Below are 256,921 nucleotides of genomic sequence, written 5' to 3' on the forward strand. Positions count from 1 at the left end.
TCGTAGAGCTGGGATCAGGGAGCAAAACCTTCTGTACCTACAGGGGCCCCAGTGCCCCAGTCCCTTTTTCCCCCCTCAATGCACCGAGTGGCTGTCTCTACCTGGCCTCTGAGCTGTGCTCACTGCAGCCATGAGAACCCAGCCCCACAGGATGGGAAACGGGGCCATTCCCGGGCCTCTCCAGCAGGGCAGTGGGACGGGGGGGCCGTGGGACAGGGACAGCCTAGGCAGGAGAGCCGATCCTGGCCTGTAAGGTGGCGATTAGTGTCTGAGACTCTCTGGGCCCGACACTCAAAAGGGAGTGGCTTTTCCAGGAAACTCAGTATCTTATCTCATCTTCTCACTGAGGCTCAAACCTCAAACTGGAGTTTCCTGTTTCGGCACGCCAACACGCACTCACACTCGTACACAGCCCCCAGGCTCACCGGGGGCCTTAGTGAAGGTACCTGGCCCTGCACCGTCTCAGCTGCCTTGCAGAGATTCCAAGCTGAATCCGTGCCTCAAATTTTTGCAAGGAAATAAAATACCTCATTGCAACGAAGCCACACTTGCAGATTGAACAGAAATCTTCTCATAGGCATAGAGGCTGCTGCGGGTCAGTGTTGGGCGGTCGGCAATGGACACTCATCTCCAGTGACCTGTGTTTTCCTCTGTAAAAGCAAATACAAACCAAACGGAAGAGGCTCAGTTCTCCTGTTGAAAATAAGGGGAGAGACTTCCCTCCCCTCCATTTTCTTAGAGAATTTACTTTAGAAAACTTGTAAGTTCTTTCTCTGTCTCTTTGAAATGCATACACTCTTCTTAAAAGCTAAATCACCTCTTGCCAGCATTAAGACCCAGGAATATCTTTCTCAAGGACCTGCAACCACCTCTTCAGAATATAAACATCAAGGAAGATGAGCTTAACTTAGTCTAAAGCAGATGGCTGGCACCGAGTTGCAAAATGATTTCATCATAAAGATATAACATGTTTATTTCTCCTTTGGTAAAGCCAATTCGCAAACACAGATAGACAGCCCAATTACCAAGTGACTTCAGCATGAACTGTGGATTAACAAAAGGTCCTGTCGAGTCCTCTCATTTGAGGACTAGTTATTGCTTATCTTGAGAACACGTGTGTAGTGGTTTTGATCTGCTGGCCTGTATGATAGGCCGAAATTTCTTTTTGTCTCTGCAATCTCTTAACAAAATGCTTGTGATGTGTATCACATTCTGACTTAATGATTATTCAATAATAAAACTGTTTTCTTTCTCTTCTACCTTTGTGGAGAGATTCTCTGAGTTGGGAGGGGATTTTGTTTTTAATTGTATTTTCCCAGCAACTCACAGTGCTGTCACTTCCTGGCAGTGTGAACTTGGACTTCAGTTTCTTCCTCTGTAAGATGAAGATAATAATGAAAGCCATTTCATAGGAGTAAGTGGATTCATACATGAACACTTCTGAGGATAAAACTTGGCAGAGACTAATCGCTTAATGAGTTGACCTCTATTATTGCAATTGTAAACTTCCGATAAAAACATAATTATAGTGGCTTTTATTGGTCTTTAATCTCCTATCACTTAGTAATCAACTGAGATTCAAATCACAAGTTCTCATAACTTTTTGATGAGAGGCCTCGTGTTTTGGTAACCAATGATGTGGGAAATGAGATTTAAAAGACCCACACCTACCGTGGCTACAACCTCAGCATTTTATACACAGAACTATGGAGACACAGAGGGGTCTAGCAACCAAACTTTACTCTTTCAGGACCTGAGGCTGCACAACATTCAAGTTGGTGTCAGGACACTCAATAAATGGAGAAGGGAATTAGAGCAGGGAGAGGCCACAGACCCATCTTCTGAGAGAGTCTGTATGTTGGGGCCCAGCAGCGGCCTGGCATCCTGGGGGTCTGTGCCTCCCAGAGTCACTATTTTTTCTAATCTGCTGGAGTTTTAATACATGCAACAATACAGTTCATATGAGTCTGGCAAAACATAACAGTCACTGATGGCATTTGGTGATGGCATAATACAGTTTACAATTCACTTGGCTCGCTAGCTTTGAAACCGTGCGGTTCCTGATTTTTTAAAAATACAGATTTTCATTATGTACAATTCCGTGTGTAACTTCATTAATATTTTCTATATCACACTTTCAAATTTGCATAATCTAAATGTGCACAAAATGTCAATTGCACTACCTTCTAAGTAACATGTGCTGATTCCCTTTTTTGGGGGGAGGCGGGAATCTGATTTTTTTGTACGTAAGTTTCAGGTGTACAGCATTATAATTCAACACCTGTACACAATGCAAAGCGATCTCCACCACAAGTATGGTTACCATCCATCACCGTGCAGTTGACCCCCTTCACCCGTTTCACCCACCCCCGTGTCCCCTTCCCCTCAGGTAACCTCTGCTCTGATCTCATGTGTTGAGTCACTCTTGTCTTTCGCCCCCTTACCTATTCCCAGCCGCATCTGTCACTCCAGAGAGGGAGAGAGATGAGCTCTGTGAAGCATTGCCCAAATCACACCTCTTGAACACCAGACCAAAGGACACGCCGAGATGGTGTCTCCTCACAAGCCTCGTGCACTTAATCCTGAGGTTTGCTGCCGAGAGAGTCAACTCTGGGATTTGGATGATGAAAGGAAAGGGGGCTGGGAGAGAGGAGAAAGCCATAACTGGGGAAGAAAAGGAGAAAAAGTCGACAAAAGCCCCATGGAAAGCCACACAGACAGGACCCAGGAGAAGAGATTCCCTGAGCTGTGGTGGTCACTGGTCCTCCCCTAGGCCAGCACTCTGGCCGGTGAGCGGATTGCAGGAAAACGGATCCTGGGCCCATCTTGGTTTACAGGGCTGGCAGTCCTATCTCCCGGCCCCCTTCTGCATTTGTCTTAATCCCCAAGTGCGACTGGGATCAGAGTGTCTCTGACACCCCTGTTATCTCCTCCCCGGCTCCGGTTCCTCAAGGTCGGTGCCTCCTCAGGGTCCTCCTCTGGCCTTGGCCAGGCTCCCATCCTGGGCCAAAGTAAGCCTCTTCCTTCCAGGTGGCTGCTTAGCTCCCTACCTGCTCTGCCTGCTGAGAGGTGGGCAGTATGCTTGCCCTCTTGGGAACGGTGTTTTCTCCCCACCGCGCCCCAGTTACTACTCAGGTGCTCACAGCAGCTGCAAACAACCTCAGCTGGATCCTTACCAGCTTTGATGGGCTCCACAGGTAATGAGAAGAATAGGCGCGGCCTGAATGGAGGCGTAAACAGAGGTGCCAGCTTCTTCCCACCCTCACTTAAGCTGGATTCCTGTGTGGAGATGTGTGGTCCGGATTCTGTGACGGAGGAGGCCCTCGAGGCATGTATCCTTGTTAATTTTTCAGATCCTCTCCGTTGTCTGATGGAGGAAGAACACTGAGGGTCAAATGATTATCAGCTCTGTCACTCACACTGGAAGAAAGAACTCTAGGATTAGAGACTTTGGTCCCCTCCCTAAGGAGCAGCCAGCAAATGACACCAGCTCCCTCCACCGGGACAAGCCATGGTAGAGATGCCTCCAGGAGGCTGAGTGTCTTATGGGTGTCTGTGACCTAAGGAAATAATGGAAAGAGCACCATCCTGGGGGCAGGGCCCCTATGGTCTCGCAGTTAGCTCTGCCACCAACGGGATGGGGGTTCAGGCACTACACATGTTACTCCCTGATGTTCCCACTTCCTCATCAAAAAATTAAGTGGACTGGAATTTTTGGAAAATCAAGTGGATCTAAAGTTCCTTTTCACTCTGGTGTTCTGACATTTTAATATTCCTCTGCGTTTCTACTGTTTGCCTCGTACCAAAGAGCTTGCCAGCAGGGAAGTGGGCCAAGACTCCAGTGGAGGGTCCCCGAATGTGACTTCTCCAAATGGCAATTTGTGGGAGGAAGGGCAAAGTGCAGAGCATCCCAAAGGCAAATTCACATTTATTCCCCATTTTCTCCCTCTCCTTCCCCACCTCCTCCTCCTCCTCTTTGCCCCTCCCCAGCGATGTGCAGAAACTCGAAGCTGCCCCAGATGTGCCCATCTGGAAAGCTGATTATGGCTCCTTCACCTCAACATGTCCTTCCAGGGATTAGTAGCAAAGACTCCTCCAGGAGACGGAGATCACAGCCTTCTCCTCCCCCCTCCCAACACCTCCTCTCCTCCTGCACCGTAGGGAGGCTGGAAGGCAGGGCCGCTTGGAGCCCCACCCCCACTCCCTGTCTGGGCATCACTTCTATATAGAGACAAAATAGAAAATGCCCATAAGAAGTTGGGGTGAGGGACATGTGCCAGAGGCCAGAGCGCTCAGTAAGAACATCCAAGGATACAGGGATGGTGGGGGCAGAAAGGGAGAGAATGGAACGAGGAAGAGAGAGAAACAGAGGGAGAGGCAGAGAGAAACAAAACCTCCTTGATTCTGCAGGGTCCCTATGGGTAGGACACTGGTATTGGGTCAGCATGGAGGAGACTGAGTGATTCATTCCCCAGAATTTCATGCCAGGTCCCTACTCCAGGGCAAGGGCAACCTTCTCTGGGCACCTTACGCCTCCAAGTTATGTAAGTGGCACCACTCTGAACCCAGAGATAATCAGATCAGAAGAGCCCCAGTCTGTCCTTCCCCCGTGGCACGGTGCCTGGCACAGGCAGAGATGCATGTCAGTCTGTACTTCTTGAGTGTCCATCTAAGGAGAGATGCTTCAGACCCCACGAGCCATGGCCTGTGCCCTTCTCTTTCGGCTTCTTCTACTTACGGTCCTGCCGACCTCCTCTCAAGGCAACCACCTGGGCCCCACATCGCGTCTGCGTTATTCCACGTTCCTAGATCCTTCTAATGTCATTTTCCTGCACTGGGACTTTGACCTTGAGGCTGAGATCATCACTTTTGAGCTCCAGGTCCGGACAGCTGGCTGGGTGGGCTTGGGTATCACAAATCGCTACACCAGAGTGGGAAGCGATCTGGTTGTTGGAGGAGTCTCGCCGGACGGCAATGTCTATTTCTCGGTGAGTGTGAGGGTGACTCCCTCCCAAGCGTGAGGGTCGCTTGCTGGGTGGAAGGTGGCTCTGAGTCCTGGAAGGATCCGCATTTTCCAAACACATCCAGGCACAGGCCCAGAGCACCAACTGATGGCTGACCTCTCCCTACAGAAATGGTCCATTGGAGAGTTTGAAGCTAGGCCTTCCAGACTGCATGTCTCTAAGTTGCCGAGGGAATGGAGTCATTGGACTGAAAGAGAGCGAGTCCTGGACCACGATCTCGGTGCAGGTCACTGGGGGGAGAGTCAAAGCTGTTTGGTGCACAGTCCTCATCTTCAGTTACCTTTAGGCTCAAATACACCACAGCATAAAATAATCTAATAACAACATCAGCACCTGCAACAATAATAGCTTAAAATTGTTACTCATTTTTGGTTAAGCAGGCATTGGTCCAAATTCTTTGCACATTAAACCTCACAGCATCACCATGAGGTTTCTTACCCCATTTTACAGATGAAGACGCAGCTCACCCGTCTCCCAGTCTCACTCAATCTGAACTTCATTTATATGGCGAGGTGTCCATGTTAAGAGCCCCATGAGAAGAGGAATAGCATAGACAGGTCAGAGAATAAGTGAGCTTTTAAGACTTAGGGATATAGGAATATTAGGATTTATGGAGATGAGATTTGAAATGGGAGAAATAAAGCAAGGTCAAGTGGTTAAACTCCATCAGACACCGTCCATCCCTCTTCCCCACGAATCCCCCCTCAATGCCATGCTCTGTCCTAGGAGCAAATTATAATAAATAATACAGACCTGGGTTCTGCTAATTTGGTACGTTAGGGGGGCTAAATGGACCCAGACTACTCGGAATCCGTGACCACTTAGGGCTGCTGGTTCTTACCGCTTGACCTTCCCTGGACCCCAGGATGAGCACCTGGTGGACGAAGACGCTCTGGAGGAGGACGGGAGCCAGGACGCGGAGCTGCTGGCACTGACAGAAGACGCCGTCTATACCACCATGCGCTTCTCCAGGCCCTTCCGCTCCTGTGACCCTCATGACCAAGACATCACGGTAAAAGAGGGAGGAGAGAGGAGCATTTGCTCATAAGCAGCCTCTCCTTCTAGGAGGTGAAGTCACCCCCAATCTGGAATGGCCGTGCCTGTCAGGCAGCCAGTCTCGGTTCCAGGGACCTCGTCTCTCTCAGCCTTCCCAGGCACGGCCCCAATCCTGCCGCCTCTGATTCCACCAGCCCTCTACAGGTGGCCTCCCACTGACTCAGCCCCATGCCACCCTCCCTAGTGTCCCCTCCTGAAGAACATTGTCTGATCTCCTTGAACTTCAGTGTCATGAACCAGATGTGGACACAGGCTCAGAGAGGGGACATGAGAGGGGGTGTGACTTACTCAACATCTCCAGCAAGTCAGCCTCTAGGCAGAACTGGAACCTGACTAGTTCTGACCCCCAGTCTGAAGCGTTCTCCTTTCTGAAACCCCTAGGTGGCGTTTTGGGGGGCTCCAAGGAGCTCTGGTTCTTTACGTCTGAGTGCAGAAAGAATTCAGGCAGAGGCAAAGTGATAGATAAGAAGTGACTTATTAGAATAGGAAGCTTGTGAGGCTTCCATCAGGTGGGCGAGAGGGTGCCGCCCCAGAGAACTTAGTGGTCTACAGTTTTACAATCAAAGGAGAAGTGGGGAGGGGGAGAAGACCAACTTCTTCCTCATTCTTGAGTAGACACAAGCTTCCATCATCAGCTCCTCCTCCAGGTTGGGCAGGGGAGTTTTCTTGTCCCAACATGATCAAGCCAGGACTGTCATGGCACTATGGAAAAATTATTTCAGGTCTCAGTACAGTGAGGGTCTTTCACTTTGAAATGTCACCTTTCAATAAATTATTGTTTTTTATGTGTGCAGAGAGCATGTCCTAGGGGTCATTAACTTACTGAGCTCACTGGGCAGGATGTGGGTCTCATGTCACCATTGTTTTATTGTTTTGGGGCATGTCTCATGCTTCTGTGGCATGGTTTTGTTGCTAAGCAAGCCTGCTTGGTTTTGTGGTTAAGAAACCTGCTTTCTTGAGTAATCATTAACTCACAGGGGTCCGCCATACTTTTTTCTTTACTTACAATCCCCTTGTGGGATTAACTATTTAATCACCTACTTTGTCCCTTTACTCCGTCCCTATAAGTTCCACTGTGTCGATGTGAGCAAGTGGCTTGTGTCGGTGGTTGGGTGTGGATGTGTGCAAAGTGCTGCTCAGGGGCTGCAGCACCTCGATGCCCTTGACACCCCCAGAGTGACACTGTGAGGGTGCTTGCCGCCTACGGCCCAGATGCCACTCTGAAGCTGGATTGGGAGTGTACTTTTGTGAAGTCCATCCTCCTGCTCCAAATTGTCCACCCCGATGATCTCGATGTCCCCGAGGACACCATCATCCATGACTTGGAGATCACTGATGTAAGACCCCTCCTCCCCACCCAGCCGCCTCCAGCCACTGCCCATCTTCCTCTCAATCCAGACCTTCCTCTTGCACCCAATATTCAGTACGTTCCTGGAACTGAGGTTCCTCTGACTCCCCTCGGTCCCCCGAGGATGGTCAAACTGGCCCTCAAGTGGCCGCCCTTCCCCGACCTGTCCCTTCCCCTGCTTCTCTGGGAGCCTCCCTACCACCTGCTCAGCCTCTGTGTGTCCTGCTCCAGTTCCTCATCCCAGAGGATGACACCACGTATGCCTGCACCTTCCTCCCTCTCCCCATCGTTAGCAAGAAGCACCATATCTACAAGGTACCATGAAACAGATGGCAGGACATTGTCAAGGTGGTTGAGATAGGCAGTGGGCATGGTTCACTCTGAAGAGATGGTGTTCAGAAAACTTCTGGGAGGATGCAGGAGGGAGGTGGTCAGGAGAACATGGGGGCCAGGCCAGGTTTGGTGGAGGTGGCAGTTTCATGACTTCCTGAGCCCAGAACTATAGCTCCCAGCACTGTTTTATTCACACCCCACCGCCCCACAGTGCAGCAGCGATTTTGATGACGGTCATTGGTTAATAAGTGTTTGCAAAGAACAAAGTATAAGTCCTGCCCTGGGCCCAGAATTGTGTTCTCTTAGCCCAGGAGGAGGTGCAGGCTGGGGAAACGCAGCCAAAGGCTGTCAAGTCGGGAAAGTCTGGCTAGAGGAAACTCAAATCGGTCACCTGACTTCACATTTGAGTGATTTCAATTTTGATCAAATAAATAAAAGTATGACCTTACGATGAGTGGCAAATGTGTGGCCATTGTTTTCTTTAGAGAGTGAATCCAACAAGGCATGATTACATGCTCAAATATAGAGAACTGAAGAGGTTCTTAAGGGGAAGTAGAAAGTCTTGGGATGTTCCCGGCTGGATCAAGTGTGTTGTGGTTTCAGGAAGGGATTTTAAAAGGGTGAGGGCTGAGAGAGGAGTCAGACTGAGTGCAGGGGAAATGATAGGTTGGGGAAGGAAAAAAACAGAGGAAACGGAAGAGAAAGAGAAAGAGAGAGAAGTGGGGACTGGGCATAGTTTTATTTGGGGAAAAGGAATAGGGGGGATAAGGACATGGCCCAGAAGATCTTGACCACACTCTGTCCTGCATCCCCCGCCCAGTTTGAGCCCAAGTTGGTCCATCACAAGGAGACGATGGTGCACCACATCGTGGGGTACGCCTGCGGCAAGGCCAGTGCTCTCCCCAAGGGCATCAGCGACTGCTACGGGGCCCACCCCGCCTTCTCCCTCTGCTCGCAGGTCATCGTGGGCTGGGCTGTCGGGGGCACAGTGAGTCGTGTGGTGAGAGAAATCGGCGGCTAAGGGGACACGTGTGGTTGGGCAACTGGGATTGCTGGATTGATGGAAGGTGGCGAAACGGGAGGTCTGGGACGAGGGTCAAAAGACAAGGGCGGGCCCGGGTCCCTGCACCTACTTCCCAGCCATTCTTGCCGCCAAATCACCCTCCATCCAACAGAGTTGCCAGTTTCCAGGTGACGTGGGTATCTCTATTGGGATGCCTTTGGACCCCCAGTGGGTCCGACTGGAGATTCACTACAGCAATTTCCACAGCCTTCCTGGTGAGCACCTAGAGCATTTACGGGAGAGCAGCGGGTGAGGCTGGCCGGGTCCTCTAGGTGTCGGGAAGGGGATGCACACCTACTCCTTTTGCTTGCAGCGCCCCCCCCCCCCCGCCCCGCTTTCCCAGGGCCTCTTTCTCCCCACCGTGCGACACGGTCTCCTGCATCCTGTGATTGGTCCTTCCTGCACCAGGTGTGTACGACTCCTCGGGGATTCGAGTGTACCTCACGGCGCAGCTGTGCAAATATGACATGGGTGTCCTGCAGCTGGGCTTCTTCACTTTCCCCATCCACTTCATACCCCCGGGCGCCGAGTCCTTCACGTCCTACGGGCTGTGTAAGACGGAGAAGTTTGAAGAGGTGAAGCTGGGAGGCACCCCTCCTCCCCTGATCTTCCCGGTTCCCCATCGCAAATCTGGTGTGACCCACCAGGCACAGCTTGGGCCCCAGACTTGGAGAATGACCACTGCCCGGTGCTCAGGAAAATCGCTCACCTGAATGGGGCAGGGGAGCCAGGAGGCAGGGCTGTGGGGCAGGAAGAGGGGCCAGGAGGTCCAGTAGGGACTAAAGGGGTGTGTCTCAGTCATAAGACGAAGGTGTCAGATATGAAAGGAGGAAACCGAGGAGCGGGGCCAGACGAGAGTTCCTAACAAGCCAGGTGGTCTCCTCCCTGCCACAGATGAACGGGGCCCCGGTGCCTGACATCCAGGTCTGCGGCTACCTGCTCCACACCCACTTGGCTGGCCGCACTCTGCAGGCTGTGCAATACAGGTAAGGAAGACACGGATTGGAAGCTCTCCCTTCTGTATTTGGAAATAAATGTTAGCAATAATTATTTATTCTGCGGCATGACGTTATGCTCAGTTGGGAGTCGGAGAAGCTAGAACTATCCCTAGAGTAGTGATGACAGGAATATGACAGTGGAGGGAGGAGCTTTTTCATTTTACGGGCAATCTGTGCCCACAGAATGACCGCACACGCTGCTTCTTTGTTGATAGACCCCCTCCCTGCTTCATCCTCTCCTTATTCCTGTCCCCTCCCCTTGTCCCCTTCCAGAAATGGAACACAACTCCAAACAATCTGTAAAGATGATTCCTACGACTTCAATCTGCAGGAGACTCGAGATTTACCTTCTTGAGTGGCCATCAAGCCGGTGGGAGCCTGGGGGGAGGCATGGCTGGCGTCAGGGGAAGGCAGGGTCAGCACTCACTACTGTTAGCCAAGAGGACTGTACCAGTCCCTCTGTGTCTTACTTTGAGCCTTTGTTTCACTCTGCACAGGGAGATGAATTGCTGGTAGAGTGTCACTACCAGACGCTGGACCGCGACTCCTTGACTTTTGTAAGTACCTCTCTCCCCATCGTGGTCAATGACGGTAGCCTCAGAATAGAGCCCCATCCCTGGCCTTGGCTATCACGTGACTCAGATTATTCCAGCTGAAGCCCCTTTCTTTCTCCAATGGTATTACCCAGGCACATGGGGCTTCATGCTCTCGCATCCCCATGACTGTAAGATGGGTACAAGGATTCCCGTTTTCTCTGTCAATGACCCACTAAGATTATGAAAGGAAAGCATGTGATAGTGTCTAAGAGCATGGACTCTGGGCCTGATTGCCTGGGTCTGAATGTCAACATGATCATTAATAACTTTATAACCTTAGACAAATTATTCAGATTCCTTGTGTCTCAGTTTCCTAATTCTTAAAAGAATTAATACTATCTGTCTCATAAGATTTGGGGGAGAGTTGATTAACATGCCTAAAACATCTAGATCATTGCCCGACTTTTTGTAGATTGTCAGAGTTAGCTATTATTATTATTATGGTCACAAGGAGCCCATATTTTGTGTGTCAGGAATGGCTCAGTGCCTGTAGGATTCAAAATGGATTGCATGCTTCCAAGGAAGAAAATACAGCCATACAAATGATTACAACACAAGTTAGAAAGTAAAATACACCGTAAGAGAAGAATGGGGAAAATGCACTAGGGGAATTCACAGGGGGAAAAAATCATCAGGTCCTATTACAGTGAACTGAACATGTGACATATTTGAGTGGGTCCTGCTTTTGGCATGTAGAGATGGGGAATTCCAGGGAAGCTCAAAGGGAGTGGCTTTTTCGGGAAACTCGGTATCTTATCTCATCTTCTCAACCATCTTTTCTCAAACCAGGGCAATAGCAATGGAAATGTAGAGGATGGGGAAGATACATGGGATATTTCTTTGGAAATAATATCAATAATTGTCCACCAATTAGAAACACAGGAGGAGAAAGCAAGTGTGGTGAGAAGTAGTAAATAACAATTAGTGAGCTGGCTCAAGGTTAAGGGAAGAGGAAAACAGTCTCATTGGTAGAATGATCACCTAATCTAGTTTCTGCCTACCTTGTTCTCCTCTCTCTGCATGCCTGTGTATCTCTGTCTCTCCATCTCTCCCTCTCTCTCTCTCTCTCTCTTCTTCTCCAGGGTGGGCCCAGCACCGTTAATGAGATGTACCTCATCTTTCTCTTCTACTATCCCCGAAACAACATCTCCAGCTGCATGGGGTACCCTGACATCATCTACGTGGCCCATGAGCTGGGGGAGGAGGCATCAGAGTGAGTCATCCTGGAAGATAAGACCCTCAAGAGTGACCTCTAGAAGTTAGATCACTTGTGTACCAAGTATTTGTCTGCCTTTTTCTCATGCACTACCTGATTCAAAGACTGTTTACTTTCAAGTAGTGACCCTTAATTACTTGGGACTAAGGGGCCTCCCTGAGACTCTGATGAAAGCGCTGAAACTCCTTTCCAAGAAAAATGCACATCTTTGCAGACACATCCTATTTCACATATAATTTCAGGACATTTATAGTTTCCCTGAAGTCACCCTATCAACCTTCTTGGACTTCATGGCCCCCAGATTAAGAAACACTTCTTTAAAGAGTCAGAACTTTCTCTTTTTCACTTTTAAAAATTCTCTTCTCTGAGCTCTGATGATATTTCTCCTTCTGCCAAGCTCACGGTTGTGCCATTGAGTTGTAAGACATTCCTTATGGTTTATGCCAACATGGAGCTCATGCTAACAAAAGTGAGGCTACTTTATACACATTTTGTCAAAGCTTTCAGTCAACCCTCAACTAGTGTCTGCTCTTCCTGCCCATGACAGCTCCATGGAGGGCATGATGGCCACGAACAAGGTGGAGTGGACCCCGGAGAACATCAAAAAGGCTGAGAAGGCGTGCAAGGAGGCCCAGCAGACGGTGATAATAAAGACCATTGACGTAAGTGTCCCAGGAGACACCATGCTCCCGGGGTTAGGGATGGAGGGGTGTGGGAGGGTACTGGACGAGGCCGGAAAAGAGAAGAATGAGGGGTATGAATGACAATGGCAGGAACGCTGGGTCAGAGAAGGAGAAGCTGAGGGAGCAGAAAGAGGGCTGACACTGCTCTGGGTGTGGATGGTAGTCTCCCAGTTAGCCTGTGAGGCTGCAAGGACTGGGGATTACCGAGTAAGGTCTTAGGAGAGGAAAGGAGGTGGGGATGCTTCCACCTTCACCCATTTTCTCCCTTCTCCTGCAGGAGCTAGTGGAAAACACAACAGGCTGGATTCCGGAAATCATCCCTGCTCTCCGGGGTCCTTGCTTGGAGTCCTCCAGAGGCAAAGTGGAGCCCCAGGACAGAACCCCTGCAGGCTTCAGGGCTGCCCCCATGGCCCTCTCGGGCTCCAGCACTGCCACACCAAGGTGCCTCCCCATGACTGCCCTCTTGTTTGGTCAGGGGGCCGTGTCTTGGCTCCTAGCCACGCTGCGGGCTGGAGCCTGATACCGTCTCCTCATGTCACATACTCAGGCCCCTCCCTGCTCAGGCTTCCCCTTAGCACCAAACACAGAAACTCCCCTCTGCTTTGGCCCCCAAAGTCCCCCATCTGTGCCCTTCTCATGACTTCAGCCATGAAACTGCAGGCTTGGGCGTGGCACAGAGTCCATAAAGCCTTTCCCATGAGAAGCTCGGCAATCCATCCTTTAAAGCTTTAGAAGCATTGGTGGGACCACACATTTTCTAACAAAATCTAGATTCAAGGCTGGGTGAGGTAATGGGTCTCTGAGCAGTCCAGTGCCCCAGCTTGATTGAGGGGACGCCGCGTGGGGAGGAGGGGGCTTGAATGCAGGGGGGAGCCCTGTAAACCCTCCTCAGCCCATGCTGGCCCTGGAGGGGCTCCGGTTTCTCTTTTCTTCTGACATTTTTGTCCGACCCTCCCTGTGAGGCAGAGGCAGCAAGCCACATGTGTGATTTGCAGTAAAGGAAGGTGCTCTGTTTACAAGGAACAAAGCTCAAGACACCAAATTAAATAGAATTCAACTCGCTTCCTGTTGCCATCTCTTTCCTTTGAGCCTTCGGTCCAGGAGAGGCAGCTGGGAGGTCTCTTGTATGGCTCAGGATAAGGCATCCAGAGGGCATCTGAGGGCCTGGTGGCCCAAAATGCAACATCTAAGGCAGGCCTTGCTTACCTCACATGTGCCTCCACTGTCAGATGATCTTTATTTACTCAACAAGTATCACTTTCTCAACACTCAGATCACCAGGTGTCAAGAGCCTAACTGGCCAGGTAGGCTGACTTGGGCACTGAGAACAGGTCAAGGGCACGCTAGTCCATGAACTGCCTTGCTCATGGTTCCTAACTTCTGGAAGGGACCCCTACCCTGAATATTCCGAGGTGTTTAGAGGGATCCTAATTCCCTGGAGATCAGGGATCTAGCCTCCGTAAACTCCTTGCCACTGCTTGAGGGGCCGAGCAAAGAAGAAAACACAGCTTACCCGAAGCCAGAGGGATCATCTGGGTTCACTGCTGGGCTTCTCTGTTGTCATCATTCAAGGGAAATGAAGGCTCTCCTTTAGGTAATAATCTTAAAACATGGTTGAGGCCCTTGGGCAGCAGTTTGAAGTGCACAAATTACATTCTACAGCATGAAGAAACACACAGATAAAAATGAATCTAGATAGAAACTTAAACAATCAAAAGAGACCTTTTCTCTCTGGTTTGCCCAATTAACAAATAAGTCTGACATTTCTATTCCAATCTGTGTTACTCCAAGCCCCCCAAGCAAATTCTTTCAACCTCGATCTTTTAGGTAAAAACAAAAAGACAAAAAAATAAGAACGTCCTGGCTGGGTTTCTGATGACAAACCTCGGTCTGTGCTACAGCCTTATTCTCGGGTCTGTCTTGACAAATTCAAGTCAGCTGGGCAGCTACTCCAAGGTTCTGCAGCCAGAATCTTCTAATGCTCCATTTGTATAGCTCATGGCCCTGTGCAGTTCCTCTCCTCCGTACCCACTTCAAGTTCTGGTTCTTATTAAGCCTTCCTTCTTTCATTTTCTTTTCCTCTCCATCTCTTGATCTCAGCATTTAGTCGCCATGCACATATTCACTGAGCATCCTCTGTGAGCTTGACGTTAGGTCAGAACAGAAGCCACCAAAATGAACAGGAAATGGACAAGCACCCCCCGCCCTTGTGGAGCTGAGGTGAAGCTTCTATGCGCCCCCGGCTGGCCATTTTCTCCTTGGGTTCACAGCATCCGCCTCTGAGTCTTTCCCAGTGCCACGGATCATTTCCCCCGCTGCTGACTGCCTCCAGAGAGGAACTATGTTTATATCAACCTATGGAGAATGATTTGTTTCTACATTTAAAAGGGATGCATTTATATTGATATTATGCATATATATTAGATGGGGGTCTTAGACAGTACTGCTGGGGAAATGTTTGAAAACATTCCTACACAGGGTAGGAGCGTGAATCAGATAACCTCAAGTGTTTTTTCCAGTTTATGTGTTTTGTGACTGCAGTTTCCAGAAAGCCTAATGATACACTACAAAAAGAACGGCTCAGAGTTGAGGTGGAAAGGGTTGACCCCAACTTCCTCCTAGAACCTTCTGGCTGATGGGTCTCTCATTCCTCATCCCTCAGTGGTCTCTAAGTTCAGGTCATCTCTGAGTGACTCTGAGACTGTAACTCTTTTTCCATCTCACCTCCTCTACTCAAAACCCCATCTTAAATGTTGAGAGTAAATAAAGGATTTATTCCCTCATTACTTTTTTCTGTGATGACCAGAGGACCCACAGGCTAATGTTTACAAGGATCTGGTCTTTCCTGAGGAATAAGAATATTTTGTTACAATTTCAAATTTATAGGAAAGTCGCAAGAATTCCCATATGCCCTATAATGAGCTTTATCCATTGTTTATATTTTGCCCCATTTCTCCCTCCCTCTCTCCTCTCTTCCCATCTCTTCTATTTGTCTCCTCCTCCTTCTGCTTCTTCCTCCTTCCCCTGTCTCTCTGTCTCCCTCTCCTTCATGAAGCTGATAACTTAGTTTCTTACTCCTGTTTGTTAGAATTCTCATCACGTTTAAATTCCTGCTATACTTAGCTGAGACGAACAAGAAAGCTCCCCAACTCCACTGCTCCACCACGGCAGTGACACCCAACCTTGACAGCATATCAGAGTCACCTGGGTGATGGGAGAAGCGTCCAGGCATTAGTGAATGATTAAGTTCTCCAGGTGCTTCCAATATGCATCCGAGATTGAGGACCACTGAACCAGAAGTTCAATTGCTCTTAACTGGTCTATTTCCTGGATGGGCAGGAATCCCATTCTGGCTTCACATATTGAAGCCACAGCACAGGCACTGACCAGTCCAAGTGAACACCAGTGAAGAGGAGCCCTGGAAGCCCCCTGATTTCCAAGAGTTAGACTTTTAGTTGCTGAATTGTGAGGGTGTGTGGGGATCTCAGAGAAGGGGTGCATCTGGGGGTGCTCAGGGAAGAAGTTATCTACCAAGCATCACTCAAAAAATAAATAGCAAAGAAAGAAGAGCTCTTTTAATGCCAAGTAATGAATATAGAGAAAAAAATGTGGTTAGAAAATCACCATTTAATAAATGTACAGTAATAAATTGAATCAGACAAGAATCATCAATGGGTGACAAAATAGGAGAGTAACCCAATAGCTACATAGCCTCAAAGTATCTCCTTATTATATATTTATTAATTATGATGAGAGGAAATAGTAATTTTACGATAGAGAGGCCTGGCAGACATCACCTCAAGGAAGTAAGCCAATTAACATCACCAATCATGGACAAACAGACATCACGTGCCTCCTGACAGGCGTACCAGGAAACACATAACATCAATTCTATGTTATATCTGTCCAAGAAATGTACAACCTCAGTATAATCATGAGGAAATATTAGACAAACCCCAAATGAGGAATAGTCTACAAAGATCTGACTTGTAATTGTGAAAATGTCAAAATCAAGAAGGAAAAAGAGGGGCTGAGGTATAGTTCCACAGTAAACTGAAAAACAAAAATCCAGTTAAAGTAAATGCACCATGTGCTCCTCATCCAAATTACTACCTGTTGCTGTTGTCATTGTTGTTGTTTAGTGTTTTTTGTAAAGAACATTATTGGGATGATTGGTGAAATTTGACTAACGTGTGTGCCTTAGATGGTGGCATTGTATGAACGTTAACTTCCTGACTTGGCTGATTATATTGTGGTTATGTAAGAATATGTCCTTGTGTTTTAGGAAATACACACTAAAGCATTTTGTGATGTTGAGACATTGTGTCTACAAACTCTCAAATTATACATACGTGTGCACGTGTGTGAGAGAGGAAATATGGTAAATAATTTATAGTTTATGGATAATATTTGGGAAATCTGGGTGAAGAATATAATGAAGTTTTTATACTATTTCTGCAACTTTTCTCCACACTTATTTCAAAATAAAAATGTTAATTTTAAAAAAAGAAACAAGCATAAGATCTATACAAAAAGAGTATGAAAATGGAGCAACTTTTTTTTTAAAGGCACACAGTTACCTAGAAAAAAAAGTCAATTTAGAAAAATGTCAGCTTTTCCAAGCAAGAGTTTTTGACCACTCTGAGCAGAGAACCTCCAGTCTGCAAGCTTGGATTAATTTCACTGGCAGAAAATATGATGTTTCCCATATAAAATAATGTGCATGAACTTACACACACACATACACACACACAGTCCGTATGAACTATACTGGCTATGTCAAAATTGTTCTTGTCTGTTATTTGTTCATACATTTTGTTCTCAGCTAGATCTCTTAGAAGGCAACATGTGAATATTAGCAAGTATAAAAAGCTTAAGAAAAATTATAGAAAAAATATTATAAAATTAGGATAACTATATCCATTAACCTATTATTTTGTAAAGTGAGGAAAGATGGACATTATTTAACAGTGAAACATTTTGTCCCAGCTAAAAAAAAAAACAAAAAACCACAAACAAAAACAAAACCTTTTCCCCAGAAGCACAGTTTGGGACATACTAGAGACACATCTGGGGAACATCTGGAGAACACCTTTCCTTTACAAAACTTCAGTTTGAAAAAGGAGACTCAGAATAGCCTTATATATTTTTTAACATCTTTATTGGAGTATAAATTGGAGTATTGCTTTACAATGGTGTGTTAGTTTCTGCTTTATAACAAAGTGAATCAGCTATACATATACACATATCCCCGTATCTCCTCCCTCTTGCATCTCCTTCCCATCCTCCCCATCCCACCCCTCTAGGTGGTCACAAAGCACCAAGCTGATTGCCCTGTGCTATTTCCCACTAGCTATCTATTTTACATTTGGTAGTGTATATATGTCCATGCCACTCTCTCACTTCATCTCAGCTTACCCTTCCCCCTCCCCGTGTCCTCAAGTCCATTCTCTATGTCTGCGTCTTTATTCCTGTCCTGCCCCTAGGTTCTTCAGAACCTTTTTTTTTTTTTCAGATTCCATATATATGTGTTAGCATATGGTATTTGTTTTACTCTTTCTGACTTACTTTACTCAGTATGACAGACTCTACGTCCATCCACCTCACTACAAATAACTTGATTTCATTTCTTTTTATGGCTGAGTAATATTCTATTGTATGTAAACACCACATCTTCTTTATCCATTCATCTGTCGATGGACACTTAGGTTGCTTCCATGTCCTGGCTATTGTAAATAGAGCTGCAATGAACATTGTGGTACATGACTCTTTTTGAATTATGGTTTTCTCAGGCTATATGCCCAGTAGTGGGATTGCTGGGTCTGCACAGCAAAGGACAACATAAACAAGATGAAAAGACAACTCTCAGAATGGGAGAAAATATTTGCAAATGAAGCAACTGACAAAGGATTAATCTCCAAAATTTATAAGCAGCTCAATATCAAAAAAACAAACAACCCAACCCAAAAATGGGCAGAAGACCTAAATAGACATTTCTCCAAAGAAGATATACAGATTGCCAACAAACACATGAAAGGATGTTCAACATCACTAATCATTAGAGAAATGCAAATCAAAACTACAACGAGGTATCACCTCACACGGGTCAGAATGGCCATCATCAAAAAATCTACAAACAATAAATGCTGGAGAGGGTGTGGAGAAAAGGAAATCCTCTTGCACTGTTGGTGGGAATGTAAATTGAGAGAGCCACTATGGAGAACAGTATGGAGGTTCCTTAAAAAACTAAAAATAGAATAGCCTTATTATAAAGTATCTGCACTGAGGAGAAACTGCTCTGCTATCAGGAAATCCAAGGGGAAGAAGAAGAAAAAGCTTAGATATAAGAACACTCAAGGCAATTATATAATAATGATAATAATAATAAACCTTTGTATAGCATTTTACAGACTGAAAAGCATTTCCATGTACATTGCAGTTCCAATGTTTACTCAACCTGGTAGATGGGGAATCTGAGGCAAGTAAAGGAAAGGGGAATCCATCTGAAGCAGTGGCCTCTGCGCCAACTTGGAACAGGTGGTACTCTTAGAACTGGTCCGATGGAGGCGACCGTATGTGTCAGGGACTAACGTAAGCACAGGCACCAGCAAAGCTCAAGACTCAGACGCAGCAAACTGACATTTGCTTTCACCTCTTCCCTCTCCCGGTTTTCTGAACCTGGTTCCAGGGCCACATCTTGTACATGGACTGGAGTTTCAATTCTCAAGTTTCTTCAAATGTCTGAAGTAAGCCCGGGTCTTCTTTTTCGTGTGTGTTTGTTGTTGTTGTGATTATAATTTTTCATTTTTGTTTTTTTTAATTTTTATCTTATATAGTTGATTAACAATGTTGGGTTAGTTTCAGATGCACAGCAAAGTGATTCGGTTACACATATACATGTGCATCCTTTTTCAAATTCGTTTCCCATTTAGGTTATTACAGAATATTGAGCAGAGTTCCTTGTGCTACACAGTGGATCCTTGTTGATTATCTATTCTAAATAAAGCTCTTTGTTTGTTGTTTTTGTTGTTGGCTGTTGTTCTGTTTTCAGGAGTACTTCCCTTTTCAGAATTCCACACGTGCGGTTACAGCCCATTTCTATACACAAAGGGACTGGAGTTCAGTAACTATAGAACTATGGTTGAACAAATTCCCCCTCGGTGTTCCAAATCCCAAGTGCCTTCAGGCATGCCTTTAGCCAATGAATCTGCTCCGGTGTGGTGGGCTGGCAGCAGGATCCCGTGTGCCTTAGGACGCAGAGCCCTTTGTCCGGGATCATGGTTTGTGGTGCCAATAAGACAAGTGCCCTGGAGCTCCCTCAGTAAACATACAAGTGAGGGAGCCTGTGATCAAGTCCATTGATAAAGTTTAGAATGATGATTTTTGTTTTGTTTCATGTTCATAGTATATTTGACCAGGACCTGAGAGTGAAACTAGGCTATTTTTGTCCTAGGGAAGTGATTCTCAAACTCTTTGGTCTCAGGATCTCTTTACTGTCAAATTTAGTGAAGACCCTGTGCTTTGTTTGGGTGGATTATATCTACTAATATTTGCTGCATTCGAAATTAAAATTGAGTCATTAGTAAAATATTTATTTCTTTGTTCATTAAAAAAATCAAGTGCATGTTGACACAAATAATATATTTTTAATGAAAGACCACTATATTTTCCAAAGCAAAAAAAAAGTTAGTGAAAAGAATGACATTATTTTATAATTTGTAAATCTGTTTAATGTCTGGTTTAATAGAAGACAACTAGTACCAGTTGTAGCTTCAGCAGCACTTGTTAGGAAAGGCATGTTTGTGACAGGAAGAGTAACATTAGTGCTATCAGCAGTAGTATTTGTAGGGGAAGATGTAGTGTTATTAGGAACCATAGTACCAGTTGAAACATCAATAGTGTTTGCTGGGAAAGGAGTGGTTGTGACAGAAAGAGTAACATTAGTGCTATCAGTAGTAGTATTTGCAGGGGAAGATGTAATGGTATTAGGAACAGTAGTACCAGTTGAAACTTCAGCAGCGCTTGTTGGGAGAGGAGTGGTTGTGACAGGAAGAGTAACATTAGTGCTATCAGCAGTAGTATTTGTAGGGGAAGATGTAGTGGTATTAGGAACAGTAGTACCAGTTGAAACTTCAGCAGCACTTGTTGGGAAAGGCATGGTTGTGACAGGAAGAGTAACAGTAGTGCATTCAGTAATAGTACTTGAAGTAGAAGAACTAGTGTTAATAGTCTCAGAAGTAGTAGGCTTAGTAGTAGAAGGATATAAAGAACTCATTGGGAAGGTATTTGTCATAGGTGTAGTAGAAACTATAGGACCACCGTGAATCCAAGCAACCTCAGTTAACTTTTCCAGGCTGATAATCTCATCAGTCAATTGAATAGTTAGTGTCTGCCAGAAAAGAAGAGATAAAGTTGGTATTTTAGAACTTCTTAAACATCACACTTAAGTTATGCCTCAAATTACAATATAACAAAAAAAGATATATTCATTCTTTTCCCAGACAGTAACAGAAGGATATGAAGATTCCATTTCAGGCCCCGATGGTTCTGACAGATAAATATAGAGACACGTGCTGTGTGTATAATCCCTATGCTGGAATCTTTCTTTCCACTTCATTTATTCAGAACCATATTGCTCACAAGTATTTGCAGTTTTGATTGAAACCAATGTTTATAAAAGTCTCTTTATTTTGTCACTAGATTTAACCTGCCTGTTTTCATGTTTCATCATCCCAACACCTAATATAGAACCTAGCACATAATAGGCATCTGACATGCTACAAAGTGTCCCCAAAAAAAGGTATTGAAAGATTTTCTGCATCATCTTAACTGGAAGTAATAACTTGCAATGGGTGGTTTTGAATTCAGTATAGTTCAGGAAAAATGTTTTGAAGTACCTAACGAGAAGAGACCATGGAGAGAAAATCTATGTGAGTATTCAAGAGGGTCATTTTCCAAACTCCAAATACCAGCAGGACACTCTTTTTTTCACCTTTTAGAAAACAGGAACTAATGCTTGTCACTTTTCTAGACTACCCCCTATGTGTTAGGAACCATATTTATAATAGGTCTAGTGTTCTATAGTGGGGTATTTTACCTCTGTGGGTACCTCTATGGGTAATTCATCTTCCCATTAGTTGGCTCTAGAAACCAAAGCAGACTCCCCTAGAGGGCCCAGTAGGGTCTGCTATTTATGTCATTCTGTTTTACTAACCAGATAATCTTATCTCACACCACTGGTGGAACATATTCATTTTGAGGATTACCACAGTTTACTGCCAATTTTCACAAACATATAAGATCTATCGATTCAACCAGGGATATGAGTAATTTTAGAAAAGTGGGGGAAAATCTCCAACAATTTCAGAGGATCACTCTTTCCTTTGTTTTAGCCTCCGTCACAGAAATAAGTAAGTTCTGTTGCACTAGCCTGGGAGACCAACCTTAACACATAGCACAATTTCTTTGGGACACGCATGGGAAGGATTTCATCAGCCCATTGATCATTGATCCCTGGACTATACTGGGAAGATCACTAATGTGCATGTTACAATACGGTTCAACACTTGCAACTACATATCTATTGCACATATCTATAACCTTTCAAATATAAGTAAATATAACAATGATAATAATAGTGCTAATAACTTTGCAAAAAAATAAAATTAATGTATGATATGATAATATTCCTTTGAGACATACCTGATTGTAAGGGTCACTCTTGAAATTTATCACTGTGAATTGTTGGTTGTCATAGGTGGAAGTGACTTGTGTTACTTAAGTAGGGTTTATGCCCCAGATTCTAATATATCCAACTTTCAGTGAATTAGAGTCACTCAAATACTTATTGTGTACAGTCTGGGTTTGCAATACGTTCTTCAAAGAATGTATAAAGAGGAAAAAGTACATAATACCTATGTCAATAGACTTTATTCCATATTAAAATGTTTTTAAAAATCTCAAATTACTATTGTACTGGCTTGCTGTTTTTTTTCTTAAATAGTTCATGAAGACCAACTTCTTGAGTACTTGCGACAATAAATTTGAGGTGCCAAAAATAGGTTTGTGTATCAACGTTATGAAAGATATTTTACCTATATTGTTACTAATTATTACAATGATTTTGAAAAGAAAGCATCATTATTTTTGTTTTACAGATGAGGAAACTGAGGCTCTGGGAGAAGAAATGAGAAGTTCAAGGCCACATAGCTAAAGGACATTTATATGGTTGGAATCATGATGGGCCTATGTGCATAGTACTGTATGAGTTAACACAGGTTGAACAAAGAATTATGGCAAACAGTCCCTAGGCAAAGGACAGTTTGCAACAAATATAGGAACTTACCTAAATCATGAACTGTTTTAAGTATCAACACAAGGATTACAATAATATGAGAGAGGTCATGAGGTGGTGCATGATTAAGGCCTAAATGAAAATCATCATGAATATTTGTTATGGGTATTAAGAGAAAGAAAAAAATCACCGTGGGAATAGGGTTGTCAAGAAAGGACTTAGGAAGGACATGCAACTTGAGAAGGCCTGGGAGGATGGATGGAGTTTACAAAGACAAAATGAATCGGAAAAGGGAATGGGGTGGAGGGAGGCACAGACACACTAAATAAAGGCACAGAACAAAGGGCGCTAAGCAGAGAAATTACTGGTTAAGTATGTAAGATAAGATGATGAAGATTTTAGGCAATCAATAAGGAGCCAGTTGTAGTAAAGTGAAGCTATAAACTCCTCCACTCTGATAGCAATCTAGAGAAAATGAAGAAAAGGGAATATAACATGAAGTAAATGGGTATGCTGGAGCTAGCTCTTAGTGATTTGGGAGAGCCTATAATTGCCTGGAATTTTGCAAGCCAGTCAGTAGCTTGAAATTGGCTAAAATGATGGGAGTATTTACACCACAGAAAATCAGTGAATGCTACAAATCAGCCCCCAACCCCCATAACCTCATACCAGCCAGAATACCATTGATAACAATTACACCCAAGGGAAGCTCTCTTTCACTTCAAGCCACTGATCCTTAGGAAAAATTCCATCAAATATCACATAGAAATAAGAATCCATTTATCACTACTTTGGAGTAACAGAAGGAGAGGGTTTTAGAGGTAAAAACTATTTATGGGAAACCTAATGTTTTATAATTAAGAAACAGATTAAACAGGAGAAATATCTTCCCTAGGTTGAATAACTATTTAGCAGTAGAAATAGAACTAAAATTCAGGACTTCCAGATCAACATTATAGACCTTAGAAAATATGTTCAGAGGAAAAACATATAATCTTCAATTCATCTTTTCTTAAATTGAGAACAGAGAAGTTACATACTTAATTAGTATACAGAGTCTTACGTTTAGTTTCAAAAAGGCAAATGCAGGATGGAGACGGCATGACCTAATAATCATGTCTATGAAAACAATTTGATACATGTGTTTAAAAAATTAACATAGTATGAAGCAATAACAGTAAGAAAACAGAGTCTAGCTAAAAGGACATAAGAGTTAGGCAATGAACTAAGTAAGTGTTTATTGTTGCATGCCACTGAGGTTTTGAGGTTGTCTTTTTTGCAGTAGGAAGTCCATGCTGTCCTATAGAAGTGTAATGCAAACCACACATGTAATTTAACATTTTCTCATAGCCACACTTTTAAAAAGGAAAGAGAAATAGGAGAAACTGATTTGAAAATATGTTTTATTTAACCCAGTATATCCCAAATATTATTATTTTAACATATATTTAACATAAAATATTAATGAGATATTTTATAATCTTTTAAATATCTCAAATTAAGCTAGTCATATTTCAAATGCTCAATAGCCACATGAGGCTAGTGGCTATCTTATTGTATACCATAATGTAGCTCTAAAATAATCTCTCAATCCTGGGCACCCTGCTTTAAGAGAAATCTAGACTAATTTTAGTCCAGACAGAATAATCAAATCTGGAAACCAGTATAAGCACAAAACAGAGGAAGTATGAAGTTAGCCTGGAGATGTGTAATTCCAAGAAGAGAAGACAGAATAAACATAATGACAGATACCTGCAAATACTTGAAGCATGGTTATGTAGAAAAAACCCAATAGATTTGTGTTATACTATTCCTTAGTTAAATCCACAGGTAAAAATTACAGAGAAGCGGGACTTCCCTGGTGGCACAGTGGTTAAGAACCTGCTTGCCAATGCAGGGGACACGGGTTCGAGCCCTGGTCCAGGAAGATCCCACATGCCGCGGAGCAACTAAGCCCGTGCGCCACAACTACTGAGCCTGAGCTCTAGAGCCCGCGAGCCACAACTACTGAGCTCACGTGCCACAACTACTGAAACCCGCGCGCCTAGAGCCTGTGCTCCGCAACAAGAGAAGCCACCGCAATGAGAAGCCCGTGCACCACAACAAAGAGTAGCCCCCACTTGCCACAACTAGAGAAAGCCCGCACGCAGCAACGAAGACCCAACGCAGCCAAAAATAAATAAATAAATAAATTTATTAAAAAAAAAAAAAAATTACAGAGAAGCAGATTATTGATTTGACAGAGAGTGATCCTCCTACTCTAACTGGAATTATATAGATTATCCATGGAATCATTTAACGTGCCTCGTAGATTGATTGTATTATTGTCTCCAATCGTTCACCCCTCCCTATCCATACCCTTTTCCATGTAATTTTGCAATGCCCTCCCTCTCTGGATGGGGTATTCTATCCCACCTTTGTCTCTGGGGTTGGCTATGTGACTTTGCCTATTAGTCAACTTAATGCAAATGGAGATTTTAAAAAGCACTCAGGCATTTCCACTTCTATTTTTGCCCTCTTGCACAATCATGAATAGGTCATGCTCAGACCTGCCCATAAGGCCATTTTAGATCATCCAAGAGCCAGCTGACTCCCCAGTATGTGACTGCCCCCTCCGGACAGGTGATCATCCAAGCAGCCTAACATTCCCATGAATGATTGCACATGGATATGAGCCAGTCAAGATCAGCCAAGTCCAGCTTAGATCATTTGAACGCTGCAAACTTATGAGCTAAATAAGCATTAATTGTTACATGCCGCTGAAGTTTTGAGGTTGTTTTTTATGCACCATTGTTGTGCAACAGATAGCTGATCTAGCATTTATCCTTCAAAATTTTATCAGCCAGAAAATGTCTCATCTCCTAAAAACATGTTATACATTTAAGGACTCATTTTTTTCCCCAGCATTATATGAATTACAAGTTTCTTTTCATAGAGTGATGGTATACTGGACAATTGTCAAAATAAGAACTGTTTCTTCCTTATTTTAATGTCAACAGACCTGATTTATAAATGTAAAGGCAGGGCTTCCCTGGTGGTGCAGTGGTTGAGAATCTGCCTGCCAATGCAGGGGACACGGGTTCGAGCCCTGGTCTGGGAGGATCCCACATGCCGCGGAGCAACTGGGCCCGTGAGCCACAATTACTGAGCCTGCGCGTCTGGAGCCTGTCCTCCGCAACAAGAGAGGCCGCGATAGTGAGAGGCCCGCGCACTGCGATGAAGAGTGGCCCCCGCTTGCCACAACTAGAGAAAGCCCTAGCACAGAAACGAAGACCCAACACAGCCATAAATAAATAAATAAATAAATAAATGTAAAGGCAGCAAGATGGGGGATATTATATTTATACAGTTCACTGATAATGTTTAATCTGTAGCTAACTGGGAAAGGATTTATAAAATTCAATAAAACAGTCTTACCTGAGCTGCTATAAAGTTTGCCAAGAAATAGTTTCTATTTTCATAGGTATCTGCAAACAAGAAGAAAGAATAAGCAACTACTCATTGTTTCAACAATAGCAGATAATCTTGCATACAGTCAGAAAATATTTCAGTGGGATCACAATTACTGATCAAGATAATCATGACCTCGCTGAGGAGCACTAAAGATAGTAGCTGAGGGAATATTTTACCCCAGGTTAGTGTGGAGATGTACATATAGAAGAGGGTGTTTTGAGGTGAGCATCAGGAGGTTGTAAATACAAGATAATCTGGATTGAACTAAGAATAGACAGCATAGGTGAAAAAGCATGGAGGCTACTGATTGCTTTTTTCTGTGCCTACACGGCAAGCACACAGCCATGAGAATTCACATGGCTGTGATGATAAAGGCTCAAAGCTGAGGAGAGTGGTTAGGAATTCAGGCTCACAAGTCAGACTGACATGGATTCATATCTCCACTTTTGTATTACTGTGCAAACTCAGGCAAGTTACTTAATATTTCATCATCTGTAGAATGGAGATAATAATAGTACCTAGCTCATAGCAATGAGGTCTACAACATGCTACTTGTGCAGAATAAGTGCTCAAAATTTGTTGTTTCATGATTATCACCAAAGTCATCATCATCTTCATCTTCTTTATTCTTCTCTCCCTACTCTTAGCTCATCCTTCCACAGTGTTCCAGATTCTAAGCTCCCCTCCCTGTATATAACTTATGCCATCAATTCTTCTCCATACTCTTGCTGCTCTTACAGGTCCCAATTATACTCCAGAGCACTCCATTCTGATGCTCTCTGTACCAAGCTACCATGACATCTCCTTTTTAGTGTCACATGTCTCAAAAAAGGTAGCCTCTGCTTGTTACATCTGTGTGTTCAACTCATAATTCAATCCTATAACTACCACTCTTCAGCTCCTGTGTTTCTTTTTTTTCACTGAATCTGGTCCTTTCAAAATCACCAGTGACAGAGTATATTAAATTTAAATATCTCATCATGATGTTCAAGATTTTTAGCCTCTTTGCCCACACATCTCCTCCTTGAAATACTCCTTAGTTGATGTCTACTTTACTCATTCTCCTCATGTGGCTCCTTTAACTCCTATTTCTTAAAAGTCATTTTCCTTTCATGTTCTATTCTTGGCCCTTGTCAACATTCCATCTCTAACCAATATTCCAGCATAGTCTCTCCCTGAACTAATAATGATCTTTGTTTTCTAACTTACCTACACTCTTGTGGAAACAATTATAAACCCATATTTTTAAATTTAGCTTTGGCTAGAAAATGTAACCTAAGCAAATACCATAGCCTCTTTTAGCAGTTTTAATTTAAAAGTTTTAAAGAATGGGATTCTGTTAATACAGGTGATTTAAGATTAACCTTGACCTAGCTATTGAATCTCCTTAAACCTAAGTAAAGTTTAACAAATAATTACAAATCAGTTAAGAGAAAAATTAAATCAAATCTATACTTATACTGTATCTTCGTATTTTAAATTTTAATTTCTAGGTCTGGTGAAAAAGGGCAAAATGCTTCTCTATAGATCTTAAAAAGTGTAAAAAGTTTAAAACTTTCAGGGACTATTGATTTTTAACTTTGAGGCTAAAATATACTTGTTGTAGGAACCTACAATTTTATAGAAAATTGGTTTTTTCCCTCATATTTTTCAAATATATTGCTCATAGGGAGCTGATTTTTACACACTAACTGTGGTGCTATAAATCCAATACAATATCAATCATCTAGTCTAATCAGTCCAAGCTATATAAAAGGACTCTAGATTCCCTTAAAACATTGGTTCTCAAACAGCAGTAATTCTGCTGGTGAAACATCTAGCAGTATCTAGAGACATATTTGGTTGTTAGCATCATGGGGCTGGGGGAACGCTTCTGGCATCTAGTGGGTAAAGGGCAGGGCTGTTGTTAAACATTGTATAATTAACAGTTCAGCCACCACCAATAACAAAGAATTATCTAGTCCCAAATGTCAATATGATCAAGGTCGAGAAAACCTGCTCCAAAAAAAGGCACTTTCTTAAAAAAGAAGAAAGTTAGAGAACTCTTGCTTCCTGATTACGAAAGTTACTTCAAAGCAACTGTAATCAAGACAGTGTGGTACTGGCCATTAACTCTTTTTGCTATAATTTTTTGCTCACCAAACAAATTCTTGATTGAAATTTCATCTTTCACATAGACTTCACTGAAGGAAAAAATATGTACCTCCTAATAGATGGGAACACCTTAGCCCATTAATAAATACAGTTCTTAAATTTAAAAATTGGCATTGGGGCATATTATTCTCTTATAAGGTTCAAGTCCCACTCCCTTACAGCCTGGTTTGGGTAGCTGGTTAATCTCCTTTCTCTGATTTTTGGGCTTTTTGTTGTTATGTTAACTACCGTGATTTCAATGTAAGATATCTTAAAAGCTTGTAATGGAATTTTATTATTTATCTTGCACATTAATGATACATTTTATTCAGCACCCATGTGCCAGGAATGCTCTCTCTATATTAAATCAACTAAATCCGCATAAAAAATCTACATGATAAGTAGTGTCTTGCAGATTTTAAAAGCTGAGGAAATGTAGGCAGAAAGATATACAGCCGTAAAGCTTTCCAAAAGACATACAACTAGTAAATGACTGAAATGGTATTTAAAGCCAGATCTATTAAATTCCAACATACCACATATCTCTCCACAGAGTTTACTTAAAAAAAAAAAAGTCCAAAGACTGAATGGAACTTTAAAAACAAAAGTAATCTAATTCCTTCATATCCCTCCATTTAGCCAGTTCCACCTACAAATGAGCAACAAAACATCTCTCTTATATACTGTATTAAATGAGTATAGGCTTCTAATGTATTATCCATACACTAAGAAGAGAAATTTAAAGTGTCATTTGCAACATCATCAAAAACTTAAGAAATACTTAGGATATACTTAAAATATGTGTAAGACCCATGCACTGAAAATTACAAAACGTTGCTGAGAGTAATTAAAGAATACCTAAGTAATTTAAGATGATATAGATAGATAGATATCCCAAAATTTATCTTTAGAATCAATGCAATTTCAATTAAAATTCTAACAAGTTTTTTTGTTAGGTATTGACAAGTTGACTTTAAAATTTATATGAAATTCAAAGGAGCTACAATAGACAAAACAATTTTGAAACTACATTAGTCAAGACAGTATGGTATTGGCATAAGGATAAACATATAGATCAATAGAAAAAATAATCCAAAAATAAACTCTCAACCACGTATAACCTATTGATAGCTAACAACGGTGTCAAAATAATACAACAGGGAAAAAGATTCTGTTTTCAAGAAGGTGGTGTTTGGGGACTTCCCTGGTGGTCCAATGGTAAAGAATCCACCTTGTAATGCAGGGGACGCCAGTTCGATCCCTGGTCGGGGAATTAAGATCCCACATGCTGCGGGGCAACTGAGCTCGCGTGCCTCAACGAGAAAGCCTGCATGCCATAAACTACAGAGCCCCCGCGCCCTGGAGCCCACGCGTCACAAGTAGAGAGAGAAAATCCACACTCCATAACTAGAGAGAAGCCGGCACGCCTCAGTGAAGAGCCCGTTCACTACAAGGAAAGATCCCGCATGCTGCAAGTAAGACCTGACACAGCCAACAAAATAAAAGGAAATAAATAAATAAATATTCAAAAAAAAAAAGAGGTAGTGATTGATCAACTGGACACATATATGGGGGAAAAATTAACCTTGACTATTACATACATACAAAATTTAATACTAAAGAGATGATGGTTCTAAATGTAAAAGCTAAAACTGTAAAACTTCCAAAAATATAGGAGAAAATATTAGTAACCTTGGGTTAGGCCAGGTGATGTTGTGATTTATTATAAATAATATATATATGGTCTTCATCGGAGTTTCTGGTATAGAGCCCTAAAACCCTTGGGATTTCAAGTCATGAGAGCAAGCAAGGTGTCTTTTATTATGTTAATGAGGTGACTTTTGGAAAACATCTCAGAATGGTGTCTGGTTGCCAGGAGAACCAACCATGTGATTTGAGGGTTGAAACTTTCAGTCCCATCCTGAGACTTCTGGGAGGGGAGAGAGGCTGAAGATTGCATCAATAGGCAATGGCCAGTGATTTAATTACCACGCCTATGTAACGAAGCTTTCAAAAAAAACCCCAAAGATTGACATATATACAGTACTATGTATAAAATAGATAATTAATAAGGACCTACTGTATAGCATAGGGAACTCTACGCAATGCTCTGTGGTGACCTAATTGGGAAGGAAATCTAAAAAAGAGTGGATATATGTATACATATAACTGATTCACTTTGCTGTACAGCAGAAACATTGTAAAGCAACTATACTCGAATAAAAATTAAAAAAAAAAAAAAACCCAAAGGAAGAGATCCAGAGAGCTTAGGGGCTGGTGTACACGTGGAGATGTGGGGAGATGACATACCTGGAGAGGGCAGGGAAGCTCTGCAACCCTTCCCACATACCTTGCCCTATGCATCTCTTCTGTCTGGCTATTCCTGAGTTGTATCCTTGTATACTAAACCCATAAACTAGTAAGCAAAATGTTTCTCTGAGGTTGTTAGCCACTCTAGCAAATTAATCAAACCTGAGGAGGGGTTCATGGGAACCTCTGATTTATAGCCAGTCAGTCAGAAGCACAGGTGACAACCTAAACTTGCAACTGGCATCAGAAGTGGGAGGGGAAGGCAGGAGAAGGAAGTCCTGTGAAACTGAACCCTTAACCTGTGCGATCTAACACTATCTCCAGGTAATTAGTGTCAGAATTGAGTTGAATTGTAGTACATCCAGCTGGTGTCCCAGAATTGCTTGCTGGTGTGGAGAAACACCCACATACACATATGTTGGAACTGATACCAGAACACTTTTTAGGCCAAGACACAAGAAGCACAAATCATAAAAGAAAAGCATGAATAAATGGATTTTTATCAAAATTAAATTTACTCTTTGCAAGACACCATCATGGAATTGAAATGGCAAGTCACTGACAGGGAGAACAAATCATATATCTGATAAAAGACTGGTATAATACATAACTCGTAGAACTCAATAATGAAAAGACAAATGACACAATAAAAAATGGATGAAGGACTTAAACTGATACCTCACATAAGAAGGTATACAAATAGCCAATGAACGCATGATAAGATGCTCAACATTAAGGAAATGTAAATCAAGTCCATAAACAGATGCTCTATACACCTACTAGAATGGTTAAAATTTTGAAAACTGACAACACCAAGTGTTGGTGAGGATGTAGAAAACTGGAACTCTAAATTAGTATTATTAGTAATGGGAAATAGTACAGCCACTTTAGAAAATAATTTGGCATTTTCTTCAACAGTTAAATATACACTTATCATATGATCCAGCCCAGCAATTCCACTTCCAAGTTTTCACCCAAGAGAAGTGAAAACATATGGTCATTTTGTAACTTATGCTCAAATAACCATGGCAGATTGTGCATAATGGTAAAAAAATACGAAACAACTAAAATATTTATCAATAAGTAAATGGATAAATGAATTGTGGTACTCCCACAAGATGGACTATTATTCAGGAGTCAAGAGTAATGAACTTTTACGTGCAATAATATGGATAAATTTTTTAAAATATTTTGCTAAGCGAAAGAAGCTAAACGCATAAAGAGTGCACACTGTATGATTCGATTTACATAAAACCTAGAAAAGACAAATCTAATCTATAGTGACAGAAAGCAGACCGGTGGTTGTCAGGGCCTGGAAATGAGGATTAGGAGTGGGGGGCAGTTTGCTGGAAAGAATTAAAAGGGGTTCGTGGTTTTGAAAATATTCTGTACCTTTTTTGTGGTGGTGGTTATGCAACAACTGTATACATTTGTCAAAACTTATAGAACTGTACACTTAAAATGGATACACTTTACTTACGTAAATACAACTCAATCAAGTTGATTAAAAAACAATAATTTTACTTTTAGGAATCTACCCTATGGAAATAATCTGAAGTATGAACAAAGGTTAATATTCATGGTTGTTATAACAATAAAAACTGAGAACACCCTGTATCCTGTATAGGGAAAAACTACAGAAAGTTAGATAAATTATGGTATACCCTCTCAACGGAATGTGATAATCATAAGGGTATTTATAAGGTGTATAAAATAGTATCTAGACATTTGTGTCATTATGTTAAGTGCAAAGAAACAGGATTCACAAATTAAGTATGCAGTATGTTTTCAGCAATATAGAAAATTAAGGATTATTTTAAGTAATGATATTTTCTAATTTTTTATCTTTAAAATGTTTTCTTTAGTGAGACTATATTTACCCTTATAGTGAAGAAAACCAAAAGGAGGAAACCTTTAGAAATATTTTACTATTGAAAAATAAGATATAAATTCAGTAACTGCTACATGTTACAGGATTAGAATGTTCTGGTCCACAGTAACAGGTATTGGCAAATGGACATCAGCTGGTGACAGTGTGTCTGTAAATCTACAGAAATGCCTGAGGAAGAGGGTGCTCCGACTATAGTGATGAACACCAATTATCTAAGGTAAAACTGTCATATCCCTAGATTGGGGAAAGAAAGCATACAAAGCGGGCTTCCCTGGTGGCGCAGTGGTTGAGAGTCTGCCTGCTAATGCAGGAGACACGGGTTCGAGCCCTGGTCTGGGAAGATCCCACATGCCATGGAGTGGCTGGGCCCGTGAGCCACAACTGCTGAGCCTGCGCATCTGGAGCCTGTGCCCCGCAACGGGAGGGGCCGCGATAGTGAAAGGCCCGCGCACCGCGATGAAGAGCGGTCCCCGCACCGCGATGAAGAGTGGCCCCCGCTTGCCGCAACTGGAGAAAGCCCTCGCACGAACCGAAGACCCAACACAGCCAAAAATAAATGAATAAATAAATAAAGTAGCTATAAAAAAAAACGCAGCTAAAAAAAAAAAAGAAAGCATACAAAGCACTATTTCATTGATATAAGTATCCACTGATAATATTTAATTCCCTATTTCTGGGACACGAGGAAATTTTCTAAGCTCTAATTTGTCTCGTGAGTGGGCCTACTTAGGAGGAAAATGGTGCCTGGTTCTAGACGGCTGGCCCAAATAATAGAGGCAGGTCTATGAACCACTGAGAAAGGATGGTCAGCTTGATATTTTCACCCACACTCTTTTATCAGAGCAAGACAGTTATACAAAGTCACACTGGATGAACCCATAACATCAGATTGATGAACCTACAAAGTTAGGGACCACATACCCTTCTATTACAATTACAACGTAATATAAATGAGCAGGCAAAAGTTGCAAAAATTCTCCCAACAGCATTGCTTTATTAATAGTAGTAGAAATAGAGACAGGTTTTCAGTTCATGACAATTATATCCTGAGCCTCTATGGTATGGTTTTGCTGAATGCTGTATGGGGGCCCTGGAAAGTTCATACTCACCAATGTTTTGTCCATCATCCCAGAACAGCTGATCTTCAGCTCTCCCATTGTCATCCAAAGCAACAATCAATCCCATATATTTTTGTCGGCTATAAAAAAAAAGAGTTATTTTTTTCTCTAGATTGTAGGTTGTAAGAATGAAGGACAGCGTCTGTTGAAAATATTATTCATCCAGAAAAAAGTAAATGCATTAAAAATACACATAAAATTCTAAAAACAGATAAGGTGAGATAAAAGATACTTAAAAGCTAACAGAATAAAACATTTACATTTTAATGAAATATCTGATAAAACTTCAACTTGCAAAAATCAAATACATACACTTTACTTATATACATATTGTAAGTAATATAAGAAGCTACTTCTTCTTTAGGAAGAAGACCACCCTCCCCTGCAAAAAAAAAAAAAAAAGCCTTTAGCAGCTTCCAGATTGCTACAGAATACAATGCAATGTACTTATCCTGCATTTACAACCCTCCATGACCTGATACTAACCTGCTTGAATTTTATTTTTTTTAACCCTCTCCCTTATCAGTGCTCCAGTTAAACTGAATGGTTTACTATCCTCCAAATTCAACTCATTTTTCATCTTTAGTTCTTTAATCCTCCCAGAACATCTCTTTCTCTTGTCTTCATACATTCAAATTCTATTTATTATTCAAGACTCAGTTCAGAGCCCTATTTCTTAGGAAACCATGCTTTACAGCACAAGGGTGAAAGTTAACTTCTCTCTTTCTGAGTTGTTACTATCCTTGTTTTGTGTGTCTCTCTTGATATAACATGCTCTCTTTAATTTATTATGTATAAGTGTGTGTGTATATATTGGGTTGGCCAAAAAGTTCGTTCGGTTAGTGAATACCTTGTTCAATAAAATTCTTGGTGAAAATGAAAATATGTCTTTTATTCTTACTTAAAACCGAACGAACTTTTTGGCCAATCCAATATATATGTATATATAATCTCTCCTTGAGTTCACCAAAGTAGATCTGGATATGAGCACTAAAACCCTGGGTAGACATCACAAATCAAAGAGCTTATTAATATTCCCAATTTTTAAAATAATGTGTAAAGAGGTACATGCTGCTACCCTCAGGAAAACTTTCATCCCGGACCTTTGACACAGAGCTACAGGTCAGAGTTCTCCCCAAGAATGACTTCATGAATTCATTCTCCCCCAGATCCCATTTGGAAGGTACTCACAGAATCAGATCAATGAAACCGTCCATATTTAGTTTATCCACAGAGCCTCCATCAAGGTGGGCCACTTCCCGTAAGGCTGCCTCATTATGGTAAAGTGAGGCCATCAGACACTGCTTCCCTTCCTTACCTGGAGTGAGTGCTCATCGCAGGTTCTTGCCAAGGCACGATGTAGCCTCCTCTGATATGAAGGTTGATATGGTCAAGGGGAGCCTCCAGGATTTTCTACTCACCGGCCGATTCATTGCCAGATTCCTAGAAGGGAGAAAACAGGCAAGGAATGATGACAAAAAAAAAAAAAAGATAAAATGAATGCATGCTTTATTACAAGTCCTTCCTTTCCAAGGAAGTGTGTTGGAAAATCAGCAAAATACTGCAAATCTAAGGAGAAAATCTCTGATTTTCAGCTTTGCTAAAACCTCGAAAATCTAGTCTTTTCTCTGTACTCTCCAGAAAAGGTGGGGGCTTGGGGATGAGTCAATGTAACATGGGTGTCAGATTTTACCTACTTAAGCTTTTATGGATACTTTAAGCAAACCTTGCATGGCCGAAAGGTTGAAAATTATTGCCTTAGAAAATATGTGCCTGGAAGTCAGGAGAAAGTTCCATGCACCTCTCTCTGACTGCATGGACCAACCTGGTTCTTCACAAACAATGTTGGTTCTTACCATGCTATAGTCATACCAACGGGCTCTGGGAAAATAAGCATAGACCTGAAAAGTGTTCTGAAACATAAAATCAACATGTCATTATGAATATTCCAATAATTTAATTTTAACTTTTTAAAATTACCTCTGTAACTTAAGATTAAAAAAGGAATTTGACTAATGACTTTAAGAGTTTGGAAGGTTTTACTGAGAAAACCTAGGAAATTCTTCTTTAAACACACAGAAAAATAAAATTTTTAAAAAGGTAGATTTTGCAAGGATGCAAAGTGACAAGACACTAAAATGAGAATCAATTGTGGTTGTAAAGCTTCCATTAATGGAGACCTTGAAAAAAGATAAAGATCTCCCTTAGAAGTTCTAGAAATGCATTTGCCTGAAAATAGTGAGCTGTATAAGACAATCTGTAAAATGCCCTTCCTGTACTTTAGATTATGTGATTGGAGGGTGTCTGATCTGTGATAGAAAACTCACATTTTCCAGCACAGGGCTGATTAAGATGGCAGGGCCCAGCATGAACTGATGGTCTATATCCCATGTTGTGCGATCTTCTGTAAACCTTAAAGAATAAATATGAAAAATCCACCCATACTGTTATGACAGGTGCAGGGGGTTATTCCCAAGATATCCCTGCCGCTTGGGTAACAGGCTCTACTCACTCATGGAGAAGGGGTCGGACAACAGCGCTGCCCTCAACGTGAACTTTATGCATCAGAGTATAGAGGTAAGGCAGCAGGGTGTATCTGGTCTGGAGGACTTTTCTTGAGAACATCTCAAAGTTTGAGTCCCAGGCCACAGGATCTTGTCTCTAAAAGGATAAAGAAGCACGTGAAAGGTCACCTCCTCTTTCCTCCATCCTAGCGGTATGAGAAAAGGACCAGCGCAGGCACATATCCCATATGCAGGTTACACACCCTTTCTCCTTTCATTTCTGGCTTCCTCTTTCCCTACATCTGCCCTCTTTCTAAACTGGATCTCCTTGCTTCCTCCCCTTCATCATGGACCCCTCAGTATCTGCACAGGTCTAGCCTTGGCGCCGCACATGTGTAGAGAGATGGGTCTCTACGCAGCACTGACATAACTTGGATAGATTTAAGTAAAATACAAATCCATTGTTCTTAAAAGCAAAAGGAGCCTCTTTTATTTTAGCCCCATAGAGAGCCATAAGCACTTTTCTCCTTGTAGGCATTAATCCCCTGAGAGATGAGAAAAAGTATATTCTTGAAAATTGTTGGTAATTCTGGGGTTTTGAACTCTGAGGGTTTTACAAGCAATGGAGCTGCTGTTGGTGATTTTTATATTTTTTCATCATACAAATAAGTACGATGCTCTTGAGGGTTAAAAGGAAGCTGTGATCTGAGGACACAGAACACCTGCAACATAACCTGCTTCCCTCACCCTTGTCCCGAATGTGTTGTGGTTCCCGGAAGATGGATAAAACGCCCCCAGCTGCATCCAGCGAACACACATCTCATACTCAGCATCTCCAAAGAATCCGCAAATGTCTGCTCCTGTCTGAGAAGATGTAGAATCAGAGCACATTTTAGGTGGGACTTTTGTGGGTTGCAGACACACTGAGATCTGACTGGGGAATTAGTAATGGCCCCAGTAGGACTTACATAAGAGATTCCAAAGAGACTGAACTCCATCATGCCTGCAATGAGAAGATACAGCTCTGTTGGGCACATAAGAACAGCCCTTTGGAAGGGTAGTTTTGACCTGTCTCTTCCGCACCGCATTTGAAAGCTCTGGGCCACTCATGATGAAACTATCAAAAGATGGGTGCGGATTAAGACTCACACCCACAGAGAACTCACCTCCTGTTGCGTTTATTGACCACGCGGATGATGACTAGATATAACCGATGCGGCTGAAGAGCACACACCCCAGTCCCCCCACCACCAGGAGAGGCCCCGGGATAAGCCCACACACCAATGACAGATTTCTTCAGTGGGTCCCACACGGCCATGCTGTCACCCAGCCAGCGTCCCCCCCAGCAGCCAGAAGAGGGGAAGGTGGAGCGAGTGATGACGATCTCTCGCTGTCCCGTCACCTCCTGCACAGCTCTGCTCGGAGGGGAACAAGGGGCTGAGCTGAAGGTGAATTTGAGGCTGGACAGCCATGGGACTTTATCACAGAGAGCAGCTTCAGCCTGGAGCATCTGTTATTTAAAAGTGACGCTCAGGGTCCCAGTGAACTTCCCAGGAGAACAAATGGGGATAGAGCATCACCTAATATGTGGATTTCTTTTCTTTAAAAAGAAAGTCTAATTAACTAGCTGTCTACTTCTAGGTAAGAGGAGGGGTGGGGTGACGTGTAGAACATATTTATAGAATGATTACTCTTATCCCAGGTATTATACTGGTCACGTTCATGTGTACGGTCTTACAACCTTGGCCTCCTTTTACTGTCAGGAAACTGAGACTCAAAGTAGATAATTTGTCAGTCATTTAAAGAGCAAGGATGCAGATCTGAGACCCATATAAAAGTACATATGACTTTTGGGATTGACATGTACACACTGCTATATTTAAAATAGATAACCAGCATGGACCTACTGTAAAAATAAAATAAAATAAAATGGCATAAATACAAAAAATAAATAAAAGTATACATGACTATGGCTCTTTTTGGTAATATGCTCCCTACTAGGCTACTCCTCAAAAAGTAGGATAAATTTTGCACACGGGGCAAATACACATAAAAGATGTTTATCTCTCTCGATGGAAGGTTGGTCTTCTGTCTGCAGCTTTAGGCAGAAAATAAAAACAATGTGTGAGAGAAAAATCAATGCAACAAAAGAGAAAATCTATTGATAGATGCTAGTATATGATGTAACCAAATATTTGCTAAAGAAAGCATCACAAATCAATAGACAGAGATAAGTTGTCCAATAAGTGATGTCAGGAAAAGAAGCTAGCTATAGTGAAAACTAATCCATTTAGGTTACTTCCAATATTTCACACCCAAATAAATCCAAAAATGGATGGAGATGTGTGAGTGCATGCGTGTGCACACACACACACACATTCACACAGTGAGAGGTAATGAAGGTCTGAAACAAGGCAGGGATACAGAGTAAGGGTGGATGCGAATGATGCAAAGAACTTTGTCACTGACCATGTCAGAATTCTAGAAGTTTACCAGCCATAGAAATGAAATGAAAATTGTCTATCCAAGAAAAACTACTAAATCTTGGCCAGATAGTGAGGCCTCTGGGATTTTAACTTGGGGCTAGTCCCAGCCCGCCCCATCCCTAGCTCACTGGCACCAAAAGCCAGCAGCCAACAGAGTTCTGACCTCTTTTGGAGCTCTGTTAAAAGCACTATCCCCAGAGCACAATAAATACTTTTTTCCTAACTTCCAGTCCCCAGGAAAAATCTCTATTTGGACTCAAATGGACTTAAGAAGAGCGTTAAACTCCTAGTTTACCTGGCATTTCTAGACTCGTGAGGACTGTTTGATAGTGGCAAAATATTGAAATTATGCTGGAATCATGACCTAAGAAAATCTCTTGATTCATCTCCCCACACAACAAACCCATCTTTGTTTTTCTCTGCGTGGACGACTCACTTTTTATCCGTGGCCTACGGTTACTATGATCTACTCTTTATCAGTAGCTTAGACTGATTCTGACATCAGCATGGACCCAACACAAGGAGGAGTCTCTTGCTTTCTGCAGTAGACACAGTCCTAAAAAGCTGCAGGTAACTCAGAAACAAATCTGGAAATCAAATAATAGCTGCAGGGATTTATTACGTAAATGCAAGAAACAGCAATTCCTGAGGTGACTGCTCACTGCCTACTTTATCAGTGAAAAAGTTACATTTTTATATATTAGATTATCTTAAATAGGACATACTAAAAGGGAAGGCAGTTATTTAGAAGAACTGCTGGCTATATGAGGTATTTCAGCTACCGATTTCCCCCAGGTGGAACAAATACCACAAAGCTATCAGGACCTGTGGTCCTCAGAGCTACCCCCATCTCTTCACAGTTTGGGTTAATCTGTGTCCTTTCTTGTGTCTGCTCTGTGCCTACCTATCCTGAAGGTGGCCCCAGGGCTGCCAGTGGGCTGAGAGGTTTGTCTCTGGGTGAATCGCAGGCTTCTTTCAGCCTGGCCCAGACCTGAGAAGCTCTTCAGAGCTGGCTCAGAATATGCGTGGGATCTCAGGCCACTGGACAGTGGAGGAGGAAACTGGGACACTGATATCTTCCCAGCCCTAGAAAAACACAAATAGAGGAGCCTTTGAACACGTGTCCCAGAGACATCTCAGGAAGCCCTGCTCTTAAGCCCAACTGACGAGCATCTGAACAGGCCTTTGAAGCCATTTCCTCAGAGGAGTCTTACCAGCGCTCTGGTGAACATCTGTTTCCTCTGATTCATGCCCTGCCCACCCCCGGCTCTACCCTGTATCATAGGATGGGCTCTCAGGCTCCCTTAGCATTGGCCTCTGTGTAGGTCTGGCCAATGGGAAGCACTGGCAAGAGGTTAGAGGGTGGGGCTAAGAGAAGCCAGGGTATTTGTCCCTCTTTCTTTCTCTGGCAGCATCTCCAGCGGTGGCACATTGCCTCCATGGGCTCCGACTTCCATCAGGCAGTATGTCCCTGGGCAAACATGCGATCCTCTCTGCTCTTCCTGGTGGTCCCAGCACCTCAGTTCTGTAACAGCATCCTTCTCTTCCACTCCCGCAGCCCTAACTCACTGCTTTGCTAGGCTCTGAATTGTCACCCCATGTTCTGACTGCTAAATATTTCCAAAGAAAAAGCACTCAGGGTAACTTACAATCCACAGTCCATCAGACTTCAGGCTTCTGAAGGCTTCTTCTCTGGCTCTCGAGGGTTTCTGTAGAACTCTTCTATTTCCTTCTTTCACCAGGCAGCTGTGCTATTGCGCAAGAAGCCAGGAAAAGCAACGTGGGCTCTGTACAGCTGTAAGGGTGACACATGCTGTCACGTGGGGTCTCAGCCTGTCCAGGAAGGGGAGTGTGGGGACCAGGAAGGGGAGACCAGCAGGTATTTGTGCAAGGCACTGCCTACTCAGTGGGTGCCCTAACCTCAGGTCTGCAGCTGCGACTGCACAGGGTTTACTGTGGACACAAAGACATCAGGGAAGGTGACTTCATTCTCTATTTCCCTAGAAGGTTAGATAGGCTTAAGTCCCTTTTAAACATGGGATTCGTTTTACGACTGGGCATTTCATCATATGAACTGGAAAGTTAACCGTCAGGGTCTAAACAATCAAACTTCAGAGCACAGATGGTTTTTCTACACTGGCCAAATAAAGGAGATGAGTCATGCAGGGAAACACGAGTTGCAGTGTGGCGGGATGCTGGATGCCCTGGCCGACGTGGCATCAAGTGCTGAGTCAAGGCCATGACTCCTTTCACCTGGCTTACATTTTCTCTTACATGTAGACAATTCTTTAAAACCCAATCTGTTCATAACCTCTCCAGTAAAAATATTCTAGACTCTGCTTCATTATTTTTCAGGCAACATTAAATTCAAACAAAACACAATCCATTAAAGGTGTACATGTGAAGGTATTTCATTTACGATTTCCTTCTACACATTTCCAGTTTAGTTGTGTGTTGAGTTTTCCATTTGAGGATCTTTTTCTGCCAACAAATTACCAGTTGACAAGTACACTCAACTTAGAGCTACTTAACCAAACATCAGGATAGAACGTGTAAGTATCCAGATGTTTAGGTCCATGTAGACAAAAATCTGTGTGTAACTATACCTTAACCTGAGGTTCATGGTCAAGGGATCCATCCACATTCACATTGGGCAGATCTGTCCAAACCTAGAAAAAAAGAAGAAAAATTAAAACCTTTAAAAGGCATTGCACACAGACCATGAGATGTTTCACATGTGAGACATGCATCTCCATACAATTCTGGGGGATATTTGCCATTAATTAAATTGTAAAGTCTGAATATATGAAATTCTGTTAGGTTAAAATAGGTTGGGGTCTCTCAATTCATTCCATAAATTTTTTAAATTTTATTTTTTAATATAACTAAATCCGTTTTAAGCATATCCTCTGTAAAATCACTTTGCAAATGATTATTCAGTTCTCGCTGCTATGCCTATCATAGACCTATAACAAATTTCCCCTTATAAAAAACAAACGTTAAGTGTGTGACTCTAAAGGAATACGATTGATTTCCGCTCACAACCCATAAACTTGGCCTCAATACTTTTAAGCAGCATCATGACTTACTGGGGACCCCAAGTATATGCAGCATTAAAATATCCATAGGATCAACCAATTTCATCTATAATTAGAAGGACATTAACTATATACATTGATTAATTCATTCATTCAGCAAACACTTAGTGAGCATTTATATATGCCAGGCACTCTTCTATGATCTGTATCTGCTGAGGTTTAAGTAAGAAATAGTCCTGTTTTCTCAGAGTTCACAGATGGAACATAAGTGCTAAGTTGTATGCTATGCTCTCTGAGGGCAACAATATAGAAAAGGGAAAAAAAGGGAGAATGAAACTAGTCTTTGTATGCTTCCTGAGAGGGAATATTTAAGTTGGTCTTGAAGTGCAGACACTATTTGGGTAAACTGGGGAGGATACATTCAAAGGCACAGGGAGCACGGCATGTACCCGGAGCAAGAGGAAGTAGCGTTGGATAATTACAGAGCAGTTTGAATCCTGGCTAAGAGCTACTGTCACTGGAGTCGGGAAGTTCACTTAAAATCTTGTTGCTGTGAATCGAACAATGAGGATGAGGCTTGAGGCCACAAAAGGGAATGATAGGAGATAAGAGAAGGAGAATAATCTGTTGCACTTAGTGATTTATTTAGATACTGATTAAGCATCCCAGGTCAAAGATGAGAGCGAGTGACTGGGAGATAGACTTCAAGAGTCATTCTCAGGGCTTCCCTGGTGGTGCAGTGGTTGAGAATCTGCCTGCCAATGCAGGGGACACGGGTTCGAGCCCTGGTCTGGGAAGATCCCACATGCCACGGAGCAACTGGGCCTGTGAGCCACAACTACTGAGCCTGCGCGTCTGGAGCCTGTGCTCCGCAACAAGAGAGGCCGCGATAGTGAGAGGCCCGCGCACGGGGATGAAGAGTGGCCCCCGCTCGCCGCAATTGAAGAAAGCCCTCGCACAGAAACGAAGACCCAACACAGCCAAAAATAAATAAATAAATAAATTTATTTAAAAAAAAAAAAAAGAGTCATTCTCAAAGGGATTCTTTATGTTTGTTAAATGACCAGCTGGAACACATAACGGGTGTGGCACTGGAATACTTCCAGACAATAAAACAAAGCTCACTGATATTTTAGAGGATTAGACCTGAAATCTTGGTCTTATTAATGTTTATTGAGCTAATCAGTATCAGATTTCTACTCATTCATAATTTGTAAATTACCCAATATAGTTTGCCAAGATTTATTAGCCTCTTTTAATCAAGACATTGTGATACTGATTAATTATAGGCACCTTCTCCCAAGCCTTACCTTTCCCCAGACAATATCACTGTTGTCTGGCCATCTGATGAACACATTGTTTTCCTGCCCTCTGGTGAATGGGAGATACTGGGTCTCATTGCCAGAAATGGCTGGATCCTGCAATGAAAGGGTTTAAAACAGCAAATATGAGAAAAACATCCCCAAGAAAATTCCCCTCCAAATTTTTAACAATTCACAGTGCAGAAAGAAATGGTGAACCTCAATACAACACCACATACATACACACACACACCATGGATAATTGAGAGCTAAAAGAATATACTGATGTTTCTCTATAACAGTCTTCAGGAAAAAAGTATGCTGATGTTTGAAAACAATTCTTGGAGATAAACCAGGTTAATAAGACATTACCCTCAAGTGGAAAAAACCAATTTACTGTGCTTCCACAGTGTAATAGCAATAGTCCTTAAGAACATGAAATGCCTTTCTTCTATTCTGTGGGCCAGCTTACCTATCTAAAGTGGCCTTCCCCGTTCACTCCATCCCATACCCCCAACTGCTCTCTATAATAGTATCTTATTTCACAATTGTCATAGAAATTGTCACTACATATCTGAAACTATCTTTTTTTAATGTTTATTTATTGGCTGTCTCCCTCCAACAGAATAAAACCCCTATAAGAAAAAGGATGTTTCTTATTTAGATTATAAACACAAACACACACATTTTTTAGAACAGTGATTTTCAAAGACCCAGTGTTTAATTAATACTTGAATGAACGAATGAACAAAAGTCAGAAAACAATGCTGTAATTTTTAAAAGCTAGAAGGGAGGGTGATTTGCAGGTAACTACTTCTGTGTTTGTCAAGATATAGCTTCCAATGTGAAATAATAAACTGATATTCTGGATCTTAACTCAGTTGTTTGTGAGTTTAATTAAGAAGAAATAAGTCCCCTAAGCCTCACAATTCCTGAGTAATGGTAATGGTAACTTAAGAGGTTTTTGAACCCCCTAAGGTAAAGATGAGACTAAGATATAGTTATTCCCTCTGAGACACAGCTTAAAACAGTGAAGCTCTTTTTTTATTTTTTTGCTGTATGTAGTGTTTCAGTCCATAGTTCTTCTAACTCTACTGAAAGAACAGTAATAATTAATTACATACTAGTGACACTCAGTTATGAAAAATAAATATTGCTATGTATCATCTTTTTAAAGCCATTTTTCATTTGTTCTTTCTTCCTTTGTTTATTTGCTTTTTAATACTTTTATTTTACACTGTAGATTCATAGGCAGTTACAAGTTACAAAAATGTTCAGGGAGATCTTACACACTTTTCATCCAGTTTCCCTCGGTGGTACCATTTTTGAACCATGAGCATAGACACAGAAAACGGGATCTAATCTTTCTAAATACCTACCAGAATAAGAACAAATCTCACACCATTCTTCTTCATTTGCTCAATCACGAGGCCAAGATTTTGAAAGTTGGGGCTGAGGGTGAAGTCCAGCTTCCGGTCCATGTAATCGATGTCTACATGCTGGACATCCTGAAGAAAGGAACAAGCAAGATGCTTGGGATCCTGCAGCAGGGCCTCCTCGGGGCACACGGACTGCTCGGCCAGGCTCCAGTACTGCTGCTTGCTGACCCCAGCCCAGGCCTCCCTGAATTTCTTATCTCAGTTCTCCCCTAGACTCACTTTTCAATTCCGCTGATGGAAACTGCTTTCTGATTCCTGCATCCAGCTCACCTGTCCCCATTCCTTCTCTTTCTGTTCCTCCAATTGGAATTCCCCCCATTCCTTCCCTCAATTTATGGCTTTTCCACTCTTCAAATTGCAAACTCGGTGAGCCTACCAAACAAAGGGTGGTTAAACGTTCAAGGGTAGAAAGCCAGACTTGCCTGAGAAACAGAAAAGATTGTATATCTGTTTCTTTTCTCCCCTCCAGTAAACCTGACTGAATTTATTCACATTTAGAACTACAGTATTTTATAGTTTTTTAGAATGTATATACTTCTGTCATCCCCATTAGACTGGATGATCCTTGAGATGAGAAGCTTGTCTTCCCTCTTCTCTATACCAGGTTTCGGCACATGAAATTCACTCAATCCATGATTGTTGAATAATGGCTAAAGTGGTTAGTATTCAGTTGGGGGAAGAAAAGATGTTTCTTTTTAACCTGAAGGTGATAATCACCTGTATTGCCTTAAGACTCTAGGTAAAACTTGTTCAAGGGAGCAGAGATTTGTGCATAAACCAAAGCTTGGAAAAGAATGAACCAACACGTTATTAACATTAATTGTCTCAGTGAGGTAGACCTATGGATTTTTAAAGATCTTTTAATTTTCCTATCTTTTCTAATTTATGTTTAATAAGTATCTAGAATAGTAGTGTGTAAAAGGAAAAATTAAGCCTGGATGAATGTTTCAAATTATCTTTGATGAGAACATCATAACACTTTACTTTATTCTCAGCTTCCAATCATTAATTGTCCTCCAAAATCTCAGGAGGTGAACTGAGAACAAAGAGAATGCATGATGAGAAACTGATCATTTTAAGAGGAGAAAGAGTGTGCTATTTATGGAATTCTGCCTGTTGAGAGCAAATGACTGTACTTCCAGGGGCTTATCTAGGGGACAGGTTGTCATTGCAGGATATGCTTACGTGCATGTGTGTGTTTAGGAAAAAGTGAAGGCTTGCTTTTCACTTTCTTTCATATTGTCACTTTATATCCATCCTCTCCAAGAATAGCCACAGTACAACTTCCTAAAATGATCATAATCTTGAGATAGTTTTCAAGTCCCCAAAGTCACACCTTAAAGTCCAGCCATGGCTACTGCAGGATACTCCTGCCAAGAGGCAGGAACAATGTCCCCCAAGCACACCTCAAACTGCTGAAGGATTTATGCAACTCTCAATTTTGAACACTTGATTTAAAAGGGTAGCATGAAATAAATTTAAAAAGCAATGTTTCCTAACTCCACAGCTATGTTTTCTTCATACCAAAGTAGTCATCGGTAATTTCTATGAAGATTTTTCAATCTATAATTAGCCACAAGTTCCCACAACTAATTAAACCACAGACTGAGTGAGGGTTTCATACGTAGGGAATCTGAGCTGCCATCATTGCATTATACAAATTGGAGATTTCAGCGTCATTCTGGTATCCATAGCGACTCAGCTGGAATCCCAGGGCCCAGTAGGGAATCATTGCTGGCCAACCAATCAACTAAAAGAAAAAAGAAAAATGGATCTAAGTAGGCTTCTTTGGAAAGAAAAGATGATTGGCTTATACTAGAAGCAACTTGAGCTCTTCTATGAAGCTGTCTGATCTAAGAGGCCTCACTCAAGAAAAATAAAGTCAAAAAAATGCAGAATGATAGAAAGTTTCCCTATATTCTACAGCATCCACTCTAGGAAACCTAAGAACTCAGTGATTATCATGGATTAGAGATTCTTAGAAAGGCTATTTAGCAAATAGTTAAGAGAAGTATGGGATGTCAGTATGCCTTTATAGCCCCTAAACACTAAATCCTGACTTTCAGAAAAGACAACAATAATGTAGTAGGGACACTCAAGGGCCTTAAGAAAAAACAAATGGCCTTTCTCAGTGCTAAGAGCACGGCAATACCTAACAAACACTGGATGATTTATCAATGGATAGAATAACTTCCAACCTCCTTGTATTGCTGAGTTACAAGCTCAGGGGTTGGCCCCCAAACCATATAAAAGTCCAAAATCCCTCCTGTGGTGTGGTATGTCAAGGCAGGAGTAGGCTGGAATGCCACATCTGTAAAACAAGAAGAAAAAAAAAAAGATAGAAGATGAGGAGCATCCTTGGAACTGTAAATCACCCAGATAGGGAATCTGCTCTAAAATTTGCTATTTTCACTCTCTTACTTTAATGCCCACCTCCTCTAGAAAGTCCTCTCTCATGCAGTGGAATCAGAGATGGATTTTCAGGTACCTCAAACATAATCTCAGTCTCAACATCTTATATCACTCTGTGAAAGAGAGCTGAAGTGTCACAGTAAAATAAGGTCATACAAGAGTAGGGACAACGTTTAGTCAAAATTGTACCCCTAATACCTGGCCTAGCGCTCTTAGTAAAACTTGAAAAATAAACGAATGGAAGGTCATTTCTCTTGTCCTTGAGTTTCTTTATTTCTACTGGTATTCCAGATCCCCAAAAAAGTGGTCACAGCTCTTCATGGTGGTACACGGGGGAACATGTCTCTGTCTTACCCATGGCATTACTGTTCAGCAGGAGCACTCCATGGTCATTGCCATCCTCCTCCAGTGCCATGTAGTAGGGGTGGACACCATAGGAATTCTTCTTGTACTGGGAGAGTCGTGGGGAGCGTAGGTGGATAATCAAAAAAAGAAAATCCAAGAAATAATTTTCACATCATAACCCAAACAGCAAACTCCTACTCAGTACTGAAGATTCAGTACAATGTCATGTCTTTTGTAGACTTCCTTGACCCTTCCCTCCATCCCAAGTAAAAACCTAAATGCCCTCTCCCCCTATGCCTTCCCTGTTTATTATCATATGATTCTATTATAGCACCGATTACATTGTGTTACCATTATTTCTGCATCTCTCTCTCTTACTAGCTTACAAGCCTCTGGAGAAAAAGATAGTGTTTTATTAAATAAAACAATGTCTTATTCTATGTGTGCCTGACACGTAAAACATATTAAATAATAGTTTATGAAATAGGGGCTTCCCTGGTAGCACAGTGGCTAAGAATCCACCTGCCAATGCACGGGACACGGGTTCCATCCCTGGTCCGGGAAGATCCCACATGCTACAGAGTAACTAAACCCGTGAGCCACAACTACTGAGCCTGCAAGCCACAACTACTGAAGCCCGTGCACTCTAGGACCTGTGTGTTGCAACTACTGAGCCCGTGAGCTGCAACTACTGAAGCCCGCACACCTAGAGCCAATGCTCCGCAACAAGAGAAGCCACCACAATAAGAAGCCCGTGCACTGCAATGAAGAGAAGCCCCCGCTCACCGCAGCTGGAGAAAGCCCACGCACAGCAATGAAGACCCAACGCAGCCAAAAAATAAATAAATAATCTTTTAAAAAGTTTATAAAATAAGTAAAATCCATAGTCCACAGGAAATAGATATAGTTTAAGGCAGAAGAGAAAGAAGACCATAACATATGGTGTATTTCATCTGAGAGCAGAAAGTATCAATATAAGGTGGAGCTGATGAATACATGGGCATAGGGTTTAAAATAAATTTACATAGAGAGAAACTAGTGATAATCTTATTCTTCTGTGCTTACCGCTGGTGGCTCATCTCAGGCAAACATTCCCCACATGTTCCAGCTTATGTTTCTTCTGAAAGCTGTGTGCTCGGTTTCCCCAAAGCCATAGAGGTACTGAGAGGGGAGGCGCGTGGAGATGGAAAGGAACATGTCATTGAAGGTGAAGCCGGGGGGCTGCGAGTCCCGACTGCAATACAAGGGCAGACGTCAGTTCAGAGCTGGGCACAGGCCAGCGTAAACACGGGCTACATGGGGATGTCGAGCTGATTCAGAAACTTCCTGAGTGATTGCACATGTGGATCCACATTCAAATACTGTGAGATGACCCAGGTGATAACAATGGCCGTAATTCACTGCCAAGGTCCTGTGTTTGCATTTTTATCTGTGCTCTGTCTTTTGCAAGACTGAGAACTCCATTACTGGGTCGTGAGCTCCCTGAGGACAAGGACCACATCTTCCTCATCTCTGTATTTCTACTTCTCTTTGCCTGCCATATCAGCTTGAATAAATGTATGAATAAATGGATAAGGTAGAAGCAAATTTTCCAATAGAAAACGTGCAACTCTTAGAATGACTTTTCTGGATTGGCCAAAGAACTTCTTACCAAAGAAGGTAACAGACAGAAAGTCAGACGTACAGTCAGAGAGAGCTGAAGGCACATGTGCACACACAGGTGACAGTTTCTACACGGATGGGGAACTTCAGCCCCAGGCAAAACCCAGACCTTCACTGCATTCCACTCAGCAGCAGGATAAGGCGTGAGAGATGACAGCTCCTTTCGTGCTTAACATTGTGAAAAGGCTTTCAGTCTAAACTCTCAATAGAAGCAAAGGCTGTAAGAAGCCATTTCACTCTCCTCAGAACCTTTGCCCTTCTCTCTTGCCTCTTCTGTTATTATTTCTTAATGAGGGTATATAGAACTGATTTCTATATGGTTATCTGTTGTATTTATTAAATTGAGTTTCCTGTTCTACTTAACGAGAGCAATGAATAGAACATGTATTTTCCTTTCTCTAAAAACAAGCATCACTTAATTAGCTTTTTTAAACCTTTGATCAATTAATTTTTCTTGTTAAGGACTAATAGAAAATAAAATCCTTATTGAAGTCGGGGCAATAGATACACTCTCTGTTTAACATATTTACATAGAGTCTCTAAGATTAATATTTCACTTGCATTAATGAGAGCCACTGTAATTAGATCTAGAACTACTCTAGTTAGAACCAAGTAAACTGTGCTTACATCGCAGTGCTGGAGCTTTTTGCTGGAGCAAGCCAGTTGTCTCCGTGACCGCCCAAAGTCAACAGAGCAAGGGCAAGCTGGCTGTCAGAAGCTCAGGCCACCGCTGCCGGCAAGGGCAACACAGGACTGAACAATATCCCACCTTTGTTGAATGAGTGTAGACAACATTTGAAATGGAGGTGGCAGCATTATTAAGGAAGACGGTAAAATTAGTAGGTTCCTTGTCCATTCCCAAGATTATGATACCTGTAAATATGAGGTTGTTGGGGTCCATATAATTATTATTTATAATCTTTGCCTGTAGACGGTTCTGGGGAGACAGAAGTCAGTTTAGACACCAGGTATATCACATTCTAATTGTGCCCAAATACCACTCTGTATCTTTCTTCCTGAGATTCTAAGAGATCCTTTACCTCTGAGGTTCTAAATGGTGCCAGGAGATGGTCCCCAGGGAATTTTTCAAGCGAGACTCTTAACAGTCTTTTTGTACTCTTTTAGTAATATTATGTGCTTGCTTTGGTTTACTGGTTATTTATTGGTTCTATTACTCAAAATATCTTCTTGACATCATGGAATTTTCAAGCAGACAAGATGGGTACTCACAAAGCAAACAAAAAGACACAAATACACACAGAGACCCATGGGCACACAAAGGTATAGACATACACATACACACAAAACAGTGCCCAAATAATTTTTTTTTCTTTTAACAATAATGATGATAGCTAAAATTTATGAATGCTTAACTGTGTGCCAGGTACTGTGCTAAGCATTTTACATGTATTATCTCATTCAATTCTCACAGCAAACTATGAGGTTGAGGCTGTAATGATCCCCACTCTTCAGATGAGGAAACTGAAGCCCAGGTAAGTTAGATAACTTATTCAGGGAACCACAGTTCAAAAGTGACAAAGTTGAGCTATGACAAAGAAGGTAGAACTGAAGACTGAAGAAAAAAAGGGACACTTTGATGTTTAAAAAGATTAGGCCTCCCACAAATATATGCCCAACTGATTTTTTGCAAAAGCAATGCAATGGAGAAAGGACAGACTTTTCAACAGATGGTGCTGCAGCCACTGGACATCCATAGGCAAAACATGAAATTCAACCTAAACCTCAAATCCTATATAAAAATTAACTCAAAACTGGGAGTTTCCTGGCTGTCCAGTGGTTAGGACTTGGCACTTTCATTGTCATGGCCCAGGTTCAATCCAAGGTCGGGGAACTAAGATCCCGCAAGCCACGCAGCCAAAAAAAAAAAAAAAAAAAAAGTTTTTTAATTAAAAACATTAACTCAAAATAGATAATAAACTTAAATGTAAAAGTAAGACTATAAAAATTTTAGGAAAGAAATAGGAGAAAATATTGAAGAGCTATAAAGAGTTCTTATACTAGACACCAAAAAGAATGATCCATAAATGGAAAAAATGATAAACTAGACCCATCAAAATTAAAAACTTTTGCTCTGTGAAAGACTGTGTTAACTGGATGAAAAGAGCAGCCTACAGACTGAAAAAAAATATTTACAAGCCATATATCCAAGAAGGGACTGGTTTCTAAAATATATAGAGAACTTTCAAAACTCTCAAATATAAGCCAAACAATCCAATTAGAAAATGGGCAAAAGAACTGGATAGACATTTTACTTAAAAGAATATACAGCTGGCAAATGAAAAGGTACATGAAAAGATGGTCAACATCATTAAACGCCAGAGAAATACAAATTGAAACCACATGAGATATTGCTACACCTTTATCAGAATGGCTAATTTTTTTTTTTTAATGTGACAACATCAAATGCTGGTTTTGATGCAGAGAAACTGGGTGACTCTGGAAAGGAAGGCCATGATGGAAGAACCTCAGAAAGGTACTGCACACCTCATCACCCCTGACCCACACGTCCTACACACTCGCAACCCCTCAAATAAGGACATATCTTGGAAGCCCAGACTCAGCATATAAAACTCAAAGGCAATAATTTATTTTTCCAGAAAAAAACAAGTTCTTCACCAAACTCATACTGATTTTCTATAGGCTTACGTATCTAACACAGATTTAAAAATTCATTTTAACGTTAATCCTTTCTGCGACCATGGCAACGAGGCACTGCCCTTAGTCCACAAGACCAAGCATCTACGGCAAACCCAAAACTCAAATAGCAGTCACAGAAAAGAACATGCACTGTGGGTTCCTCAAAAGCAGTACTTACAGAGGTGACAGAAAAATCATACAGAATATAATTCTTTTTAGTTACAGCATCTAAAAGAGAAAGATGGAAGAGGGTTGGTTGCTACAGGAAGCAGAGCAGCTGGGCGTGTTCTTCTCTTCCCTGGGAATGTCTCTGCCACCTAGTTCTGCTCACCCAAGTTCTACCTGTTTTTGCGAATCTCCACAGAGGTTCCCTGGACCACTTCAACCCGCAGCAACTGCTCCCTCCTCTAAACCCCATGGCACTTGTTGTACCATTTTGTCGGCATCTAAAATACTTTGACTTGCATTTGTAATCACCCACATGCCCTCTATCTTGCTGGACCAGGACTTGCTCAGGGCAATGTTTATGTCTTATTCATCTTTATATGCCCTACACACAGCACAATAATAAATAGCCAATAAATATGAATAAATGCTAATTCTATATAGGGCAGGATTTTTATATAATGAGACCAGAGGCTTATGTGAGGTATTTATATGGAAATCTCACAGTGGAAAAACACACTAAACAAATTAGATACTTGCCCTTCAATAGCCACCAAGGCACTATTTTACAAATCTATTAATAAAATGTGTTATTTGGCATTAATAATGACACCCAGAGAAAAGAATAAACTAAATCCAATAATGTCTTGCTTTGGTAGAGTCAATAGCATAGAAGCTGCTCATATGAGGTCTATTCTAATGCATGTGCTTGGCTAACGGGACTTTAAGAATAAATTGATTCTAAGCTACAGAAATGAGCATCGGTGATAACAGGGTTAGTGCCATACTGGGCAGCCTGCAAAGACTAATTTTCACTGAGAAGCACAGTGATGGTACCATAAGGACGTCTACCTTTAGAGACACCATCATCCCAGTACAGCTCTCCCTTTGCTTCTCTCTTATAGTCCAAGGCAATGATGAGTCCCGTGGTACTCTTCCGACTGTAAAAGAGCAATTCTCAGTTTCAGAGAATGAAGAAGGGATAGAAAGAACGATGTTAAACCAGTTCCCTTCATGCCACAGGGACAGACAGTATTAGAGTCAATCCCAGATACTGAGTAGATACTGACTCTGTCTGAAAACACGGAAGCAAGGTGTGGGTGAACGCAGAGGTTAGTAGTGAATGAGCATGAGAAGAACAGTAGAAGGCGGTAGTCCCTGCTGAAAACTGGGTTTGTGATAATACTAACAACTATCACTTACTGGGTGCTTACCAAGTGGAAGACACTCTTCTATGTGTCCTATATACATTAAATCATTTCTATATTTCATTTGACCCTCTTAATAACTCTACAATGTTGAACTACCATCAACTCCAGTTTACTAATGATGAGCAGAAACACAGAAAGTAAGTTGCCCATGGTAACACATCTGTAACGTAATAGAGCTGAGGCTTGAACTCAAACTTTCTGGCTCTTGACCTTGAACCTATGTTGACTTTCATATGGTAATGCTTATCTCCTGTTTAACTTGCATTCTCTCATTCCTAAAGGAATCTACTTGAGAACAATTTCCGACCCCAGGGGAATCCTCACACGTGATTATTTTGACTCTTTTTCTAATCTGATGCAATCTAAAAGTGAAAGACAAAGGGAATGTAAAGGAACCAAGGCTACATTTATCCCTTGCTTAATGAAGACTAAGATGCCAATTTGGGGCCGACCTTGAAAGGAAGTGAAGAAGATTACTGACTGGAGATGTTTTCCCTTAGTTTATCCAATTTTAGTCCCGATTTGCCTCTCCCATAACACCCTGCCCCTTAGAGCACCGGAGCAGTCACCCCTCAGAAGGGTGAGGAGCTCACCTGGTCTCTGCGGTTGTGTTTGGTTGCTGGGTGGGAAAGATGTAGCCCCCTCACAGGTGAAGTCCTATCCTATCACCTGGCAGTAGCATCTCCACAGATTGTTTCCTCCATTCTATGGCTACTCCCTAACCAACAAAAGGAAAAAAGATCAGATAATATGTTGCTTGGGCTAGGAGTGACCTTGGAAATGATCTAGTTCAGTTGCCTCATTTTAAAGAAGAGACAAATAGAGACCCCTCCGTCCTCAAAGTGAAGTGACTTGCCCAAGGCATATAGGTAATAGCAGAGCCAAGACTCCAACCTACCCTATTTCTTTACATTATACCATGCTGTGGGTGATTCCACAACTGGCCTTTAATCCTCTAGGTCATCACACCCTAAGGCCCATTACTAGTCCCGATAGCTGCATAGTAGCCAGGTTGATATAATGAAAATTGCCATAAACCTACCCCAGTTATTCAAATTATTTCATTGTACCTCTGGAAAGGCCTTCTTCCCAGGAAAGTACCCACAAGCAACTAAATGTAAAACCTAGTACTATTATCCTACCCCGAGCTCCCAAGACTGCTGCCTTAGAATTGCTCTCTGCTAAAGGCAGGTCTCTGAGCCAAGCAGGGCTGCCTCACTCACCGTTTCATAGTCGCACCAGATGGCGGCCGGTATATGTGCTTTTGTGTGGTCCACACCCTAGGGAAACAACAATAATGAGCAACACCGGCACACCCCTTTACAATTTACACAACACCTTCCCACGTGGTGGCATGTGCTCATCTCATCGATCCTCAGAGATAATTGGGATCATCCCATCCTACAAGTAAAACACAGATACTCAGAAAAATTGGGCAGATTACCCAAACCAGACCTGTTCCTAGAAATGAAGTTTGTTTTGCTTGGAGGCTCCTGAGAGAAGCAGAGGAAGTTCACTCCCTGAGTTACCTGTGTAATCTGACAGATGGGAGGAGAATGAAGCAGCTAGGCCCCCAGGAGAGCCTTGCAGGGGGACCGCTTGCTAGTTAGCAGGACCTGCCATGAGACGTTGGGGCTGAAACGTCAGCTCCAAGGGCCTGTGACGTGAGTCCCTGGGCCATCTCTCATGTTTATAAATGGATCCGCATAATCCTGACCCCACCCTACTCTTCCCCACTCACCCCTGCCCCAAGTCACACTTAGGAAGGGTAGGCGTGGTCCTTTATACCGGGACTCCAGAGTAGCACCCTCCCCTTGCCCAGAACCTCTCTCTCCCTCCACTCTCCTCTCCCCACCTCTTCTCTTTCTCCACCCCAACTTTAGGAGCATATTCCCTCTGGTCAAAGGGAAGCACAGACAGATGGCCAGCCCAAACTCACAGGCATTCAAAGTCCCCATCAATACCATGGCCACATGCTTAAGGAAACAAGCTTTAAGGTAATTTTGCAAAATGGGGATTGTTTTGTTTGGCAAACAGTGAGATCAAGAATTACTATTTTTCAAATTTCCAAACTTTCACGATCTCTCTCTCTCTCTCTCTCATTTATACTCATATTTAAACGCAGCCACAGATACTCAGTACCCAGCTTATTCAGCTATAGAACCAGGAGAACAAGTGTGAGCGTTCACCCCATTGTTTAGATTATAAACACACTTTGTATAAAACAGGCGTGATGAGGAGTCCAGGCCCCCAGAGGAACTGCTCGTGCACCTCCAAGGTAGCTGGGTCCTGGTAGAACCTGGAAAACAGAGAAGGCAGGTGAAGTCCCAATACAGGACAGCAGCACATTGTATGGCAACAGGGTCCTAACTAACCTTGTTGCTACTAACAAGGTAAGTGAAATTATGGTCTGAAAGGGATTCTTTGCAGGTCAGGAAGCTTACTCATGGATGAGGGGCCTTGCTACGGTCTCCCCCCAGGGTATGAGCTCGGTAGAAAAGGGTGTAGAGATAGGGTAGCAGGGTGTAGCGGATGTTCAGATAGTGTCTGGAGGAATTCAACAGCATATAGTTGTTTTCACTAAAGTCAGCAGGATCCTGGTCCTAGAAGGAAATGTAAGCAATTACTAAATATTTCCATCAAATTTTTAAAGTTCCCTTATGATAAGAAGCTTTCTCAGATGACAGTAGTCATATTTTCCAATTTGGAGGATGTCAAAGCATTTCCAGAACTGAAAGGATCTTGGTTCTGCTCTTTCATTTTACAGATGAAAAAAATAGTATCAAAGATTACATGACTTTCCCAATGTAAAATTGCAAGCAAGTGGCAGAGTTTAAATTTGACACATCTGCCAGTCTATGACAGCCTCAGGGTGAAAAAGAAGCCCACAGAAGTTGCCATGGAGATAAAGGGGCTATAGTGGGCCCTGCTCCCTCTAGAGCTCCTCCAATTTATGTTATTTATTAAGGTTTCTGATAATACTTCATTTGGCATATAACACAATAAAGTTGTAATACTACGAAAAAAGAATTTGAAACCCATTGCCTTAAGCCGCATTGCCTACCACCATGATCTGCAATCCATCTCTCCCTTTCCTTACACTTTTAGAAATTTGCAATTTTAAAATTTATGCCTAGTTTTGTCTGTAATGTTTTCACCATCAAAATATGTTTTATTTTCTCTATTCCAAAGACAGTGACCTCTATTTGTTCTTCAATATACCATGTGCAAAAAAATTCATGAGGGCAGTTTTTAGCAGATTTTATCAAAGAGCAAAGAAAGAACGCTTTAGATGGGAGATCTAATTTTCTTAGGCCTCAGAAACAGAAATTTCCCATTAATGATGGGCATTCATTATGTTCATTTTCATTGTAATTGGAAAGATGTAAAAGAAACCTTACTCACTCCTGGTATTACCATAAACATCTCCTTAAGAGGGCCTTCGACTAAATGTCCATCGACAGAGGAATAGGTAAAGAAGATGTGGTACATATATACAATGGAATATTACTCAGCCATAAAATAGAATGAAATAATGCCATTTGCAGCAACATGGATGGACCTAGAGATTGTCACACAGAGTGAAGTAAGTCAGACAGAGAAAGACATATATCATATGATATCACTTATATGTGGAATCTAAAAAAATGGTACAAATGAACTTATTTACAAAACAGAAATAGAGTCACAGATGTAGACAACAATCTTATGATTACCAGGGCGGGGGGAAAGGGGGGAAGGGATAAATTGGGAGGTGGGATTGACATATACACACTACTATATATAAAATAGATAACTAATAAGGACCTACTATATAGCACAGGGAACTCTACTCAATACTCTCTAATGACCTATATGGGAAAATAATCTAAAAAGAGTGGATATATGTATAACTGATTCATTTTACTGTACAGCAGAAACTAACACAATATTGTAAATCAACTATACTCCAATGGAAAGAAAAGAATTTAGGGGGAAAGGAGACTCACACTACTAGGTGAAATGTCAATTTTACAGTCTTTCTGGAAAACAGTCTAGCAACATCTAATTAAATTTAATATACTTTTAAAAAAAAAGAAGGACTGTGAAACTACAGCTATATACTTGCCCATCAAAAATATGACTTTATATAGGATAAAAGCATGATGAGTCATGAGAAGCAGTGGGGGTGATTTCCCAAACCATTCATAGAAAGAGAATGTGTAACAAGGTGAAAAAAACGTTCAGGTCACTGGCCTGTCCCTCCCTAAATCCTTCCTCCCTGCTCTCCCTTATCTTGGAGGAGCTTCCCTTGTATTAACTGAAGTAAAACACCAGTGGACTCCATTTTCTCATCTTATGTAAGGTGATAACAGAAGCGATAGCAGTACCATAGACACTTTAACAACAACCTTTGTTGGTGAGTTTTCAACAATGGAACCATTCAGTTATATACATTCCATTCCCCATATACCCTCATCCCGATACCCTGCTTTTGAAGCCTATCACCCAAGATTTATCTATTCTGCTCCTGTACTTAGGGCCACCCTGTAGGATTTTCTTCAATCCCTCTTTGAGTACAAGTAGATCATACAATCCAAGAAGTTTCCATCACTTCTCTTGGGACCTTACCCTGAACCCAGGCCCATTGTGATTCCTCGAGAGTGGATAAAATGCTCCAAGCTGCATCCACCTTCTGCAGAGTTCCTCTGTGACATTTTCTGTATAACCACAGATGTTGGCACCTACCTGGAGAATTAGCACACACACAAGCACAGTGGTCAGTGAGAGAGGAGAGAGCATTGACTGTGTACCTATATGATAAGGAAAAAGAGCATCTCTTATTTCCATCCTTCCATGTTTAAGGAAGTCCCAAGCTTTCAGGGAAAGCCTTCAGCCAAATGGGAGAAGGAAGCAAGTATGCATCAGGAATCTACTGACAAGAAGAAGACTGATTGTTGTATTAAGGGCTCTTCCTCAATATTCAGCGTCCACTTTCAAACTTCGGTATTTACAGATGTTCTGCTGATGAGATTTTTCTGTGATAGTAATACATTTTACTCATGGTGTCTCCTTCCTAACTTCAGAGTCCATGAATGACAATCCAATGATATAGTTTTACCATCCGACCTTCAGAAGGCAGCTCACACGACACATAAAAATTAGTTTTTCCAATACATATCACAGTGAAATATATGCTCCTTGGTTTTCAGACACCCTCAAAGACTGGTAATGAAAACAATGTCAAAGGACAAAGGGTGAAAGTTCCTTGGTTGAGAATGAAACTCACCATGGGGATGCCGAATAGGTTGAACTCCAGGATACCGGGGATGAACCATCGGAGATCATCCCGTCGGGCTGCATTGTCCCCCAGCCAATGAACAGCATATTTGCCAGATCCAGCAAAAGTAGAACGGGATAAGATGAATTTTCTTTTCTTGGGGAAGATATTCTCCATGGCCCTGAAAAGGAATACAGTCAAGGGAGTTGTGAATGTCTAGGACTCACCTATACCCAGGGCAGTAATGGGCTTTCCAACCAAACTCAGAAGGAACACCAAAGTATCATGAATCAGTTAAGCAAACAAGTTTAGCATTTTTAAGAGCTTCTTTCCCGCTTCTGGATAAAGTTTCAGATCTCACATGACAGTACAAACCTCTACAGTCCTTCCCCCCAAGGAACTTCTCTAGACCCCTGTCCTCTTGATTATCTTTTCTCTATCTTGTTGGATCTGGTTGTGCTCTGCCCTTTGGGTCAAAAATACCCTGGAACCATGTTTTGGGTTCTCGGCCCGGCCTTCTCCCTCTAGACAGAGTTTTTCCAGTGTCCCTTGGTTCCATGCATTGCTGCTCATCAATAATCCTGTTCAGCACAACACCAGCTCAGGACCCTGTACCCACTGCTTGCCCAAGAGGAGAGTTTGTACACCAGCTGGGCTCCAGGCACCTGGGTTCCTCTGAAGCTTCAGAACTTATTATTAGCAATCCCCAATATTAGAAAATTGTAATCTATGCAAAAACATCAATAATATTAATTGAAATGAGAATGACAAATGAAATGTCAAATGAAATGACAAGTGAAATGTCAAGGATGACATATGACACCCTTTATCAAGTTAAAAACAACTAAAATACAGAATATTTTCATTGTATTACATGTAAAATATTACATATCAAATAAAACTCTACAGAAAAGAAAGCAAAGGAATTAAAAACAGAATTCAGAAAGATAATTGCTTCAGGATGCGGGGATGGGGTGGGATAACATATAGTTAGATGCAGGCTATGTTCTTTTCTTATTCTGCACACTCTTTTACATTGATACTTTACTAAAAGGCCTCTGCCACCCTTCTCCTTCCACACTAAACAGTTCACACCTTCCTTTAGATTCCAAAATTGAACAATAATACAACTACAAGATAGTAACACTTGAGCCACAATTGCTGCTAGCTCTCTGCAAGCAAGCTCTTCTATCCTTCCTTTCAATACACGGTCTGAGAAAAGGGTACCACCAGGCACCAGGTAATTCCTCACAGACACTAGCACAACCACCAATGCTTCCCTACTTCATATTCCTAAGGATTTTATGGAGAGTCTATAAATGCAGAGTGACTTATAACGACAAAAGGGAGAAAATTCTGAATTAGAAGCCTGGTTTATGAAAGAGAAGTGTTCCATTCTGACAATTTAATGACCAAAAAATGGGGGATTGGAGGAGAGGACCTACTCTTCAACTCTCATCCTCATCTCTCCTTTGGTATAGACTGGCAGATACTTTGCCTTTATTACTGCTGGCTAGAGGGTTTACTGCATTCTGCAATCATCAGTCATGAAAGAAACACATTTAGCTTATAGTGTGAAACTGAAACAGGGGTGAAGTTATCTGCGGTTACAGTTTACTTAGAGGCTGGCCATTATGGTAACACAGATGAGATAACTGTTTTTTCCAGCTCAGAGATAAAACCTTATTCAGAGATCCTTAAATTTTTCTTTTCCATCCCTCAGGTTTGACCTACTTATGGTCAGGTTCTGATTTCTGAGAGGATCTGGCCTTCTGCTTTCAGCCTAGGCAGAGGTGAATTTCATCCTTTGGGTAGATCAGTAACCTCTGTCCCCAAACTGGTCTTCCAGCTAAGGTGGAGTCAAATATTCATCAGATCTAAGACTTTAGTTCTCCTGATGCCCAGATCCCACTGAATGAAAGACTTACCTGTTTTTTAGTGAACTTTGCCTCCCGCCCAAAGGCCAAGTTATGGTTATTTCCACTGTTCTCTGGGAATTTAGGCCATTCTGCCTGACCCAGGGAAGTAAGAAGGGTACCTACTACTTTCTCAGTCATAGTTACCTTTTAACTATTAACCATAGCTAGTAGAATGTATTAATCAGCCCCATCGTGATGTTATAGCACTTTGCTACATGGAGACACTAGCAATAAAGCAATTTAAACTCTCCCTCTTCCTGCTCTTCCTTACTTTTCCTTTCTGCCCTGGCCATTTATCCACTCTCCTTCTTACATTCCATTCTTAGACAGACGCATCTAAGTGTCCAGATAGATCAGAACAGGAAGGGACCATAGAAAACATTAATTCAAGTCTCTCATTTGAAAAAATGAGGAAACTGAGTCTTATTCATCTACTTTATTTCCCAGGAAAGGTAGAGTGAGAGAGAAAGAAGCCAGAAAAGACAAGATAGAAAATCAGAAGCGTGTGTCCTTCTTCCTGAAGCTTTTCTTTCATTGAAATAAAAACCTTTGCATTTACTAGACAAGGATTCTCTCTAATCTGGATGATCCAGCATTAATACAAAGTCATGAGGGCAAAAATGGTGCTGGAAATCAAAATCGGCACAGCCTCTGCCTCTAGAATTAGGTCCCCTGGGGGCCCATCCTGCCCTTCTTCTCTTTCTCAGGCCAGGCATTTATTCAACAAGCATGTGTAGTTCACACAGTATGGACACAGGGGCAACTTTGCCCTCAAGAAACTGACAGTCCAGCAAGAAAAAAAACGAATACCTCAAAATTATAAGATTTTGGCATATTAAGCATATTGCAATATTAAGAAGGGCAGCACAAAAAGAGGGGAGATTGTTTTTCTATCATTAACATCTGAGATGAGGTTTTATTATTTTTTTAAATTTTTAATTAATTTATTTTTTAATGATTGCATGAGGCTTTAAAGATAAGTGTAGGTTTGCAAAATGGACAGGGCAGGGAAGGCCATCCCATGCAGAAAGCACAGCACATGCAAAGACATGGAAGAAGGAAAGAGCATTTGATTTGGGAACAATAAGCAGTTACATATTACCAGAGCATAAAATACGAGGAGTGGCAAAGATGAAAGAAAGAGTCGAAGAAGGGGTTCGGTTATAAAGTACCTTACAGGTTTTGCTAAGGTGATTGGATTTTATTGTATAGAAAATACCAAGCCACAAATAATTTTACATTCGGGAGTGAAATGAACAGACCGTGATTCAGAAAGATCACTTTGGCAGTAATATAGACAAGTGTTTTTTAAACTTTAACATACATTCAATACACCTGGTGATCTTGTTAAAATGCAGATTCTGATTTCCAAGGTCTAGGCTGAGGCCCGAGATGCTGCATTTCTAATATATTTCCAGGTGATGCTAATGTTGCTGTTCTTTGGACCACACCTTGAGTAGCAAGAATAGAGGGCAGATTAGTGGGAGATAAAGCTGAAGTCAGGAAAGGGAGAGTAGTCAGGGGAGTAGTGTAGTGCTTTATGTGAGTGGTGACGATGACCTTAACTAAGAAGTGTTGGGGGGTGGGGGGAAGAAAGGTGATGGTTATAGAAATGTTTTAGAATCAAAAGGATCAAAGACCGACTGCATGTGAGGGTGTGAGAGAAAGAAAGAACTCAAGGATGACACCAAGTTTCTCCCTTGGGAGTCTGGGTGATGGGGATGGTGTTGCTACCAGCCAAGATAGGGAATTTAACAGCTTCAAAAATGATTAGCCAGAGTGCGGCAGCTGGGCAGAAACAGGTGACAGAGTAAGGTGAATGGTATCGGAAGTACTTAGAGAAGGTCAGAATGTAGTTTGGATATCTGGGTCTGAAAATCAGGGAGAGCTCTAAGGTAGAATTATAGATTTAATAAATAAAAAATCAGAATAAATGACAGTCAAAACCAGGAGAAGAAGCCTGACCCCTAAGACTTATCAATAGTGAGAGAGTAGATGAAAAATATTCAGATCTAGAGGTTGAGAATGGGCAGCTGGGAAGAGAGCAGGGGTGCCAGGAGGGAGTGATGGCTTGAGAACCAAAGGAGTCAAGTTTCAACGGAATGCTCAGGACTCAGGGAAGTCAAGTACTAAAAGGGTTGAGAAATGTCCAATAAGCACATCAAATCTTCCTGCCCGATCCCCACCATGGAGTTCTCGAAACACCAAAGCAAAAGGAAAGAAACAGAGAAAGACTAAGACACTCTTTCCTAAGCCACTGGAAGATTCCCAACAATTCTTCAGATACTTTAGTTTCCTTGTCTGCTTTGCAAATCTAAAATTAGAGTCTGCTTAGCCCTGAATTTCTTGGTCTCTTAGGTATAATGATTGTACTTTACCACCTTCCAAGGAAGGAACTTGGTGGAGGGAGTTTGCGGGGAGCTATTCCTCAATTTACAATGTCATCAGCAAAAAATCCACCTGGCAAGGTACGAAAAGGACTGAAGCGAACATCTGTCTCTTTGTTAGACTTTCCTATTGAGTGGTGCTGCTGGTGGTGGTGGTGTGCATGTGCTCTGGGGCAGAGGGGAGAACTGAAGGGAGACTGGAGCAGGCAGCGTGTAGGGAGCGGGGGAGGGAAGCCGGGAGGGTGTGGTGTAGCATTGCCAGATAAATACAGCCCACTCAGGTAAACTTGAATTTCATCTAAACAATAACTCATTTTTAGTATAAATAAGTCTAGTGCAAATTTAACTGGGTGGCCTGTATTTTTATTGGCTAAATCAGGCAACCCTACTGTGATGACCCTAGTACATTCAGTAATAGGACCCAAGCAAGGACTGATGTCCACCTGGGGCCTCTAAATACCTTGTATGTTACTGCCTATGAGTATCCTTGAAATAATGAAGTCCCTGAGTCACAAGCCAATCAAAAATAATCCTGCACAGAAACCAAGGGGTTATATGAGAAAATCTCTTAAGTAGCCTGTAAGATCTGAGTTTCTATATCCCTATAAGCACAAAAAATATTTGAAAAATACACTTAAGAAAGACAAGAAAGACAACAGAAACCCTTCACCACCCACCTCCCCAAATCTGGAATTAGGAGGAAAACCAAGTGCTTACGAGTCTGTGGCTCTTGCTGTGGTGTAGCCATACAAGCTGTGGACATCATAGTGAAAGCCCCCTTGAAACTCTGTGTCCATGCAGAGGGTTCTTGCCAAAAGCAAGTCGTCCAGAACGCCTGTGGGAAATACCCATCCAAGAGGCACATCCCTATCAACCAACTTTAACAAAATGACTACCTAATCGTGTGCTTCCTGGTTACGTAACTTCCCCGCCAGTCTTCACCTGAAAAAATACTTTCCAGATTTTAAATATCTTAAATGCTACTTCCTATCTGGGGCCTACCCTGAGATAGACCTTTCAAATTAATTTGCATTTCTGTGCACTCACAAAGAATGCTGCTAAGTGGGGGCAAGTGAGGAAACCTGTTCAGAGGAATGGTTAATCTGAGATTAAATATCAGCAAAGCACCTGCATTTATCTACATGCATTTAGTCGAGAAAAATTGAGAACAGATATGAGGGCAGTGAACATTTTCACTCATATTATAGGCATTCACACTCCAGTAGACTTGTTTTCTTAAAATGAGATAAGACATTTGAGTGGTTTCATGAATAAGAATTCAGATCCTGCCTCTAGAAATCACTACTATTATTACTGTATTTTCCCTTTCTCATGTCTAAAATGCTCAACATTTTCTGCCTTGTGATCTGCAATTGCCTTTTTTTCTTTTTTTGTTTTTATTAGTTTTTTTATTGAAGTATAGTTGATTTATCAGGTTGTGTTAGTTTCTGGTATACAGCAAAGTGATTCAGTTATACATATATATATTCTTTTTCATATTCCTTTCCATTATGGTTTATTACAAGATATTGAATATAGTTTCCTGTGCTATACAGTAGGACCTTGTTGTTTATCTATTTTATACATAGCAGTTTTACCTGCTAATCCCAAACTCCTAATTTAATTTATGCAATCGCTTCTTTTCCCTTATCCTTGAAGACCAATGACTCGGGGACTTCCTTCATGAAGTCTTGCCTGCACATAGGACCTCAGTTTAAGGCACAATTTCAGAGAGTGGTGGGACCAGCAAACACTGAGGGTGAGTTTTTCCCACCAGCCCAAGAGAATCAAGGTTTGGAGTCAGAAACTAAGTTGAATCATAAAACATAAAGAAAATTCTGTTTCTGGCACAGTTCAGATGGTGGAATGAGATTCACAACTACTTCAATTATAAGAAAGGACACTAAAATTTGCCCAGGGTCAAAGTTAATCTATCCAAATCTTTATCACGCTAATGTATACTGTCTAATCCTGAAAATGTGAGAAGCAGACCAGCTATAAGGCAAACCTCCTGGTTATTAATATGTAGGTAGACAAAATGCTGGCAGGTAGAGAATGGGGTACTCAACAGAAGTAGGCAGAAGGTGATGGGATTGCAGTTTTCTGTTGTGAAAAAAACCCTCAGTTTTGGTTAAGAAGAAGATTAAGAGATTAAAAGAGAAAAATGATAAACTGATCCACAGTGAAAAAAATTGGGGGAACATAGAGTGGACAGAGAAAGATAAAAGAATAAGCAGGGGAAGCAAACAGTAGATTTTGCAAAAAGTTAAATAAAGTCAAGATTCCACCTGAAAAAGTTCTCCACTTCTGCAGTGACCAAAAGGGGCTAAAGAAAGAGCTGCACCTTGGTCCAAGGATGCACATGAAGTGGACAAACCAGAATAAGCTGGCAGAAATTGGCCAGATGCTCACCAAGCCTGTGTTCTCTTCCTGGGAGTATAGTTCACACTGTCACTTGAAATTAAGCTGAGACTATGGTATTGGATTCTGGCCAAAGGGATGTGAGCATATTAAATACACCCCACTTCCTGGCGTGTCCATAAGACTCCCTCTACCCTCTCTTTCACCTGGAAAGCTGGAAACAAAGAACTCCAAGATGGGAGAACAGGCTATGGAAGTAAGTAGATCCCTGAGTCACTGCTTGGATGAGAACCACACATTCCACACTGGAGCATTATATGAGTAAAGTAAACTTGTATTGTGTTTACCCACTGAGATATTGGGGTTCATTTGTTTCCAGATTCCAGCATAATCTATTCTATACTATTTCTCTCTCTCTCTCTCTCTCTCTCTCACACACACACACACACACACTCATTCTTTCAAAATCAGAGATTGGAAAACTGACTTTGATTAGAAATGGCCCTTAAAAACAGGAAGGACTTAAAAGAAATCATTCATGCTTTAAACTGTTGCTAATGAGCTAAAAAAAAAAAGAAAAAAGTTAACAAAAATTAAAGATTTACTGCTAGTCTGTACCTTAATATATTCTGATATTCTCTGATTATAAAGTTTAACATTGAACCACTTGTATGAGGGGTTTGGAGACAGTGAAAAGGTTGGAAGAATGTAAAACTCTACAGCCATGGGAGGTATGGCTTCCACCACGTGCTTGCCCTTGGATTATGGCAGCAAAAAGGTAATCAGAGACCAAACAATGGAACAAGGTCTCCAGCAGAAGAGTGGTCAGGGTGGTCAGGGTGTTTGGAGGGGAGTCCCTTGAACCGAGAAGTAGAATTGCTCTTGGCCACACTGAGTACTACTGAGGTTGTTTTAAACATGCCTCATGCCTACATCATTAGGAAACAGGTGAAAACTTACGAGGAATGAAAGGAGGAAAGTTCAAGTAGTTTACTTCACACTCATGATCAGAATTTTGGAGAAAGCTAGATACTTCATCCATTTCCTACAGAGACACAAAATACACAAAATGGAAAATGTTACTGATATACAGTTAGCTATTGAGTAATGTTTACCGAACTAGAAGCCCCAAATTTTCTTGACCTCCATTTCATCTTTTTGGTTAGATTATATTTAAGGTGCTTTCCAACTCTAAATGGTATCAGGCACATTTTACCTTTTATATTTTGATTTCAATCAGTTAATTATGAAATACCATTCCAAAGGCTAATTCTTACCTTATAAATATTGTGATTTTATTATTGCTGTTATTGTTTCAGTATTCTTTTAAAAAACATAAGATAGGGTAATATTTCTATTTTATAATTTCCTCTGTCTTTTATTCTGCTCAATGTGGGGCAAGAAGAAGATATATTTGAGATTGTATCTATTTCTCTAAAGTAGATTAAAAATAGGTGATGCCTAATTTTACTGAAAAACAGAGTTAATTTTTTAAATTTCAAAGAAATATACCCACAAGCTATCCCTACCTAAAAAATAAGTCTCATTATTCTCTAATGATTAACTTTAAATTTTGATGAGTCAGTGTGACAAATAATAACAATTATAACTTCTAATACAACAATATTTTTAAGTTAAAATGTAGTTAATAAAGGAAAAAGCTGAAGCCATGAGAAAACAAAGGACTTTCTCAAAAAGAAATAACCAGTTAGTGGCACATCCAGAATTAAAATTCAGAGTTTTGAGGAGCCTAATTTGCTGCATATAATTTCAGCATTAAGTAAAAGGATTTTAAATACCACTATGTCAAGCAAACTATTTTATTACAGATCAGGGTCAAAGTTCATCTCACAACTTGGAATATGTATTTCTACGAGAAGTTTGATCCTGAAATAACAATTTACAATCCACACTCCATCAAATTCCAGAGCTTTATAAAATTCACTGAACTGCTCTCTCCACCACTCAGTACTAACTGGATTAGTGAAATCAGGAAAAACTGTCCATCCAGGATACCCCTAGAGAACAAAGAAGGCTGTGGCAATTAGTCTGTTTGACGGTTTACTTATGGATTTACTGCTGGCTACCATTTCTTCTACTAGAAGCCCCATGCATCTTATCATTTAAGAATCAAAATTTGTGACTCTCTTCCAAAAACTAAATAGTAAAATAGATGCAAGGAACCAAAGAAAGAAAAAAGGAAAGGAAAAACAACTGATTAAATAGATAAGAATGTCTTTTCCTATTTAAAAAAATGTAAAATTTCATTATGTCAGGCCAATTGGGAGAAGAACTCATTAAAATACTGGAAATCTAACTACACAACCTTCTGGAAGAGAATGATTGAATTTGTTTAATGTGCTGTCAATTAAAGGTCATCTGAAACCCACTTTGAATAATTATGTTTATAAATAATATGTTGGTTTTGGCATATAAACGATCTACCCTATCTTCTCTTCCTATCTATTCCTATCAAAGTGTAGCTTTTAACATGTTGCACAAATAGGACAAAGATATAGCTATAGCCAAATTATTGTAAATTCTGAATTGATGGGATACCAGCTTTTGTGTATATTTTCTTGCTCATTTTCCCAGAAAACTTATAGGTTGTCACTTAGAGACAACGTTACACTCAAGTAACATAATGTATATATAATTTATATATATATGTGTGTATATATATATATATATGCAGAGACCTCTTAAACCTCAAGATGAGAGCTTAAAGTTCCCTCTTTAAGTGGATTGAACTCCTGGTCCTTTGTTTTAGGTGATGGGACACCAAATAATAATTAGAGGTAATTTTAGACTTCAGGGAACGAGCTTGTGGCAAAGTCTCCTGCAGTAACATTCTATTCAGAGCAGGGTGAGCAAACTTTATTCTAACTGAATGCCTTTATAATGAACCCCAAATACCTCCACTACAACTATCTCTGCCAACATCTTAGCTCAAATGACTCGTGTTATTTATTGGCCAGTGGAAGTAACTATAATTATATGAAAATTCCTAATTATACACCACTCAAATATAAGTACTACTGGAACAACTCACAGGGCTGGCTAATCTACTTTTTAGATAACCAAAATAAAGTTTCTGTGACCACGTCCTCTGATTTTGTACTTATACATGAATATCAGTCTACCTGATATTTTAGAAATTCAATTGAGACAGAGTTCACTTCCAGCAATACAGTAAAAGCAAAGAATTGGTTTGGAGAAGGAAGGAAACTTCTCTATTGCTTCATGAAAAGTTAGAATCAATGAAAAAGAAAGTAAATAGAAACCAGTGTTGTAAACAACAAAGTCAGTGATAGGTATTAAGTGAGCAGTTAAGCAAGAGGGCATGGATAACCCTGAAGAGACAGTTTAGCAAAGTAAACAGCTCAGGAGCAACAAGAATTACAGTCACATAAACTTTTAGATTAAGTACCAGTGTTAGCAAATCCCACATAATCCAATCATCTAGGGCTGACCCCATCCACAATTGATATAGAAGTTTGCCTACGTGATTTAAAATACTCTCAAAAGCTCAGCTGCCCTGAAAATAGGCCCCTCGGCAGCCTACTCCAGTGCTTGAAACTGCAACCTTAGAATAAAGACTGAGCTCTATCCAAAAGTCTCCTGTAAATTAAAAACATATTAGCTGAAATAGGTTTCACATGAGCCTAAGAGGATCTTACTATACTATCATAGCTGAATTTATTGTCTTGGAAAAGAGATAGAAATCGGGCGGCAGGAGGACCTTAAGAATAAATGAATTTTCTTCTAATAATATATTTCTTCTCAATTATCTGTAGTATTAGAGGGTCAGAGTCTAGCTTTTTAGGGACTAGATCTTAATTTTTCCCACCACAGAAAAGAGATGTTAACATGTGACATGATAGTGGTGCTAACTATCCCTACAATAGCTATCCTCTCGCAATATATAAATGGATCAAATCAACATGTTGTATACTTAAAATTTACACAACGTTATGTATCAAATGTATTTCAATTAAAAAAATAAATCCTTCAGAATTTTAATCATTCTACTGTTACATCTACTGGTCTAAAAATAATAATAAAAGAAAACTCTAAAGTCATGAAAACAGTAATGATACTGTAACATGCCTTCTACCCATCTTCATACCAAAAGTACAAACTCCCTAAAATTATTGAAATTTACTCTGATTTTCTTGAGAAATTACCTGTCCAACGACAAAGCCTTTGTCCCCGAAGATCCACACTCTCCTTTTACTTCCATTCACATAAGGCTGGTAGTCAATGTTATTTAAGATGCCAGGATTCTAATAAATGAATATAATAATAAATACTGTTTTGTAACCTTTTTCCACTTTGAAAGGAAAAACTAGGCAACAGAATAAGTGTTTGAACATACCATAATAATTATGTATTTCAGTCCATATTTATGTAACTCGTTGGCAAAATCTGAGAGACCATGGAAAGCCACTCCATCAGTAGTGTAATCCTTCTTTCCATCCATGTAGTCTATGTCAGAGTACTGGACATCCTGAAAGATAGTGCTGGCCAGTTAGAACTGAGAAGTAAGACCATGCTGATAGAAAATATTATAGTTCTGGTCCTTGATCATGAAAACTGAAGCCATATTTCTTAATGATCCTGGAACTTCCCAGACTTGGCTACCCTCTAGGAGTAAAGAAACACTTTTTGAAAGATGCTGGCACTCTTAGGTTGCAGGTTTACCTTTTCATCCTGATAGAGGCGTGTTATAAGGTATTGGGAAGAACTTGAGGTAGGGACTGGATCTTGTTCATCCTTGTAACTTGAGAGCTTGGATGCTTGACACGAAACAGGTGCTCTTTAAATGTGTGTTTGAATGAGTATATTAGTAATATTATAACCATGTTCTAACTTGGAGCCTAAACATCAAGCTAGAATAGATCATAAGAGGAGAAAAATGGTCTTCTTGCCCTATAAAACTGCTAGTAATTAATAAAGATAAATAACAAAAGCATAGAGCTTTAATTAACCGAACTCTCGTGCATACATACGTTTTGTGTTTGCATACCAGCCTGTGAGGAGCAGGTGTTATTCTTAATGAGAAGATGAAGTGTGAAGGGGTTAAGTGACATTTCCCAAGGTCAGGTGCATGGGTGGATGGGAGGTGGGCTGGGGCTTTGGCGATAGGCTCTTGGATTCCAGATGCTCTTGTTTTCCAATCTACCACATACTCCAAAGACATATGAAAGTTTTCTAAGTAAGTGTTCCTCATAGAGTCATGCATTCGAAGGCTCTAGCCTACAGGCCTGAAGGAAAACGTGGCTCTAGAGCGCTGCCAATGCAGCATCATCTGTTTTAATACTGGGCGGGCATTTAGGACCCAGGTGTCCTCCACAGCCCCATGGTGGGAAAGATTCGATCTGTGGAAGGAAAGCTCATTTGTTTCTGAATCAGCAACACGTCAGAAAAGCCCTTCCCATCAGAAGCACGAGGACAGATTGAAACCAGCACCACATGTAGTCAAAAGAACTGCTTTTGAACCCTGGTCCTGCCACTTAGCCGGCTGCAGTGACCTTAGAAAAGTTATTAACCATGCAGTGTCTCCATTTCCTCACCTACAAAATACCAATAAATGGGGGTTAACCACAAATGTGAAAGCACTTTGTAAAATAATAAAGATGTGACAAGATTTGATCTGATTCCTCTTGGAATTGGGTTTTTACAGATAGCAGATATGGGCAAAGTAAAATGAAACACATGATCAGTTTCCCCTTAACACCAAGACAACGCAGTGGGCATGTTTTCTCACAGGAACAATTCATCCTGCCTGCCCTCATTGCTACTCTGAGAAGGGACTGAAGAATTCTGAGATCAGGCCAAAGTCATTTCCACCCATACAATCTTCCTTCAGATGCCAAACAAATCTGTGCCTGCAGCACACTTCCAAAGATCTAGCCCAAAATAAGTTGCTTTGATAATTTCCTTAACTACGTTATGCATCTCCTGAAGAACTTTATCAAACACTGTATGATTAAAATTATCTATTTGTTAGTGGACATTGAACATCATATTTTACAACCATAGAGCTTTCAAAATCAGGGTTCCTGCCAAGAGAAAAAGATGCTTCCCACCCATAGGGTTACTGTTCATCAGAAAAAGCCCGAAAGAGGAGCCACGGGTGTCTTCAAGGCACAAGAAGAATGTGTGAGCTCCGTACAGATTAATCATGCCCTGACAACAAAAATGAAAAGAAATAATAGTAGTATATGTTGAAAATGTTTGTATTCACCCTAAAATAAAATAAAAAGCCAGGCACAACACGTACTCTGTCAACACAATGTAGTCTAGTATTGTACCAAAAAGGTTTGGCAACAGTAACATGAACTGGCAAATGGATGGACAAAATACGGTTTATCCCAATGGAACACTGTTAGTAAGCCGCGAGGCTTGCAGGACCTTAGTTCCCCAATCAGGGACCTAACCCGTGCCCCCTGCAGTGAAAGCTCGGAGTCCTAACCACTGGACCGCCAGGGAATTCCCATCAACCTCATAAATGTTACGGTAAGTGAAAGAAACAGACACAAAAGACCATATATTACATGATTCCATTTATGTGAAATGTCCAAAAAGTCAAATCTATTGAGACAGAAAGTAGATTAGCGACTGCCTGGGGCTGAAGTAGGCACTGGATGGGGATGAGTTTAAGTCTAAAAGGGAATGAGGGATCCTACTGGGGTGCTGAAAATGTTCTGAAACTGGATTATGATGATGGTTGCACAACTCAGTAAATGTGCTAAAAACGATTAAATTGTACACTAAACAGGTAAATGTTATGGTATATAAATTATACTTCCATCGAATTATTTTTTTAATTGCAAAATATTTGCAATGATTTACAACAAAGTGTTGGCAGAAGATGATAATATTATGAGCAATTTTGAATTTCTTCTTTATGCCTAACTGTATTTTCTAATTTTTCTATAATTAACATATAATAGGTAGTATAAAAGTTTCAAATTTTTAAAAAGATATTGATCTGTCACAGGGCTGTGATAAGCACCGGTATAAAAAGAGAGAATGTGTATAAATGTAGGTGCTGTAAGAATAGAAGATATGGAGATCATAATATACAGAAAGCTTTACGAAAGATCCCTGTGTGATGTCGGAAACTGAACCCCTGGTATAGTGAGATGTTTTTAAAAATCGATATATTACTGATTGTAAGTTTATAAACCTTAAGAACAAATATTCTCCAATACAAACAGATCTAAATTGGGCAAAATAATACATAACTCTGTAGGCTACTTTACTCGATGGTATACTTTACTCTGCAGGGTACCTTCTGGAAAGGAGAGCAGGTATTCCTCACTGTAGGCGGCCAGCAGGAGGAAGGGAACCTCACCTCGGGGGGGGGCGGCATCCCGGCTGAAGACGGGCCAGGTCCTCCAGGCCACGTTGTGCCCGTGCTGCTGGTGCACGTGTCCTCCCAGCCCGTACACGGTGGCGCTGGGCAGTCGGATGGAGAGCTGCAGGAACTGCTGGGCAAACTGGAGGGGCCCGAGGCCGGTGTCCAACCTGGAGAAAGGGCCACGGAGCAAGAGTGGGAGTCACCAAACAGCCCTCTCTGCCAGCAAACTGTCTGCTCCTTTCCCTGTACACTCGGAGAACAGCTGTTTCTGTGTCATCATCGTCCACTTGTATGCTACCTTTGAAGCGCTTTCTGGGGGGGTCTCGGATTCTTTGATTCTCGAGGAGCACAGCATTGGAGACGTGAGGCCAGAAACTCAAGTTGGATGATTGAGGGAAGAGAGTAAATGCAACCTCACATCTGCTGTCCATCTACTTCCTGCAGGCACCTCTCTAGATGCTTTACGAGTATCATCTCAGCACACAGAGCAACAGTGGATATTTTGATTCTCTTCCTAGGTCCAAGGAAACGGAGACTGATGAGGTGAGGTAATTTGCCTAATATCACACAACTAACTGGTGATTCACATGTGCTAGGATTTGAATACAGATTTCACTGACATCATCCTTGTATTTTCTCCAGTACAATTTATGATTTAAGCTTAAGCTGCTCTTAGGTGCTTGATGGTAAGTTTCTCAGGAAATAATACTTTGGAATGATAAACAGTGAAGCTGAGTTCCAGTGTAAATAGTAATCCAAAATATCAATAATAAAGTTACCTCTTTCATAGTATATGTGAATCACAAGTGTATTTATATAACTGAGCAAGTGAGCACATCACATTTTAGTATTCTTTGTTCTGCAGTCGTGACAGATTAAAGGTGTTAATGATTTACAGCAAAAGCTTTGACATTTTATCAGGTTCAAACATTTTCCCAAGTCATACTTATCTCTTCACCCGGACCGCAGTTAAGTCAGAATGAGTGACACTGGGAAGTACATTCAAAGATATACAGAGTGTTGAAAAGCTCACAAGACTCTTTTGTTGCTGGTCCTCATTATTTTGATGCTGAAGGGTTTATGAATGACTTCTATGTGATAGCTCATATTGGAGGTATCGGCAGTCCCATCAAACAGCTTAACATTTTCATGGGGGACTTCATAGCACATGTAGTTGAAATCAGTGATCTGTCAGATGGAAAACAGAAGGGACGCTTCCTTGTAGAGCTTTTACAAAAGATTTTCACTCTCGAATAACCCTCAATAAGAATAGCTTCTAATTCTCGACCCTGTGTTTCCTGATTTGTAAAAAGGAAATCACCCAATCACATGTCCCCCATCAAATAAAAATTTGTCTGTCCATCCCATCGGGAGATTGCTGCAGAGAGAATCAGAGGCACCTCCGGCCTCCAGAGCTGAATGCAGTGCATAAAGAAAAATGATCTGAACCCAAAGTAGAGGCCGTGCTTTCTGCAGAGATGTCTTCAATGGTAACTATCAAACTAACCTTAAAATGAAAACGATTGGATGTCTGATATTCAGCTCTGAAGAGGGTGTCGATTATATCATGTCCAAACAGAGATGGGGATGGCAACCTTCTCAACTGGGCAGTGTACACTAGAGGTCGGGGAAGGAGAAAGAGAGAGAGAGAGGAGCTTTTAGCCTTTATTTTGCAGTTAACTCATCTGGTTCATACAAAGTTATTCCCTGGGGCAACATTAGGGCAGTGCTCACCTGTGCTTGTATTTGTAACCCAATTGCTGACTTCATAGCCCCAGTTCCTGGGGAAGAAGCACCAGGGGACATCAGTATCTGGCACAGACTTCCAGCAGCACTTATATTTCCATCTGCAGGCTTCCTGTAACAACGGCACAGAATTAGCATTACATGAAATGGAAGAAGGAAAGTATTGGTCATCTACTTACTTATAACCAAATTCCAAGAAGAATTTATGACAGGTCATAATTCCATTTGGTCATGTATTTATTCTTTTTTTATTCATACATTTATTCAGCCATCCAATATGCATTTATTACCTACCAAACAAGGAACTAATAATACAGATAAATAAGCTACAGTTGTTGCCTTCAGCAAACTTACAGTCTCGTAGTAAATCCAGGCAATCTCAGTACGATGCGTGCTGCAGTGGAGTGTGCCCAGGGGCTAAGGGAACACACACACACACCAGCCATGGGATCCAGCCTCGAAGGCTGTAAGTGGGGTGGGGAGGGCTTCCAGGTAAGTGAAAGGTAAGTCCAGTCCTCATGTACCAGGAGGGGTTAGACCCATGGTCAGCAGAGCAGCACTCCAAGCAGAGGAAGCAGCAATGCATGACAGACTCGGAAAACCCACAAGGTCATTGTGACAAGAACACTGAGGAGGAGAAATGAGACGGGAGGCACCCAATATCCACACCACCAGTGAGCTGGATGCCGGACCAAGCGCTTCGCACTTTCATGAGGAAGAGTCATGGAAATGGCTAACAATATGGCACGGAGAAATGCATTTCTAAGAAGTATGAAAAGGAAAGCAAAGCAAAACAGAGAAAATGAAGATCAAACTGGGACAGACAGTGACATCAAAAAATTCACAGTGTCCACAAGGTAAAAATAAACTTTGTGGTTTCTCAGAGTGGTTTGATTATAGGTTTTCTAAATTATTATTATTTGGTGAGACATATTTTCTAAAGATCCTACAAATGTCAGATTAATTAATATAAAAATTTGTTTTGTTATAATATAATAAATTAAATAAATGGCAAATTGAACCAAAATGTTGAAATAAGCACAGGCATCCACCTCTCCACCCAACTAAATTTACATGAATTGAGAGAAGTACCATTAAGAAAAAGACGACAAATCCATTTTAGAACAGCAAAATATAATTCAATACAGCAGACCAAAAAAGTTATGAAATTCCTGAAACATAGAAAATCGACTTTATCAACTCTAGGGAAAACATATATTCATAGCCTAAAACACAAGAGAAGAAAAAGAACTGCTCCAAGTCAGGTAGGTGTGGAGAAGTGGAAGAGAACCTGGGCTATAGTTTTGGAGAATTAATTGGGAAGCTCTAGAATGAACATTTAGCCAGCCAGTCAGACATTCCTTACAGCTATTGGTCAGCTCTTGCTAATGGGTGGGCATCTGAAGTATTTGTTCATAGGCTATAGGACTGAGGAGAGATTCTGGGAGCCAGAAGGTATGGCGATGCAGTAGCTGATAAACTGCCCCCGCCCCAGCCTCCACCCCCAGGCAAGTGTCCATTTTTCTCTCTAGCAGTCCTTTCCTTCTCTCCTAAATACTCAGTGTGAGCTAAAGTAAATAGGACAGGCAGTCGTACATAAGGAAATAGAAAGATGACAGTCAAGAACCACCGAACATTTGAGAGAAACCAACATCATGATAGAAAGGCAACAAACATAATAAACAAATTGGAGGAAGCAGTTAATAGAAATAAACATTACGAGCCTTCAAAATAAAAATAATTACCACCTTCAGAAGAGATACACAGCTGTTGCTTCCATTAAGGAAAGCAACAAAGAATATTGAAAGTTAAGCTACCTAACAGCAAGGTTTAAAACTCCTTCATATTTGGACTGAATAACAAAAAGGAAACAATAAAAGAAAAAAGTGTCAAGGCAACAAAAATATTTTTAATTAAGTTTAGGATTATCCAAGAACATAATACACAAAGGTAAAGAAATGGAAGTATGAAAGGGTAAGTCAAGTGACCAATGGACTCAGACAGCAACATTCAAGTAAAAGATTCCAAAAGGAGTGAAAAGAGAACACAGATGAGGGAAGGGGGAATCAAGGAAAGAAATTAATGTTATGTATCATGAACAACTCAATATACAACACAGGAAACTAGAAAAGGATAAAATAAATCCATAAAAGCTACATGAAAAACTAATGAGTAAAAGCAGTAATTAATGAAAGAGAAAAGAAACATGTATCTACAACCGTTAATTCAAAACATGAAATTCATCTAAGGTCATGCGCTATGGTGTTGTCAGCAAGCATAGTAAGTAAGCCAGACACCACATGAAATAGACCTTGTTTCCACTACTGATTTGAAATTCCACTTTTATTATAAACTAAATTTAACTGCACAATATGCATATGTGTTTGGGGACTTCCTATTATATTTGAACGGCATATGTATCAATTCCTGCTATAATTCCACACTGATAATTACTATAGTGTGAGGATATGTTTTGGTATTAGTTTGGCAGATCAGTAAATCTAAAGGAGACTCTTTGAAAAGACCTAAGAAATATCAAAACCTTATCACGTCCTATTTTGACTAAAAAGGAGGGAGACAAATAAGATTAGGAACAAAAAAGGAGAATGACAACAGGTACATAAGATTTCTTAACATAAATAAGAATTATGAGAAAACTATTTATACAAATATTTACCAATAAATGTGAAACTGTAATTCAAATCATCAAATAGTATAATATTAGATAATCAAGATTAGATAAGAAGAGACAGAAAACCTGAAATGACATTAACTATGAAAATTGTATAAATAGTCAAAGAGCTTTCCCTAAAAAAATGATACTTTGCCCAGATGATTTGGGGAATAAAATATTCTCATATAATATATATATATTTTCAGAACAAGGTGGAAAAAGAAAGTTTCCTGATTCATTTTATTAAACTGGAATAATTCTGGCAACAAACTAAACAAGGAAAGTCCAAGTAAACAATCAAATAAAAATATATAAGCTAATATCACTTAAAAAAACAGAGATGTGTAAAATTTTAATAAAATGTTAGCAATATGAATTAGTGTATTAAAAGAATTAAGGCAAAATAGCCAAGTAAGGGTTATGTCAAGTGAATGCTATAGTGGTTCAAAATTAAGAAATCTTTTAATGTAATTTACAATACTGACCAAAAAAAAAATCATATGATCATCTCAAGCAATTTTTAAAATAATGCTCTATATTTAAAAAGCAAGTTATAAAATAAGCTATATAGCACAATTAAATTTATGTTAAAACAAAACCAAAATATATAAATATATGTGCAAAATATATAAATAACGTATGCAAAAGCATAGAAAGATCAAGAGAAGGATACATACCAAGCTATTGACCTGATTCTGGGTAGGTGATTTGGAGGCAGAGAGAAAGCATTATGCATAAGGACTTTCCTATTTTTTTCTGTACCTAACTATAACATCTGAATCCTTCTTATTAAAGTAATATATCCAAGTATAGATTTTGTGATTTAAAAAACAAAAGAATAGGTCACAATACTACTCATTTGGAAAAGATAAAGTACTAACAAGCATTTTATTTTATTTTTTTTCCTGTCTTTTTTTCTGACAAGTATTTTAGATGCTAACATCTAATGTAATTGCTCTGAAAAACCACAATATGAATATAAGAAATCAACGTTTCATGCCCATTATAAACAAAGCAATTACATTACAACCATACAATCTTCTTAAATGTACTTACTAATTCTCCACATATATATAACTGACATTCCTGCCTCTTCCTCTTTAGATAACAAAAAAAGTTGGAGGGGATCAGTGGAGAAAGAGTTTTGGGGTTCTGGATAACTTCTGGGTAGCTGATTTTCCTAAATCTGAGGCAGACATTTAAGTACCCCTTCTACCTCTGAGTCTGAGGTCTGTAAAGTTTAAAAGGTCAGTTGGATTGCCATAAATTGTTCCAAAGTTTATCGACCTCTATAAAAAAAAAACAACAGTAACAAAAGAAATCCAGTACAGTCAGGTAAACATAACACTTTCGCCTTCAGTCTATCCTAACATTCCTATTTCAGGTTTAAGCCATTACCTGTATCCCAGACACCAAAAGTCAAACCTTTGAGATATACATATCTCTTTCTTTTCCCTTTCCATAGTCACACAATAACACAGACCCTCATAAACTCACGCCTGGATTATGGCAGTTGACTCATAACAAGTCTCTATCTCTACTCTTTCCTTAATACCAAGCTTTTCTAAAGCATACTCTCCAGTTGCCTTCCAAATAGATTTTTATGTCATTTTCCACTCAGAAATTATTGACTAATAGAACTTGAGAACTGAAAATTGACTTGGAAATTATCTAATCCAACTTCCATTTGATGCAAGGATTTTTTCAGTAAAGTCTCTGATAGATGCTTTAATTCTGTGAATCATGTGTAGCCAACTTCTTCTAAAATTAGAAATTCTCTTTTAGAGTTAATATTTTACTGAAAAGTTATTTCTTAGGTTTATTTAAAATCAGTCTCCAGAAGGTTCCATTCCCTAAAATCTACTAAAGTTGCATATTGATTTTCAGATAAGATATCCCAAACTGTATTGAAAAATTAGAAGGAAAAAGCATCTTTAGTGTTATAAGGAAAAAAAGTGCACATTTGAGAAAATCTTAAACGGTCATTATTTGCAGGTAACATTGTTGTATAAGGAAAATCCAGGAATCTATAGACAAACTAGGAGAACTAATAAGTAAATTTAATATGATTTCTGTTACAAGATTAATAAATATTCAAAAAATCAATTTTAAATCTATATGCCAACAGGTAAATGAAAAATTAAAATTTAAAATTAACATTTAAATAAAATCAAACATCAAGTACTCAGAAAAATTTTGGAAAAAATTTCATCCTCTATACCAAAACTTTCAAAACTAAAAATCTTAATAAATACAGGGATATACCACATTAATGGATTAGAATATTTACTCTTGTAAAGATGTCAATTCTCCCAAAATTAATCTGTGACTTTTATGTGATCAGAATCAAATGTCTGGTAGGTTTTGTGAGGAAGCTGACAGGCTGATTCTAAAATATATTCAGAAATCTAAAGGGTCAAAAATAGGCTAGGCAATCTTGAAGAAAAATAAGAATAATTTGGAGGACTTACACAACTATATATCACGACTTACTATAAAGCTATAGTAATGAAGGCAGTGTGGTACTGGCAAAAGAACAAACTCTCTTGTAACAATGGAACAGAATAGAGATTCCAGAAACAGATCCACACATATAAAAACATATGATTTCTAGTAAAGGTGGCATTACAATGCAGAGGGGAAAAGATTGTAATTTCAGTAAGTGGTGATGGGTCTATTAGAAATTCAAGAAAAAAAAATGTCCTGGACTCCTACCTGATACCATACACAAAAACCAATTCTAGATTGATTAAAGATCAAATTTGGAAGATAAACAACAATGCTTTTAGAGAAAAAAATAGGAATATATTTTTCTAATGTTGGAGTAGGCAAAAATTTTTAAATAGAATACAAAATGCACTAACTATATAAAATTGATAAAGTGGGTTTGTTAAAATTAAGAACTATTTTTCATCAAAAGTCACCATTAAGGGAGTTAAAAGTAAAACAACAGCAAAGGGAGATACTTAAAATTTATATAAACAGAAGATTTGCATCCAGAATATGTAAATACTACAAAGCAATAAGAAAAATATGAACAGCCCAATAGAAAACACTGGACAAAAAGAGAAATGGAAAGGACACTTCACAAATAATGATTATCCATCTAGCCAATCAGCATATGAAAAGGTGTTTAACTTCATTAGTCATGAGGAACATACAAATTAAAACCACAGAATGTTTATATTGAAAAAGGAGAAAACACCAAGAGTAGGTTAGGATGTAGAGCAAATTAACTCATATTTAATGCTAGAGTAAATTGAATGTAAATTAGCACAAATACTTTGAAAGAACTTTTTTGCAATATCACCGAAGATAAACATGTACATACCCTATGAACTGGAAATTTCATTCTTATGTATGATTATTTGCCTAGGATATCACTGTATGCTTAACAACAATAAAAAGAGCTACAAACCATTTTAGAAACAACAGGAAATTTAAGTTGGTCAATTATATAATTAACATAATATAGTATAATATAAATATATAAATATAATATAAAATAAATATAAGATAATCATTAGTAATAAAAGAAGCACCAGTTAGAAAATATAATGAATGGGATGACATAGAAACTATGTATATGAAATATCTAGGAAGAAAACTTCATAATGCATATGTAATAAAATGTATATGAAGAGAAACATAAAACAGTTGAGAAATATGCATGTATATAAAAAAAGAGTTGAAATTGAGAGACTTTCTATGTTTTTAAGATGGGAAGATTTAAAATTATTATGTCATTATTACCTATATTTCACCTAAAATTTAATGCAGTCCTAGTTAATATCCCAATAGGATATTATGGGATATAGAGTATAGAATATAGAATAAAGAAATACAATCTAAATATGTATACCTTTATGATAAAGTCATTAAGTCACAACGAAGCAGGGTTCAAACAGTTGATATTCTTGTGGAAGCTACTCAGGTAGAAAACCTGTTTTTTAGCACGTGTTCGTTGGGATGGCTTGCCAATAACATGATTTCAGATAACTCTTGTTATAACAAGTCACTTGAGCTCTACAAGTGACTCAGCCATCCATATGTGCTTGATGGCCTCTATTCTCAAGAAATACATAATCTAGCCCTCAAACATTTAACCTTTCCATGGCTATCCTTGGAATCACACTACGACACATGTAGCAACACTGAGAGTTCTCCCTCCACTCTGGACTTTAGACTCCACAGGCCAACACTTTTTAGTTTCTCCTCCTCTTCCCTTTACCCCAGGCTGCTTCCCTAACTTCCTTAGTGTTGCTGTTTATTTCATCAGGCAAGAAAGAAAGAACTCCAAACAAATCAGAGGCCCATATCCACTCCATCACCACCTTCTCCCCGCTTCACATACTCATTTCTTTTCAATGAAACCCAGCAGACCAACAGCAGGGACCCTTTTTCTCTGACCTCTGTCACCGCCTGGCCAGGGGTGCAGTCTATCCTTTCTGATTCGGGGGTTTCTGGGCACTCCGGAATAAATGAAGTATCTGCACAGAAATTAAAGGACAAAGTTGAAAATTAGTAATGTAATTACAGTTCCAGGAAGGAAGCAGTTCCAGACTTGCAGCCAATTCTCCAGTCAGTGATCACTAGTAGCTGCGTAGAATGTTTAACACTTCTCCAAGGGTTAAACACATTTACTTTTTGTTGAGTTGTTTTTTTTTTTTTAAATATAATTCACATGCCATAAAATTCACCTGTTTAAAACGTACAATTCAATGGCTTTTAGTATTTTACAAAGTTGTGCAACCAACCACGACCATCTAATTCCAGAGCATTTTCATCACCCCAAAAAGAAACACACATCCATTAGTGGTCACTTCCCAGTCCCCTCTTCTCCCAGTGCCTGGTAAACAAGAATCTACTTTCTGTCTCTATGGATTTGCCTATTCTGAACGTTTCATATAAACAGAATCATAAAATATGTGGCCTTTCACATCTGGTTTCTTCCACCTGTCATAATGTTTTCAAGGGTCATCCATGTTGCAGCATGTAACTCTATTCTTTTTCATGGCTGAATCATATTCCATTATACGAATATAACACTTCTCAAAATCTATTCATCAGTTAATTTACATTTGGGTTGTTTTCACTTATTGACTATTATACAAAATTCTGCTATGAATATTCACATACAAGTTTATGTGTGAACATACATTTTAAATTCTCTTGATTATATAAGGTAGAAGTGGAATTGCTAAGTAATATAGTTAACTTTAACTTTTTGAGGAACTGTCAAATTCTTTTCCAAAGTGGCTGCACTATTTTACATTCCAACCAGCAGTGGATGAGGGTTCCAATTTCTTCACATCCTCAACAACACTTGTTATTGTCTGTCTTTTTTTATTATAGACAGTTTAGTTGGTGTGAAGGGTATTTCGTTTTGACTTGCATTTCCCAAATAACTGATGATATTGACTAGTTTTTTATTGGCCATTTGTAGACCTTCCATGAAGAAATGTCTGTTAAATTCTTTGCTCATTTTAGAAATTTGATTATTTTTCTTCTAATTTTGAATTGCAGGATTTCTTTATGTATTCTGGATTCCAGACCATTATTAGACATGTCATCTGCAAATATGTTCTCCCATTCAGTGGGTTGTCTTTTTGTTTCCATGATAGGGTCCTTTGAAACACAAATTTTTTGATTTTTAAGTCCAATTTGCCTATTTTTTTTTTGGTTGCTATGCTTTTTTGAGTGTCATATCAAAGAAACTGTTGCCTAATCCAAGTCACAAATATTTATACCTATTTTTTTTTCTTAAAGTTTTACAGTTTTGGCTCTTACATTTTGACCTGTGATCGATTTTGAGCTGTATTTTTCATATCATCTTACAGAGTCATAGTAATGTTCCTAGAAAGTGCCTTAATGTTTACTGTGAAGAGTGGTGAAAACAGATTGAGCAGGTAGGGTTCTGCTCTGGGTACAGTTCCTTTTCACTGCATGCTAAATCTACATTTATAAAGTGAGTTTATCAAGCAAAATAAACCTCAAATCATTTTAAGAATAGATTTTTGTACTGCATATATGATTTTATTATTTAGAGTATAAAGTGTGCATGAAGGAGAAGACATTCTGTTTGATGTTTCTGTGAGAGAAGAGTTTCAAAAGTATCTATGAAGAAATCATAGCTATTTAATCAGAATATGGGCTGGAGGTTAATTGTAATTGTCAAATTTAGGTCAAGTAAATCAGTCCTTAACTCCCCTGTAACCCAATTTCCTTTTCCGTAATGTAAAGTGACTGGGCACCATTACTATTCTTTCTTCTTGAAGATTCTATTATGACATGACTCTAGGTTGAAGAACAGGCTTCTGAAGAGCCTAATTTTTCATCTTGTTAAAATTGCATCAAATGGGACTTGTGAAACCTCGAATATCACTAGCATTCAAGGTTTAGTTGCAGAAAAAGAACACACCATTTGGAAATTTATTTAAATTAATTGTGGATGTATATTTTGAATAATGCAATGTGGTGGCACGCTGAAGAATGAAGAAATAAAAGGATGCCTTTGGCATCCAGAGGGGACTTCTGTTCCAATCCTTCCAATCCAGCAGCCACAAGCATTTCCCTTACCTGAAGGATTCTCCAACACAAAAAGCAGCAAGAGGATATCTACAGCCAATACAATTAGGATGAAGATGATCAGAAGGACTTGCAATACACTAAGCCTCCTCGCCATCTAGATGGACATAGATAACAGGATTGAAGTATGCCACAAAACCCCACCAATCCAGAAGAACAGACAGGCATCCTGATTACAATGTGAACTCCTTTGCAAGATGAGTTGATTATCAGCTTTAGTCTTTACGTAATCCAGAGAGTATTTGTTTTCACTCATCACAGTGTCTCCAATTAACTTTAGTCAGTGCATCCAACACCTGCAGGACTCTTGCCCTTTTTGTCGGCAGAGGGATTGAGTACTGTCTAAGGAAAAATATATCAGACATAAAGAACTGAAGGGAGGAAGGGAGGAATGGAATAGAGCATGGGAGAAAGAGAGATGAGGGGTTGAGATGGCTCACAAAGCACTTCTAGATGCCACTTTGATCTTCACACCCTCCCTGGGCAGAGAGAGGAATGTCCGCTCAGGGAGGTGAAAAGTAGCAAAACCTGAATCCAGGTCTTCGTATTTCAATTCCCATGCCATGATGCTGAGGTGTTTAACTGTTTAGAGCTCACTAACCCTTTTAAGAATCTGGTAACAAAAATGAACCTAATCCTGATCTTCAACATCATGCTTCCTTGTATGTTCACAGCACACAAACCCATATACATTTAGTGGCTCACAGTAGCTCTAAAGATCAGGCCTAGACCCAAGTTTTAAAATATTTGGTATTTTGGAGGGTGTGAACTGAACTGGGAATTGAAGAACTTCAATTCTTGCCCTAGTTTTATATTGACTGATGGGTATTTCAACAACTTGGATGTGTGTTTCCTAATCTACAAAATGAGGTCAGATTCTGGAGGTATTCATTTTTCCACTCTAATTTATATATATATATATGTATGTGTATATATACATATATATATATATATATATATACACACACACACATATATATACATATATATATACACACATATACATATATATGCCTCACAATTCCGTGACAGCCCTGAACTTCAGCGACTCGTCACCACTCCATTCCCATCATCCCCACACATTGGCTATTCCCTGGAATTTATCATCCCCCAGAATGGTTCCACTTCTGAACTTTTAACCTCTACCTCCTGTTTACTGGTCAGATATATAATATATATACACACATATATACATATATGTATGTGTGTGTGTATATATATATATATATATATATATATATATATATATATATATATTACTGGTCAGAAGCTCATGTCTTTTTAACTTCTCATTGTATCGTTTCCTTATTCTCTGATCACATTAAAGCTTCTGTTCTCTTTCATTTCCTTTTAATCTCTTAGCCCCTCCTGGCTTTCACCCCTAACTGACCTAAGACCTCAATATCTGTTATTGCTCTCATCTCCCTTGCTCCCTTAATCTGCTATACTGAACCATCCATCCAAATATCTGCCCTCTGGGTTTATGCACTTGGCCCAATGTAAATGCCACTGAGTTTATAATCTCCCAAACAGCCTGGGCCTGCAGGCTGACAATCTTGCCAGCTCCTCTCATTTTTCACAGCAGAAATTTCAAACACTGATCCTTCTTTTCAAGTCCCCACCTCTGTCACCTGCACTCTTACTCCAGCCAACATTATCTCCAACATCACAGACAAGTGTTTTGCAGAAACTGTTTCATCCTCCTGCTTCTCAACCCAAGCTTCTCTATAAAAATTATCCATATTTAGATAAGTTCTAATTTTTTCCCCTCTCTTCTCAATGAAAGAGTTTTCTCTCTTCTTGTCTAAGTATAATCCTAGTATCTATTCTCTAGATTTCAAAGCCTTTGAATTTCTCAAAAATCTTATTCCACCAAATATCCTTCTTCTCTCTTGCATGATCAACCTCTCCCTTTGAATTTGCTCTTTCGCCCAAGTCACCCTAAACTCTGTTGATGACTTTGTATTCTTCTCTAGACCATTATAATTTTCTTTTTCCTTTCTTGGTAACTTTCCAAAAAGATAATTCCACACTGTCTGCATTACCTTCCTCACCTATTACTGGCATGGATTCTGTTTCTTGCATTCCACTTAAACTGCTCCTGCCGAGGTCACTAGTGGTTTAGCTGCTGAATACGATGAGCACTGGCTTAGTGATAGCCCTATCAACCACTCCCTCCTCTTTAAAATTCTGGTTTGTATCATTTGCTATCATTCGATCTTAATTTTCCACCTACTTTTCTGGCTCCTCTTCAACTTTCTTTGTAGTCTCCTATTTCGTGAAATGTTGACATTCCCTGTATTTCACCCCAGGTCCACTGCTCACTCTCCTTTAGCCATCTCCACCACTCATATGACTTCATATAATATCTGAGGACAATCCAACCTGTATTTCTAGCTCATAGATTTGGATTCATATATTCAACCGCCTATTAGATATCTCCCTTGGATTTCCCACAGACTTAACCAAATTCAACCTGTTTCAACATGAAATCATCTCTCCCCAGAACCCCATCCCAGCTTCTACCAATTGTGCCAAATTGGCTCCTTCTCAAATAATTAATACCTTGAGGAAGAGAATCACAATTTCTTCAAAAATCTAGGTATCTTTTTTGACTCTTCTCCTGTTAGTTCTCACAGCCAGCTACAAGTTCAGTCAGATACTTTACCAATATCTTCCAAATTTGTTCCTTCCTCTCCATTCCTACTGGAAATGCTTTAGTCAGGCCATCATTTCTAGCCTGAACTGTCACCACAGCTTCCCCACTGGCCCTCTGCTTCCATTCTTCCTGTTCCCAAAATCCACTGCACATTGCAGCTGGATTGATCTTTCTACAGCACGAACAAGATCGTTTCATTCTCTTATATTCTAGTCTTCGGTGGTTCTCCAGACAGAACATAAACTCTTTCGCTGTGTAACCAAAGGTCATCATGACACCTCCCATGCCCAGCTGCTCAGCCTCTTCTCCCTCTGGGTTTCAGCTGTACCAAACCAACAATTATGCAGTGACAATCTATAAACTGATAGGGACAAAGAATTTTCTCTCTCTCTTTTTTTTTAACTTTGCCTTTCCTTTAATTTTCCATTCCCTGCACCTCTGCTCTTCTCAACCCCAGCCCAATGCCATGACCATTTCTACAAGCACTTTCATATGTGTATAGCTTCACTTTTCAACTGAGGCTGCCTTCAGGTTAATATTTAACAAGCCAAGAAAAGAAGCACCTTAATTGTGAAATGGGGGTGAGGAGCAAAGATCTACAGCCAATTTGCCAACATGGAGTTTAGGATTGGGGTTTGGCATTGAAGTTGGAGTTTATTAACTATTCTTTCCTATTTGCCTAAATCTATCAGGTGTCTCTCCACTGGCCTAAATTATCCAAAAGTTTACTCTAATCCCCAGAAGATACATCTCATATGATTATGCTTCCATAAAATCCCTGTATCAAGGTTGATCAGGCAGATGTCATGATTCACATTTTATAAATGAATGTTAAGGAATTTTGTCTAACCACGGTTAGTCATGGAACTGAGGCAAAAACTGAGAGGCCCTCCTTCTTAAATTGGTACTTGGGAATAAAGACACAGACCTACTAGAGATGGACTTGAGGATATGGGGAGGGGGAAGGGTAAGCTGTGACAAAGTGAGAGAGTGGCATGGACATATATACACTACCAAACGTAAAATAGATAGCTAGTGGGAAGCAGCCGCATAGCACAGGGAGATCAGCTCGGTGCTTTGTGACCACCTAGAGGGGTGGGATAGGGAGGGTGGGAGGGTGGGAGGGAGGGAGATGCAAGAGGGAAGAGATATGGGAACATACGTATATGTATAACTGATTCACTTTGTTATAAAGCAGAAACTAACACACCATTGTAAAGCAATTTTACTCCAATAAAGATGTTAAAAAGTAAAAAATAAAAAATAAATTGGTACTTGAATATTCTCACTCTCTCCACCATGTCTCCTAGACTCAAGAGCTTAGAGATCTAGAGACTAACTCTCCGATGCTGGAATTTCAGGCAGTGAAAGCAACCTGAGGGACCCACTCTGTATGCTCGCAGTACCTGACTAGTTTCTTGTACATGCAGCCCATGACTCACTACCACAGTAAACACACTGTCCATCAGTTAGCCTCCTCCTCCAAATACTCTCTCTCTCCATGGGGAGACATTTCTCTCCAGCCTCTACAAACCAAAAGTAAGCACCTCTTCCATAGCTCCTTAATCCTCTTGGGGAAGCAGGTTCAGCACCTGGAACTCCAGATGTTCAGGACACTCCAGGGACAACCCCGGGCATTTTCCTGCCATTGGAACTATTGTCATCCACGCAGAGGGTAGGAGTGGGGATTACGGAAGGTAGAAAGTCTTCCCTACTTAGAAACCCTCCCTGCCCAAAGCTGCTTTTCTGTGTCAAACAAAATTTTAGCAAAATGAAAATCCTGGTTATTATTCAAAAACCTTAAGGACTGGATAACCATCTCCCTCTCTGCCAAAAGAGACAAGTTCACCTTTCTTCCAACCCATGCCACGTTCAGCTAGCTACCAGAAGAAGCCCATCTGTTTATTCTTTCCTTGGTTTCTCTCCTTGGGAAAGGAACATCGCACTTGAGACCCTCCCCCAAACACACACACACACACACAGACCCCTCTCCTCTCCAGTCAGCTCGTGCCTCCATGCACTATCTCATCCCCACTCCTCATCGTGGAAAGGGAAGAAGAATCAGGTTCAGGTCCAGAAACACAGTACAGGTTGTCCAGATCACTAAGCAGAGGAGACAGAGGCATTGACAAGAAGAAAGGGACACTCCTTGTTCAGAGAACCATGCACATGGGGAAGAGTACTCACCTCATAGCCATGTCCTTTTACGTGCTGTGTCTGTCCTTCGCTGGTTCTGGAGGAGCACTGAGCAAAGGTAACTGGGTGGATGTAGTCAGCTTCTGCCAGGGTTGATTTATTGCCCTACAAAGTGGGTGGCAATTGGAGGAGAGGAGCGCAGTTTCCAAAAGACCATAAAAGGGCCCTTACTTTCCTAGCGGCATGAGGAAAGCTCCATTTGCTAATAAAAGGGGAAGGTGGGGTTTTGTCTAATAGTTGTGCCTTTTCTGTGTTCCTGTTCATACCTGATTACTTTGCTTGTCACACTGTATTATGCTTGCTTGTCTGTCCATGTAGCCTAAAGAGCTCAAGAGCCAGGGTCTTAGCCATTTTCTTCACCTCTGTATCTCCTGTGTTCAGTACTCGACCCAATGTCCATTGATGTTTTTAAATACATAGCTCTTTGTTGAATAAGTGAAAGAATGAGTAATGCTTGGTTCATCACACTGTTTCTTTCTCCATTTTTATTTCCCCAAGTTCTCTTGGTATAACTCAGCTTTTCATTAATTCAAATAAGCATCCCCACCAAGTATCCTAATAAGAGAAACACCATTAAAATGGAAATTGTATTATCTTAAAGTGGGAAGACACCTCTACTGGATATTTGTCATGCTTTCTGACTGCTCAGCATCTTCCCACCTTGAGAATTCCGCCTCTCCAAGGAAGAGGCTAGACATTCTCTTTCACAGTCTTCCTTTTAGCCAAGGTAGAGGCAAGGAGCCTGGGCATGGCCAATGAGATATGCCTGAGATCCGGAAGAAAGTGGAGGGAAGGAGGAAGTGCCACGTGGATTCCAGGACATTGGAGGGGCATCATTTCAGAGGCAGCAGGAACAGGGGACCTAGTAGCATCCTATGCTCAGTATTGGGGTGCAAGTTGTCAGACATGCACTAATGGAAGTGGCAAATAGAGTATCCCACTGGGTAATGATGTCTGGTCCCTGACCACGTAGCTTACAAACCTGATGCTCTTGCCCTCCTGGAGCTTCAATGAGTCACTAATATCTTTTTTAAAAAATTGTTTCTTCTTAACCTAGCTAAAGTAGGGTTTTTTAAAGTGGAATATAATTTGCATACCATGACATTCATCCTTTTAAAGTGTACAGTTCAGTGGTTTTCAGTATATTCACAAAGTTGCGCAATCATCACCACTATCTAATTCCAGAATATTTGCATCATCCCAAAAAGAAGCCGTGTGCTTCCCTCTCCTGTGTTCCTGCAACCACTAATCTACTTTCTGTTTTGATGGATTTGCCTATTCTGAATATTTCATGTAAGTGGAATCATACAGTACGTGGCCATTTGTGTCTGGCTTTTTTCACTTAGCGTAATGTTTTCAAAGTTTATTCATGTTGTTGCAGGTATCAGGTACCTGCAGGTATCAGTCTATTATTTCTTTTTATGGCTGGATGATATCAATTGTATTGATATATCACATTTTGTTTATCCACTCATCTGTTGATGGTATATTTGGGTTGGTTACACTTTTTAGCTATTATGAGCAATGTTGCTATGAAAATGTATGTACAAGCTTTTCTGTGGACATATATTTTCAATTCTCTTGGGGATATACTTAGGAGCGGAATTTATGGGTCATATGGTAACTCTAGCTTTAACTTTTTGAAGAACTGCAGAACTGTTTTCCAAAGCAGTGGCAATATTTTACCTTCCCATCAGCAATATATGAAGGTACATAGTATATGTAGGATATTGCATATTCTATACATAGCAATATATGAGGGTATGCCATCTTTTGATGGCATCTAAGTAATATAGTACCCATAGTAGTCCATGTTTGCTTCAAATGCTCAGTGCATGACCAGTATACACACACACACACACACACACACACAAAAACTTGGTTTCTGCCTCTATAAACTCGTAGAATGACATAGACACCGTATCTTTTGCTTTAGTACAAGAGAGCCTTTGTTAAAAGGGAAAATGCACCTGGATCTCATTTCAAATTGGGACAATATGTTGGCAAAAGATCAAGAAAGGAGATTTATTGTTACACAAATCTTTCTATTCTTTGTGTGATAGTTTACTCTTAACTCCCCACACCCTGTGGTGCACTTGTGACATCATTCACATTAAATGCTAACTGACAATCCCAGCTATAATCTGTTTCCTAAAGTGCAGAAAACAGCTAGCTTCACCATCCCTTCTTGCTAACCAGCAACTGGAAGATATTAGGTCACATGCTTGTGTTGACCAATGAAAAAGTAACAGAGACATTTTGAAGGGAAGAGACAAGCTTGTGAGCCAGTATCTTCCCATTTTTTATTAGTGAGAAGGAACAGTGAAGTTAGCTATTGGCAGAACATTGTACATCAACTATACGTCGATTAAAAAAATAAAGTGTAAAAAAAAAATTGTAGATAGCTCAAAATATTGTTTATGCTGCTCATCACACTGACGTTATGACATTAGTTCCACTTGCTAGATCTTGTTATTTAATGTGATAATTTTTAAAAACACCTTATGTATTACTATATTAAATTTTTTAAATATTTGCATAACTGTATTTTAATATAATAGGATTCCTTTACAATAGTATGCATTTTACTTTATGCATTTAAGCACATCATTCTTAGGAGGGGTTCCACAGATGCCACTAGACTGTCAGTAGGGCCCCGGACACTACAAATGTTGCAAACCCTTTCATGCTTCACTCAGAGACTTGGCAATCAGGATTCTCTAGGCAGAAATCTTCTCCTTGAGCATTCTGTAGCAACCAGAGCCAACTTCTAGCAATATGTCCTTGATGATAACATATTTCTCATATATCAAGTAAATAATTCTTTCCTCCTGGTAGCCTTCCTGGGTTTATCAAAGGATAGCTGACAAGTTTCCCATCTTTTTGATCAAGGGATCCCTGTGGTTGTTTTTCCATGTTTCACTAGTTGCCTAGTTAGTGCAACCTCTCATCCAAAAGCCTCTTATTTTGATAATTAGAATACTAAGCTAACTTACCTATATTATTTTTATGTAGCCTTATGGAGGCACTGACACATGAGTAAACAAGTAGAATCTGGCTCCCTGGTATAAGAAAGAAAGAGAGAAAGGAAGAAAAAGGAAGGAAGGAAGGAAGGAAGGAAGGAAGGAAGGAAGGAAGGGAGGGAGGGAGGGAAGGGGAGAAAGAAAGAGCCAGAGAAAGAAAGAAAGAGAGAGAGAGGGAGGGAGAGAAAGAAAGAAAGAGAGGGAGAGAGAGAGGGAGGGAGGGAGGGAGGGAGGAAGGAAGGAAGGAAGGAAGGAAGGAAGGAAGGGAGGAGAAAGGGAGGGGGGATAAATGAGAAGTATGGGATCAACCCATACACACTACTATATATAAAATAGATAAGCAACAAGGATTTACTGTATAACACAGGAAACAATATTCAATATCTTATAATAACCTATAATGGAAAGTAAACTGAAAAAATTATATATATACACATATATATATAAAACTGAATCACTTCGCTGTATACCTGAAACTAACACAAAACTGTAAATCAACTATACTTCAATAAAAAAAGGGAAAGATAGAAAAAGACGTAGGAAAGTAAACACATTCATCTCTAATACACTCATTTTCAAGTAATACTAAAAGTAAATATCCCTGTTGAACATTAGTATATAATTTCTTTATCCCAAAATCTAACCATCTAGTGTTTTAACCAATAATGTTGCAAATTCTGTTTTTGCCAGAGTTATGTTACCAAGTATAGTAACTTCTATGATGATTAAAAAAACAACAAACATCCAAGCACACTCTCCCACAAACCTAAATCTAAGAAAAACCCATACCAGAGGCATAAGGAAAAGGGTGAATAACCATAAATCTGATCATTTCTTTGGTGGATTGGCCTGCAGGAACTCTGATGCTGAAGAGAACAAGACCAATTCACAAGGGTTTGCTGAATAAAAAGAAGTTTTAATGCCTAAGTGAGATTACCCACAGTCAAATTACCACAAAATTCAAAACCTTTCGTAAATCTGCTTGCCTATTTTTAGTTGGCACATGAGTTGCATGCATTTGTGTGAACTGTGGTTATACACATTAGGCACAGAGCAGAGAAATAAGATTTACACATTTCAAAGCACACCACAGCAAAAATAAGTTATTTTTTACATTCAAATTCCTTCCTTCAACTTTGCCTGCTTAAATCTCACCCCAGCCCTATTCCCATAGGCTAAGGATTTCCCCTAGCCCCTCCTCTTGTTTTCAAATGAGCTAGCTCTTCCTTTCTCCTTCCCATGAGGCTACTATTCCTAATATTTGTAGGTTATCTTCTTACTTGTCATGGCCACTTTTATCCTCATCATCTGTTCTCTCTCATCTTTCCTGCTTACCTTCCCTGCATTTGCCTTTTCTTCCCCTTATATCATGCTCTCAGCAAATTATCCCATCTCCCTATAACTACCTGGCAGATGTTCTTTCTGGATACTTTTTTGAGGCGTTAGTTAGTTCTAGGATCCGAACTATCCTGGAAAGCTGTAGCTTGTATATTTAGCAATAGTGGGCCCATCCCCTAATCACACACACATATACACGCACACATGCTTCATCATGGACCCAGTGCGTCTTCAGTATATGTATGATTAGCCATCAGTACCATACTAATCACAGAGAGACATCAAGGTAACCCACAGTTTTCCACACCTCCCTACTGCCTATAGCACAGGGCTAAAACACAGACAGAACATAAAACAAAACGAAGAAAATATTTTAGCTGTACTGGGCATGAACTGATTGGCAACACACAATAATTTTATGAGCATGAAGTATAAGTAGTATCAAAGCCATTCGTAGTTAGGATCTTGCTCTAAAAATTCACAGTGCTCTCCATGTCAATGAAGTGAAATTATGTAAGCTGAGGTTTCTGCTGGTCACATCAATGTTTAACACCTGTTGGGAACCAAAGAAAAAGCATTGGGCAACTGGTGATTGAAGTTTCCTACAGTCAAACAAATCAGATACAAGCCAGTGGTCCATATACACTTTCACAAGTCATTGCCTAGCTTCCAGACTGCCCTAAGATTTTCAGGTGAGAAGGGTGTTTCTTAATCCCTTAGAGTATAAAAATCATTCACTATGTAGGGAAAAGACGACAAGACCCTAAATAATGAAATACACAACCACTGCAGAGAAACAACTGCGCAAATTGGAGAAAATCTCCTCGGAGCCCTCCTTTTATTTCCTGCTTCTCCTGTTCCCTTATGGCGCCTTGATGATTGCCCAGTAAGAGTCTGATATTTCAGTGTTTTTTTCTAGGCAAATACCTTCAATAAAGTTTCACCGCATGTGCAGTAGTTAGCTTGTTTGTCAGCAACAAAATTGGGCAACGTCCTTTATAAGCTCTTGGTCAAGTTGGGGAAGTTGGTTGACAAGAAAACCACAAAAATGAGGAAACAAATAAAAAATACAAACTGAAGGAAAACTTTCATTTCAGGCTTTGTAATCAGGAAGGATTATGAAAAAAGAAAGTTCTGAAAAAAGCAAGAAGTAAGCACACAAGAAAAGAGCCCATTTACCATGAGGCTAGGTATTGGAACCACAACACTGCATTAAATCCAAGGTGCAGATTTTTCACATATTTAACGTTCATGAAATCAGAATGTGTCTTACAATCAACAGGCTTGGAATTACTGTGAACAAGTAGCCCTCCTGACAACTGTTTGTACACGTGTGAACTTCATTGTTACTACTGGTGTTATGAATGGATGGACTGTAAACCACTTAAGAATTATTTTAGAAAGGAATATGAATCTTGGCTGACAGTAAAATCAAAAAAATGCTACGATGAAAACTTGTATAAAGGATCTTAGTGGCTTTGGAGTAAATTGCATAGACAGCAGTGAAAGAATTTTTATGAAATGATATATCACCAACACCTCTGATAGTTCAGAGGAAATATCTTAACCAATTCAGGCCACATATTTTTCTTCTAAATAATAATAAATCAAATAAAATAATTTAAAATATTTACCTAGAAATTTAAATAATAAAAGAAAAACTTAAATGATATAAAGTGGTTAAGATATTTCTAATATTTCTTCACATTCAGAGTTTCCCTCTTCTAAATTACCTTGATGCAGATTTATCAATGTCCATGTATCTCCACCCAACATTTTCCTCTGTAGTATCATAGTAAAATGATAAAAATCTTTCGTTAAAGAAATTTTGTAAAGCTTTCTATATTTTTAAACTAGAAGTTTTAAGTGATAGGAAAGCATAGCATCATACTTCTGTAAGACTTTTTCTTTCTTTGTGGCATGGGAAATAAAGGAGCAAATTTTAACTGATGGTGTCTTATAATTGATGAAATATGGTAGTGCAAGCTGTTTGAGAAGTAGATCTCTGAGGCAAAGACAAAGTTTTACATAGGTTTGCAGACAAGAAGACATACATGACAAGTAAGGATCCAGACCATCAATTCCAAATGATGATAAACCCTGAATTTTCCCTTCATCTCTGTGCTGTCCGCTCTGACACACGGAACACAGAGGGATTCGGGAAGGGCTTTGCAGGAGAGGGTATCATCTGGAAGGGAAGCAGGACGGAACTGCCCTAGGTAGCTCAGGGTTGGGAAATACCATCTGGACTTTTCACTGGTCACAAACCTGTGTTGTAGAGTTGTAGGAGAAGGTGGGTGTTATAACCACGCCGCTCACAGAGATGCTGACACTGGAAACGGAGACACTGCCCACTCCCCAGATCTCAATGTAGCCCAGTTTCAAAGGGTTTGTATCGCTGATGTATTTGTTGAAAATTACATGACTGTGCATCGTATTCTGTCAATTGGAGATAAAAGAAACCAGAGGGGGAAAAAATAGCAAAATTTGTTCAAATTTTTCACAACCTCTTTTTAGGCACAAATGTAGACCATGAAGTAAGATAACTTAAGAGCCCCCCCTTGTGACCTTGGATAGTGAGACCATGATTTTTGCATTCTATCTCCTATTGCCAACTACCATCCAAATTGGCATTGGTTAAGCACTGGCAGGGTCTCTAGAATCACACCAACTCTAAGAAGACAAAGAATCTCAGCTATCAGGAACCTTATATTCCACATGTGGAGAAGTCACAAAATATGCTCACCATTCCAAGGCGACATAGGAATAAGGGCTACAAAACATCGAAACAGCCTGTCCATCCGTGCTTGGTGAATTGGAATAAGCTACTGATGAAATATGAATGGGCTTAATCACAGAAAACTTCCGGGGAGCATATTATATCTCTATCTGAAGTCTAGAGGATGGGGCAGTTGCAAACTAGTAAGATGAACAGTGAAGGAATTCTAGGTGGATTTATGTCATGATTCCCAGCATCTTAGCAAGCTAGTAGAACTCTATATTCTCCCTTCACAGGCCCAGTCACACTCACCTGGCTGACAGAAAAGTGGGCCAGGTAGTAGAGTCCTTTCCCATAGGTATCTGCAAACAAAGAACAAAGTAAGCATGATCTGGAACATGCTCTAGAGTTCTAATTGCTTACCTGTCTTGGTTGAGAAAGTAGGGATGATTTTTGTTTGGGTTTTTTATCTTATTTTTCTTCTTTACAGTGTTCCGTTTTGGGAGATTTAGTCAGACTCTGGCTCCAACCTCAGTTTACACAAAATGTTTGAAATGAGTGTCTAAGAGAGTCGCCTCATATAGTATAGTTTTCTAACACCACACTTAGTCCACTTCTCTTTCTTGTGGCCTGTGATTCCCAACATCTTGGCAGTCACCTCAGAATCTCCAGATTCCTCCTGCTAGAGACACACATATCTGCACACACAACCACATCACAAACACCAAGACTGGTGTATAACTGGTCAGTTTATCTTGAGAGGTTTTAGGCAATTTTTTAAATGCCATCTCCAGAGAATAGACTTCTTTGTCCTTTATCCTTAATTTATGCCGCAGGTCCAAGGAGAACATCCTTAAAGGTGGACTAGCCAGAGCTTTGTTACAGGTACTCCCGCCCCACACCCTACCTCGGTGGCTTTCTCACTCTTCCCCATACACTTGCCTCTTTCTAAGTTGCTGATCACTTGGTCAGAAGGCATTGGCTATCCTCTAGAGCTGTGCTGTCTGAGATAGTAGCCACTAGCCAAACGTAGCTATTTAAATTTAAATTAATTACAATTAAATAAAATTTAAACTCCAGTTGCTCAGATGCACTTGTCATGTTTCAAGTGCTCAATAGCCACATATGCCTACTTGCTAGCATATTGGACAACACAGATATAGAACATTTCCATCACTGCAGAAAGTTCTATTGGATATCACTGGGCCTAGAAATTACTGATGGTACTTGAGACATCCTCCTGAGAGGTTACTAATTCCTGTAAACTCCTAATGGAAAATTCCCCCCAATAAATAGCATAGTTGATAGAGGCATTGCCTCTCTTACTGGGACATGTAATTAGGGAATGTGCCCTTGAACATAAACCATATATGGAAGTATAGCTCAGTTGGCTACAAAGAAACTCTCCCTACGGCTCCTATACTGCTGTTTTCCACAGTGGATTAGGACAGCTGGATAACGGTGAGAGATTCAGAGTTATGCTTCATATGCATGAGGCACAAGGATCATGTATCATACACTTAAAAGTAACAGATGTGCACGACTGTCTTAACACAGAAAAGGAAACAGTAGCCCTATAAGATATCCAGGAACCTAGCCAGTGGTATTGACATGAATGAATCCGAGGTGGCCCTTACTCACCAATGCTTTGCCCATCATCCCAGAAGAGCCAACCTTCAGCAGTCCCCTCATCATCCAAGGCAACCTTGAAGCCTGTGAATTTCTGACGGCTGCAGTGACGGAGGAAAGAGACACTGGGTAAAAACAAAGCCACAGCCACAAACCAAGCGTTTTCATAAAAACATAAAGGAAGTGCTTCATGATATAAAGACTGGGTACTGGGATTCCGGAGACTTGGGATCTAGTTCTAGTTCTGTCTCCATAAGCTCTATGACTTCATGTCAGGAATGAATGAATGAATCAAAGGGAATTTCCCTTTAAGGCTGTATAAGCTCATAGGAGCTCTACAATCTCTACAAAAAGCTTTAAGCAAACTCACTGGCTTCCTTCCTTTCTCCACTGTGAGGAAAAGCCTAGTGCTTCAATCTTTCTTCTTTCATGACCTAATGTCCACATGTACAGTGAGTTCTGTTTACAGATGTCCTAAGTTCTTCAGTTTTCAACAGAATTTTTGCAATAAAATGAGTAGGGCTCCAAGAATTTTAGTTTGACATCAGACATACATGGATTTTAGTCCCTGCTCAACTCCTCACTAACTGTGTGACTCTGAGTTAATCACTTAGCCTCCGGAAGCCTCTCTTTGCTCATCTGAGAAATGGGGATGATAACAGTACTTACACCATAGGGCTTATTTTTCCTTTTGTTAGGAAAAACAGATAATCTCCAAATAGAAATCTCCATATTAGTACAGTTCTAGGCACAGAGCAAGCATTCACCTGCTGTCAGCTATTATCAATTATTATATAGGTCTAGAATACATAGGCTATATATTAGGTCTAGAATTTTTAAATCTTGCATGTAAGGGATCTCAGCCTCAGTTGCCATATGGCTTACACAATTTTTCAGCAGTAATTTTCTTAGCAAAGAGTCAATTATGATCCAGTCTTTTAAAACTAGCATGAACCATGGTTGCTCCTGTTTGACTTCCACTTCAAATGTCACTAATTAGACCTAATATCACACCCACTTAGATCTAAAATAGCTGTTAATTAAGAATTGTTCAGAGTACAGAATCCAAAAAAGGCTAAAATACAAACAAGTAAGCAAGCAAACAAACAAAACTGTTTAGTAAAAGTGCTCTGGGGCCTGAGGGTGCGGTTTACAGATTGGTGGGCTTCACCAGGATCTGAGCTGCCTGGCGTGGAAGGGAGAAATGTGGCACCCTCACTCACCTTAAGTGGGTGTTCTGTGCAGGCTCTTGCCAGGGCAGGATGTAGCCCCCACGGACATGAAGATTAATATGGTCAAGAGGCGCTGGCAAGGACTTCCACTCTCCCCGGGCTTGAATGTCCACACCCTATGGGCCAGAAGAAGGTGATGGAGAGAACACATCTGCCCGAATGACACATTTACCAGACATCTTGTCCACGCTCGGAAACTGCTGCCTGTTCAGGACCTGTTATCACACTTTTCCACGCTCGCCCAGCTGCTCTATGGGATCTTGAGTTGCTGCCAGGGCATCATGTCAGGACCTCTTGTCTTTGGGGGCTTCTGCTGTACACACCCCATGAGATCACAGCTGCCTCTCACCCTACCCTTACCCCACATCCTGTTTCTGCGTAGGAAGTACTGCTAAAGGAGGCTGAGCGAGCCTTCTTTCTTTCTGTTCGGCTCCTGATTCACTCCCCCAAAGACACGTCCAGACCTTCCCTTTGTTTTGTCCCCACTCCACTGCCCCCCACCCCACCCTTACCAACTTCACTAACACCTTTGACTCCTACTTGACAGAAATAATTAAAGTGAACTGCCTTACTTCACAAATCCTTATCTTTAACTCATTGTATCTTCCTTTATGTTTCACATCTTGATCTTGCCTGTTACAGGGAGAAGCATCTCTCACCCCAGGCCATAAACCTCGATTCCTAAGAAACCATCCTCCCACATGTTCTCAGCCTAGAGCAAGGCGTCTCGAATTCAGCACTGTGGACGTTCTGGGCCAGATAACCCTGTGCTGTGGGCACTGTTCTGTGCTTTCTAGATGCTGTCCAGTGTCCATCCACTAGATGCATCTCCCCCACTTCCCACCACATTGTGACAACCAAAAATGTCTCCAGACTCGGCCAATGTCCCCTGATAGGCAGGTCCCTCCTTTTGAGAATCACCACTTTAGAGGTAAGGAGCACAGCTACCACCACATTTCTTCACTTTTGGTCCCCAATGTTCATTTTATGCAGATTCGATCTACATCACATTCGCCGGGGTGGACTCTGCTTCGTGCCTGCCTCAGGACCCCAGAGTCTACAGGACTGAATACAAATTCCAGCCCACATCTCTGGGCTTCTTCAGTTTTCTTACTGATATCATGAGAAAACTGAATTATGTGCTTTCTAATGACACTTTATTCTAGTATCTTACGAATGCTGGACTTTTCCTCCATTGATTGTCCTACCTTCAAGTGAAATTTGATACACGTAAAACCGTCAGTTATATTTCTACCAAATTCTTTCTCTCAATGTTTTTTTTTTCATTCTACTACACATTGTGGCTAAATATGATATGCTACCTTCTCATGATTTCCTTTCTAGTACCTAACGAGTCACAGGCTTGTTTCCTTTCCTTTAAATAGTTTCTGACCAGGCTAGCCTAAAAAATTCCTGTTAAAATATCCATAAAGACATGACTATAAGATCAAATCTAAAAGCAGCATTATTAAAATAAGAAATGACAACCTAATGTGACTTTGTAAAGGGGAATTTTCATCAACTGCATAGTCACTGAATATGACTGAGAAGCACTGTTTTAAAAATCCAATATATATTCTACCCTGTAAACAAATAAACAAAATGGCCATGAGTGAAGTAGATAAAAACTTTAATTCACACACACTGTCTGCTCTTAATCTACACTAAAGTAGGTAGTCAATAAGACAAGTCAGAGTAATTCCATGCCTCTCCCTCTCCCAAACAGTCTACAAGCTATAATGCCCGATATGACAGAAAGGAGAGAGGGATGGATAGAAAACAACTTCATGGCGTGTTCAGTCGCATAGGCATGATGGAGACAGACGAAAGCTCGTCAAAGAGCTATCAACTGCTGATTTTGCAGCTTGAGAGCCTGAGCAGATGAAGATCCAGCCTTGCCAGAAGCACATCAGCCTGTCCTGCCTCAAGGCACCTGCCCCTTCATCAAACAAGCACAGTCTAAACGCCAAGCAATAAGGATGGCTTGTTGCTTCTGCAGTCGGATGAGCACAGGAGGGACAGTGTGGGATGGGAGTCCACAGCTACTAAGGTGGCAACGGTAGGAGAAGTCATGATCCCTGGGAAGTGGGAACCACAGAGACAGGGAGATAGGAGTCTTACCTTCTTCACCCACCCTTCACTCAGGCATTTGCTCATTTCCAGCTCCACTGGACAAGCAACAGAGAAACTGGGCAGAAGTGGTAGCTCTCAAGACAAGTAGGACTTTCTTATTTTTCCCTCTCCTGCTTTCTATCTCTTTGCCTTTCTGTTCCGCTTTCTGGGTAATTTCCTAGATTGTACCTTACAATTTCTTTTTAAACAAAATTTTTTAATTCCTGCATCATGCGTTTAATTTCCAAGGATTGCTTTGTGAGTATGCTTTGTTTAAAGCATGTTTTCTTATTTTAAGTATACCTTCTTATCTTCCTGAGGAGATAAAAATTTTCTAGCTAACTTCTTAATAACGTATGTGCAGAAAATTATACAAATAGAAAATGCACAGCTCAATAAAGTTTTACCAAGTGAACACACCCATGAAACCACCACCTAAATCAAGAAGTGACTATTACCAGCATCCCAGAAGGCTCTCTCATCCCCTCTCATAATAATCACCACACCAGAGGCGGCAACTATTCTGATTTCTATCACTTTTGCCTGTTTTCGAACTTGTATTTCATAAATGGAATCCTACATTCTTTACTGTCTTGAATCTGGCTATTTGTGCTCAAGATTACGTTTGTGATGTTCATTATCTTTGTTTGTGTAGCAACAGTTTATTATTTTCATTGTCCTATAGTATTCATTTTTAAAAATAGAACATGATCTATTTATCGAATTCACCGTTTATGGACATTTGTCTTATTTCCAGTTTTTTTTGCTATTTTACAAATAGTGCTGCTATGAGACATTCTTGGACTTTTTTGGTGAAAATATATACACTTGAGGAATAAATCTATAACACTATCATTTCTTCCCAGATGTACATTGACATAATATATATATAACATAAAGTGATAAAATATGATATACAATATATATTAAACACAATGAAAATTCTAGTACAAGCTTGTTTTTATTTTCTGGATTGACAATATTTTAATGTAATCTGGGAGAAGATATAAAAATAACAATCATGGGGCTTCCCTGGTGGCACAGTGGTTGAGAGTCTGCCTGCCAATGCAGGGGACACGGGTTCGAGCCCTGGTCTGGGAGGATCCCACATGCCGCGGAGCAACTAGGCCCGTGCGCCACAACTACTGAGCCTGCGCGCCACAACTACTGAGCCTGCACGTCTGGAGCTTGTGCTCCGCAACAAGAGAGGCCGCGGTGGCGAGAGGCCCGCGCACCACGATGAAGAGTGGCCCCAGCTCGCCGCAACTGGAGAGAGCCCTCGCACAAAACGAAGACCCAACACAGCCAATAAATAAATAAATAAATAAATAAATAAATAAATAAATAAATAAAAAATAACAATCATATTTCTGAAAAAAGATGATGACACATTGGTCTATCATACATTAAACTGTATTATAAGTAATCACTAAAATGTTCAGAACTGACAGAATACATAATTCATAGATTAACAAATCAAAAATAGAAAGGAAAAAAGAGACCTTTCAGACAAATTCTACCATATGTAAAAACAGTACATAATAACAGAAGTTTAGCAAAGCAAAAGTATTGGGAAATTTGACCAAAAAAAGGCTGTATCCTGACATTTCGCTATTCACCAAATGCATTCCAGTGACTGAAAAAACATTAATTTGACTATATAAAAGTTAAAATATCTATCTAAAATTATAAAAAATTTAAAAGCAAATGACAAAGTGGAAAAATACTTCCAGTAAACATGGCAAAGTGTTATCAACTTAAGTGTGTAACTATCCTTTAAAAATCAGTACAATTACTTTATCTTAATAGGAAACTGGCAAAAGAATAGAAAGGTCACAGAAGTATAAATGGGCTGTCAAAGATGATCACAAATCAAATCAATGGTGAGCATTAGGAACCATATTGCCTTTAAGAGTGATACAAAGATGAATATAAATATTTTAAAAAACAAATATTGGGGCGTCCCTGGTGGCGCACTGGTTGAGAATCTGCCTGCCAATGCAGGGGACACGGGTTCGAGCCCTGGTCTGGGAAGATCCCACATGCCACGGAGCAACTAGGCCCGTGAGCCACAACTACTGAGCCTGCGCGTCTGGAGCCTGTGCTCCACAATAAGAGAGGCCGCGATAGTGAGAGGCCCGTGCACCGCGATGAAGAGTGGCCCCCGCTTGCCGCAACTAGAGAAAGCCCTCGCGCAGAAATGAAGACCCAACACAGCCAAAAATAAATAAATAAATAAATATTTTAAAAAACAAAAAAACCACAAATATTCAAAGCTGACAATGACTTAGGGAAATGAACACTCTTGTGTGCTGATGGGAATGTAAGTTGTTTCTGGTATTTTGCCAACTTTTATTAAGGATTCTTGTGTTAAGCATCTTCTCTGGCTAGAAATTCAGAAAACCACTGGGTGATGGGTGGGAGTGGAGCACATGAAAGACATGCTTTCTTGAACAGACAAGATGGAAATTTAGGTTAACAATGTTCTGTTGAATGGAAGAGGTGAAAATTTAGGTACTGTAGAAACAGGAATTATATGAACTATACATAAATTCCTACCTCACTTAAGCATATAATAACCTGTGTGACAACAAAGAAACCCAGTTCAGAAACAGGATCTGATTGAATCATCTGCTCCAAGTGGAGAGCCTAAGTTTCCATTCTATTTACCAGGTGCAAATTTTTCCATGCTTTTGCTAACATCTGAAATACATCCTTCCTCTTCATCTTTTAAAGTACTGAGTATATTTTACTGACACTTCTGTAAACTGTCAGTGGGACTGGGTGCTGATAAAACCTTTTGGAAAGCAATCTGCCAGCATCTGTCAAAATGTCAAATACTACCCCAGCAAATTCACTGACCAAAACTTACACCAAGATATATGTACAGCGATATTTCCTACAGAATTGCACCATTACTTATAAAAAGAAAACAAGAAAACAAACTAAAATCCTAACTGTCCATCCACAGAGGTGCTTTGCTAAATGATTCCATACAATGGAACATAACACAGCTCCTAAAAAGAATGGGGAAGAGCTTCAAGTGCTGACATACAAAGATCTTCAAGATATGTTATTAGGTGAATTAATCAAGGTCCAATAGTATGTAGAGTAAGATACTATTTATGTAAATAAAAAAAGAATACACATATGCTAATCTATGCACAAATTTTTATCAGCAAAGATATATAACAGATTGTTAATGGGGGTTAGCTTTAGAAGGGGGACCAAGGATTGGGAGACAGGGAGAATGGTGAATTTTACTTTCCATTTTCCAATGTTTTCCCTTTTCCAATGTTTGAATTTTTACCAGTGGAGGGATTTTTACTTTCCTAATTTCTTGGCATCCCGTATGTCTTTCAGGGTACCTTTCCAGTCCATATTCCTCTGATATCTTCCATCCTTTAACCAGTATACCTGCATTTATTCTTCCTCTAAATTTCTACACTATATTTTAATATTCCACAGTGTTCCTTATATCGAATGATTTTTTAAATTTTTATTTTATATTAGAGTATAGTTAATTAACAATGTTCTGTTAGTTTCAGGTATACAGCAAAGTGATTCAGTCATACATATACATGTATCTATTCCTTTTCCAAATTCTTTTCCCATTTAGGTTATTACAGAGTATTAAGCAGAGTTCCCTGTGCTATACAGTAGGTTCCTTAACTTGTTCCTTTTCACATGACTAGATGGTGAAATAGGTCTCATACACTTTGTGTATCCTCTAGAATAGGGATTAACAAATTTCACCTTTAAAGGGTCAGATAGGATATATTTTACACTTTGTGGGCCAGATAGCCTCTGATGAAACTACTCAAAACTACTTGATTCTAATTAAACATCAAAATTTTATTTTTTTCTAAATGGCTTGTTCCATCAACATTTGGCTTCCTATGTTTAGTTTTGTCTCAAAAAGAAACAAAAAAAGTTGAAAGACTCAATCAAAGCTATTTTCTATTTAAAGGGAAAACTCTTGCACTGTTGGTGGGAATTTAAATTGATACAGCCACTATGGAGAACAGTATGGAGGTTCCTTAAAAAACTAAAAACAGAACTACCATACGACCCAGCAATCCCACTACTGGGCATATATCCTGCGAAAACCATAATTCAAAAAGAGTCATGTACCACAATGTTCATTGCAGCTCTATTTACAATAGCCAGGACATGGAAGCAACCTAAGTGTCCATCAACAGATGAATGGATAAAGAAGATGTGGCACATATATACAATGGAATATTACTCAGCCATAAAAAGAAACGAAATTGAGTTATTTGTAGTGAGGTGGATGGGCCTAGAGTCTGTCATACAGAGTGAAGTAAGTCAAAAAGAGAAAAACAAATACCGTATGCTAACACATATATATGGAATCGTAAAAACAAACAAACAAAAATTGTCATGAAGAACCTAGGGGCAAGATGGGAATAAATATGCAGACCTACAAGAGAATGGACTTGAGGATACGGGGAGGGGAAAGGGTAAGCTGGGACAAAGTGAAAGAGTGGCATGGACATATATACACTACCAAATGTAAAATAGATAGCTAGTGAGAAGCAGCCACATAGCACAGGGAGATCAGCTCGGTGCTTTGTGACCACCTAGAGGGGTGGGATAGGGAGGGTGGGAGGGAGGGAGACACAAGAGGGAAGTGATATGGGGATATATGTATATGTATAACTGATCCACTTTGTTATAAAGCAGAAACTAACACACCATTGTAAAGCAATTATACTCCAATAAAGATGTTAAAAAAAAAAAAAAAAGCTATTTTCTATTTAAAAGCCACGTATAAAACCAGCAATTCCAGGAAACTTTTCTCTTCGTTGATAGCCCTCACACTTCACTTTCTTTTATATGGTATATATAATTATGTATATATGTATTAGTGTTTATAACATGCAAATATTAGCTCCAGATTAGATGGTGAACTCCATAGGGAAACTTTTCCAGTATATACCACACCCAGAGCTCAGTAAGGCGGTTTGCACCTGGGCAAGGTTGGGACTAGAGTGAGATGTGTAAGGTGCCTAGGATGCACCATTTAAGAGGGCACTTACTCTCAGGGTCCTGCAAACACAGGGGCCGCCTTAAAAAGGAGTGCCTCCTTAAACCGTGTGCCCTAGGCACCTTACTTGCTTCACCCTGGCCCTGGCCCCGCACCCAGGAGCCTCAGTGTACTCAGAATGACTGCCTGTTAGTGAATAAGCCAGTCAACATGCAAACTCAGGACAAAGGCTACACTCACTGAAAGGAAGTCGGCTGCTCCCTCCCAGAAAGGCCCTCTTCGGGAAGCACAGAGCAGTCTTAACCTACTGCCAACCAGAGGACAGATCCAGCTCAGGAAAAAGGGGCGTGTCAGGGAGGACTCAGGGCTCCATAAGCCAGAGAAGAAAAGGAACAAAATTTCCATTGTCCTTGCAGGGTTTTCACCCAATCCCACTACAAATGGCTTGGCTGAAAGGGCCCAGAGCATGCTCTGCCTCTTGTCCTCCTGCTGTTATCCTTTTGTTGTATTTCTAGTTTGCTGCTTTGCTCTGCTCAGAAAAGTCAGGAGAGGAGGACTAGTTAGAGAGAGAGGAGACACTACCGTTGATTCTTCCTCAAGAATCAAACTCTGGACTTCCCTGGTGGTGCGGTGGTTAAAAATCCGCCTGCCAATGCAGGGGACACACGTTCAATCCCTGGCCCGGGAAGATCCCACATGCCACGGAGCAACTAAGCCTGTGAACCACAGCTACTGAGCCTGCGCTCTAGAGCCCACGAGCCACTACTGAGCCTGCGTGCCACAACTACTGAAGCCCGTGTGCCTAGAGCCCGTGCTCCACAACAAGAGAAGCCACCGCAATACGAAGCCCACACACCGCAACGAAGAGTAGCCCCAGCTCGCCGCAACTAGAGAAAGCCTGTGCGCAGTAATGAAGTCCCAATGCAGTCAAAAATGAATTAAATTAATAAATTTATAAAAAAAAAATCAAACTCTGATTTGTCTGTGTCCCTGCAAAAGAACACTGCTTGTACAAATTTACATTCCCACCAACAGTGTAGGAGGGTTCCCTTTTCTCCACATCCTCTCCAGCATTTGTTGTTTGTAGATTTTTTGATGATGGCCATTCTGACCGGTGTGAGGTGATACCTCATTGTAGTTTTGAGTTGCATTTCTCTAGTAATTGGTACAGCCACTATGGAAAACAGTATGGGGGTTTCTTAAAAAACTAAAAATAGAACTACCATATGACCAGGAATCCCACTCCTAGGCATATACCAGAGAAAACCATAATTCGGAAGGATACATGAACCCCAGTGTTCACTGCAGCACTATTCACAATAGCCAGGACATAGAAGCAACCTAAATGTCCATCAACAGAGGAATGGATAAAGAAGATGTGGTACATATATACAATGGAATATTACTCAATCATAAAAAAGAACAAAATAATGCCATTTGCAGCAACATGGATGGACCTAGAGATTGTCATACTGAGTGAAGTAAGTCAGACTGAGAAAGACAAATATATGATATCGTTTGTACGTGGAGTCTAAAAAAAGGCTACAAATTAACTTATCTACAAAACAGAAATAGAGTTACAGATGTAGAAAATAAACTTTTGGTTATCAGGGGGTAAGGGAGGGGAGCAATAAATTGGAAGATTGGAATTGACATAAATAAACTACTATATATACAATAGATAACTAATAAGGACCTACTGTATAGCACAGGGAACTCTACTCAATACTCTGTAATGGCCTATATGGGAAAAGACTCTAAAAAAGAGTGGAGGGCTTCCCCGGTGGCGCAGTGGTTGAGAGTCTGCCTGCCAATGCAGGGGATGCAGGTTCGAGCCCTGGTCTGGGAAGATCCCACATGCCGCGGAGCAACTATGCCCGTGAGCCACAATTACTAAGCCTGTGCGTCTGGAGCCTGTGCTCCGCAACAAGAGAGGCCGCGATAATGAGAGGCCCGCGCACCACGATGAAGAGTGGCCCCCACTTGCCGCAACTAGAGAAAGCCCTCGCACAGAAACGAAGACCCAACACAACCAAAATTAAATAAATAAACCCAAAAAAGTTTAAAAAAAAAAATAATAATAATATGACAAATATATAAAATATAAAAAAGAGTGGATATATGTATATGTATAACTGACTCACTTTGCCGTACACCTGAAACTAACACAACATTATAAATCAACTGTACTCCAATAAAAATTAAAAAAAAAAAGAACACTGCTTGAAGCTTCTGTGAAAGACTGTTTTCCCAACTGAGTCTCTGGGGTTCAGACTAGCCCAGAAAAGTCATATGACAGAGAAGGCTGTGTTGCTTCCCCACTTCTAAATGCATTTGCATTACACCAGCTCACAAAAGTCGGGCCTCATACCTCTGTGTACATTTTACATACTGCCTAGGACCTTGCTTACCTTAGGAAAGTACATTTAACAACTCCACTTTGGGCATCTATGCTATAAAAGAAGGTATTATGTAAAAAGACAGAGGGGAAAAGGCTCCTAATACTTATGAACTTCCAGTCTAGCAGGGAGAATATAAACAAAAACCATAGTTTCCAGCACAACTTCAAGCATTTACCAGTGTCTGCCATTATACACCACTGTGAATAGTGGCGGTACAAGGAAAGATAAAAACTAACACGTAAAGAACACCCACAAAAAGCCAGGCACTACAGGAGATGCTTTTACGCATTTCAGAACAATTCTGTGAGGGAAGCGTTCTTTCCCCATGTGGAGGTGAGAAACATGAGGCTACAAGGTTAAAAGGGACATGTCCAAGAACACACAACAAGTGGGTTACGGAGCCAGAATTTGACCTGAGGTCTGTCAGATTCTAAAGCCTGTGCATGCTATCATTTCCCCAGGTTGTATAGAAACAATCAGAAAAACTTACCGTGTAGTAATCGTACCAGCGGGCTCTAGGGAAATATGCAGTGACATTTCTGGCGTTCTAAAATTAAACAAAAAAAACAAGGCATGAGCAGTGGGCTCAGCCCTCTAGGGCAGAGTAACCCGTTTGCAGAGTACAGGGGTCAAAACAACGCAATGGCCTTGAACCCACAGGCCTCTTCTCTCTAGAGGTCACCAGTGTTGGGAAAGGCTCCCTTCTCTGATCCCGTCTCAAACTGGGGAGATTTGCCTAACCAAAAATGGTGGCTTCTGTAAAACCCTTTGGGATCCGGGACTTAAGGGGGAAAAAAAAAAATCATCATTTACTTATAGACTTATCCCATATCCTCTCTAAAGAGACAAACTGAGGTTGAGTCTAGAGCAGAAAAAAAATTTGTAGGTTTACGGCACCAATACTTCAGAAATTATGATTAGCGCAGTAAGTTTTGGAGAAGATCCGGTTAACTGTTATTTTAATCAGAAGCCTAATCATTGATAAATGAAGTAAAGAAATGGCTGCCTGAGGACCTCTTTTGGAGGAAGGGAAGAGCTAGCCAGTAACAAAATTATACACATTGCTACAAACGATCCTTCTGAAAAGTTTTGTTTTAATGGTGATAGAGGATAGCAAGGATTTCCTTATAGTACTGTCCCCACCTGACTCATACTCCTTATTTCAATTAAAGAAGAAATGATTATATCTTCAAATATATCAAAGGGTTTTTTCCTTCTTGATTATCCAATGAATCAGAATTCATTATACTGATTTGAAAGATGAGGGAGCTGAGGACCAGAACACCTAAGTGATGAACTTCAGCTCAGAGGGAGAGGAAGAGACAGAGGTAGAATAAGAAACCACATCTCAGGACCCCATCAGATGAGGCCTCTTCTCCTCGACTAGTCACCAGCCTCATAGCTGGGATCCTCTATTCATCAGAGGCCTCCATACTCACAGGCTCTAGGACAGGGCTGACCAGGAAGGCTGGGCCCAGAAGGAACTGACTGTCTACATCCCAGGTCACCTGGTCTGACACAAACCTGGAGAGGGAAACCAAGATACCACAATTAGGACCCCTACAGGACTCCAGATCGAGGCCTTGAAGAAACTCCTCAAGTTCAGACCCAAGTTGGAAATCCAGCCGCATCCTATGCCATCCTTTATTCTTGCCCTAGGTCAACCTTAATTAGATACATGCTCACTTTCTACATGTCATGTTCTTCAAACCCCAGAAACGGCTGGATTTAGACACGTTCTCACCTAACAATATCTCCACACGTTTCTTAACCACAGCACATTTTAACGCAAGGATGACCTCCATTCCTCAGATATGCCCCTGGAATGCCTTCTTTTGTGACCTGAGCTACTATAAAGGATAGGTAGGTCTTTACAGGCCCAAATTAGAAAGAAATTATTCTGTGTTGTATTGTATATCATTTTGAAATTTTTCAAAAAAGATCAGTAGTCTTTTACCAAAGAGCTAAGGTGTGACTGACACCATGCTAAAAGGAGTCGTAACGTACGGTCTGTGCCTAGAGAGCTTTTGGCAAAAGCAGTCATGCCTTTAATTTGGAAGAATTGTTTTCTTCAACTGCCACCATATAGAATAAAGTTATCACTTAGTCATTGGTATCCTCGCTAGACACTCACTCATGGAGAAGAGGCCGCACGACAGTGCTGCCCTCCGTGTTGGCCCTGTGCATCAGGGTGTACAGATATGGCAACAGGGCGTATCTGGTCTGCAGGACACTTCTGGAGATAGTCACAAAGGTAGAATCCCAGGACACAGGGTCTTGCCTCTAAGGAGAAAAGAAAGTGTTCAGCACTCAACTTAGGGGACCTGGGGGACGTAAGGAGATCACTGAACATTTATTCCAAATGAAGATCAAACAGAGCTAAACCAACGATGACTATAGATGAGACTCAAAGAATATTTTTAATAGACCAAAAGATGTCACTGAAGCTTTCCCAGGACAGTTGAAAAAATTCCCCATAAGAAATGGGGGGTGGGGTATATATTTGGTACAATGCCCAAACTGAAAGAATACTGATTCATTGAAACATGAGGATTTTTTCATGTACTTGTTGGCTATTTGTATATCTTCTTTGGAAAAATGTCTATTCAGTTCCTCTGCCCATTTTTAAATCAGATTTTTTTTTTTTTTTTGCTATTGAGTTGTATGAGTGCCTTATATATTTTGGATATTAACCCTTTATCAGATACATAGTTTGCAAGTATTTTCTCCCATTCTGTGGGTTGTCTTTTCATTTTGTTGATTCCATGCAGAAGCTTTTTAGTGTGATGTAGTCCCACTTCTTTAATTTTGCTTCTGTTCTTTGTGCTTTTGGTGTCATATCAAAAAAAAAAATTGCCAAGAACAATGTCAAGTAGATTTTTCCCTATGTTTTCTTCTAGGAGTTTTATGGTTTCAGGTCTTAATCCATTTTGAGTTAATTTTTGTGAGTGTGGTAAGATTTATTTTTGTGAGTGTGCCTGTGATCATCTAGTTTTACCAACATCATGCATTAAAGAGACTATGTTTTCTCCACAGAGTATTTTTGGCTCTCTTGTCAAATATTAGTTGACAGTACATGCAAAGGTTTATTTCTGGGCTCCGATTCTGTTCCATTGGTCTATGAGTCTATTTTTTATGCCAATACCATACTGTTTTGATTACTAGACCATGTAGTTTTGATCATTATAGCTTTGTAATATAGTTTGAAATCAGGACGCCTGATGCCTCTAGCTTTGTTCTTTCTCAGGACTGCTTTAGCTGTCCGTGGTCTTTTGTAATTCCGTACAACTTTTAGGATATTTTTTTCTATTTCTGTGAAAAATCCCATTAGAATTTTGATTGGAATTACATTGACTTCATAGATGGTTTTAGTACGGACATTTTAACAATGTTAATTCTTCTGATCCATGAACACAGAATATTTTTCCACTTGTCTCTTTCATCAGTGTCTTACAGTTTTCAGTGTACAGATCTTTCACCTTCTTGGTTAAGTTTATTGCTAAGTACTTTATTGTGTTCTGATGCTATTGTGAATGGGATTGTTTTCTTTATTCCTTTTTCAGATATTTCACTGTTAGTGTTGAGAAAGGCAATCGATTTCTGTATGTTGATTTTATATTGTGCAACTTCACTGAATTCATTGATTAGTTTCTAATAGTTTTTTGGTGACATCTTTAGGATTTTCTGTATATAAAATCATATAAACTGTAAACAGAGACCATTTTACTTCTTCCTTTCTGATTTGAATGCTTTTTTTTTTCTCATCTGATGGCTCTGACTAGGACTTCCAGTACTATGTTGACTAGGAGTAGTGAGAGTGGGAACCCTTGTCTTTGTCCTGATCTTAGAGAAAAAGCTTTCAACTTTTCACTGTTGAGTATAATATTAGCCGTGAGCTTGTCATATACGGCCTTTATTATGTTGAGGTACATTCCTTCTATACTCAATTTGTTGAGAGTTTTTAATCATGAAAAGATGTTGTATTTGTCAAGTCTTTTTTTTCCTGCACCTATTAAGATGATCATATGATTTTTATCTTTTATTCTATTAATGTGGTATATATCACATGATTTGCATATATTGAACCATCCTTGCATCCCAAGGTTAAATCCCACTTGATCATGATGCATCATTCTTTCAGTGTGCTGTCAAATTCATTGTACTAATATTTTGTTAAAACTTTTTAGAACTATATTCATCAGGGATATTGGCCTGTTTTTCTTTTCTTGCAGTATATTGGTCTCTTTTTCTTTTCTTGTAGTGTCCTTATCTGCTTAAGTATCAGGGTAATGCTGGTCTTGTAAAATTAGTTTGGCAGTGTTCCCAAACCTTTAATTTTTTGGAGGTGAGAAGTATTGGCATTAATTCTTCTTTAAATGTTTTATAGACTTCACCAAGGAAACCATCTGGTCCTGGGCTTTTCTTTGTTGGATTTTTGATTACTGATCTCCTTACTCATTACTAGTCTGTTCAGATTTTCTATCTCTTCATGATTCAGTCTTGGTAGACTCATGTTTCTAGAAATTTACCCATTTCAACCAGGTTGTCCAATTTGTCAGTATATAATTGTTCATAGTAGTCTCTTATCTTTTATATTTCTGTGGTATCAGTTATAATGTCTCCTTTTTCATTTACAATTTTATTTATATTTGAGCTTCCTCTCTTTTTGTCTTAAGAAATCTAGCTAAAGGTTTGTCAATCTTGTTTATCTTTTCAAAGAACCAGCTCTTAGTTTCATTGATCTTTTCTATTTTCTGGTCTCTATTTTATTTATTTCTGCTCTGATCTTCGTTATTTCCATTCTTCTGCTAACTTTGGGCTTAGTTTGTTCTTCTTTTTCTAGTTCCTTGAGGTGTAAAGTTAGGTTGCTTATTTGATATCTTTCCTTTTTCTATAAACTTCCCTCTTAGGAAGGAAGGTATGGAATGGTAGTTATCAGGGGCTGGGAGGTGAGAGAAATGGGGAGATGTTGGTCAAAGAGTAAAAACTTCTTGTTATAAATTAAATATTTCTGGTGATATAATGTATAGCATGGTGTCCATAGTTAACAGTACTGTATTATATACTTGAAAGTTGCTAAGAGCGTAGATATTAAATGTTCTCACAACAAAAAAGAAATGGTAATTATGTGACATGATGGAGGTGTTAACTGACCCTACTGTGATAATCATTTCACAATATATAAGTATATCAAATTTTAAAAAAAGAAACATGAGGGTTTAATGGTTTTGAAGATGTCCTTGGGGAATATAGACTACATTACTTGTAGTTCAAAAAGAGAGTCTGTGTTCCTGGTGACACAGAACTTTTGAGCTCTGAGCTCAATGTCCTACCCTGGCCCCAATGCTGTTGTGGTTCCTCGAGAAGGGGTAAAAGGCCCCCAGCTGCATCCAGCGAGCACACATTTCATATTCAGCATCTTGAAAGAATCCACAAATATCTGCTCCTGTCTGAAACAGGGTAGAATAAAATGGGCCCGTTAATGATTTCTGAAAGATGTCACCATCTGCTTGGTGATTAGGAGTAATCCAAAGGACACTTACAAAGGATATGCCGAAGAGGCTAAACTCCATCATGCCTGCAACGAGAACCACAGCTGTGTCAGACAAGGCACTCAGGACCTGCCTCCTCTTCCCTCCTTGGAGAAGCCTTGATCGAAGACCCCAACTCCTCTCCTCTCCCAGCAGCCCACACACCAATGATAGATTTCTTCAGCTGGTCCCACGCAGCCGTGTTGTCACCCAGCCAGTGTCCTCCCCAGCGGCCAGAAGAGGGGAAAGTGGAGCGAGTGATGACGATCCCTCGCTGCCCCGTCACCTCCTGCACAGCTCTGCTCGGAGGGGAACAAGGGGGTGATTTAGGGCACAGCAGGCGAGGAAAGGCCACAAACCTTCTCCTCCCAGAGCCCCTGAGCCTAGGGCATGGTGACAAAATATCTCCTGTGTCACAGAAGGGAATATGGAAATCTGAGCCATGAGGTTCCTCACTGACTGACTCCATATGATGGTGATAATATTAAAAGTTGTATCTTTACATTGCGTTTTATAGTGTTTCATATAAAAAAAAACTTCACAATGTAATAAACTCACCAGATCACCTAAAAATAATAGGTAATCACTAAATTTTGCTATTTATTTACTCAATACTTAGTTTTATATATTTGGGAAAGAAGAAGATGAATTCCTTTATAAGGCTTTCCTTAGGATACTTCTTATTAAGCATTGAATGAGCACACAAAATGGGACAGTGATAATTAAGTAGAACACCAGTTGGCTACCCAAAAAGAATGACAAAAAATAAATTCTAATAGAGATGAGTCACTTTTGAAAAAAAGGAAAGAGATATCCAGTCCTCTGTGTTCCCTTACAATAACTAAAGTTATTATAGCATCATCCACGCTGCGTGATAAACTTACTTATGTCTCCACGTCTATTTCCTCCACTAGGACTATTAGTCTCTTACTTAAATAAGGACCACGCCTTATTTAAATCTGTCCTGCTAACTAGGATCACAGGGTCTGGCTCCGTGTTCATGAGTACTTAATAAACGAGAATTGCGACAGAGCTATAATTAAAGTCTTCTTAACTCTTGGCAGAGGGAATGAAAGGACGAGCAGTGTAGCTTCATCAGTCCCTGGCTGTCCCTGCAGGCTGTCCCGACTGGAGAAGGCAGTTGATGACTCACTCGTACGTGGGTCTGGTCTGAGCCCATCCGTACAGGCTGTGCACGTCGTAGTGCCGCACCGGGGAGCCATCAGGCAGGAGCTGCTGGCTCTCCATGCACAGGGTCTTGCTGCTCAGGCCCCTGTCCCTGGACTCCAAATCTGAGGAGAAAGATCTAGTGATGTGAAATCCACCCCTGCCTGATCCTGTTTATCCTTGACCTCTCCTCATGGGATTGGACTCTGGATCATAAGACTAACTTGACCCCTGCATGGGTGCCTCTCCTCCCCAGGGGCATGGAAACATGCCCGGCTCTGAGCTACAATGGCACTCGCAGGTGTTTTCAACATCCAGGGCCCCAGAGGGTTCCCCAGGAGAAAGCAGGGGCATGGGGAAGAACGCAGTTGTCAAACACTTACTGTGTGACAGGCTCCAACCTAGGCTTTTAACATGTACGTTATTTTATGTAATTCTTATCATAGTTCTATGGAGAAGATATCATTATCTTCCTTTTACAGTTTAAAAAACTGAGATCAGAAAATAGCAAGTAATCTGCTAAAGGTCACACAACTCATAGAGCGTATAATTTCCGGAGCCAAGACATGAACACAAGTACAACGCCAAAGTCATTGACTCCATGATAAGGCGAGGCCATTACTTTCCACCCACTGGTGACACAATAAATTCCTGCGGAGGGATTAACATGAGCCTGAAGAAGTAAGACACCTAGCTGTGGGATCCTTTAGAGACATCACCACAGTTAAGTGTTTTTTGAAAAAAATTTGAGAAACTTACCCAAAGGGGCCAATAACTTGCCCACACCCAACTGGGTAAAGTTCTTGGAGTGTGTTTGTCTTTGGTCCCCCCAAAACCAGAGTGTCAGTCAGGATGTCCCTGAACATCAGGATAAATGTCTGGCTGCTGGACTCTCGCAGCTCACTCCCTGCGGCCATGGCGCTGCCAGTAGAGGGGGCCAAGGGTCCTTACATGGCATGTAGGGAGGGTGGTTCAGATAGGCATCCTTGCAGCCTGGAGGGACTGCCCCACTCACGAAGCTCGCCGGTTCATTCATATCCTGGAAATGTCAAACACAGGAATACTTTACTTTTAAAAAGAATTATATACTGTCAACTCAGAGACAAGGAAGTAGAGAATAATTGTTCACCATCCAGTAATTCCACAGATACCAGCCCAGGGAGATTCATCAAATCCAGCCTGAAAAACATCAATTAAGCCCTACAGAATGACTGGCTGGAGGATTTGAAAAAAATTCTCACTCGGGGTGTGAGGCAGGCTCAGTTCCAAGGAATTCCTGGTAGTCAGCTTGGAATTCTACAGCAAGAACTTCAGACAAGGTACAAGGTATGAGGAGTATCAGAATGGTCCACTCCAGATTGGAGGAACTGCAGTCTGATATGTCCAAGGTCTTTCTTGGATGACTATTACACCTTTTGATTAAAGGTCAGTAATACATATGCTTAGGCACACAGAGATAGAAACACACCTACTCCCATGCACACAGACACAAACACACACACTTACAATCCACAGGCCATCAAACTTCAAGCTCTTCTCTGGATCCCGTGGATTGGTGTACATTTCTCTCAACTCCCTTTTCCACCATGTGATGGTTGAATTACGGAAAAAGTCTGGGAAGGCCACATAAGCTCGGTATTGCTGTAAAAAGTAAATACAATTTATTTGTCCCAAACAAATATATTAGACAGAAAACAGGCATTTCCTGAAAGCTTAACTCATGCAAAGCCTATACTGTGTGGTGATAGTTAATCCAAAGTTATGAGCTTAAGTAATGTTCTTGGCTTATTTGAAATACAATGAGCTCAAAGAACAGAAATGAGCACAAATGAGACACCTTCTTATCATTTGGAAAGCATCCATGGACTGTTTTCCTCTTTGTATCAACATGAATGGTAGCCATCAACAACCTGAACTCACTTTTTCCACCGTTAGATACCCACCCCTCAACTTCTGTCCTGCAATTTCCTAAGCACTCCTCAAAGACAAAGCATGAGCCAGGGAGACTGCAGCTTGAAAGGGGCAGACAGCAGATGCATTGTCAACAGGTTGAAAAGAAACATCCAGCTGATCCTCTCCTATCTCATTCCCAGTAGGAAAAAAGGGTGAGAGATAAGACTGCATTTTATTACATAAGACTATCTAACTGATATGTATCTGTGTTTTCTATGGTTTCAGAATCACCTGAATAGTGCAGTTGTGTGTCAACTAAATTGGGAGGACTTAAAGAGGAAGTTTCAACTCACCTTTCTCTTATCTTCTTCAAATAATAAAAAACTGTGTCTTTATTTTAACCTGAAAAATGGACCCAAGGTATAACTCCTGAACTATAACCCTTCTGAGATCAAGGCCCTTGTTGACTTTTGTATTCCCCAACCATGCTTAGCTTAGAAGCTGACGTAAGATAAATGTTCAGAGCATAATTGTAAATTCACGCCACTTAGCAATAGCAAATATTCTTAAATTTCTATATAGCTATGATGCTTGTTATGGAGCTTTATGGTCCTTTGTATGTCTCAGTAAATTGGTTCCTCTGTGTTCATCAGTGTATTTCAAGAGTTAAAAAGCTAAATAATGCTGGTGGCAAGAGTGTGGGTGGGGAGGAAACAACAGAAAAAGGACTTGGTCTAGGGAACCTCCAGTACCTATACATGATAGGCAAAAGGCAAGTGGAATCCCAAATGTCTAGAAAAAAGGCCAAAAAGAACACAAAGAAAAAACCAGAAATGGATCAGTGTGCAGGGATCCAGCTCACAGAGAGCTTCCGAGGTAGTGAGCCAGACCACTGAGCATCTCGTGAAAGGGAGGCATGCCAAGGTTGCCTTTTTGTTAGAAAATGGACGTAGAAACATGGACCCAACAAAATAGAACCTTTCACCAGAAACAGAGAACTCCAGCTCAGGCAGGGTTAGAAACATGGGGTAGAGGAGGGAAGTGGAGAATTGGAATAAACAGAGTCAACACCAGCCGCGTCCAAGTGATAACTGAATCCCAAATGAGATACAAGTGAGAAACTTGACTAACTTTGATTTATTAACCCCACTAAAAGGTACTCTGACCCTTACCCATGAAATTAAAAATGTTCTGCTGTTCTCCAAGGTACTGGCTCTGCCTCACTCCTGTCTGTATTCCACTCTTGCCTCATTGCTTCTGTCCTCACTTTCCCTAGTCCTCAACTCATGATGTACCCACTTGCATGTCTGGTCCCAGGATTACTTATCACAATCCATTGTGTGCTACCAAAATGCAATTCCTAGGCCCCATGCCAGGCTTACTGTATTAAACATCTAAGCTTCAGATCCAGTAGCCTCAGGCCCACTAATCTCATCAAGTGGGTCTTATTAATATAAATAGTTAAAATCATTCTATCTATTGAGAATGTCTTATGTGCTACCTAACAAACACTGCGACCCCCTAATGAAGTATTTCTCATCAGGGGCACAATTGGCATTTAGGGCAGGAGAATTCTTGGTGGAAAATCCCCTGCAATTGGGCATCCCTGGTCACTGCCTACAAAATGTCACTTGGTGCTCCCCTTGCAATAATCAAAACTGTCCCACAGATTTCCAAATGCCCTCAAGGTGGCAGTATTGCCTCTAAAAGTCGATGTACTGCAGGGCTCACACAGTGGTAGCCAACTTCTTGATTGCTGAAGTGGCCCTCTCCCCAGCATACTGATTTAAAAGTCATGGTACTGCCATAAAAACAGACACATAGACCAGTGGAACAGAACAGAAAGCCCAGAAATAAACCCACACATGTGCAGTCAATTAATCTTTGACAAGGGTACCAAGAACACAAATGGGGAAAGGATAGTCTTCTGTTAACAGTGTTAGAAAAACGTGGATATGTAGAGAACAAACGTATGGACACCAACGGGGGAAAGCGGCGGGAGGTGGGGGGGTGGTGAATCTAAGAAAAAAAAAAAAACATGGATATCCACATGCAAAAGAATGAAACTGGACTCCTATCTTACACTGCTCACAAAAATTAATTCAAAATGAATTAAAGACTTAAATGTAAAACCTGAAACCATAAAACTCCTAGAAGAAAACACAGGAAAAAGCTCCTTGACATTGGTCTTGGCAATGATTTTTTTGGATTTGACACCAAAAACACAAGCAACAAAAGCAAAAATAAACAAGTGGGATTACATCAAACTAAAAAGCTTCTCCACAGTTAAGGAAACAATCAATAAAATGAAAAGGCAACTTACAGAATGGGAGAAAATATTTGTAAATCAAATACCTGATGAGTTAATATCAGAAGTATATAAGGAGCTTATACAACTCAATAGCAAAAACAAACAAACAAAAAAACAACCCACAAATATATTGATTTAAAAATGGACAAAGGACCTGAACAGACATATTTCCAAAGAAGGCATACAAAAGGCCAACAGGTACATGAAAAGGTTCTCAGGATCACTAATCATCAAGGAAATGCAAATCAAAACCACAATGATAATCTGTTAGGACAGCTTTTATGAAAAAGATGAGAGATAACAAGTGTTGGCAAGGATGTGAAGAAAAGGGAACACTTGTGCACTGCTGGGGGGAATATAAATTGGTACAGCCACTACAGAAAATACTGGGTTAGCAAAAAACTTCGTTAGGGTTTTTCCATAAGATGTTACGGAAAAACCAGAACAAACTTTTGGGCCAACCCAATAGTATGGCGTTCCCTCAAAAAATTAAAAATAGAACTACTGTATGATCCAGCAATTCTACTTCTGGGTATATATCCTGAAGGAAGAGAAATCAGCACCTTGAAGAGATATCTGTACTCCCATGTTCACTGCAGCATTTATTCACAATAGCCAAGATGTTGAAGTAACCTAAGTGTCTGTCCACAGATGAATGGATAAAGAACGTGTGGTGTCTATACATACGATGGAATATTATTCAGCTATGAGAAAGAAGGAAAACCTGCCATTTGCAACAACATGGATAAACCTAGAAGGCATTATTCTAAGTGAAATAAGCCAGACAGAGCAAGACAAATTCTGTATAATCTCACTTACATGTGGAATCTGGAAAAAAAAAAAAAAAAGTTGAACTCATAGAAACAGAGAGTAGAGTGGTGATTACCGGGTGCCAGGGGGTGGGGAAAATGAGGAGATGCTGGTCAAAGGTTGCAAGCCTTCATTTATAAGATGAATACGTTTCTGAGCCTAATGTACAACATGGTGATTGTCGTTAATAATACTGTATCGTATACTTAAAAGTTGCTAAGAGAGTAGATCTTAAACATTCTCACCACACAGTACACAAATGGCAACTATGTGAAATGATGGATGCGCTACTTAACCTGATTCTCATAATCATTTCATGATATATATGTATATCAAATTATCACATTGTACACTTTACATATATACAATTTTATTTGTCAATTATACGCCGTTAAGCTGGCGGAAAATACTAAAAACTAAATAAATAAAGTCAAGGAGCCCATGACCCTGAACTTCTCTGGCGGATTCCTATGTCCATGTGGGCTGCCTGGACCATGAAACTTCAAGTGATCTTCTGTGAGAAGCAACAGAGATCACAGCAAGCTAGGTTCTCTCCCTTGGATTCTCATCTGAGATCCATTACAAGTAAGAACCTGTTCCCAGGAGAGTGCAAGTTTTAACATATGGCTGGAAACTGGAAGATAAGATCAAAGTTGGGAAACCCAAGGAAAGATGGGGGGATTTATAAGAGAGAAGATGGAAAAGCCTGTCTGTGAAAAAAAAGAGGTACAGAGAAAATTACCCAATCACTAAAGACAGGGGTGGGAGACTGTTTAAAAGAGATACACAAGGCAAATACAACAATAATGAAAACAACAATAAATACACTAATTCAGACAAAAGGCACTGTTTCTTCGAGGTGTCATTCAGCGGAAATTTCATGGATGTTTGCAATCTGACAGCCTTGGATTGGAAATCACCACTCTGTCACCTAAAATCATGGACACAAGTAATTTAAGCTCTCTGAGTCTTAGTTATGCAAAGTATAATAATATCTACCTCCCAACTGGGGCAAAATATTGCATGTAAAGTGACTGGCACACAGACAGACACACAGGACATGTTCCCTCCGTAAGTTTCCTCATCTCGCGCCCATGCCCATGCCATGGGGATGTCCAGTATCCTAAGTATGGCTGCACCTTCCTGGCAACCCTGATTTCACCCAACATCCATACAGGCCCTTTACCTCCACTTGACTTTCCCAGTCTAGAGAACTGTTGATAACAATATCAGGAAAATCAGGCCAGACCTGTGAAGAGAAAAATGTTTAAAAGCAATGCACTAGATAATTTCTCTTATATAGCATTTCCTAAGAAACTATAAACTATGCCCTAGAGGTGATAATTTGATTTTCTTGTAGGGTTGATCTAAAGAAAAGTGGATCTCACAATGCACATACATTCCTTTAAAATTCCTTAACAGTGGTGACAAATACTGATGGAGAAAATGACAACTTCTGACCTCAGAGTCCAAACAGAAAAGAAAAAAAAAAAAAATGTACAAACACATTAACAATGTGGGGATTAGTGGATCACTGCTCAGAGCATACCTTTCCCCAGACAATGCTTCCATCATTCGGATCTTTGATGAAGACGTCGTCCTCCACACCCCGCGTGAAAGGGGGATAGGGCTTTGTCTCGTTGCCAGAAATGGCTGGGTCCTGAAATCAAAGCACAGGTCAGCTGAGAAAACCAAAGCCAGGGTAGAAAAATGGATAACTCTTCAAAAGCGGAGGCATCAGCTTCCACCTGAGCTGTAGAGCTTCTGTGAATCCAGGGAAATACACTTTTCTTATTGAACCTCAACTTCTCTACTCATAGCATGGAAGAAAACACAAGTACAAAGCTTTCTCCACCAAATCCCATTCACTCTTCCAAACAGACTCCGCCCATTCACACGGGGACTGACCAGAATGAGGATGACCCGCATCCCGCCGGCCTTCATTCGAGCAATCAGAGCTGGAAGCCCCTCAAACTTGGGGCTGAGGGTGAAGTCCAGCTGCCGCTCCAGGTAGTCGATGTCTGCGTACTGCACGTCCTGGAGGAGGACAAAGGAAACTTGCAAAAGCCCACGCTCCACGTGAGAACAACGCTCCACTAACCAATGGTGAATTTCAGTCGGCATCTTTTTGATTCTTTCAAATCCCACCTCTGTGATTTGTTAGGTATTAGGTTCTGGGAAATTCACCTAATTTTCAAATTTTGAGTCGTAAAATAGAAAAAAACTAAATTTGCACAAAATAGAATGATAATGCCGAACTGGCAAGGCTGTGGAGATAAATGAAAGCAGCAGATGAAAGTGCTTTGTGAAGGGCCAGTATAAGGAGCGACTGTGGTTACCACCCCCATCCCCAGAGGCTGCCCCTGGTATCAGTGGCTCAGAAAAAATAACATAATGTAAACTACCCGGTACTAATACAACATGGATAGTAAGCCCATTAAAACAAAACAAACAAAAGCACCTGTAATTGCTTTGGAATAACTAATCCTGGGGGTTATCAGACACAGCTTTCTTATTAAGAATAAAATATTGCATGCTATACTTTCCGTTAGTAGGAACAATCGTAAACAATAGAAAAATCAATAGAATAAAATTAAGTATGTAAATGGTTTATGGGACCAATTCTCTGATTAGTGGACCTCTCTCATCTTCAAGTGAAGGCGGAGTTTGTTTCCATAATTATTTCCTCTGGAAACCAGTCCCAAGATCCCTACATTCAACCAGGGATTAGCTCAAAGCTGTGGGAACACTGGGCTGCAGTGCCAGCAAAGCGTTGGAACTGAGGTTATATCTACACACACAGTGGTCTGACTGAATTTGGGTCAATTTCTTTTAACTAAGCAAAGCTACTCTCTGGGCAACATTTTTACGGTAGCAAGAATGTTTTTGACTAGATGTTGTGAAGTCATGTGAAAGAAACGGAAGCATGATCTAGCAGAAAGAGCCCTCAGGCTGACGCAATGCCCTCCTCCTTTGGCAAATCACTGTGACTCTTCAAGTTGGGGACAATGACACCCACCCCCCTTATATTACTACTGGGCAGGGGTGAGGCTGAGTGTGATACTGTATGAGAAAGTACTTTGTAATTTTATAGAACCTGATAAAAATCAGACAATCTAATCCAGATACAGAGACAAGGGTTGGCCATGCGGCCCCAGAGCCAGTACCCCGCAGACTGACAACGCACATAGGGGATTTGGACAGCCACCATCTCATCATACAAGCTACCAATCTCAGCATCGTTCTTGTATCCATAGCGACACAGCTGAAACCCCAAGGACCAGTAAGGAACCATCACTGGCCGACCAATCAACTAGAAAATAAACAGAAAATTTAGTCCTTAAAAAGAAGAATCTGGGTTAAAGTTGTACACAAAGTAATAAGAATATTTTTCCAGTGTCCCCAGTCAGATAATCAACAAATTCAAATCCAGAGAGAAACTAAGAGGATGCAGAGCCACTGAGATAACTTGGAGAAAGCTTCCTGCCGGACTTGACCTCTCTCCCTAGGAGTTTTGGAAAACCTGATTTTACTCTGATTCCTAGTGGCAGACCAGCTTACTGGTTAAGAACACGAAATTCAGAAGCAAAATACCAAAATGCCTGGGTAACCATACGGGATCCAGTCTCTGCTGGCTACGTGACTCTGGGCAAAAGTGAAATAACCTCTTCTATATCTGTTTCTTCACTTGTAAATTGAGGATAATAATATATTTGTTTCATAGTGTTTTTGTGAAGACTGAATGAGTTAACGTACGTAAAGTGCTCTGACATGCAACAAGTAACATATCAGTGACATATAGTAAGTTTTATGTCTGTGTTTGTTGCTGCTGCCAAAGCAACTGTTGGGACCACTATGACCACAACCACTACCACAACCCTCACCACCACAATCACCACCCTCACTGCCACCACTCTCACCACCACCACCATCACCACCATCGCCACTATTACCACTGTCACTGCCACCACCCTCACTGCCACCACCACCATTACTACCATCACCATCATCACCACCACCATTACTACCATCGCCATCATCACCACAACAACCCTCACCACCACAATCACCACCCTCACTGCCACCACCATCATCACCACCATCATCACCACCACCACCATCACCACCATCGCCACTATTACCACTGTCACTGCCAACTACCACCAGTGGCACCACTACTATTGATACTTCTGCTATTCTGCAATGCCCTGAGAGGCTACGAATATAACGGTTATCAGGATGTAGTTATTGTTCCTTATTCTATAGCCTACCTGTCTCCCAGAAAGACCAAAAATTCTAGTTATCATCTAAGAACTACAGAATGTGCTGTATAAATACTTGGTAACCAGTTGAATTCCCTCCTACCTCAGTGTACTGCTGAGTGACAAGCTCTGGAGTTGGCCCCAAGAAGACATAGAAGTCCAGAATTCCTCCTGTGGTACGGTATGTCAAGGCAGGCAAGGGCTGGAATGTCACATCTGGAAATGTAGGAAAATACCAATCAATATGGAAACCTTCAAGTGAGAAATTACCCCTGAAATTCATACATTCTCCCTCTTCCTATGCCTCCTTATTGTAGCGTACTGAGAGAAGGTATTTTGTACTATACCTACACAGAATTTAAAAAGTTAAGTGAAGGTCTGCAGGGTAATCTGCGCCTGGATTTTCTTCCCTTTCATGCACTTATTACCTTATTATCTGTTTTGTCCTTCTGCTCTTTAAAAATTGTTATTATCATTTTTATTTCAGAATAGTTTAAAACTTACAAGAAGTTGCAAAAGTAGCACTAAGAGTTCTCTTGGACAATTCACCCAGCTTCCCCCAATGACAACTTCTTACATAACCATTGTACATTGTCAAAACCAGGAAACTGATGTTGATACAATACTATTAGCTCAGATAGAGGGCATATTCAGATTTCACCAGTTTTCACAAGCATGCTTTTTAACCCCACTTCCTGATTTTCCACCCCCTTTCCAATATACCACGCAACTTTTCTTTACACCCTCGTACCCCCAGAGCGAGTGCTCTGACCCACGGCTTCATCACTAATTCAAATTATATTAGTGGCTCCCACTGGCTGACCTCCAGGATACTTGGGACTTGCTTGGTTTTGCTACCCCTTCTTACGTTGTTTATGCCAAATAAGAGTTAATTCTTATTACTACACGCTACTGAACTGAAATAAACAGAAAGGCTAAAGAGAATGAAGAAAAAAAATAAAAAGCACTCTCCACAAGATAATAATTTTGACTTCAGGGGCAACATGATCAAACACATTCTAAAGTTCCTCAAGGATGATTGATTCACAAAAATAAGGGGAGATGAGAGCATCATCTTACCCATGGCGTTGCTGTTTAGCAGGAGCACCCCATGGGCATTGCCATCCTCCTCCAGTGCCATGTAGTAAGGGTGGACACCATAGGAATTCTTCTTGTACTGGGAGAGTCATGGGGAGAAGTGGCAGGAGGTTAGAAGACAAAGGGTGAAAAAAGACAGAGATTGAGAACGAAACTCAACAAATTGATTGGTAAGGTGTGTCTAGTCTTCTCTGTGAAATAAACACATAAGACACAAAGAAACCCAAGAATTGGCCCACTTGCCTAAAAGCAGAATGTGACCATCCAAGTTGAGTGTTGGAAAGATGAAACATGAAGCATACACAGTGTGGGTGGACAGAGGCAAAGACACAGATCCCAAATGCTCTGCCCTTACCCCCGGGGGTTGGTCTCGGGAAAACATTCCCCACGTGTTCCAGTTCAAGTCTCTTCGAAAGGCTGTGTGCTCAGTTTCCCCAAAGCCATAGAGGTACTGGGAGGGGAGGCGCGTGGAGATGCGGATGAACATGTCGTTGAAGGTGAAGCCAAGGAGCTGAGAGTCCCAACTGCAACACAAAAGGGTATGTGTGCAAAAGAAACGGGCTGTTCTAATAGCTTCAAGCAACTGACTTCTCAGGGAAATTGAACTCTTGATTTCCTCCTCCCACCCAGAACCCCCTGTTGACCTCCCACACAAAACATAAAGTCTATACGATTAAAATAATCATAGACTCCCTTGCTATCCAAGCCCAGGAGCCAGTTCTTTCTTCTGTTTTCCTCTATCACTACCTCCTTCTAGTGGTCCCTCCAGAATGCCAAATCCAATCTGTCTCACCATCTCAGCTGCCACCACTTCACAGCAGGCCTAGTTTCCACCCTTGCCCCACTATAGTCCATTTTCTACACAGCATCCAGAATGATTATTTTTTAAGCATCTCACATCATGTCAAGCCCTGTTTGCAATTCTTCAGTGATTCTCATTGAAACATCTTGTGACGTCTTCAAGGCCATTCCTGATCTCAAGCCACCTGGACCCCAGCCTCATCTCCCCCCACTCACCTCCTTACTTACGATACTACTGCCACCACATTGGACTTTTTTCCCCTTAATAAGGCAAGTTTGCTCCTGTTTCTTGGTCTGTGCACTGACTACGCAATTTGCTTGAAGTGCTCTCACTCCTCCCCCATCTCCATGGGGGAGGCTGCATCTGCTCATCCAGGTCCTACTTCAAATGTCACCTCCTTGGAGAGACCGCCTCTGACCACAGTATCAAAAGCAGTAACCTCCCCATAATTATCAATTACCCTGTTCTTTTTCCTGCATAGCGGTTGTCACTATCTAAACCTCTACATATTTTAACTTAAATTATTTTTGTTATTTCCGTAGTATTTTCTGTCATAAAAAGAGAGAGCTCATCTTCTATAACCACGTACTATGGAGAAGGCACCTCATAAACATTTGTTGAATGAATCCCTAGGTACCTGCAGCTGCCTCAGGAATTATTCCCAGGGCACTAAAGATTTCTCATAAGAACAGAAGGAAATCACTTGTTCATGAATCTGGAAATGGACAGTGTGTTGCTATGAGCAGTATATCTCCAAGGACAATGGACCTGGCAATGATACAGGTAATCATCAATTCCAAGTCAGACTAAGAGCCATTTACATTACAGTGCCTGTACTCTTCCGGCGAATTTCAATCCCAAAAGGATTCTTCTTAATGAGGACATCATAGAGTCGACTCTCAGAGGTGCTGGATGGAACCCTGGGTATGTTGAGAGGGACTGGAACTTCATACCGGTTGTTGTTGGGATCATAAATCTAGGACCACAGGAAATAGATTTTAGGCAAGTATAGTTGTCTTGAAACCTATACTCTTAGAAGAAACTTGATGTCTTTGACAAAGAGTCTGAACGCTACATTTGTCTTCTTTAAGCTCATGATACTGGAAACTTAATTAACAAATCAAAGAACAATGTCACATTTACCACCTTGATCTGAGTCCGTCATATCTCATTTTTAAAGCCTGTATTACAGAAACACATTCCTTTGATATTGGTTCTACCTTGGGAAATCAGTCTGGAATTTATGAATATATTCTTTATTACTTTGTGTGTGGTGTGTGGGTGTGTGAGTGTATGTGAATACCTGAAAACATTTCTGAACTGAAAAAAAAAATCCCCCCCAAAAAACGTGAACTCTACTTGATTAAAATAATCATAGATGTCCTTGTTAAAAATGGGGTCTAAATTGATTCACTGAGTACCTACTATATTCTTACCTGATACTGTACTAGACACAAGGATTACTGAACTGAGTAAGACACAGTTATTGCTTTTAAGAAGTCCACATACTAATGGAAAGTGAAAGAGAGGTGCCCACACTACCTGAGTGATACGTGTTAATGTAGAGCTATACAGAAGTATTGTGAGGTTATAGGAAAGGAAATGCCTAACAATGTTTCTGGAAGACTGAGACAGTTTCATGAGGGAAAAGGCTGAGTCTTAAAAAGCTTTTCAGTCATTAAACAAGCACAGAATGAAAATCAAGTGCTTCCTGGCAGAGACATAAATGCAAAGGCACAGAGAATTAAAAGAAAGAGGCAAATATTTTGAGAGGCTACTATATAATCAGGAGGTAGAATAGGAAAGAATTAAACCTGGAAACTTGATCAAGTTCATTTATTTCAAACCCATTAGGTGCCTACCACATGCCAGTGTTAGAGTGAGGATAGCAAGATAAAATAGTATCATCCCGACATTAGAAGATGTGAAAGAGCTCATCGTCCAGGTTGATATCAGATTGTCAAGAACATTTCAAGCAATGCCACACTGGCCTGAGTCTTTCATCTACTCCCTCAATAAACTTTTGAGAACTTACTATCTCCTAAGCTTTGTGTTACATTTCAGGAGCACAGAGATGAAGGGACAAATTCCTGTCCTTGAGAAACTTACAATTCAATAGTGAAAAAGATATCAAAAACAGCCCATCGCTTGTCCTGAGGTGTAATTAAATCATGGGAGAGAAAGAGATCAGTACACTCTTGTAGGTATTTCATGTACCCCAAATTCAGTGTTCAGAACTGAACTCATCATTTTATTTTGCCTAAGCTCAAACCTTTTCAGTTTTCCCATCACAGTTAATGTCACCACCATCCATATAGAGACACAAGCTAGAAACATGGTAATCGTCTTGATGCTTCTCTCTCCCTCATAGACTACTTGTAATTAATCACCAGATCCCATAATGCTACTTCTCATTCTCTCGAAGATGTCCACTTCTCCATCTCCTTTCTGTACCTGGTTTAAGCTCAGTCCCTCATCTGGATTTCCTAACTGGTAGCCTCCTAACTTGTCTCTCCTTTTTCACTCTTGTCCTCCTAACCACTTTCCTTACAGTAGACACAGTAATCGTTTCAAAGGGCAATTTAGAACAGGTGTCACTGTTCCATCAATGGTCTCCAATTACTCTTAGGATAATGATCTAGCATATTGTAGCATGGCTAACTTAGAAGAGCAGACTGATTTCAGGGTTCTGTAACCTTGACTAGCAAATAGTAATGGAAGTGAAACGTGCCAAGTAAGTACTTGACACGTATACTGTAAACACATACCTTAAACTGCAGCATGTTATCCTTATGGTAGGTCACATTCAGACGGAGGGAGTTCACGGGTACGGAGGGCAAAGAGTAGGCATACGGAGAAGACTTTAAGGAGAGGACAGCTGTGGCCCCATGTAAGTCACACTGAACATCACTGACAGAGTATAGATCATTGACAAAATAGCAAAAAGGGACTCCAGGAGAACCGGATACCTGAAAAGTAAAGCCAAATCCAGCTCAGCATGAGTTCTAAGATTATCAAATATAAAGGGTCTAGAAAAGGCAATTTGCAGGGAGATAAAGATAAAACCAGTCATTTTTTTATATACTCTTTGGTAGTGACGTAAGTTTTCATTCCTGGTCTCCATGTAAAATATTTGTAAAAAAAATTCCCACTCCCATCCCTACCTATTCTTCATATCCAGATAAAAACTCAGGTTACTTTGGAAGTCTGTCCTTTCTATGGATTTTAAGTAGTGATATAGGCACTGGTGCTATGCTTGTGAAATTGTAGATTAAGTGTAGAGGATTTTACAAAATTACAATGAGGTACCACCTCACACTGTGAGGAATGGCCTCACAGGAATGGCCATCATTAAAAAGTCTACAAATAACAAATGCTGGAGAGGGTATGAAGAAAAGGGAACCCTCCTACACTGTTGGTGGGAATGTAAATTGGTGCGGCCACTGTGGAAAACAGTATGGAGGTTCCTCAAAAAACTAAAAATAGAGTTGACATATGATCCAGCAATCCCACTCCTGGGCATATACCCAGACAAAACTACAATTCAAAAAGGTACATGCACCCCTATGTACATAGCTGCACTATTCACAATAGCCAGGACATAGAAACAGCCTAAATGTCCATCAACAGATGAATGGATAAAGATGTGGTACATATATACAATGGAATACTACACAGCCATAAAAAAGACTGAAATAATGCCATTTGCAGCAACATCGATGCACCCAGGGATTATCGTACTGAGTGAAGTCAGACAGAGAAAGACAAATACCATATGATATCACTTATATGTGGAATCTAAACTATGACACAAATGAACCTATCTACAAAACAGAAACAGAGTCACAGACATAAAGAACAGACTTGCGGTTGCCAAGGGGGAGGGGGGTGGGGGAGGGATGGATTGGGAGTCTGGGGCTAGCAGATGCAAGCTGTTATATAGAAGATGGATAAACAACAAGGTCCTACTCTATAGCACAGGGAACTATATTCAATATCCTGTGATAAACCATAATGGAAAAGAATATAAAAAAGATTGTATATATGTATAACTGAATCGCTTTTCTGCATAGCAGAAATTAACACAACATTGTAAATACACTATACTTCAATTTAAACAAAAAAGAGTAGAGGATTTTAATGTACATTAACACCGTCACTATGGTTACCTCCCAGACACAGCCCCGGGCAGTACAGTTTTCTGCAGAAGCACCGTTCTCATCAGGATAACAGTCTATTTTTTCTGCATCCCTTATCTTCACATCCCACTCCACCGTGTATATTCCTCCCAGGACAAGATCAATTTCTGTGATAAGGGCCACCTGTAAGAATGGGAAAGTATCAAGCAAATGTATCCTCTTGCACTGTGTATCCTTGCACTGTGGCTAAGTGCAAGTCCACTGGCCAAGTATTTCTTTCTTGATTTAAGGGCCTGCCCCTCCCTTCCCTTCACCTTCACCTTTCCCTTTTTCTTCCAGCTTCTTCTTCTTTGTTTATTTTTATTTGTTCTCTAACAAGGCTAGAGTGACTGGAATTAAGCCACAATTTCCAAACACAAGAGAAGAAAAGACCTCAACCCTGACAACCTTGAGCCACTGAACCAATGCCAGCAACTGACCACTTCCTAAACATCCAATCCCATAGGGAAAAAAATCCCAATTTGTTTAAACTACCATTTTGCTGAGTTTCCTGTCACTTGCAGCTGAACAAATCTCTACCAGATGTACCATCTTTCAAGGTCCAGCTCTAGCCCTGATGTCTCCAAAGTTTTGCTCAATGACTCCGTTAAGCTTTGAACATGAAATTGGGCAGAATATACATTAACATTTCCTAGAGGTAGGGTTGGGTTGACTGTCCCCTTCCCAATAGTTTCATGTGTTTCTCCACCACCTAAATTCAAACAATAAAAGAGTTCCTTTGGTTGTATATTTATTAATATATTTATCAAACATTTAATTAGTTTATTTTTATATGTGCATCTTTCAAATGGCTTGCACTTTGCTGTACACACAACTAGCCATATAATACTTTATTTCTAACTTTATAATGTATGCATCCTCAATGTATGTTGTGAGGACAAAATGTCAAATGCAACCAATATATCATTATAGTAGAAGATTAAATTTCCTTATTTTCTCCAAATTTGGACAGTCCCTCACAAACCACGCTGACCCAGCAGCTCCCAAACTCGGATCATTTGGAGCACCTGTAGCAAGGAGTGTTGGGGGGAAAGGATTCCTCATAACACTAAGATTTCAGAGGAGCTGATTAAAGCCTATCCAGGAACTTCAGGCCTCATTAAAAGTGAGGAAAAATTATTTTATTATTATCACCTAACCAAGTGAGTAGCCATTAGCTAAGCTTATCCAATTCTTTGACTTAAAATATTTCCTAAAAATGTATGTGTTGGAGTGAGAATCTATATAGCCCAATACAGTAAAAAAAAAAAAAAGCACCTCGAAATTTTAATTAATGGGAATCCCACCTCCCACCTCAACCCTTCTAGTATCAATCAATCAGCAGCTTTCAGACCCAGTTTTCCTCTAATCCTGTTCCCGACACTCCTGACTTTGCTCTTCTTCTGTTCCAGTCAGAGGACAGAAGACTGAGGGACAGATAAGGGAATAAAGATAAAGGACCAGTTTACCTCCTCCCATGTCTCAGCAGCTCCTTTGTTAATCCCAGCTCTGGCCCACTCTTTATTTTTTTCTGTCCTAACCCTCTGACTCCCCACCCCAGTCTTCAGAGTGTGCTCTGGTCCTTCAGAAACCCACGCAACCTTGGCAAGAAGGAACATCATAAGCGATGAAGAATTCTTTACAAACTATCTCAACAAAATGGGGTTTTACCTGGAGGTTAGAATCATAAGTGACATTAGGAGAAACTTGAATTTCGACACCACTGTGTTTCACTGTAACATTGGTAGGTTCCTGGGTCCCAAGGATTTTAATCTCTTTAAATGCTAAATTATTGGGGTCTGTGTAGGTTGATTGCAAAATCTTCACATCCAAGCGGTTCTGCAAAACAGTTAAGTACAAAGATGTGCCTTAAATACACAGATTCTCAAATCACTCCAATTCTTCATCCTAGACCGGATACTCAAAACCACTCCGAATGGCTCTTAGCTGTCTCTACTAATGTGTGCTCAAGTACAAACTTATTTTTCCCCTGAGGGGGGTGGAAAAAGGAGAGAGAGAGAAACATACATACAGAGAGAGAAATTTTTTAAAACTTCATTTAAAAAGACTGCTTTGACTTATCCATATCATTGCCTCTTTTTACTAACATGAATGATTCAATTATTAGGTGTTAAGTCATAAACTGAAATGTGGTCACCTATTGTCATAAATGAAGCTACAAATATAATTACACACATACACAAACACATATGAGCTAATGGTCAGACAGAAGCCCACACTTAAGATTCATAAAAATATACTACTCACTTGGGTGACGGAGAACTCGCAAAAGAGGTAAACTTTATTGGCCACAGTATCTGAAAGTGAGATTAAAACAAGTCAGACTCTGGTCTGCCCACTACAAAAGGACAGATTTCATCCTGGCACTCCTTGAAGCTACATGTTGAGAATGACAAGATTAGAGAGAGAGTTTCCAAGGCCAAGACACTGTTTTCCCTTTTTCCTTCCTACCTTAACCTTGAAAAGGTTCCCTTCCAAGTGCTTCCAAGGCATAAGCCTCAAGTGAAGCTATTTCCTAAGCTTGAGCCACAAGAATCGTTTATGCATTGGAGACAGATTAAGAAGCATGGCTAGATTCGGGTGCACTAGAAAGGTGTCTTCTCACTGCCTGACTAGCACAGGTAGGTTTTACACATCATCCACGTTTGTTCATAAGTATTTGGAGGGAGGATGTGTGCACTGAATGGCAGAAACAGTCTAGAAAACATTTCTTTCAGGTGCCCTTTGATAATAAAATGAGAGCCTATATATGCAGCTGGCCAGTGGGAGAATTCTAAGAGGTAGAGATGTGTTTTCCTTCCACCTGTGGTCCAACTACCACTATTCCTGAACAGCACAACTGAAATCAAAATTCTTCTCTCGAGTGATTAATGTTACTGGGCCTGGAGAGATTTCTCCCACCGCTGAATGACCAGCAGGAGTAACTGGGCAACATTGTGCTCACCTTTCGTTTCCCCATCATCCCAGAAAAGTTCGCCTTTTGCTTCTTTGTTGTCATCCAGGGCAATGATAAGACCAAGAGGGTTCCTTCGACTGTGAGAAACAAGATTTGTGTGAGAGGCAAAGACTTGGGACTCAAAGAATTTTGCTAAATGAGCTGTGAAGGATTCTATCAGATTTCAAATCGGACAGGTTACTAGCAGCAGACGGCTCTGCTTTTCTTCAGGCACAAAGGCAAAATCAACAGGGGCATCACTTTCTAGAATGGGTAATGTCACAGGCGAGAGCACCACTCCAAACATTAGCAATAAACATCTATGAAGGAGGCAAGAATTTAATCACCAGAATCACTGCAATAGCTGCAATAAAACCTGCTGATGCTATTATTATTTTGAATACAGACTATCAGAAGAGAAAGAAATCCGAGACAGTAATTGGTTCAGCCTAACCATTTTACAGCTGATACATGCAGGAGAAGTATTAACTGCAGTCAGGGGGATATATTTGTTCCCTGCCTAAGAACCATGTTGACTCAGAAAGCAAGAAAATACAATAAGGTCCATCTATATATTGGCAATTTTCCTAATTTGATTATTTATTATTAGTTCATTTCGAGAAAAAGAAAACATTCTAATTATCTGCTTTATAACTCAGAATATAAAACAGAAAACACTACTCAAAAGATGCTGAAATAGATGCACATAGAGAAAGGGAGAAAGAAGGAGCAACTGCATTTAAATCTCTCCTTATTTCACCCCTCCTCTAGACCGCCTCCCGATTTCCTACTCCTGTTGCATCCCTCACACCCCCTATTATATTCTTTCATAGGTCAGCCTTCCACTGTGCCCTGTGCAAGCCAGGTTCCAATGTCAACAAAATCACCTGCTTTCACTTAACATGCATGTACTGAGTAGCTTTCATTGCTAGGAAGTCTAAGAGATACAAAAACAAATAGACCAGAACTACATTGATGACCTTAAATATTTTAAGAAAGATTAAACATATTCACCAAATAGTCAAAACAGAAAGTAAAGAGTGGCACAAAAGTTAAAATCCTTATAGGAGTCCATAGTGACACTTCGAGTGGTATGGTGGCCTAGATATTCTGGAGGACACTGCATACTCTTAAGGACTCACCCAGTGAAATACTACTTGGCCTTAGATAAATTAAACACATGATCCTTGAAGGGTGCTAATGTGAAACCCAAGTTGACAGCAGTCCTGGCTTGCAACCAAAGAGCAGGCTAATCACCTCTGGGGGAATGAGACCTATTTGGATCCTTGAGATCACCACATTTGAAAAACCAAAAAATTACTAAATACACGAGGTAACAAGCCAACATGAAAGAAAGTTGGCAAAAACAACTAAAAATAGATTTAGATTCCACTAAGGATTTTAGATAATAGAATTTTCAGTTACAAAGTATAGAATAACTATGACTGAAATACTTAACAATATTAAAGGAAAAAAAGTATTAAAAAATGACCAGAAAGTTGGAAGTGGCAGCACACCCTCAGCTGGAATTGTTGGGGAAGATTTCTCGCAGATGAAATCAGAGTGTAATTTGGGAGATGATTAAGAATGTATCAGGCATAGAATGCTGAAAAGGGTAATAGGTGCTGAAGGCCACATGCAGAGAAACAGACGAGTATGTTTGGAGAATAACAAGATCTTTGGCATGGCTGTCCTACAGGTGTGTAGTAAGGTGTGTCAGGAGACACAGGTTAACTTGAAACCAGATTATGACTGGCCTTGAACGACCTACTAATGATAGAATTTAGACTTTAACCTGGGAAGCAACAAATTGAGATCTTCACTTTGGAAAGACAATTTTGGTATCAGTGTGCAGAACAGCATGAAGTTGAATAGTTAGAGAAAAAGAAACCAGGTGGTATTTGGATATATAAATATTTTCCATCAGTATCACAAAAGTTTAAATTTGAAAAATTATGGCAGTAAGGAAGGTTCAAAAGATAAAGATTTCTAACCTCCAAAAAACTCCATCTATTAAAAGCAAATAAGCTAATACATTTAGAGACACAGATGTGAATGTGTGCCTCTTTAGTACAGATGGAGTCTATAATTTGAGCATCAAAGAATCATCAAGGAGAAATGAGTGACATGAAGGAGATTTGAAGTGCACAGGAAGTAATTTTTGAACCCCGTTTTGCATCACAAGAAAGAAATGGCTCAGTGGGAAGAAAGAAACAGGAAACTGAGATTATAGGGGAGTGGAAAGTGGACCCCACCCCCTAGAAATGAGAATGAAGAGTCGAGTGCATAGCATGGTAGAATGATGGTCCGATCAAGGCAGGTGGAGTGATCAACAGACCCGTTTGCCTGGAATTGACATGTTTCCCAAAACATGAGACTTTCAGGGCTAAAACTGACATATTCCTAGGAAAACTAGGAAGGTTCACCACCCTCGCAGTCAGTATGTTTCGAGGGGAAAGTCGGGGGCGTTAAGGAAGGACAGGATTAAGGTCTTTCAAAATCCATTTGGATGCAGCTCTAAATCACAGCTTCCCCAGAAGAGGCCCACAGAAATCCAGGGAACAGAGTTTGATGACCACACACACACACACACACACACACACACACACTCACACGCACACACACACACGTGCCCTTCCTCCCCACATTCCACGTAATGCTTCAGCATCTTCTCCATGGGCAACAGATGGGAACAGAAACAACTAGGTTTGTCAGCCTCCCCCTTAAAGGAAACTCCCAGCCATGCTATACCTGGCCACAGTGGTTGTGGCTGGCTGCTGTGTGGGGAAGATGTAGCCCCCTCGAAGGTGAAGTCCAATTTTGTCTCCAGGAATTTCCATCTCCACTTTTTGCTTCCTCCATTTCACTCGGCCCCCCTGACGCACGTAGACAAATCAAACACATTGGCATGAGCACATCACCGCTACCTCTTAACCACACGTGGAGTTATCTCCAGCTCTTTCCTTCTCCCACCTAGTTGAATTGCTATCTAGTCAGGCATCAAGCAAGAAAAGGGAAAGAATTTAAGAACAACGGGTTTTGCGATCAGCTGGGGGCTTGGGGAACATATATCACGCTGAGGCTATTTGACATACATTATACAAACTGATAGTTTTCTGAACAAGAATCTCACTTATAACCAGGCTCAAATTGTCCATCGGCCCCACTATTTGCCCATGAGACATTCTCCTTCCGTCTTTATCTTGCTGCTGAATAAAGTATATGAAAGTATCTTTTTCAGATTTCATCATGACTGATGTCGAGTGACTTAGTCTCACTTTATTGACTCTGCTATGAAATCACTGCAAACACGACAGAAACATTCCTCAGTGCATGGATAGATGTTTGTCTACCCAGACGTATCTTGTCTATGCAGCTTGAAGAGTTTAAGAAAAGTCAGAGCTACTTACAGTCTCATAGTCATACCAGACGGCATCAGGCACATATGCTGTCACTCTCTCTGCACCCTGAAATTAAAACAAACTATTGTCCTTTATGGCCCAGCCTCTGAAGGGGATAAAACTTCTTAATCACATACTGAGAATGCATAAATGGCCTTTCTTTTCTCTACCAACTTGTGCTTTTCTTCTAACAGAGGCAATAACCTTGCCACTCAAAGAAAAATCCCAGATGGAACCATATTAGGAATAATCATCATAATATTGAAATAGGTGTTGTGGTAAAAATTCCAGCTTTAGAGTCACAGAAGCAGATGTGATGACAGCGAGGCAGGGAGACAGAACAAGGAAGGCGGGCAGCCTCTAGAAGGTGGAAGAGGCAAGGAAATGGATTTCTCCCTTAGAGCCCCAGAAGCAACTGGCCCCACCAACATGGTGATTTTAGCCCAGTGAGACCCATTTTGGGCTCAAAATTCTGACCTCCAGAAATGTAAGATAATAGATTTTTGTTGCTATGAGCCACTGCATTTGTGGTAATTTGTTACAGCAGCGATAGGAAACTAATACAGCCTCTCTAGACACAAACCAGACCAGTTAGCAGAGTCAACTGCAGCCAGGTGGAAAACAGGAAGAAGGACACGACAGTGCATAGAAGTGATGAAACAAGAACCAGGAAAATCTGGGACTCCCTTCACTGGCTGAGAGGCAAGTTCTGCTTGGAGGAAAGGACGTAAGAGAAGTGCCATGAGACATCAGTGCTGTGAAGCTGGGCTTGGCAGAGAGGGCAGGGCTGGAGGGTGGGATTTTGAATAATTAAAAAAAAATTCCAGCTTTACACTGCGTACCTCATTTAATCTTCCCAACAGTCTCCAGTGATACATACTATTATTATCTCATCTTACAGCTAAGGAAGCAGCACATAATTTCCCCCAGACGGCACTGGTACCAAGTGGCAGAGACAACAAACACACCCAGATCACCCTGACCTTAGAGTGAGTGCTGGGTCACTGCTCCCTCCTGCCTCTGCATCCTGGAACAAGTCATGATCTGCTATGAGAATCTGACAACACATAGGACAATTCTTAAACCCAGAGTCACCCGTAGATGCTTCTATACTGATTGGAAACTTGGTCAAGGACAAAAGACTTCTAGAGACAAAAATGTGTACCCATCAGATATCCATCTTTCCCAAACTCCAACACACAGTTTTCAAGGTTGCCCCAGCCACAGATGTTGGAAATGGGTTTGGAACAGAAAGAGGACAAATGGTTCCAAGAAGAGAGGAGTCTGGAGTTAGCAGGAGCAAGAGCAGAGACCACCAGTGTGTCTCGGTGGGAGCACTTGCCTCAGCCAGAACCGGCGTGATGAGGAGGCCGGGCCCCCATAAAAACTGTTGGTGCACATCCCAAGTGTTGCTGTCCTCGTAGAACCTAGAGACCAGAGAAATGTGCAATGACATTTGGGCCAGTGCTTTCTGGCAGCTCTCCCCCAAGCCTGTCTAAAACTTGCAGGCTCCCTGTCTGGGGCAAATTCCCCAAATTATTCCGTGACACCTATTCAATCCCCGTCTCCCTACTCCTGCAGGCAGATCCACTTTCCCTAGCCCCTGCACCCTCCTATTCTTTCCCCAATTTGGACAGAAGTTCCTATTTCAGTATCTCTATGCTAGGCAGCTTCCAGGCTATAATTGTATTTGTCATATCCCCCTTAAAAAAATAAGTAAAACAAGCAAGACATTTTAAAACCTCAGCTGACTATCCAAAAGGAACTAGATCTGATCACCCAAAAAAAGCAGACAAAAACTTTACTCTTTTCTCTTTTAGGATACCTACCTTTTAACAGAGAATTCTGGGAGATAGTAAAAACTTACCCACAATAATGAATATATATTATAATATATATTATAATAATATATGCCTGAGGGCCTAAAATGTCAGACACAGAAGGGGATTAACTGTATTTTGATTTTGACAAGAAAAAGTCTCCTTTTTCCTAGACCATAAAATTATTGTGTTAATTTTTAATAAGCGAGACCTGGGTTACTTTTTTCTTTTTCTATGATATGACCAATATAGACCTCAAAGATGTCCCCACTGATGACCAGCAAGTATATCCTCCAATATCCAGGCACTGGCTTTCAGAATATCTGTGCTCAAAACTGTTAGAATGAATTCACTTAAAAGCCAACCAATAAAACTGGTTGAATTCCATGTCCCGATTGAGGCTTTTATCTACATAGCATCAAACATAGTTCAACCTAATATCTCTATTTTCATGCTTTTTTCTTGTTTTTTTTTTTTTTTTTTTTTGCATCATGTACACAGAGCATTACTGTTCCCACTGTTCAAACCCTGAGGAATGCTACCAAAGGCATGAGGGACTGGGGCAGGGTTCCCGCCTAAATCACAGCCTCCGTCTCAAGCCACTTCCGTACACTTCCCAGCACCATCTTCAATCCTTGGGTTTCTAAACAAGGCTTCTGGCTCCTTATTCTGCCAGGGCCAGTCATGAGAAAGCAAACCCCACTGCAGAGCTACTCACTCTGCAGCCACCAGAGGGTCCCACAGCATTAGCTAGGAAGCGAGGACACACCCTCTCCTACTACAAATCTCCACCAAGCTTATTAAATTTCCCCTGTGCCACACAGCAGCTTCCCCGAGATTCCAGCCCCGAAACAAGATCGCCTGGAAACAACAGAGCTATTTGCTGGCTAATATAGAGGCATCAGTTCGTACTAAGTGGCCAGCTTTAAGGAAAGTCTCTTAAGTGTTCTTTTTTTAGAGTCAAATTAGAGACACATTGGCTGACAATAAAAATTCTGCATTCAGGAAATCCTCCGTACTATTCTTATTAGTATGTAAATGACAGGCTCATACCTAGAGCCTGAACATGGTGCATGACAAAAGCGACCATCAGGTTCAAGCTATCAAATCCTTTAAATTAAGGCTAAAGAAACTAAGGATGAAAGAACTTAAATGATTTGTCTCAGGTATAGAGTTAGTTGGTGGAACAAAGACCCCAAATTCCACAACTTTTAGTCTAGTTCTCTCCCCAAAAGGGAACAGGCTATAATACTTAAATATACCTAAAATAGTACATAGGCAGCAATAGCCTTGCAAATACCAACTCGTTATTCAAGTTAAAAAAATATATCTGAGTAACTGTTTGGATTGTTTTAATTTTCACTCATTTTTTTAAAAAATATTTGTTTATTCATTTAGGCTGCTGCCGGTCTTAGTTGCAGCTCACGGGATCTTCGTTGCGGCATGCAGACTCTTAGTTGAGAACTCTTAGTTTCGGCATGCATGCAGGATCTAGTTCCCCGACCAGGGATTGAACCCAGGTCCCCTTCATTGGGAGCGCAGAGTCTTACCCGCTGGACCACCAGGGAAGTCCCTTCACTCTTATATTTGATGATACAGTCAATGTCACCCAGTTACATTAACAAAATTCCTTTGGGCTAGGTGAACTTACTCATGCAGAAGGGGCCTGGCTACCGTGTCCCCCTGGCTGTGAGCACGGTAGAAGAGGGTGTAGAGGTAGGGCAATAGAGCATAGCGGATCGTAAGGTAGTGTCTGGAGGAATTCAACAGCAGAGAGTCAGCTCCAAAGGAGGCAGGATCCTGGGCCTGGGAAGAAACAAGAGGTTGCAACTGACACCTGGTTACAAATAAGAAAAGCCTCTGGAGATATCAGACCCCATTCATCACAACCAAGAGTTCTGTTCCTGCAAGACCTGGGGCCTACCTTGCAAACTCTGCCTCTGAGCAGTAGGGTTGGGCAAAGGGAGGTCATTCCACCAAGTTAGGTGGCCATTCTTCACCCTGCACTGCATCCCCCCTCATTCATTCTGTGGGTGCTCTCAGTAGACTGCCATTTAAATAACTTTCAAGTATTTCCTCATTTGATTCTCACTACAAAATGAGCAATGTAAATAAAGTGTATAGAGGTTTGATTAAAAACCTTCACAGACTTGCCATTTCCTTGACTGCCGCGGTAGAAATAGCAGGGGTTGTGTCGGCAGGGCATTTTAATGGTGCATCATGAGTCCTGGTTAATTGCAAACGGTGGTCCCAATTAGCCTAAGTGAAGCACCAGGTAGGAAGTTGGCTCAACAGATTCCTCGGACAGGATGCAGGTAGATCCAGTCCTAATGTATGCCAAGTCTATTTTGATCATATCTCCTGGGAGACTTACCTTGTAGCCTTGGCCATTGTGATTCCTGGAAAATGGATAGAATGCTCCCAGCTGCATCCACCTCCTGCAGAGCTCTTCGGGAGCATCCAATGTAAAGCCACATATGTCAGAACCCACCTGGAAGGACACACAGACAGCGACGGCATGTGTACCTCACTACCATTACCGTCCCCTGCTCCTGGGCTTTGCTTTCTACCAGGGACCTACCAGCTGTACTTGGCTAAACTCTTCCTGAGAAGGCTACTTCGGTGTGATGGAACTGGGCTAAATCCTATGTCCACTCTTTACTGCCAGGTGACTGCAAATGAATTACTTAACCCTTCTGTGCCTCAGTTTCCTCATTTTGTTAAAGTGGGCACTCTAGGGTTTTAGTAAATGAGATAATGGAAGTAAAACACTTGATGCACAATAGTTTTTTGGTGAATAGCAACTAGAAATACCATTGATATTATTACTTTGACCACAGCACTAGGAGAATTAATTTTCCAAAGCCTAATTCTGATCAGGTCATTCATCTATTCAAAAATCCCCAGGGTCTCCTGCTGCCTGTCCTACTAGCGCCTCAAAACCTGGTTCCAACCTACCTTTCCAGCATCATTTCTCATTCCAGTCCTACACTCCGATCCTTAGGGACACTCAAATTCTGCCCCTTGCTGGTCTCGCTCAGGTTTATTTCTCAGTCTTAAAATGACCTCCCCCACATCAGTCTGATAAAACATACCCACTTTCAAGGTTAAACTCAAGTGCCATCTTTTGCACGAGTTTACTATTTACTCCCTCCTGTGACTCCCATTGTTCCTTGTAATCTTGTTAGAATTGCTAAGTCCCGTTCTCAGGATTTCTTTTAACATTTAAATTATATGTTCCTGTTCGCACTTTTACCCTAGCTTGTCATAATTGTGTGTGTGTGTGTGTGTGTGTGTGTGTGTGTGTGTGTGTGTGTGTGTATATATATATAGAGAGAGAGAGAGAGAGAGATAGAGAGAGAGAGAGAGACTTTGGGGGGGGGGGTGTGGAAGGAAGGTGTTTCTGTTACTATATTTATGTTTCTCTCCACCCTCACCATGCATACCTAGCTCAACGCCTTGCTCGAAGTAAGAGCTCAATAAATAGATATGCTGAATTTAACTAAAAGATGCCAACTGTAACCTTAAGGACATGTGCACTTTTTTGTGTGTATGTTGTACTTTAATAAAAAATATTCCAACGATACCACTTCAAGCTTGCACCTTCTATCCTTATAAGGCAGTACAGGAAAGAATGTCGTGGTATCAGTGTCATACTGACATGGATGAAGCACATAACCCTCCAGACTTTAAATCCCTGGGCCATGGACGGCAGTAGAGGGGAGCTTTATCATTTGAAAAACTTCTAGCCTGAGGCATTCTGGGGACTGGGATGTGGACTCACCATCGGGATACCAAAAAGGTTGAACTCGAGCATGCCAGGGATGGACCACCGAAGGTCATTCCAGGTGGCTGCGTTGTCTCCTAACCAGTGGGCTGCAAACTTGCCAGACCCCGCAAAGGTAGAACGGGTTAAAATGAAGCTTCTCTTGTTAGGGAACACAGTCTTGACAGCTCTAGAAAGGGACAGAGACTTAGGGAGTCAATGTGTGACCTTAGCGTGTCTTAGCCCAGAGGATAGAGTGATAATATCGAGGATCTCAAGTTAATACCTCACTCTTCTCTTCTAGCCCTCTCCTGCAGAGTTAGAGTTGCTGTTGGGAGCAGACTGTACCATTGAGTATATTTATATTTCGTTTTGTTTTGTTTTAGGCATTTTATGTACATCATTAACTCCATAATTTCAAAGTTCAGTAGAAGGATACTGAGCCAGTACCTAAAACCCCAAAGCACATGAAGTCTATAAGTTACTTAATCCTCCGTACACCAGTCTATAACAGTATGGCAGAGAGGAAAATACATGGGCCATGGACTCATGCAGAAATGAGTCCAAATTTTGCTCTTACATTTTATTAGCTGTTTGACCTTGGTCAAATTACTTCTCTTTCTTTCTTCCAACCTTCCATTCATTCATTTATTCATTCTTTCTTTCATTATACACAGTACACAAATACTTATTGGATTCCTTCCTCCCTATGTGACCAGGATTTTCTTCATTCATTCAATAATAACAACCATACTTATTTGCCGAATTTTTTTTTTACATTCTTTTTTCTGTATAGCTGGTTTATTTTGTTTTAATATAGCAGGTTCTTATTAGTTATCTATTTTATACATATCAGTGTATACATGTCCATCCCAACCTCCCAATTCATCACACCACCACCCCCACCCCCGCCTTCCCCCCTTGGTGTCCATATGTTTGTTCTCTACATCTGTGTCTTCATCTGTACCATTTTTCTAGATTCAACATATATGCGTTAATATACGATATTTGTTTTTCTCTTTCTGACTTACTTCACTCTGTATGACAATCTCTAGGTCCATCCACATCTCAACAAATGACCCAATTTCGTTCCTTTTTATGGCTGAGTAATATTCCATTGTATATATGTACCACATCTTCTTTACCCATTTGTCTGTTGATGGGCAGGCATTTAGGTTGCTTCCATGACCTGGCTATCATAAATAGTGCTACAATGAACATTGGGGTGCATGTGTCTTTTTGGATTATAGTTTTCTCTGGGTAAAGGCTCAGTAGTGGGATTGCTGGGTCATATGGTAATTCTATTTTTAGGTTTTTAAGGAAACTCCATACTGTTCTCCATAGTGGCTGTATCAATTTGCATTCCCACCAACAGTGCAAGAGGGTTCCCTTTTCTCCACACCCTCTCCAGCATTTGTTGTTTGCAGATTTTCTGATGACGTCCATTCTAACCAGTGTGAGGTGATACCTCATTGTAGTTTTGATTTGCATTTCTCTAATAATTAGAGATGTTGAGCAGCTTTTCACGTGCTTCTTGGCCATCTGTATGTCTTCTTTGGAGAAATGTCTATTTAGGTCTTCTGCCCTTTTTTTGATTGGGTTGTTTGTTTTTTTAATATTGAGCTGCATGAGCTGTTTATATATTTTGAAGATTAATCCTTTGTCCATTGATTCGTTTGCAAATGTTTTCTCCCATTCTGAGGGTTGTCTTTTCATCTTGTTTATAGTTTTCTTTGCTGTGCAAAAGATTTTAAGTTTCATTAGGTCCTATTTGTTTATTTTTGTTTTTATTTCCATTACTCTGGGAGATGGGTCAAAAAAATCTTGCTGTGATTTATGTCATAGAGTGTTCTTCCTGTGTTTCCCTCTAAGATTTTTACAGTGTCCAGTCTTACATTTAGGTCTTTAATCCATTGTGAGTTTGGTTGTTTTTTCTTAAAGATTGATTGATTGATTGATTGATTGATTGATTGCTATGTTGGGTCTTCGTTTCTGTGCTGGGGCTTTCTCTAGTTGTGGCAAGCGGGGGCCACTCTTCATCACGGTGCACGGGCCTCTCACCATCTTGGCCTCTCTTGTTGCGGAGCACAGGTTCCAGATGCGCAGGCTCAGTAGTTGTGCCTCACGGGTCTAGTTGCTCCGCGGCATGTGGGATCTTCCCAGACCAGAGTGCGAACCCATGTCCCCTGCATTAGCAGGCAGATTCTCAACCACTGCGCCACCAGGGAAGCCCCCATTGTGAGTTTTTGTGTATGGTGTTAGGGAGTGTTCTAATTTCATTCTTTTACATGTAGCTGTCCAGTTTTCCCAGCACCACTTATTAAAGAGGCTGTCTTTTCTCCATTGTATATCCTTGCTTCCTTTGTCATAAATTAGTTGACCATAGGTGTGTGGGTTTATCTCTGGGCTTTCTATCCTGTTCCATTGATCTATATTTCTGGTTTTTGTGCCAGTACCGTACTGTCTTCATTACTGTAGCTTTGTAGTATAGTCTGAAGTCAGGGAGCCTGATTCCTCCAGCTCTGTTTTTCTTTCTCAGTATTGCATTGACTATTCGAGGTCTTTTGGTTTCCATACAAATTGTGAAATTTTTTGTTCTAGTTTTGTGAAGAGTGCCATTGGTAGTTTGATAGGGATTGCACTGAATCTGCTTTGGGTAGTATAGTCATTTTCACAATGTTGATTCTTCCGATCCAAATACATGGTATATCTCTCCATCTGTTTGTATCATCTTTAATTTCTTTCATCAGTGTCTTATAGTTTTCTGCATACAGGTCTTTTGTCTCCTTAGGTAGGTTTATTCCTAGGTATTTTATTCTTTTTGTTGCAATGGTAAATGGTAAACATTTCCTTAATTTCTCTTTTAGATTTTTTGTTGTTAGTGTACAGGAATGCAAGAGATTTCTGTGCATTAATTTTGTATCCTACTACTTTACCAAATTCACTGATTAGCTCTAGTAGTTTTCTGGTAGCATATTTAGGATACTGTATGTATAGTATCTTGTCATCTGCAAACAATGACAGTTTTACTTCTTTTCCAATTTGTATTCCTTTTACTTCTTTTTCTTCTCTGATTGCTGTGGCTAAAACTTCCAAAATTATGTTGAATAATAGTGGTGAGAGTGGGCAACCCTGTCTTGTTCCTAATCTTAGAGAAAATGGTTTCAGTTTTTCACCACTGAGAATGATGTCGGCTGTAGGTTTCTCATATATGGACTTTATTATGTTGAAGTAGGTTCCCTCTATGCCCATTTTCTGGAGAGTTTTTATCATAAATGGGTGTTGAATTTTGTCAAAAGCTTCTTCTGCATCTATTAAGATGATCATATGGTTTTCATCCTTCAATTTGTTAATATGGTGTATCACATTGACTGATTTGCATATATTGAAGAATCCTTGCATCCCTGGGATAAATCCTACTTGATCATGGTGTATGATCTTCTTAATGTGTTGTTGGATTCTGTTTGCTAGTATTTTGTTGAGGATATTTGCCTCTATATTCATCAGTGATATTGGTCTGTAATTTTCTTTTTTTGTAGTATCTTTGTCTGGTTTTGGTATCAGGATTATGGTGGCCTCATGGAATGAGTTTGGGAGTGTTCCTTCCTCTGCAATTTTTTGCAAGAATCTGAGAAGGATGGGTGTTAGCTCTTCTGTAAACGTTTGATAGAATTCACCTGTGAAGCCATCTGGGCCTGGACTTTTGTTTGCTGGAAGATTTTTAATCTTCTTCTTTAATCAGTTTCAATTTCATTACTTGTGATTGGTCTGTTCATATTTTCTATTTCTTCCTGGTTCAGTCTTGGAAGGTTATACCTTTCTAAGAATTTGTCCATTTCTTCCAGGTTGTCCATTTTATTGGCATAGAGTTGCTTGTAGTAGTCTCTTAGGATGCTTTGTATTTCTGCAGTGTCTGTTGTAATTTCTCCTTTTTCATTTCTAATTTTATTGATTTGAGTCCTCTCCCTCTTTTTCTTGATGAGTCTGGCTAATGGTTTATCAATTTTGTTTACCTTCTCAAAGAACCAGCTTTTAGTTTTATTGATCCTTGCTATTGTTTTCTTTGTTTCTATTTCATTTATTTCTGCTCTGATCTGTATGATTTCTCTTCTTCTACTAACTTTGGGTTTTGTTTGCTCTTCTTTCTCTAGTTCCTTTAGGTGCAAAGTTAGATTGTTTATTTGAGATTTTTCTTGTTTCTTGAGGTAGGATTGTATTGTTATAAACTTCCCTCTTAGAACTGCTTTTGCTGCATCCCATAGGTTTTGGATTGTCATGTTTTCATTGTCATTTGTCTCTAGGTATTTTTTGATTTCCTCTTTGATTTCCTCAGTGATCTCTTGGTTATTTAGCAAGGTATTGTTTAGCCTCCCTGTGTTTGTGTTTTTTACATTTTTCCCCTGTAATTTATTTCTAATCTCATAGCCTTGTGGTCGGAAAAGATGCTTGATATGATATCAATTTTCTTAAATTTACTGAGGCTTGATTTATGACCCCAGATGTGATCTATCCTGGAGAATGTTCCATGTGCACTTGAGAAGAAAGTGTAATCTGCTGTTTTTGGATGGAATGTCCTATAAATATCAATTAAATCTATCTGGTCTGCTGTGTCATTTAAAGCTTGTGTTTCCTTATTAATTTTCTGTCTGGATGATCTGTCCATTGGTATAAGTGAGGTGTCAAAGTCCCCCACTATGACTATGTTACTGTCAATTTCCTCTTTTATAGCTTTTAGCAGTTGCCTTTTTATTGAGGTGCTCCTATGTTGGGTGTATGTATTTCTACAATTGTTATATCTTCTTCTTGGACTGATCCCTTGATCATTACATAGTGTCCTTCCTTTTCTCTTGTAACATTCTTATTTTAAAGTCTATTTTATCTGATATGAGTATTGCTACTCCAGTTTTCTTTTGATTTCCATTTGCATGGAATGTATTTTCTATCCCCTCACTTTCAGTCTGTATGTGTCCCTAGGTCTGAAGCGCGTCTCTTGTAGACAGCATATATATGGGTCTTGTTTTTGTATCCATTCAGCAAGCCTGTGTCTTTTGGTTGGAGCATTTAATCCATTCACATGTAAGGTAATTAGCGATATGTATTTTCCTATTACCATTTTCTTAATTGTTTTGAGTTTGTTTTTGTAGGTCCTTTCCTTCTCTTGTGTTTCCCACTTAGAGAAGTTCCTTTAGCATTTGTTGTAGAGATGGTTTGGTGGTGCTGAATTCTCTTAGCTTTTGCTTGTCTGTAAAGCTTTTGATTTCTCTGTCGAATCTGAATGAGATCCTTGCTGGGTAGAATAATCTTGGTTGCAGGTTCTTCCCTTTCATCACTATAAATATATCATGCCACTCCCTTCTGGCTTGTAGAGTTTCTGCTGAGAAATCAGCTGTTAACCTTAATGGGATTCCCTTGTATGTTATTTGTTGTTTTTCCCTTGTTGCTTTTAATAATTTTTCTCTGTCTTTAATTTTTGCCAGTTTGATTACTGTGTGTCTTGGTGTGTTTCTCCTTGGGTTTATCCTGCCTGGGACTCTCTGTGCTTCCTGGACTTGGGTGGCTATTTCCTTTCCCATGTTAGGGAAGTTTTCGACTATAATCTCTTCAAATATTTTCTTGGGTCCTTTCTCTCTCTCTTCTCCTGGGACCCCTATAATGCAAATGTCGGTGCATTTAATGTTGTCCCAGAGGTCTCTTAGGCTGTCTTCATTTCTTTTCATTCTTTTTTCTTTAATCTGTTCTGCAGCAGTGATTTCCACCATTCTCCCTTCCAGGTCACTTTCCATTCTTCTGCCTCAGTTATTCTGCTATTCATTCCTTCTAGTGTATTTTTCATTTCAGTTACTGTATTGTTCATCTCTGTTTATTTGTTCTTTAATTCTTCTAGGTCTTTTTTAAACATTTCTTGCATCCTTTCGACCTTTGCCTCCATTCTATTTCTGAGGTCCTGGATCATCTTCACTATCATTATTCTGAATTCTTTTTCTGAAAGTTTGCCTATCTCCACTTCATTTAGTTGTTTTTCTGGGGTTTTATCTTGTTCCTTCATGTGGTACATGGCCCTCTGCCTTTTCATTCTGTCTATCTTTCTGTGAATGTGGTTTTCGTTCCACAGGTTGCAGGATTGTAGTTCTTCTTGCTTCTGCTGTATGCCCTCTGGTGGATGAGGCTATCTAAGAGGCTTGTGCAAGCTTCCTGATGGGAGGGACTGGTGGTGGGCAGAGCTGGGTTTTGCTATGTTGGACAGAGCTCAGTAAAACTTTAATATGTTTGTCTGCTGATGGGTGGGGCTGAGTTCCCTCCTTGTTGGTTGTTGGCCTGAGGCGACCCAACACTGGAGCCTACCCAGGCTCTTTGGTGGGGCTAATGGCGGACTCTGGGAGGGCTCACGCCAAGGAGCACTTCCCAGAACTTTTCCTGCCAGTGTCCTTGTCCCTGTGGTGAGCCACAGCTGCCCCCTACCTCTGCAGGAAACCCTCCAACACTAGCAGGTAGGTCTGGTTCTGTCTCCTATGGGGTCACTACTCCTTCCCCCTGGGTCCTGATACGCACACTACTTTGTGTGTGCCCTCCAAGAGTGGAGTCTCTGTTTCCCCCAGTCCTGTCAAAGTCCTGCAATCCAATCCCGCTAGCCTTCAAAGTCTGATTCTCTGGGAATTTGTCCTCCCATTGCCAGACCCCCAGCTTCGGAAGCCTGACGTGGGGCTCAGAACCTTCACTCCAGTGGGTGTACTTTTGTGGTATAAATGTTCTCCAGTTTGTGAGTCACCCACCCAGCAGTTATGGGATTTGATTTTATTGTGATTGCGCCCCTTCTACTGTCTCATTGAGGCTTCTCCTTTGTCTTTGGATGTGGGGTATCTTTTTTGGTGAGTTCCAGTGTCTTCCTGTCAATGATTGTTCAGCAGTTAGTTGTGATGCCGGTGCTCTTGCAAGAGGAAGTGAGCGCACGTCCTTCTACTCCGCCATCTTGAACCAATCTCCCTTGCTGAGTTCTTAAAAATAACACACTGGCAACTGGCATCTAGTGAGACTAAGAATTTGATCATGTATTAAGTAAATCTGATCATATATTAAGTCCATAGCAATAATGGCCTTACTCTGATGTGGCAATTGCCATGGAGTAGCCGTACAGATTGTGGACATCGTACTGCTTGCCCCAGTGCTGTACTGCATCCATGCAGAGACTCTTGCAGAACAGGTACCCATCCAGGATTCCTGCAACAAGAGAGGGATCAGTCAATGAGAGCCTGAGATGCATATTCCCTGTTTCTCGACTATCACCTGAAATTGTGGCTCCCTAGGCAGGCATTTTTTGTGGCCATCCTGGAAATCATCATACAGCTTCCTCACTATCAGAAGGATATATACTTTCAGTAGTTTCTCTGATATATAAAAAAATTGTGCTGACCCATACACATTCTCCCACCTGGGTGCACATGTGACCAGAGGCAAGTATTTGGAAGTAAGTGGATCCAGTTAGACTTGAAGTTAAATCTGAAGTCTTCAAACTGAGCTAAATTAAGTGGTCCAAGAATAAAAATATTAGATGAAAGTGTAAATTAGTTTCTCACCCTTTCTCTAAGCTGTTATAAGGGATGATTGACCAATCTCTCTTTCATTCATCCAATCTTTTCTGCTCCCCTTGCACCACTATGGTTCAGATCCAAATTACCTTTGTCTTAACCATTGCAATCATTTTCTTTCTTTTTTTTTTTTTTTAATTTTTATTTATTTATTTATTTTTGGCTGTGTTGGGTCTTCGTTTCTGTGCGAGGGCTTTCTCTAGTTGCGGCAAGCGGGGGCCACTCTTCATCGCGGTGCGCGGGCCTCTCACTATCGTGGCCTCTCTTGTTGCGGAGCACAGGCTCCAGACACGCAGGCTCAGTAGTTGTGGCTCACGGGCCCAGTTGCTCCGCGGCATGTGGGATCTTCCCAGACCAGGACTCGAACCCGTGTCCCCTGCATTGGCAGGCAGATTCTCAACCACTGCGCCACCAGGGAAGCCCTGCAATCATTTTCTTAATGGCTTATTTAACTCTGATCTATTGATCTTCTAATTCATATTAGAAGCACACATTAATGCCAGGTCAATATTTCCAAAACCATTTGACTGTCATGTTTCCCTCTAAAACTTAAATAATTTCTACCACCAAAGAATGAAGCCTCCCATCTGAGTCTCTCAGCATTTGATGCTGACCCATCTGCCCTAATTTCCTATTTTTCCATCAGACTGGAAGTTTTCATAAGATGCTGTAATTCTAGCAGCTCATTCTTTTCTTAATCAAGATACAATTTGTCTGTGAGCCTCTAGATTTCTTCAAACTACAGTAAATGCTGTGATTCCAGGGCCACACCCTGGGATACAGTGTTGTTCAAAGTTCAATCAGAACTCACTAGCATCATATTCACTGACTCTGATGTTGACCCGCCCCCCCCACCCCCACCAAGCCATGGGTTCTGGCTTCCTTTCATTTTATGGTCCAAATCTGTTCTTCACTGTCTTGACATCACCACACTTGACCTTCATATGAAGACCTAACCTGGTTACCTGGTCTCTCTCTGGTTAGCCCTAACCTATCTGGGTACACACTTGAGAGGAAAATGAACTAACCACTAACCTCTGGCTTCTGCACCATATCTTCTCTGGAACAGAAACAGCTCAGATGTAGGTAGGACTAGGTTGATTGCCCCTTTTCAATTTACGCCTCATTTAGGAAAGCACAGAGTGTTTTGATTTTCTTTCCTAGTTTTCTTTATACAGTACCCACATTTTCCTTCCCTTATGCAATTTATGTAAAAAATCCCTTGCCAGGTTATTCATATCTATCCTTATGAATTTAAAATACCAGATATGCATTGCCACTTTAATCAAACCAACCAGCACTTACTGGGAGTGAATGGGGGATAATTTAGATTGCTTGTGGAACATCCTGAAACTGAACCATCCACGAAGTTGGAGACTTCATTCATATCCTAGAAGACAAAGAACAAAGACTATTAAGAAAAAGTAACATGTCCTCGTATGTTGTACTGATGGTGTCTTTCTTTTTTTTTGAGGACTCAGAGAAATGATTCTAGATATTTCTTTTTTTAACGAGGTTCTTATGTTAAGGAGAGAAATAGATGTTCCTGTCCTGTCTTCTCTACCCATTGAAGGCTTTGTGGAGAAGCTTCTTAAAATCCCTTCAGAATGATATATGTATATAATCATTGAAAATGAAGAATTTCCAAAAATACTAGGTGAAAAATATTTCAATTTATATGGTCCCATGTATATCAACTTATACATTCTTTAAATATTTAAATATAGCTATGAATACACACACATATAAATGCATATACATATATAATGCAAACATATGCAGAGAGAGTGAGAGAACAAGCATGTACCCACAGCTGTGCAAGTGAGGGCTCTGGAAAGATGCATACTGAAATATTGATGGTAGATGTCTTTGGCTGATATCACTTTAGCTCTCCTCATCTGTTTAGCTCTTTGTATTGTTTGCATTTTCTACCTTTCTCTTATAAATAGAAAAAAGTTCAACTCCAGAGCTCTGTAAATTGTGCTGGACCCCTGAGGCTTTGCATTTGCTTTCATTTGACATCATGTGAGACATTTGTCCTTTCTGCAGCCACAGTTGTGTCGCTCACTTGAGTACTTTGGCTCTGATCAGTTTATCCAACACATCCAAGTGAAAGAGCCCTGAAGTGACAATTGAACAATTTGTGTACTTTGTGACAACGTAAGGAGTATATGACCTATTTTTACTTCAGCTCATTCATTTGTAAAAGGAGAGCTAGGCTCGGAAAAAACAGATATCTCAGTTTACTTCCTTCCACTTCTAACAATCTGATTTTGAAGTCTAAGCTACATGTTTTGGTAAGATTATTTGAATAGTAAGAGAGAGAATAACTAGAATTATTGCCATACTTGCTTTCCTCTCCTCCTCTTCCCCCTGTGCTCCATGACTCGATGATATAGAGATACACAGTCTGAATGTTAGCCGCCTAGTAATCAAAATGTTAAGAACTCACAATCCAGATTCCATCAAATTCTACTTGATTGTGGAAAAGCTCACATTCATTTGCCCACCAAGCAGTACACTTGGGGTCGGTGTAATCGGGAAACACAGTTTTTCCAGGCCAGACCTGCAGGAGGAAAAGAAAAATATTGATCAAAGGAAGTTAAATGAATACAGAGTAAAACAGAGTACAAAGAAATTCCTAATATGATCATGGCAACAGAGGTGCCCAGGCACAGGTCCTTTTCAATTAGGAATGTAAAGTGCTTTAAATATTTAGAATAAATAGGAGGAGTCAAATAGTCACTTGAGAAAAAACTTATTTCAAAAAAATGGTTAAGTCTTTGCTAATCTTCAACTCTGCCTCACCCTTCCCTCACACTTTCTCTACTCCCAATCCTAGGAATGGTAAATGAGGGAGAGTACTGTATAATTTCAACTGACCCATGACAAGTTATGGGTTCTAACCATCAATTACTCTTCTCTATTCTCTTCCTATCCACTTCTTCTCAGACACTAGGCACTCGGGTCAGCAGAGGTGTTAGAAGTGAATCAGCAGATAACACCTTCATGGAAAACAAGGACAAATAAGTTTGAGAAAGAACTAGTCAAACTTGCCAAATAACAGAAAAACTGAGTAAGAAGAGGAATGAAATAGTTTCATTGGATTTGCCAGTTAGGAGGTAACTGGTGCCAAAGCAGCATCAGTGGAGTGACGGGGGAGGAAAGTAGACTGCAGTCAGCTGAAGAGTGAATGGGGGGTACTTCCCTTGTGGCTCAGTGGTTAAGAATCCGCCTGCCAATGCAGGGGACATGGGTTCAAGCCCTGGTCCAAGAAGATCTCACATGCCGTGGAGCAACTAAGCCTGTGTACCACAACTACTGAGCCTGCCTGCCCCAACTACTGAAGCCCGTGCGCCTAGAGCCCATGCTCTGCGACAAGAGAAGCCACAGCAACGAGAAGCCCATGTACTGCAACAAAGAGTAGCCCCCGCTCACCGCAACTAGAGAAAGCCCGCACACAGCAACGAAGACCCAACGTAGCCAAACATAAATAAATAAAATGAATAAATTAAAAAAAAAAAGTGAATGGGGGGTGAGGTGAGGAGGTGGACATTCAGTATCTAAGTCTATTGTTTAAAGGGACTTTGCTGTGAAGGGAATGTAAGAACTGGGATGACTGGTAGGTATTTGAGGATGAAAGGACAAGGGCAAGTTGATCCCCAGCATATATAAGGCACCTGAAAATGTAAAACAAAACAATTACAGACACACACACACACACTGCCACAGCCCCTCCACCAGCCCCCACTTCCCCATTAAGATACCTCCCCAGTGAGTGGAGTCACTCCATCTGAAGCATTCACCCATATCTTCATATCTGAACCCCTGTCATACGGGCCATAGGGATTACTTGGGGAAGAGTTGTTGGAGATGGCTGGATCCTAAGAAAGGGAAAAATACATTGAGGGTCCTAGCTTTGAGCTAGAACCACTGAAAGGGAACTGGGGATTGAGGGATGAGGGTGGGGGAGGGGGCGTAATGACAAGGAAGAGCAAGGACCTGATGTGGGGGAATAAGAGGATAGCACATACCATAATGATGACCAATTTTTGTCCGTTACTGTGTAACTCTTTAACAAACTCAGGGAAGCCCTTAAAATTTACTGGATCATAAGTGAAGTCCTTCCTCTCATGCATATAATCAATATCAGCATGCTGAACGTCCTGAAAGAATACACAACGTCCACAATTTATGAGCCCACCCCTGGAATCAGATTAGCTGCATCACCCTACCTTGTTGCCTGGCGCTCCGGCATTGAAAACCAATCTAACAAACAAACCACAACAGTTACAAAAAATATCACTAAGGCTATCAAAACATATCCATTACCTAAATGCTATGTCATCCACAAGATAAAGGAGAGAAGGGACTGGCTCTCCCACTTCTCCCGCATTTGACTGCACCACATTTTGTATTGTTGCTTCTCTTCCACTTAAAGCCTTCTTTGGCATTTGCTCTTTCCTAATTTTACTTGTATGAAAATAGTGGAGCCCAGAATGAAATTGACTCTTGCTCCAAGACCTAAGCGTCTGCCTCCAAGGGAGTGGGGTAAGGGAGAGAAGAGGATTATTCCAGAGACTACTGGGCGTTTCTCTTTGCATCTCTTGTAAGACCTCGCTACTCATTATATAATAGACACATTCAAATTTAGCCACTTAAATCATAAAAATATTTTATTACATGTATAAACTGTATTCTTTTGTTCCCTTAAACTAGGGAAAGAAATGCCTTGAGAATACAAATAAGAATGCACTGTGTAGAATGTCATCAATACAGTAAGTATAAGAAAACCAGTTCCTTCAAGGAATGGTTGGCCCAACAAAAAAGTCCAGCATTCTGAATATATAAAAATATTTTTGTTGTATATTTTTAAAAAAAACTCAGGAGGAGAGAGTATAAACAATTGTTCTTATTCCCCAAGAAAATTCTTTTATTTTTGGAGGATTTTTTGCTGCCTTACTTACGTAAGGCAGCTGTGCAGCACGGTTTCTCTCCATGACTTCTTTCATGTTACCCAGGGTTCCATAGTCATAACGACTGAGATGAAACCCAAGTGCCCAGTATGAGGGTAGGGCTGGCCGTCCAATGAGCTGAAAGAATGATGTGAAATGAAAGTTAGCAAATACTCTATTTTTAACAAAACTTTTTCTACGCATTAGTTTGGGGGCACAAAACATACCCCACTTTCCAACACACTATTTCCTTAATATTAGAATGCTAGCCCCTTTAATAAATCATTAAGGTTTGGATCAATTTGTAATAGCACATTTATAATAGCTACTTATAATAGCATATGTTTGTGAGTCACACTTGCATATTAAATTTACATTTCTTTGCTCTTATTTACAATTTCCTCAGTCACAACCATAACATTATAAATTTACCTCTTGATACTCTTGAACCACTTGCTCTGGAGTGTTTCCCAAGAACACGTAGAAGTCGAGAATGCCCCCAGTGGTGCGGTAAGTGACAGCTGGCGTGGGCTGGAGGGAAACCTCTTGAAAGATTAAAAATGAAGCAAATAAACATTAGAATTTATTCTAGAGTAATAATTACAAAGCTTTAGACCAGAGGATCACCAGTCATCTGAACACTAATGAAGTGATCCTAATGCCTCAGTTTTTGTATAAAAAGGGACAAACTCTGACAATCAAAGTCCAACCTCACAGCACAAGAAAGGCCAAAGCATTTGTTCTGTGACAGATTTCCATAACTGGTGACTGCAGTGTCTTAACTGCTGTGTCAGGATTTCATGAAAAAGCAACCAGTTTCAGGAAGTGGTCCAGAATAAGCCATTGCGGCATAAAAATGGTTGTAAGCTGAAAACGTTTGAGTTTCTGAAATCCCTTATCCACCTAAAAGCAGAGCCTCCCATACGAACTCAGTTGTCATAAACCCCCTGCCCTGGAGCAAAACTAATCTCCTCTGAGACAATAAATCGGCAGCACACAAGAATACCCAGCCCCCACTATCCTCCTAAGGGCTCACTGATCTTTCCAAAACGTCATCTGTTGTTCCATTAAATGCCCTTTATCCCTCTCACCCCTTCTAAGAAGCCATTTGTTTCATCCTAAGTACATTTCTTCCCCTATTAGGATGGTTTGTAAGTCCCAAATTCTAACCACTCCTTTGAGCTACTCACTGAGCACTCTTGTGTATATGCAGGTTGCACACGTAAATAAACCTAGTTTTTTCTCTTGCTAACCTGTCTTTTGTCAGATTGATTCACAGGCCCTCAAATACCAAACCTAAGAGGACAGAGAAAAAAATTTTCTTCTCTGCCATTCACAACTACAGAATATGCTGTTCCCACCCCATATCCCATCATTATTGCAGGAACATAACCTGGCTAGACACACGGAGGTACCAGCCTCAGCAGATCTCACATCAAGCAAGAGCCAAACTAAAAAGATGTCAGAGATGACACTATAAATTCAAAATCCCTCTAAGCCCCAAATGCAATTTTCAGAGATGAAGTCTCCCCATAGCCTTGATTTGCATTAGGGATAAAAGGTCTCAAGATCGACTAAAATGTACTCTTCAGGCATAAGAACAACTCACACGGAGTATCTAAGATTCTGTGACTTTTCCCTCTAAGCCTGAAACAGATTGTTTTCTGGTTCCTTTCAGCCACCTGAAACTGTACAATCCTTGTATTATCTCAGTCTATTCTTTGACTATCAGGTACCTTAGAATCATCTTCGATCACTTAGAGTGATTCTCAAACAATCTGTGGTAAAGGATCAGATCTTTATTTTCTAAATTTCCAGTTCTTTGCAAACTGATACTTTTGTAAAATAACATGAAAATGAATTATTAGAAAAAGTTTCATACATGTACTTGGATGCTACAGCAATGTTTCCTCTTAATTTTATATTCATCTTACTGTAGACCTGAAACAGTCTTTGAACACTCCATGGGTCACGCTTTAAGGAGTACTGATCTAGTCCATCAAGTCCCAGTTGAGAAGAGGGTGGGGATCAATATCCTGTGCTGACCATCAACCCTGGGAGATTCTGACAGAACTCCTCTTTCCCTGTAGGGATTGATTCATTGCCCTGGGATTGGTTGTTACTGGTGCAAGCAGAAAAACAGTTGAGAATCACTGATCTGATCTAAAACCTTCAAAGATAAGGAAGCAAGGTACTTCCTGGAATCCTATGATATTATACCATTTGGTCTTAAACAATCTAACTGTACTCTGCCTGACCCTCACGCTCCACTTTACCTTGCTACCCTTGGAGGTCTCGATGTAACATTCACACCTCAGTTGTAGTTCCTTGGTTACACCCTGCTATTAGAGCAATTACCTGTTTCTTACCAGAGCTTTTATTAACCCCTGTACTGGATGAAAGTCTGAGGAAGGAGAAGAACAAATTGGTAGAAACGGCCTTAGAATAGACTGTAGGAAAGGGTTAGCTGTTTTAACACTATAATAGTAAATATTCCAACAGAGGCAACCAGATTCAAGAAAATCGTAAGCTAAGAGAGGAAACTCTACTCATGGCTACCATGAGTCAACAGGTAATGAAGTATGAATGGCACAGTCAGAGAACATATAAGGCCCCAAGCTACGGCTCAGCCATTCCTAAAGGGTGCCATTCCTTTATCATAATGCTGTAAGAAAGGGACTGAAAATCATCCTTGTGTATGAATATTCCTTTAGTCTTTTACCCATGGCATTGCTGTTCATCAGAAACACTCCAAAGGACAATCCACTAGCATCTTCAAGGCATAGGAAGAATGTCTGTGCACCATACAAGTTAGTTCCATCCTGCAGAAAGATAATTTAAAACCAAAAATTTACAAATAAACCCCACATGGCCAGAAATAGCTTAGGAAATCGATGTTAATCATGTGAGGAATTGACAAGGAACTCATGTCAAAGAAGACACAAATTTTTAATGTAAGGTCTACACTTGGTTGATGTTAATCAAGTGAATTAGCATTTTCATATAGAATGAGCCAGCTATGACCATTTATCTAATAGAAATGTGAGAACTTGTGATATGTTAGGATGTGGGAGAACAGGTTTGAAACTGTAGTTCAAAAAAGCTCTTCTCTACGGATATCAAAAACAAACTTATGGTTACCAAAGGGGACACGTTGGGGGTAGGGATAAATCAGGAGCTTGGGGTGAACTATACAAGACAGATAACTAAAAAAGGACCTACTGTATAGCACAGAGAACTCTACTCAATATTCTGTGATAATCTACATGAGAAAAGAATGAATATATGTATAACTGAATCACTTTGCCGTATACCTGAAACTAACGCAACAGTGTAAAGCAACTATACTCCAATAAAAATTTTTTTTCAAAAAAAGAGCTTTTCTCTCAAAGAGGCGTGACCTTGACTCAAAGAGTCTTGACCTAACCTCATCTGCAAAAACTCCATCGAGCCCTAATATAAATCAGGCACCTTTCTAATTTGCAACTAGATGGAGCTCTACTTAAGATATATGGTCTTCTAGTCTTTACAACAGCATACATTAGAACTTGAGCTGGTCTTCTAGACTTTAGAACAGTAGTTTTCAACCTGGGCTGCATCCCACCCCAATTAAAACAGAATCTCTGGGAATAGAAGCAGACATTGATAGTTTGTTCAATTTCCCCGGGTGATGCCAATGTATAATCATGTTTGAGAATCACTGCTCTGGGACAGCATATCTCAAAATTTGGTGTGCATACAAATTACAAAGGAACCTCCTTTCAGTGTGGGGTCTAATTTAGTAGATGGAAGAGGGAGTTGAGAGCCCAAATTTGTCACGTGGTGGTGCCCATACTGCACACTTCAAGCAGCGAGGATCTAAGGCTCCTTATTGAACAAGCATCACCAGCCATATCCCAGATGAGCTGCTTGGACCCAACACCTTTCCTGTTTTTCTGATAGGCCTATGGTAGGGTGAGGAGCGTGGGCCAGGGATTAGATCCTATCTCTGTTCCTTACGAACTTTTTTTTTTTTTACATTGGGCTATTCATTTGGCTTTTCTAAACCTCAGTTTCCTTGTCTGTTAAATGGAATAAATTAGACTTATTTTTCTCAGAGTCCTTTTGGTAAATAGAGATAATATATTTTAAAATTCACTTAATAAGTTATTCCTCTAATTTCCTTTCATCCAGCCACTAGTTCTGCTTAATTGGGAAAGTTGCTGAACAAGACCTGAATGTAGTATTGCTGAGTCTAGAAAATGCCTCTGCTTTGAGTTTTAGCAGTCAAAACAAAACCAAGAGAGAAAAAACAAAATAAAATAATAACAACGAAACTCTACTCCTTCTATTCTTTCACTGCCCCAAACATTCTTCACACAAAGAATGATTAATACAGAATGTTAGCTGATATTTTATCCTATTTTGCTGACAAACCTGGTAAGTTGGTGATGTGTAAAGGTCAACCTAAAATATGGTAACCATAACCAGCATATTGTGCAGAATGAGTATTAGTTTTCTCCACAACTAGTTAGTTCAAAATGAAAATGTGATGAAAAATACTTGGTATTTATTGAGAATTTTCGATGTGGCAGACACTCTTCTAGAGACTCTACATGTATCAATTCATTTAATTCCCATCACAACCCTATGAAGTAAGTATATTACCCCCATTTCATAGATGGGGAACTAAAGACACAGAGAGGAAACCTGCCCAGAACCACAAAACTGGTGAGTAGCAGTGCCAGAATTCAGACCCAGATAGCCTCACCGGAGCACCTGACTCTTAACTGTTATACTGTACTGCTAGGAGTGACCTTCATGAAAGAGCCTATGATATTCAGTGGAAAGGGGCCCATCCTGAAAGGTTACCCCTTTTGGGATTGTGTCCCTGGCAAATATGGGCCAGGTCTTCCAATTCATATCGTGCCGGTACTGCTGGTGCACGTGTTCTCCCAGACCATACACGTTAGCACTAGGCAGTCGGATGGAGAGCTGCAGGAACTGATCAGCAAACAGCAGGGGCCCGATGCTGGAGTCAAACCTAGACATGGGTGGAAAACACAGGGATGGGTGGGCAAGTGGAGTGGAGGGGATGCAACTGCTTAGAAAATTGTTCTTGTATCTCAGAGACTCAATACTCCCTGTTTAATCGGCCTCATTTGCCCTCCTGTGACATTTTTCCATGGACATCAAGAGATCAGGATTTCCTGAGGGCAGGTACCATTCGGCACATTTCTTAGATTTGTCCCCTTGACTCTCTATCACATGACCAGAATATTAGTCATACATTATAGTAGATGCTCCATAGAGAGTTACTGCTGGATAGGTGTTAGATGGATGGAGGGAAAAAAGGGAAAATAAGGAGGAAAAATGACCAAATGGAAGGAAGAAAGAGAAAAAGGACACAGCCCAGTGCCTGGCCTACAATAAATGCTTAGTAATGAAAGAGGAGGAGGAGGAGGAAGAGGAGGAAGGAAGGAAGAGGAAGGAAGGCAGAAAAAAGTACACATTTGGAGGTGGAGAGTCTGGTCACCAACAGTGGGCTCACAGCCCTCAGGAATATTGTAGAAATGCATCCTTTTCCAGGCTTGCAAACCTCCCTCCCCCACAACCTTCATACTCAAATCTCCAGATAGGTTTGCAAAACTTACAGAACATGATTGTTGCTCGTTCTGATCACTTTGATGCTAAATGGCTGTTTGGAGATCTCAACTTTATAGGTCAAGGAAGAAGCAGCATTTCCTTTGAAGGGTTGCACATGTTCATGGGGCACTTCGTATCTGTCCTGGTTTTGGTCAGTTAACTGTCCAGAGAGATTAGGGAAAGATAGTCAAAATGAAAATGTCTCTGTTTTTCTAAAATAGAAGCACACCTACCAACACCAGCGTTTCCCAACATCTGTGCTCCTGGTACAGGAACCTGTGCAGCAAATGACATTATGTCTGAAATTATGTCACCAAATTCAGCTGTTTAACACTTGGACATAAGTTAGCTTTTAGGTAGAAATATATACTACACGTCTGCAGACATAAACTACCTCTAGAATTTTCAAAGTTGTGATAATTCTTTTTTTCCTTCCCTATATCATTTCACACGGTATAAAGGGAAAATAAATGAAAGCCAAAGCTCACCAGTGAACTCTATAATATACATTTAGGAAGTTATCACACTGAAGGAAGGCTTTCAACATACACCTGCTAAGATGCTTTCAACATACACATGCTAAGTAAGAATAATGACAGTAGAGAAAAATACCTCCATCAGCAAATTTTTCTCCTTTGTAGTAACTGCAGTCATCAGGTTGGGAACAAGAACTTCTCCAAAAAAATTTTAAATAAACAAATATCATATGCTATCACTTATATGTGGAATCTAAAATATGATACAAATGAACTTATTCACAAAACTGAAAGACACACAGACACAGAAAACAAAATTAGGGTTACCAAAGGGGAAAGGGGGGTAGGGAGGGATGAATTGGGAGTTTGGGATTAGCAGATAAAAACTACCGTATATAAAATAGATAAACAACAAGGGCCTACTGTAGAGCATAGGAAATTATATTCAGTATCTTGTAATAAACTATAATGGAAAAGAATATGAAAAAAAGAAAAAAAGAAACAAACTACAACCTTAAAGTGGAAACGGTTAGACGTCTGGTATTCCGCTGTGAGAAGGACATTGTTGACATCATTTCCAAAAAGAGATGGAGAAGGCAACCTTTTCAACTGGGCTGTGAATCCTAATGTGAAGGGGGTAAAGAGTTTTCATAGCTGGTAAATTCACAAACAGCCACATACAATTAAGCTTTATGTCAAAGGGGCTGGCGAAAAGCCTTTACTTCCCATAAGAAGAGGAGACACAGATGTGCACCTCATCATACACACATACTGCCTTCGGCCAGATTCTGAAGCTAGGTATTGTCATTGCCTTATTCAAAAACCATGCCTCTCTTCTCCAAAATCTGAATGGAAACATCCCTCAAAGGCCTAACTCTCGTTACACCAGCCCATCCATCACTCATATACCCTTTATATTCTGAGCCCTCAAGGTGTTCACATCCATTATTCCTTCTCAGTTATCTTCATGTTACGCCACAGGTGATCGTATGCACTGATGCCATCTCCCCAGTTATGTGACAAGCCAGGTGAGAGTCGAGACCTTATTAGAAAAGCCCATCAGGCCAAGAGGCCCTGGAAGAGGAGCATGCCTCTTCCTTTATGCTAAGAGCCTCCCTAAGTATCCCCAGCATGTTCATTATTATGTCTGCATTTTGAGGTGGGAGAAAGAAGGGGGGATGTTTAGTCCATGAACACTGACACTGGCTAGCTAACTTTCACAAAACATTGGTAAAATTGGAATTGTTTCCATATCGTTAAAATTACATTATATTAGAGTTGTTAGTAGTCTCAGAGGTTACTGAGTTCAAATTCCTCTCTTTAAAAGTTAGAAACTTGGGGAATAAAGAAGTTACAATGTTTGGACAAGGTTACAAAGGTACATAAAGACAGAGTCAGGAATAGGACATGTCTCCCAACTCCCAAGACAGAGAGTGATATTTTTCCTTGATGCCAAAATAGACTCTAGTCCTTGCTCAAGGGCAGTGCCCACCTCCTGTCACACGCTGTGGTAGCCGTACAGAGTAACACCCCGCCTGCTGCTACAGCTCTCTTCTGCAGTGTACAGAGCCAACCTGCAGAGGATCTGGAGCTCCTTCCTCAAGGCTGAGTCTGGCTTACCTGCATTTGTGTTCACAAGGTTGCCCTCCACTTGATAGCCATGACTCTTAGAATAGTAGCACCAGGGCACACTTATGGTTCCCTGAGGTTTCCAGCAGCACCCACGCTGGTCACACGTGGCCTGAAATAAGAGATTAGTTAGAGTAACTCCACTATGTGTAGAACACTATCATTGATAAATTTAATTTGAGCATGCGGTCTCATGAGTCTTGTTTTACAAGTAAGGGACCTGATATTTAAAGAAATTGTGCTGTATCCCCGTCAATGCAGTGCTTGCACTCAAAACTCACTTTTCTGGCCAACATCCTTCCTTGTTGTTGTTATCATACAACAGTATATGATCACAATGCATTCTCTACCTGTCATCACAATAAACCTGGTAAGTTTATTTAAATATTCTAAACTACTATATAGTTATATCACCTGTAACCCAAAATGACAAATGGAGCTTCACTGATATTGGCTTTGGGCTTTAAAAAAAACTTTGCAATTAACTTTATTCAGAAGCTTTGAAATCAAGGCAATTTTGCTTTGACTTTTAAATGTGTATATTACAAATGGGTATATTTAGTATAGGTGACATATATGCATATATATTATACATATATACATAGTATATACATACGTGTGTGTGTGTATATATATGTGTGTATATATAGTCTCTTAACTCCTCCCAAGGCAGTAAGTAATTGTTCCTTGAAACCCAAATAGATTCTGATTCTTACTTAAGAAAGGTACCTGCCTTTTACTACAATTAATGACTGAATCACATGGAGACTAAAATGGATACAATTTCTTTCTCATATAACTAATTTGGAAGAAGCAATCAGGTTAAATACAAAAAAAGTACAAGGAAACCACTCCTCCTGAGTGTAACTAATAAAATACTATAGCAAAAATTATGGGTTGTGGCTTCCAAGATTAGATTACAGAGTGTCTCCTGTCTTGCTTGCTCCCTCCCTTTCACTTGCTCTGTTGGAGCTCTCACTCTGCGAGAAGTGAGGTGCTGGACTGCAGGATGACCCACAAGGTGAGGAGCTGAGGGAGGTCTCCAGCAAGGAACTGAGGTCCTCAGCCCAACAATCCTTGAGCAGCTGAATTCTGCTAATAATCACAGTACACAAGCTTGAAAAGGATCATCCCTCAGTCCCAGAAGACACCTTGATTGCAGTCTTCTGGAAGCCTATGAGCCAAAAGCACCCAGACACACCAAGGCCAGATTTCTGACCATAGAAACTGTGAGAAAATAATGTTTGTTGTGTTAAGCCGTTAAGTTTCGGGATAATTTGTTACACAGCAATAGATAACTAACATACCCTGCTATATTATTTTACAGATGAAGAACCTCAGGCCACAGAGGTAAAAGTTCACAGGGGTGAAGTGATCTGCCAAAGGTCACTTAGCTATTGAGAAGACAAGGACCAAAACTTAGTTCTCTTGTTATCCGCTTCTTTTTTTCTATAGTCTGGGTTGAGTATCTGCTGAGCATATTTTTAGGAGGATATGGCAATGCTTTACAAACGTAAGACAAAAAAAAATTGCTTAGCTATATGAACAATTAGATTTAATCAAATGCTAATTTTTTTGCTAATAACCAATATTAAGGATCTAAAAACAGTGTCCATCTGTGTGGTTTCTATTGTTATGGAATCAGGCTTCACTGTGAACTCAACCAATCAGCAGTTTTTGTTTTTTCTTTTCAAAACCCACTCAGAGGAAACTTCAGTATAACCGGAAAAGAGAAAGGTGCTGGAAAGAGCGCTAAGCAGAACGGCTTCTGCGTGCTCCTCAGAGCTCAGTAACTTCTTCACCGGACTGGAAAGGGCAAAGATCAAAGAGTGGCCAAAGCAGCATGAAAAGTGAACAGCCTCTTGGCCACCTGGAAATCCCAGGCCCAGCAGCGGAGCCAAGCAGTGATGAGGAGCAATGTGGGGAGAAGCAGAGAGCGGGGCAAATAGACAAGAGAGTAAAGAGTAGGTGAAACCTCAGAAAAGAGTTGTAGAGAGAAGCTATAAAAAAATGACAACATGAATAGGACTGAAGGCAACCAAAAAGAATTAAACCCAAACCTGAGACACAACAAAATGGCCTTTGAAGTTGAACATGAGAATTAAAATTTAAGAGAAACTGCCAAAATAATGTAGAGTGTATAACTTCCAATACAGTATTGAGGGGAAAACTAAGGGGAAAAATTCTCAATGCAAAAAATAAGGAAAGAAAACATGTATATGGGGGTAGGCGTGAGTGGGGAGCAGTACATAAAAAACAGACCAAATGGAAAACACAAAATGAGACCATAGAAAAAAGTTTTTCATGTCAATTATCATATGGCTTAAATACTTAATTTAAAAAACAAGGATAATCAGATTACATTTACAGAAATAAATTCAACTGAAGCTGTTTACAGGCAGCACACCCAAAATTTAAGCTCACAAAAGCACTAAAACAGGGGAAAACAGCTATGTGAGAAGAATTCTTACCAAAGGTTAGTACAGCTATAGTGATAGCTGACAAATAGACTTTAAGTAAATATTAATTATTAGAGAGACATAGAGTCACTACATGATGACAAAAGCTTCAGTTCACCAGGAAGATATGACATCTCAAACCTGATACACACCTGATAATAAAGACTCAAAATATTTACAGAAAAACCTTAAAGAATCACAAGGTAAAATTGAAAAAGATAGTAAGTACATAATGCAATATTTTTAAAGAACTCCCTCAGTAATTGATAGATAAAGTAGACAAAAAAGTAAAGATGTTTTGCTTTTTACATAATAGATACATACAGGCTCCTGCACCAACACAAAGAGAAGGACTGGATTGAACTCAGAGATAGTGAGAAATCAGATGCTGAAGACACTGCTTATGACCTAGTCAAGCTCTGCTCCACTGGAGTCCTTTTCTCCTCCAACCCCCAATGCTTCTTAACATTTAGAGAGAGAGGAGAAGAAACAAAAAAGGAAGTATTTTATATCAAAATCAGACATGAGAGAAAAAGGAAAACTAGAATCCAGTTTTATCCATGAATACAAATGCAAAAACCTAAAAGAAAAGAGCACGCAATTTTAACAATGGAAATCAGCAACATATTAAATAAATAATAAGCGAGTAGTGTTTCTTCCAGAAACACAGGGATTCTTTACTATTAGAAAATCCACTGTATAATTTTTCATAACTTATTAAAGGAAGTACACAATACAATCATTTAAATTAATCACCTATTCATGATAAAATTCTTAGCAAACTGGGAATAAAAAGTAAGTTCCTGGGTTTCCCTGGTGGCGCAGTGGTTGAGAATCTGCCTGCCAATGCAGGGGACACGGGTTCGAGCCCTGGGCTGGGAGGATCCCACATGCCGCGGAGCAACTAGGCCCGTGAGCCACAACTACTGAGCCTGCGCGTCTGGAGCCTGTGCTCCGCAACAAGAGAGGCCGCGATAGTGAGAGGCCCGCGCACTGCGATGAAGAGTGGCCCCCGCTTGCCGCAGCTAGAGAAAGCCCTTGCACAGAAACGAAGACCCAACTCAGCCAAAAATAAATAAATAAATAATAAAAATAAAGGAATTCCTTTAAAAAAAAAAAAAAAAAAAAAAAAAAAAAAAAAAAAGTAAGTTCCTTAGTTGGATAATGGGTAGATACCTAAAGCCTATAATATGCATCTCACTAACTGTGAAATGTTAGAAACATTCCTTTTAAAATCAGAAAAAAGAGTAGGTGACCATGTCTATGACGTTTTATAATTAAATATATATTGGAGGTCCTGACACTATAAGACTAATAAGACAAGAAAATAAAGAAAATTTGTAAAACTAAAAAGGATGAAGCCAAGTTATCATTATTTTCTGACATAATGTTGTGTAAGTAGAAATCCAAGAAAATTACAGAAATAAATTTAAACTAAATAAGTTAATTATTATGATATTAGATCTTCTATTTTCTTCTTAAAGTCAAACTTTTTCTTTTTTGCCTTTAGGCTTTTAATCTTCCTGGCATTGTTCCTTGAGATATGATGTAATATAGGAATATATAAGCTTGACTCCATTAAAATATAAAATATCTGTTCATCAAGACAGCATAAAATAGGTGAACACAGCCTCATAACAGCAGAAGATACTTGCAGCATGTATAATAAAAATAAGAAGTAGAATCTAGAATAACACAAACAAGAAATGTGTACAAATCAGAGTGAGTTGAAAATAATTTACTGATAAGACTACATATGCCTTAGAATATGTGCACCATTAGGTCATTAGGAAGCAGCATAACTAAGATTAAAAAAAAATTCAGGACCTCAGCAACTGCAGCATTTATAAAAGACAGAAAGCAAAGTTGCAAGGACAAATGCAAACAGGTGAAAAGGAAGTGTCCCAGGTGCAGTGAGAGTCAGCCTGAGTGAATCAGAATTAGCCAGCTCCTGCCACTGGAGGGAATGAGACCACAGTCGACCTTGCTCATTCAGCCCTGCCAACCATCCTGTCTGGGTGCTGGCTCCTCTAACCCTGTATCCCTCCATCCTGTTCTTTCTGTACTGTCCAGTGTCTCTCCACAGCCTTTACGTGTCCTGTCTTAGACACAGGATTCCCTCCCTTCACTGGGATAAGAAACAATGGAATTTACAACAAAGAATCATCTGAAGGGAAATTTATACTCTTAGTTCTTTAATCCCAGAGGAGAGAACTAGAGAGGAATGATAAAATGATATAGCAATGACCTCAGCAGTAAAACATTCTGCCTAGCCTGCTGTCATATTCATAATTTCTTCCCACTCCCCTCCTCCACATAGCCATATACTTTCCTTCAACAAACACATTATATATATATATATATATATACACACACAACATTATCCATTGAATCAGCCTCTCAACCACACTTTAGATCAGCATATGGCACCCGGGATACTTAAAACACACAGCAAAATACCTAAGAAATACCTTCTATGAAAAACCAGATCACTGAAAGTGCTCCCAGAGTATTTCTTTCTGGCTGAGCTAAAGAGGAGCAGGCCAGTGAATGAATGCAAAGGTCATAGATTAATTCACTTGGGTATAACATTTAGAAAAAAGGCAAAGGTTGTTTATTGAACTACAATCTTGATACCACAGTATTAAACGGTCTTATTATAAAACCAAAGAAGCATTACTGAGGCAATAATGACGTTTGAAGTTCACGTAGCCAATAACAAGATGGGCTGTTGCAGGAAAGTGGACAGACTGAGGATGCATTATTCTTCCAGGTGGGCTTCTGAGCAAGTAGTTTCCTAGCACACTATGACAGGGGCAAGTAAATGGGTGTGGATCAACTTTCTGGAAACATCCTGTTTAGGTACAGCATATCTAGACCACGACTTCCCATTCCTATTGGCAAAGCAGCACATTAATTAATGGTCCTCTATCATCAAGCTCCAAACTACCTTATAGTCTTAAACATTATATGCTCTCTGGCACCGATCCTGTATCTTGGCCATATGGGACCATTCAATATGTCATGTATGTGCCCCACAATTTCCTCTTCTGTCACTTTGTGTGCATTGTCTCCTCTATCCTGAATTCACTTTCCATTCGTCTCATCTCTGTCAAAATCCTGCTTATCATTAATTCCAGACTGTCACCTTCTCCTTGATAATAATCTCTTCTGCTTTGTGATCCACACAGTATTTTGTTTATATCTTATAAATTTTTGTTTTATATTCTAGTTATTTATTTACTTAGCTTATCTCCTCTACCTATTGAACCTATCTCTAAAATACCAAACTTTATGACATTTGGCCCCATACTGAAGTGCTTTTTTTTCTTTTTCTCTTCTATCTTCTTTTTTCCTTTATTTCTGTCTTTTATTCTCTCTCTTCTTGGTTTCCCATTTCGTGATTTCGTTCAGCCCTAAGTGGCTGCTCCTAGCTGCTATGTATCACATAAAAAGCCAACCTCCTCTACCCGAAATCCAAGGTCTTCCAAAATCTGAATCCACCTTTTCTGTTCAGACACATTTCTTCCTACTCCAAGCAGGCATGTCTCTTCATTAATCCAAGAGAAAGTCACATTCATTCCGTCAGGGTAAGACGCCAGATGAAGGGGACTGAATACTGCAACAGTCTTGGTAAGATGAACGGCTCTCACTGGGGTTCCTCCCAGCGCTGGCAGGCTTGCTGCCCAGGCTGCCGCCCTTCTGTGCTCTCATTGCGTTGTCCTGTCCTGGGGATTTCCTGATCCTTGACTATTTACCATATTGGTGCTCTCTCTTGCCTTCAACACAGCCTCTGAGCTTCCTGACTAGTTTTGTCCAATCACTCTGCTCCTAACTACAGTTCCCAGGCATTTTCTCTACTCCAAGCTATTTATCTGGCTCTGGTTCTTTCTTTCTGCCTTAACTTCCAGCTTCCCCAAAACCCCAGTCTATCACTACGGTTGATTTCTCATCTGTTATTTCTTTGCCGTCTTGGTTCTCTCTGACTCAGCATCTATGCTATTTCAGTCAATACTCAAATTGTGAGTATTGGCACAATTGTGCCAATTTGTGGCTCAAATTGTGTAACCATTCTCACTTTCCACAGTTCACATTCTGTGACTCTGTCCAAGTTATGGGCTGAACTGTGTCCCCAGAAAAGATATGTTGAAGCCCTAATCCTCAGTACCTCAGAACTTGATCTTATTTGGAAATCGGATTGTTGCAGATGTGATTAGTTAAGGTGTGATCATACTGGAGTTGGGTGGGCCCTTAATCCAACGTGACCTGTGTCCTTATAAAAATGGGAAATTTGAACACAGACACACACAGAGAATGCTTTGTGAAGATGGAAGCAGAGAATGGAGTAATGTAGCTACAAGCCAAGAAATGCCAAGGATTGTGGCCGTCACCAGAAGCTAGGACAAAGGCATGGAACAGATTCTTCCTCAGAGCCCTCAAAAGGAACCAACCCTAATGACACCTTGATTTTGGACTTCTAGCCTCCAGAAGTATGAAAGAAAAAAAATGCAGAAATAAAATGTCTTTTGGTATTAGGACCTTTAGACAAACCAAAATAGTAACTCTCAAGAACATCACAGATTATTCCAGCCCATGAACAATAGGATGGCTACAGAGATAAATGTGAGAGTGCCACATGCCCAAGAATTGCATGCAGCAAGCATCCTTTCTGTGTCTGATACAAATCTGCCATTTCAGGTCAGTGCACTTCACTCAGAAGGCTGCATTTCGTTTTTATTCACTCTCAACGTGAAACATGACTGATATGGTGTGTGCAATGCATTTTAAATCATATGTTCAGCTGGACTTCAGGTGATGATCAGGAAACACTGCCCAAAAGTAAATGCCCAGATGCCTGCACTATCTTTAATCTGGTATTTATTACCTCTTCCTTCAAAACTTGGCTCTTGAAACTTTATCCTTATTTGAAATACTGTTTTATGCCTATGGATGACTTTTTATTGTAGATCCTAGATAACCTTTTAGAATTGTGTAAGGAAAAAAGAGAGACAGAGAGAGGGCAAGAAACAGAGTCAGAAACAGAGTCAGAGAGAACTAGTAACCAAGTAGTGTTGCCAGATAAAAGACAAATATACTTTTAGTATAAGTAAGTCCCAAGTCTTACACGGGACATAATTATACTAAAAATTTATTCATTGTTTATCTGAAATTCAAACCTAAATGGACAGCATGTACTTTTATTTGCTGAATCTGTCAACACAAGGAAATTTTCTAGTTCTTCCTCTCCCAAGGCTGAGCTGTCATATAAGCATGAATACAGGATTTCTTTTCCTGAGCCACCAATAATTGCAATGCAAACAATAAACAACTCTGGGGGCTACAAACAGAAAAAAAAAAAAAAAAAGAACACAAACCCTTATCCAATGGCATAAACTCTTAAATGAAAACAAGATCTGTAACTCAAACCTTTGTTGGTGACTGGTCAGGGATGCAGTTTATCCGCTCCAATTCATTTACCACTGGGCACTTGGCAGGACCAGGAGTGGTACTTTTCCCAGGATCTGGAGTAACTGTCATCCCAGGACCTGGGATAATCCCAAAAGCAAACATAAGATGACAGAATTAATATCACAGGCATTCGATACCCCCATAGTTCTCAACACCTCCAATTATATGGACTCCACTACTGACCGGGCTTCACTCTATGACCTTGAAATGTACACATTCACTTTATAAAGCCTCATTTTGTTCTTGCTGACTGTATTTAACTCTACATACACCTGCACCATCTCCTTCCACCAGCAAGGCCCTCCCCTATGAGACAGTGCATACAAGAGCAAGGAGTTGGACTCCAACATTAGATTGGAAGCTCACCTTCCAAAGTGAGCTCCAAATCTACCTTCTCTACTCCAGGGGTTGGTAAACTATGTCCTGTGGACCAAACCAGGTCACAGCCTGATTTGTAAATAAAATATTGCTGTCACACAGCCACACCCAGATTTTTTATGTATTGTCTATAGCTGCTTTTGTTATTATAGGCAGAATTAGGTAGTTAGGACAGAGACCGTATGGCCCACAAAATCTGAAGTATTAAGTATATGGCCCTTTACAGAGAAGTCTGTACACTCTGCTTTGGTCCTGTACTTCCACCCAGGCAGCTGGTTCACGAAATGTTTGCACACAGATCACGTGCAGTATATGTTGTTCTCTTGAATGTTACCCTAATCATAGTAACCTCAATTCTCCTTGCTCAGTCAACAGGCAATCCCTTGACAAGGAACACTTCTGAGTGATGGCATTCTTATACAAATGTAAAATCTCATAGGACAAAAAATGTAAAGGGAGGCCACCAAACTAGAAACCGGCAGCTAGAATCTATGCCAGTTGATTGATGGATTCAGACTTAAAAATCAGTTAAATAGGACTTCCCTGGTGGCACAGTGATTAAGAATCCACCTGCCGATGCAGGGGACACGGGTTCGAGCCCTGGTCTGGGAAGATCCCACATGCGGCGGAGCAACTAAGCCCGTGCACCACAACTACTGAGCCTGTGCTCTAGAGCCCACAAGCCACAACTACTGAGCTCGTGTGCCACAACTACTGAAGCTCGCACACCTAGAGCCCATGCTCCACAACAAGAGAAGCCACCGCAATGAGAAGCCCACGCACCGCAGCGAAGAGTAGCCCCCGCTCACCACAACTAGAGAAAGCCCGCGCACAGCAACGAAGACCCAATACAGCCAAAAATAATACATAAATTAATTAATTTTTTAAAAAATCAGTAAAATAAAGAAGGCACATTTATTGCATTCTAACATAAGGAAGTTAGATTTCTTTAGGGCACTCTACAATAAGCTAATAATATTAAGACAAAACAATGAGCCTTCTAATAAGTTTTCTTTTCACTAAGGTTTCCAATTCAAAAGTGGTGGAGTAATAGAACTTTATATTTGTGCCAGTTTCCGCATAAGGGTTTTAGTTTCATCTTCAGGATCATAGAATTTTAAGAACTGAACAACCTTTGAGATTATTTAATCTAACTTCCCACAAAAGTAGAAATGGCGTGACCGAGAATGAGGTAGGGGGAGGGGGCAAAGGTTTTCCTCTGGCAACATACTGGCCCCTCTTCACCTGCCCCACCTAGGAAGCTGCTCCTAGCTGAAGCCCAGATAAGAAATCATGGATAACTCAGCACAATCCAGCCCTTCTGTTAAAATAAAACAGTTCAATAAACTTTTAATAAAAAAACTCTGGTAGCTGTTATTTTTTTAAATAACCAAACTTGGGCCTAAGGTACTTTAATTGATTATATACTTATTTGACTACATTTCATATAAGGGTATTGTTGATTACTATTGTTAACAAAATTACAATTATTCAATGAAATTCAGCAAATATATTTCAAGTGCCAGTTGCGGAATCCTGCGCTGCGCTAAATTGGAAAATGAAAGTGTCAGAGTTAGGCCTACAATGAATACCTATTGTGCTGTCACAGTTTTGAGTCAGGTGGTCCCCAACACACACATATAGTACACACACACACACACACACACACACACACACACATTCACACCAGTGAATATGAAAGCATCACTTCCCTGCCACTTCTGAGGTGTTTGCTCTGATAAGAGCAATATATGGAGGGGGGAACACCAGAGTTCCTTGTTACCTTCTGATTCCAAAGAATCTCTGGCCGAAAGCACAAAGAGAGGAATAGTGATGATAAACACCCCAAGCAGAAGAACACTGAGCATAAGCTCCAAAGTAGTGAACTTTTTCAACTTCTTTCTTGCCATCTACAAAGAAAGACAAAACAATTTTAGATTTGAGTTTTATTTAACATGTGGTTAGCAAACTTTTTTAACAGAAAAGCTCAAATGTATACATAAGAGGAATGAATAACATAATAAATGCCCAGGTACCCATCAACTAGATTAAAAAATTATCAAAAAAAAAAAAAAAAAAAAAATTATCAAGTGGCCAATCTCATTCTGTCTATTCTTTTCTTTTTTAAAGGTAATATAAAAACTTTTATTTTTCTTATGTCTATTCTTATTCATGTCTCTCCTTAACCTTGGGTTATTTTGAAGCAAATCTCAGATTTCATATCTTTTAATCTGAAAATATTTAAGCATATTTTTTTAAAAATAAGAAATTTCACAAAAGCCAAGCAAAATACTGTTATCACACTTAAAATATTTTTTAAATAATTCTTTAATCATCAAATTAAAGTATTTTAAAATAATTTCCCTCATTGTCTGATAAGTATTTTATAGCTTGTTTGTTCTACTCTCATAAGGATACAAGTAAGATTTATATATGACTGATTTATGTCTGTTAAGTCTTTTTTAACCAGTAAGGTTTGTTCTGTAGATCTGCCCACAATCTGGATTTTGTTGATTGCATCTCCATGCATGCCAACATGTTTCTCTATCCTTGTATTTCCTATAAATTATTAGATCTAGAGTTTTGACAGATACAGGTTGGTTTCTTTTTGGCATGAATGCTGCATAGATGGTACAACATCTTCCAGCAAGAGACACATAAAATCTAGCAGTCTCCTTTTTTCAAAAAAAATGTTCACAGCCATTGGCGAGCATTTCTTCGATCCATTATTTCATTAGGAGTTGTGATGCAGTGACACTGTAATTTTATCATTCTTTGTTCACTTATTAAATGAAATATTCCTATAGAAAGAAATTTCCCCTCATCTATCATTTGTCTCATAAAGGTACAGTTTGTATAGGAAAGGCAGGATAAACGTTTGACTCTTTATTTACTGGTTTTCAAAATAAGGAGTAGTTTCCCTAGCATCCTCCAAAGGGGATCAATGAGATTTTTTGGTCCAATATCTTTATGAACTCATAGGTTTAAACACACTTCATCTGTATTAATCCATTGATGTTATTATTATTATTATTATTATTATTATTATTATTAACGCTCATATTTTCCCATCTCTACCCATTGACAGTCTCTTCAAGTTGGCTCTTGGTACTCTTTGGTACTTTCCCTGCTTGCTGGTTTAACATGATAACCTAGGCTCCTTTTGCACATTGCCTGCCCCTCGTCTCAAATCAAACATTTCTACGGAGTCCTGGCTCCTTTTAGTGGCAATAGTATTTAGAAATTATAATCTGGATAGAGTCGGTGAAATTTAACCTAGAATTCCAGAACTGAAGGGACCTTATGGATCATCTTGACCAGTGCTGCCTTTGGAGCCCCAAGGGGTCCTTGAGGATTTTTAATTTCAAAAAAAATACAGAAATTACACATTTATCTATGTTAGACTCATTATGAACCCTAGCTAGGGATAAGAATATTTTGTCAAGAAGTTTAAATCAGACACTCGGCACTTGCCCCTGCCCAACTCCTACTGAATCAGAATCTCTGGGGTTAAGGCCTGGATATCTGATTTTTTTAAAAACCTCCACAGATGATTCTGATATGCAATCATGTTTCAAAAGCAGTGAACCCGTCTATTATAGGTTCGCTGTTGGCTCCCTGCCGAACAAACTATAGTATCTCTGCAATGCGCTAGGAATCCTGTGTGCTCTTCAAGTATACAGAAAACTGAGATCGAACACATGAAGCTCATCTTGTTGGGATGCTAAATTTAGAGTATTTTAAGCCAAAATTTGGCTTTTAAGTAAAGATTCATGAAGTTCAAAACCTAAACACATTATCCTTTATATTCAAAGATCCACCATAAATTGGGCTTTGAAGTATCTTCTTATTAGTGAGGAAAGATTCGGCAAAGTCATCCACATTTACTCTTTCCATGCTATGGGAGGTTACAGGGAAACCCAGAGAGCCCAGAGGTCAACTCAACTGCTCAGAGGGATGAATACTGACATCATTTGTCCAGATACAGAGCACAGCAACATAGCACATGTCTGAACGAAGAAATAAAATACCACGTTCCTAAGGGTGAGTACTGTGATCGACACAGAAACAGGACTTGAGGAGAGAAAAACCTGACAGCTATTAAAGCAGGGACCACTGGGATTATCAGTGTCACCCGGGCCTCTGTGCAGACTCCCTTAGTCTTTGACCAGGAAGGCACAGACCACCATGCACAAACTCAAATGGGGATTATGCCTCATGTGCAGTCCTTTCTAGAAATCTTCCTCAGTGCTTCCATCCTTGGACTTGGTTCTTTGTTTGGATCAATTCTGATTCTGGACTGAGTTGTGGCTCTACCCTCCATGGGCAGCAAGTAAATAAACCCCCATCACTCCCTTCACGTCCTTCCCCTGGACGGCCCAGATATCACTACATGTACCTCCTTCCTCTGACCCCACTACTGTCCTTCTTTAGAAGGACCTCACTGTCTCTTAGGGGAGGGCACACTGTCTTTTACGTTTTGTACAAGAATGTGGACACAGATATAGCACTTCTCCAAAAGCATGAGAAACTATGTAGAGCCATACTTTAATGCAGAAATGCACTGCTCAATAGGGAGTGAAACCTACAGCTAAGTCACAGTCAATACACAAACCAGAGAGAGGGAGAAATATCTTGTCGAAAGAAGAAGTAAACAAATCCATTGTCAAGTTGAGTGGTGTGATTGGAATGATTCCTAAAATGAGTTTCATTGACCTGACTAGCTTCTTGTATTTCCTCAACTTATGAAAAATTGTACATTAGGCGTATCTAGAATCAGACATACTGAAAAGTGTAAGGAAAAAGAAGAGGAGAGAAGAGTGGAAGGAGCAGAATTATCTACACTGATGGGCCACTGGTTTTGAGGCCTCACAAGTTTAAAATGGTTTCCATTGCTTATGAGACTAAATGGCGTGTCATCTATTACCATCTGACTCTTAATAATCATTATCACTAAGTTTCTGGTCTTCTATGTGCCAGGTATTTTCCAAGCTTGATTAGATATATGTATAACCCTGAAAGGCAGATATTCATCTCCATTTTATAAACGAGAAAACAGAGGTCAAAACGGTATAAAACTCGTCAGCAACCACAGACAAATGGTGGAGCTGAAATTCACTACCAGTCTGCGCTCCAGGGCCCAGCTTCTCGGAACACACACTCCCCGACAGCACCTTCTCCACTTACCAGGTCAAACAATATCTCCCCCAGGACTTCAAATTAATAACCCTCCCTCTCTCGCTCCCAAGCACTCTATCTAGATTTATAACCCTGAGGAGAATCTGTCTTCCCTACTAACTTTGAAGCTACTAGAGGAAAGTGAGTACGAGTTTCTTACCCCTCCCCAAGTCGTCCCTCTCAGCCTGAGAGCCTCAGATACCGATTCCCTTGGCCCTGGGGCAGCTGAGTGGAGCCAGGGCAGAGGGTCCAGGGCCATTCTTCTGCCGGCAGTTGCCGCCTCTGGAAATCCAGATCCCTTTCAATTAGCCTAGTGATGCCACCTTCCTTTTTTTTTTAATCACTGTATCATTTTTAAAATTTTTATTTTATATTGGAGTATAGCTGATTGACAATGTTGTGTTAGCTTCAGGTGTACAGCATAGTGATTCAGTTATACATATACATATATCTTTCCTTTTTTCAAGTTCTTTTCCCATTTAGGTTACTACAGACCTGTGCTATAGAGTAGGTCCTTATTGCTTATCTATTTTAAATATAGCAGTGTATTTATGTCCATCCCAATCTCTCAATCTATCCCACCCACCCCCGCCCCAGTAACCATAAGTTCCTTCTCTAAGTCTGTTATCACTGTATCTTTTTCTTAATAACTGTTTTTTTTTTTCCTTTTCCTTGTGCTCTCTGATGTGGACAGCGCCGGCAAGAACTCCACCATGCCTCAGTGCACGCTGCGTGGCAGGTGCTCTAAGTGAGTGTCTGCTGGCTGGGGAGCAAGGCTGAGTGGAAACACCGCCACAGGATCCTTTGGCCATGCACGCACTGCAGGGTCCTCGCTCCCGTTTCCCAAGAGGAAAGGTGGGGAAGGAATGGGGAACAGTGTGCCTTCATCCCAGGGACCTCACCAGTAATCACAGGGGCACTAGGGAAAAGGAAAGAAAAAATAAAATTTGGATTTAAAAAATAATATAAGTTAGAGGGCAGTTATTTATTTTACAAAAGGATCCAAGTCAAGCTTTCTTTAAATCAATCTTTGAAGTATGCAGGAGTGGTACATCAATATCTCCAGGGAGATTTTTTTTAAGAATACACAGCTACTTCCCTCTCCATTTGACCTTTGTAACGATTGCTCATAACCAGTAATAGCCTTCATGTGAGTTGTAACATACAAAGAAATAGCTGAAAACCATCTCTTTATAAATGAATAGTTTACATTCTCTACCAGAATATATCCTAGTAAATGCACTTTCTGGAAAACAGCACTCTTCACAGCCCCTTCTTAAGCCCAACCACAGCTGAACACAGCCCCACATCCCTCTCCTGCTCTCTGTACCCTCCTACTCCCAGCTCAGAACCGCCCCCACCTCCACTGCAGACCCCCTTTCCCAGGCTGATTATCAGCTGAGCTGCTCTCTGCTCTGAATCCCCAGCACAATGGTTCTGTCTGCTTTTCTTCGTCCATACTGTTACAGACTCATTTCATTTCGTACATCTTTATTAGAATGTCAAGGGAAGTCTGGAAAGGAAAAAAGGTAAAATCCTGTGATCACAGTCTACCATCTGGAACCCTTCTATGTAGGTTTTAAAAGTTCCCTAGATCACTTTGATCTTCACTTCCCCTCCACTCCTGTTTGAGAATCACTTGGGAAACCTTGAGTTCAGTGGATTTAATAACATTGAATGACATTATCCTATGAGGGGGAGGGGGAACAGCAGGTGTAAATTAAGGACAGTGCAATAAGGGACAAAAATGAAGTAGGAGACAGTAATAAAGAAAAATGAAATACATTTGGAGGGAGTAGTGGGGGATGGGTGGCTCCTTGAAAGTTTTCAACCCCATCAAAGCACCCCTCCCAACTCTTCCAGTATCTCCAGTATATCAATGTGCCCTCTCTAACCTCAGCTCATTTGTGACCAAGGATAAGTTTTCCTAAGGCTTTTCCCCCAAAGGTATGCCTACTTTCTTAGGTTTACAACACCCTTTTTCTTTCTCAAATTGTAAGCTCTTAGGGTGTGAGAATTACGCCTGCTTCTTCCTCTTTATTTCCTTCCTAAATACCTACAAGCAGAATCTACATAATCAATACTTACTGACCAATAACATTTTATTCCTTGACTGAATATTTACAAAATAACCTGAATACTTCCTAATTATAGTACACCGTGAAGGTACTTTAGAGGATACAATGATGGTACCTGCCTTAAGTGGACTTAAATTCCGATACCACTATTTCCTTCTACCCAATAAAGGCAATGTACGGTAGAAAGAAGAGAAGGGATGTGCTCTTTCTTGAAAATCAGAAGACCTTAATTTTATTCCTCATTCTGAAAATAACTAGCCAGATGACCTTGAGAAATTTACTTAAGCTTTCTGGTTCTCTGTTTCCTCACTTACAATTAAAGAGGTTGAACGAGAAGATCTACAAAATTCATACCAGCTTTTATATGTCATGTTTGAATGAGTCACCCTAATTGCTTGCTTCTTTACTCTTCTCTTCCATAGAAGATCCCTGTGCTAAACATATCACTGGCATTTTCCTTCTTCATTATATGCCCAAGTTCTCTTTCTCAGTGTGAGAGCATGCTAAGTACAGCTTGAGAAGATCTGAGCTTGCTTTTAGCCCTACCATTTCTTGCTGTGGTCGCCAAAGAATTTATTTAACACTCTTGAATCTCAGTTTTTTGAGGTGTAAAAATGGAACTAAGAATATCTATTACTAACTATCATCATCTTCTTATTGTGAGAATCAAATAAAAACATCTTAAATAATAAAGCATTACATATCCTTATTTATTACTTACCATAGAGAAAATACTCTTGGGTACGAAACAGCATATTCCTAAGAAATGTGTTAATCCCTCTCTCGTGAGGGTGGCACCCCACCTTACTCAGTGCTTTGTAAAGTGGAAGATGCACGTTCCTGGCAGCTGTCCTTATGAACTTGTTCTGATATGAACTCCTATCTGCTAAGTGCTTTATGGCCCCATGTGTCAGGTGACTCACGTGGTACCTGAGACACAGGTGCAGAAATCTAGGAGGAAGCAGGAGGAGCTATGAGCAGCAATCTTGCCCATTCAAAGTCCGATTCTCCACCAGCCCACTCACAGCTCCTCTCCCGGGCTGCCTTGTAAATCACACTATTTTTACTCAAAAAGCACATTCCTTCTCTTCTTCCCTGAAGTCTTCATTCAAAACTCCCCAGCTCGCAAATCTTAAATCCTCAGCTCAACTTAGTTGTTTGATATTTTCTTGCAGCCTCACTATCCACCCAATCGATGTGTCCTCACACAACCTCCAGATGGTCCTCAGGCAGAAGAAGGCTTTTTCACACACTGATGAGAAAACGCTATTTGTCACCATAATACCCTCTTAACATGCAAAAGGAAATGGGGTTGTACCCTTCTCTACAACAAGGATTGCCTTGGTTTTTCTAAAGTAAATGACCCAGCTCTAATCTTTCATACCTGTCCTTCCCCAATACATCACATTCCCAAAGGCTTTATAAGATATTCCATAATACTAATCTTGCATGTAAAACTCCATAAATATTAATAGCCTTCCATGCCTGATATAATCAAATTAACTAATGAGATCAAGAGCGATCTCATGTTCACTGGCAAGGAGCAGAGTTATCAGAATGCCTATGGAAGTGACAATGTCTCCTTCTCTTTGGTGGTTGCTGACAGCTGTGAAATAGGAGACTGTTCTTCATACTAATTTAAAATTTTTCCCAAATGGCTGTTAACATACTGTGTTACATGCTATGAAGAAAAAGTCACCCACCATTTACTAGTCAAACTGTAAACACTATATGCTCAATAAAGACTTGGCAAAAGCTACTCAAGTTATTTACACCCGTAATCTGGATGTCCATTTATAGAAATTTAGTCCATAAATATACTTGTGGCTTCGGAGGTCAGATCCCAGGGAGAGGACTGGGGTTGGCTGTGTGAACACAGCCTGAAGGGGGCTAGTGCACCACAGGTAGCCAGGAGGGAGTCCAGGAAAAAGTCTGGACCTGCCGAAGAGGCAAGAGACCATTGTTTTCCGGTGCACGAGGAGACGGGATTCAGAGCACCGCCTAAACGAGCTCCAAAGACAGGCCCAAGCCGTGGCTATCACCGCGGACACCAGAGACGGGCATGAAATGCTAAGGCTGCTGCTGCAGCCACCAAGAAGCCTGTATGCGAGCACAGGTCACTCTCCACACCGCCCCTCCCGGGAGCCTGTGCAACCCGCCACTTCCAGGGTCCCGTGAACCAGGGACAACGTCCCCGGGAGAACACACAGCGCGCCTCATGCTGGTGCAACGTCACACCGGCCTCCGCCGCTGGAAGCTCGCTCTGCATTCCGTACCCCTCCCTCCCCCCAGCCTGAGTGAGCCAGAGCCCCCTAATCAGCTGCTCCTTTAACCCCCTCCTGTCTGGTCAAAGAACAGACGCCCCCAGGTGACCTACATGCAGAGGCGGGGCCAAATCCAAAGCTGAACCCCAGAAGCTGTGCGAAAACAGAAGAGAAAGGGAAATCTCTCCCAGCAGTCTCAGGAGCAGCAGATTAAATCTCCACAGTCAAGTTGATGTACCCTGCATCTGTGGAATACCTGAATAGACAATGAAACATCCCAAAATCGAGGTGGTGGACTTTGGGAGCAACTGTAGACTTGGGGTTTGCTTTCTGCATGTAATTTGTTTCTGGTTTTATGTCTATCTTAGTTTACTATTTAGAGCTTATTATCATTGGTAGATTTGTTTATTAATTTGGCTGCTCTCTTCCTTTTTTTTTAAATATATATATATTTTTTTCCTTTTTCTCTTTTTGTGAGTGTGTATGTGTATGCTTCTTTCTGTGATTTTGTCTGAATAGCTTTGTTTTTACTGCTTGTCCTAGCGTTCTGTTTGTCCGTGTTTGCTCTTTTTTTTTTAGCACTTGTTATCATTGGTGGAATTGTTTATTGGTTTGGTTACTCTCTTCTTTCTTTTTTTTTTAATTACTTTTTAATTTTTTTATTTTAATAATATTTTTTTTTATTTTAATAACTTCATTTTATTTATTTAATTTTTCTTTCTTTCTGTTTTTTTTTCCTCCCTTTTCTTCTGAGCCATGTGGCTGACAAGGTCTTCGTGCTCCGGCCAGGTGTCAAGCCTGAGCCGCATAGGTGGGAGAGCCAAGTTCAAGACATTATTCCACCACAGACCTCACAGACCCATGTAATATCAATCAGCGAGAGCTCTCCCAGAGATCTCCATCTCAACACTAAGACCCAGATCCACTCAACAACTAGCAAGCTCCAGTGCTGGATACCCCATGCCAAAAAACTAGCAACACAGGAACACAACACCACCCATTAGCAGAGTGGCTGCCTAAAATCATAATAAGTTCACGAACACCCCAAAACACACCACTGGACATGGTTCTGCCCACCAGAAAGACAAGATGCAGCCTCATCCACCAGAACACAGGCACTAGTCCCCTCCACCAGGAAGCCTACACAACCCACAGAACCAACCTTACCCACTGGGGGCAGACACCAAAAACAATGGGAACTACAAACCTGCGGCCTGTGAAAAGGAGACCACAAACACAGTATGTTAAGCAAAATGAGAAGACAGAGAAATACACAGCAGATGAAGGAGCAAAGGAAAAACCCATCAGACCAAACAAATGAAGAGGAAATAGGCAGTCTACCTGAAAAAGAATTCACAGTAAAGATAGTAAAGATGATCCAAAATCTTGAAAACAGAATGGAGAAAATACAAGAAACGTTTAACAAGGTCCTAGAAGAACTAAAGAGCAAGCAAACAATGACGAACAACACAATAAATGAAATTTAAAATTCTCTAGAAGGAATCAATAACAGAATAACTGAGGCAGAAGAACAGATAAATGACCTAGAAGATAAAATAGTGGAAATAACTACCACAGAGCAGAATAAAGAAAACAGAATGAAAAGAATTGAGGACAGTCTCAGAGACCGCTAGGGCAACATTAAACGCACTAACATTTGAATTACAGGGGTCCCAGAAAAAGAAGAGAAAAAGAAAGGGACTGAGAAAATATTTTAAGAGATTATAGTTGAAAGCTTCCCTAATATGGGAAAGGAAATAGTCAATTAAGTCCAGGAAGTGCAAAAAGTCTCATACAGGATAAATCCAAGAAGAAACACGCCAAGACACATATTAATCAAACTACCAAAATTTAATACAAAGAAAAAATATTAAAAGCAGCAAGGAAAAAGCAACAAATAACACACAAGGGAATTCCCATAAGGTTAACAGCTGATCTTTCAGCAGAAACTCTGCAAGCCAGAAGGGTGGGGCAGGACATATTTAAAGTGTTGAAAGGAAAAAAACTGCAACCAAGATTATTCTATCCAGCAAGGATCTCATTCAGATTTGATGGAGAAATTAAAAACTTTACAGACAAGCAAAAGCTAAGAGAATTCAGCACCACCAAACCAGCTTTACAACAAACGTTAAAGGAACTTCTCTAGGCAGGAAACACAAGAGAAGGAAAAGACCTACAATAACAAACCCAAAGCAATTAAGAAAATGGTAATAGTAACATACGTATCAATAACTACCTTAAATGTAAACGGATTAAATGCTCCAACCAAAAGACACAGACTGGCTGAAAGAATACAAAAACAAGACCCATATATATGCTGTCTACAAGAGACCCACTTCAGACCAAGGGACACATACAGACTGAAAGTAAGGGGATGGGAAAAAATATTCCATGCAAATGGAAATCAAAAGAAAGCTGGAGTAGCAATTCACATATAAGACAAAATAGACTTTAAAATAAAGACTATTACAAGAGACAAGGACACTACATAATGATCAAGAGATCAATCCAAGAAGAAGATATAACAATTGTAAATATTTATGCACCCAACAGAGGAACACCTCAATACATAAGTTAAATGTTAACAGCCATAAAAGGGGAAATCGACAGTAACACAATAATAGTAAGGGACTTAAACACCCCACTTTCACCAATGGACAGATCATCCAAAATGAGAATAAATAAGGAAACACAAGCTTTAAATGATACATTAAACAAGATGAACTTAATTGATATTCATAGGACATTCCATCCAAAAACAACAGAATACACTTTCTTCTCAAGTGCTCATGGAACATTCTCCAGGATAGATTACATCTTGGGTCACAAATCAAGACTTAGAAAATTTAGAAAAACTGAAATCATGTCAAGTATCTTTTCCGACCACAACACTATAAGACTAGATATCAATTACAGGAAAAAATCCGTAAAAAATACAAACACATGGAGGCTAAACAATACACTACTAAATAACCAAGAGATCATTGAGGAAATCAAAAAACACCTAGAAACAAATGACAATGAAAACACGACAACCCAAAACCCATGGGCAGCAAAAGTAGTTCTAAGAGGGAAGTTTATAGCCATACAATCCTACCTCAAGAAACAAGAAATATCTCAAATAAACAACCAAACCTTACACTGAAAGCAATTAGAGAAAGAAGAACAAAAAAACCCCAAAGTTAGCAGAAGGAAAGAAATCATAAAGACCAGATCAGAAGTAAATGAAAAAGAAAGGAAGGAAACGATAGCAAAGATCAATAAAACTAAAAGCTGGTTCTTTGAGAAGATAAACAAAACTGATAAACCATTAGTCAGACTCATCAAGAAAAAAAGGGAGAAGACTCAAATCAATAGAATTAGAAATGAAAAAGGAGAAGTAACAACTGACACTGCAGAAATACAAAGGATCATGAGAGATTACTACAAGCAACTATATGCCAATAAAATGACAACCTGAAAGAAATGGACAAATTCTTAGAAATGCACAACCTTCTGCGATTGAACCAGGAAGAAATAGAAAATATGAACAGACCAATCACATGCACTGAAATTGAAACTGTGATTAAAAATCTTCCAACAAACAAAAGCCCAGGACCAGATGGCTTCACAGGTAAATTCTATCAAACATTTAGAAAAGAGCTAATGCTTATCCTTCTCAAACTCTTCCAAAATATAGCAGAAGGAGGAACACTCCCAAACTCATTCTACAAGGCCACCATCACCCTGATACCAAAACCTGACGAAGGTGTCACAAAAAAGAAAACTACAGGCCAATATCACTGATGAACATAAATGCAAAAATCCTCAACAACTAGCAAACAGAATCCAACAGCACATTAAAAGGATCATATACTATGATCAAGTGGGGTTTATCCCAGGAATGCAAAAAGACCATATAATCATCTCAATAGATGCAGAAAAAGCTTTCAACAAAATTCGACACCCATTTATGATAAAAACCCTCCAGAAAGTAGGCATAGAGGAAACTTACCTTAACATAATAAAGGCCATATACGACAAACCCACAGCCAACATCATTCTCAATGGTGAAAAACTGAAACCATTTCCACTAAGATCAGGGACAAGACAAGGTTTCCCACTCTCACCACTATTATTTAACATAGCTTTGGAAGTTTTAGCCACAGCAACCAGAGAAGAAAAAGAAATAAAAGGAATTCAAATAGGAAAAGAAGAAGTAAAACTGTCACTGCTTGCAGATGACATTATACTATACATACAGAATCCTAAAGATGCTACCAGAAAACTACTAGGACTAATCAATGAATTTGGTAAAGTAGCAGGATACAAAATTACTGCGCAAAAATCTCTTGCATTCCTCTACACTAACAACAAAAAATCTGAAAGAGAAATTAAGGAAACATTCTTATTTACCATTGCAACAAAAAGAATAAAATACCTAGGAATAAACCTACCTAAGGAAACAAAAGACCTGTATGCAGAAAACTATAAGACACTGATGAAAGAAATTAAAGATGATACAAACAGATGGAGAGATATACCATGTTCTTGGATTGGAAAAATCAACATTGTGAAAATGACTATACTACCCAAAGCAATCTACAGATTCAATGCACTCCCTATCAAACTACCAATGGCATTCTTCACAGAACTAGAACAAAAAATTTCACAATTTGTAGGGAAACACAAAAGACCCCGAAGAGCCAAAGCAATCTTGAGAAAGAAAAACAGAGCTGGAGGAATCAGGCTCCCTGATTTCAGACTATACTAAGCTACAGTAATCAAGACAGTATGGTACTGGCACAAAAACAGAAATATAGATCAATGGAACAGGATAGAAAACCCAGAGATAAACCCACACACATATGGTCACCTTATTTTTGATAAAAGAGGCAAGAATATACAATGGAGAAAAGACAGCCTCTTCAATAAGTGGTGCTGGGAAAACTGGACAGGTACATGTAAAAGAATGAAATTAGAACACTCCCTAACACCATACACAAAAATAAACTCAAAATGGATTTAAGACCTAAATGTAAGGCCAGACACTATACAACTCTTAGAGGAAAACATAGGCAGAACACTCTATGACATAAATCACAGCAAGATCATTTTTGACCCACCTCCTAGAGAAATGGAAATAAAAACAAAAATACACAAATGGGACCTAAAGAAACTTACAAGCTTTTGCAGAGCAAAGGAAACCATAAACAAGATGAAAAGACAACCCTCAGAATGGGAGAAAATATTTGCAAATGAAGCAACTGACAAAGGATTAATCTCCAAAATATACAAGCAGCTCATGCAGCTCAGTATCAAAAAAACAAACAACCCGGGGCTTCCCTGGTGGCGCAGTGGTTGAGAATCTGCCTGCCAGTGCGGAGGACACGGGCTCGAGCCCTGGTCTGGGGGGATCCCACATGCCACGGAGCAACTAGGCCCGTGAGCCACAACTACTGAGCCTGCGCGTCTGGAGCCTGTGCTCCGCAACAAGAGAGGCCGTGATAGTGAGAGGCCCGCGCACCGCGATGAAGAGTGGCCCCCGCTTGCCGCAACTAGGGAAAGCCCTAGCGCAGAAACGAAGACCCAACACAGCCATAAATAAATAAATAAATAAAATTAAAATTTAAAAAAAAAAAAAAAAAAAAAACAACCCAATCCAGAAATGGGCAGAAGACCTAAACAGACATTTCTCCAAAGAAGATATACAGATTGCCAACAAACACATGAAAGGATGCTCAACATCACTAATCATTAGAGAAATGCAAATCAAAGCTACAATGAAGTATCACCTCACACCAGTCAGAATGGCCATCATCAAAAAATCTACAAACAATAAATGCTGGAGAGGGTGTGGAGAAAAGGGAACCCTCTTGTACTGTTGGTGGGAACGTAAATTGATACAGCCACTATAGAGAACAGTATGGTGGTTCCTTAAAAAACTAAAAATAGGACTACCATACGACCCAGCAATCCCACTACTGGGCATATACCATGAGAAAACCATAATTCAAAAACAGTCATGTACCACAATGTTCATTGCAGCTCTAGTTACAATAGCCAGGACATGGAAGCCACCTAAGTGTCCATCGACAGATGAATGGATAAAGATGTGGCACATATAAACAATGGAATATTACTCATCCATAAAAAGAAGCGAAATTGAGTTATTTGTAGTGAGGTGGATGGACCTAGAGTCTGTCATACAGAGTGAAGTAAGTCAGAAAGAGAAAAACAAATACCGTATGCTAACACATATATATGGAATCTAAAAAAAAAAAAAAAAAAAAGGTTCTGAAGAACCTAGGAGCAGGACAGGAATAAAGACGCAGACGTAGAGAATGGACTTGAGGACACGGGGAGTGTAAAGGGTAATAAGCTGGGATGAAGTGAGAGAGTGGCATGGACATATATACACTACCAAATGTAAAATAGATAGCTAGTGAGAAGCAGCCGCATAGCACAGGGAGATCAGCTCGGTGCTTTGTGTCCACCTAGAGGGGTGGGATAGGGAGGGTGGGAGGGAGACGCAGAAGGGATATATGTATGGGTTTATATGTATACTTATAGCTGATTCGCTTTGTTATACAGCAGAAACTAACACACCATTGTAAAGCAATTATACTCCAATAAAAATGTTAAAAAAAAATACACTTGCATGTGTGGAAAGCAATGTATGTACAGATACAGGTTCTTCACTGTAACATGATATATAACAGCAATAGATTGTGAATAGTATAGATATCTATAGAGAGAGGATGGAGTAAATTATGAAATAAAATAAAACTTAATATTATTCAAAATCATGATATGGTGGGGTTTTTTTAAATAAAGATGCACAAATTCTTCTATACTCTCCCCTTCAAGAGGTGGAGCCAAGCCCCCCATCCCTCACCCCATGAGAGTGGGCTGGACTTAGTGACTCACTTCTAACAAACAGAATACAGCAGAGCGGGTGGTGTGTGACTCCCAAGACTGGGATACAAAAGGCATTACATCTTCCTCCTTCCTCTTTCTCTTGGATCAGTTCTTGGAGAAGCCAGCTGCCATGCCATAAGGACGCTCAAGCAGACCTATAGAAAGGGCCAACAGCCAGCAAGGAACTGAGACCTCCTGCCAACAGCCATGTGAGTGAGGCATCTCAGAAGCAGATTCTCCAGCCCCAGGGAAGGCTTCACATGACAGCAGCCCTGGGCAGCATCCTGGCTGCAACCTCATGAGAGACCTTGAACCAGAACCACCTAGCGAAGTATTCCTAACCCACAGGAACTGTGAGATAATAAATGTTCATTGCTTCAAGCTGTGAAATTTTGGGGTAATTTGCTATGCAGCAATAGATAATTAATATACATGGGTAAATATGACTTTTGAAAAAATATCACTTGCATTTTAAAAAATCTGTTTGCCTCCTATCAAAAGTCCTTTTGCATCATATTCAAATATGGCTACTGGCTCTATGGAACAATGATAATTATTTTCTAGCTATAGAAGAGAAACATTTCCTTAAACCTTAAGGAAAAAAAAAAAACCTCATCAGCATCATCTGATTCACCTTACTTCCCAAATTATATGGATCTCAGTGGTGAAACCTACAATCTCAATTTGAAATGCAATTTAGAAAAAAATCAAGATCAAAGAAAAAATGTTTTAAAAAACTGTTACTTGGCAGTCTGTCATCAATCTTTGGATATTCTATTTCATATGACACATAAACTGTGCAATTTTAATGATAATAATCGCTACTAGTAATTGAGTAATGTTCTAAGAGGTTTATATAATCCATTGCATGTAATCTTTGTTATAACCCCCAGTGAGTTATTGCTACCATCTTCGCTTTCAGATGAGGAAGTTAAGCTTTAGCAAGCCCACATAACCTGCCTGATGTCACACAGCTGATAAGGAGTAAAGCCACAATTTGAATACCCGCCCTTTGGACTTCACAGCCAGAACTTGTAAGCACTACTCTGTATTCCATGTAATAATGCCCGCAGTGTACTCCAGCTTAGGCTTTTAGTGAGATTGTGTTTTTGTCAAATAGTATCTGGGTCATTAACCAAGTACTTAGAACGTGTGTGGCACTGGGCGAAGCACTTAGGTGCATTATTTCATTTCGTCCCCACAGCCACCCTCTAAGCTGAGACTGTATTATTGCCATTTGACAAATGAGCTAACTGAGCCTCAGAGACTCCAGATTGCCTGAGGCCCAGGCAGTCTGAATCCAAAGCTCATTTCCACATACGATGCAAGTACAGAAAACTTACACATTCGTGATGATAGAAGTTTTTAATTTAAGAGGATGGAGGATGCATGGGAGATGCCTGTGTCCTTCCAAAGACAACCTCCGGGTAGGAAACTTACAGAAAGAAAAGTAAAGAATTCTGCAACATTTCAGTCTCCACAGCCCCTGGGGGGTTTCAAAGCTGTTTTGTAAGCATCTGTTGTAGTAGTCAATTCACTTGAAGTTTGCAACCCACAGGACTGTTTTAAATTCTCTGTGAGAGCCAGGAGAATGAGTTCCCCATGTTTATCAATCCTTTGTCTTTGGAGGAACAGGAGATCTGACTGCAGTTTATTTATTCACTCATCAATTATTTATTAAGCTCCTACAATGTGCCAAGCACTCTTCCAGGAGCTGGTTATGCAACAACAAACAAAAAGGTAAAAATTCTTGCCCTCATGGGACTTATATTCCTGTGGGTAGAAAAAAAGAGACAAAAAAATAAAAGAATATCCATAGGTTAGACTTTGGTAAGTGCTGTGGAGAAAAATAAAGCTTGGGCGGGGTAAGGACGAGGAACGTGAATGAGGGTTGCAATTTTAATTAGGCTGCTTAGGGAAAATCTCATGGAAAAGCTGCAAATTATTACTGTACATAAATTGTGCAGACTCCAACGGTAATTTTTTCCTTGAATTAAAATGGTTATACGAATAATTGCCAAAGCTCATTTTCCTGGTACTGTTATAATCATTTAGGCAAAGTAGATGGATAAAGCAGGTGGGGCCCAAACTACTGAGATTGCTATCTGAATTCATTAGGAAAAACTGGATAATCAATTTTCATTTTTTTCTGAATTATAGCCATTAGCTGATTTACATATGCATTCTAAGCCTTTCTTTCAAAAATCCTTTGATAACACAAGGCAAGAGCTCTCGTGGAAAAGAGAGGGTTAGTTTTACAGAGGCTGAGAATAACTTGCAAAGAGGACCCCAGCAAGTCATGGCTATTCCTCAAAACTCCTGGGCAAAATTTACTGACTTTGTACATTGTCGTCCGGATATTTAGAGAATGGGAAGGAAAACAGGAGCTAACGATCTTTTTCTCCCTAGTCTGGTCACATCCAAAGTGCAAAGATCTAAAAGCCAGCTTGACCCGACTTAGCTGTGTGGCCTTGGAAGAACTTGGGCCTCATTTTCCCCATCTGAATCCAAAGGGATTGTGTCTAGAAGACAGCTATGACCTACGGTGACCCCAGCAGCAGGGTGTGCAAAGGCTTATCTGCTCCATCACGTTCTGCAGTTTTGGAAATTTTTAGATGGACAATTTCTTCTTCTAGGGCCATCTAGTCCTTAGTATTCCATGCTCAGGGAGCAGTTTATAGAGTAACGTTATTAGCCCATCAAAACTCCCATTTGTGAGGGATGCCGGATAATAAAAATCACTGGCATCTGCGGAAGCATGAGTGAAACAGCGATGAGCTATCTTCGGTTGGGGGTACAGGACAGAAGGTCCTCCCCATCATTTGGTCCTTCTCAGCACAGCAAACCAAAGACCCCTCCCTCTTCCTCCTACCTGCCCACCACACATACACACTGCTCCACACCGTGACAAAGAGCAATAGACAGTTTGGAGATCTGGAGGTCCCTTTAGCACGTGAAAGCTGCCATTCAGACCCTCTATCAGGAACCCATGGAAGCTTTTTCTAGTGATACCTGGGGGACTGATCTTGGTCTCCTGTTTCCCCAGTTGCAACTCTCCTTTCTCACCTCCACGGCCCATCAGAAAAGGAATGCCCACGTGTGTTTAGCTAGACTCTCAACCACTAGTGAGGATACCACCCTCTCTTACTTCGTTTTACCAGAGAGGAGCCAGCAACAATCCGTCACCTTCCCTTTCCCCTAGGCACTTTCATTCCATTTGGACAGGAGACAGTTCAGACGCCGAGTCTTTCCCTTCATAACCTCCTTCCAGACCCCACAGGAAATCACTACACACCAAAGCGTGCACACACCCCAGTACTTCACACACACACACACACACACACTTTTAGACTCTTCCCCATAATAATTCTTTATTTGATCAATAAAGGCACCAAACTCACAGGGATAGAAATATATAGATTTCTCAATTTCCTGACCGTGATGGGTTCTCTAAATACCACTTCTCAGTCACAGCTCCACATCCTTTTAGAAGGAACATCCCCAAATGCCCTAATCTAACTTCCAAATTCTAACTCCTTCCCCTCACTTCCCCCACCTCATCTCAAGAATCAGAAAGAATTTCTACCAGTTACCTCACCCTGAATATTAAATCATTCATCACCACACAGACATGCACACACACATACATCCCAAGAAAAAAAGAGCTGAATTTTGTTTAACATGTGTTTGTGTAATTCTGTGGTGTGTTGTTGATTTTTTTTTGTCTGTGTTTAACCAATTAACAAGGGCATTTGATTGAAAGAGCTGAGCACAAGTCCACGCACACTTGCACACACACATCTGCAGCTGTAAGAAAGCACACAGTTTAGGTACATACCTCATCGCCCCCGCTGCTCCCGCTCTCTGAAGGATGGGCTGGCAATCAGGGCAGAGCACCGTCCACAGAAAGCAGCCACAGCCCTGGTGACTGGTTACTGTACTGATGTTAATGGAGTTCAAAAGCAAATGACTGCCCAGCTCTTTTTCAGGATCAGATTTGCTAGTTAATTAGTAATCAAGGTCTTTCTGAGGCAGTCACCCCTAAGACCTTGGGGCAAGAAGTAACCACCCTGACCCCTGGGGCACTGAATGTCTCTGCCTAAGTGAGGACGCTCCCTGTGCCTGGTAGCAGAACAAGACTGACACAAAGTGTAGATGATAAAGAGCAAAAAAAAAAAATGATCCTGGTACCCCAGAAGAGCCCCATCTCTCCCAATGACCCCTAATCTCATCCACTGATCTGTGTTTGAAGGAAATAATTCTGAAAATGTTTTCAAAATAGTTTTCTTCTTTTCCTGCCTCTAGGAGGGGTATCCTTAAGCTTTTTTGTGTTAAAGAGACCCTTTGGCCATCCGGTACCTCCTAGGGTACCTCTCTTGGAATTACATTTTTTTAGAATTACATTTTTAAATGCATGAGACAAAATACAAAAATACAAAATAAGCATACAAAAGAAACCAATTTCATTGAATTACAGTTACTAGAATACTTTTTAAATTGTAGTAATGTATGTGCTTCTTTAATGATATATTAACTAACAAATCTAGCAGCTGGTCTAATAGCTACTGCAGTTTCAAAATAGTGTAAACAGTATTTTGAGATTATCTTCAACATATGATATAAAAGTATCCGTGACCTCTCTCGGAATCAAAGTCTTAGGTACTGCTCACACTACTGTGATTTGTGGCCTAACTTTATATTTTGAAAGATATATTAAATGTCAGTATTTCAGCAAAGAAAAAAACATAAACCCTTTCCCCTTCCAAGTTCACCTGCTCTCTGAATTAAATGCACAAACCCCAGGTTACGAGCGCCACTCTACTGCTAGGCAGACCCTCCCTCAAAGCAGGCAGTGTCCTTGCCCGGGTGCCACTCCAAGTGATGCCAGTGATCCATGAACCCATTACTGCCAGTCCCAAGGAAAGAAGTACCAAACCCGAGGATAAATATTTACAAGCTTCTATTGCCACTTGTCATGGTAATTTATGTCCATTGACCCTAATAATTAAAAACTGGAGTTTGTGTTTGTGTATGTATATGGTTTTTAATTTTCTTTTTCTAGTAATTTATTTTTATTTTAAATTTACAAAAGTCTCAGTCTGTGACATAATGGAAATTTTTGTTTTTAAAAAAACCTGATTTTTTACCACGGATCATTTTAAAAGCTCTGCTCAACTACTGTTATTCCTGGTCATTTGCTTTTATGGATCAGTGAAAATTCAAAAAACTTAGGCTAAGGGACCTAAATTTATAACCTGTGTATCACCGAGAAAAACTAAACAAAAGTCACCATCTCTTATCATTATTTCATTGTGGACACAGACTATTAAAATGGAATGAATTTATCTTCTTGAAAAGTTCACTTTCTTGTCCTTATTTTTGTCATTTCATCGACCAACAGAGAAGGAGGCTCAGCTCAGTGCTCTGTGACGACCTAGCCGGGTGGGACTGGTCGGGGGGGGGCAGTGGGAGGGAGGTCCAAGAGGGAGGAGACATAGGTATACATATAGCTGATTCACTTCATTGTATAGCAGAAACTAACACAACATTGTAAAGCAATTATACTCCAATAAAATAATTAAATAAATAAAAAGGGAGTTTGTGATTGACATGTACACACTGCTATATTTAAAATGGATAACCAACAAGGACTTACTGTATAGCACAGGGAACCCTGCTCAATATTCTGTAACAACCTAATTGGGAAAAGAATTTGAAAAAGAATAGGTACATGTGTATGTATAACTGAATCACTTTGTTGTACACCTGAAACTAACACAACATTGTTAACCAACTGTACTCCAATATAAAACAAAACGTTAAAAGAAAAAAAGAAATGTTGGGAACCAGTAAGACCTGCAGACCAGGTATTGGGAACCCCTGATCTACTGCGTTTGTTTGGCATCACGATGACAAAGAATTTTGAGCTAAAAGAGGAAGAAAAGGAAAACTAAGGTGTATGGAGGCCTGTTGGGTACTGACTCCTTTTGCCGACATTATTTCACCAGTGTTCACAACGGCCTGACAGCTGCCAGGGTCTGAACTGCCATGCGGATACTTGCCCACTCTGCATCAGCGCCCACGCAGACCGTTTAGTATTAGCCCGAAAGAACTTCAAAGATCACCACATATAGCCCCCTCATCTTAACAGACGGGGAGCCTTGGACCTAGCAATTTTGTGAGGTTTGCATTAGTCTAATAACGGAATGTAGTACGTGCGTGTTAACATTTAAAAAAGAAAAATTTTTGGCAGTTATATACTTTGCCCAAGGCCCTGTACTACTCACTGACTCTATGATGTTGCCTGACTAGAGCGTTTGAAAAGTGTAGCCACTGGATTTAAAAAAGAGATGATTCAGGACAGACCAATGTACAGAACTGTGATGCTGAGAGTGGTTTGTGACCCTGGTGACACAGCCTTACTTGAGCCTGAGGATGTCAGGAAAACATGTCTGTCTGGGAGCCATGGGGGCCGTGCAACTACGAGAAGCAGTAATGTGAGGACAAACCCTCCTCCTCAGAACTCTCCAGCCAAGCCCCTTCCCCAGACCCCGTGGCCCCATGTCTGGATCATGCAGTAGCTCCTGGGCCTCCTCCCTCCTTCCAACCCCTGAAAATAGGATAACCACTTCCTAAACACAAGTCAATTCAATGTTTAGTTATTATACGTGTGCTATAAACAAGCATCTATCAGAATAGCAATGACAGCAATATTTATGGAACACTTATATGGCCCATGCATTATGTTAAATGAGTCACAGGCATGATTTCAATTTCTCCTCATAATTACACTATGAGGCAGTGACTGTTATCACCCCAGTTTTACAGCTGAGAACCCTGAGGCACAAAGAGCAACTGCCCGAAGGCTGTGTAACTAACAAGAGGTGAAACCAGAACGCAAGCGCAGGCAGTCTGGTCGAGCCTACACTGGAACACAAATGTGAGTGATGCCTCCGTAACCTCACAGCCAAGAGCGTGTAAGAAGTCAAATGGCTACGCTACAAAAGACAAGGCAGCACTGACAAATGTCATTGGAAAAAGAACACTCCCAATTGGGAGGGACAGGAAAGAAAGAAATTAAAGGCCAAGATAGATGGGAGTGGGAAAGAAGGAGAGACGGTAAGATTTGGGGGGCTAAGGGATCAGCATAAGCAAGGCACAGAGGTAAGAAAGAATGGGACCTGCTTCAGAAACTGCAGCAGAAAGACAAGGGAAGACAGTGTGGGAAAGTCAGGACATTATTGGAAAAGTACCCTAGAGCCGCCGCATCACGGAGATTCTGTTAACAAGAAGACTTCCACCAGCAACAGGGACCCATCGCAGGCAAGACACTGCCCAGGCTGTCATAAACATGAAATAGATTTCTGAGCCTAGGATTTCTCTGCCTAGGACTCAATGTGCAGGATTATCTGTCTCTGTGAGTCTTTACTCAGAATATTACTTGTTCCCACACCTCCAAACAGAACAAGACATATCCATAGGGAACACTGGGAGCTGTACAAGCTGCATGTCCACTGGAGTGGCCCAAAAGTACGGAACTCTGCTACCCTGAGATCCTCCATGGGCATTCCCTGAAGACCAAAGAGCCAGTGGATCACAGTCAATCCTGGGCGAGAACACCCGTCTCTCCCTGTGCAACTTTCCCAAAACAAAACTTTATTCAGGCTTCTCTTCTAAAACCTAAAATAGCCATGGTCTAGTTCTCACGATAAATCGCACCTTTCTTTCTCTCTTTAAGGCCCTCACTGTCATTTTGACTCCACTACTCCAGTGTTTTTCACTATGCACCAGTCAACTTGGCTCATGGCTGCTTCTGCATTTTTGCCTGAGGGCAGCCCTCCACCAGGGCTGTGTCTACATCCTCTTGTCCTCTGTTTTCTGTGAAAACCCCTCTCCTATTGCAAAGCCAAGTTTAAAATCCACTTGGTCATGAAATTTTCTCCAAACATTCAATTCCCATTGACGTCTCCTCTTTTCTGAACTACTGAAGTAATAGTACGTTCAAGAATAGTGTTCTGTCTTATGGGTGAACACACCCCAAAGCGCTCAGGGGAAAGCTAGCCTCTCATCAAGTCCCTGCTGGCTGAGTTCCCTCAGAGTCTCCCCAAAGCCAGACCCACGTGAGGAGCCTATTCTGACCTCTTGAGCGGAGAAGGGACAGCTGAGCCCCAGTGTGTGTTCTCCATCCTCCTAGCACTGAACATGGCAATGGATTCTCCCTTCTTGGAATAAAATCCTTATGAAAAGATACTCATCTGTCTGGATTTTACCAGCAATGGACTGTGGGTGGGTTAGATAATCCTGAAAGTATTCCTAAATAAGCTTATTAATCTGAAACAGGTAGATAGAACATTGAAATCAAGTTAAATCATCTCTTGGACACTGTTTCCATGTTAAGTCTTCAGCTGGTGGTTTAGTAGTTCCCTGTATGGTGTCATAGAAAGAGCATGGGGTTTGGAAACAAACTAGCTGGGGTTTGAATATTGGATTCTCTGCTTACTTTCCACAGGCCTTGGGCAGTCATTTCAATGCTCTGAAGCTCAGTTGCCCGCTCTGTACATTAGGGGTGAGAATATGTGTGACATATATTATTTTGCACCTAAGCTGAGATAATAAGTACCTGATATCCAGTGTCGGTTTCCCAGTCCCTCCCTAACTTGTCTTTTCTGAAAATAAGGTCAAATAAAACCCAGCAAGCGGTCGCCTTAGCTTAAATTCTGTTAACAACTTCTCCTTCAATTCATGCACCCCCAGGAAGAGCCTCACTAGCCTGGGCCGGAGGAGGCATTCTCTTGCATCCATGGACCACCGACAGGCAAGTGCAGAGCATCAGCGCCTCCCACGGGGAACCACGGGCTGAGGGGGAAAAGCAGCCCAGTCCATGACTTTGCTCTCCATGGCTCCTCAACAGTCCTTCTTCCCCATCTCTCCCCACCGCCCACTCCCAAGCACATGCCGTCTCCACACCTTCTTGTCACAAAGCATCTCTCACAGCCTCCACGGCCTACAAAATTGTATAAATTGTACCTCTTTCTTTTTATTGTGACCAAGTTCCTTCTTTCATTCCCAAAATAAGCTCTTCACATCAGATGCTATCTGGCAAAGGAGAAGTTGCTTAGAGTGAGAGTAATTTCCCTGCCCAGAAATGTTCAAAGAAAGGTGAAAAAAAAAGAGACTTATACTGGGCATTACAGCATTTCCTTCTCTTGTGAAATACCTATTATTCAGCAGTTCTACACGACCTTTCATCCTTTCCTACCTCACCCCCACAGACAGGAATACATGCAAACACCGGTGTGAGTCCAAGGAGAGAGTTATTAGGAATAATATGTTACTTAGTATTCACCTGTTAGTAATAAAACTTTATATTTGTATAATACATTGCAGTTTTCAGAGCACTTTAATCTGTATTATCTCTCTGATCATACAAAGAAATAGAGCAGGAATTTTTAATCCCCATGTATAATGAGGAAACAAACTAAGAAAAATGATTTGCTAAAGGTCACTCAAATACTGGCCAAGTCGAACTAGTGCTAACTTAGTTTCAAACTAGTAATCCAGTGTTCACAGAGTCTGAAGTCAGTAAATCCAGAAACTGATTTTTCAGACTAAATACTTGTTCATTCATTCAACAGATTCAAAGTTCACTCTCCACCACGTGTCCCAAAGAGGAAAGCTCAGATCCCATCCGTTATCAAATTCTGCCATCCTCCCCTCACAGATGGATACTTCTCTTAAGTCCAAAGCTTGTCCTAGAGATTTCTACCATTTCCTCCATGGCTCCCCTACCCCATGCCCAGGGAACACCGGCCCAATCCTGTAAGGGACCCCAATACAGCCCTAACTCACTAGTTACAGCTGACTGGACCAGCACTGGACAGCTGATCCAACCTGGTCCAATTGGATTCTCTCTCCCGGAAATTAGGATTTGAGACACAGAGTCTGAATCATATTCAGGCTGTGGGATCATATCATGTTACTGAGAGGCAGAAATTAAGATTTTACTGAAAATACCTGTTTGCCCAAAAGAGAACAGGATAGACATATAGAAAGAAGCAGGAGTAAGAGATTATTCAAACCCAAGGAAGAAAAAGTAAAGAGACTAGCTACCAGTATTTTTCCTATTTCTTTTAAGACCAATACACAACAGAATTTCAGGTGATTCTCCTGCTTCTTCACCAAAATACTACTTCTACAATTACTACCACCACTGCTTCTACTACTAACCACCATCATCACCACCACCATCACCACCACCATTATCACCATCACCATCACCACCACCACCACCATCACCACCACCATCACCACCACCATCACCACCACCACCACCATCACCACCATCACCACCACCATCACCACCACCATCACCAGCATCACCATCACCATCGACATCATCCTTTCCTGCAGCCATGTACTGTGAGTTTCTATACCTGGCAACCAAATAGTCTCTGATGGCCCTGCTATGGCAGGCTCTCATTGTCTCCCTCTGTCCAGTGTAAATACCTTCACCAGAAATTTCTAACCACTCCAGTCCAACCTACAAGCAACATATTGGCAACACTTTGCTGACTTCTACAACCACTTGCAATTGTAGGACCTTCAAATCCCCACAAAGTCCCTCTGAATTATTTGGCCTCCCTATAGAATTGTGCTTTTTAGTTCAGGATACATGTAATCTAGGGGTATGTGGTGACACACTGAGAGGTACGTAACACATCCTCTTGGAAAATCAACTTTAGTCAAAGTCCTTGGAGAAGAACAGGCAATTTGAATCAATATTTGGAATTATGAAAAATATGGCAGTATAAAGTAATGGCATGCATAATTTTTTTCAACATAAAACGCTAAATTTACAGAAATTTTCCTGTGAGCCTGCTTTCCCCAGGTCCCCACCCCAGGGGAAACTGTGAAAAGAATGCCATAGGGAATGTCTTAAAGGCGCCAATAATGTCTCACAGCCACACACAGGCTCTGGCTATCATTGTTGCCCTCTTCTCTGGCTTGGCCTCTCTCCCCCACATACTCCCTCGCCGTTCCGCTCTCTGGGAATCTCCGTGTCACACCATCTCCCCCGTCTCTGCCAGACAGTGACCCTCAAAGTGTCACGGCTGCTCAGCGTTCTCTTCCTTTTCCCATTACAGAGGAACGCAACGGGGCTGATTGTCATCCCATGTCTCACCGCTCTATCAGCTTTCACTTAACACCTCCTCTTCCATAATTCATATTAGTGGACAAAATAAAGCTCAAAAAGGGGTCGAGCACCTTCTAAAGCAATCCCTACCCACAGGTCCCTGCTGGGGAAAGTGACCCAAGTATGTCCCTGATCACAAGATTCCGTGCTGGCACCGATGCTGACTGGACCTGGGCTGGGCACTAACCCAAGACAGCCAGTCCTTCAACAGACTGGCATCTCCAGACATCGCCTGCTGTGCGAGCACCAGACAACTCAGATTCTCTTTCTGAATGGAACGCACAGAGAATCTGCAGCAGGATCGGTTAGTAGCAAGAGCAAAACTGAAAGGTAGAGAAACAGAAATAAGAGCTGTGTGAGACCATCTTTAACCTCATCTCCCCTGGCATTACCTCTCTGCCCTCCTCCCTTTGACAGTTCAAAAGGGACAGGATATGCTTTAAATGCAGGAAGCAGAGACGTCCTTCCTTTTGTTTCCTCTCTTGCGCTTCCTGTTTTCTGCCTCTTCGTCACAAACGAACCTAAACACAGGGCAGGCTGCCTTTCCCTCTGTCCACTTCCTCGCTTCACATCCCCAGATGGGCAGATGGACTCAGAGCCCTTCTCACAGGCAAGTTATCGGTTAGTCATTGCGTTCAGCGTCCAGGCACAGTGGCCCAAGCATTGTGACTTAAAGACAGAAAGATATTACCTTTCTCACTTTCTCTGCTCTCTCTGGAGCACAGTAGTCGCTGGTGTGCTTTCACGAACTCAAAAACTTCAGGGTTGAGATTCTCTTGGCTTTTCGCTCATGGTTGGAGCTCCAACCATAACATCTTAGTTCAGGCACAGAAGGAAGAAAAGGAGACAAGGGCTTTCTAAAGAATCCCACCCAATGTCTTCTTCTTGTGTCTCACTGGCTACTCTTATCTGAAAGAAAGATGGGAAATGCAGTTTATTTTTAGTTAATATTGACATACCCAATAACAGAGGGGTTCTGTTGGCAATGAAAAGGAGAGAACTAATAGTCTGCAGGCAATTAGCAATAACTACCATGAACTGAATGGCAAGTTGATGCGTGGATTCTGCCTAGGTCTACTGCATGCTCCAAACCAAGCTGTGCCAGAGCTCTACCTTGGGAGCTTTCAGACGCTGCTCTAGCTTTTAATAAAGTAACACACACTCTACACCCCATTTCCCTGCTGCTCCTCTCATGTAATCGGAGTGATTGGCAGAGCTGGATTTGGGAATTCCCGGGACTCTTGGCTACATACCAGCTAAAAGCATCAACATCCTAACTCCTCACTTAGTAACCTTGGCCAAGATATCTAACTAACCTTCCTGAAACTCCACTTTGTCATCAGTAAAATGGAAGTATCACTACACTCTTCACACAGCAACTCTGAGATTAAAGGATATTCAGGCTGCCATAGCATGATAAATGGTGTCTGAAATTTCACTTCTGTGACATACGGGCCACATTATTGCAAGAGTAGATCAATGACGGGCGAGCTTGCACGGAGAGCAGGGCAGGAACTCCAGGTCTCACAGTGGTCTGGCCCCACCTCGTGGCAGCTGTTGAGTAATGACAGGAAGATTCTGGATCCCAAACTGGCGCTGACTTGGGAAAATGGGAGGGGTTACATGACTCTTCAGTTCGATTATCTGGGGAGTTCAGAGACACAAGACTCATCCTCGGGTGCCATGCTTCCTAAGAGCAATTTACCTGTTCTTTCCCACTGGTCTCAGACAACCCTCTGAGGCAGGAGATAGACAGGCCCCAGGCTGAGCAGCTGGAGACTGTCCCCTGTGGACAGATACTCCAAGATAAAGATAATGGCAGGGGCCATAAAGATAAGGGCAGGGAGGACCTGAGTGCTGCCCAGATAAAAGATAAAGAGACCACATATTTCCATTCTTGAGGTCAAGGAGACTTTCCCAACTACACAGGAGCAGAAAGGCTCCTCAGGGGCCAAAAAGGGAGGGGGCGCCACCCCGTAACAGATGGTATCAACCTTCCCATAGGCCTCTGTGCTAGAATCCATCTTGGCTAAGAGATGCACGGGCACACAGGGAAGGACCCGGAGTTAAACCAAATACGGACTCAGAGCCAGGCAAAGCAAGATGATTGGCCAGAGGAAACCCAGAAGAAATGCCCACATAAGTGATTCAAACCACCACGGAGGCACGACTCTCTCTCTGAGCCAGCCCGTGTGCGCCTATTCACAGGTACATTTTTCCTCCTAAAAAACACTTTGTTTCACTATTTTCCATTTCTTTGCTGAAATTTATTTCTACAAAGCAGACAAGCCAGGGCCTTCTCACTGGTCACTGGCCCTCGTGGTCTAGTGGCTAGGATTCAGCGCTCTCACTACCGCGGCCTGACTTCAATCTCTGGTCAGGGAACTGAGACCCTGCTTCAAGCCACTGCAGGCCGAGGCCACACAAGATCACCTCCATAACTGCCTACCCACAGGGTAAGAACTGAAGCCAGTCCCTAAGTAGGAATGGGGGCAGGTGCCAGACGAGAAGAAGCCAATCATGGATCACTTCATATTATAATTCTCACAGAAGTGAAAGAAACAGTCTTGATCAGGAGCCCGGCCCCTCCAGTCTCACCTCCTGCTACAAGGCAGCACTGGCCTCGTCTCACCCATCAGAGCACAGGGCTCCTTCCCACCCTGGTTCCTTCCTGGGGGCCATATCCTCATCGTCACCATGGCCCTACTTCAGAACAACACCATCCCAGTCATCTGTTTCCTGTCAGTTGTCTGTCCCATTAACGTTAAATTGTTTCTTTCAGTTAGCTCTGTTATCTCAAGTCGTTTAGCCGTACTTTCCTGTCTAAATTAAAATGATCTCTCTCCCTGAGGAATACACTCTTTCACATATAAACTGCCATTTCTTCACAATTCCTGTTGTCTTGGCTTACTTTCTCAAGGCCTCATGGGACTTCCCTGCTGTCTCTCCCCCTCCATGCCTTTGCTTTGCATCTAGATAATTAAGCAGGTGAGAGCAAGTGAGGTTGCAGGGACTGAGGAATCTCAGCTCAGTGATGTTCAAACAGGAAGCTCACTTTGTTCTCAGAAATGTACATACTTTCTTACAATAGCCAAGATATGAAAGCAACCTAAGTGCCCATCAACACATGAATGGATAAAGAAGATGTGGTGTGTGTGTGTGTGTATATATATATATATATATATATATATTTTTATAAATATATATATAGTGAAATACTACTCAGCCATAAAAAAGAATGAAATTTTGCCATTTGCAACAACATAGATGGACCTGGAGAGTATTCTGCTTAGCGAAATAAGTCAGAGAACAACAAATATTGTATGTTTTCACTTACATGTGATATCTATATATATTTGGTGAGAACATTTAAGTTTTACTCTCTAAGCAAATTTTATTTATACAATTCAGTGTTATACATTGTATGTTATACACTGGATCCTCAGACTTTATTTGTACCCTTTTACCAACCTCTCCTTATTTCTCCCACCTGCCAACCACTGGCAATCACTGTTTTACTCTTTGTTTCTATGTTTGACACTTTTTCTCATATTCCACATACAGTATAAGTGATACCATGCACTATTTGTCTTTCTCTGTCCCGCTTATTTCACTTCGCACAATGTCCTCATGGTCCATCCATGTTGTCGCAAACCACAGGATTCCCTTTTTCTCATGCTTGAATAATATTCCACCGTATCCATTCATCCATTAATGGACCCTTGGGTTGTTGCCATATCTTGGCTATTGTGAATAATGCTGCAATGAACATGGGAATGAGGACATATCTTTGACATCCTTTTGCATTCCCTTTGGATATATACCCAGAAGAGGAACTGCTGGATCGTATGATAGTTCTATAACTAGCATTTATTGATTGGACGTCATGTGCCAAGCACAATCCCAGTCACGTTACATGTGTCAATTCGGGTCATCCTCCCAACCCTCTGAGGTAGGTATTATTTTGTTCATCATCTCTATTCCATATGAGATGAGCGAAGAGGGTTCAATCACTTGCCAAGTTCTCACAGAGAGGAAGCAGCAGAGCTAGGCCTTGACCTGAAAGAGCTTGGTTCTAGAGCCCACACTCTCAACACAGAGCGCCCTTCAGAGGAGGACATCTGAGAAAGGGACAGAGGCCCTGATTATGTACGCAGGACCTCTAGGCCACTGTGAAAACTTGGCTGATACGGTGAAGGAGATGGGGGGCCCTGAAAGGTTTGAACAGAGCAATGACATGATCTTAGTTATATGTTAACAGGATCACTATTGCTGCTTTGTAGAAAGTGGGGTATGGGAGGGGGTATGGGAAGCAGACAGAGCAGTTGTAAGGCTTCGGCAATGATCCAGGCCAGATATCCACCCCCTACCCCTTCAGAGCAAGACGCTGGCCTTGTTCATGTTAATACTCCTCTTGCCAAGCACAGTACCTGGCATAATAATGATGGTTGAATGAAATCTTTGGCAATGGCAGTCATACTAGTCATACAGGGGAGGAACCATGCGCTTGTCCATATTAAAAACATAGTCTATGATCAGTCACCCTCAGGGGTGATAGAAGGCATGCAAATGGAAAGAGGTACCATCTCAAACCTTAGTTCACAGAGAATATATGCTCTGTCTGCTGCCAGTTTCCTTAAAACCCATAAGCAAATCCTGCTCTCCTCTCCACTCATGTGGGTCCAGATGGGCATGCAAAACTGGGGTTAGGAAATCAAGACCTTGTCTTATTTGCATCCCTGATGCCAGGCCATGGTCCTCTGGGAAGGCTGTTGTTACAGAAACACCCGGGTTTATTCAAAGCTTCTGCATCACCCAAGAGATAGAACCATCATTCTTCTACTCTTATGATGAGCCTTTGTGTGTATCCAAGAGATATTCTAAAGCAACAATATCCCTCTAAGTTTACTGTCAGAACTTTTCATGCACTCACTCTGGGATAGCTCTAGAGCAAGAGCTGGATGTCTTGTGAAGGAAAGGTCGTGGCTCAGAATGTACACTTACCCTTCTCTGCTGGGCGGTATTTGAGTCTTAGATTAGCCAAGTAAGAAGAGACATCATGGTGACTCTGACTGCCATCGTAACTGTGCCCTATGAAGTCAGGAATGCATTTCTGTTCTTTTCAGTCCTGGAGTTTGCAGTAGGGATCCTGGTCAATGCCTTCATTTTCTTGATGAATTTTTGGGTCGTGGTGAGGAGGTGGCCACTGAGCAACTGTGATCTTGTCCTGCTGAATCTCAGCCTCACCTGGCTTTTCCTGCACGGGCTGCTCTTTCTGGATGCCATCCAGCTTATCCACTTCCAGTGGATAAAAGACCCGCTGAGCTTCTGCTACCAGACCATCCTCATGCTCTGGATGCTCGTAAATCAAGCTGGCCTCTGGCTCACCACTTGCGCCTTAGTCTCCTCTACTGCTCCAAGACTGTCCATTTCTTTCACACCTTCCTCCTCCGCTTGGCAAGCTGGATCTCCAGGAAGATCCCCCAGATGCTCCTGGGTGCTATTTTTTCCTCCTGTGTCTGCATTGTTCTCTATTTGTGGGACTTTTTCAGTAGATCTCACTTCTCAGTTGCAACCATGCTACTCATGAATAACAATACAGAACTCAATTGAGAAATTGAGAAAACTCAATTTCTTTCATTCCTTCCCCTTTTGCAGCCTGGGGTCCATCCCCTCTTTCTTGCTTTTTCTGGTCTCTTCTGGGGTACTGACTGTCTCCCTGGGGAGGCACATGAGGACAAGGAGGGCCAAAACCAGAGAGTCTCGGGACCCCAGCCTGGAGGCCCATATCAAAGCACTCAGGTCTCGTCTCTTTCTTCCGCCTGTATGTGGTGTCCTTCTGCGCTGCCTTCATCTCGGTGCCTTTGCTGATGCTGTGGCACAACAAGATCGGGGTCGTGGGCTGTGCAGAGATACTGGCAGCCTCCCCTCGGGGCACACAGTCATCCTGATCTCAGGCAATGCCAAGCTGAAGGGAGCTGTGGAGACCATTCTTCTCCAGGCTCAGAGCAGCCTAAAGGTAAGGGCGGACCGCAAGGCAGATCCCAGGATGCCAGATCTATGTTGAGAGTGGACATGAAACGGGTTCTTCGTAACTATGCCTCTGATTGTTCATTAAAGCCTTCAGAAACCTATTCCAATTTCTTTTCTAAGGTATAACTCCAAGTCTCTCTACTTTACATCCATGATCCCACCCATAGTAGAAAAAAATAATTAAAGCTCTACACATGGCCTAGGCAAGTAGAATGGCATTGGTTGTCTAGATAAAATGAACAAAATATAGAAGTGAAGTATTCAGTGTAAATTCTTTGTATACTATAGCTTACTAGTGCTTGGTATAAGCCAAACCATGAGAAATCCCCTCTTATGAAGTGATATCTAAATCCCAAGATAGCATGGTTGGTTTTTCACCTGACTGCTATTTCTTAACATGAGTGCTAGTGGGACTTCCCCAGTGGTCCAGTGGTTAAGACTCCGCGCTCGCAAGGCAGGGGCCCTGGATTCGATCCCTGGTCAGGGAACTAGATCCCGCATGCCGCAACTAAGATCTGGCACAGCCAAATAAATATAAATAAATGGACTTATAAACACTAGCAAATGTAAAATAGATAGCTAGTGGGAAGCAGCCGCATAGCACAGGGAGATCAGCTTGGTGCTTTGTGACCACCTAGAGGGGTGGGATAGGGAGGGTGGGAGGGAGATGCAAGAGGGAGGAGATATGGGGATATATATATATATGTATAGCTGATTCACTTTGTTATAAAGCAGAAACTAACACACCATTGTAAAGCAATTATACTCCAATAAAGATGTTATTAAAAAAATGTGTTTTACATTTCAGACACTGAAATTTCTGGAATGCTCAATATTTTATATGAAAATTAACAGGCTTTAAATCAAAATCAGTTTGCTCTATTGAGGATTAATGAAACAATATGTGGAGAACACAATTTTGGAATGAGAAATAAGTGTCTTTTGGGTGTGCTTGAGAATGAAAGCGTGTGCTCATGAATACACGCATGGCCTAGAAAGTGCATTCAGGGTCATGTATAAAAACTCTCAGGCAAAATCCCCATGAACTCCACTATTTTGTTCCCCTTTAAGAAAGTCTTGTGGGGCTTCCCTGGTGGCGCAGAGGTTAAGACTCCACCCGCCAATGCAGTGGACACGGGTTCGAGCCCTGGTCCAGGGAGATCCCACATGCCGCGGAGCAACTCAGCCTGCACACCACAACTACTGAGCCTGCGCTCTAGAGCCCGCGAGCCACAACTACTGAGCCCTTGTGCCACAACTACTGAAGCCTGCGTGCCTAGAGCCCATGCTCCACAACGAGAGAAGCCACTGCAATCAGAAGTTCGCGTATTGCAACAAAGAGTAGCCCCCGCTCGCTGCAACTAGAGAAAGCCCGCGCACAGCAACGAAGACCCAATGCAGCCAAAAAAATAAATAAATAAAATAAAAGGAAAGTCTTGTGATTTTAAGCAAATAAAAAAGCAGTAAACTGGAAAGAAAATCTATTGGAAGAAACCCACCCTATCATTTATAAAATCCTTGATATTTGTAGTATGCATTACAGCCATAGCTCAAAATACAGAAATCCATATTCCAAAATTACACTGACCTTTGCGTGGCCTCAGCAAACCTAAGAAAAATTTGATTCCACAGATCTTTTAAGTGTTGATAGATAATGGAAACATTAACTACAACCCCCATACACACACACACACACACACACACACACACACACACACACTCACACTCACTCTCACTCTCACTCACCCAGGAGACACCTGGTCATTAGAAGAACTGCTAAATCGTCTCATTAATTTTCAGCCAATTACTGTCCAGCTACGTGGTTTGCATCCTGTGCAAGCAGACTCCTGGTAGTTATTGTCTCTCATTTCCCCTTGTCTTCTGTGTGCTCAGGATAAAACAGGGAGTATTTTAACAGAAGTATCTGAGTTGGTAGAATCCAAAAAGCTTCCTGGGTGGACTACACTTCTTGAGACCAGCATTCATGCTTTCAATGTTATGAACACTTATTCATGAGTTGGGAATAAGCAAAGAAACAGTTAAAGAAACTAGAGTAATGCTAACACCCAGGAGTCATCAGTGATCTCTTTTGAAACTCCACTCAAGTCTAGATCCTAGGAAAAACTGGGACTGAGATACATAATGTGGTTGCCATGGATCAGCTGGGATGTAAGGGTATCAGTGGAGTTCTATATCAGCTTATTTTGTAGAAATAATGTTCTCAATCCATGGAATGTAGCTGAAGATGTCAGTGAAGACAATAGTATGACCTGTCAGAATACGTCCAGTTGCCCAAGACGTAACTCCTTGTAATTCACCGCCACATGTGGCTGGTGCAGCTGTGGTCACCTGCCAGACAGAGTAGAGGGGATCAGAACTTCCCTCCCACCTGGAAATTTTTCAGCACTGGAACAAAAGGAAAAGCCACTATATCTGCCATGCAAAAGGGCCCAGGATATAATACTGTGGAAGCTTCTTTCCACTGTACTAACTACCCCTACCACCCAGTCATCCCTAGACAGAAATTTCAAAATGGTAGCTGGAAGACAGCTTTACACTTCTCAAAAATCCATATCTCTCATCTCTAACATAGGGTGGAGGAGAGAGGGTCATCATCCTTCAGCCCGTTACTCTCTGAGCTCTTAACCTGACTGCAAAATACAGACCCTCGTGAAGGATGAGAGGTAACAGAGACACAAAGACAAAGAGGAAGAGCACAGATTGAGCTTATGGGCAAGTGAGATACGAAAGGTTACCTGGCATTTATCTCTGCTTATTCCTGTGCATCCCATACAGAACATGTCTTCAAGGAACTTTTCACCCATTAAAGCTTTGCAGATTGAATCAGTGTTCAATTCATTCATAATGCTGTGCAGGTTACTGCCTGGATTTCCTAAGCACAAGAAATAAAGGAGGCTTTCATTCCTATTCGCATTTTCATAAGGTATCTTGCCTCCCTCTCCTTCAGGGCTTCTTTTCAGTTAGAATGGACTGCAGAGGAAGAACTGATGGAACAGACCATGGATTAAACATATCCTCCTGTTCATTTATCATCTTTGAAAGATAATCAGCATCAAGGAGTGGTGCCAACCAAGACACTCCACACATCAAACAAGATCTGAATCCAAGCTCTGCCATCACCAAGTTTGTAACCTTGGACAATTAGTTAAATCTCCCTGAGTCCTGGTTTCCTCATTTACAAGATATAAATCCTAAGAAAATTTATCTACATGTTTGATGATGGCTAAATAATATGTATAGGATGCTTAGTGCCTGGGACGTAGTTAGTGCTCAACAAATGGTAGCTGTTATCACTGTTGTAAGTGATAACCATATCGCTGATAGGCAGGTAAAGGAAAAATATGATTTTTACCAACTTGCAAATTAAGATTCAAAGTTAAAGAATTTGTCAATAACCCTATAATAAATGGCAGAACCAAAACTCAAACATAAATCCCTGAATCCCAGTCCTCTGCAGTGTGTGCCAATATGATACATACATGCAACACTTTGATTTAGGATTTGATTCCCAAAGCCCTAAAGGAGATTACCACTTCTAGTCTAAAGAGCTGATATTGTTGCTCTATTTCTACCTTTACACATGTGCTTAAAAATAAGTTCCAATTCCTTCCCCTAACTCCTCAGAGACCCTGAAGATGTGAATATATCCAAGAACACAGCTAACTCTTCTTTTTGACAGTCACTCACCAACAGATTCTTTATTCTCTACCCAGGTGTAAATCAAGCAATCTGGAAATTCCTTTATCTTGGCACTAGGCAACTGAAAAATGCTGGTGGAGAAGAAGGTGAGGGGTATAGACAACTTTATCAGCATAAGATCATTTTTAGGAGAAGTGACAGTGAAGTTTGGGTGAATGATGATCTTCTCATAAGGCAGAATCTCCCCAATAAAGTCTTGAAAACTGTTGGCTCCACCAGTTAAGATGACCTGGAGATCTCTGGAAAATGAAGAAGAGAAAAAATATTGATACTATCACATATCACAAGGCTATTCTTTCTCTCTCTCTCTCTCTCTCTCTCTCACACACACACACACAAACGCACTTTCCTTCATTTACTGGTATCAAGCAAAAAAAAATTAGTAAGGATATAGAAGATTTGAACTACATAATTAAAACTTTTTATATACTGAACATAAATAGAACCTTCTATCCTAAAATTAGAGAGTACACATTCTTCCAAGCACGCAAGAAACATTTATAAAAATTGACTCCATACTGGCCCAAAAAGTCTCAATTATTTTCAAAGAATCAGTATCACATAGATCACATTCTCTGACCACAAAACAATTAAATTATAATTCAAAAGATTTTTTCTCTTTTTTAAATTGAAGTATAAATGATTTACAATGTTTCAAGTATACAGCAAACTGATTCAGTTTTATGCATATATATATATATATATATATATATATATATATATATACACACACACATACATATATTCTTTTTCAGATTCTTTTCCATTATAGGTTATTACAAGATATTGAATATACTGATAGTTCCCTGTGCTATACAGTAGGTCCTTGTTGTTTATTTTATATATAGTAGTGTGTATCTGTTAATCCCAAACTCCTAATTTATCCCTCCCCTACTTCTCCCCTTTGGTAACCATAAGTTTGTTTTCTATGTCTCGGGGTCTACTTCTGTTTTGTATATAAGTTCATTTATATCTTTTTTTTAGATTCCACATATAAGCAATATCATATATTTGTCTTTCTCTGGCTTACTTCACTTCTGATAATCTCTAGGTCAATCCATGTTGCAGCAAATGGCAGAATTTCATTCTTTTTTATGGCTGAGTAATATTCCATTGTATGTATATGTATGTGTGTGTGTGTGTGTGTATATAAACACATCTTCTTTATCCATTCATCTGTCAAAGGACATTTAGGTTGCTTCCATGTCTTGGCTATTGTAAATAGTGCTGCTATGAACATTGGGATGCATGTATCTTTTAGCATTAGAGTTTTTCTCTTTTGTTGATATATGCCCAGAAGTGAGATTGCTGGGTCATCTGGTGACTCTACTTTTAGTTGTTTTCTTTTAATGTTTGTTTATTTGTTTGTTTGTTTGTTTATTTAGACTGCTCCAGGTCTTAGTTGCAGCATGTGGGATCTTTAGTTGTGGCATGCGGACTTCTTAGTTGCGGCATGCAGACTCACTTGCGGCATGTGGACTCTTAGTTGCGGCACGCATGCAGGATCTAGTTCCCCAACCAGGGATCGAACCTGGGCCCCCTGCATTGGGAGTGTGGAGTCCTACCCACTGGACCAACAGGGAAGTCCCTCTACTTTTAGTTTTTTAAGGAACCTCCATACTGCTTTCTATAATGGCTGCACCAATTTACATTCCTACCAACCAACAGTGGAGGAGGGTTCCCTTTTCAAAAGATTTTTATTTGGAAAGTTACCCCCTAAAATTTAGAAAATTTACCCTCCAAATTCTAAACTTACAAATGAAAGATTTAATCATGTGGAAATTCCATTTTGTTCCTTTTTTATTGAAGTATATTTGATTTATAATATATTAGCTTCAGGTGTACAGCATAGTGATTCAGTATTTCTACAGATTATACTCCATTAATAGTCATTACAAGATAATGGCTATAGGAACTTCCCTAGTGGCACAGTGGTTAAGAATCTGCCTGCCAATGCAGGGTACACAGGTTCAATCCCTGGCCCGGGAAGATCCCACATGCTGCGAAGCAACTAAGCCCATGCACCACAACTACTGAGCCTGCGCTCTAGAGCTTGCGAGCCACAACTACTGAAGTCTGCATGCCACAACTACTGAAGCCCACGTGCCACAACTACTGAAGCCTATGTGCCACAACTACTGAAGCCCACGCACCTAGAGCCCATGCTCCGCAACAAGAGAAGCCACTGCAATGAGAAGCCTGCGTACTGCAACAAAGAGTAGCCCCTGCTCACCACAACTAGAGAAAGCCCACGCACAGCAACGAAGATCCAATGCAGCCAAAAAATAAGAATTAATTAATTTTTTAAAGTACAAAAAAATTCTTTTTTTCTTTTTCATTGCATTTGTGTGTTTGTGCAGCAGAATACTGGAGCACATTGCCAAAGGGAAGTAGTTCTTTTTTTTTTTTTATGATAAAGTAGCAGTTACCTAGTTCCTGCAGCCATGTAGGTAACTCCTTATTATTATTTATGTTGGGAAAGAAAAAAAATGTTAATTCCAAGACATGCACATCTGACATCCAGGATGGCATATAAGCTGCCCCTCACTTGCCTACTCCACCTGATATGTAGTGGTTGCCCAGAGACCCATGCTGAGAAGAATCTGGGGCTGCATCTAGGCTCAGCCATAATGAGTGCCCTAGAGGCACAGCGATTTTGTCTATCCAGGTGAAAAGCAGCAGGTCCTATGTCAGGTACATGAAGAACCTGTCTTAAATGATGTAGATTTATTGCTTACCTCAGTGAAACTCACTGAAAAAAACACAAAATCTTTATTTCATATCTTTGGTATATTTTTGAAGTTAGTAGCACTAAAAGAAGTACTTTTCCATAAGCTGTCAACCTGCTATTTGAATATGGTAAAGAATGAGAGCGAATGCTAGGGTTGCTAATACAGAAAATAGAGAAGTGAAAAAATAGAAATAAAACAAGTATTTAACATTTAAGCATAAAAAAACCGATGATGTAGTACTATAGAAAGATTACCTGTTTCCCCAAGTATTTAATAATGTTTAGACTGCCAACAAAAAATAAAATATCGGGCTTCCCTGGTGGCGCAGTGGTTGAGAATCTGCCTGCCAATGCAGGGGACACGGGTTCGAGCCCTGGTCTGGGAAGATCCCACATGCTGCAGAGCAACTGGGCCCGTGAGCCACAACTACTGAGCCTGCGCGTCTGGAGCCTGTGCTCCGCAACAAGAGAGGCCGCGATAGTGAGAGGCCCGCGCACCGTGATGAAGAGTGGCCCCCGCTTGCCACAACTAGAGAAAGCCCTCGCACAGAAACGAAGACCCAACACAGCCAAAAAAATAAAATAAATAATTCAATAATTAAAAACAACAACAACAACCAAAAAAAAAAAAAAAACTAACTGGCCCACATCAGGGCAGTTTTCTAAAAAAAAAAATAAAATAAAATAAAATATCTGTTCTGTGATTTACTTTATTAACTGGCAGTTATTGAACATGCTTTATTTAAAAGTTTTTAGATGCTTCAAATACGTGAAATGATGTAAATCCTTACATTTTTAAAAATTTAGGTAATTATGCTATGCACAAATATGTCTGAGTTCATTGTCTATTTTATTTGCCTGTAAGTTCTTCCAGATAAAATAGCCCTGTGGCATTATAATTGCAACATAAATAACCTATATTAAAATTAACTATATAAACACCATTTAAGGTAACAATAGAATAACTATAAATTTGCACATACAATTTTTGGATTATTTTTCTTATTAAAAGGTACAATGAAAAATGTAAATATACCTGACTAAAATGTAAACCCAGAAAACTTGTCTTCATCTCATTTAAAGCCAAGACATGACAGAAAAGTTACATTTTCTTTGTAGCTTTGAAGCTGTACATGGCTAATTAATAGTCATATTTTAAACAAGAATATTTTGTGGGCAGGATAAAGGGTCATGAGCATTCATTTCTTTTACTGACAAGTTCCAGTAGAGGCAAATTCTGGCTGTAGGTGTCATTAGGTAAAACAGTGTGTAGAAAGATACAGGAATAGAGGAGACAAATGAGAAAACCCAGAAACAGAATAAAATAAAAAGGTTTGGAGTGTCTACGTAACTTGGTTATGAGGTAGTATTGACAACAGCATTGTTTATTACATCCATGTTATGTTTTTTGGGGGGGGGGGCAGGGCAAGATAAGGCTAATTTTATCTATTTATTTTTTTATACAGCAAGTTTTTATTAGTTATCTATTTTATACATATTAGTGTATATATGTCAGTCCCAATCTCCCAGTTCACCCTACCACCACCACCTGCACCCCACTTTCCCCTCTTGGTGTCCCACGACTGGGCATATACCCAGAGAAAACCATAACTCAAAAAGACACATGCACCCCAATGTTCATTGCAGCACTATTTACAATAGCCAGGTCATGGAAGCAACCTAAATGCCCATCAACAGACGAATGGATAAAGAAGATGTGGTATATATATACAATGGAATATTACTCAGCCATAAAAAGGAACGAAATTGGGTCACTTGTAGATACGTGGATGGACCTAGAGACTGTCATACAGAGTGAAGTTAAGTCAGAGAGAGAAAAACAAATATCATATATTAACGCATGTATGTGGAACCTAGAAAAATGGTACAGATGAACCAGTTTGCAGGGCAAAACTAGAGACACAGATATAGAGAACAAACATATGGGCACCAATGGGGGCAAAGCGGTGGGGGGTGGGGGTGGTGGTGTGATGAATTGGGAGATTGGGATTGACATATATACACTAATATGTATAAAATAGATAACTAATAAGAACCTGCTGTATAAAAAAAAATCTTTAAAATTCTTTAAAAAAAAAGATAGTGGCTATAATTCCCTATTCTATACAATAGACAACAATTGTATGGAACAACTGATATACAACAATATATCCTTGTTGCTTATCCATTTCAAACACAGTAGTCTGTATCTGTTAATCCCATACGCTTAATTTTCCCCTCTCCCCTTCTGTCTCCCCTCTGGTAACCACTAGTTTGTTTTCTGTATCTGTGAGTCTGTTTCTGTTTTGCATATACATTCGTGTTATTTTTCAGATGCCACATATAAGTGACATCATATAGTATTTGTCTTTCTCTGATTTATTTCACTAAGCATAGTAGTCTCTAGGTCCATCCATGTTGCTGTAAATGGCAGAACTTCATTTTTTTTTATGGCTGAGTAATATCCCATTGTATATATGTACCACATCTTCTTTATCCATTCATCTGTTGATGGGCACTTGGGTTGCTTCCATATCTTGGCTATTGTAAATAATGCTGCTATGAACACTGGGGTACGTGTATCTTTTTAAATTAGTGTTTTCATTTTTTTCTGGATATATACCCAGGAGTAGAATTGCTGGATCATATGATAGTTTTATTTTTAGTTTTTTGAGGAACTCCATAATGTTTTCCACACTGGCTGCACCAACAGTGTATAAGAGTTCCCTTTTCTCCACATCCTCTCCAACATTTGTTATTTGTACATTTTTTGATGATAGCCATTCTGACCGGTGTGAGGTGATATCTCATTGTGGTTTTGATTTGCATTTCTCTAATACTAATACTGACTATCTTTTCATGTGCCTGTTAGCCAACTATATGTCTTCTTTGGAAAAATGTCTATTCAGGTCTTCTGCCCATTTTTTGATTGGGTTGTTTGTTTTTTCGGTATTGAGTTCTATGAGCTGTTTATAATCATGTGGAAATTTCAAAAATTATTTAGAATTTAAACAATAGTGAAAATGGCCCATATCAAAGATGATGGATAGAAAACCGACATGAACATATACATAAATTACTAGAAATAGTAAGAGAATATAGCAAAGCAACAAGCTATTAAATCAACTTCTGAATACCAATTGCATTTCCATCCTCACCAATAGACAGAAAATATAATTTTATGCAAGTATGTCAATTAAAATGATAGAAAAATATAAAGCACTTTAGGAATAAACTTAATAAGATATGTACAAGACATGAATGCAGATAATATAAAACTCTTGAAATGCATCAAAGGGAAACATAAATAGAGAGCTATCTCAGATCCATGGCTGGGAACAATCAATATCAGAAAATATCAGTACTTTGCAACTGATATAAAAAGTCAAAGCAATTCCAAATAAATTCCAATAGAGTTTTTCATAGAACTTGACAAGTTGATTTTTTAATTTATGTAAAAGAATTCCTAAGCATTCCTGATGAAGAATAAGATGGTTGGCCAACCATATCACACATCACAAATTATGATAAAGTCATAATTATTAAGGCATTGTGGTCTATAATAAATAAACCAATGGAACAGCAACAAGAGCCCAGAAACTGACCCATATACAGATGGAACTCTGACAGATGACAGAACAGGTGTTGCAGATCAGTGGGGAAAGAAGGGCCATTGACAAATGATATTTGGATATTTAGCTTACTATCTTTAAAAAATGAAATTGGATCCCTACTTCACATCATTCACAAAAATCAATTCTAAATTATATGAAAATTTAAATATGAAAATCAAAGCTTTAAAATATTTAGAAGTAAATATAAAGGAATATCTTTCTGATCTTGTGGTCATAAAAGATATTTTCGACTTGGCACAATGCTCAATAACCACAAAGACTGATAATTCAAGTTTTAAACTGAATTATCTTGAAGTTAAGAGCTCTTATTCATCAAAATACACCATAAAAAGAAGATCAAGCCACAGAGTGGAAGATATTTGCAACATATATAACTGACAAACAAGTAATATCTAGAGCATTTATAGAAGTCCTATGAAGCAATATTTTTAAAATTTAACACACAAAATTTTCAAGACATAAAAGAGTTTTTCCCAAAAGAAACATTATTGTCAGAAGGAGAAGGAAGAGGAGGATGGGGGTGGAGGATGTTAATCACCACTACTAGTAAAGGTAACAAAATTAAAATGATAATAAGATATTTGACACTTAATCAGCAAAAAAATTAAAAAGCTTGACAATACCCAGTGTTGGAAGAACTCAGAAATTGCTGGAGGGTGTGTAAAAGTGAACATTTGCATGCTCTATGACCCAGCAATTCCACTCCTAATTATATGCTCTAGTTATATACCAAGAGGTGTACTTACAGATATAAACTGATATGTGAAGTGAATATACCAATACACACACACACACACACACACATATATATACATACAGAATATGCATCACAGATATATATACAAGAATACTTTCTAAGGTACGTGGTACAAGTACATTTACAGTAACACTGTTCAAAATAGCAGAAAACTAGAAATAACTCAAATGTCTGTCAAGAAAACAATGAACCAGTGTGAATTCACACTGAAGTATAATACAGCAATGAAAAATAAAATACCGTCACATCTAACAGTTTTGGATGAATCTTAAAAACATTAAGAACAATTTGCAGGTCTATTTTATATGTATGTAAGATATTATTTTATAACGTAAAACTTTTTTCTTTCCTGACACATTAAACATAAGAACGTGTAGTTAAGTTTTATCCAAGTAGCTGAGCTCCCCTTCACCGTCAAATCATTAGGATTTCCTGACAAGCACAAGTTTTTTAGAATTTCCACAAGGAGTGTTGAGCCCCAGCCTTGAAGCCTTAACAGAGTAGACTGATCCCCATCACTTACGGTAAGAAGCAGTGTGCTGCCGTTATCACCCACTGAGGACAATCAGAGTCCCCATATAGGACTGGTAACTGGATTTCAGGTATAATAAATAGAAAAGATGACATAGGTCTTCAGTGTCTTCAATAACAAATGAAATAACACCTGAAACACAGAGAGAGGAGAATCAGGGATACAACCCAGCTGATTAAAGGAAACTTGGTGTGGTTATGGAGATTTCAAGACACCAGTGTCTGATAATATCAATATTTACCACATTAATCACTTAGCCTACCCATGTGGTACTAGAGTTCCATACTGTACAAACACTGTACTAAGCACTTTAGGTACTCTTAAAATGTTTTTTAATTTTCACAGGAAAAAAAAAAAAAAAACCCTGCGGTGGATACATTTTATATTATTTTACAGAGTAAGAGCTTAACATTAGGAGACTTACTTAAAGCGGTACAACTAGTGAATGATGGTTGGTTCAAGGATTCCGACTTCAGTCTATTTGATCCTAAACCCCATGTATGTACTTCTCCTCTACATGACCTCCCTGCTTCCCCTCACCCTGTCTGCAGCTTTCCAGAATAGCTTAGCTCATTTCCAATCTCCCCAAGGCTCAAGGTTTCTTGGTTTTATCCACAGTCACAGCAATGCAGCCTTTCCTACAGCTCCCTGACTTTTCCTACTAGTGAATTGCAGGGATGCTCTGAGACTAGTCATCATGACTCCAACAGCAATAAGTTCATTAATTAAATAAAAAATAAAAACTTTAATTCTGGCATGAAAACATAGGGAGAGATACTTTGTACTGATGGGCACTTAAATATAAAATAGTACTTATTCTCTGGAAATAGGTACCTGGATTCAAATTCTAGCTCTATCTTTACTAGTTGCATGAACTTGAACAAATTATGTAGACCTCTATATCTTAATTTCCTTATTTGTACACTGAAATCATAAATGAACTTCTCTCCTAAGGTGATTGTGAAGATTAAATGTGTTAATATATGTTAAGCAGCTTGGAGGAACGTTTGGCATATAATGTGTTCAACAAATGTTATTTCTTACTAAGGCAGTTTCAAGAACATTTTTATGTTGATAAAGTGCAAAATAATGCTCAGAAAAAAGACATAGACAAAGCCTCTCCATGACTCACCAAATAACTAAACATCAGATATTGACTGATACCTCCCTTCTTTGCATTACTGCTGTTTCTTTACCAGTGATAGCTCTAGCCCTAATATAATCCTCCTACCTCCTAAATAAAACTTTTGAGGTACCCAATTAGGGTTGGGGGGCCCCAATTAGGGTTAGGATGTTCCCTCTTCTCAACTGCAACTAATTCTGAACTGACCCCATTTCTCTAACTCCATCTTCAGAATTATCCAGTACAAGCTCAAACCCTGTAAGACACCCCTTCCAACTCCCCCTTAACTGGGACACTTCTGAGGTTCTCTGGAGTGTGTTCTCCCTGCTGCATAAAGCAAAATAAATCTCACTTTAAAAAAATTACTGGTTAGTGGGTTCAACAAGTTACATCAAATCTTGTTTTCTCCAGTTTAGGAAAGGAGAGAGGAAAATATAAAACTATTAATATTTTAAAAATCTATGTTCTAATTGGGGCTTCTCTTGCTATGTCAATTTATATTTCTGGGTCTATTGGTTTTTCATCTATACACATTACATAGTAAAGGAACAATGACTTGTACAATACTCCCAGCATTTAGCACAATGTCTAGCACATAGTAGAAACTCAATACATATATATTATACAAATGAATTAATGAGAGATTAGAACTCGCTTTGTGTGCAGGGGTCCACTGGAAGGCTATGAAATTAATGCAATGGTTTTATGGATTCATATGTGAAGCAAGCATCATCAGAAGACTAAAAGTTAATATTATGTATACATATGCATGTACTTTTTTTCCAAATCTATATATGCATGCATTTATTTTTTAAATTTACTGAATACTTATATGTACCAGGAAATATTGATATATTGGACGTTAAATATAAAGGGGTATCCAAGACAAAAGCAGACTTTGTCTTCATGAAATGAGGGAGGTAGACAATAAGCAAATTGTGATGAGACAATAAAAAAATCAAATTGTGATGAGACAGTAACAGTGTTTTATGAGAAATAATAATAAAGGCAGTAAATGAAAAATCTAATTTACTTTGGTTGGCAAAGAAGTACTTGCTGGGAAAGTGACAGTTAATCTGAGACATAAAAGATGAGAAAAAACAGCCATGGGAAGGTTAGGGTAAAGAGTTTCCCAAGAGAGGAAATGCATGTGCAAAGGCTCAAAAATGGGAAGAACTAGGAGTGCTCAGGAATCTGAAAAGAACCAGTAAGACTAAAGCCTAGAGAGCAAGGAAAATATTGGCCTAAGGTGAGTCTGGAGAGGAGGCAGGGACCTCATCAAGCAGAGCTTCAAAGCCATAGTCAGGAATTTGTATTTTATTCTAAGTGTAATAGAAAACTTTGAAGAATTTGATGTATGGGAGTGATATGATCCTATTATACTTTTAAAACATCACTTGCTTCCAATTAGACACAGGGTTAAAAAAGGCAAGAGTAGAAACAGGTTTATTGAAGTAGACCTAGCAAAAAGTGATGTGGCTTGTGTTAATGTGGCAGCAATGAAGATGGAGGTCAGATAAGTAGATGGATATGAGACCTATTTCAAAAGTAGAGTGGACAGGAAATCCAGTTAAATAGTATTTTGATAATAAAATACAAATTGCTTTAGCATGCATAGTTAATTCACCTTTTTGTTATTATATAAGTTTTTAATAACATCATAAAAAGACTCAAAATATTTTAAGACTAAAAGGGGTTCTCATGCTCAAAAAGGTTGAGAACCACTGGCATAGGTAGTGTTCTCATTCCTTCTTACTCTAAGCTCTTCCAGTACATAAATCTAAGTCTTATTTAACTCCCATAATCTATCCCTGATTCCAGACCATCTCTCACTAGCTTCTAAGTCTGCACTACCACTAGATCCAACTTATCTCTAGCAACAAGATATCCAGGGTCCCTTGAAGCCACTGGGACTTCCAAGGAAAGGTGAAGAACAGATCTTCTCCTAATTAAGACTGAGTTATGTACCTGGCTGAGCCCCCCAACTAAATATTGGTCATATACTCTAAATGTGTCCAGGTTTTTTTCCACCAAAGCCCTGATGCCCTGTGACCCAAGGTACTGTGTCACTCTTAACAGAGCTTTATAAAGTCACTGATTCTAAGAACTCATTAGAAACTTATACATTGACTCTTTTTTCCCCTCCATTTCTTATCAGACCCTGCCTGTTTTTACTTCCCTCTCTACCCAAGTTAGATTCCTTTATTTATCATTTCAACTATGCTCTTATTCTTTGGAACTCTCTTGTCCTAACACCCTTGAGACATACTTCAACTGGCCAAATCTTAACTCCATTTTAATGCAACTATATGCCTTCACTGTATCTGTAGCTTTAACTTTCTTAATTTCTCACAGAACACATTAACTACACCCTCCTCTTAGAAACAGACTCCCCTGACTTGTGTAAAATCACATTTTTATTCCCTCCTGACTCTTAAGGTGCTTCACTGGTCTCTCATCTTCTACCCTCCAAAACATGAAAGCTCAACTTCCAGTTGATCCAAGATGGAGTAGCCCCATTCCTCCCAGCTCCTCCCTTTTACAACTAAAAGAACCCTGCACAACAAGCACAACAAACAAACGTAGACTCAGAGTTGAAAAGAAGGAAGTGTACAGCCTAGAACACTGGGGACTTAAGGAACAACATGGCAGTAACTTCCCTGCGTTTACCTTTTATTTATATCTCCAAAGATCCAGGACAGGGCACAGGAGCAGCCCACAACCCAGAACCTCCAAGAGACAAAGACAAAAAACAAACAAACAACAACAAAAAAAAAACCCCAGAAATGACCTCCAAATAAAAACCTGCTCCTAGTTACAGGAAAGGGAAAAGGGTGGTCTAACAGGACGTCTTCTGCACAATACCCACCCTACTCTAACCAAACAACAAAGGAAAAAAATGCCCACACACCATGGCTTCACCAGGGCTGAGCAGGCAGCTCTTCTATCCCCAATCCCAGTGGAAGCAGGCTTCCTGTTAGACCATCTTTTTCCCTTTCCTGTAACCAGGAGGAGCACGTTTTTTACTAAAGGCTCTAATGGATAAAGGAGGCAGCATGCAATCACAGAAGGGGAAGTATAAGCAGAGAATTGGAAATCTCAAGAAAGAACCAAAAAGAAATGTTAAAAATAAAAAACACTAACAGAAATACGCCTTTGATAGGTTTATTAGTAGACTGGACATGGCTGAGGAAAGAATCTTTGAGCTTCCACATGTATCAATAGAAACTTCCAAAGCTGAAAAAAGAGAACAAAGACTGAAAAAGACAGAACAGAACATCTCAAAACTGTGAGACAACTATAAAATGTGTAACATATGCATAACGAGAATACCGGAAGGAAAAGAGAGAAGGGAACAGAGGAATATTTGAAATAATAATAACTGAGAATTTCCTCCAAATTAATGACATATCAAATCACAGATCTAGGAAGCTCAGAGAACACCAAGCAGGTTAAGTACCAAGAAACTACACTTAAGCATATCACTTTCAAACTACAGAAAATCAAAGATAAAGAAACAATCCTGAAAGAAGCCAGAGGGAAAAAACACCTTACCTATGGAGGAAGAAAAAAAAAAAAAAAAGAATTACATCCAACTTCTCCTCAGAAGTCATGCAAACAAGAAGAAAGTGGAGAAAAGTATTTGAAGTATTGAGAGAAAATAAACACCAACCTAGAATTCTGTACCCTGTGAAATTATCCTTCAAAAGTGAAGGAGAGGGCTTCCCTGGTGGCGCAGTGGTTGAGAATCTGCCTGCCAATGCAGGGGACACGGGTTCGAGCCCTGGTCTGGGAAGATCCCACATGCCATGGAGCAACTAGGCCCGTGAGCCACAACTACTGAGCCTGCTCATCTGGAGCCTGTGCTCCGCAACAAGAGAGTCCACGATAGTGAGAGGCCCACGCACCACGATGAAGAGTGGCCCCCCACTTGCCGCAACTAGAGAAAGCCCTCGCACAGAAACAAAGACCCAACACAGCCAAAAATAAATAAATAAATAAATAATAATAAAATTTTTAAAAAAAAAAGTGAAGGAGACATACTTTGTCGACAAACAAAAATTAAGGGAATTTGTTGCCAGTAGACCTACCTTGCAAGAAATGTTAAAATAAAATCTTTAAGAGAAGGAAAATAATATACAACACAAACTCAGATCCACATAAAGAAAGGAAGAGCATTAAAGAAGAAATAAGCAAAGGTAAAAAACTTTTTTCTTATTTTTCATAGTAATTAATATCTATTATATCATAGTAGATAACAGCTTGCTTAAAATAATAGCAGCAACTATGTATTCAATTATGTATGCTTACATATATACATATATATGTTAAATGACAGCAATGATATAAGGGACAGGAGGGAGGAACTAGGATTACTTTGTAATTATAAGGTACTCCACACTACCTGTGAACTGGCATAATGTTATCTGAAAGTGGACTAGGATTCGTTGCAAATGTATATTGCAAGCTCTAGGGCAACCATATAAAAACAGGAAAGTATAAAGAAGAGAAGTATAACTGATATGCTAAGAAAGGAGAGAAACTGGAATCATACAAAATGCTCAGTTAAAACCACGAAAGGCAGAAAAAGAGTGGAAGACAAAAATAAACATTCTTATTATTGTTAATAAGAAACAGTAACAAATATGGTAGATATTAATCCAACTATATCAATAATCACTTTTGAATGTCAATGGTCTAAATGCACCAATTAAAAGATGGAGATTGTCAGAGTGGATTAAAATATAAGACTCAACTATATGTTGTCTACAAGAAACCCACTTTAAATATAAAGATGAATATAGATTAAAATTAAATGGATGGATAAAGATATATCATACTAAGACTAATCAAAAGAAAGCAGGAATAGCTATACTGATTTGAGACAGAGCAGACTTCAAAGCAAGGAACGTTATCAGAGATAAAGAGGGGCATTATATTATGATAAAGGTGTCAATTATCCAAGAAGACATAACCACCTTCAATGTGCATGTGCCCAATGAGAGAGCCTCAAATTATATGAGGTAAAAACTGATAGAACTGAAAGGAGAAATAGTTGAATCCACTATCATAGCTGGAGACTTCAACATCCCTCTATCAGAAATGGACGGTTCCTCATCAACAGACAAATGGATAAAGAAGATGTGGTACATATATACAATGGAACATTACTCAGCCATAAAAAGGAACAAAATTGGGTCATTTGAGGAGACATGGATAGACCTGGAGACTGTCATACAGAGTGAAGTAAGTCAGAAAGAAAAAAACAAATATCGTATATTAACGCATACATGTGGAATCTAGAAAAATGGTATAGATGAACCAGTTTGCAAGGTAGAAATAGAGACACAGCCGTAGAGAACAAACATATGGACACCAAGGCGGGGGGTGTGGGTGGGATGAATTGGGAGGTTGGGATTGACATATATACACTGATATGTATAAAATAGATAACTAATGAGAACATGCTGTATAGCACAGGGAACTCCACTTCACTGTACAGTAGAAACTAACATAACATTGTAAAACAACTATACCCCAAATTAAAAAAAAAAAGAAAGAAATGGATGGTTCCTGAAGGCAGAAAATTAGTCAGGACATAGTTGAACTCAACAGCACCTTCAATCAACTGGATACAGTAAAAAAAATTACAGAATACTTTATGCAAAAACAGCAGAATATATATTTTTTTCAAGCTCACATGAAAAATTCATCAAGATAGACCACATTCTGTGTCATACAAGACACATAATAAACTTAAAAGAACAGGAAACATACAGTGTCTGCTCTCAGGCCACACTACAATTAAATTAGAAATCAATAATGGAAAGATAGCTAGAAAATCCCAAAATACATGGAGATTAAACAACATACTTAAAAATAACACATGGGTCAAAGAAATCTCAAAAGGAATTTTAAAATATTTTAACTAAATTAAAATTAAAACACAATTTACCAAATTTGTGGATGCAGCAAAAACAGTGCTTAGAAGGAAATTTTTAGCATTCGATGTATATATTAGAAAAGAAAAAAAAGATCTAAAGTCAATAATATGTTTCCCCCTTAGGAAACTAGAAAAAGTAGAGCAAATTAAATCCAAAATAAGCAGAAGAAAAGATATTACAATATTATAATAATTAGAGCAGAAATCAAAGTAAATGAAAATAAGAAATAGAGAAAATCAACAAAACACAAAACTGGTCCTTTGAAAAGATCAGAAAAATCAATAAGCCTTAGCCAATATAACCAAGAATAAAAGAAAGAGGACACAAATTACTAATATTAGAAGTGAAAGAGGAGATATCACTACAGACCCCATGGACAGTAAAAGGACCATAAAGGAATACTATAAACAACTCTATGCTTGCAAACATGAAAACCTAGATGAATTCTGTGAAAAACATAATCTGCCAAAACTCAAACAAGACGAAATAGACAATCTAAATACGCTTATATCTATTAGAGACATCGATTAAACAATAACCTTTCAAAACAGAAAACACTGGGCCCAGATGAGCTCACTCATGAATTCTACCAAACATTTAAGTAAGAAATTATACCAATTCTCTGCAACCTCTTTCAGAAGATAGAAGCAGAGGGAATATTTCCTAAATCATTCTATTAGGCCAGCATTATCCAAAGTCATTACAAGAAAACTACAAAAAAAATCCCTCATGATCATAGGTGCAAAAATCCTCAACAAAACATTAGCAAATCAAATCCAACAATGTATAAAAAACATTATACATACACTAAGACCAAGTGGGATTTCTGCTAGGTATGCAAGACTGGTTCAACATTGGAAAATCAATTAGAAGCTTCTTCCCTATGTTTTCCTCTAGGAATCTCATGGTTTAAGTATTTAATTCATTCTGAGTTAATTTTTGTGAGTGGTGTAAGATAGCGTTCCCATTTCATTTTTTTGCATGTGGTTATCCAGTTTTCCCAATACCATTTGTTGAAGAAACTATCCTTTCTTCACTGAGTGTCCTTGGCTCTCTTGTCAAGTGTCAACTGACTGTACATACAGGGGGTTATTTCCAGGCTCTCTATTCTGTTTCATTGTTCTGTTTCTATTTTTATACCAATACCACAATGTTTTAATTACTATAGCTTTGCAGTATAGTTTGAAATCAGGAAGTGTGATGCTTCTGGCTTTGTTCTCAGGATTGCTTTGGCTATTTGAGGTCTTTTGTGATTCCATACAAATTTTAGGATTTCTTTTCTATTTCTGTAAAAAAAAGTCATGGGAATTTTGATAGGGATTGCATTAAATCTATAGATGGCTTTGGGTAGTATGGAAATTTTAACAATATTAATTCTTCCAAGCCATGAACATGGGATATTTCAATTTGTTTATGTCTCCTTTAATTTCTTTCTTCAAAGTCTTATAGTTTTCATTGTACAGATCTTTCACTTCCTTGGTTAAATTTATTCCTAAGTATTTTATTGTTTTTGATGCTATTGTAAATGGGAGACCATAAAACTCCTTGAAGGAAACATAGAGAGGAAACTCCTTGACATGGGTCTTGGCAACTTTTTTGACATGACACTAACAGCACAAGCAACAAAAGCAAAAATCAACAAGTGAGGCTACATCAAACTAAAACGCTTCTGTACAGCAAAAGAAACAATCAACAAAATGAAATTGTAACCTACAGAATGGGAGAAAATATTTGCAGACTATATAAAGAGATAAAGGGTTAATATTCAAAACATATAGAGGACTCATACAACTCAAAAACAACAACAACAACAACAAAAACAATTTAAAAATGAGCAGAGGAATTAAATAGACTTTTTTTTCCAAAGAAGACATCTAAATGGCCAACAGGTACATGAAAAGATACTCAATATCACTAATCATTGGTAAATGCAAATCAAAACCACAATGAGATATCATCTCACACCTGTTAGAACGTCTGTCATCAAGAAGATACAAAAATCCTTAACAAATATTAGAAAATCAAATCCAATTGCAAAGGAAGAAATATAATTGTCCCTTCCTGTAGGCGACATGATTGTCTACGTAGAAAATCCCAAGGAATCTACAAAAAACTCCTAGAATACATGAGTTCAGCAAGGTCAGGAAATACAAAATCAACACATAAAAATCAGTCGCACTTTTATTTATATACTAACAATGAACATATGAAACCTAAAACTAAAAATGCAATATGATTTACAATCACTCCAAAGAAAATTAAATAATTAGGCATATAGTTAACAAAATATGTACAGAATCTTTATGCTGAAAAATTTTAAATGTTGAAGAAAGAAATCAAAGAACTAAATAAAAGGAATAACATGCTGTGTTCATGGACTGGAAAACTAAACATAGTAAAGGTAGCAATTGTCCCCAGACTGATCGATAGGTTTAATGAAATTCCTATCAAAATTCCAGCAAGGTCTATTAATTATGGAGAGAAGCTTATTGAAAATTTATCAGACATTCAGATGAGGTTTTAAGCCCATAATAAATGTTTTAGGACTTCCCTGGTGGCGCAGCAGCGCAGGAATCCACCTGCCAATGCAGGGGACACAGGTTCGAGCCCTGGTCCAGGAAGATCCCACATGCAGCAGAGCAACTAAGCCCATGTGCCACATTACTGAGCCTGAGCTCTAGAGCCCATGAGCCACAGCTACTGAGCCCGCGTGCCACAACTACTGAAGCCCGCATGCCTAGAGCCCGTGCTCTGAAACAAGAGAAGCCACCGCAATGAGAAGCCCACACACCACAACGAAGAGTAGCCCCCACTCACCACTAGAGAAAGCCCGTGCACAGCAACAAAGACCCAACGCAGCCAAAAATAAAAATTTAATTTAAAAAAAAGTTTAGTTAGGTTCTACAAATGACTAAGCCTGTACAGAAAATGACTAGTATATCACCTATTTCCCAAACTTCCCTGTTCCTAATCCATCAGCTCTCCCTCTCCAACAAAGCTCCACAGCCTCACCTCCTAGTAGAGCCCCAATCAAGCATGAGATACCTTCAGTCACTCGCCAGTTATCATCAGCAAGGTTAATAGGATACACTTCATGTTGATGCCTGAATCTTGTCCTGAGGATAAGGTTGTAGTGGAAACTAACAGGCACAAAGCAGGGATAGAACGTATATCCTGCTTGGGGATTCTGAACAGCAAGAGAAAGTGCAGGTGAGAGAACTGGGGATGAGGATTCTACAAGTCTGTCATTTAGAGGCTTCTCCTTCCTGTATTGATCCTTGGTGTAAAAAAGGATTCATCAGTTACACCTGCCCACTCTCTCTGTCAATAGGCACAGAAATCCTCTCAGTCTAATTGATACCTGTTCTATGGGAAGATGAGTTTCAGGGATCTGAGCTTTATCCACCTTATCTAGGGAAGTAGGAGCCAAGTGAACTTTCTGTGGAGTTAAAATTCATCCCAAGTTCTTTCTCCAGCCTCTCAGTTCTTTTCACCAGTTCCTTCCCCACAATGTGTAACTAGCACCCCTCCCTCTACATGTCCCATTGACCCTCTCCTTTCTGGGCTACTCTGATGAAGCAGAGCTATGTCTCCACTCCTCTTTGTGACACTGACTCCTCTCCCTTTTATGCATGTCACACTCAGCCCACCCCTCCTTAGAACTGCTTCACTTGTACAGGTCGTATCTCACAACCACAGACACGATTTGAATAAAAGTTCCCAATCAACACCAGTACTAGTGGCTCCTGTCAGATCTCTAAATCTGTTCTTCCTACACTGTCCTCTTGGACAGGATACTCTCGTTCACTTGCTCTCTCCTTTCTCTGTGGCTGCTTTTTTCAAATTGATTTTTTTGGCGACAAATATAACAAGAATATTACTTAAATAGAAAATCTGTTAGATGGCAGAATGAGACAATAGTAGATTTAGAGTCCCTATAAACATGAGATATTCTGTGGAAAGAGGCCATGGACAGATATGTCTCCATATATACATGGAATCTATAATAACACTAACAGATAAAGAACTTAATGACAAAAAATTTACAGACATGAGGAAACACTGAATAGCATACACATACATACACACCCACAGGATTCTGAAGATATTTTTACAAAGAGAAGCTTTATGAAAATGTCCATATCAGATATTAATATCCTAAAACAAAAACGGAAAAATATAAATGGGATTGGCAAACTAAAACATTCAAAGGCTAAAGTATTATAAAAGGTTATTTGTATTGAAACAAGAAAACCCACATTTGAAAGTAGTTTTGTAGGTCTGGAAATAAGTGTGTGGGGTCGGCAGGTGGGAGGGGGTGGCAAAGAGGGGATGAGAAGGGAGGGAGACAAAGACAAGACGAGACGAGACGAGACGAGACGAGACGAGATGAGATGAGATGAGATGAGGATCACGGCAGCTCCCTAAACCATGCTAGGGGTTCATTCTACACGTAGTAGCAAACTACTGAAGAGCTTTAAGAAGGAGACTAACATGCTCTCATCTACATCTTAGAAACAAAATCTGAGTAAAAGAATGGCAAGTTGAGCAACAGTAGAGAGGCACATGCATTAGTTCAAGTGAGACAAGATTATGGCCTGGATTGGGGTGACAGCAGTGAGAATGGAAAGATATGGATGGCTTTAAGAGATTTTGGGAAGTAGGATGGACTTTGGGATTGAGTGGTCAGAAAAAGAGAAAATTTTTTAAAGTGGAAGGTAGAATTGTCTTCTAAAATAAGGAAAACAAGCAGAAGAATGAATTTGAAAGGCTGGAGGAATAAGGAGTTTAATTTTGACATGCTAAATTTCAGGAGCTGAGAGGAGACACAAACAATGGTTTCCAGGAGGCAGTTGTATATGTGGGACCAGAGCTCTGGGCTAGAGATACCAATGTGAAGCTCATCAACAGGTAGCGGTCCCCAGTGCCAACTCCGCCAAAAAATCTGCTTTTCTGCTCTTAGTCCTCACATCCCCAAACAAGCCTCAAACTCCCTTCCTGGTCCAGAATCTTTCCAAAAGAGCTAGGAAAACAACCTGAAAGTAAAGTATATCTCTTTCCCAAATTTTTACCTGTTTTAACTAATCCCACCCCCACCACAGAAAACCTTCCATAACTCCATCCTGTCTAGGAACCTCAAATATATTTCATAAACCAGCCCTACTCCCAATGTAGCTCTGTGTTCATTGTGAGGTTCAAGAAAGTATGTGTCATGTTAATTTCTGATTCCACACTTCAGGGAATTTGTGTGAGGGACTGTATAGCTTTCCCAGATCCATGAATGCTGGTTAATGAGCTGAAGCCTGGAGGATGTGGTTGAAAAGTGGTGGGTATCCAGTAGTAAGATGCAGATTGTACTTCTAGTCTTTCCAGCCATGTGTGATTTGAGAAAATCATTTAAATTCTCTGTTTCGGGTCTGTCACCTACAGTTCAGGAAAAAAGAAAAAATGATACCAGCCCCACCCCTGTCTCATCTTTCCAGGGTTGCTGTGACACTGGAATGAGATTATGAGTTTAGGAAACTTTCAGGGGCTAGAATGATACAAAGCATAATTAATTTTACATCTCAGACTAACCTGATATAAAATCACCACTAACACTGTCTGTAAAGAACTTAGCTCAGTGCCTGGGATGCAGTAAGTGCTCAATGAATGTTAACTATTAGCATCCCTGCTCTTTGTGTTCCCAACTAGCCAGGGATGACGGTGGCAGTCTGTTATTGGCTGAGAAATCTTTTCATTAGGTAAAAACCACTTAGCGGTACTGCCTTCTGAATTGTCACCAACCATTCAGTAGATCCTAGATCTAATGTAATCTAGAATGTAAGTCATTCTCCAACTGTCAAAATAACCACTCAGTGAATGCTTTCCATTTCCACATTTCTATAGCTCAAAGCTGCTGATCACAACAACCAGACCAAGCTGGTGATGACGGCTGAGTGATGAAACAGTGACCACAGGGCAAGATGAAGTTAGTGTAATAAAGATGGGAGGGGTTGAAGGAAAGTATAAGTAACTGTCAGGGAGTTCACAGCAAACCTGAGCACACTGTCTTCCTGAACTAAGGTGGAGAGTCCTGTCCCCACAGCCCTGGCCTGAAAAACTCCATGGGGAGATAAGTCCTAAGCCTGGAGCTCCCTTTCCCACCGACAGTTTAACCACTTTTAGGGAGATGGGCTTTTAGGGACAGCAAATAGAGGGACCTGGATCCAGAAGTCCAGGAACTAGGCTTCCTTGTCCTTCCCTAAGAGACCCCAATAGAGGCATAGTCCCCCACCCTCCCTGCAGCAGAAGGGCCTCCATCTGCCTATCTGGAGCCCTCTTCCTCCTTCCTGTTTATGCCCAGAGCTGCTTTTCAATCCCACTGCGTGCCCCCATGCCTAACCATACCCACTGATTCTCCTAGGTGTTCCTGAGGAAAATACTGAGCTGACAGCTCCATATTCTGCTGGTCTTCCGCACCTCACAAGGAAAGATTTAGACGGCTATGAAATTTATCCTCTGTTTGAGTGTCCTTGCTGGTATGTATCCATGACTTTCTACTCTGTCCTATAAGGCACAGGTTAATATAGGATGGAGTGAGGCAGAGGCAGGATGTGTGGAAGGTGCAAAAGAAGAGTCAAGAGAAACTGTCAGAAGCATAATTAGGGGTCTCCCCTCTCAGACCCCAAAGGCTCTCGGGACAGGCTGAGTCCCCAGTGTTAAGCTATGGGGTAGGTTATGGTGTACACCTGCCTCAGAGAATGCTCAACAGTGAGTGTTCCACCCTGGTTATTCCAAAATGTGGGCTTCATCACACAGCGGGCAAGCCTAGTGTACTCCCAAGGACAGAGTACTCATTTTGACATCTGATATGCCCCCTTTTTCAAAAGCTTAGAGACCCAGAATGCAGGGAATGGAGAACGTGGGAGCAAAAGATCAAATGCTAGGGCCCCATGTCCTACACTTCCTGACTACCATGACGTTCTTCTGATGGCAGAATTGGCTGGTCAGGCCTTTCCCACCACACCCTGACTTGCCTAGGTTGCATCACAAATTAGCTGTGTGAGCTTAGACAAGTTAATTAATCTATCTGTGCTTCAGTTTCTACAGTCAAAATGGGGATATTACTACCTACATTATAGAGTCATTGTGAAGATTAAATAAATCCACGTAAAGCACTTAGAACAAGAGCTCAATGTCTCTTGTCCTCAATAACACTCCACCCTTTCTTCCTTGGGGTTTCTAACTGTGACCACACAGAGAAGGGTGTGGTGAGGCACAGGACTGGGCTTGGAGAGGACTAACATAAGAACCAAGGGCAGCTGAGACAAGAACAATATTTCTGATACGAGAATCAGCCTTCCTCCTCTTTATTCTCTAGTTTTTTTTAATAATATAATTCATTTATAAAAGCACTGCATGTTCATACTAGAAAATTTGGAAATATTAAAAAGTAGAAACAATGCTAATGCATTGTCTGAATTTACTCCCAGGTTTTATTTATTTTTAATGGTTTATTTTTGTTTCTTTACTTGTTTTTAGACAATTAGATTACTGGATTAAATGTACATTTTTATTTTTTAACTTAAAGGTTATCAATATTTCCTTTGCTGTTTAATATTCATTACAAATACAATTTTAATGTATATGACATTCCATTTGTTCATATACTTTTGTATTTCAATGTCCAACATTACTTCATTGGACACTCATATTTCAACCATTTAGCTATTATAAATAGTGTTAAAATGAGCACATTTATTAATAATCTTTGTCTACATCTGATTATTTCTTTAGAATCAAGAATTCTTGGCTTTGGAAATATTAGGTCAAAGTTGACGAACCATTGACAATTCTTGATGCCCATTTCTAAATTGCTTTTCAAGAAAATAGAATAAATTCCCATTCCTATAAGCAGTAAATGAGAGTCTCTCTCACTGTACCTTCTTAGACTGAATATTACCAATATTAAACAAAAATGATTCGTATAAATATTAGATGAAACACTATGTCATTTTGATTTACATTTTTATTCGAAAAAAATGTCAGACATTTTCACATTTCCTGGCCAACTGATTACTTCTTTAAAATCATCCATATTTCTATTCAACTAGGAAGTAGTTGATTGTCTTATTCGTTCTAAGAACATCTTATATATGTTTCTCAGGGACATTTTTCCCCGCTCACTCATCTGTGCAGAAAGAAGACCACGCCCCCTATCTGGTATACCTCAAGTCTCACTTCAACCCCTGTGTGGGTGTCCTCATCAAAAGCAGCTGGGTGCTGGCCCCCGCTCACTGCTGCCTACCGTGAGTGCCGGGACATCCTTACCCACTACAACAGCTATACTCATTCTGCGCCGGTGGTTCTCAAGTAGAGGCAGCTTCCCCTCCGGTGTATTTCCATTTGGCAAAGGCAGGCACCTTCGGCTGTCACAATGGGATGAGGGATGGGGGGAGGCTGTGCTAAGGGCGCCTACCCTGCGAACAGAGGCCAGGGCAGGGACGCGGCTGAACACCCCACCGCGCACAGAGCAGCCCCACCGCAGAGCAGAACCCGGCCCCACGCGTCAGCAGTGCTGCTCTAGAGGAGCCCCGTTCTACGTACTATGCCTCCTCAGTCTCCCATCGGTTTTTCAAGTTTTTTACTGGCAATAGGAATGTGTTTTGTCAGTTAAGGGACCAGCAGGTAACTGATGGTACACTCAAATTTGATTAAGTTGAGGAGAGTTTATAAAAAGAACTAATGACAAAGGTATGGTCTCGTTATAGGGAAAACACAGGGAATAGTTCAGTCCCCCCGCGTTTAGTATTAGAAAGGTGCAGTTACTACCCCTAGACCTAAAGCGGCGGGGGAGAGAATGTTTACAAGGGGGGAGGGGGAAAGAAAGAGAGAGACAGAAACGGAGAGAGAGAGCGCGCTGTGCGCTGTGCGCAGGGACTGCCTGATAGGGGCTGTAACCTTTGGTCAAGAGACAGCCAACAGCCACGCCCTGTGGCAATCTTACAGGAAGAAAGATGGGAGGATATATACTCCAACCTCTCCCTTCTCCCTCCCCTTACTTTCTGGTGCTTCTTATTGGCCAAATACCAATCAAACGCTAGAGGACCAGAAAGCCCACTGACTTAATCCACATATATCACCTTCCCAAGTACAGGGCAGGATGAAAGAGTTGTGAGTAGATCTGATGAAGCAAACAAGAGATATCCAACACTCAAGTCACCTCATTCTCTTACCTCCACCGGAATGGAAACGCCCAATCTGATAGGCTGGAGCTGGAAGGAGGGAAAATAATATTTCTACGCCATGCGTCCTTTTCTTCTCCACTACATTAAGGACACTACATGAAAACATAGTGGGTAAAGGCTCCACCACTTAACTGTGTGACATGGGTGAATACTCTTACGTGCCTCCGTTACTTCATCTGTAAAATGGGGATTCAAAATAGAATCCACCTCACAGATTTGTTGTGAGTGGTAAATGACGTAATCTAGAATCCAGATAAAGCCCTTGGCAAAGTATCTGGCACACTATAACATTCAACATCAGCTTAGATGATGATGACGATGATGATGATGATTACTTCCAACCCCTTATCCCTCCAGAAACCTGAAAGTGATGCTGGGAAATCTCAGGGTCAGAATCAGAGATGGGACAGAGCAGATAATTGACCCTATCCAGATTGTCCGCTACTGGAACTACAGTCATAGTTCCCCCCAGGATGACCTCATGCTCATTAGGCTGGCTAAGCCCGCCAACCTCAACCACAAAGTCCAGCCCATTCCCCTCGCCACCAGCACCGTCAAGCCAGGCACCGTCTGTATGCTTTCAGGCTTGGACTGGAGCCAAGACAACAGCGGTGAGTACACCTCCCACAGAAAATCAGGGTCATCAGTTATCCCTGAAGAGGAGCACCCATGTCTGTATAGCTGAGAAGGGAGGAGAATGGATGGAGACCAAAGGGAGATACTATATGAGTGGTCTGACAAAAAGAGACCCTCCCAGAAGTCCAAAGCTCCTCCCTTCCTAGGGTGACTAATGCTCCACTGCTTCTTCAGAGCTTTGGCAGAGGGGGCCACCAGGCCACCTGACTCTGCACAGAGGCCACGCCATTCCTGATCGTCAGAGGTACAATTCACATTAAGGAGTCTGTGCTCCTCTCTCCCATACTGGCTCACTTAACATGTGGAGGACACCTGAGAACCTGAGTCAGGTCACCTCTTATGCCTCCAAGAACAGACACAGAGAAGAAAGAAAACTCTGCTTTTTAAAGGGACATAAAGGCTATTTCAAAATCCTCAAGATTAACTCTCATAACCATGCACAAAATCATGTCTTCCCTTTGTCTCATTATTTTCTTCAGACACACACAAAACACCAGTTGAAACAGAAGGTGGTGATTGGAGCGCTAAATAACAATTGTGAAAAAACAAACAATTGTGAACAGGAAGGTTTCTTTTATCCCTGTCTTCCCTCAGGCAGACACCCTGATTTAAGGCAGAACCTGGAGGCCCCCATGATGTCTGATGCAGACTGCCAGAAAACCGAACAAGGAAAAAGCCACAGAAACTCCATATGTGTTAAATTTGTGAAAGTGTTCAGTCGAATTTTTGGGGTAATCTTTCCTCTCTATTCAACTTTCACTTACTTGTATTATATATGTCCAGTTAACTATTTAATCGTGATATTTAAAAAATTGAAAGCCCACAGCTTCGTAAATTTTTGAAAATTTGATAAGGCTGCAGCAAAGCCCCCCATTATCTTCAGTAAAGGGCCCTCCTTAGAGATGTCTGTATTCATTAAAGGGCATCACGCAGTACCTAGAGTTAATAACACTTTGCTAGGTTTTTATTCTCATAGATGCAACTTTGAAACGGGCATTGCTTTTAAAAAATTAATTCAAACTTTTCACAAATTGAAACTGGCTTCACCAGTTCAAACAAATGGAGTTTGACTCATTTTACATGTGAGTTCCAGAAAGGTTTTTCTCTTTCTCAATGTCACGTAAGACTAGATACGACCAAGCTAGATAAATGACTCAAGCTTCCAGTCTCCCAGCTCAGTGCTCTTTTCTTGATGCAGCATGCTACCTCTAGACAGGGCGCATCCACATTGCGGACGAGAGGGCTCCTATAAGGAGAAGATCTGACTGAATCTGTCTCTCTCCCTCTCTCTGCATGATCCCTTGTAGGAGGTGGCCGTTGCTACTGTCATCTGCAAAGGCAAGCTACAGGGGATCGAGGTCGGACACTTCATGGGAGGGGATGTGGGCATCTACACCAATGTTCAGAAATATATCACCTGGATTGAGAACGTCACTAAAGACAAATAAGACCAGACTACTCCGTCTGCATCCCAGTGGCTCTGCCCTGACAACACTAACCACAACTTTCCCCAAATTCAAAATAAAACGTCCAAATAGAAATATTGGGATGTATCACACCAGTATCCTATGTTTTCTTATTTGTGTCTCTGTCCATATCCCATAATGATCTGAAGAACCAAGAACAAAACATGAAATAAGCACTTTCTACACTGTACTGAGTTATATCCATTATCTCATTTAATGCTTATAACAACCCTTTGAGGTTATCGTTTATTCCTACTTTAAAATAAGAAAATTGAGACTAATATAGGTTACTTAACATTATCTATAGCTGGTAAATATCAGAACCTGAAATGGAACCCCAAAATGTCAGATTCTCAGCCCTGTGCTCTTAGCCTCGAAATTATAGGCAAGTCCATGGCATCACAAGAGATGCTGGCTTCTGTTTTCCTGCTACCTCTCTTACCATTCAAAGGGCTTGAAGCTCTCAATTGTGTCTCAGATCTTGGGTACTGAAATAAACTCTCCCAAAATGCAGCAGGCTGAAGGGAGAGAGCTAGCGGATAGGTAGGAGGTTGAAAAGAAATGTCAGGACAGTGACAACAATCACCAATCAAGTCCAAAGGGAGGCCTGGCAGCTCCAGAGCGAGATGAAGCAGTCATTTAGATCCAAGGAGAGCACAGCATCAGGGCAGCAGCAGAGCTTAAGAGGTAGAGATAGCTGAGGGGAGGTGAAAGAAGGGCAGAAATTGGGTTTGGCCTCAGACCATGGGATTAACAAGGTCAAGAAAGCAGGTACCAGTCCTCTGGTTGAGAACTTGGTAAAACATCTCTCCAGATATCCCAGGTCTGGAAGTGATAGAGGAATTCAGGATACCCAAGAGATTTGGTCACACAGGACAAGGAAGGTTAAAGTAATCTCCCAGCAGATGAAGATTCAGGAAACAACCCCACACTATCCTTGAGTAACATTTTCTATTCCCAAGGTTTAAAATACAATCTATACTTTAATGACGTCTGTGTTAGGCAGAATAATGCCCCCAAAATATGTCCACACCCTAATCTTCAGAACCCATGAATATGTTACTTTACATGGAAAATGCAGCTTTGCAGATGTGATTATGCTTATGGATGTTGAGATTATCCTGGATTATCTGGGTGGGACCAATGTAATCACATGGGCCCTTAAAAGTGGAAGAGGAAGGCAGAATATTTGGCCAGAGAGACGTGACAACAGAAGAGGCAGCAGAGATTCAAAGCATGAGATGGACCTACCCCCCACTACAGGCTTTGAAGATGGAAAAAGGGAGCTACAAGGCAAGGAACATGAGCAGTCTCTAGAAACTGGAAATGACCCTCAGCCACCAATTAGCAAAGAAATGGGGACCTTAGTCCTACAATCCTTGACAACTTGATTTTAACCCAGTGAAATCTGTCAAATTTCTGACCTACTACTAGTACTGTAAGATAATAAATTTGTATTGATTTAAGGTAATACATTTTATTGATTTAAGGTGTTTGTGGTAATTTGTTACAGCAGCCATAGAAAACTAATACAACTTTTAAATCCACAGCCCCTAAAAGAACTACTTTTTATAATGGGATTTAAAAACCTTCAATGGTTCCCGATTGCCCTGAGAATAAATTCTAAACTTATTAGAATGGCATCCAAGCCTCCTTGATACTTCCCACCAACCTCATCCCACTCCCGAAGTAGAATTTCTAATATTGTCTTGCCACTTGGCATTGCTTCCTGACCCTGTGAAATGTAAATCAGGTTAAAAAGAATGTCAGAGGAAAACATAAAAAAAAAAGCCCAACGCCCTATTTCCTTTTAAGGTAGCAACCTGGTCAAGGCACAAACTTAACAAAGTTAGATCCATTTTAAAAAAAAATTCCTTGAGTTGAAGTCAAGTCTTCAAGTGTTGAATGCAAAGGCAACAATATTCCAGGCAAAGTACTTCCTCTACTCCCATTGCCTATGACTTAGGCATAAACAAATCATATCAATCACTCTTCGAAGTAGATTGCAAACTGTGCTATGTTCAAATGTGTGAAAACTCCCTTAAATGCTGCCATGCGGCTGCTGTCTCATCAAATGATGCAAAGAACAATTATGCAATAGAAGCAACAAGAAAGATTAGGACTTGTTTAAATCAAAATTACCATCAGTATGACAAAAGATAACTCAAACAGCAGTGTAGATCTGGATCACCATTCAGAATCATCTGTCCTATAGCCTCAGCCAGAGGATGACCAAAAGGAAGTCTGAGAAATGAAAATTAAATCCATAATTCTACCTGTCAGAAAATTATCAATTCTGCAAAACAAGCAAGAACAAACCACAACCTATCTGGAAAGAAAACACAAAAGTTTCAGAATCCAGACGGAAAAAGAAACACTGAATGCACTCTGTGCTCCAAAGCCAATTAAAAGTGACCAATCCCTATTCATTGCCCATTTCCAAAAGCTCACCCAGAAAAGATCACCCAATTTATAATCATAAGAGCTAGCCCTTAAAAAACCTTCTGTAACTCCCCTTCTGTGGACATCACTGATGTTCTGTTCTTGATAAAGTTTTCCCTAGCTGGAACGATTATTAATAAATGACTCTGCTCTTGACATAGGCTTTCCTGATGATTTTGTGCAGATTTTAACAGCTTGTATCTAAAGCAAAGGCTCCACTTATTCACTAGATCTCATCCCCTCTCTTCTAGTCGAGAAAATCACTCTGGTACTATTTCTCTTTTGGTCTCTCGGTCTCTCAGTCTCTCTGTCTCTATGTCTCTGTCTCTATGTCTCTCTCTCTCCCTCTCTCTCTTTCTCTCTCTCTCTCTCTCTCTCCCCCCTCCCATAAGTCCCATCAACACAGAACCACGTTGTTATATCTCCCATTAAAAAACTGTATTTAGATCTCATGTCCCCTGCCCCGGCTGTTATTCTCTCCTGCAATTTACAGCAAAACTCCTTGAAAAGGTTGTCTATTTTCACTTTTTTCCACCAATTCCTCTCCATCCCAGTCTCTTGATCCAACTCAAATCTGGCTTTTGCACAGCACTCCCTCTAAAACTACTCTTTCTAAAGTCACCAATAAGTTGTATATTTCTAAATCCACAAGTCAATTCTCAGCTCTCATTTTACTTGACATTATCAGCATCAATTGAAAATGTTAGTCATTCCCTCTTCCTGGAAACATTTTCTTTACTTGGCCTCCAGGACATCACCTTTTTTCCATCTATCTCACTGGTTACTTCTTTTCAGTCTCCTCTATTGATTCCACCACATTTCTCCAACCTCTTAACATCAGAGTTCCCCAAGTTTTAGCCTTGGCCCTCTTCTCTTATACATATCATCCACTTCCTTAGTGATCTATGCTAGTCTTAAGATTTTAAATATGATATATAATCTAACAGCTCCCAAATATATATATCTCCAGTTTGGACTTTTCCCTTGATGTCCAGTCTCATGTATTTTACTCATATAGTCTACTTTGATATCTAATATATATCTCAAACTTAACATGTTCAAAACTGAACTCCAAGTCTTACCCACAAGTCAACCAGCCTCACCCACGATCTTCCCCATATGAACTGATGACAAGCTGATGACCCTGCAATCTACTCAGGCCAAATTTTGGAGTCACTTTTGATTCCTCTCGTCTCTCATATCTTATATCTAATCTATAGGTAAATCCTGCCAGGTCTATCTTCAAAACATTTCGACAATCTTACCACGTCTCCCTGTCTCCACTGCAACCACCCTGGTAAACCTGGAGCAGTGCAATATCCCCCAACCCATTTTATTCTTCTACTTTTGCCTTACTAAATTTAACCTATTCTCAGTACAACTACCAAAGTGGTCTTTTAAAACCTAAGTCAAGTTTTGTCACTTGCCTCTGCTAAAAACCCTCCAATGGTTCCCCATCTCACTCAGAATAGAAGATAAAACTTGAACAATGGTCTATAAAGTCCCTAAAATCATGGGCTCCATGGCCCCTTTGACCTCAGTGCCCACTACACCCTCTACTCCAGCCACAGTGGCCTCCTCGCTCCTCCTTGAACACATTAGACACTTTCTTACCTCAAACTTTTACACTTTCCCCAGACTCCTGCATGGCTACCTCCCTCACTTCCTAAAATCTTTGTTTAAATATTTTCTTAGTGAAGTCTTGTCTGACTACCCTATTTAAAATTAGGATCCCACTTTTGGTGGAAGTACGTATTCATTTTCTATAAAAATTTGGCAATGCATGTGATAAACCTTCGAATTATGCATATTCTGACTTCTACCTTTAGAGTTTTACAAGGATGTTTGCTGCAGCACTGTAGAGAGCAAAAAACTGGTGGGGTGGGGGCCATAGAGTATCGCTTATTTCTAAAAAGGCAGTACAACCATACACAATAATATGTGTGATCATTTAAAATGGTGTTGTAAAAGAATATGTATTGTCATGAAAATTATAAGCATAAGACTCAGTTTATGAAATAGTATACATGTTATGGTTCCATTTTTGTGCCCATAGCTATTCGTTCAACAATAGCTACTATTCTAAACACTGAAGGCACAAAAGAAAAACAAAGAAAAAGATTCTTGTCCTCAAGGAGTATACATTCTAGTTTAAAGGTACAGGTAGTTAAATTTTAAAATGTATTATGTCAGATAAGTACTATGAAAGAAAACTAAAGTGGAATTGGGAGTACTGGGGTAACATTTCAAACAGAGTACATATTGAGATTCATTTGACAAGGATCCCCAAAACTTGAGCAGGTTCTAAGAATTCTCCTTGGGAATGCAGAAAATAGAGTTGAAAGGTGTTTGGGAAAGGTGGTGTCTGCTCTCCTAGAGATATCATGATAAACAGAGAATAGTGAAAATGCCACGATCAGGAGTGAGAAAGTGAGGATGAGGAATGCGTTTATGACAAGTTGTAATAATAAAGTGGGACAAATGCGGCTCCTGAGCCTGAATGCACCCAGAAGGCGATGACGATGAATGACAAAAGAAGGGAAGAGGGTAAGGGATCCATCCAGGGAACATCCAGCACGTGGATCTCAGGAGTAAGGATCTGGATTGGCTACTGCTCCTGTGGGGATACTGGGAAAACCCAAAGCCAGTTTGCAAAGCTAGGGGCCTTGAAGTGAATGCCGCTGTCATCAGATGTTCCTCCAACTCTTTTACTAGTTCCTCAGAATTATCCAGTGCTGAATTATAAAACCTTATTAAAAGAAAAAAGGCCTGAACTGTTGATTCCTGTTTTTTAAAGTTATCTTTTACCTTATATTCAAGATAAGTTCATCTCAGTGACACTATGCTAAGAAAACTTCAATGAGATTAGTACTCTATTTTTCTTAACCTTTTGTGCACATCTGAATCACCTGAGGAACTTTAAAAGACATAATGCCTGGGCCCTATCTCAGAGATTCTGATGTAATTGCTCTTGGGCAAGACCTGGGCACTTGATACTTTTTAATCTGCCAAAGTGATTCTCATATGCAGCCAAGATTGAGAACCTGAAACTAACTTTCACCATGAAGCTTGTACTGACTAAAGCTTTCCCAGAATTTTACAGCACACTAGAGGCTGCGAAAAATGGTTTTCTAAAAACCCAGTTTTACTAATTGTTTCATACTGCTATATAGAAACACACTAACGTTTGGGTATTGACCTTATATATAGCTACATTTCTAAATTAACTTATTTCCTAAAATTGTTTAGATTATTGGGATTTTCTATGTAGACAATCATATCCTCTTAAAATAATGAGTTTTATTTCTTCTTTTCCAATACTTATATCTTTAATTTCTTTAATGTGTCTTTAAGTGTAAAATTCAGTGGTTTTTCATATAGTCACAGACTTAAGCAATTATTACCACCATCTAATTTTAGAACATTTTCATGACCCTGATAGAAAGCTATACCCATAAGTAGTCACTACCCAATACCTCTATTCCCCAGCACCTGGAAACCACTAATCAACTTTCTGGTTCTATAGATTTGCCTATTCTGGACCTTTCATACAAAGGGAATCATATAACATGCAGTCTTTGTGACAGGCTCCCTTCAGTTAGCATAATGCTTCAAGGTCTATCTGTGTTGTAGCATGTATCAGTACTTCTTTCCTTCTTATGGCTGAATAATATTCCATCGTATGAATATGTGTGTGTATGTACACACACACACACACACACCACATTTTGTTTATCCATTCATCGGATGATGGACATTTGGGTTGTTTCCACTTCTTGACTATTATGAACAGTGTTGCCATGAACATTCATTGGTAAATTTTTGTGTGGACATATATTTTAATTTCTCTTGGCTACATACCTATGAGAGGAATTGCTGGCTCATATGATAACTGCATTTAACATAAAATGTAGAAGTTCTTGAAGTCACTCCACTAGCTCCCACTAAAGGAAAGCCCCTCAGCAAAGTTTTCAGCTTTGCTCTTAAAATGCTTATATATTGCTAACGTTTTCTCTTTAATTGAGAGAAAGCTGTCCCCAGTAGTTTCTTTTGTCTTCAATCTATATGCTTAATTTTTTTGGCCTGTTTCTCCTATTTCCATCTTTTTATTGCTTCCTGATACCTTCTGAGAGAGTTCTTTGAGCTGACCTTCCAGTTCATTAATCGACCATCTGCTGTATCAATTCTGCTACTTAACCTCATTGTTGAGTATATTATTTCATCTAATTTAAAAATACACATTTTAGAAGCCAAAGGGAAATCAGACTTTTTCTCACCACAGGACCTATCATCTAGGGCAGGTGTGCGACCTAGAATCAGCCAACCAGAAGCTCTTAGCCAGGGCTTACGTACTATGACGCAAAGGGACACATTCACAGAGGCAGCGGCACTGTCTAGGACATAATGCTGACAGTTGAAATGTGAGTGTTACTGCCAGCATCAGTCCCTCTAGAGTGACTTGGCTGTGTTCTCAGCTGTTTAAACCCTCTTGGTTCCCATTCTGATGTTGACTCTCCAGACTTCCCATTGATTCTAAGAGATAGCCAATTTCCTTCCAATAAATTAATTTCCTCCTTCAGTCATTTCAAGTTGGACACATGAGTTGGGACGTGGGAAAAATACATGAGAGTTAAAGCACTAATTTCTTCCTTCTACATAGTCAGATTCTGTAGACACTGTCATAAGTTATGGTTCAAAAAGTAAAGTGAAAAACATATTACTTGAAGTTACAAAATTAGTAACCAGAAGAATGACAAGTAAATAAAACTAATCAAATATAGGAGAGGGGAATAAATTTGGGGTTAAGTGAGATGATTCCCAAACTTTGATGAATGGGATTCAAAAGTTACAGTTTCAAAGTTGATAAACCAAGTAAGAAAGGCAAAATATTATTTAGAGTTGTGAAAGTAATCACCAGAAGAACTAAGACAAATGGTAACATGTGACCACATCTGGGCAGTGGGACTAATAACAGGGAGTGGAATGGGAAATGCTGCTGTACACTTTCTACCTTTCTGTATTGTTTACATCTTTTTCTAGTCCCCCTCCAGGCTGCACCAGCAGAGATCATACCACGTAACAGAAAGGGAAGTAGTAAGACCTACACACATACATACACACTTATGCACATGAACGTGGATCCAGCTGCAGCTCGGAGAATGCAAACTATAAAAGATTTAATTACAGAAGATTCAATTCAAGAGCACAGATTTGCCTCCAGATTTGTTTTTTTGGATAAAACACAAAGTAGCCTCACATCCATCATGAGCTAAATCACGCACGGAAAAGGAAGGAAATCCAATCCCAAAAGATGACTGGGAAAATGCAAGTGTTTTGTCCCTAAGAAAAGCAAGTCATAGGTACTTCAGTCTGTCATGATTTTGGATCTTGACTCCCAGGCATCCCGCCAACACCAAACATGAAAGATTAGTTGCTTATTTCACCTGTTTAAAAATACTCACAAACTTGAGCTTTCCACAGGCTAATCCCGGCATGAAGTCTTACAAGTATAACAAGAGGAACTTAAGGTTTACTGGTAAAAGCACAAGACTTGGAGTCCAAACATTTGGGACTGTTTTATCTGACTGTTTACTAGTTGATGATGTTAAGCAAATCATCACTCCAGCCTGAGTTTTGTCATCTATAGAATGGGGATAGAATTACTACCTGCATAGAGTTGCTATTAAAATCAAATGAGATAATAGACTACATATAAGAATACCTGATAAAATGTAAAGCCCAATACAAATGTTAGGTTATTATCATTATGACAGTTGGTCACAACAGACAGCTGTATAAAAATAGGCATGGCATAGTGGAAAATTCACTCTACTACTAAAAATATAACCTACAGAAGCATCTCTATACTTGAAAAGGATGAATATTGTCATTTCCAGAAGACAAAGACGGTGCTTGACCTCACACAGCTCACAGTGACAGCAGTGGAGCTATCCCTCCCTTGAACTATGACTAACACCCACACGCGGCTAGCACATACCTCAGTTCACAGCTTTGGATAAGGAAAAGACACGTGCTAGAACATGTTAATGAAAGTAGAAATGAAAAAAAAATTTAAGTATATCAAGTATTGTCCTTTGGATTATAGATCCTTTAGAACTAAACCAAAGGAAATGTGTTCAAATAAGCCTAAAAAGAAGGCTGAGAAAGTATATACAAAAAGGGACAAGATTCAAAGGAGGGAAAGGCAAAGCTAACTCTTTAGGAAAGTAGTGTGATATAAAAGAAAGAGCCTTGGACCAGGAGTCAGAAAACTTAGTTCTGGCTCTCTACGAAACTCTGGGCAGGCCATTGCCCTCTCTGGGCCTCAATTTCTCTATAATATATAAAAGGAGTTAAAAGACTAGTTAACACAGCTAATCAATCATTTAGAAAACATTTATTGTTTATTATGGGCCAGGTAATATTCTAGGCACCAAGAACTTAGGAAGAAACAAAAACAGACACAGTTCCATGGATTTGATGTTCTAGATGATCTCCATCCAACTCAAAGACCCAACATGCTAAAACTCTGACTTTAGGCTGTGGAGAGGCCAAGAAAAAGAAATAAAAGGTACCCAAATTGGAAGGGAAGAGGTAAAATTGTCATTATATGTAGATGACATGATACTATATATAGAAAACCCAAAGGACTACACACAAAAACTATTAGAACTGATATACAAATTCAGCAAGATAGCAGGATACAAGATTAATATACAGAAATTGGTTGCATTTCTTTACACCAATAATGAAATATCAGAAAGGGAAAGTAAAAGAAAAAATCCCTTTTAAAATCACATCAAAAAAATACTTAGGAATAAACCTGACCAAGGAGATGAAAGACATATGCTGAGAACTATAAAACACTGATAAAGGAAACTGAAGATGATTCAAAGAAATGGAAAGATATCCCAGGCTCTTGGATTGGAAGAATTAATATTGCTTAAATGGCCATACTACCCAAAGCAATCTACAGATTTAATGCAATCACTATCAAATTACCCAAGACATTTTTCATAGAACTAGAACAAATAATACTAAAATTTATATGGAAACACAGAAGACCCAGAACTGCCAAAGCAATCCTGAGAAAAAAGAACAAAGCCGGAGGCATAACCCCCCCAAACTTTAGACAATACTACAAAGCTACGGTAATCAAAACATCACGGTACTGGCACAAAAACAGACATATGGATCAACGGAACAGAACAGAGAGTCCAGAAATAAACCCACACACCTATGGTCAATAAGCTTTGACAAAGGAGGCAAGAATATACAATGGAGAAAAGACAGTCTCTTCAGCAAGTGGTGTTGGGAAAGCTGGACAGCTGCATGTAAATCAATGAAACACTCCCTCACACCATACACACACACACACACACAAACTCAAAAGGGCTTAAAGACTTAAAGATAAGACATGATGTCATAAAACTCCTAGAAGAGAACATAGGCAAAACATTATCGGACATAAATTATAGCAATGTTTTCTTAGGTCAGTCTCCGAAAGCAATAGAAATAAAAGCAAAAATAAACAAATGGGACCTTTCAAACATACAAGTTTTTGCACACCAAAGGAAAACATAAACAAAATGAAAAGACCCTTCAGCCTGGGAGAAAATATTTGCAAACAATGCGACTGACAAAGGCTTAATTTCCAAAATATACAAACAGCTCATACAGCTCAATATCAAAAAAACAAACAACCCAATAAAAAAATGGGCAGAAGATCTAAATAGACATTTCTCCAAAGAAGACATACAGATGGCCAATAGGCACATGAAAAGATGCTCAACATCGCCAATTATCAGAGGACAGCAAATCAAAACTACAATGAGGTATCACCTCACACCTGTCACAACAGACATCATCAAAAAGTCTACAAATAACAAATGCTAGGTAGGGTGTGGAGAAAAGGGACCCCTTGTACACCGTTCGTGGGAATGTAAGTTGTGCTGCCACTATGAAAAAAGTCTGGAGGTTCCTTAAACAACTAAAAATAGAGCTACTAGATGATCCAGCGATCTCACTCCTGGGCATATATCTGGAGAAAACTCTAATTCAAAAAGATACATGTACCTCAATGTTCATAGCAGCACTGTTTACAATAGCCAAGACACGGAAGCAACCTAAACATCCATCAACAGGTAAATGGATAAAGAAGACGTGGTGTATATATATACAATGGAATATTACTCAGCCATAAAAAAAGAATGAAATAATGTCCTTTGCAGCAACATGGATGAACCTAGAGATTATCATACTAAGTGAAATAAGTCAGACAGAGAAAGATAAATATCATACGATATCACTTATATGTGGAATCCAAAAACCGATACAAATGAACTTACTTACAAAATAGAAACAGACTCACAGACATAGAAAACAAACTTATGGTTACCAAAGGGGAAAGGTAGGGGAGGGATAAATTAGGAGTTTGGGATTATCAGATACACACTACTATGTATAAAATAGATAAACAACAAGGACCTACTGTATAGCACAGGGAACTATACTCAATATCTTGTAATAAACTATAATGGAAAAAAACCTGAAAAAGAATATATATACACCCACATATTATGTATGCTGATATATGGATATACATATATATATGTATGTTGATATATGGATATATATATGTATGTATCTGAATCACTTTGCTATACACCAGTAACTAACACAACATTGTAAATCAACTATACCTCAATTAAAAGAAAAAGTATTAAATGTTCCAAAAAAGAGGGGGAAACCCACTGTTGGGCAGTAGCCGACCCAATTCAGAGGTTGATATACCAAGCTGTTGGGTTCTCGGTAGCAGGAGGTACTATAATTAAGATGTGATCATGTTGGCTAGCGAGAACAATGAGTAAGCTGGCTCCATCTGAAGTTACTTCTGCAAGGGTCACTATGGGAAAAAGGTTAACAAAGTCCTTTCTCCCCCTGCATGAGAATTTGACCTTCAGTTAAACATAAATATCTTACGGAGACCTCCTGCTTCCTTGAGCGTGATGGATGACTCTTAGGTGTGTATCCCTTGGCTCAACCCTGAGAGCTATGTCTATGAAATTATTACAAGAGAAATTGGATCCTTTGGGACATGAGGCTTTTATTTTAGGGCAGCTTCCACCCTTACCCAAATGTGGATCTCTTCTCCTTGCACCTGAACTGTATAACTGGCAGCAAGGACTCTGCAAAAGAAGAAGGTCTGACACTTCCCTGCTGGTGAACTGGATCCTTGAACTATACCCATCTGAGTACACTGGTGCCTGAGTGGCCTAAGACAGTCTTGTAAGTCTGACTATTTACCGGAAGCCAAGAAGACCCACTTGTGGGTGTGCTGCAGCTGTAAGTCCAAACTCCACTACCTGGCAGATCTGTAGGGAAAGTTTTAGGGCAAATAGTCAAAGCAAAAGGGTGACTTAGTTTATTTGATGAAGGCTTTAAATAATGAGATCAGTCACGGATCAATAGGAATTACAAACTTTGAATTGTTTTCAAAAGAGTACCACTATTGCTTAGGAGGAACAAAGAAGAAAACTTTTATTTCTTGGACTTTTTTCAGTGCTTATTATGTTCCCAGCAGTGTACCAGGCATCACAAATCTCAGGCTAATCTTTAAAACAGTTCTAGGAGGGAGATCTGGTTATTCCTACATACAGGTGAGGAAAATTAAGATCAAAGAGAGTAAGAGACTGGCAAGCGTCACAGAAAATCAGTGGTTAAGTTGGAACGTCTTTCTGAGACTGAGCTCTTTCCAGTACACTAGGCCGCCCCTCATTGGTTCATTCATTCAATAAATTGTTATTATCAGCCAGTCACTTATACGTTAGGTGCTGGGGAAACAAAGAAGAATCACCCACAGCACAACCTGCCTTCAAAGAACACACAGAATAGTGGGAGAGACAAATAGACTATTAGATCAGTGTATTACGTGCTATAATAAGGAAAAACAAAGGGTACATTGGGAGTGTTCAGGAGGGGCTTTTAACACAACCTTGGATATTCACGAAAGGCTTCGTTAAGGAGACATATAAATTATCTCTTGAGGATGCAAAGGGGTTATCCAAGCAAAAGGCTAGAGTGGGAGGGAGAAGGATATTAGAACAGGGGGAGAACTCTACGTGAAGACTCAGAGGTGACAAAGATTGTGGTAAATTCAGAAAACAGAAGAATGGGGGGATGCAAGGAGAGGAAGAAGTGGCGAGAGATAAAACTGGAAAGATAAGTAAGAGACAGATCATGAAGTATCTACGCCATAGGTACAAATTTTGGACATAAATAATCATTACAGTAATTTGATCTAACATTTTAGGAAAACACACAGAATAAGTCCTTAACTTTATCTGAGAAAGTCAGAGAAAGTTTCCTGGAGGAGACAGGTCTTGAAGGATAAGAGAACTTAACAAAGCTGGCAAGTGAGAAAGGGAATTCTAGGCAAAGAAAGCAGCTTATGCAAGAGTGTAGCAGCTAGAAGAGTATGGCATATTTGGGAACTAAAGTAGTTCAAGGTTCTTTTGAAAAAGTAAGGAATTGGAAGATGAAACCAGATAGGAAAATAGGGCCCAAGTGATGAATGGCTTCTCATTCCAAGCTAAGGTATTTGGACTTTATCCAAAGCAATGGAGAGTCACTGCAGGATTTTAAGAGAGGAGCGCCATGATTGTATGTCCACTGTATGAAGCCCACATCCCAGTAACGTGGAAATGCTTTGCTGGAAGGGGATGGAATTGGGAACAGGACACTAGTTAGAATCCTGCTGCAGTCACTCTGATGGGTTGAAAAGAGCAGAAAAAGAGACAGGGGGGCATTTGAGAGCAAAATGTTTAGAGTACAACCAAAGGGATCTAGTGACCAAATGAATATTAAAGCTGAAGAAGAAGGAAGAATCTGGGATGATTTCCAAAATTCTAGTGCACTTGAGAACACACAACACTTAACATATCTTTTAAAAAGACAAGAAGCATAGGCTGAAATAGGATTAGACATTCAAGAGATTTTAGGTGGAAGGGAGCAAAGGAAGGTGAATAGAGTATTCAGACAGCAATGTAGGTCTGATACCTATAAGAAGGGAGGGAGAAGGAAGAAGAATTGGATAGGAAGAGCCCTAGACTGCAACACAGTTCCATAAAAGGTTCACCCAAGCTGATGGAGAGTGCTTGGGCCAAAATTGCCTGTTGGAAGAGTCTCATGTCTCAGTAGAACAGAGCTACCTTAGTACTCCACAGTCTCCATCACTGGCTGACAGCAACCTGCAGGAAGTGTGGAGCTCAGCAGCTGGAGCCCTCAGTCAACTTTGCTCCCCACAGCAGAAGTGAGCAGTACATTTTCATGGCTGCCAGAAAAGGGAACTAGAGACAAAGATCACCTGTGCCAGAACCCTCTGGTGATAAGAGGATTCCTTTATCATATTTGAAGCATCTGTTTCAATGATGTAGACATGGAATACTCATTTCTGTGTCTTTATTACCCACTAGATGCAATGTTGTTGAAAATAAGAACTGATCTAGTACAGTGTTTAGTGCAGAGAGAATGTTATATAAATGTCTGTGGTATGAATGAATGAACTAGAATCAGGATAATCCAGAATCAAAATGGAGTAAGAAATTTATTTATTCCTGAAATATTACAGCAGCGTCCGACAGGTAGTCAGAACCCATCTCTTTCTCAAAGAGATCTGCCAGCTGAGCAGTAAGGGTACAAACCTGAGCAACCAAGAAAACTTCAGAAATCATCCCTCTGTGGCTGTGAGTACCCTATTTAGCAACAGATAGATACCCAGGCTAGACGGAACATGTCAAGAAAGTCTACTCATGAACATCTGATAATATATTTTTCAGGGTTAACCTGGAAATATTGCCCTGGTCATTGGGCGAGCTCCACCAAGTTACACGGACAATTTAATTATAGTGTGGGCAACAAAATTTACTCACTCTGCAAACTAAGATATGTAGAGAAAAAATAAGGTTCCTAATTTTGTCTAAAAGTATTAGAGTTTTTCTCCTGAGTCTCCACCTGTGGTTGAGAGAAGAGTTTAATCCAATGGGATAATGCAAAGAATATCTTCAGAAAAATGTTCATTTTCTACAGATTTAAAAATAAAAACCTCTGAGACATCCTCCCCATGCCATGCTTCTCTCCTTTAATTAGGGTCCAGGTGTGTACGGGGAGAGGGTTGAGGTTAACTACACCACACTGATGGCGGAGAAGTGTCATGTCCTCTCCTTCAGTGTCCTCGTCTCCTTGGGCTTCCAGGGAGAGGCCTTGTCCCTTGGTTGCTGCTAGCCCTGCCAGCATTCAAGGCTGAGTCTGTGCCTGTGCTTTGCTCCTACTGACTGCAAACAGGGAGCTTTCAGCCAGTCCTCAAAGAGGAGGAAAACCAGGACTCTCACCTACCCTACTTGCAATCCCTTTTCTTTCTCCCTCTTCTCCTTCCCACCATCCCCTGGGGGCTGAAAACAGTAGGCTTTCCCTTATATCATGTCCCCTCATACCAACAGCAACAATAAATTTCATGGATTCAGTGTCATAAGAGTAGGACTCCAAGAGGTACATACTTCCAGCTCAACCCTTGATAGGTTAAAATACTAATAGCTAATATTTGTTATGCATTTACTATGCTTTAGTTGCTAAAACACTTTCTATACGTTTAATCCTCACACCAATCCCATGAAGGATGCCTATTCTATAGCAAAGGAAACTGTGAAGTCCAAGGAGGTTTAGTAACTTGCCAAAGATCATGCATCTAATAAGTGGTGGGGTCAGGATTTGAACCCTAATGTGTGATTCCAGAACTAACATTCTTAGCCACTACATTATACATTTTTCTAGTCCAGCAAAATGTAGAAATACCAGAAAATAATACACAAGAATCAGCAGCACTTGTTGGAGTTTATAAGGTCACTTTTGCTTTCTTAAAACAGAACTTCTTGCAGATTATGAACAAATAACATTGACTTTCCTTTCCACTTATCCCAAATCAAGAAAAATCACAAACACAACTTGCAGATCCTCTAGATAGCCCTGTTCATCAACAGTTGGGAAATATCAGGGATATTGTATTGGTATAAGGTAAAGAGCACTGATAAGCACTGAAACTGTTTAAGAAATGTTGGAATGTAATTTTGGGGGGTTTTTGGTTTCGTCTGGTTTTTTTTCCATTCATAATCCTCCTGGGACCAAACTATGGTTCAATCCCATTAACTGTTAGGAGCTATGAACTCAGCCTAAGAGGTCAGAGAGTATCAAAAACGAGTAGTTCCACGAGACACGGAACATAGGGGGCCCTGGAGGAAACTTGGAAGGTTTCAGGAGGTACTGTCATAAGTTGCTGTTGATTCCTGTGCTAAAGCCCCCCACAATACACCGAAGAACAGATGTGCGTGGCACAGACACGTGGCCTTAGGAACAAGCTCCAGCGTGTAACTGGACTCCAAATGCGGGGACAATTCTCATTCCCATACTTTGACCCTGGTCACAGTGGGGGAACCAAGCCATGCTCTGGTCCTTTGTGCATGAAACAACTAGATTTAAGAGTCTTAAGGGATTTAGCAACTAAAGTTAATTTATTGAAAGCAAAACAAAACAAACAAAATGGCCGCTTCCAGGATTTCTCAAAAATGGGAGTGAGGCATTAGGTAGCTCTTCCCCATGACCTGGGACTCGGTGAGGACCTGAAAAATTAAGTATTTTCCCTGGTAGATTCAGAAGACCATATCCTCTCCAAAATAGCTAAACTTCCCTTCAGTGTGCCTCCAGCAACAAGACTCCTTTCCTCGGCAACCCACCCACTACTCAGACCCATATCCCCACTCCCACCCCAGACTTTGATTAAGGGCAGTCCACATATTGATGAAGTCACATAACAAAGTCTCAGCTTTTCCATGTGTCACCTCCAAATTTCTCTGAAAGTGGAAACAGGGGAGGGGTTGGGAATGCCACACCTGTGAATCTGATTTCATTTACTCCCAGGGAAGGAAACTCTGCACTCAGCCAATTGGACTACCACAACAGGCTCCCTATCAGGAAATTCTACATTTTCCATCCATATTCCAGGCTCCAGTGGAATGAACAGTAGTGGTAACTTGAGCAAGTTTGCTGCACCACATCTGAATCTATTACATCAGGGTAGGATTTAATGGAGCCTCAGTAGAAACTCCTCAGTCAGAGGAGGAGCCCTTCAGAAGTTAGCCAAAGGCATCAGGAAACAAACAACAGCCAAGCCAAAATCTCTAGTAAAATGTTATGTTCAATTAAAAGAGAAGAAAATCCCCACACCCAAAGCAGAAGGCAGAATCAGGAACTCAGGTAAGGGCTAAAGAACCAGAAAGTCAGGGCTAGGTAGAGAAGCTGTCAAAGTGACAGGAAGTAGGAACAAGTGTTCAGAGTGGGTGAGGATGAATCCAAGAGCAGGATTTAGGGTGAACACAGCAGACACCAACTGAGACAGCATGGTTATTCCACGGTTAAACTTCCCTGTGCTGAAAAGAAGCACAGATATTTTTATTAATTACAGAAGTACTCGTTTCAGAATCCTTCTTTTTTAGTGAATTATGAATGAATATTAAATCATTCTTATAAGTTTCAGCAGATACCTTTTTGAAAGAGAATTTTAAGTTATGTCAGGATTGGGAATTCTCCTAGCAGCCCCAAGAGGCATGTATCAATTTGAAAGCAAATAATACAGACCAAAAGACATTTTATTCCTATAATTTTGAAAATGAATATATAAATCAGAACAACCCGAGAATTCATTTTTGGTTACATATGACAAAATGCCAAGTAATGTGGTGATCTTTCATGCTATGTCAGAATGTAACCCCTTCATAAAATAACAACAATAATAATAATAGCAGTTTTTATTGATTATGTACTCCATGTGGGACTCTAAGCAGTTTTCACGTGTTAACTCACTCATTCCTTCCAACAACCTATCAAGAAAATACTATTACTATTCCCATTTTACAAATGAGGAAAGTGAAATAGAGAGAGGTTAAGAAACTTCCCCAAGGTCACCCAGTTTGTAAGGGCAGGGTCAGGATTTGAATCCAGGCCGTCTGGTCCACATTCTTAGCCCCAAAACTTTATACCTGAGAGCCCCATTAGTGATAGAAGTCCAGATTCAGAATTGCCATGTGTCCTAAATATGTTTACAAGTTTGAGATCTCAAGGAACAATATTCTCATTGACTTGTCAGCACTGTTCGGTGACAGGAAGGAAATCAATGCCTACATAATTTTATTAAAATAAAAGTGATTACACTTACAAAAAACTGCTTAGGTTTTTTTTTTTTAATAAAACTCTGAAATTTTAAAAGCAGATCTGCATCTTGGTTAATTAAACAAACCAAAAAACTGTTTGGATTTTTACCGAGACTAAAAAATTAAAAATGACTTGAAAATCTACTTTAGCAAAATGATAAAGGAATGCAAAGGACGACTGAAATTGAAGTAAAATGACTTAACCACCAGACTGGATTAGAACCTAGTATCCAAGGGTCTTGATTTTCATTCCACTGCTTGTCATTACACAATGGATTTGTGGAAACTGGTCTCTTGTGGGAATTGCTGTTGCCACACAATTCACGGTCTGTTACACTAACAGCTTCATCTACTGCATGCTGACACAATACACTGAGCTGAAATGACGGCACACATTGTCCCATGAATCTCTAAAACCCCGTGAGGTCAGTATCACAGTCCGCATTTTTAAAAGGGGGAAGAGAGGTAATTAAAGTAACTCACCTAAGGCCAAAAAGTCTTGGAAAATGGACAGAACCAGAATTCAAACCCAAGTCTGTGGGACTGCAATGCTTTTACTCTTTCCCCTCTAGATCAATACATTGCTATCAGTATAAACTTTAAGTTAATAATCAGCTCATTATGTTGAGCTGTTATTAAAATACAACTCCATGTCTACATAGTGAGTGTTTTACCACACTGACACTTTCCAAAGACTATTTCACCCTCTCCAAAACAACCATACAAGGAGAGGCCATGAGAAGTGTCCCCGAGTGGGACAGAATGAAGCAGTAGTGTCTCTCCTACTGATGTGACAGAAGTGGTGCCACGGGAGGGTCAGGAAGAGCCCTGTAATCCTGAGCCAGGTCTAAGGACTCCTAGGCTCCCTCCTGTGCCCGCAGATGCTCTATGGAAAAACGGGTTCCTTGGATCCAGGCTTCAGATGACCAGGCTCACACCAAAGCATCTCCATGAACATCTGCTTCAGCTTATTATTTCCCAGAATGAGAATATATGAGCGGCCAGCAGGATATAACATTGTAATTACCTCTCCAGTCATCATAATCACCTCAGTTGCTGGTAGAAATAACTGGATGTCAAAATTGAAAAGAAAAGAAAGTAAAGTAGGAAGAGAAAGAGGAAGGAAAGGATGATTTTGATGGCCCTCCTGTGGGCCTCAGTACTTGGATCTCTGGAGCTGGTAAAGTTTTGCTGCATCTGCCGCATGTGCCTCCCCAGGGAGAGGATGAGCAGAAAGTAGGAAGCTACAGATACAATTAAGGGAGGGAGGTCCCACAGAGTCCCAAGAACATGGATCAGTTTATATTCATTTCTTTTCTTTCTAAAGGGTTCAGTCACATTCCCCATTCCATCAATTCCACTGAGAACAGAATAGATCTTAAATTCATGGATCAGAGAGACGGCACTGCTACATGGTAAGAGCAGGGCACTAAACAGCATCCATACAACCAACCTGGAAACTCTCCACTTGAGCCACAGGAACGTAGGATGGGAGAAACTGGCGACTTTCAGGCAGTAGAAGACACTGAGACAGGTGGCAAGCCAAATGCTCAGACGGTTTGTAAATGTCCAGAAAATATCACTAATTTGCATGATTGCAAATTATTCATCGTGGAGTTTGGAAGAGAACACCATTAAAACACCATCAATCAAGAGAATCCACAGCAGAACAATCCTGGAGAGACCCAGGTTAGTGATGATGAAGTCAGACAAAGAGGTTCTCTTGTTCTTGAACCAGCTGCTACCATTGACCAGCCCGTGAAACTATTCCCCAGCATTCCCAGAATGAACTGAGTGGCAGTCAGAACCAGAAACCCGCACTCAGTGAGTCCCAGCATGTCAGCTATTAGGCAGACCTGATCTTCGTTCCTTCTGTGGATGAACACTCTCTTGCTAACTTGAAATCTGTTAATCACCTCTAGCTGCTGCTTCTCTGTACCTGTCTCTTGTCTCTGCCCAATTTAGTCTGTTGTGGAGCACAATTTAGCACACCCTCTCTGCTCTTTCAGGTTAGTCTGTCCTCTTCAGAGACGACATGGATTGTCACATTCCATCTATGATCTAAACGCAGAAGCTCTTTGCCAAAATGCAAATAGAGTAGTGTCCAGTGTCACACAGAGAAGGAAGAGATCTGAGTCACAAAGAAGATGCAGGATTTGGACTCAGTTTCAAAGGCAGAAGGGTTCTGAGCCACCCAGAATGGAAAGGCGTGTCACCAGAAGGGTCGCACAGAATCACTCAGAAGAGTGAGAAGTCTTACTCTTCAGGAGGGAGGACTCAGGGACACATACAAAAGGGCGAAATATCAGAATTCCACTATAAGGCACTATCACAGTCACCCTGGAGGGAGGTTTACATTCATAGAAAAGAAAAGGTTCAGTGTCAATGGTCCTGGATTAGAATTAAAAAGCGTGCCTCTTAGAGTATGCCTTACATGAAGGGGCTACAAGCTCTTCCCTAGTGAGCCATAGCATCGGAAATTCTTAACTACCTGAATATTTAATGATAACAATAATGAAGTATCATATGAGCTACTCAAAGTATGGATTTTTTCAGAGGGACGACCACTGTATTGACATGTCAGTGATAGTTCAGGCTGACAGAAAACACACACAGACACTCTCTGTCAACCAAAACAGTGCCTTACAGATTTTGACTATAACCAATAGTAATACTTTTTATATTGTCTTATATATATATATAAAACATATATATGTGTGTATATATACACTTACATGTCACAATCTAAATATTGGGTTGGCCAAAAAGTTCGTTCGGGTTTTCATACGATGTCATGAAAAACCCAAACGAACTTTTTGGCCGACCCAATATATGTATGTAATACTGGAACACAAAGGTTTCACAAAACCATATTTCCCTTTCTACATGTGTGGCATTCTGATATTTTCTGTCCTATTCTATTTCTTTCAATGCTGCTTGTATATCACAAACTTGATTTTACAACCTACCAACGAGTTGTTACAAATACTGTTTGAAAACACTGATCTGAAGGGTAAAGAAAGAAATCCATGCCATCAAGATACAAAACAGAGAGTTCAGCAACATTATCTAGTAACAGACTGAGGGATACACGCCAAGGAGCCACTCACCTGAGCTAGTGAACCTCATCAGTCTTGGCATTATGTGGTGTACGCTACGGTTACAGAGCGTCGTAGAGACACTCAGGCATAAGTCCTCCTTCATTACCCTCAGCTTTCTCAGGCTAACTTGACAACCTGGCCCAAATGCTTCCTTAACTGTATGCTACAGAATTAGAATAAGGCCAGTTCCCAGCTGTCCCTGGGAGTCTTGTAACAGAACCTCAGACCAGTTGTAGGGCTGATCCTGCAACCTACCACCAACCCTGTTCAGTTTTTTTCTCAGGGCCTCAGTTCTATAGATTCAGATTTTTGTCATTATAACATCTTTTACCTCCCCTCATAAGAAGAAATACACTGGTAAGATTCCTCTACCCATGTATTAGAATTATCCATGATGAAAAAATTTAGAATATACAACGTATCAGAATGCATTTCACTTACCATTTCAGTTCAATCATACTTTTTTACTACCCCTATTATTTTTACCCCTTCCAAAATTAGAACTTGTACCTTTCTTAAGTTGTTATTGAGCAATTTAGGGTTAACTGTCACTTTTGTTTCTCATGTTTTGATTCTTTCCCAGGACAGTATGTTTCCATGTACACCACATTAGCTGGTGACCAGAGTTCAATTTCCCAAATGACTTTTGTTGAATATCATCATTATCACTGCTATTATTTCATCAGGTACCAGTGACATGAATCATGAGCCCATAGTTATAACATTCTCATCTCTTAACATAAGTACTAAGACCATCATACTATAACTAATACCATAGCATTAGTAATGGTTGCTTCCAAAATGTATGTTGGCCATGGTCAACCAAATAACCACATATACTCCAAGTCCAATTCTATTAAGCCTGCAGTTTGTTGGAGGGATCAATGCTAGAGCTGTGATATTGTGGCATCCCAGGCTGCAGACATCTAGAAAAACTACTTACAGGTCATGTACCTGCTTTCCTTCATTCTTTTTTTTTTTTTTTTTAACATCTTTATTGGAGTATAATTGCTTTACAATGGTGTGTTAGTTTCTGCTTTATAACAAAGTGAATCAGCTATACATATACATATATCCCCATATCTCCTCCCTCTTGCATCTCCCTCCCACCCTCCTTATCCCACCCCTCTAGGTGGTCACAAAGCACCGAGCTGATCTCCCTGTGCTATGTGGCTGCTTCCCACTAGCTATCTATTTTACATTTAATAGTGTATATATGTCCATGAGTAAAAGACCAAAGTAAGTATATAAGTGAGGGCCTTGGCAGAAAATAATTTGCATAAACTGGGTAATTCTAGAAGAGTTTTAAAAAGGGATTATTTACAAAACGATGGACAGAATACAGGGAAGCCATAAACAGATAGTGCAGTACCTCAGGGCTAGGAACAGTGGGGCACCATACCATGATACCACTCAGAGAGAGAGAGAGAGAGACCTGTGTGGAGGGGACCTCCTGACCGTAGCTGAGATTTTTCAGTTGGGAGACCCTGAAGAGAGTGAGCTGAGAGAATACACTTCAAAACACAGATCAGCAGACTAACAAGGCATTCTGAGATCATCTTCCACTCCTTCATTATTCTTGACACTTTCTCCACAAGGACTTAGACATCATGGTCCAGGTCTTTGCATCATTCCCGCTTCTGATACTAATCTGCATGACAATTGTGTTGATAAACGTCAGGAGTACACTCAGACTGACATCAAGACAAGTCATAGATAATATCCATTTATACCAATCAAAGTTCAGTAATCTGAAGAACACAGAAGGAAATCAGTAGAGTTGAGTGTACACATCAGAGAGATCAGCAATATACATAAAATGATAAGTGGTATGCAGCCTTCCAAGTCCCTTAAAGTCCTGACCTGGAGAATGCACAATGGCCAGTAATAAGTCTAAGTGAGCATCTTATCAGGATCCTAAAGGCCCACCCTCAAACTATATATGCATAAATACATTCTGTATGTGGCTAACATGGATGATTTTCCATTTCCATTGCCTCCACCGTGGTCCAAGCTACCATGATCTCTCATATGAACTGCTCAGTGGCCTCCTAACCCATTTCTCTACTTCTAATCTTTTCTCCCACAATACATTCTCCATACAGCCACAGAATGATCCTGTTAAAGTGTAAATTAGATCATTCCACTCCACTACTTAAAACACTTCACTGGCTTCCCAGTGCAACTGCACAAAATATAACTCCTCATAGTATACTGTATACTGAGAATCTCTTCTAAATATCCTTCTGCATGCAACAGAATTCAAGATAAATTTTATAATATCACATGGTCTGAGTTAAGGAATAGGCTTTACTGGAGTCAGAGAAAACTTCTGTATCAACAACAGAAATGAAAGCATGGTTCCTCCTCATCCTCCTATGACTACACAGAGGGACCTGGGCACTGTTAGGTTAGCAGTATACATCTGTATGCCAATGGAGATACCTCATCCTCTCTATTGGTCTCACTTCTTGTAACAAAAGTGTGAAAGCAACTTTGTCAGTAGGAAAATAAACAGTCTGCCTAATGCCAGAAAATCTGGATTTGGGAAGCCAGCTATTACAGGAGTTGTCTAGGAAGGCCAGCTGACCAACACCTGGGGACCTTAGATGTTCAAGTTCCCAGTGTTAGAAGGAGAAAGTCATCAATTCTGTGGGAATTGAGCTTATGTGAAACACATAAGTGCTTCACATAAGTGAAAGAAGTGAAAGAAAGATAAACAGGTTATCTTTTCCCAGATAACCTGTTGTCCAGGCAACCTAGATTGA

The 256,921-nt window shown here is 40.3% G+C and overlaps 6 protein-coding genes and 1 gene segment (V, D, J or C); 3 read left to right on the top strand and 4 right to left on the bottom strand.

The window, feature by feature from the left end:
• LOC132372235 (T-cell receptor beta chain V region E1-like) overlaps nucleotides 1-168 on the bottom strand; it is a 653-nt gene extending 485 nt beyond the window's left edge. Inside the window, 1 exon segment of the V gene segment in view lies at nucleotides 102-168. Coding sequence covers nucleotides 102-168 — 67 coding nt within the window.
• A 4,532-nt stretch (nucleotides 169-4,700) lies between these two features.
• LOC132372236 (putative DBH-like monooxygenase protein 2) lies at nucleotides 4,701-12,837 on the top strand. Its single transcript, XM_059934392.1, is given in 13 exon segments — nucleotides 4,701-4,988; nucleotides 5,890-6,036; nucleotides 7,256-7,417; nucleotides 7,660-7,743; nucleotides 8,582-8,749; nucleotides 8,937-9,039; nucleotides 9,233-9,399; nucleotides 9,719-9,810; nucleotides 10,096-10,192; nucleotides 10,320-10,379; nucleotides 11,501-11,631; nucleotides 12,182-12,296; nucleotides 12,595-12,837. Coding segments are annotated over 13 exon segments (1,857 nt in total).
• Nucleotides 12,838-14,126: 1,289 nt separating this feature from the next.
• Nucleotides 14,127-83,138, bottom strand: LOC132372237 (probable maltase-glucoamylase 2). The gene is given in 44 exon segments (XM_059934393.1): nucleotides 14,127-14,137; nucleotides 20,079-20,706; nucleotides 22,020-22,193; nucleotides 26,029-26,078; nucleotides 33,508-33,596; nucleotides 34,835-34,959; nucleotides 35,373-35,429; nucleotides 35,844-35,928; nucleotides 36,029-36,177; nucleotides 36,768-36,884; nucleotides 36,989-37,023; nucleotides 37,302-37,530; nucleotides 40,156-40,182; nucleotides 40,185-40,301; nucleotides 41,113-41,175; nucleotides 42,855-42,962; nucleotides 44,225-44,353; nucleotides 45,909-46,034; nucleotides 46,483-46,595; nucleotides 47,051-47,147; nucleotides 48,107-48,275; nucleotides 49,432-49,640; nucleotides 51,540-51,589; nucleotides 52,379-52,467; nucleotides 53,331-53,455; nucleotides 53,961-54,017; nucleotides 54,952-55,036; nucleotides 55,182-55,213; nucleotides 55,215-55,340; nucleotides 57,349-57,465; nucleotides 58,007-58,178; nucleotides 63,021-63,138; nucleotides 65,625-65,709; nucleotides 66,569-66,682; nucleotides 68,852-68,950; nucleotides 69,043-69,174; nucleotides 69,369-69,463; nucleotides 70,757-70,856; nucleotides 72,023-72,200; nucleotides 73,067-73,221; nucleotides 73,541-73,650; nucleotides 73,768-73,891; nucleotides 80,864-80,943; nucleotides 83,033-83,138. Coding segments are annotated over 44 exon segments (5,256 nt in total).
• Nucleotides 83,139-91,827: 8,689 nt separating this feature from the next.
• LOC132371732 (maltase-glucoamylase-like) lies at nucleotides 91,828-215,008 on the bottom strand. The gene is made up of 50 exons (XM_059933195.1): nucleotides 214,945-215,008; nucleotides 207,287-207,537; nucleotides 206,335-206,471; nucleotides 171,715-171,841; nucleotides 169,512-169,630; nucleotides 161,617-161,737; nucleotides 160,510-160,619; nucleotides 159,529-159,680; nucleotides 158,747-158,918; nucleotides 156,618-156,717; nucleotides 154,328-154,440; nucleotides 153,908-154,033; nucleotides 152,975-153,106; nucleotides 152,708-152,824; nucleotides 151,393-151,506; nucleotides 150,246-150,330; nucleotides 148,455-148,572; nucleotides 141,376-141,547; nucleotides 139,966-140,082; nucleotides 139,243-139,397; nucleotides 137,114-137,198; nucleotides 135,781-135,837; nucleotides 135,122-135,246; nucleotides 132,380-132,468; nucleotides 131,683-131,732; nucleotides 131,086-131,253; nucleotides 129,406-129,558; nucleotides 128,005-128,205; nucleotides 126,058-126,212; nucleotides 124,790-124,958; nucleotides 124,417-124,513; nucleotides 123,440-123,552; nucleotides 122,262-122,387; nucleotides 120,983-121,111; nucleotides 120,624-120,734; nucleotides 120,261-120,323; nucleotides 115,567-115,701; nucleotides 115,012-115,099; nucleotides 114,047-114,185; nucleotides 113,059-113,192; nucleotides 112,906-112,940; nucleotides 112,696-112,812; nucleotides 109,497-109,645; nucleotides 108,802-108,886; nucleotides 107,853-107,909; nucleotides 97,829-97,953; nucleotides 96,618-96,706; nucleotides 95,289-95,338; nucleotides 94,526-94,696; nucleotides 91,828-92,810 (listed from the first exon to the last, which is right to left on the bottom strand). Exons 2-50 carry the CDS (start codon nucleotides 207,411-207,413, stop codon nucleotides 92,736-92,738), a joined length of 5,754 nt encoding a protein of 1,917 aa, XP_059789178.1. The 5' UTR covers nucleotides 207,414-207,537; nucleotides 214,945-215,008; the 3' UTR covers nucleotides 91,828-92,735.
• TAS2R38 (taste 2 receptor member 38) lies at nucleotides 202,605-203,612 on the top strand. Its single transcript, XM_059933196.1, is given in 5 exon segments — nucleotides 202,605-202,940; nucleotides 202,943-203,164; nucleotides 203,166-203,347; nucleotides 203,349-203,467; nucleotides 203,470-203,612. Coding segments are annotated over 5 exon segments (1,002 nt in total).
• Nucleotides 215,009-228,508: 13,500 nt separating the features above from the next.
• PRSS37 (serine protease 37) lies at nucleotides 228,509-233,335 on the top strand. 2 transcript variants are annotated; one of them, XM_059932619.1, is made up of 5 exons: nucleotides 228,509-228,542; nucleotides 230,171-230,312; nucleotides 231,609-231,862; nucleotides 232,482-232,618; nucleotides 233,195-233,335. In XM_059932619.1, the coding sequence occupies exons 1-5, from the start codon at nucleotides 228,509-228,511 to the stop codon at nucleotides 233,333-233,335; spliced, it is 708 nt and encodes a 235-aa protein (XP_059788602.1). The 2 variants fall into 2 exon arrangements, with proteins under 2 accessions (XP_059788602.1, XP_059788603.1); XM_059932620.1 differs by having other exon boundaries at nucleotides 231,609-231,859.
• Nucleotides 233,336-251,938: 18,603 nt separating this feature from the next.
• On the bottom strand, nucleotides 251,939-252,890 carry LOC132372238 (taste receptor type 2 member 3-like). The gene is given in 3 exon segments (XM_059934395.1): nucleotides 251,939-252,120; nucleotides 252,123-252,809; nucleotides 252,812-252,890. Coding segments are annotated over 3 exon segments (948 nt in total).
• Nucleotides 252,891-256,921: the final 4,031 nt, after the last annotated feature.

This window comes from Balaenoptera ricei, chromosome 9 (genome assembly GCF_028023285.1).
Source record: "Balaenoptera ricei isolate mBalRic1 chromosome 9, mBalRic1.hap2, whole genome shotgun sequence".
In the NCBI taxonomy this organism is placed as follows: domain Eukaryota; kingdom Metazoa; phylum Chordata; class Mammalia; order Artiodactyla; family Balaenopteridae; genus Balaenoptera; species Balaenoptera ricei.

Bases quoted from the DNA above. Each gene is read 5' to 3' on its own strand.
- LOC132371732 (XM_059933195.1), bottom strand. From the start codon at position 207,413: ATGCTGATAAAGTTGTCTATACCCCTCACCTTCTTCTCCACCAGCATT. The intron at 135,838-137,113 runs GCAAGTGCTCCC...TTTTAATTTCAG, and splicing joins TCACGCCGGTTCTGGCTGAG to GGTGCAGAGAGAGTGACAGC. The intron at 124,514-124,789 runs GTAAGGGCAGAG...TGACTCTCCCAG, and splicing joins CCCGAGACCAACCCCCGGGG to TACAAGAAGAATTCCTATGG.
- PRSS37 (XM_059932619.1), top strand. From the start codon at position 228,509: ATGAAATTTATCCTCTGTTTGAGTGTCCTTGCTG. The intron at 231,863-232,481 runs GTGAGTACACCT...GTCTTCCCTCAG, and splicing joins CTGGAGCCAAGACAACAGCG to GCAGACACCCTGATTTAAGG. The intron at 232,619-233,194 runs GTAATCTTTCCT...GATCCCTTGTAG, and splicing joins TGTTCAGTCGAATTTTTGGG to GAGGTGGCCGTTGCTACTGT.